This window comes from Sinohyriopsis cumingii, chromosome 7 (assembly GCF_028554795.1).
Source record: "Sinohyriopsis cumingii isolate HCF-2022 chromosome 7, ASM2855479v2, whole genome shotgun sequence".
Lineage (NCBI taxonomy): Eukaryota > Metazoa > Mollusca > Bivalvia > Unionida > Unionidae > Sinohyriopsis > Sinohyriopsis cumingii.
Genome location: NC_142967.1, coordinates 46,745,992 through 47,004,907, shown reverse-complemented (window position 1 = coordinate 47,004,907; position 258,916 = coordinate 46,745,992). Strand labels below are relative to the sequence as shown.

Sequence of the window (258,916 nt, the reverse complement as noted above, 5' to 3'; positions counted from 1 at the left end):
TCAATAGCCAGAGTACAGTGAGTTGCTGCAGCTGCTGAGGTTAACTGCGCTGTGTCCTTTTCTTTTTTTATCTGCCAGAAACAGGCCAAGTTTGACGATATGCTTGTAGCACAAGTGCTGGACAAGATTTGATGTCATATAGTTTTTAAGACCCTTTCCACCTCTGGAAATGCATGCTTTGCAAAGCGTGCAATTTGCTTTGGACTAGTCGACTGCATTTACTCTGAAGTAATTCCAGAGTAAACTTGAATGTTTCGAGTTCGACATTATGCATAGGCTTGGTAGTATATTTAATAGTGTACAATCGCTAGTCAATATTAATAAACCAATTGATTCACGTTCTTGAAATAATATTTTAAATCAAGTAAGTTACTACTAAGTTGTCCACGTGGCTGGATGGGTGCATGAACCATGCTGCAAGTCGCACGCTGAAGCAGCTCAGAAGCTGGGGTAACGTTGCTGGCACTGGAATGTCAATATCAATGCTGCATAACATTTGTATGTCGGCATTCAGCTGTTTTAGCGTGCGACCGCTATTTGTTGATTAGCAGCATTGCAGGACTGGCTAAAGAACAGATTAACTATAGTGAGTAATAGTTTCATAGTAGCTGGAAATTTCACTTGGTATCTAATCTGCCCAGCTATCTGCTATGTGTATGCTGGAAGTTCAACAGCCACACAAGGCCTCATTGGCTGGCTGGCTGGCTGTTGTGATTGGGACGACTGCATGCATGGTATTGATAATTTATTGTGTGCAGACAATCAGTGGTAGTTTACAGCAAGTGTGTTAAAAAGTATTTACTTTTAAGAATATATTGTCTTTCAATTAACCCCCAAATCAAATGTTTATTCCTTAATTTCCACTATTTAATTCCGACTTAAAATTCAAGCCATGTCAAGATGAATGTTATGATTAAATTTATATTTTGGAAGTTTTTTTGTTTACATCACCACCGATTATTTCTGCCCATACCAAAATACATACACATATCTTAAAAACAAGACAATGTGGTAGAGAGTGTTCAGTAAAACTATTTGAATTCTTTAAAAATGAGAATTTTTATTTTGATTTTTGGGCTAGGTCAAAATTTTTGTTGGGGTAATAGCTTGTATGGTCATGATCCCAGTGGGCTGGAGCCTAAAGTTGTCAGTTGTCACACCATGCTTCTCCTTTCATGAAATTTTATTTCCAAATCCTTCTTTATTCCTTTCTGTTTATATGTTCCTCCTTGGAGATTGATACAAAAATTTAAGTTTGTCACAGCAGTTGTAATCAATTTTATTTTCTTCTCATATTTCCACATCTCAAATTAGTAAAACAGCTGATGAAAGTTTTGTTGAGAAATAATTTACAGTGATTATTGCACAAAATGTTTACCACAGAGATGGGATCAAATTAAAATGTATTCATGACGATCACTTGGTCTTTTTAGATTAATTTTAACTCAGTAATCAGGAAACTCTTCAACTTGAATTCAAACTGTAACTTTGATAGTTTATAGTAAAGAAAAAGTAATTGAAATGCATGAAATATCATTGTATTGGGATCAGGATGACTGTTAAATATGTATAGTTTAATCTGTAACAATTTAACAAAATTGTAATACCTATAACATAGTTAATTTCGATCTAGAGAGAATACTCAAGCTTTGGAGTTTTGGAGCCTGGCCAGAAGATCTGCGGTATTTTATATTCATCTGTCATGCTTAGTCCATTCACAACTGTTATTTTTTTCTTCGAACATCAGTGGCTGTATTGAAAATGTTATAGCTACTGATCCTGAATGGGTAGTCGTATCAGCATGGGTTTCACTATAAGATGTCTTATGATATCTAGTTAACCTAAATGAAAATGGTGCTCATTTGACACCCAATATGACCACTACATCAGCCATCTTAAAATCTTATCACTATTCCTCCCGAGTGGAAAGTCATAATGACACAACGTTTTCACCATAATATTTCTTACAATGTGCAGTTGGTCCTAGATGAAAATGATGCCAATCTATGTTATCCCCATATGGTCACCATCACAGTGCCCATCTTGAAAATCCTGTTAATGCTACTCCACTTCAATGAATGGTCATATCAACATGGGGTTTACACTAAAGGATTTCTTATCATTTCTGGCTGGTCATAAATGAAAACGGTGACAATCTTATGTCTAGTATGGCCTCCACAGCGGTCATCTTTGAAATCTTTTTATTGCTACTCCACCTGAATGGATGGTCATATCAGCATAGAGTTTTCACTAAACAACTTCTTATTATGACTATTTGTTCATAACAGAAAGTGGTGCCAGTCTCTTGTCTAATTTGGAAATCAAAGTAGCCATCTTTAAAATCATGTTATTACTACTCCTGAAAGGTCACATCAATATGGGGTCTTCATCTTATAATGTCTAGTTAATCATAAATGAAAATGGTACTGCTTGTACATCCAATATGGCCACCAAAGTATCCTTATTGAAATTCTTGTTATTGCTACTCCTCCTGAATTGTTTTATTTACTTAATGAATATCATATGATATCTAGTCAGTTATAAATGAAAAATGGTGCTGCTCAAACATTTATGTGGACCAGAGTAATGTTGACAAGTGGTTCACTCACAAGCTTTTCTGTACTACTGACCAGCAGGAGAGGACAGGATAGCAAAGATATTGTGTTTGGTCAAGAAGGTGGTGCTCAGTTATCTACCCTTATCCATCAGGTGGGTATCACTCATGGACACATCACCAATTACATGATCAAACAAAACATAGAGTCACAGTCCAATACAAACAAATGATCTTCAGAGTGATCAATCACATTTCAATAATACCGGTACTCAGTCACTATGGCAGGTAATTACAAGATCAACCTATATAAAAAAATTCCAGAAGATTAATCCAGCTGTCTGATTTAAATATAAATAGTAGTACATTCTGTACCACACTATCATGTCAGACTGTCAGTGTTTCTTTATCTCCATTCATCTTTCTTTAAAATTCTGTCATTCCTTCCTTCATTAATTATTCACTTCCAGTTTTTATATTTATTTATTGTCCTCTGCACTTTTGAAAAAGTGGGAAACAGTCTTTGTGTTTCTGTTGATCCATCACATTTCTGTTCCTGGTTTGTAACCTCTGAGATTAAGCAATGAAATGTTTAATACATCACCTCATGATGGTGTGTCACCTACCATATTGGAGATCATATCAGGGTCAAGGTCAAAGACCAATATTTTACATTATTCTTCACTTTTGCTTCTGCTTTCTCACTTCAAAGACATTGGAGGTTGAGAGTTGGTTGTTTTGGCTTAAATGCCATTTTTTTTCAGTTTATGATAGGTTATACGTGGTGGCTGGTACATTTGGTGGATAAGAACCTGTGAAAACCCTAGGAAGAACCACTGACCCACAGGAAGCTACTGAGATTGAGAGATAAAACCTGGAATAATTATATATCATTACTAATAGGTGTGCTACTGCAGTGGGGGACCATATTTTCAGTGTCACAATCATGGTTCAATATTTACATTTTCATCACACTTTCCCTTCCACTCCATTACTTTACAACCATTTGAGGTTAAGGTATGAAACTTGGAACAATTATGTCATCACTGGAAGATATGTTCCATACCATAATGGGGTCTTATCTTGAAGGTCAACATCACAGCTCAATGTTTTCATCACACTTTCCCTTCCACTCTATAATTATAAAGTCGTTTGAAGCTTGATATTCTTATAAACCATCACTAGTAAGTGTATTATCACATGGGGAGGTGTCTAGTCATTGAAGTTCAAGGTCATGTACTATTTTTATATTTCCATTATACTCTCAATTCACTCTACAGTATAACTTTAAAGCCATTTTAGATTAAGGGATGGAACTTGGTATAGATTTGCATCATCACTAGTAGGTGTGTTGCATGCCACTTTGTGATGCTATCTTCAGGGTCAATGCTCAATATGTTAATTTTCCGTTACACCTTCAGCATTTCTCATTTTATTGAACAATGAATATAGTTATTTAATTAATTTCGTTTAATATTAATTTAATGTCTACCACAATTACAATCGGGTATAACGGTACCAACTGTACAATCCCCGGCCGATTCATACCAAAGACTTACAAAAATGGTACTAACAGCTGCCTCGCTAGACGATCAGCATTAAGAGGTTAGTGTTAGGACTGGTCGGCCTGGTGTCACGTAGACCAGCAAGTTGTTCTCCATCTTTTTTTTGTTTTTGTTTGGCCGCCACTTAAAACAAAAAAAAAAAAAGGTGGAGAACAACTTGCAGGTCTATGTGTCACGATAATGTGACTGGGTAAGGACATCATGCTACATCAGGCATGATTCCTCAGCGCTAGACATCACTATAAACTGCCACACTGCAGACATCGTTGCGATATTACAGAACAATTGTTAAAGCTACGTTAAAAATCATAATCACACACACACACCAATGGTACAACCCCAGGTGGGCGGAGCTTAAGGTGTAGGAACATTGTATTCAGAAATAAACAACAACACTAGCTGTGATTGGTGCATTTTGTAAGATTTGTACTTTCTGTTAGGCTTTAAAAAAAAGGTTAAGCCTCTTGGCAACATGTGAGATTATGTTAATTCATATCTAGACCATATTTTTGGGGGTTTTTTATGATTTTTTTTAAAAAGTGGTACACATGGCTGAAAATGTTTCTGTTGTGACTAGATAACTCTTACCTTTGTATATTTCCAGCAGAGTTATCTCTCTTAAATGCACTGGAATACCTGGCTTTGTCCATGTCAAATTGACAATCTAACTGTTCTATATGACAGTGTGTGACATGCATGCTGAGGTAGGATGGAAAGTTTATTTATTTCACAAAACATTAGCATTGAGGTCTATGGAAAAACAAATGGTACCGTGATACCATCATCGTTTTACAAAGGCCTTTCCTATTATTTGGTTGCGCTAAACGCTTTTGAAATCAGGGCCGACCTAGGCCGATTGGACCGATTTGGCGTTAGTAACTTTTAAAAATATATCTCTAGAGAGAAAGTAATTTTTAAGCGATAGAAGAAAATTATAAGTTTAATATCGTATAAAACTTATTCAAAATTTTATTTCAAAAATCCGTACTCACATGGGGCCCCGCGCGTAAATCCAGGGGGTCTGGCCAAAATAATCCAAATCGAGCCCCGCGTTTGCTAAGGTCGATGCTGTTTGTAATTTACTGAAGATTTTATATTTAAGGAAAAAGAATTCCCCATAGTATCATCCCTTATAATCCTAGCTATTTGCAAGAGACCTTGTATGGCTTAGGTATTATTAAAAGAACTTTGAATTCCCTTTATTTTAGTGTATGCTTGATCGGTGCAGTTTGGGCTGGAGTTTACAGCTTGGCCTTAGTTCAGGTGCGGGGGCCCCGAGTGGCCGAGTGGTCTAAAGCGCTCTCCGTTACGGATCACTGCCATCTCCCCTCTGTCTGCGCCGGTTCCAGTTTCGGATTTAGCCAGTGTGGGTATGTGAGAAAGCTTGCCAGTAGCTTCTCGTGGGTCGGTGGTTCTTTCCGGGGTTTTCCCGGGTTCTTCCTCCACCATTAATACTGGCCGCAATGTATAGCCTATCGTGAGCTGAAAAATGGCGTTAAACCCCACAACAACAACAACTTCAGGTGCGCTCCTGTTTTTTTAATATATATAAATTTTTTTAGTTCCGTATGGTAATTTTTACTCCTGGACTTAAATTGTAAAAATAAACAAATATTTTTTACCTCGTATATAATTTTTAATTTATTTATTGCACTCTCACATGCTGTGTTATTGGCTAAGCCAGGGTTAGAAGCAGACCTCAGAGTCCTCGAAAAAAAATCACATTTCATTTTGACCTTAGAAACCTAAAAAAAAAAAAAAAAAAAAGGCCTTAAACGCTGAAGGATATCTTAATAAAACTTTAAAAATATAAATTTGAAGAAAAAAATATGAACTGTTCTACCACGACCCGACAACTACCGCTCTGGTGGCCTAGTGGTTAGAGCGTCCGCCTCGGATGCAGGAGGTCGTGGGTTCGATCCCCGGTCGAGTCGTACCAAAGATTTACAAAAATGGTATTAACAGCTGCCCAGTGCTAGACATCACTATGAATTGTCACAACTGTAGATATCGTAGTGAGATGACATGTTAAAGCTACGTTAAAAATCACAATCACACACACACACGCGACCCGACCAAAAAAAAAATGCTTTTTAGCACACGGTTTTTCGTTTGTCTAACGGTCGAGAAAGTGCGCGAATTTCTTAGCACCTTCACATATTTGCTTTGGTTTCTTAAAATTTATTTATTAATTTCACTTTATCCTTATTTTCATTTTATTTAGAAACAAACTCAAACCATCATTTATAGCATTTTTAATCAATGTTTTGCTCACCATGGTGATAATCTTGCAACTGCTTTGTGTCTTGAACCTCAACACAAGTTTTGAAACATTGGAAAAACTTTTTTTTTTAAACAAATGACATTTTAAAATTTAACTAAACTTCTAACTCTGCCAAGCTATCAACTTCATTTTCCCTATTTTAATAACTGTTAACGTTAGTATACTTTGGACTAGTTCATTTCTTGAGAACATGAGAACAATCGTTTTTATGATTTCTGTAATTACCATGTCAAGATTTGTTAGTGAAAGTAGCTTAAAGATAAATGAACATTCTCTCCATTCATGCTGCAAATGCAAAAAAGTTCAGTTATTTTGTGTTGTTTTCTTCAGAAACGTAACAATTGTAGAGAGGAGCTTTTAAGGCTCAATGTATGGTGTCACAAATGAAAACGTTTGTGCATTCATCCAATCACAGCAACGGTTACGTAGATATATGACGGTCATACTTGCCTTGCCGTAGTGTGCGGATACAGGCTATGTTCCTCTCTGGTGTTTCGTACTTGGGGCAGGATTTAAATTGTAAAGAAAAATATTTTCACAGGTTATACTTGCTGGTTATCTTGGCCTTTAAAATAAAGACCCAGTGTAGCTTAAGTATTGCTAAAGTGACTTTTAATTCCTTTTTTTTTTTTTTCTTCTTTGGTGTAAGATTGATTAGCGCAATTTGGGTTTTAAAGTATAGTTTGGCCATCAGAGAGATAACTCCGCTTGGTCATTTTCTCTTCCTGGATTTTGTTAAAATAAAATTGGTTACAAAGAAGACGATAACTTTTTGTTTCGAATTATTATGTTTTAGAATTCATTTATTGCTTTTTCAGAAGTTTAGTATTGTCTGCTGTGATAACATTAATTTTGCCTGTTAGTGTATTTTGGACTTGTTCAGGTTCGTTTCGATGAGCTGTCAGCTTTAGACACCGCATTGTTTCTCTAATACAACAGATAAAGAAACTTCAGTCACAGTACAAAAAAAAAATAGCATAATAGGTGTAAAGCGGGGAGAATTGTCCCTGGTGGGTGTCCCGCCAAATTTGGTTTTCGTTATCTAGGGGTTGACCGCCCTCGATGTTATTGCCCGGTTCGAGTAAACATAAATATAAGTGGTGAAACTTATAGGTGAAATAGATAGAGATCTGAGCAGGTATATAGAACAAACCAACACGAGCCCCCGTACATGTAAACAAACAATTTAATCAATTACATAAAAAAACACTCTGAAAATTCATTACATCAGAAATATACTCTGCTTTTAGAAATTTAAACTTTAACCGAAATACAAAGAAAACGCAAATAGATTTAAATAAAATAGCCGATCTGTTTACTGATAGATTTAGTTCATCATAGGATCGAGTGAACAATCGAAGTCAACGTCTTGTACGATTGCATAACCTGCTCGTCCTCAGTTGTTCTGCTGCCACTGTAGCTGTTCAGACCCTTGGATCTCAGGATGATACTTTCCACCATCCGTCTCAGGATACTCTCAGAATACGTTTCAGAAATTAATACGTCGCAGGATTGCGTCACAGGATTATACGTCTTACTGCACTTCTCTATATACTTCTCAGTATACGTCTCAGAATAACATCACATCATACGTCCCAGAATAATACGTCTCAGGATAATACGTCTCAGGATTATACGTCTCAGGAGCTATTTTCTCTCTTTTAAATAAATATAAATAGAGACAACCTAAATTTCCCTTTATTTATGAAACAGTTAATTCTTCATTATTCTCCCTCGTTATCAGATTTTACTATCAGTGCTCGACAGATGCTAAGGCTATCAATCGACTCCACATGTTCTATAATGCCCCTAGTTAGTCAAATGGCTAATTCGTTACGCCTTGACCTTGCACATTAACACATACGCGAGGCCTGGGGTTCTGAGCCAGCCTCAATTTACACAGCGAATAAATAGGATACATCAGATCAATTGCTAAATCATTTCAGTCAATACACACTTACTCTTACTAATACGTGAAATCTTCTAAATTCGGTGAATTCACACGGATTCTCGTAATCATATTAACTAATATAATGTATTAAATTCTTAGAACATAATTCTTATGTAAACAAGACAAATTCAAACAATTCGTCAAACTTATCTAAAGAAGATTAATGTACGACTTCCTATGCATAAACTCAACACGGTTATATTTCATAAAGCAAATTATTACACGAATGTAGAAAAAAGATTCATGCAAATACAAGTAAATAACTTCAGCAAAGCATTATATATGGCATCAACAAATTACATGGAATTGTCACACTACCTTTGCTTTCAACGTTCCTACCTCTAATCGGCAAATTAGTTCGTCGGTTCCTTTCGACAAATGTCCCCTTTGGACAACAGTTTTTTTACGAGGAATTTCTTGCAAATCCCAAGAAGTCATACTTTTGGGTTTCCTCTTACAGGTAAAGCTTAGACTGATTAAAATTTCCGATGTGGCAATATTAAAACCTAGAAAATTTTGTGTGGGAAACACACCCCTTATTTAACGTAACCAATCAGAATCAAATATCTCTGCCGCCTTTTTCCAGAGGCGCCAAAGTCAGGGTCAGCTTGACCTGGTAGTTTGAGTAACAGAGTTTCTGGATTTCTCAGTTGTGACACTTTACCATAAAAATGAAGTTTTCCGTGTCCCTAATAGTCCGTCTGGCTACTGTATAAACAAATGTTTAATTAGGAAAAAAACAGGTAACAAACAATACAGACTAGAACAAATCACCATGGTTACAAAAACCACCAAGGATTAACATTGAAGCTACCAAATTAGGCAATAAAGAAGGACATGAAAACTTACTAAAACCTGTACTGGTAAACGAAATCAACCAAAAATGCCCGGACTATGTTAAAATATATACCGATGGATCAAAAAACAAACAACCCACCAAGAACAGCAGCAGCAATAGTCATCCCTGAATTCAATATACAAACGGGATCCAGATTACCTGACTATTGCTCCATTTACACCACTGAATTCTGAGCTATACTTGAATTACTACAATGGATCAAAGACAACCAAATACCCAAAGCAGTCATTATAAGCGATTCCCTAAGCGTTATCAAATCGATCCAAAATCGCAATACACACTCTAGGGAACAATTCCTCGACAGAGCATGCCAATTAATCGACGATATCACCACAGCACATCAATTAGTCGAGCTCATGTGGATACCGTCGCACATTGGAATCTCTGGCAACGAAACAACAGACAAAGTTGCAAAAACCAAACTAGGAGATCAAAACTCTATCAAGCTTAACTATAGCTCTGCAGAAGCAATAAGCTTCGCACAAACATATATAGACTAAACATGGCAAGATTTTTGGAACTCCTCCACAAAAGGTAAAAAGCACCATGAAACCCCCAAAAAACGTAGATAGGAACATACAGCTACCTAAGGGTACCTATTTAGAACAGAAAACCATAAAGAGGATAATAACTGGAAAAACTAAACTAGCAAGCAGTTTTGGAAGGTTTATAGGACCCAAACCAGCAACCATTAACTGCTTTAACTGCCACACCACCGAAGATCTACACCACGTATTCAATATATGCCCAAAATATCAACCCGCTCGGAAAATATTTATCAAAAACCAAAAAGAGATTGGATCACTACACACATACCCAGAGTTACTTATGGGCTCTAATAAAAATAAACAATCAGCATATAAAAATATAAATCAATTCATAGACTCAGCAGGACTTAGGAACAAAATATAATTACTATCCCCACAAAACCAAAAGACCCAGTAACTAGCTAAATAAATTTAGAAGCCACCACATAAAAACCCATATCATTTAATTTTATAAAAGTATTAATAAATAATTCACTTACGAAGCACCTATAAAAAAACTAAGGAAACCGCAAAATCGGATGTCCGAGATGTCCTTAAGGAACCGAGTAATCAGCTAGGTTTCCTGTCCTAGATGTCCTTAACGAACCGTGTAATCGGCTAGGACTCCGGTCTCTGGCTAAATAAAGTATAAATAACATTCAATCTCTAAAAACATTAATTAATAAATAACTTAAAGAGGTAATATCTAAAAACTTATAAATAACATAACGTAGGAAACACACCCTAAACACCTCGACTAGTAATACCATAATAACCTTGAAAATCTCTCTACATACATGATTTCTACTAAGAACCTCTATAAACAGCATAGAACATCCCTCCTCCTTTTAGAACATTTTGAAGAAGAAAAAACAAATTGCAAGAAACACCAGGAAAATGCAACAAGAAACCAGCGATGTAAAGCAAGGAGGACCGTTCCCGAGCTCTCCTTCCCACTAATGACAGCCAACCATTCAACTGTAGGGACCTTTATGGACCCACAGATTGAGGCCAAACTATCAGGGTTCCTTGAATCCATAAAAGCCTGGGGGAGGTGGCACCATCCCCTTCCCCAGGGACAACTAGCAGGCTGCGGTGCAGTCAGAAAAAAGTGGCACATGCACAATTGTGCGCACGCCACTATAATTAAACTCAAGAACAATGAAAACTACATGATACTGACAAATGTAGGTCATTGTGACACAGAGTTCACGCTCAAGTGATTTATTTCATTTTCAGACACTACTGCCTACAGGATCATAACACTTTCAAAACAGATGTATCATTTCAGCGTCTATCGTTTAGCGTAGTTTCTTAGACACAAATGCCCACAGGGACGAACCATTAAGATTTCATCATGAGAATTATTACTGTTTCGGCATATATATGCTTTGTAATTGACCATACCATCATCGGCAGTTTTTCTTGGTGGAAAATATAATTGTACTTTCCGTTTTGTCTTTCTCTATATCAAAGACAATCACTTTCCGATTTGCTATAATATAATAATTACACCGCTGTCTAAATTTAGCGACAAAATCTTTTCAAGGATTGACTGCAACAGTAGGTTTTTGTGTAGCCTTGCAAAATCAAGATTTATCAATCTTTTTTATGTTATGGATTTCCTTTATCATAAATAACATTTCCTTGAGGTATTAATACCCTTCTGAAACTTAGTTGCATTGCTTGTCAGTTTTCATGCGTTCAGGGATAAAGCTTTTGACAAAGTTCATAAACTCAAGAAGAATAGTAAATACGGCCGTTGTAAAGTTAATAAAACGTTTATTGTACTCGCACAAGTATTGACTCTTCTGCCGAGTAAATATTCTAATGGATTTCTCGATAGTCTTTTTAGAACTTGAAAACTGGTCACAGTCAATATTCTTAGAGATCGTAGTGGATTGTGTTACAAAGCACGTGACATCTGCACATTAGTTTCGACAATGAAACCTATCTAATGTTCTTTCATGTGTTTGCTCAAATATGCCCTTCAGATGAAGTGTTGACTTTTACAGTTTTAAGCCGTATATCGTAAAGTACACACATTATCCGAATCAAACACGGATAATTGAGAGAGAGAGAGAGAGAGAGAGAGACTCTCTCAACCTCAGAACTGTATTCGAATTAATCTTGTGTATAGTAAGCAGAGTTCTATTTTTTTTTAAATAAAAAAATCCAACTGCATTATCAGAACGGTTTTGACGTATCAAATAGAGACACCTTGTGTGTAAGACGTTTCATCAAAAAGGTGTAATTACAATTTAGGCATGCATCAAGAAGCTCGTATAGTGTGTGTGTATTATCTGTCAACAAAACGTTTCATTATGAGCAACACAAGGGACTTCTAATTTGGCTGCATAATTTATTTAATAAGTTTGTTCAATCTTATGGTGGTCATATCTAAGGCATCATATTTCCAGCATGTCTAAATGGACGATTTACCAAAAACGAGATAACTACGTCATCCTCATTATCATATCACGTTCATTCAAACCAAATTGTTTCTTTGGAAAATGTTACCACTTAAGAAATATATAACTGGTAATTGACAGTCCGATTATCAAACTAATAACAACATTGCTGATAACTTAACCCCTCGCAAACTTAAACTTCGAATAAGCAATAATTGATTTGCAGCTTAAAACATTAAATAATGTTTTTACATTGCCAAGTATATTATATAAAATAAATAGACCTCAGCAATTTTTTTTATAAAGCCGAGTTACTTTATGTTAAATAGCATAAACAGTTTTGGCAAAAATAATTATTTCAGTTTTTTGTGTTTGCGCGTTTTTATTTATTTTATCGGATAGTCATTTGTATGTGAACATTTGGATTGTTGCTGTTGTCCATTATTTAATGTTTTAAGACTCGATTTTGTGCGAAAATCGTTTATTTGATGTTTGTTATACTCGATTTTGTGCGACAATTGTTTTTGTTTTTAATACTCGATTTTGTGCGAAATGTTTCATTTGGTGTTATACTCACTTTTGTACGATAATTATATTTTTATAAATAGGTTTTTAGGCCTAATGTTTGCACGTCCTTTTGGTGACTTAGCATCAAGGTTCTATGAAACGGGTTACAGCCACTCTTCGGACGATGCTTGTCCATTTGGATGCTTAAGCATTTGCAATTCAGTTTTTCTCATAGCATCTATCTCTTATAGGGTAATGTACTATCTAATCCGGGGTTGAAGTGTTGCAATGGATTGCAACATCCCTTCCTTACTTGAGGTTGTAATATTGCTGGGGATTGCAACTTCCCTTCCTAATTTGAGGTTGTAACATTGCTGGGAATTGCAACATCCCTACCTAATTAGAGTTGTAGTGTTGTTGGGGATTGCAACGTTCCTCCCTAATTAAAGGCTGTAGTGTTGCTGGGGACTGCAACAACCCTTCCTAATTAGGGGTTGTGTTGCTGGGGACTGGAGTATCCCTTCCTGGATATTTTCTGACCTAACTCGTTACCGTCACGAGTTCATATCCTTTCTGTACTGCGGCATCATAAGTATAATTTCGTATTTGTGTTAACCTGGAATACGTTACTTTATGCAGTAAGCTTGGTTATCATGGCTTTCTGCACATGTATATTTAACTTTTACGTAGAAATACATAAATCAAAGATTGTTTTAAAGGAATCATTACGTACACTTATGTCATTCCCCAAAAATATTCCTGTATTGGGCTCAAACAAAATGTACAGAAGCTACACGAGTATCTTGGATTACCTCCCTTGTAAGTACTTTGCCTTTGATCATCTAATAACGTATTAATATCATTCCGCCTGTTAGTTAAAAACGTATATTATTATCCTATTATTCATGATTGTTGTTTTGTTTACGTCGTCAGACCTAAATTGCATACGAATATACGAATATCTGTTATAGTGTTAAAAGTTTTAGAGATTTATGTGGTTACTATGGAACGTTTTCTTGGATCACGGATATTGAATTTTCTGGCGTGATATGTCGTCTGCATTGTCAATAGTGATCTAGGGAATGACAGACACTTATCGCGAGGTAACGGGTCATTGAAACTCTTTAATCCACACTTCTTATCGAATCCAATGGGAACAACATATTACTGATCAATAGCTGTGAGTGTTACCTCTTTTAACTCACGGCAACACAGGTTTAAAGGCTATTTAGCCATTTAAAAAGGAAGATTATCAAGCTGTAATTAGCGAGATTTTAAATCTTGAAGGAACAACATAATAGGAAATAATTATATAAAAGAGTCAAAGCTTGGTGACTGAAAAGTCAAGTAGTCTATTGTTGTGTGATTTGTCGAGATTGACTTCACGAGGTGACAGAAAAAGAAATGGCAAGAGGACGAAAACATGTTCCGCCATCCACATCTGATGGAATTTGGGTAAGACATCTATTAACTTTGTCATTAATTACCGTGTATGTCAGTAATGTATTTAGTTCATAATTTTGTATCTGTTTATAACTCTATCTTATTTCGTGATTTATTTCAGAGTCGGTAATCCTTTTAGTCGATTAGCATGTATCGCTATGCAATTGTAATTCATGCCAAATGCAGGTAAATATATAATATAAAATAGTTAAATGGTTCATATTTCATTCGAGACATTGAGCGAAGAAAAGAACTATCAACAAAGCCAGACACTGCTTACATACATTTTTCACTTTAAAGTTTTTACTATTTATATTCTAACTTGTAACAATATATATTTTAACCCGTAATTTCCAAGCTGTAGCAGTGTGTGTGTGTGTGTGTGTGTGTGTGTGTGTGTGTGTGTATATATATATATATATATATATATATATATATATATATATATATATATATATATATATATATATATATATAACTTCATATAACCAAAACCTACTGGTGCTTTGCCAATATATGGGAGCGTTAACTTTGTTGGCAGAACGTCAGATTCGTAATCCAAAGGTCTTGGGTTCATGTCCCGTTCAGGCACGCCTTAGTCTGCTGCTTAAGTTTGTCCCTGCGGAAAGCCCCTGACTCCTATTTGCTACGTATCGCATAGTAAATTCAGCAAACAATTATTTCTAAAATGCATAGTTGCTGATTAAGCAAGAACCAAAAGACATCTATCTCTGTCTGTCTCTGTCTCTCTGTCTATCTCTCTCTCATGTGTGTCGTGAGAGGGAACGAAAAAGGCGGGAGCTGTAGTGACCCAGTGATTAGCGTTCTGGACTCGGGATAGACAAGGTGCGGGTTCCATTCCTTCCATGGAAGCAGCTGAGTCGGCTACAGTGTTGTGTCCTTTGGCAAAGCACTTTGCTCCAATTGTATCGAGGTTAAATAACCTATCTGTATTGCTGTGCTGTACAATACCCAAGTGAACCAAACCAACCACAATATCCCAACGCGGAATAAATATATTGTTCATGTGTCAAAAGTTTTGCTTCTCTCGAGTTTTCGTTAGACGTTTCTGCTGTTTTAGTGCTATTATTTTTCAGTTTATTCCATCTTGGCTTCACTTTCCAAACTGTTTTCAAATGTTTTTTCTTAGTCCTGACGCTATGACGTCGTCTTTATACAGTGACATCATCCATGACGTTATCACATGGATATAAATATATTTAAACATTTGGTTGGCATTGTCAGAAAATCTAATATTTAAGTGGCTCAGCATTCTTAATTCATCTAAGAACAGTTATAAATGTTTACATGGAAACTAATCTAAAGTCAAATTGTAGTGTACATTTTTTATATCCATAATGCCTAAACAAGAATTCCTTGCTTAACCCTTTGGATGATTACGAACCTTTCTTTATTGATTGAAATCCTTTATTTATCTCAGGTTTATATTTTCCCGAATTATTGCTTCTAAGTCTCCAGTATTATTAGTTCCTTCTGTGACATTAAACCATATTGCACCATTTCTAGCTAATTATTTGACAGGTATTTGCTGATTTTTCTCTCCCAAAGCTTTATTTCCGTCTCCGCTATATAACCATTTCATTATATTCTCTGCAGGAAGGAGTAAAGGATGAATTGATATTCCGTAAAATGGAATTAAGTTTATGGATGCATTACGTGTAGGCATGTAGAATGTTTGTTCGGGTCACTACCTTGAGACTTTCTCATCAACTATCCTCATTAGATTCAGCATTTTTTGTTCTTTTTTTCCTTTGCGAGCTTTCTTGATTTTAACCAGTTATGCGAGAAAGTGTTAAAATATATCCAGACAAGACAAGACCTCGTTCCTTTTATTAGCCGATATTTTTTTACAAATGTTAAAAAATGTATTGCTTTAAACAATATAGTTTCCATACCCAGGTTATCCTTTGACTTTGAGTGACAATGGTTTTATCAAAAGCTCTTAGCTACGATGTGAACGTTATAATTGTTATATTACGTTTTCTGAATATATACATTTAATAAATGTAATTTATGTCTGCTCGACAAGAACTGTGTACGAAATATGCTTCTTGTAGATTGATGGCTAGGATTTGACTTTAACTTTATTCCAGTTTCAACATTATATCGGATCTGAGTTTCTTTGACAAAAATAGACCTCCTCTACTGCTAGTATTCCATACAAATTCAAACGCTATTCGTATTTCACCAATCAGTGCCAAGAAAGCATCCTCCATCAAGTCTTCGACTCTTCAGTTTCGTGGCAAAATATGTACAAACTTCATCTACAGTCGTTGCTCGCTTTTGAAACCTATCCCAAACTAAATTACCCTGCGTGTTTTTTTCCCCCAGACTAGACTGTTATTATGTTTTTGTTTAAATTGTACATGACTATAGGGTTCCATGTTCGAACCCCGGTGGGGACAAGGGTTCGTGTGATGCACACCAATGTGATATGTACGTCGTGTTGTTGTTTTTATGTTGTTTTTTTTAGGGTGTAATGTCATTTTTCCGTAGATGAGAGGCTTTACGTGGCGGTCAGGGGCCCCGAGTGGCAGAGTGATCTAAAGCGCTCACCGTTACGGATCACTGCCATCTCACATCTGTCTGCGTGGGTTTGAGTCTCAGGTTCGGCTAATGTGGGTATGTGAGAAAGCTTGCCAGTAGCTTCTCGTGGGTCGGTGGTTCTTTCCTGTTATTTCTTTGGTTCTTCCTCCACTGTTTATACTGGCCGCCATATGTAGCCTATCTTATGCTGAAAAAATGGCGTTAAAGCCTACAGCAACAGCAACAACCATATGGCGGCCAGTATATTTGTGGGAGGAAGACCCTGGGAAGAACCATCGACCAAAATTTCTCGCATACCCAAATTGGTCGAGCCGAGACTCGAACTTAAGTGGATAGAGGTGATTGATCTGTAGGCGAGCGCCTTAAACCACTCGGCCATACAAAAATAAATTGGTACTTGTTTCGGCAACGGTGGTGCTTCACATACCCCGGAGTGTGAAGTGCACCAGTCCGTAATACTCAGTGAAGTGTGTCCATAATTGACTGATGTGGATGAGTAAGTCTGTTTAATAGCTTGTGTCATTCAATCTCTTTGGTCTTATGGTAGAATATTCGCTTTTAAAGTCGGTCGACATGGTTGCGGTCCTAATTTGGAGCGCTTTCTTTTCTTGATGGACTTTCCCTGATATTAAGGAGGTTTGTCAGAGTTGAAACGACAATTGGAGTTGTTTGTTGGTTACCGTCGATAATAAACCTTTACTTTACATTGCTGCCCGCTATTTTGAGATTGAAAATTCATCGAATATCAAAGTCAGATGGGGACCTTTTTATCAGGATAGAGGTGATTGATGATGCTCTCAGCAAACATGCTTTTGTATCAGAAGTAATTCACATCCATTGCCACATTTAGAACGATTCATGATCGTTTTTTGGTGTGTTTGTTTTTTGTTTTTTTGTTTACTTCGGATATATGTAAATAAAAGTCTAGGTAGCTTCTATGGCGGATTCGGGAATATGGGTTCAGGGCGATATAGAATAAATAAGTACGGCAGGGGGCTATTGAATGGAACCAGAGGTAGAGGTCCAGAGTGCGAAAAGTCACCCGAAGTTCACGCATTTTTGAAACGTTTCTAGAGTATAAGTTTAATCATCTATAAAATATTACTCCAAGAAAAGATGCGACTGTTTTGCGCTCATTTTGTTGTTTTGTGGGCGGGCGTGCCTCTCCACGGATCTGCCCCTGAGCTTTATGTAGAGTAAATAACGGTTACAAATAGTGGTTAGTGAATCAACATATACTGATCCTGTTATTACAGTGCTCAATGACTAGAATGAGTGTCATATTAACACACGTGTATTTCTTCAGTATAAAAGTTTGATAACTTATAAGAACTTTGTCGATAAATTGTTGTTGCTATTAAAATTTATTCACTGAAAACGAATGTATCAGATTTTCATCAATGATTTATGCACCTTTCTCTCTCTCTCTCTCCCTCTCCCCCCCCCCCCATTGCTTGATAATGGTACTGTCAATAGCTGATGAAAAACGTTGTTAAATTTTGCTTAGCATTTCCATATAGTTGAACATCGACTAAGGATTGTTTTCAATCAACCCAAGATCGACGAAATTCGAGACCTCTCCGGTGACCTAGTGGTTAGAGCGTCCACCTCGGATGCGTGAGGTCGTGGGTTCAATCCCCGGCCGAGTCAGACCAAAGACTTACAAGAATGGCACTAACAGCTGCCTCGCTTGGCGCTCAGCATTAAGAGGTTAGTTTTAGGATTGGTCGGCCTGGTGTCAGGATAATGTGACTGGGTGGGACATCATGCTACATGTCTGCGACATGATGCCCCAGTGCTCAGTGCTAGGCATCACTATAAACTGCCACACGGCAGACATCGTAGCGATATGACTAAAAAATTGTTTAAGCTACGTTAAAAATCCAAATCACACACACACACGCAATTCGATCTGCGTTGATTGATACATTTATAGTAGCAACACAAAGAACGTTATTAGACTGCTTTCTGCTACAACATTTATCTGTAAATCATTGGTATCAAGTACCGAACGACATGAGTCAGTAATATTCGTTTCCAAATTTACTATCACATGTAAAACCGACTGGGATATGTTACGGCTTATTTTTTATTTCATTCTGTTGTTAGCGTTGTTTTTTTTTACAGATGAAACCTCAACACGTATACAGTTTCAAACTCGTCAGGGATTGGATCAACCAAATTAAGTTTTAAAAAAAATATTGGCACAGCAGAGTTGCTTCTTCTTTGATGAACCCCTTTAGAGTCACACCACCATCCCCCACCACAAGGTGTAAACATTCCAGAAGTTCGATTTTCAAGCCTAGGAAGAACCTTATACTGATCAAAATCGAATATATTTAATTTGTAAGGGTGTAACATTTGTGTTAGATGATAGTTTTATGAAGAGTAGTGTGGAATATTAGCTGACCGATGTCCGACAAATCTCTCAGATCTCACTGGACAGTTTTATTTGGTGAATTTTCATTGAACTAAGATTGCAGAAAAACTAGAATATTTTCAACAGTAAAGATATGATATAAAACTAATCAATGATTTTTTGTGTAAGGCCTCGTTTTTTTTTCTTCTTCTTCCCATTAATCTATTCAAGTTAATTCCTTGTATCTCTGATCGTTTTTACATCGAACCAAAACACACAAACCCAATGTGGGGTTTGTTAGGGTTGGGATGGGGTGCTCCCAATATATTATATAAATTACCATGGAAGTCCCACCCAGGCTCGATGTTGTAGGAAGTGAAATTAGTGAATGAGAGAGGTAAAGCTCCGAGCCCCAGTCAGCAGTGCCGACGGTTAAATTATTGAGAACACAAAGGTGAAATTCAAAAGAATAACAATTTAATACAGTTAAATATTCAGCTGATAATAATTTCCCCATCACTCTTCTCCCTCTAGAACAAGTGATAGCCTATTGAATCCTGTGATTTATAGTGTGAGATCGCTTTTCCACCTGTCCTTGTTTCCTACTCATCTGTATCTCTTGTATCCCGCCAATTCCTTCTCTCCTTCCGACTTCCCTCATAACTCCTTCTTGTTGACTACTCTTCTCCAATTTCTCCTCCTTTTCCTCCTCTTCCTTGACTCTGCTCTCCGACTATCCTTCGATTCACAATCGACGTCTCCACTAGTCTCTATTCCGTCTCTCTCCTAGAGAATCGGGACTAAACCAAACCGGAAGTCTGTCCCCATAAAGCTTCCTGTGAAAACAAGGACGTTAGCATATTTCCTTAGCCATCTCGTCTCACACTAAACCAACAATCAATCATCAGATAAAGGCTATTATATTTTTCGGTCACGCATTCGTGCACATCGAAATACTCATACGCTCTTGTATGGTAAACAACGTCATAATAAAAGCACGGTATCAACTACTTAATCATACAGGCATCAATAATTGCGTCAAATCCGCATATATATATATATTCTTAATCTCAGTATACTGCACAATAGCACAGTAATCAGACACATCTCTGTACATTACACTCCCACAAGTGTACACAAATATTCAAATATCCATATTAACTATTTTACACACTGCAACCATTTTCCAAAGTTACAATTCAATTCAACAGTTTCAAAATCTAGAATATCACATGAATAAATGCACTAGTTTACTACGAATTAACCAAATAGCGAATTACACTATAAATTCTAACTACGAGCTAGTAATCTACATAATTCTTTACATAATCATAGCTCATTTCTCAAATACGCATGTAAATTAAACACTACAAAGGTAATTCTACTTACTAACGATTCTGGTAATGAAGTATACATACCGCACATAATTACAATTACAATGCCGAAATACTCTGCAACAATCGAGCAAATAACTCACTGACCTTTACGAAGCTTTGTCTTTCCTTAGAATTTCCTAAGTTTTCCCGCCAATTCACGAGTGGTTTCCCGGAGTTATTGCTACAACTTCTCAGCACGATGTTTCACAATGACTGGGGGTTTATAGTTTACCGTATTCAGTTAAATTCTTCTTTTTTGGGGGGGGGGGGGGGCACCAGACAGATGCCCCCCCCCCCCACTTAACCAAAATAGTAAAGTTGTTTTATGTATGTGTGTTAACCCCCTGATATGTTGTTTGTATTTTTTAGAAAAGGATTCCGAACAAAATTTGTTTTGGAGTAATTCTGTCGGGGTATTTGTTCTTTAGCCCTAGTGTTTTCTACAGGTTAGATTTTCCGAATCGGTTTCATTCACCGTCTTCGAAATTTCATCACTGATTTTCTAGTTGACCTTGGCTGGAGGTCTCCTACATCCCGTGTATGCTATATGTGTATGATGCTATATTGTTTGTATGCTATATGGTATATTTGTTGGGATAGCCTTCTATTTCAAATTTTGCCCATTTTTTTCTTCATTTTTCCTTCTTTCTCTTTTTTTAATTCCTTTTGTTTTTTTTGAATTAGTTATTCTGCTTCTGTTTTGGAATTTTGCCGATGAAACGGTGCACTATTTTTAAAGAAAAACAAATCCTGTTGCTTTAAATGCAAGTTCATATGTGTCGTTTCATCGTTATAACGTATTGCAAGCAGTTGGGTAGGTTGTATTCGAGTCAGGATCCACACTCTTTTTATTTAGCTGTGTTTTACCTGGATCGAACTAGACCTCCCTTTATTTTTCCAGAAAGTCTAATTTTTTTTGTTACTTGCCACTTATAGCGTGGACTAGTTCCCCATACAGTTGGAGCTGTATGGATTTTTAGATAGAGAGACATAGTTAGAGATTTGGATAGTAGTGTTAGCTTTTTTTGTATATGTGTTTGGTCTGCTTATGTACTACATGGGGTAATTCCAAGACTCTTTCCTGAGCCTTTCCACTTCGCGTAGGGCCATGTGATATAGCCCCAGGAGTTCCTCGTCTTGTACTTTCCCATGTAGTAAATATATATAGTGACGTTCTATTGTAGTGCTACTAAGTGGTGCAGAGAGAGAAAGAGATGTTATTGGAAAGAAAAAAAAGAAAGAAAAAAAAGGGGACTCTCAAAGGGGGAAGAAACCTTTAGGAGGCTCGGCTCTGTCCTTTTAAGGTATTATCCCGACGGGATATAATCATAGCTTCACCTCCTTTTACTTCTTTTACTATCTCCCTATTATTATAATTTGTCCACATGCCCTCATCGTTGCTACGATGTAACTTGTTATCATAGAAAGGGTATTTTTGGTAAAGTTTCCATCAAGAAACAAAATGTTTTCTTTCTTATATCTATCGTTTTTGCATATTTCTTGTATGATTTTTAACCTATTTCCTTTCGATTTTTCGCATTGCGTCATCGTGTGTAGTTTGCTAAATGGACCTATCTTACACAGTGGACATTTTGGTAGTACACTGACCATGTGCCGTCTCACTGCTACCTCTCCTGTCAACCACGCAATGTGCATGTATTTGAAGCAGAGGCTTTGAATTTTTAGGGACCCTAGTTTCACCCAGTGCCCCCATGCTTTTTTCAAATTAATGTGTATATTTTCTTCTTCAATTTTGCTTTTAATCTTCGTTGAGATCTCTTCTCTTATCCATTTATATGATAGTTTGGCATCTAGGTCCCACAATTCTTTTTTATCTCTATATTTATTTAACAAATCTTTTATGCTTTTAAATTTCCGTGGTACTTCCAATCTTTTACTTAATCTTTTGTTTTTGTATATATCTGGTCTGTTTCCTTAACTAAACCCAAACCAGTAGATGTAAATCCCTTCCCACGGTACCTTTGGCTCTGCATCTATGTTTTTTAAACCTATTTAGAATATTCGAACATTTTAAAAGTATCAGACTAGTTATGGCTACCCCCTCCCCTTCTCTGGCCCTATACAGAGTTTCTTTATTGACATAGTGTGTCTTAAAATCCCAGATATAATCTATTATCCTATTATCAGTTTTATTTAACGTGTTGTTACTAATCTCTATAGATTTGAGAAAGTAATTTATATGGGTGTACATATAGTTTTTGGCCACTTGGGCTCGTTCCATGAGGCATAATGGCGTTAGAGCCCAGATTTTCACATTTTTCTCGATTTCTTCTATAATTTTTTTTTACAGTTTTCCTTTTCCTCGCCTTGTCCAAAATAAACCCCTAGTGCTTTTACTTTGTCTCGGATTAATTGTGGGTAATCCAGAGTGATTTCCCCGTCAGTTACCTATCTTAAAGATTTCGGTTTTCTCATGGTTAATTTGAGATCCTGATGCTTTCCCAAACTTTCCAAATTCTTTTATCAGGTGTTTAAAGGAGCTCGGGTCCTTTATGAAGTTGGTGCAATCATCTGCGTGTTGTAACATTTTTTACATTTATTCTGGATGTCTCTACCTTTTGCACCACAGGTTTGGTTGACTTTTATAATGGTTCCCATTACCCTTTTCATCCTTTATGCTAAGACTTCACTTAAGATTTTGTAGTCCATAATTAGGAGGGAGATGGGCCTCCAGTTTTTTAAGTCTTCCCTGTCTCCCTTCCCCTTATATATTAATATTATAATTCCCTCCCTCTTACTTTCGGCCATAGTATCATTTCTAAGCAGAATATTGTTATAAAACCATTCTAATATTGGCGACAACTCACCGCAGAATTTCATGTAGAAATCTGGGGTGAGTCCATCTCCACCTGGAGATTTCCCTTTGGTGAATGTTTGAATGCTTTTCTTTACTTCCTCTTGCGAGATGAATTCATCACATAAGTTTTTATGTTCTGTTGAAATCATCTCACAATTGATATCTTGAAGATATTCCGCAATTGTACCATCTTCAATGTTTTGCGATGTATATAATTGGCTGTAGAAAAGATTTTTTTTTTAAATTTCATTTTTGTCTACTATTTTTTTTATTCCCTTTTACCTTTAGGCTCTCTAGATTTTTCTCCCCCCCCCCCTTAGTTCTTCACGTTTGTATAATCCTATCGCCTTTTTATATAAATTCGTGTACTTCCCTGCTCTTACTAATCTGCCTCCCCTTTCCGCTTCTATAATTGTATTTAGTCTGTATTTTAACTTTTTGTTCCGCTCTGTTGTATTATTTCCCTTAAGTTGAAAATTTATTGCCTGCCTTTCTAATTTCAATCTGTTACTCCTTGTTTGTGAAAATTTTATGGCTATGTTTTTAAACTTTTTTTTATTTGGTCCCATTCCCTTATAATGTCTAGATTCCCTTTATTAATAAAGTTGTTGATTTCTTTTTTATTTCCTTAATAAGTCAGGATTTTCTAATATTTTGTTGTTTAGTTTCCATCTTCCTTTTCCCCATTTGCTTTTTGATGTTAGCTCTAATTTTAGATATATGAGTTTGTGGTCTGCAATTTTGAAATCTGTTATACCTGCTTCTTTGTATTTTTTCTCGTTGAAATTTGTGCATAGGAATTTATTTAATCTGCTCCCCTTGTTTGTTTTATAATTGTATGTGTACTCCTTTCTCGGCATATTTAGTTTCCTGTAAACGTCAATAAATTTGTGATTTTTGATAAATTTATCCATTTCCGGTTTAAATCTGTTATCATTAGTTGTTAGTTCACCCTCTCTGTCAATGTTTGCCTAAACCCAATTAAAATCTCCTCCTATTATAACGTTTTTCCTCTAGATATTTGTTTAATTCCCCCAGAAATTCTAACTTTTTGTATTTGTTCGCGGGCATGTATATATTTATAAAATGAGTATTATCAATTTCTATATGTAATAATCTGCCTTTGAAAAATTTCGCTTCATCCCTCCTTTCCCATTTCAAACCTGTTTTGTTCTTAATCAAGGCGGCCACACCCCCTTTTATGTCTTTCCCTTCATAATCATTTAGTATTAGTATGCCGTCTAACCTTTCTTCACATAATGCTTTTAGTTCTTTATTAAATTCATTGTGTGTTTCTTAAAATTGTAATATGTCGTATTCTACGTCTATATAAATTTGAGTAATTTTTCCTTATTTATACCATTTACATTTATCGACAAGACTTGGAAGTTTTTTCCCTCCATTTCTTGTGCTTTCCAGGTTGTCGCATTAGTAATTGTTTTTGTATCCTAGGCTGAATTCTAAATACGTGTTTGTGGTTGATTTTTAGCTTTTATTAGGGGGCACTGATCTCCCCTTCCTCCTGAGTGCTGTTTTGGGGGGTTTCTTCCTCAAATGTCGTAGTCAGTGTGTTTTCCGTCGATTGTGTCTATTGCGTACTCCGTGTGTCATTGCCATTATCAGTATTGTCTATTGATTGTTCCTGAATTGTTCCTTGTGTGTTTTCTGTCGATTGGGTGGCTTGTGTGTGCCGTGTGTCATTTCCGTTATCCATTTCGGTTCCATGTCTATCATCCTCCTCCTCGCCATCACTGTCATTTTCACTTCCACTTTTCATTTCGCAATCATCTTTCTCTTCTTTACCGTCTTCTGCTCTTTTCTTTTTCCTCTGAATCTTTGCCGTCTTGGTATCGTCTATAATTGTGTCTGCGTTCGATGTTTCTTTTTGGTCGCTCTCCATTATTCTGTCTTGTGGAGAGTCTTGTACTGAGTCTGCTTTTCTCTTCTTTTAATTTCTTTTGGGTAGAGGGGTGGAAGCTAGTAGTTTAATGCCGATCAAATCATTGTCTCCCTTTTCTGAAATGTCCTCTGTATCTTCTTGCCCTTCCTCTCTCAGGCTCTCAAATCTATTTTTTTAGCATTATTGTCTTTCCTCTTGCTGGGGTCTTTAACTTCCCTGTTTTGTTGGGACTTAGAATATTCATCCATTCTGGGGTCTTCTGAGTTTCTTCTCCGATCGCAGAGATGTCCACTGCTGGTAGGTGGCATATTACATTGCCTTCTTCCTCTTCGTTATTGTTGTTGTTGTTGTTTTCTGTTCTGATCTGTCTCAGCATAGTGTTTACTCTGTCTTGTAGTTCTATATTTTGGCGGCTGGATGGGGCAACGACCTTGCTAGCGTATGTTGCAGCGTTCTGTGTTGCGGGCTCCATTGGTGTATTGGGGCAATCCCTTGGGCCATGGCCGGTTTGGAAGCACCTGGGGCACTTCCTGTCATTTTCTGAACCCCGGTACCAGCTCTTGACTCGGAATCCGAGAACGTAGATGAATAAAGGAATCTTCTTCGCGTCTTCCTTAGTCATAAGTAGAATCCTCCCTCCAGATTTTATTGGGGCAAAGCTCCACACTGTTGCCATCTGGTGTGTAACCACATTGGCTTTGAATTTGGATTCTATTTTTTTGACAACTTCCTCAGTTGGGATTTCCAACGGGAGTCCAATTATGTGCACCTCTATAGCCTTTGGTTCGATTTCCCTCATAAAGGGTTCCGTTGGCCTTACGGTCGCCGTTACCCCTTTAATGTCTAAATGATGACACGTTCAGGATTGGGGAAGGTGGATTTTTGGGATAAATTACGTATTTATTCAGTCCAGCATTTTGGATACCATCAATCTTCCCAATGTCTATACCCATAGTATGCATCGCCATCAGGATTTCTTGTTGTCTTGGAGAGTTGGCTATGTTTCCGAAGTCTAGAGTTTGACATCCTTCCGGGTGAAATACAAATAATCGCCTGTCTTCTACTATTGTATTGAAGTATTGCTTCAGCTTTGACCCCCGAGGTATTGCTCTTGCAGGCATTGTTTCCGCTTCGGCTGGCTCCATTCTAAGTCTATGAATTGTAGTCACAAGCTTATGGTCTCACACCACTAATTTGTACACTGTGTATATGAATGACTGTAGAGAACACGTATTAGCCGGTCACACTTATAAGGTAAAAAGTCAATGTGTAGACTAATCTCTATCAAGATAAATACCTATACAGTCAGGTAAATGTCATAAAAGTCCTTTTTATGAAATGCAGTATGAGAGCAAACAAAAAATAGCGAGGGTAATGGTACAAAACTAGAAACTTCACTATGTCATTATATTAAAGCATGGTAGCAAACAAGGCAATCATATGGAAACACTTGCCTATAAACAAAGCTAGAAAACCATTGATGCACAATTTGCGTACAGCAAGAAAAACATTCACGGAACTAATACTATCAAAAATAAGTGTGTCGTTTCCAACGTGGAGCGAAACACCACTAAGTATATGATAGTGAAAAAAGAAAAAAAAAAAACAGCAACAAAAATAGACAACGGAAAAAGGGGAAGGAAAAAAAAGTATTTAAAAAAAAGAAAGGAAAGGAAAAAATGAAAAAACAAATGAAGAGTAAGAAACTATTGTACAATCTACTACAAACTCACCAAGATTTTCTTGCGGTTTGCTTGGTTCTTTTGGGGTGGGGGGGCACTCACATGGAGTTAGGAAGGAAGGAACAGACATGCGACATGGAAAAGTAGACATACAACACAATAGAAACCAATCTATACTAACACCTATACTGTCACTCAACTGTATAGGAAATAAAAGTTTTGGCAACCCTTTTCGGAAACATAATAAATAAATAAATAAAGGTAGCCAAGTTCAAGAGAGTGAAGTAAAAAAAAAATAAAGTAAACATGGAGCTCTCTCGAACACAGCTGACCTCAGCAGAATATAGATTTGCGAAGAACGACACACACATAGCACACACTAAAACAATAGTTTTTTTTCCCCTCAAAATATTATTACACCGTTACTTCGCCCAAAATTCAAAATTCTTATTCTAAAAACTTGGAAATATAAATGTGTACAAAATCTAGAAGATCCATGTTATAAGGATCGCTGGACAACTGGAGAAGAATTCGATATAGACGGCTGTCCCAACACGAACACAACTATAGCACGAACAAACATATAGCACATTCACACATAGCAAACACGGGACGTAGGCGACCTTTACCCAAGGTAACAAAGATACTAGGAGAGGGACTCCGAGTCAGGTGATCGAAACCGACTCGGAAGAACAATCCTATTGAATACACTAGGAAATAAATACCCCGTCAAAAATTCATTTAAAATTTTTGATCGAAATTCTGTTTAAATTAAAAAACAAATCAACATAACTGGGGGACTCAGTGAAACATAAAAACACTTTTATTCTTTGGCTAGGTGGGGGGGGGGAGGGCATCTGTCTGGTGCCCAAACAAAAAAAAAAGAATCGACCAACGCGGGTATGTGAGATGGCTTGTCAGTATCTTTGCATGGGTCGACCGTTCTTCCCAGTTCTTCCTCCACCAAACATAACTGTCCGCCATGTATAACTATCATCTGCTGAAAAATGGCATTAAACCCCGCAAATCCAACACAGGCCTTTGTGTATACAATAATAAAATCATACAGTATGATAATACTGTCAAGTATGAGCGAGAAACATGGAGATAAAGCTTGGCTGTCCCTTTAATAACAAAATTGCTAAATGAAACTGTTTAGTGTTTCATATTTATAGTGCTAAATAAAATGGTTCTGAGAACGGTGCACGCTATTGCATTAAAATGCATTTAACTATCGATATAATTTCTATTATGTTTCGTCTGTCGAAAACTTTTTAAAATTATTAGATACTTTTTCTTTTTGAATCACACTTTTTTAAACAGCCCGCCGTGTGCGGTATAAGGGTCAAAATAAGACTGCATATTTTCAGTCCCTACTACGTGGGACATCCATAATAGGTATGTATAAGTCCCTATCACTGCTGAAATAAATTGAATGGGTGGGGGTTGAGTTGGTAGAAGTTGTAATAATTCGTAATTAATTTTTAAGGCAAAGTGAGTCCTGATAAACCCTGCCACTTGTCGTAGAAGGTAATTAACGGAAGCAACCATTTTACCGTGGAAAGACTCCCGGCTGATCTTACACTTCTTAAACGTGTGCGGTTTATATTCCACACCCACCTTCTCAAAACATTATTTCATTTTCAGGAATGTTTCCATTTTAGACATTATTTTTTGTGTGTCTTTCTTCATGATAACTAAACTTACTCGGCACTGTATAACCAGTATTCTGCTGATGTGCGGTTAACACTATACACATCTACAATATATTGTATGCAGCCTAACATTTTAGCTAGAAAGCATACAGTAGGTTTGATTCATGTATCAACAAACACATTTGTGACATTTAAGGTATTCATTTACAGGTATCGTTAAGACACCCTTACAGAAAGAAAGGCTCTTTACAACCTTCTGTCTGGTGGCAGTATTTTTATTACAGTTATTAGCTGAAGGTGATTGTAATTTAATCACGGTTTGGTATCATAAATTCTAAATGGGCAGTTTCTCTCTGACAATAACATTTGCAACATCAACCTTTAACGTGTTATTTTTCTCTTATTTTATTCTCCCAAGGCATAAGTTAATATTCCAATTTATTTTATATTCTACGCCATTCCTTTCGATAGCCAGAATCGATATCTCCAGCGTGAACATGAAGGATTATAAAAAAAGGATTGAAATTCGGCCTGCAATTTATTTGCAAACAAAATTAAATAATTTTGATTCAGAATGACAAATCGCATTGTGATAGTCGTAAGGTATATTGTAACTTCAATGTGTATATGTAGGGCAAATAATATTGTACACGTGTGGGTGCGTGCGTGCGTGCGTGTGTGTGTGCGTGTGTGTAAAGCATATTGTCAATAGCAAGGCGCGTTGATCGAATGTTTTCATCGCTTACACGTATAGGGCTGTGCAACTTTGCTCTTTGTGTAAATATTTGAAATGACTGACAGTTACTTTATGCCTTTAGAGAATGTCGGGGCAAACATTACATTCTACTGCTCAAATATACATGTATTGATTTATTTTATAACAGAAACGATACATTAATTTCTATCACTGTTCACATCACCGAGATGATGACGGCTTTTTTTCTTTTGAATCAATTGTTCTGTATTGAGTCGGGATTGTCTTTTGTGGCCATAAAATGATGCGATAGCATAGTTGTCATATTAGCAATAGCCATAAACGAAAACCCTTGTCATACTTTTGAAAAGCCATTCATCGTTTTTAGATAACGATTCACCAATTGCAAAATCAAGCGTAACCGTTATTATAAAGCGATGTACTATTAAAAGAATAAAATACTGGTTTAACTGTTATAAAAAGTGGTTAATGGTTAGATCGGAATATCGCTCTGCCATTTCCGTCACGGAATTTGAGGCCGATGATATTCGGATTGGTTCACATCTATTAAATTCCGGTTAACTGGTACTTTGCAGTGACACCCAAATATCTGTTAACTGGTTAACAGATTAGTAGTAAAATATAAAACTTTACTAAGATATAATAATAATAATAATAATAATAATAATAATGAGATAATGAGAACTTTGTATAACGCCTAATCTTTAGAAGCTCTAAGCGCTTTACAACATTAGACAACACCTATAAGATAAAAAAAAAACATATAATGATATGATTACAAAAACAAACACCATGAAATTAGAAAACAAAAAAATCATGCTGAGAATATTTAAGGTAGGAAACATTATTAGGTCTTTAAGTTTGTTCTTGCAGTCGAAATAAGTGAGTTTTGAGAGCACTCTTGAATGGGATCACTGTGTCTTTGTGTCTGAGTTCAGTGGGCAATTCATTCCACGTTGCTGGGCCCTGGTATGCAAAAGAACGCTGTCCATATGACTTTGTTTTCATAGTGGGAATAATATACGATTGTCAGAAGAGGAGCGTAAGTATCTTACTGGTATGTACACATGGGTGAGGTCGGATAGGTATGTTGGACTAGAGTCCGACAGTGAAACGTAGCACAGAGAACAAATTTTGTGTTTGATTCTGAATCGAATGGATAGCCAGTGTAGGGTACAGAGCAGCGGGGAGGTGTGTTCTGATCGTGGTACTTTAAGTATGATCCGATCAGCTGTGTTTTGAACTTTTTGAAGTTTCTGGAGTAGATATTGAGATGAACCAGACAGAACTGAATTACAATAGTCCAGTCTTGAAAGTACTAATGAACGCACAAGTGTTTTAGTGGCATCAGCTGAAAGATACTTGCGAATTGAGCTGGTGCGTCTCAGCTCAAGATATGCAGCCTTGCATGTGCTCATGACATGTTGGTGCAACGTGAGAGTACTGTCCAGAGTAACACATAGGTTTCGTACTGATTGTGTGAATTTAATGTTGGTGTTGCTGATATTTATTGTTTGAGGTAAAGGATGTGAATGAGAAAGTCTTTGTGTTGTGGTCAGAATGGCCTCAATTTTATCATCATTCATCTGCAGCTTGTTACATGTCATCCATGATTTCACATCAGAAATGCACCTCTCTACACCTTGGATGGTAGCATCAACTTCAGTTGGGTGGCTAGATTTGTATATTTGGGTGTCATCAGCGTATAATTGGTGAGACACTGGATGATGATCTATGACACCTGAGAGCGACTGAGTGTATAGAATGAAGACAACAGGTCCAAGGACAGACCCTTGTGGAACACCGTAACATAGATCAACTGGGCTGGAGTGTATTCCATTTGCAGATACAATTTGTGTCCTGTTGACCAAGTAGGACTTGAACCACAGTAAGGCTGTATCATGAATGCCAAATACATGCAGGAGACGATGAAGTAATATATCATGGTCTATTGTGTCAAATGCTGCAGACAAATCAAGGAGGGTGCGAACTGTAATCTTTCCGCTATCGAAAGCAGAGAGAATGTCATTAACTACTTTTAGAAGAGTAGTTTCAGTACTGTGGCAAGGGCGATATGCAAATTGTACATTGCTAAAAAGACTGTTTGAATTCAGATGAGATACAAGCTGGGATAGAACAACCTTTTCTAAGATATTTGATATGAATGGGAGATTAGAAACTGGGCGGTAGTTCATTAGATCGTTATGGTCTAGTGTTGGTTTCTTCAGCAGAGGCTTTGCAATGGCAGTTTTAAAAAATGATGGAAATTCCCATGATGAGAGAGAGGTATTAATAACATCAGTTAGTGAAGATAATACTCGATCTAAGCACTCAAGCAGCAGTGATGTTGGAATTGGATCAAGTTCACATGACTTTGGTGCACTCTTCATCAGGATTGTACGTACGAAATCCACAGAGACAGGTTGAAATGCTGCTAATGGTTGCCGCTCAAATTCTGTATCCCAACTGTATGGTGAGGACGAGTCAATTGAAATTGTGGTGTCAAGCTTATCTCTAATGGTTTGTACTTTGTCACGGAAGAAATATGCAAACATGTCCGGAAGGTCGACTGGAGAGAAGGTAGTTGGAAGTGGTGTAGATTTGTTCCTTGATATTAGCTTGTTAGTAATCTCGAAGAGCTCTTTGCAGCTGGAACTTTCCATGATCTTAGTAGCGTTGTGGGCTGATTTCGCTGCATGGACTATATTTGTGACATTCTTCTTAGCGACTTCATAGATTTGCTTATGAATAGTGAGCCTGGTGGAAAGCCAAAGCCTCTCAACTTTACGGCGGTCTCTTTTAGCAGTGCGAAGTTGGTCCCTAACACTGCTATACCACGGAGACCACTTTTGAATTGATACTCTGAACTTGGTAGCTGGGGTATGTTTGTCGAGCAATGAACGCAGGCAGTTATCGAGTTGTTCTGCTGTAGGAGGTAAGCAAGTTGTTAGGTTTGCTTGGATGTCGTGCATTAGTTTGGTTCTATTTATCATACGGAGGTTTCTTTTAGTAGCAAATAAAGGTGGAGGGTTAGGGACTGATACGTCAAGATGGCATATAATGCAGAGGTGATCTGATGCAAGGTCATGGGATATCAGGGAGGACCGTAGAATGTTTTCATCAGGTCTATGAAGAATCCAGTCTAAAATGTGACCATGTTTACGGGTGGGTTGGTTAACTGACTGTTTCAGGTTGAAAACAGTAATGGAATCTATGAGTTTTAATGTGTTTGGGTTTCCGGGACAGTCAAAGTGAAAGTTGAAATCTCCAGGAATAATCAGGTTGCCACCTATCGAATTTCCATTCTCCAGGAGGTTCGGATACTGCTCCAAAAAGAGAGATTCAGCCAGCTTGTTTTTTCTACTAGGAGGAGGGCGGTATAGGCAGAAAAAATGGACTGACCTTTTCTCCACTGTGAGTGTGGTTTGGACTAGTTCAAACGATGTGTGGTCGAAATTGAATGTTATGCCTTAAATATATATTAAGATATGCCTTAAATATATATTAAACTCGGTGCATACAAAACATTATTCTCAAAACAATTGTATCGGTGTGTTACACGTTTTCTGAAAGAGATATTACCACATCAAATTTTGTTATGGTTGCCTAAATTTAATGTACAGGTTGGTCAGTCCGTAATGTTATCATGCAGCCTCAACCTGAAAGTGTCCCAGGACAATCCTGAATGTTATCAAAGAGGCTTAACCTGGATGTGGCCCGGGGCAATCCTGAATGTTATCAAAGAGCCTCAACCTGAATGTGTCCCAGGACAATCCTGAATGTTATCAAAGAGGCTCAACCTGGATGTGTCCCAGGGCAATCCTGAATGTTATCAAACAGCCTCAACCTGTATGTGTCCCAGGGCAATCCTGAATGTTATCAAACAGCCTCAACCCGGATGTGTCCCAGGGCAATCCTGAATGTTATCAAACAGCTTCAACCTGTCCCAGGGTAAAGCTTTAATGGCTGGGTCTGAATTGTGTTATGATTAGAGGTTGTTTTTTTTCGCTCTGTAATAAATATTTAGTATTTATTTCAATTTGATTGAAAGCGTAAGACAATGGAGATCTGATTTTAATCAGACTGGCATTTATTCATCATTTATTTATTTTATTTATTTAGGACAGACAAATGTTTGCCCCTTTTCGTTAATTAATTGTTGATTTCAGTTATTCTTCTGTGTCTTGTGGCTGATTTAGAATGAATTACTATATTCGTTGTATCGTCTTTTATTTTTTTAAATGTATGAAAAGTGAATCAAATCATTCAGTACACATTGATGCTCTTCATCCACACTGTTCAGTCTCCAAACGCGAAGATATAAAACTTTATCTGATTGGCTGATAAAAATAGCGCATATGGAAATAATACAGGTTACCAGAACATGACCCCTAAGCGGTCACTGTCAGATCTTCATGTATAACAGTGGAGATCTGATTTTAATCAGATTGAGATTAATTAATAATGAACTTCGAATCTTGCATGTAATGAAAAAGGACAAATGGTAAGCACAATAACATGGACAAAACCGTTGACTTGGTTTCACGACGGATATAATGAACTGACACGGTTGGTAACTGGCAGCATGTGAATTGATTTAGTATAGAATCATAGCGTTCTGATGACCCAATATTACGTGCTGGGTAAAACATTATATGCGACATTTCTTTAAAATATAAACATTGGTTAATTATATAATTGATGTCAGAAATATGAACGTTTACAAAGAAAGTTGCAGGATAAAATAGGTGCGCGGGAATAGTGTTAAAAATCATCAAATATTATTATCAGAAATATTTTTCTGATGTACCGATGTAGAATTAAAGATCAAATTATTATAGAAAGATTGTAATAGTACGTCTCTTTGAGATAAAAAAGTACAAGAGGGATAACAATGGGCAAATGACACGGGATTATGTCAATGAGGTCATTATATAAACTGGAATATAAATAGTAAAAGTGTCTGTAGAGATAACAACGATGACTAGGGGCGGTAAATATGGTTAACAACAAGAATTGCAACTGCACTGATACATTAAGTGGAGATGGATTTTTACTTTGTCAACATTAAAATGGACACTTTAATGTGAATAAGTGCATTTTAAATCTTCCTTTAATTTTCTTGTACTCAGTTCTCAATAATTTGTTATACTTGCAGTTCAGTCACCGAGGGGCGGAAAGGAGTAATACCATTACGATGACCCAGGAGATGCTGGCGGCTCCTTTTAAATCTGCCTCTACACATGTCCCTAGGCCCCCTCCGTCATCATTCAGGTCAAAAACAGAGGTAATAGGCCAAGGACAATAGATTTTCAATAGCTTTTGCTTAAAATATGTTGTTTTTTTTATTAGCCTAGATTGGATATATATATATATATATATATATATATATATATATATATATATATATATATATATATATATATATATATATATCCAATCAAAATTAAGTTGTTCAGATTTGAACACTGCTCCTTACATGATCGCGACAAACGGAGCACACTTATAATACTTACAAAGTATCCTTTTTAAGTCTATTGCCTCCACAATGTTCGGTCAGTGTACGATGCATCTCTGTTATACGGTATTGGATCGTTGGCATTCCATACTAAGGGAGGCAACTCATGAAATCCACTAGATGTCGCTTGGACAAAGCACTAAAATATCTGTTCGATCGGCCAAGGTGTAGATAGGGTTATCACATTGGAACCTTAACTAGCGAAGATGAGGTAGATGGAAACAAAAAGATATGTAAAAAAATCAATAAATAGGTACTCAAATTTAACTTTTGTTACAATCAGTAGTTATTTTGTCATTAAACTATAATACTTTTCGAAAAGAAAACTAGTTCATTATATATGGAAATATAATGGAAGATAGAAACAACACACAGTAAAATATATTACCATGAAATATTTCTTACATAAGTATCTGTAGAGTATTCTCTTCAGTAAGTGTTTATTAAACATATTTAACTTAGTTGAACTTAAATAATATATAAAAAGGTATATAAATAAATGCGAATGTGTGAGTAATATCATGAATGTCGCCTAAGGGTAAATCTTTTAGCAATGTCAGTTTTAATCCGCTCGCCAGAAAGCTATCTCATAAATTATTATAGTTATGTTATTTGTAAGGTATTATATGTTCTTCAATACCAAAGGGCAACGCCCGCATGTTGAGCCCACAATCAAAGATGTAAAAATGTGTAACCTTGACAGAGAGGTAAATATATTTAGCAAGCATATTGCATGACGAAATGTTTTAGCTTTATACTGATAGATACAAAGTATGAAGAAAGCCGGTCAAGGTAAAAATGCCTTGCTCGTGTACCCTAGAATGAATTGTGTTAGTTCATAAAAGATATAAAAAAAATCATGAAAAGTACGACGAAAATCTATAAAAAGGTACAGAAAATAAATTTCAGTTAAAGATTGAACCAAAACTTACTAAAGGTGTGTGTGTGTGTGTGTGTGTGTGTGTTCTAACTAACATAGGCTCCGTAAAAACGAACTATTCTTAAATGAATATAATAGGAATGTAATATAGTTTATTCAAAACTAATTAAGAACCGCATCGAAGGTACTTATCAGTCCCTAATTCGATATGAAATGCTAGACAAAAGTGTATTACTCCGTTAGCTTTTGTACCATCTCTGAAATACAGGATCTTACACGTATACACGTTATGACTGAATTTTCAGAACAAGTTGAATAATATATACTTTCAAAGTAAAATTGTTGAGTGTATTTCTTGACATAAAAGCAAACGCTATATCTGATGATCTATACACAGGCAATACTTAGTTTAAAAAAATACGTAACTGTTGGATATTACTGTGATGTACTGAAAATAAGATCACATATATCTCTTTTTAGTAGTGATGTGTTTTTCCTGATTTGAAATGGTTTGAAATCGTTTCTTTTGGCAGAAACAGTAGGTTAGGTGATCTGGCTACAAAGTTTCCATGCTGCTTGCTGGTTGTCGAACTTTTAAAAAAAATTACCTTTACCGCGAACCACCATTTTAGTTGGTCCGGATTTCAAGATAAAGAAGAGGAATACATGAAGAAAACACTCAGACTTAGAATAATCGAAATTTGTGATTTCTCATTAGCTAACTTCTAATTATTGACCAGCTAGAGTCTTTTTCTCTGTGTCTGAGCTTGGGTTTGACATGGTTAATCCTAAAATTCTAGTTCGTTAAATTTTTTAGAGCTACTGTAAGTTTGCAATCTCGGTTATTCCTGAAGTTATCTCATACTCTATTCTCTATGGCGTTCTTCTGGAAGTACGCTGTCTTTGGGATCTGTGAAGAGCGTTCTTCTGGAAGTACGCTGTCTTTGGGATCTGTGAAGAAATAAATTTATACTGAAACTTCAAACTGTCAAACAAATATTAGCCTTTTAAACATTTCAATTCATGTTTAATTTATCTAAAAGTGAGTTCTGCCGTGCTAGTGTAACTCTTCTAGGACACATCGTGGGGCATGGACAAGTTAAACCTATAGATGCTAAGGTCAAAGCTATCTCTGAATTTCCCGTGCCTGTTAATAAAAAGCAACTGATGCGATATTTAGGTATGGCCGGATACTATCGAAAATTTTGTTCCATTTTTTTTCAATAACTGCTGAACCCCTGACAAATTTATTGAGTAAGAAAAACAAGTTCCTTTGGACTGAAAAATGTCAGTGGGCTTTTGACAAGTTGAATGCCATACTTAAAAGTGCGCCAGTTCTTACAGCTCCAAATTTCAGCCAATCATTTAAACGGTTTGTTGGGGCCCCGAGTGGCGGAGTGGTCTAAAGCGCTCAGCGTTCCGCATCACTGCCATCTCACCTCTGTCTGCGTGGGTTCGAGCCTCAGACTCGGCTAACGTGGGTATGTGAGAAAGCCTGCCAGTAGCTTCTCGTGGGTCGGTGGTTCTTCCCGGGGTTTTCAAGGGTTCTTCCTCCACCAGTTATACTGGCCGCCATGTGTAGCCTATCTTGTGCTGAAAATGGTGTTAAACACTCCAACAACAACAACAACAAGAAACTGTCTGTTGATGCAAGTGATGTTGGGGTTGGAGCAGTATCGATTCAAGAAGATAAAAATGGTATTGATCATCCAGTGTGCTATTTTTCTAAGAAATTAAATAAGCAGCATAGAAAGTATTCATCAATTGAGAAGGAATGTTTGACATTGATACTGGTATCACAACATTTTGAAGTTTACCTTAGTTAAGCTCTTTCTTCGATTATTGTGTTTAGTGACCACAACCCTTTACTTTCATCGGCAAGATGAAAAATAAAAATAAAAGAATACTAAGGTAGAGTTTGTTGTAACAGGAATATAATCTTGACATCAGGCACATCAAGGGAAAAGATAATTTAATAACAGACGCACTTTCCCGTGTATAACAATGTATTATTTCGTGTGCACTGTGTGTAATTTATATGAGTTCTTTTTAACCTAATGTATAATTAGTCTGTGGTAAAAAGAAAGATTTATCCTATAAATCTTTCTTTTACTTTATGGGGGTGGGTAGTGTTATGTATATTTGATGTAATTATATCTGATTTAATTGTCTGTACGTTTTAAAATATTTATTGTTTAAAAAATTTCATTGTATATCAAAATAATGTAATTCTGTTCGTTAGGCACTTAATACATTTTTTAGAAAATAGTTTGACCTTGACTGTTCATTTTAGTAAACAACAGGTGTTGACCTAGGTCCTGACCTTGATTAAAAAAAGTAGCAACCACGTAAATAAATTCTATTTTTATTTTAAAATGATTGGTTGTTGTCCAGGTCATAATGAAAGTATGTGATTTAAGATGTAAACAATTTTTTTAATTTTATTTTTTAGAGTAAAATGATTGGTTTTCGTCACGGTCATGTAAGCGTACACGATCATGTGATCCCCTCTTTTCAATTTCGCAACTTGGGGATTTTTGAAACTGCGTTTTAGAATACGATATAACCTTTGTTTTGGAGAAATAATCTCAGTTTGGCTTTTTTTTTCATAAAAAGGTGTTGTGTCGTTTGGAGTTAATCGTTTGGAGTTATTCAAATTACTTGGATTCAAAAGGATTTTTTAAAAAATCCCAGAAAAAACGTGTGCTCATATGAAATTCTTGAACAAAGACAGCTCTTATAAAAATGTATTCTTTTTTCGAAAACTGGAGTGATATTTGTTGTTTCTAAAAGGAAGTGTAAACTTCAACACACTACAGGTTACAACATACGTCATCGTCTTCCATCTTGGATTCTTCATCAGGACTCGAACTTGAAATCATTAAAACATTTTATTATTAGGACTTCTAAAAGTTTATTCGTAGATTATCCTTGGATTATTTCTGGATTTGATTCTTAACACCGTAAGTTGATATTTTGTTTCATTTTTACAAAAAAAAATTCGAGGGAAATAAATAATTATCTTTTTCAAAGCTTGTTATTTTTACCCTTTCTTGTATTACTATTTATTCGAGCCTAAACATGTAACATATGAATATGTGATATAAATTAGTCCAGTTTCCAATAGGCTTTAATTTTTTTTTCTTCTGTAGCAACACACATAATTGATTGAGATTAGTTATTTAAGCAAGGGTGAAATTGATAGACCACAGATGATTCCAGAATTTGCTTTAACAATAATACAAAACAAAACCGAAACTTAAAACAAAGGACACTTAGAATTATGTTCGTATCAAACTGTAACAGAATTAAGAACTTTTCCAAATGGCAAATTAATATAGGGTATACATATATTTCTGGCAACGATCAAGATAGCTTCTAAAGTTGTCCATGGCGTCACTAAATACATAACACACTTATATGACGGTGTTGTCAAACAATGGTGCAATAAAGTATTGTATAAAAGGGATTAAAATTAAATAAAAATCGATATTACAGACACATTTCACTTGAGAAATCTTACAAGATTTATCAGCGCTTTCACCATTTGTGTACCAAAAGAACAAAATGCCGGTTTCCTGGATTTTCAGTTGCACAATGGTCACTCCCAAATTTATAAACTTTTGGTGGAAAATGTAAGATACGTCAACGAAATTTTGAATGAATGATCTTGGTAATTAGTTTCAACTGTTTCGATTTTCTGTTAAAAATGGACTGTAGATTCAACATCCTGTGCAACATTGGGAAAATCAAATCAACGTATGGAAGAGAGAGAGAGGTAAAAATGTTTATTTTCTGAAGGGCCTTTCTATTGATTTTATCTAACAGGTGTTCAGATCTTGTGTGGAACTCAAGTATTTTGTACCGGGTACCTCCGTCAGTCTGTCGATTCCACAGTAGTCCACCCATAGTAGGTATATAAAATACAAAGTCTCTAGAATCTTTCCAAAATGGTCAGGTACATTTTTCGGATTCGGTATGACCTATATACTTTCTTTGGAAACTTTTCTCTCGGCAGTATTCTTTATGAAAGATATTAGAATGTTCACATGAAACGAATTTGAGCGTTTTCAGGAATTCCATTTCACACGGGTCGCATTTTATTTTGCTTTGTGATTTCAAAAATGTATGGCTCCCTGGTTTAATGTTAACAAAGAATAGGAAAGCGAGCTCCACGTTGTCAAAGCTTGACAGAACCAATTCATTACGGGAAACAAAAGGTGATTCATGAATTGCGTGTCACAGGTTTTTTTTGAAGATCAAAATTACTTGGGATAGTCACTTTAAAACTAATTCATTGACTAACTGCAGTTGGTGTTGAACTTTAAGTGAAACCACTTAAAACCTAAACTAAAAAGAAGAAAAAGATCATTCAAAAAGTCTGAGCTCAAGTTTTATTTCATTTTGTGTTTTATGGCACAGAGACAGCAACAGTTTATTTAGAGCCTTTGGAGTAATGTGCCTTGCCCAAGGACACACCATAGTAACATCCAGGCAGATTCAATAGGAGATTTCAAACCCGAACTTTTTAGGTCGCTCTTCTGGCACGGTAACCACTAAGCAAACTTGGGTTGTTAACCGATAAAAATAATTAATATGAAATATTAGCGAATTCTGCAAGTTTACTGCATGCATTAGTAATCAGCGAAATAGCAATAATATATAAACACACAGTTCATTTAGCTAGTGATTCAGTTTCTAGATTACATGTCCCTAAATTTCGGGTAAAAAATGAAACAGAAGTTACAGATTATGACAATTACAGGTTTTTATATGAAAACATTTTTTTCTCTCGAAAACATTAATAAGAGACGGCAAACTATAACACTAATAAAATAAAGACTAGTTTGCTAAAGTATACGGTAAACCGATGAAAGACTATAATAAATAATATTGTCTTATCAAAAGCCGTTAGGTATAAAACACAAACCCTGGCCTCTATCGGGTGTATACAAAGATGTAGTGGTATTGAATATTGTCAACGTGTTAAGGTGTGACATTTAATTTCATGTAGGACACGGATACACTATTCGGATTTTTGCTCAACATAAAATATGTCTTACTTCTGGTTACACAGGCCTGTATCTGGAAAGCACCCAGTAAGTTGGAATATATATATATATATATATATATATATATATATATATATATATATATATATATATATATATATATATAATTCTGGTAGATTGTCGTGAGAATTGTTATATATGGCATGCTTTAATCTGTTATTGCTAGGTTTTGGAACATAGAAAGATAAGACTGAGAAAAATACAGGTAAATATATACATAGATGGACATGTCAATAGGTAGAAAAACAAATACGTGAATAATTCAGTAAATCGGCAGCGTTGAAATTAATACCAACAAAATAGTATGTATAGCTATTAAACAAATAACTATCCTAAAATACGTCTTCAGTAATTGTTGAACATATATCGTGGATGAGAACGTAGCGTTAGCATGATAATCATTCGTTCTCAGCTTGCTTTAAATTATAGGAGACCAACTTGTGCAATGACACCTACGTTCAGTAAATATCTTGTTTCAATTCCTCTAAGTTTTAAACTGTCGATACATGTTGCGTAATTTATGTTTTTCCTCTTTTACAGATAAATTACAAAAGCTCCAACAAATTCTCAGAACATGACAATCGGCACTCGTTCCAGACCCATGGAGTTTATTTTGGAGATGTAAGTCAAATTTAAGTTCTTTTTTAATGGAAACGTGACCTGATTCAGTTTGCATTTTGTCTAAGTCTTTATTTTTTTAAAATCCCCGTTTATGTGTGTTTATTTTGCGGTTGTTGTCTACGTGCATCTATAAGTTAATATCCGTCTATCTTGTTTCTGTCCACCATCATGTCTTTCGGATTATCGTCTTTTTCTGTGTTGTTTACTCCGTCTTTTCCAGTATACAGTTTTCTTGTATCTATGTTTCTTTGTTTCTTTCTTGGTCACTCTTTGTGTCATATCTATTGTTTGTCTCGTATCCGTTTGTCATTGCCGCCACTTCTTTCTGTCGTAATTTAATTCATTATTTCTCTGTACGTCTGTTCATCTGTCATTTTGTTTGATATAAAATATTTAACTCATTTAATGGGAACAACGAATTGCAGATGATAATTTTTTACTTTTCATTTAAAAAGTCAGTACTTTGTCTCCTTTACAGCACTCATTAGCAGTGCCCCACACTTTCAAGGGCCCCGCACTAAATGCTTTCAAGCTATCAATTGCCTACATGTAAATAATACTATTACTGAAATATCAGACATATTTGTCGTATTATCTGGCTGTGAAGCAAATGAAACAATACAATTACTTTACTATGCAAGTTAAAACTGTATGTTTTTAATATTTATATGTTTTATAACATACACTACAGGCCCAGCACTAGCTTAATCCGTCCCTGCTCATTAGTCATGTGCATGCGTATTTGTGTTTGTGTTTGCGTGTATGGTGTGTGTGCGTTTGTGTGTGTTATACTCAAGAACTTTAACTTTCATTGACCAGGTGCCATGGGCTTAGATGTAAATGTTCATTGAGAGAGAGAGAGAGAGAGAGAGAGAGAGAGAGAGAGAAGATGATATGGAAACATTAATAAGAGAGAAATGAAGACATTAAAAGGTTTTATTAGAATTACAGTGATGATATTGTCAGAAATAGAACAGCTTTAGTTCACCGTGTGTTTACACATGATTAGATGTACACGACACAGTAGTTAACTGAGTAAAATACACACATATAACTGCGAACAGCGTAGACCCAGGTCTGACACTACATAATGCACCGGTAACACCGTATCTGAGCTGTTTTGTTAAAATATTACTTAAAATCTTAAGTCCTACGAACAGTATTGAGCCAGATGTGTTGCACGAATAAATACGTTTATTTTTTTAGTTCAAAGACCAGGAATGACACGGAGAAACGGATGCCTTGCTCGGACTTGTTGCATCCTGCGATTTTTTTTATTGGCGTCACAATACACAGCCATTAAGTACACAGCAATTACGAACATGGCTATGTCACGTTGATAATGGGGAGTAACGGTTTCTTTTGTGTGCGTGATGGACAGATTATTCATTATGTGCGTTCGTTTAAGCTATACAAGCCTAGGAATAGCGCTGTCAGATGGTGATTAAAATGTGTTCGAAGTGTATATTTACAATAATTAAGATTATTATCTTTATGTCGACAATGGAGAATGACACGTGTGATTCACTGTGACCTGGAATGGTGGGAAGGGGAGGGGAGATTCAACGTTCTGACCTAAAGTGCTGTAAAGTTTACATGTTTCAGTTGTATTAACATAGAAATCATTAATTCACGAGAATGGTGTTATGTAATTACACTTATTCTTTATAATTAAATAATTATTACAAGTTCATTACTGACTAAACCCCACTTTTAATGTGTTTTCTTTTTATTTTGTATTATGTACCGGTATCCTAGATAAAACACGTTTTGTGAAATGGCATATCAGATCAAATTTTTTAAAACAAAAAAATTAGAGGAGATTTTGTTTTCCTTTTCAAAGTCGCACATGCGAGACTCCAGTCCGTCTTTATTTGCTGACAATGGTAGTTTAACCCACCTTTGTAGTGTCCTGCTTGTACGGGTACTGACAATGGTAGCATGACGAGTCCTGTTTACATGGATTTAAATGCTGTACGAAACATAGGAACTTAATTTTAGAAGAGAAATCGCAAATTCGACCCATTAACACGCTATCTCTGCAATTATGGCTTCTTTAATGGTCTCTTTATCAGACGTTGAAGTGGACATTTTTTGCTCAAGTCAAAATAATGTCCTTATCAGCTTTCGCACATATCAAGGTTACCGCTGCTCATACGGTATCTATTCATACATAACTGTCGTGATTAGACCAGTCAAATGTGTAAGAGACCTAGTTACATACTGACAACTAATGACAACATGCATGTATTTATTGTGGTTCTAGTCGAAGTTCAGTATATTTGTTCAGTTATTTGACTGCCTGGCTGTATATGTTTCTCGTGCCTTTTGTATACGGTAAAATGTTTTATAAATGGTTTGGTAATTCATTAGATTCTCTCTCTCTCTCTCTTGATCGATCGATCGATAAGCAATGAGTCAGAAATGAAAGGAAAAAGAAACTTAAAAGTCAAGACCGTAATGTCCAGCTCTCTTTATAACCATAAACATATCAATAAGTGTAATATTAGTTTCTTTCCCATTCATGTGCGCCCCTTAACGGTATCTGCGGTAACACCGTGCCAAACTCAATGACAAAGTAGACTGGGACCAAAAAAAAAAACACATGCATTTATCACAACACAGACAGAACAAAACACGAACTACGCATTAAAAGAGAATCTGCCATAATCTAGTAACTGTATGTAAATACCATGTGACAAACATGTTTCAATGGAAGACTGTTCCAACCGTCAAAAATTGATTAATACATTGGTCTCTACTATCTGTCAGATATCTCCACACATTAAATATGATTTGATATTGGACTTCGCTAGTTGAGAAAGTTAAGAAGTAATTTTCATTAGTCATAATGACATAGACACGCCTTTGATGTGCAGAAAGGTAGGAGGCATGCCACTGCCAGCAACAAAGGTGGCTTAAGTGATTTGCCTTTATTTCAGGTGCTAAATATGATATACATGGTCAGGCGAAACAGTCGCCTATATTTCAGGTGCTAATATAATATACATGGTCAGGCGAAACAGTCGCCTATATTTCAGGTGCTAATATGATATAAATGGTCAGGCGAAACAGTCGCCCATATTTCAGGTGCTAATATGATATACATGATCAGGCGAAACAGTCGCCTATATTTCAGGTGCTAAATAGGATATACATGGTCATCCGGAACAGTCACCTTTATTTCAGGTGCTAAATACGATATACATGATCAGGAGAGACATTCACCTTTATTTTAGGCGCTAAATATGATATACATGGTCAGGCGAAACATTGACCTTTATTTCAGGTGCTAAATATGATATACATGGTCAGGCGAAACATTCACCTTTATTTCAGATACTAAAACATGGTCAGCAGAAACAGTCACCTTTATTTCTAAGCTTCTATTTTTATAAGACAGTGTGAGTTTCTCTAAATATTTTGTTTGTCTTACCGGTTGAACACAGCCGTATGGCCAAACTCAACTTTTTGTCGAACTATGTCATAATATCTTCAAAAAGGTTTGCATGAGATACCTATATTGTGGAGGCAAGTGGTCATTAAAGATGGTATGTGCCTGTGTTCAGCCACCACTAAAACTTTCCCAGCACGCTGGAGTCTATGGAGCGGGATTACCGCCATAATTCTATGCTTGTATTTTCTATTTTTCCTTGATGCATTATTGTAAATGACTGCTCGCAAGTGCTACTTTCTTAATTCTATCTATGCATATTGTATTCTTCATTGGTGCAAACTGTACGTGGCAGTTGGCAAATGCTACTTTCCTTCTGCATTATTGTAAATGGCTGCTTGCAAGTGCTACATTCGTAATTCCATCCATGTATATTGTATTCTTCATTGATGCAAACTGTAAAGGGCTAGTTGCAAGTGCTTAGATCTACTTTCCTTCTGCGTCATTGTATCTCGCTTTTTGCCAAACGCTGAATTCATTCCGTAGTTTGTCGAATGGCAAATGCTATATCAGTTATTGCAAGTTCTTAATATTCTATTTATAAACTTGCTAAATCGCAAATTACATCGTTCCAGCTGTTGATTTTGTTCTGCATTTTACAAATTTTGCCTCGCAACACCATAACTTCAAACTGTTCTCATATAGTCCATGCTTTATGAAAAAACGTATCTTGTAAAATCGTGATTATAATGAGGCATCAGGCATGTTGCAAGTTAGCGTCAAGGAAGTTGGCATGAAATAATGCCTCATTATGACAACAGATGGCGCTGCGAAATGTTAATTTCTTTCAAAACGACTACTCCCTGACTCTAGCGACATGAGATTATACCATTTTACGGTATTGTTTGGCGTCAAATTTAAAATATCATTCGAGTTATTTTACTGCGGGTAATGGCATATTACAGTCAGCTGGTTTCCCAGAGTATTAACACTCAGAATGGAGGTGGCCTGTAAGAAGCATAGAACAAAGTAAACTGATCTAATTGTATACAATTAGATGTATCTATACAATGTTCTATATTCGCTGACCCTTCACACCCACTTTGATTGGGACATTTTGTAAAAGTTCTGTGTAATTTACCGCAACCGGTATCATAGGGTATAGCCGAATACAAATAAAATTTAAACGATATTACATCTTGTCACACCTGCATGAACTACAATTTGCTGAGTCATCTTTCCGATTGTTCTCAAAATAAATATATTGAGAATTATATGGCCTAAATTTTTTTAGACGTTTATTTTCGGATTTTGGACGCATGTGTTTTAGTTTTCCGATATTATTCGTATTTTTTTAATTGAAAGGAAAATGTTAAATATATTTTGCCCAATTATATATATATATATATATATATATATATATATATATATATATATATATAATGGCTTTTAAAGTATTGGCATAAAACAATTTTGATATACCAATACTATTGGTATACCAAATTGTGATCCACCCATGGTGCAATAATACGCATATACATACATTCTTGGAACTGTGCACTGTCAGTTCTTTTCTGATAGATCAAATATGAATTTCCACTCATTAATCATTAATGACGTATGACAATAACAACAAAAAGTAATAATAATCCCCATTTTCCAAATGAATTTAACATGGTACACAATTTCATCGCAATCCTTTCTTTTTGTTTCCCCCTCCCCTCATGCATAAGGAACATAATGTGCAGAAATTTGGAGTGAGAGAGAAAAAGAATTTGGGCTGGATGAAAACCTTGAACTAAACTTGCACCAAATAACTTACAAGAATATGGTTCAGCATGTGTATACATCCCTTGTAATCTATCCAAAGTTTATATAATCAATGATACAAAGTTGCAATAGCCTCATTATATAAGAATATAAATTCTAAGAATATGGATCTATTTTCTGTATCTAAACATAAAGAACATTTTCAGTTATGAGATGCTTTTTTCCTCAGATTTCAAACTGGAAACTAAATTTTGTGTCACTTGAAATCTTATGCATCCATATATCTGCCTTGGAACAATGAATAAAGTAAATTCCATAATTTAAATGACTTAATCACTCAGAAGACAGTCATAAGCAAATTTCTTCACAGAATAATAAAAACCACTAACCAGTTTCTGACTACAGTTGTAAGTGGTCTTAGAAGAAAGTAACAGTTACTTTATAAGCATGAAATACATTTAATCTAAGTTATAGACCCCAAGTACTATTCGTCAGATAAGATAAAAGACTGGGTCTCAGAAATTGAAGCCACACACATACCAGTTCATTACTTTGTGAAAAATGGGGTCATTATGAGAAAATGGAGATGTATATGCTGGTGATGAGTGGTCATTGAGCAATCAAATTGTTGTTCCAAAGTCAGATAGACAGGAAATTCATAGTCGAGACCATGAAACTCCTAAGCTGTCATTGTCAATAAGACTTGCCACAAGAACTTGAACCATTTTATTGGCTGAAAATTTAAAGTGATGTTTATAAATGCCATTGATCTTGTCACACTTGTTAAATGGTAGGAGGCCCCAATCAGAAGATATCTAAGGCACATCTGCAACCTATTCCTGCATTTGACCATTTGACGAACCATATAGCAGAAAAATGGTAAACTGTCGATTTCTTACCTGATATCAAGTCAGGCAACCAATACTTGTTCACCATAATGGGTGCATCCACAAGATTTCCAAAGGCTATTCCTTTAAAGAATGATAAAGCAAAAACTATTCTAAAAGTTTGGAGAATTTTGTTAACATTTGTTTGCCTCCCCAATCTGTCCAATCTGATCAAGGGTCAGATTTGATGTTTGGATATTTCCAACAACTTATGCATGAATTAGACATCCAAAAGTTTAATTTTTCTGCCTATCAGAAAGTCAAAGGGATATGGAACGATTTCATCAAATTTTGAAGAACGGTACTCAGTCATATTACTTTAATAAAGAAAGGGATTGGGATGATGGTCTTCATTTTCTGTTATTTGCTGCTAGTCATTCAGTTCAAGAATCATTGGGTTTTAGGTCTTTTGAACTAGTATTTGGACATACTGTCCGTGGACCAGTTATTAAAATAGAAACTTCTTTCAAATGAAGATTCCAAGATTAATCTTTTTGACTATCTTTCTTATTTCAAATTTAAGTTATTAAACACTTGTTAAGTAGCAAGAACTAATTTTCACTGTACTCAATGAAAAATGAAATTTAGGTGTGACAAAATTACACAGGGAACTTTAAGCCTGGTGTTAAAGTTCTGGCTGTCTTACCAATACCTCAATATCATCTTCAGGCTAAGTATTATGGTCCTTACACCAGGGTTCCTGCAGTCACGAAAATCCTGGAAAGTTTGTAAATTACAGAAAAGCACTTAAAGGGCCTTGAAAAGTTTTGAAATTTTTATGTCATTCAGAGTTTTGGAAAAGTCATGGAATTTGGTTATTTTGCATTATCCAGTCACAGTTATTTGCAGACACAAAAGTTTTACCAACCTAACTTCTTCAATGGATTTTGTTAGAGTAGGTCTCCATAAACTTAAGTTACACTACATCCAGGGATTTTACCAACATTCAAAATAATTGTACTCATGGCATTTAAAAGAGATTGATCTATCTGATTGGATGAAGTATGTCCAAAGCCAACTGTAAAATGTTTTTGTGTTAAATTTACATGTTAGGTCAGTATTAGAGGTCGTAAGTTTGCATAAAAGGTACTCTTTAAATTGGTCTTGTAAAATTGTGGAAAAGTCATGGAATTATATTTTTTTAAAGATTGCAGGAACCCTGTTATATTTTTGAAAAGAATGTAGACTTAATTTATATCATTAGAGCCCTGGGAGGCAGAAACATAAACATCTGTTTGGTATGTTAAAGGAGTATTTTGATAGAGATAGAACAGTTAATGATTCAGTCAGTTTAGTTGTATTTATCCTATACAGTGAGAATGTAAACGATGCCATGATGGAATGCAATATGTCTAGTAACTTTAGTTTAACCAAAATTTGGAATTCAGACACATTAAACAATCTGGACCAAAAACTTTATATCTAGAATAATAGGAAAGGAGTGAACTAGAACAATTATTACATGATTATAAACATGTGTTTCCTGATGTTCGAACACGAATAAATAAAGTCTATCGCGATGTATACTCTATCAGGACACTGATGTTGTGTAGATTCTACATCCGTGAAGCAACAGTCCTATAGATGAATCCTCTCAAGTAGGAATATTTGAAAAAGGAAAGTCACTTTTACTGGAGAATGATTACAGAGATCATAGAATCAAGTAAAAGTAATTGCAGGTCACCATGTATTCTTGTGCCTAAACCAGATAATGTACTTTCCACATGTGTACTGACTAAACAAAAGTCAACACTGTCACTAAAACAGATTCATTTCCAAAGTATGAAGTGCTGTCCTTTGGAACAAAAAAAATATCTGGCAACATTCCAGTGTTTCATGAAGGTTAATATCTGTTCTAGATAATTAGAATGCACACATCGATGATGTCATTATCTACAAAGCCTAGGAAGATCACTTGGAAACCATTCTGAATTTTGTTTTATTAACTCTGTGAAGCAAATCTGACAATTTATGTACAGTGAGTTTTGCCAGGTTTATTTCACATTTTTAGGACATATTGTGGGACAAGGTTAAGTTAAATATATAGAAGTTATGGTCAAGGTCATCATAGTTCCCAGTGCCCATTAAAAGAAACTTATGCGATTTTTGGGTATGGATGGTTACTGTCAGAAATTTTGCTATGTTTTTCCATAATTGACGAGCCTAGGTCAAGTTTGTTAAGAAATTTAAGTTTCATTTGACTGGAATTTGTTTTGAAAAATTAAAAGCAATGCTTAAAAGTGCACGAGTTCTTTCAGCATCAAATTTCAATTATTTAAAAAGTCTGTTGATGCAAGTGATGTTGGGGTTGGAGGAGTACTGATCCAAGAAGATAAAAATGTAGATCATCAAGTACGGCTATTAAAAAAAGTGAACAATCATCAGAGAAATTGTTCCACAACTGAAAAGGAATGTTTGTCTTTGACGTTGTCTTTGCAACATTCTGAAGTGTATTATTAGTATATTTCTTTCTCTGGTTGTTGTATTCAGTGATCAGTCCCCTCATTTTCATTAAACAAAAAATGAAAAGTAGAGGTTGTGGAGGTTGAGATAATACTACAAGAATACAGCAATGATATTTGATGTCAGGGAAAAAGATAATAAGGACTGAAGATGAACTCTACGTGAATAGAAGTAATATATTGCTTTATTCTGTGTAATTCATACAACATTTAGTTTTAACTACTATAATATCAGATGCATATTTGAGTTTGATGTAAAATAAAGCATTATTGTGTACGATGATACATGTTCTTTGAGCATTCCAACAACAATCATCTGCCCACATGTCAAATATTCTTCTTTCTGTGCATCTACCTGCAAATGAAAAATAAGAAAGTTTAAGAACAATTACCATAAATTCACTTTTACAGATATTAATTTGTGTGCTTTTAAAAAAATGGACATTTTTATGAATACTCAAATCTGTGAATGTGTTCTGGTGTTTTTGAAACAATCAAAACTTATTTAACAGCATGAAAGAAGAGAATTCACAGCAAATGCACAAAATACACATGACAAACTTACATGTACATATTTAACTAAACAATACTGATTTCATCACATGATTTTTAGATGTTACTGTTAATGAACCCTCCCCCCAATTTAAGAAATTAATAATATGAGCTATTTCTAGTATTATAGTTTTCAGTTTTGATAATACATGATGAAATCTGTATTTACAGTAACAGTCAAAGTTGCAGTATAATACAACTACTGATGTAAAAGATACACATCTTTCAAAAACAAGAACACTATTCATAATGATACAACTACATATCTGCTTAAGCATATCAGTGTACAAGTTTTGGATATGAAAGAAATATTATACCAAAGTTTTGTCTGAATGCAGTAAATGATATTGATAACATAATTTAAAAACTATGACAAAATTTTAATACTGTTGACAATGCTATTGCCATTGGATGTGACTACCTTGCTGCAGTTGTACAGGTGAGGTAGTTAAAACTGTATGAAGGAAATTTGAGAGCAATGTTAATGCACTGCAGTGTTATGCATTTTTAAATATAAACAACAAACCTGTGCTTCCTGGCAATTTGTCAACACTGATAAATCAAGGTCTCTTTGAATGGGTCATATATAGCACACAGCTTGCCCCAAGTTGCTTTCGTCCTCCAGGTAAACACTGGTGTATCCACCATGTGTCATCTGAATCCTTTCTAAGAACACACGGCTGCTAATGCCTGACCTCGGTAATTCAAATCCCCCTCCAGATTTTAATCTGGGAAAGCTTTCTTCAAGTTTGGTCCTGTAATATGCGGGGTCACTGTCCTTAAAAATTTATCTTTTTATCTCCTAGACCAGCATCATAAAGGCGCTTTTGTTCATCTCTGCTGGGAACATTGTCCTGAAGAAAAGATGGAAAATAATCTGTTAGTGTTTGTGAAAGCACATAAAATACCAGACCCTCACTACCACCCAAAATGAAGTCCAATGTGGCATCAGCAGCAAAGATGAGAACAGTAAATCTGTCCTGTCTATCATTCCATTACAAATGAAACTTATGATGTGACTGTGGTACTGAAACCACCTTCTGACAATGTCATGACAATATTACAAGTTTCACCATATTAAGCTTCTACCACAGAAATAATACAGGCATGGCAATATGCACATTTCTGTGTTTACAGTCACAATACATCTTGGTGTGTCCAAAAATATTCTCTATATTTTCACTTAAAGTTGCTACTACAGTAATGTTGCTATAACACGGTAGTTGGGAGCCATAAAACCCGACTGCGTTATATGTAACCAAGTCAGTTAGCTGAAGAAAATGTACCACCCTCAAAAAAAGAAAAGGGGGGGGGGGTAAAAAATGCGGGCGGTAAAATACGTGCTTCGTCGGCACAGTTACCATCTTCAATTGATAAATATTAAATGAGAAATACACCTGTGGTGAAAACAGAAGACATAATATAATAGTTTATTTAGAGAACCATGAATTGGTACATATACGTGAATCCCGTTTATATATAAATGTCTAATGTATAGCATGAATAGTATCAAGACCGTGTGAACATCATCATATACATTGAATCCACAATACATGTGATTCCATCGAAAATATGCACACACAGCTTTAAAATATTCATTAATTTTGTAACAGGTCATATTGGTCTGAATTCAGTGGAAAAACATAGCACAATCATGTAACGAATGATGAAGCACATTTACTCTAAAGTACGTTCCAAGTCGGTAAAAGTTAGTTTGCGTTTTAAGCCACTGTTGGCATAAACTTTTTCCCTACAAAAAGGAAACTTTTACAGCACAGTTAACGTGTTCCAGTCACTTTGGAAAATGCAAAAATCCATCAGATTCAATCACTTTTATTTAAGCTTGGTACTGACTTCATTTGAAGAAAAGTTTTTGCTAATATTGAAAGACTGTAGTCGGCTTTCTTTGATGAAGGGTGCATGCGCTATTGAAGTCACCACTAAAGGATAGCTTTTGAGAACCAAACAAATGCCCCATTTCTTATTGTGGTGGCAACATCAAATAATTGAGATGGTATTTTTTCCATTTGCTGAGCACGTTTTCATAACAGTTGGTGCTTCAAAGGTAATCTGTTTCCTTTGAAATTTCAGCAAACTATTTTATCTGGGTACATTTTTAAAAAGGAATTGGCTGTTGTTTACACTATTCTAGTTACTCTCCCTCCATGCCTACTGAATAAACCAATAAGTAAGATGTATTTTTTTTTCCCTTTGTGGTAGCAGTGATTCATCTTAGAATTAGTGTAATTAGTCAGGAAACCAGACTAACTTTACAGCAGCACCCAAGATGCTTTAAACTGCAACTATTTGTTCATGCGAAGCGTCTGCATGATCAAACTGTAGATTGTATAATTTTTAAAAATGGCATCCAGATAGTGATGCATGTTGAAGACAAAAGGTAAAATATGCTTCAGGAAAAGTGTTAATCAACACAGAAGAATAAAAAGGAGTATTCATATTCTTGTGTATAAAAGCTGAAAAGTACACAATTATGTATACTGGACATCTTTTGAGTATGTCTTGTGGCAGGAGGTATCATTGCCGTCGTCATGTGAAATGAAAAGAATTTCCAAGAATGATGTAAAGTTGAGAGACAGCAAAAAGCCAATGAGCTGCATAGGGTTTGGAACTAGAGTTTGTGCAACTGTACTGGTGGTAAATAAAGTCTACGCCCACTTTACAAACTTTTCAGTTGAATATAATGTTCATTGTCGATATGTCGAACTGATGACATTTTCCAGCTTTGCAATAGCAGTTATTAATATTTTGTTATACCTTACTGAAAACTAGTCAAACTTGTGGCAAAAAAATCAACTGCCTTTCTGAGATGGACTCATCAGGGTTGGCAGGTCTGTGAGAGACAAACTTAATGAGTCGGAGATAGAACATAGGTCACAACATTAAGATATTCTCATGCTATATTCTTCCTGGTATCTGCATCACCCAAAATTGGATGTACCAACAATGGCTCATTGGTTAGCATGCAGAACTCATGACCGAAAGGGTTTAGGTTAGAATCCTCCCAATGGACCAGCCTAAGTCAGCTACTGTGGTGTGTCCTTGGGTAAGGCACTTTACTCCAATTGCCTTTTCATTAAATAACGAAACTGTGTTGCTGTGCGGATAAAGACCAAACCAAACTGGATGGGACTGCTCCAGTGGCCTAACTGGTTAGAATGTCTGCCTCTGATGCAGTATGTCACAGGTTCGAACCCTGGATGAGTCATACCAAAAACCTAATTTGTTTTTTTACTAACAACTGCTTCAGTAGGTGCTCAGCATTAAGAGGATACTGTTAGGACTGGTCATCCTGGTGTAAGGATAATGTGACTGGGTGGGACATCTTGCTTCATGTCTGCAGCATGACACCCCAGTATTAGACATCACTATAAACTGCCACACTGCAGACATCATAGTGATATGACTGAAAATAATTTAAAGCTATGTTAAAAATCCAAATCACACATATGTGCACGCACACACACTGGATAATTATACCTATTTAAGTGTCATACAGAGCTGCTATGAACTGTTGCCAAAAATATTAAGGGACATTCAGAATTTGTGTTTCCATGTAAACAAAAGGAGTTTGTTCAAAGTGAAAAAATCTATGATTTAAAAGAAAGCTGAGTTTTTCTTTATACCTCAGATGTGCTTGCTAACAAGCTGTGGGTCCAATATGACATGGGTTCCATGGCCCTGCCTTTACTGTTTCCCCATCTTGGATTGGGGAACCTTCCAGCAGTTCTGGGATGGCTGTATGGAGCAAATATATTGTGTAAATTTTCGTTAATCTCTGAAATATGTCTTGATGTTGAGCCACCTGTGGTACTTGCTGCACATAGGACTGTGGTAGCTGAAGACAGGGTATCGGCAGCCTTCCGCTGCAGGCTGCTGATTGCTCATCTAAACCTAAAACAACAATAAACTGGATATATTATTAGTAAAAAAGGAAAACAAAATAATGGCCAAAAAATAACTATTTGCTTTTAGGTGAAAACTTGAATGCAAGAAACCCTATCAAAAATCATGAACAACAATTTATTGTACTAATTAGACTGCATAATGTTTGATTTACTTGTAAACATTAATTGTATCACAACTTTAGCATATGGACTACTTGCAAATGAAATAGAGGTAATGAATTGATTGAATTATTGATATGTGATTATATTACACCAATACATGAAATATTAGATAGTACCTCAAAATGAGGGTGAAAAGTTAATTACGTCTGTTTAGTTTAGTTAATCTTGTTCATTACATTTTAAAACCTAAAGGTGAAACAAGGTGCAATATACTGAAGGTGCAATGATCAAAAAGGCTGAATATACAAAGGTATCTAAAGCATGACAAGTAGGATACAGTGATCTTAGTTTGGTGTGGCCAAGTCACTTTTAATATGTACTCCAGGATATTAAGTGTAACACAAGTTGATAAATGAATTAATCAATACTATATGAGCAAAATGATTAATATCTTGCTCCATTACTGGAGTTTCCTTAACATTACTGTATTATCATCTTAATTACTGAACATTATTATGTTTCAGGAGAACCCTTCAGACACAGTACTAGATTCAACTTTCAGGATGAAATGCAAGAAAAATTTTTTTTAAAGATCAGACACTATGAAAAAACACCTGACACAAAATCAGACCAGCAGATGGTTCCACGATTTATTTAAAATAAAATTGGCAAATACCGCATGAGTTGGCAAACTTAACTGGCCAAATTTCAACTCGGGTTCAGATATACATTTGGTATTTTTGTAATGGTCAAAACATCAGAAATTACAAATTATAATCCTTTTCATGGTTTCTGCCAATATTAAGTGCAAAAAAATTATTTTATCACCTGCAAAAAATTAGATTCTTCAAAACAACAGCACTTTTGTACAGCGAATACAATGAATATGAATCAGGTAATAAAATGTTTCATTTACAAATTTCTTTGGTACATAGGAGGTTCTGTATGGAGCTATTACCGAAGTAAAAGGATTACAAATACACTTCTATCTTTTCAAAACAGAAGACTGCATGAGATAAACATGCATAAAACATTCAAATGAACAATATAACAAAAACACCAAACAAATAATTAACATCCTTCCTATGATATCACTGGTTTCCAAGTTTTCAGTATTTTACTGAAAAGCACCACCTATCCCATGTTTATCACCATTCACTGGATGACCGTAAGTTACTTGTTCTGCATCATCAGCTGGATCTATGAACATCAGTGTTTCCAATAATGGTCATATCCCATGTTCTCAAATAATATCTATATCTTTTTAAAATCTACATAACTGTAAACAATCTGTTTGCCAGTTGTCATCTTAAATATCCTGTGATGTCATGCAAGAGTCAGATGACATGATTATCATATTGGTCAAGAAACAATAGATTGAATCTAAACATAAGAGTCAAAATGTAAAGTATGTTAATGTTGTTTTCTGTAAGTTCTGATAGCTTTTTCAATTGACAGGTGTTGACTTTAAAACTTTGTGTTACTTTATCTCTTAGCACATTAAATGTGCATTTAAAACTTATCACTGGTATACTTTTGTTTAAAAATAAAACCATTTCTTAAGCATTATTGACAACCGATTTAAATAATGCGCATTCTCAAAAACACATTTATACATAAATCATCAATAAATCTACATGAAGAAATCAAAAGAAGAATGCTCTGGTCACAAAATCTTATCAGAGCAAAATACAACAGTAACAGTGTAGGCGGTGACACCATCTGTGAAAGAAACCAGGCTACAAAAAATTCAAAAGAGCAAATTTCTGACATCAACATTAGAGTCTAGACTTCAATTCATTTTGGACATAATTATTAGGTTAAAAAAACAAAAGTGTACTTCCAGTTGCCTGACTGTCCCAGTTTTTTTGTTGCTGACCATACCACTTTTTCCCCCAGGGTAAAATCAAAATTCCCAAAATATATTTGACCATGTAACTGAGCTGGTTTTGCCCAGCATTTGTAGTGCTTGTGTGTGTGTGTGTGTGTGTTTTAAAAATATAAAAAATACAAACTGCCCTAATTTTAAACCAGTGCAATAAGTAACACACATTTCTTTTTTTTTATAAATGCTAAACTTAAATATTGTTAAACGTTTAGGTCAATATTTACACGCATCATCAATATCTGAAAAAAGAATTCAAGAGATGTTCACGTAAATAATATACTCATTAATATTCTCAATATATCACTCTGCTGGGTTTTCTTAAAATACTTTCTCAACTTTCATGTGAATTTTAAGCAACATATACATCAGGATCCCTACATTAGGATATATATATGCCATCACAGATATTTTCCCGTATTAATGAGGTATCAGAGTAACTCTTCTTTCACAACCTGGAATCTACATGGTGTCTGTTTAACAACCTTTTCCCACAATCATCTTTTTGAAACTGGAAATTAAATGCAATTAAATAATAATCAAAGAACAGTAAATAGACATATATAATACCTTTAAGTGTCTTTAATTACTTGTTTGCTGAATGCTAATATTAAGACCCGTAATACTTTAGTACTCTGGGCTAAACACTTCATTCAAGTTCATGAACATTTGGCCTCTTGTTTCCAAGTCTGACTAAAGACCCCACGACAAAGACTAACCCAAAACACCACTAAACTGTCCGAAAACACTCTCACCTACCCAAGGTACATGTTACACAATTAGAGTGAATCGAATAAAAAAAAAATGATAGTGATCAGTAAAATTCTGAATTATATAATTAACGAGTAAGATCAGGAGTTTTTTCCCCCATGTTTTTAATCACCAAATGAAAGAATCCATGACTACCCAAAAACAGTAAAAGACTATCCCAAAACACCCTCAACTACCCAGAATACATGTAGGCAATTAAATAAAATCAAACCAAAAAAAAGGACAGTGATTAATATAATTATCAAGTAAGATCAATTGTGTTTTTCCCCCGTGTTGATAAGTATTGAAGGAAAGACCTCAAGACATCGCAAAACTATACCAAAACACTATAAGACTGTCCCAAAACACTCATCTACCTAGGATACATGTATACAATTACAATAACTTAATGAAATATGCAAGTGTTGGTGCATTCTCTCTCTATCTCTTTCTGATCATAGATAATTCTAATTAAACCACTTTTAAATGACAAAGAGCAACACACTTAGTAAGTCAGAATCGTGTGTCACTACATTAATATTTCAAGAATTCTTTTAAAGTTTTTGTTTTTATAATCTTTAATGTGACAAAGTGCAGTACGCTGAATAATTAGAACCTAATGGTTCTATATTTAGTTTTAAATTTCTTTATGGACAAAATTCAAAATTCATAACATCACAAGAAATGTTCAGTTGTTATTAAGGCAAAAAAGAACAAAAATGCACTGATTGCTTTTTGCAGGACTTTAAATGGGAAATGGTAAATGTATATACATGTAACAGTAATACTAAATGACATCAAGAAGGAAAGGAAACAATGACAAAAAGTAATATATATGTGTGTATCTAATAAAAAAAGAAAAAAAATCCCTCCAAATATCAATAAAAATGGGCCATGGAAAGTGTACCTCCTTGTGGTGTGGCCTGGATACATACTGATAAACGAAAATAAAATGAGTGTTCAGTTACAGTACAGTGCATTTGGTATTTATATATCCATACATAACAGAATGCTTTTACTCAGTGCTTAGAATCAGAAGCACAATAACTCTTTCATTGCTGTGGGTGACTAGGTAATTGGCTTCAACATTTCTTATATTTTTAATTTTCAAGTTTGGAGCATTTAAGATTAAACGATTATCTGTTCAAATGAAATAATTTCATAATTAAAACATAATTTGAAGAGTCCTGGGGTGTTTTCAAGAGTGTTTGGTGCATCTTGGGGTGATTAGTGACTCCCCTCGTTCCCCTTACAAGCTGTTTATTTAGGCAGTAAGCTGTACAGAGGCTCATTACAAAGAAAATTATATGTATCCATCAATGAATAGAGGGCTGGGGTGTGTGCTTCAATCTTTATTTTATGTGCATTGATGTTAATCTGAAATGTTATTTTCTCCGGAGCATATGTGCAATAGTATCACAGGAAAAGACTGATTTCTGTGAGGTGCATCGGGGGCCCAGTGGTCTAAAGCACTCTCCATTACAGATCACAGCCATCTCACATCTGTCTGCGTCGGGTCGAAACTTGGATTCAGCCAATGCTGGTATGTGAGAAAGCTTGCCAGTACCTACTCGTGGGTTGGTGGTTCTTTCCGGGGTTTGCATTCACCTTTAATACTGGCTGCCATGTATAGCCTATTGTGTGTTGAAAAGTGGCATTAAACCCCACAACAACAAAAACTGTGAGGTTATCAAAATGGGAGCAGCAGGGAAGTTGAACAGACCAGTGCGTCCAGCCAAAATAAACCTTCCTACGCGAACTTTCTCCGTAGAAGCCTCAGAAATAAAAAATAAAGCCTTCTACGGAGATCAATTTTCATGCATTTCAGACCGGGTGCATCGGTTGGTCGCGCCGGTCTGTTAGTAAATATAGCATTCGAGACAGGAAAAATAAATTACGGAGAAAGTTCTCCTGGGATAAGTTTTTGTGTTAATTTTTTTGTTGTCATTGGGGGCTGCTTTGGCCAATTTTACGTCGCATTAAAATAATATACTTGAAAATAATATGAGTCAGAAAACTAGCACAGTTGGAGAGCCTCATTCTGCTAGATTAGCGCGAGAACAATTAGCGGCGGTAAAGAAACTTATCCCGGCAAAAGAATTATATAAGAAAAAGGTCCGAGCACACGAAGACACAGAATTTGGAATTACCGAGATATCGTCAAAATGGTTAAAGCCAGTTACCGAAACAACCGAGCGAGTCGTATATGGTGAGAAAAAAGATAAGGATATCATGAAAAGTGGAATTTATCCCATGTTGAAAGGTATCGAGGAACATTCACGAGTATTACCGGAACGACTAGCAATACTAGCACAACAACACGGGCAACAACCAGGAGGAGGAAAACCTGCAATTGGTTTTAAAATAAGTAAAGGAAAACCTGGAGAAAGAAAACCTGGAGTAGGAAAAAAAGCGTTCCATCTCGAGAATTTAAGAGAAAATTTCACCGAGGCGGGATGGGAAATAATATCACAGCCGCTCTCTACGCTGTATAGTAATATAGATCAATTTGGTCAATTTGCGGTAAATTATTTTGATGGTTGAGGAGAATATCTGACTGATGAAGGAAAAAAAAGATACGCAAACCGTAAAAATTGGTATAATATGTTATATAAAGTTTACACGGGAAAATCACAGGCGAGAGAAACGGATCCATATTACAGAAGGTTTTTAACAGCCGCAAAGGAAACGTATAATTATAATGTGCAACAAGCGAAAGAAGAAAAACAACAAGTGAAAGAAGAAAAGCAACAAGCGAAAGAAAAAAGACGACAAGAGAAAGAAGAAAAGGCTAAATCTTCACGGAAAAGAAAAGCAAAATTAAAAGAAGATATTCAACCACAGGAGGAAGATATTCAACCACAAGAAGAAGATATTCAACCACAGGAATTGGAAGAAAAATTAACTGAGGAAGAAATTGCACCTCGTCCAAGAGAGAAGATTGATTATAGAAAACCTGCCGATTTTTATTTGAGAGAAGACAGAATCGATAGGCTCAAAGATAGCGGTGAAAGATTAATTACCGCCGCAACTTATATTCCAGAGAATTTAAGAACATATGTGAACGAAGAGCACATTAAATTAGTCACATCAGGAGATTGGCCGGCGTTAATTCATTTTGGTAATTTAAGGAAGCCAATAAATATATACGATCATGAATATTTAAAATTTTTAGAGGAGGTTAGTATCTTCAAAAAATTAACACAATTAAGAAGTCCATTTCAACAACATTCTAGCGGGGTACCAGGGGATCCTTATCCCCCCCCCCCCCAGGTACTCCACCACCACAAGATACTAAAATAGGAAGTGGATATACCGTTTGCCCTGACAGCGTCGTCAACGACGTATCTCGCCTTGAAATATTAATAGGAGGAAAACGAGCCTGAAATAATTCTCATGAAATAATCAACGAGGCCTCAGATATTTGTCAGCGATTATTCCGCGGCGGTGTCATCGATTCCTACATTTACAAGGAACTCGTTGACGAACTCATCGATTAAAACAACGTAATTGAAATAACATGATTGTTCACAAACATCAGCGCAGACCTAGACAGGTCCGCATAGTTAACTCTCGATTGCCTGTATATAAATATATTCACGGCAATGGACTCGGCGACATCGTTAAAAGTTTCGTCACGCGAGTAGTCCCTAAAATAGGACCCGCAGCTAAGCAGTTCGCGTCAAAAGCAATAGGAAAGATCGGCGAAACTGTTGTTTCTGGTATTGGTAATTTGGCCACTAAAGGCTTCGATTTTGTCAGAGGTAGAATATCAAATTTAACGCGTAAAAAAAAACAACCCGTCAAATTACCTAGCACCAGCGAAATGCCCCCCGAGGTCAGTAAAGCCATAAACGACGCGGCAAATAAAAAAATAAATGAGCTAGCACAGGAAGTTGCTAACACAAATCTAGTAAAGGAAGTCGCGAACACAAGTTTTATTTCGGGTAGTGGTCTTCGTTTTAGATGAAATTCTTATTAATAAATGTTCGCACAAGTGTCAAACGAAGTGTTCGACATGGACGAGCCTGTAGGTAGAGACACATCCGTGCGGGATTTCCAGTATTTCTCATACGATGCAGTTGAACCAAATACTGGAAATCGCTTGGAAATTCAAGTTCACGATACAACAAGATATTTTCTCCCATCTGAGGCATATATCGAAGTTATCGGGGAAGTTATTAAAGCAGATAATACCGTCTATGGAGCAAATTTTAGAGTTGGATTTGTTAACAACGGCATTATGGCATTATTCAAGAACGCTACTTACATGATCGACGGAAGAGAGATTGAGTCAATTACCAACGATGTTGATTTGGCAACGACGATAATAGGCCTAGCCAGATACTCAGATGATTTTACTAGATCAGCTGGCCCTAGTATGATGTTTGCCAAAGATAATTCTGATCGCCCCGATAATAGGCCGTTTATCGTTAGACAACCCAACGATCGCGCCGCTAATCCTGCCCCCGTTGCAGGTATCGAAGATATGATTATTAGTGCTAATGATGATCATAATCTTGGATTTTCCACGCGAAGACTTATGCTACAAGGAGTTCGCAGAAGATTCTCTTGTGCTATTCCGTTATCCCACATATTCGGATTTTGCAGACATTTCAGGAAAATTATCTACGGAGCAAAACACACCGTAACATTTGTCAGAAAAGGAAATAGCGATGATGCTATCTGGCGAGAAGGTGCTATCAATTACAATACTAACGTGATAGATGTCAATGCCGATCCCGCAAATGCCGGCCAGGTAAAATTACTTAAATTTACCTTGTGGATGCCAGCGATAACTCCATCAATAATCGAAGAAGAAAAATTATTATCATTCATGAACCAAGGTGGTAAATCTGTCATGTCATGGCTGACAACAACAACAGATTCCATAAATACCGATATTGATGGTGATTTTACATGGCGTATTGCATCGCAGCAAGGTACCTCTGCACCTAGGCATATCTTTATCGCTTTTTTGCACACAAGAAGGTATCATCAATTATACAGCCACATGATATTCGATAGTATCCACGCAACAAACGTATCACTAAGAGTAAATGGCCAACAAGAACCATCCGAGGAAATATCAATTAATTTTGAAAATTATTCGACAGCTCGCGCGTATCATCGCTTGCTAAGTTTCATGGGTCGCGATCAAAATATCGATACCGGATTGCAAATATCGCAGCTGGATTTTAATAAATTTTATCCTATCTATTACTTTTCCCTGGAGCATCTCGATCTGGTAAAACAATCCGTCGTTGATATCCATTTCAAGGCTAGAATTCGCACGGGAAATAATTTATATAAAGCAGTTGCGGTGATTCTCAGCGATAGAACAATGATCTTGGAAGGAATCAGCGGCAGAATGAGAATCATCGACGCTCCTGTCGAGAAAATGTAACAAAAACCTAGATTTTCTAAATTTAGATTAAACGATTATTAATATGCCATACGAACACGTCAGCGTAACTCTGACCCCGGGTCAGATGAAAAAACTCCAAAACAGCAACAGCAAAGCGATGCGGTACGAAATTAACCCTGAAAAATGATCAAATTCAGGGCGGTCCTAACAAACTGTCGCTAACTAAAAATCAACGTGAACGTTTCACCAAAGCAAAATCAGCGAATTCCGGCGTTCATGTGAATCTTAGTATAGGCGCCATCAGAGATATGGTCAAAACAGGTGGAATTTTCCCTCTGCTAGCTGCTATTCCCGCGTTAATAGCAGGTGCAAAAGCGTTAGGGTTAGGTGCGGTTGGAGCCGCAGGTGCTAAATTAGCGCATAAAGTAATGGGAGGGCGATACGGTAAAAAAAAGGGAAACGGCCTAAGATTGGGACGACCTCCCATGTACGGATCCGGCCTCTACCTAAGACGACCCCCGTACGGATCCGGTCTGAATTTAGCCTACCAGCCTCAAATTTAGATTTATTCAACGAAGCAAAAAATAAAAAAATAAAATTTTTCAGAGGCGTATTTATGCGGGATCAACTACCAGAAAAACCAAACCCCACCGAGACGGGAATAATAAATCTCGATTCAAATACCGGTCCTGGCACACACTGGGTCGCCTACGCGATTAATCCTCGCGAAGTTGTTTATTTTGACTCGTACGGACTAGCTCCACCAAAAGAATTTATCGATTACGTGTCAAAGTTAAATATTCCAATTTGGTATTCGACACTTCCGACGCAGACGTTAATGGATCCACCAATATGCGGTCCTGAATCAATTAATGTCCTTGATGCAATTTCAAAATCATCCGACCCGTATCATAGAATCGTATTTGAATATGCCATAGATAAATATCATGGTTGATATTTACGGTAGATTTATCTACAGGAAGAAGGAAGCAGAAGTGACTGACGTCGATCTATCAAAGTTCGCCACAAGGGATGATATTAACAATCTTCTATCGCTGTCAGAAGTGGATCCTGGCGAAGTTGCTGTTTTTCAGAGCCGCGAAGGAAGATTACAAACAAGCAACGTGAAAATAACTGATATAATCAAGCGAGACGAATATAACGATCGCATTAATCAATTTACTCACCTATCAGATTCGGTATCAAAATCCATCGCTGATATCGCCGATATTGTAGCGAAGTTGCCACTGAAGGCCAATATCGCTGATGTGGAAAAAAAAGACAACGAGCTATCAGCAACGTTGCTTCTGAAGGCCGATAAAACATTATACGACGATCTTCAGGACAGATTGACAAAGAGACTTAACAGGCTAAATAACGATCTTAAAAAACTCGACGATACCCTAACTAAATTTAGCAAAAAAATTGACGAGGACATAAAAACATCTATTGATAATATCTCCAACACCGCAAACGAACTAGCAAAGAAAAAAGCCGATCAAGCATCGCACAATGATCTCAACGAGAGAGTAAGAAAAATCAACGAGGATATTGCTAATATTCTAGCCGATATTACCGAAATAAATATCGTAATGAGTCAGAAAAGCGATAAAACATCATACGATGATCTCAGCGAGAAAACGAAAAAAATCAACGAGGATATTGCCAAAATTAACGATGAAATTAACGTGGTGCGTGAATTGGCGCGTCAAAAAGTCGATACATCTGTGTACGACGGAGAAATTCGAGATTTGAACGCGAAACTTCTCGACGCAACTACAAAAATTAGCGATATTAACACAAAAATATCGTCAATGAATCTTGGAATATTAGCGCGTATTTCGATACCAGCGGAGGTAGAAACAGAAAATCTTCCCTGCCATGTACCATTTGTGGTAAAAATACAGGATCTTACTTGGACACCTGAGAATAACACATTTAGCTTTACCTCGCCAATGACTGGCGTATATCGAGTATATATTATCTCCTTGATGACAAAATTCAATGTAACAATAGACGATGGTTATGATTTTCGTGAATATTATCCTGGGTTTTTTGTTATGACTATATTTAAAAATAAAACGAAAACTTTTAGGCTAGAACCACCAATTAGAACCGTGATGATGGCCGATTGTCAAGTAATTTTCGAATATTTATCCGGAATACACGCAATTGGTTAGATAAACTAACTAATAAAATGACTGCATCGGACTACCGATACAATCAGGCGCGTTTATGGCAGGATTCGCTAAAAAAGCTCCTCGACGAGTATCAGGTAAAAATAAAAAAATACCAGCGTAGATTAGTTGCCATCGATGTTGCTGTGTACGCGGTAAGTGCAATAATCGCCGGTGCGGGAATAATCTTATCCGCGGTAACAACAATCGCGCCAATCGTAGTAACGATAATAATCTCATCGACAACGACAATCGCCGGTGTTCTCAATATCATCGCAAAAAAAATATCCTCATGTACAAATGAAAAATTGTCCTTGTACACGAGTAAACTATCCCAGGTCAACGAGGCGTATTCGAAATTATCATCGCTGCTTTCTGAAAGTCTCAACGACGGAGTTATATCCGATCTAGAATTTTCTGTGATGGTAAATATCTACTCTGAGATTGAACAAATGAATATCAATAATGTCGGAACTAACTCAAATCGTGACAAACACGACACCGCCGATAACAACGCTGATATCGGCAAGCTCAACCAGGCCAGAATTTAGTATCGATTTTCCAATACCAATTAGCGTCAAGGAAATTGCGCTGTCACAGTTACGCGTCTATAACAGCTGGCCCAATGTTAGGTCGAAATCATTCGGTAGATTATCATCGAATAATTCGCTTGTTTTTGCCAACAAAAACAAATCTGATGGAATAACCCCCGATTGGATCGTCGTTGGCATACCAACAGGCAGTTACGAAATTGAGCAACTAGATAAGGAATTCACATATAGGATATCAAATATAACCGGCGATGCTGAACCAGGAATAAAAATATTAGCACACGAACCAACGCTGTCATCGATAATCGAGGTAAAATCGCCATATGTCGTCGATATTTACCAGTCATCGATTAGGACAGTTCTACGTTAGCCTGAAATCGCACCTCTGGCAAAACCAGAAAAATCTGATTTTATTATTCCAGGTTGGCACGAGGAAGCTCCTCCAGAACTACCGGAGCCAAAAAAATCAGATTTTACCACCGACGAAGGATGGTACGGAGATATCAAACACAAGCCTCTGATCCACAGCGCCATCAACCTCATGAACAACCACAAATTTAACCTGGTGATGTTCGCTTTTACTTTCAGGGACGAAAGAATTCTCTCGTGGTTGCCTCTTCCCAAAATTCCTCCAAATGTCGAAGTCTTCGACGCTACCAACATTAGCGGGATAATATTTCCCATAGATGGTATCTTGGTAAGAAAAACCATCGACGAATTTAATCAAGAACAAAAATTACTATTAAATTTACTACGAGAATCCTTTCATGAATGCATCTTAAATAAATCAGGTTCATGTAGCGAAATTATCGAACGCGTGAAGATTTTAAATCAACTCGCGAATGATGTTGAATATTATCACGACATGTTCATTCGGGCGATAACCGATGATAGATCAATTGCCGATTATGTTCTTCCTATTAGCAAATTCAAGTTGATCAGAAATTCAGGAGAAAAACAAAAATTCATGAGAGTATTTGGATTAACCGAGGAAACGCTACCAAATTTCAAATTTCCCGATTATGATGTTGATAAAATGAGAAAATCCGTCGTTGATACCATCGATGATTTATTTCCGAAATTACATGCCGCGTGGACTAAAAAAATACAATCAGAATCGATTCTCAAACATAATAATGATCCTGCCGGGCAAGGGCGGCATATCTCGCCAGGTATCGTTAACATAACGAAGTTATCGCGATTTATCTTCACGCGGACGTCGTTGAAGGTAGCTACAACGTGGATTCGTCTGTGTCAGAGCAGGCACAGCAGGGATTTATCTTATATTCGTTTTCACCTAGCGCATCTCCGGGTTTTTTGATAATAAAAGAGCCAGTAAATCCGTTTTACCTGCGATGCCACAATCGATTATTATCGAAGATAAATTTCAAACTGACGGACCAGAATGGAAATTTGCTTGATATACGCGGAGAAACACTGAGTATCAACTTGCTGGTGAGATCGTAGAATTGGAATTGGAATCGAAGATTCTAAAGATTCTTAAGATTCTTAAATCTGCCCGCCAGAGAAAAATGGCCAAAAAAATAAATAAAAACCAGGAAATTTTTCAAAATTATATAAATTTCTTAATTTTGATGGGGTAAATACCCGTCAAATTGAGTAATTTATATAATTTCGTAAATCTGTTGGGGTAAATACCCGTCAAATTGAGTAATTTATATAATTTTATGTTTTTGATGGGGTAAATACCCGTCAAATTGAGCAATTTACATAATTTCGTGAATCTGCTGGGGTAAATACCCGTCAAATTGTGCAATTTATATAAGTTCGTAAATTTGTTGGGGTAAATGGTAGTCAGAAACAAGAAAATTGTACAATTTCAGTAAAATGAATAAAAAAAAAATAATAAAAATTAGAATTGGAATCGAAGATTCTTAAGATTCTTGAAATTTTTTTTTTTTTTTGTGGCAAGAATGAAAATCAAAGATTTTTAAGAATCTTAAGAATCTTTGACGCTAATTTTACTTTCATCGACCAGCTTTTTTAGCTGCCTGACGCGCGAGCTGGTAATTTTTCTTGACTCATATTCGTCAGACAAACTCGACCTAACTTTTTCTACCAGCGTCGATAATTTAACAAAATCCTCGATTTGATCATCGCTGACAGTCGCAAGAGATTGGTACATCGCAATCTGGATTTTCTTTATAAACTTATATTCTGACGGTAGCGTGTACCTGTATTCGAGTTTTCCTTGGACGATCGTTTCAAATTCGGACCGGATTTTACCTGCGTCCAAATCAGAAGATAAATTTACATTTTTTTTCAGATCCTCGATGGCCTCGATGATGTTATTTATATTCTCCTCATTCATTTATATTATATTTGTAATATTTAATTAATTTTAGAAAATCCTGAAGAATCTCCGATTCTTTATTTTTTAGTCTGATATTATCGGAATATAATAAAACTCGATCCATTCACCAAATCGATAGGAAAATGTCGCGTTGATTATTTTTTCTGTTGCACGTCGCACCGAGACCATGTGAATACCAAAGTACCTTGCAGCGGCGTTCATCGATGTAAATATAAGTTCCTCGTTTGTCTCTTTATTTATCGATTTAACCCCCTTAGCTGGTCGATATCCGCGGCCGGTATTGCCGGATATGCAATTTTCACTCTGAGTTACCGCGCGAAGATTGGACAGTTTGTTATTAAGTTTATTTCCGTCAATGTGATCGATAACAAGACCGCACTCGATAAGTCCGTGAAAACACTCGAACACAAATCTATGAAGGGTATAATTTGTGTATCTTCCTTTTCTACCCCCGCTGAAGGTACATATCAAATAACCCGAATTACCAACCTTACCAACACGATTCTTTGTTATGATATTTCTGACAACACCATCGGACGATGCCTCGTATCCAATGATCGTAGGATGAGATTTAAACTCGCATGTCATTGTTGTTTCTGGAATCACTGATTTCAAGTTCATTATATAATAATTATATGTCTAAATCGTTATTTGCCTTGAATCGATTAATATAATCTTCTTCACATGTTATCACCGACGAGGATCTTTTTTCATAATATCGCCGCAATTCCCGATAATTCTTTCCTCTGCAGGCCAAACACAACCGAGTTTTTCCTCGCGTGCCAACTTGACAAACTAAACATCGCTGTGGTCCTTTACTGCCACGTCGAATCGCATGTATATGAGCGCCGCAATAATCGCCTCTGCAGGATTTGTCACAGAATTTTGTTGAGCCGATTAATATCCACTTGCATTGATTCATTATAATTTAAACATTTGTCTAAAATATAATCATGGATGTATTTGATCTTGATGAGGCAGAATATATTATACCTGAGGCTGATCTGGCGAAGAAAGAATTTTTCGATGACGGAGCCGTTCACACTTGGTCGACATGGAAAACAAATTCCATCGATGCCACGATGAACCTGGAGCGAGCTAAGAAAATAATCGAGTACATAAAAACCGAACACAAAGAAGAGCGATTTATCTTTGGAATAAAATTTATCGCACAAATGCCCGACGATACTTGGATTATTCGCGATAAACGAGATCCAGTGCGTGGCGGTAAGAAAAACGTTATTCTCGATAAGAATTCTAAGCCCGGATTGTTATTGGGAATCGATGGTCCTTATTATGCTAGGGCATATCCATCTAGTGCAGTCGTTTATGGAATTTATCGGCTAAATAATAATCCGGATGTGAAAAATCTACCTGCGATGAAAGAATCGCCGATGATAAATTGCGTGGCTGAGCGTGTTATCGAACATATGAAAAACGCTCGACGTGGATCTGGTTTGACCCAGTTGAGGTTGATAAAATTAACGCGTGGGCGAAGACCGTCGCTGATGGTGCATCGGTGGACGATGTAGCTGCGTTGAGTAAAAAACTTAAATTTCCGATCACGATGAAAACGTTATCGGGAGAAATATTATACTCGTCGCCGTATAGATCACGAGGAGCACCAATCGAGATTGTCGATCACAATTCACATGCGTGGTCACAGTCGGTAATGATATTTCCACGAGATCGTATTGTCAAATTTTATCCCACAGATAATAAATCTGCGGAATTTTCCACGGCGGATGTTGAGAATAATAATTCCGATGCCATGTTTAGATTTATCAAAAAATTAAGCGCATCTGATCCAATATCGATATGGTTATTTTCGAGTGAAGAAAAATACGATAAATTTATTCTACCATGCGGTGATATTTACAGGGACGAAATATTACACGAGTCGATGAAAAATCTCGCGGTGAAATATTCGTCGAATCCCGACCAGTTACTAACGAATTGCTTTACAGTTCCGTCTGTGGCCGCTCATGCCGCTAGAGAAAAAAACTCATGGAAGCCTACGAGGAATGAATATCTCGCTGATATTCAACTTAGTTGTATCGAATACGGCCATGGCGGATTGTGGAATACCAAGTACGATTTCGAAGATATGATTTCCGTTGACATGAGCGCGTGTTATCCTGGAAGTTTCCTTGGATACGGCGATTGTGCAGATTATTTTGCTAAATTCGGCCATCCTACCAGCCAAATGACAAGGGTAGCAATTAACGGACCGTTGCCTGATTTTGTCATGACCGGATTCGCTTGTGTAACGTCGTTCGAGTTTGCTGAAAATTTGCATAAAATCTGCTATATTTGGTTCGGAAGGCATTTATCTCAGCGTCGTTGGGTCCCTACGGTGTTGTTGAGATATATGCTGGATTCGTCGATGTTAGTATCGTTGACAGTGAGCGAGGCGGTTATATCCTACAGAAAACAAACTAATGTGTGGTTGCCGACAGACTGTGACAACGCGAAAGATATAGGAAGAAAAATAATTGGCAAATTTACTCAAGGTGGATCCGTTGACCACAAGCATCGACACGCTAGGTTGTTTATCAACGACGCCGAGATGGATTTTATAATCGCCGATACGGTATCACGAGGAATATTTTGCAACAGAGAGAATATTATGATTGATGGAGCAAAATTAGGTACCGTGATTAGCTATCTTGACGGAGAATCAGCTCAATATACGCATTTACGGTCGTCGATGCTCGCTTATGTAAGTATAAATTTACTGATATCGCGGTAAGAGTCGCAACGGATTCATTTTATATCGATAAAAAATACCAGTGTAGGCTGGAAAATTTAATCACCGATGGTAGCTCATGGGGAACCTGGAGGATAAAAAACGAGGATATCCTAGATTATTGTGAAGACGCCGATGTCGAAGATTGCGATGAATTTCATCGAGGTAAATTTGAGGAAATATCGACAGCCGCATCTGCGTTTGACCCAATTTCACGCAGCAAATTTGTTTACCTAAATGGGCCTGGCGGTAGCGGTAAAACAACGCGAGTAATAAACTTATTTGCGAACTCCGATATGATTGTGTTGACTCCGACTCACAGATTATCGCGAGAAATAAAGCAGCGTGGCGTTAATTCGTGCACATATCACAGTTATTTCAAATACAGCGGTGGATCATGGGACTCGGTGCGTATGGGAGACAAATATGTCAACAAGATTATAATATTCGATGAAATTTGCACAGTAAATTTAGATATTTTAAAATCGATATTAGCTTGGCTGGAAGGGAAAAATACCGCCGTAATAATGTGCGGCGATCATGGCCAACCTAATCCGATTGATGGTGAATCGCCTCACGAATGGCTCAGAAACTTCGTTGATTATTACGAGGAAATCGACGCTGATTATAGATCGACGGATATTTTGTTGACCGAATTTAAGAAATTGATTCGATTACAGCCGAATAAGATTCAGTGTGACGTAATGAGAAGAATAATCGACGAGACTCCGATGAGCGATTTTCTAAATTTGTGGCGTCCCGATCATTTGATCGTTGCTAGTAGAAAAATTATTCGTGATATTATTCAGGAAATGTTATTTAAGCTGCATTGCGAGAAATTTCCAACACTGCAGGTACCATTATGCTACAGGCCCACTGATACTCGACGACAAAATATTAATATTATTTTGCCATGTGGAAGGGAAAAAAACTTGGTCCTAAATGATATTATCTTTGTTGATATTAATCTCGTTAATGACGCGATAAATGCAGAAAAATCACCGTGGAAATTAGGCTACGCAACAACGATACACTCATCACAGGGATTGACCGTAGATGGACAAGTTTGGATCGTCGATGACAGAATTTCTTGGTCAAATTTGGTATATTTGGCCGTATCGAGAGTAAGAAAATTATCTCAGCTAGGACGAATTCGAGTAAATTATCTCAATGACGCTGGCGGTAGTTGAGTATCTTCTGGTACTATTTGTAATTCTTCTTTGGTAAATCCGCGTTGAGGCGCTAACGAATCTAGGATATAAATCGCTGGTCTTCCTGATGATCTTGTTACGGCAGATATTTTGTGTGTTGTAACACTCCAGGTTGGGTCGGTTGCTCTTTTTCTTCCTCCTTCAGCCTCGCCTTCTTTATACAAATACCTGACTGTGACGCTACCTAGTACAGGCTGAATTGTGGAATCTCGCTTTAGGGGTATATTCGATTTTGTAATTGCAATTGCGGGTTTCATTGCTATCGTTCGAGTTACTTCGTTATTCAGTGCGTTAATTACATGAGACAATCTTGATACCCAATCGTGAGATCGATCATCCTGAATAAATTCACGCGCGTATTGGTATCCGAATAATCGTTCTGCGAGAGTTTTATTGAATCTTTCGACGATAGCTTGATTGTGATGAACACCTACGATACCGCGTCGGATTTTCACATTATTTTTTTTCATCAATGAAGTAACCGCGCCAAGAAATTCTCGACCTGGATCAACCTGGAGAAGATTCGGCCATGTTAACGGGGATCGGGAATAAATTTCGCTAAACGCCTTAGCGATCTCCGTTGCTGTTTTATTCGATAATGGCTCGGCTTCTTTATACCTACTAGCGATATCAACGATGGTCAAAACGTATTTATATGTGACTCCGTCGACGGTATCGTGAGGAAGAAACATCAGATCCGCTTGATGGACCTCATTGGGGACGCTGACGGTGAAACTCGCGTACGGTATTTTCTTAGGCGGAGGAAGATATATTTGCCAAATTGCCTGTTTCGATAGCCACGTTTCAGCGACGGATGATTTTACTTTAGCGGCTTTAGCGAGTTTGGCGATCGCTGATTTTCCTCGCCAAAATCCTCGCGGAGAATAATATATTTGTTCCATATTATTTACCAGCACCGAATACTAATTTACCTTTCATCGCGCCTTTTATCAACCAGGATGCCAATTTCTCTTTGAAACTTTTATCAGGAATTGCGTCTAATGCGTGAATTAACTTGATATCAGCGAGATGCCTCTGTTGTAAATCTCCGCTGCGATATGCGAGATCGTGGTAGTAACAAGCTTTATCGATTGCGTTTACCGGATTTTCATCTTGCTTTGGTTGGTTATTATCGTCAAGTCTGATATCGAGCCTCGTTCCGGGTCCACAATAATTATACCCTGGCAGATGCTTTTCTCCGGGATATTTTGCCCAGGGGGTCCCAGGTAGATTTGTCAAGGAGGCTGCGATATCTCCTCCGGTGGTTCTTCTAGTTTTTTTTTTACAAATCTGAACTTGCGCGTCTTACAAACTTCACATTCTCCTGAGATCGCATTCCTGTTGTTGCGTGTGACGATTTCGGTTGGATTTATCGTAGCTGTGTGTGTGCGACACTTAACACAATATAGATCCATGTATTTTAGTAACATGAATGTAATTGATTTTTCAGCCACGAAACGACGCGAGCAGGTGAAACATCATGCGGTATTACCGAATTCGATTAGAATTATAATCATCGGCCCGTCAGGATCTGGTAAGACGCAATTGTTATTGAATTTGATCATGCGATGGCTAAAATGGGATAAGTTGTACTTGGTTGCACCATCCGTTGACGATCAACGTTGTTATCAGGTGTTAAAAGAATTTAGCGACAATACCGACGAAGGCACAATCGAATTCATTACAGACATCAACGAAGCTCCATCTGTGGAAAATTTGGACGGCGATATTAATAATCTTGTTGTATTCGATGACGTTATGCTGGACAAGCAGACCAACCCGGCTAGGATATTCTCGCGTGGCAGACACAAGAACACCGATGTTATTTACGTGACACAGAGATATACGCAGATTCCAAAGGTGATCAGGGACAATTGCAATATCTTATCGGTATTCAACGGCGTGGACACGCACACGTTGAGAAATATCCATCAGACCTGGTGCAACGGTGACATGGATATAAATAAGTTTAAAAATTTGTTCAGCCGCGCTCAGGCAACGCCGCATGGTTTCATCACGATAAATCTTCACGATCCACGCAGTCGGTATCGAATTGGTCTCGATCAAATTTATTCATGAAAAAGCAGCCCACGTTGCAACAAAAAACAAAAATTTATTCCCTGACATTTATTTTTCCTGTCTCGAACGCTATATTTACTAACACACCCGGCGCGACCAACCAATGCACTCGGTCTGAAATGCATGAAAATTGATCTCCGTAGAAGGCTTTATTTTTGATTTCTGAGGCTTCTACGGAGAAAGTTCGCGTAGGAAGGTTTATTTTGGCTGGACGCACTGGTCTGTTCAACTTCCCTGCTGCTAAATGGGTGACATACTACAGGATCTTTATGACCAGGGCTCGTCTTACGAAAGCTCGTGAAGAAAAGAAGGAATATATCATTGTCATTTCTGAACCGTACTTTTCTAAAATAGCTAATATTTCCAAAATAATGAGATATCAATATGAAAGAAGTATATTTATGAAAACGTGAAAGCCAATGCTTAAGTGCGTCAAAACTGGGGAGTCTATGATATGACAATACAATACTGTAGTGTATGGTGGTCCAACTGCAGGCCCGCGGGAATCTTTTGTGTGGCCCACGCTCATAAAAAAGTAAGTTATATAATTACAGCATATATAAGTATGTATGGCCCGCTAGCTTTACATTTTTGGGTTCATATGGCCAGCGGGGTTGAAGATAAACCTGGTCTAAGACCACTTAGTCCTACAGGTAAGACATAGCACATGTTGATTTTGTTTAGGTAAGCCCAAAACATAAATGTCAGCGTCAGGTGTTACCTGTAGAACTAATGTTGGACTAAAGACCACCCTGATGTTGTGATGGCGTTTTTGTTTTCTTAAGGTGCTATAAATCACTTAGAGCTTCGAAAAAGCACATGGTCTTAGAGAACGGTTAAAATTTCGTCGCTAACTTACACTTAAAAAAAAAGACGGGACTGAAAGAATTACAAGTTGTTTTCTTTCCACACGTAGATCTATGACTTTCTTTATATGCTGCTGGCACACAAAATCAGTGCCGTAAAGCAATCTAACTTTCCGTGAGGAACATTCATTATTTTCATTGAGTAAAAACAACTTGGAAATTTAGAGCGCCACCTGTTGTCATAATGCCATGCTAATACTGTTGTATCCCATTATGACAACAGATGGCGACACGAGTTGAACAAGAAAGACGATACTGACAAAATTAGATTGTTGCAAGGCCAAATTTAAATGAAATCAGGAGTTAGAATGGTGTAAATTGTAATATGGCAAGTTTATAAACAGAATATAAAACTTGTAATAACTGACACAGCATTTGCCATTCGACAAATTAGAGAACGAATTCAGCGTTTAGCAAAAAGCAAGATACAATGACGCAGATGGAAAGTAGATCTAAGCATTTTGCAACTATCCCTTTACAGTTTACATCAATGAAGAATACAATATACATGGATGGAATTACGAATGTAGCACTTGCAAGCAGCCATTTACAATAATGCAGAAGGAAAGTAGCATTTGCAAACTGCCACATACAATTTGCATCAGTGAAGAATACAATATACATGAATAGAATTGTGAAAGTAGCACTTGCAAGCAGTCATTTACAATAATGCATCAAGGAAAAATAGAAAATACAAGCATAGAATTATGGCGGTAATTCCCCTCCATAGGAGTCAACATACGCACACCTACACTCATACAAAGAGGACGAGGTCGCTCATAGCTATATAGAACAAGGCAATTTGTATGAGGCGCCGTAGCGGACGAAAGCTGGTCCAATCAGAATGCTGCCGTTGAAATTTTAATTTCATATGTCCACAATTCCAATTTCACTTGTTGTATCAGAAATGCTTGTCCTTAAAGTTCCATTTTCTAGGTCGAGATTTTAGAATGTATCTGTTGAAATGAACAGTAGTGGTTGTAAGTTATATTTTCTATGTCGAGGTTTTAGATTGTGTCGTTTGAATTACATGGCGGTGATTGAAATTTCAATGTCATACGTCAAGAAATCCTAACTTACGTATTGTTTCAACGAGTTTATGTTGAAAGTTCCATTTCATATGTTGAGTATTTAGATTTCATCTGTTGAATTACACAGCGCTGGTTGAAAATTCGATATCCAATGTCGAGTATTTAGATTGTATGTTCTGAATTACACGGCGGTTGTTGAAATTTTAATGCGGTAAGTCGAGAGTTTCAATTTAACGTGTTGAATCATTATGATTGTGCTGAAAGTTCCGTTTCGTATGTTGAGTTTTCATATTGTATCTGTTGAATTACACTGCGGTGATTGAACATTTTATTGTGCTTGTCAGAATTGTTAATTTTTATATGGTGAAATGATATGTTAGTGTTAAAAAGTAACATTACACAATGTCCACTTTAACAATTAAAAATAATATCGAGTATTAAGATATATCATTCGTATATTCAATTATGAGGCGCCATTACATTTCATTCATTTATAGTTTGACAGTTACCATTCACAGGTAGAGAATTACTATGAATTTCTTCGCTAGACGTCGCTCTCGTGAACGGACCGCTTTATTTTTAAACAAGGAGGCTGCTTATCGTTGCTGTGAAATTCAACAGATGAAATCTCAATACTCGCCATATGAAATGGAACTTTCATCACAAACAGTTACATACAACGTGTGAAATATGGATTCTCGACATATGATATTTTAATTTCAACCACCGCTGTGTAATTCAAAATATGCACTGCAAAACGTCGACGTAGGAAATATAACTTTAAACCACCACCAACATATAAAATCTAAAATCTCCATCTAGAAAATGGAACTTTAAGGACATGCAATTTGATCCAACACGTGATATTCGATTTCTCGACATACGTTATCGAAGTTTCAATTGCAACTTTCTCATTGGACCAGCTTTTGTCCCCTACGGCGCCTCATACAATTTGTTCCGTTTCAGTAACTTGTCGGAGTCCTTTTTTTGTGCTTTAAATAGTCACTTGTGGCTGAAATAATGTTTCGTTCGAAGAAGATAGTTGTTTAAGATGTCAGTTTGGTTGTATCGAATTATGTCCGTTTTGAGGTCGGCATTTTTCTTCGGGGTTTTCAACTCTTCCTTCTAAAAATCCGCTGAACATGGACGTAGGGGGGAGGGACAAGTGGAGACTCAACCTTTCCATCAAACATGCGAAAGTTTATTCGGAAGAGGCCACATAATTAAGTATTGCGGGATATGCATAAAGTTAAAGTTTTGATTTGTAAGCAACACTGCAAAATTTGTGTTCTCTTTCCAGGGTAAGGACACGCGGCAGCTGGGAAGGCGTAATATCAATGCTGACACGAGGATCCACCATACTGAGAAAGATTTCTTTAAGCATAATGGGACTGAGGTTACAGAATACGATTACCGAACCACCTATGGCAACTCATTCATCGGGAATCCGACAACAAATCCACCAACATTTAGGCGCTTCAGAAAATCTCTCCCGCCTCCAAAAGCTGCGAGGGTTCCAATCGATACCATTGTCACAGACTGGTTCCAGCCTCCCATGATACCTTTTAGGACCCCTACACACGTATTGGCCATTAGTCAGGAACCATTCTTAAAGCACAATGCCTGGAAATATTCAAACCACTCTTTGAAGAATGTATACCCACCATATGAAACACGAAGCGAGCGCTTGGTTAAGAACACGTTTAATAAATACGGTGCTGCGTTTCGTACCTTCGGATCTGAGCCCGCTACAACGTCGTGACGAAAACAAAGAATTTTGGTTAAACCTTTCTTCATTCCCGAACTATGACTTTAGACAGGGATTTTAATTTCCTGTTTTGGTAGTTCTATTTAATAAGTTTGAATCCTAAAATTTAGAACGCTAATGACGTTGGCTTTGACGTAAATAAGTCATCTATTCGACACATTATTGTGAATAGTTGTGGCGTTTTGAATTTGTGATCTGTCTGTCTGTCTCTCTGTGTGTGTGTGTGTGTGTGTAAAACGAGAACTTGCAGAGCCAAAACTGAGTCATATTGATAAAGATGTTTATATGCAAGCTACCTGCTTTCATTTTCTAGTAGTGATTTATCGTTTGTTTTATTTGAGTACGGAGCTAAAACAAACTTTATTTTTGTTGTCACAATTATATATTTTTCCTGACTATGATTGATATGTCGTCACACGAAATATCAATGAATTTTTTTGAAATTGCGATTAAATACAATCTGTTTTAAAGCCAGAATATATAATTAATAGTAACTGTAAACCTGAGGTTAGAAAAATAAAATACAGCAAAATTAAAAAGAGAACTCACAAAGTTTTTAGTAAGGAACTATATGAGTAATGTTTAAGAAACATACATTTCTTTTATCGTTGATAGCCTATAGTTTATGTGATTGCTACAATCGACAATCTGCTCTTCTTGGTTTATAATTTATTATTTTTTGTATATACTAGTAATGTTTGTTTTACAACACATTAACGTAAGAGTGCCATATTTCCAGTGTTCTTTTCACTTCTTCTGACGGAGCCACGGTAGCTAAATCGGTAGAGCGTAGGACTCTTAGTAATCTTAGGGTCTGATACCCGTCCAGGCAAGCTCGGGTCGGCTGCTTCGGTGTTTCATGGGGAAAAGCACTGTGCTCCCATTTAATGAGTTAAAAGCAGCCAAACAATCAACATCAGTTTTTTTTAAAATACACTTACTCACAATTAAGATTTAATTTGTATGCTTTTATAACGAGAGATCGATCGCTTTCGTACAGAAAAGCTATCCCGGAAAGAAACATATAGATATGAAATAATGCAAAACGTTATGCCTTCTTTGCTTTGTTTTTCCCAATGTAAAGGGTCAACAACAATATCTACAAGGACCGATTGATTTTCTTTAAAACATGCAGTTATTGTGAACAACTTGCAGTCAAATAGTTTTCTTTTTCAAACAGTATTGTATTATAGTAGAATTCATATGGGTCATGTAGGCGTTCAACACCAATTATTTCAATAATTTGTGTCAATTTTTAGAATTTGATTATACATACCTTTAAATATCAATTATACACTTTATTTGGACCCTCATAGATCCATATTCCTTTGAAGAGTCATTATTTACACGCGCAGAGAAGGGGCCCCGAGTGGCCGAGTGCTCTAAAGCGCTCTCCGTTACGGATCACTACCATCTCACCTCTGTCTTCGTAGGTTCGAGTCTCGGATTCAACCAATGTGGGTATGTGAGAAAGCTTGCCAGTAGCTTCTCGAGGGTCGGTGGTTCTTTCTGGGGTTTTCCCGGGTTCTTCCTCCACCATTAATACTGGCCGCAATGTATAGCCTATCGTGTGCTGAAAAAATGGAGTTAAAACCCTACAACAACAACAACGTGCAGAGAAGTACACATGGCTAAGTCAATGCTAAAGTACGTCGACGTTTTTGGATGAGATCAACCTAAAGATGTGATCCAGTAGAATCCGGATAGAATATCGTTCGCTGTGATGTCACAATGAAAGCTACGCACGTTGCTATACATATTCGTACTACCCTATATTGTGAGGATTAGACTCTACTTGCTTTTTGTTGACCAAGTCAAACTCTAGTACATGGCCACCATTGTAGAAGTCCGTAGCGATCGATAATTTTTGCTGAAGTTTCTTGATGACACCCATGGTGCAGAATATTCAATAACAAGGACTGAAAAGGCTTTGGTTAAACAAAATTAGTATTAAATTTTAATAAAACATTTTATATTTAATTTAACATGAGTAAATTCGCATTCATGACCTGTATGACTTTTACAATAAAATGAAAGTATGATAATTTAATTTATATCCCAACATAAATCTCGTATTGTTTATTTTGTAAAGTTGTTTAATAATCTGAAGTCTCTTGCACAGAAGTTTGCTTAAAATGATGCAAGTATTATTAAATTTCGTTACCCCACCACCACCATCAAGAGACTTTAACATGGCAAAGAGACTCATTTTTTTATCTGAAGGAAATTTATCTCACTCAAAACTGATAATAGTATTGTTTAAATATTTGCTCAACTGTTTGTATATAGCCTTCAGGGAAAACATTGTTTTCCTTTTGCAGTGCATGTAATTTTATAGATTTTAAAAATATACATATATCTGTGATGCGGATTTCTGAGAAATCTCTGACAAAACTGCCAATAAAGTTGAAAAGTTGAATTTGAAAAGTACTATCCGAGTTTATTTCGACTATATATGGAGTCACTTGGAAGTCTTTTAAAACTTACAAATATACTATCGCTTATAATCATCCCTTCACATATACAGTGCACGTGCAATATACTGGCACGGTGTTATTGTGTCCTTAAGTGCAATGTTCGTTTTCCTACAGTACTGGAAATCACTGCAGTTGTTTGGACCTTTCGTTGATTGATTCCATTACTTTTAAAGTAAACTTGTTTTGAGTAAATAATTATAATGCTGGACTAATTTAAAACTGAAATTTACAGGCTTGGCGTGATCACTGTCGTGGTTCATCATGCATGAAAATGAAAATTGATACATTAACACATTACCCTTTCCTCCAATGGTAACCTTAAATAGTTACTGTTTGAGAAGCTATTTGTACAAACCTTTCGATGTTTCCAAATCATATGATTATAAAATGGCATTTAAACACCTTAAAAACTGATTTTATCGCATTGTACGGGATGTTCATCATATATGTAATTCCTGTAACTGCTGGTTATTTTTTTTAAATGTTCGTGTATGTGAATTTGATGCATTGTATGCATTATCGACAAATACCATGAAGATAATGAATAGTCTACCTCGAATGTTTTATCTCCTGCCAGTTTCATTTGGGCTTTCTTTTCTGTGCAAATTCTGAATTTTGTTCTTGTTCTGTTTTATCTGTGAGGTCAGTCTGCCGCGAACATCTCTGAAATATCATGTACAAGTCATTCTTATTACAAGTTCTCTCACACTTAACTATACGAGCGCAACACAAATATTAGCATTTATGTTCTGGATAAAGCAAAACAAATCTAATGAGTAACATGTACATTTGGAGTGTGACTTCTCATAGTAGTTATATGGGGCGATTGGGGGTCATATCATAATTATATAGCGATCTACAGGTTAACATGCAATGTTTTTTTTTTTGGGGGGGGGACACTTAAGGGTCATATTATATAAGGATATATAAGAAAATCATTGTAATACTTCTTTGAGATTGGCGTCTACCAAATGAGCACGGACTTGTGCGTTTGTTTCGTGACTGATGCTATACCCAATCTGTGCACGAATCAATTTGGCAGGAGGATGAGATTGAAAGGAGGTTATGTTGACTTCAGTTTGGAAAAAAAAGAAGTGCACGACGTTTTTAGATATTTTTTGTTCTTTAAAGAGACGCCAAAAGTGGACTTGTAAATGACAGGTCCTTTTTCTCGGCACCAGTGGTACGAAATATCAGATAATCTGGAATGGTTAGTTTTAAATCGATGAGTAAATACGGACGAGGTGTTTGAGTGGTATCGTCGAACGCAAAGTTTAGTCAATGCATTCCTAACTGTTAGGCTAACACTTGCACTTGAGATTTGCCTCCTGAACGTTAAAGCATGACCATTTAATGAGCATTGAGACTGATGGTGTTGTGTGCTTTACGTTGTTTTAAATAAAACTTTGTGATAATTTAAATGAAACTTGCATTAAGATGACGTCCGTTTCGAGTAAACCGAAATTTAATTTCTTCGTTACCTCTTCGTAACATTATATCTTCAGTGTTTGACTAAAGTCGGACAATATTCAATCACCATCGTGAGGAAAATCTTCTACAAACAAAATAGATTCCCCTTGATATTCTTGAAGTAATGTGTAAGCTGATTGCCACTCTTTGTAACACCACATGCTACGTTGGGGTGGACGATCAAACAAATTTGATTTCTGTTAGATCAAACGTTTCACAAATTCTCTTTTGATAGAACCACCCGGTATATCAATCGACATACTAAAGGGATGCCAAAGATACGATGCATCCCGAATCTGACAATCTATCTTTTCGTCATTCAATTTTAGAGCAGAGGAGGCTGAGGGTGATGATAATGGAGCCATAACCATAGTACTGAGGTTTCTGATATTACCACCAATGACACTAAACATTTGATACATTTGATATAGGTTTAATGTTTGTTCCAAAAGCGTAACCACAACAAAAGAGATATTTACATTTTATTACGACTCTATGGCCTTAAACTAAGTAACAGAAAAGAGCGAAACCATCAAGTTTAATAAAATTCAACACATAATTGCTTTCCCTAGAAATACAATGTGAAAGTTTAAAAGGATTTTACGGTATTATGAAGTACATCCCCCAAAGACCTAAATGTTCTACCACAAGTGCAAAAAAATATAGTGCTCCAAATGGAATTCCAGTGTTGTACCGAATGAATTCCAATCCTGAATGTGCTGATGTGCCAAGTCTTAAATTTGCTGAAGTGCTCAGAGTCTTGATGCCTCACAATGATAAAGTCCAGAATATCCTTAAACGAATTCCAAAATAATTACAAAGTAGTGATTTAAGTCCTAAAGTTAGTGAGCACTTTGTAATAATTTAAAAGAATAGTTTAAATAAATAAATAAATCCTCTAAAAATTTAACTGAATACAACTAAAAGAATGATTCTACTACGGAAGTTAAGATAGAAACAAATAATTCTGATGTAAACGCATTTAATATAAAAAACCTAAGACGCAGTAAGAGGACCAGGATGAGGGTCAAAAATTCATTTCCATAATATTCTAAGTTGTAAACAAGGTCAGGTCTTTTACTGTAACTTTAGCAAACAACCTGGCAAAGATCAGGTAGACTGTGCTTTTCTTAGAGTAAAACAAATATTCTGAATTCAAGACCAGGTAAACATGTTTACATACAAGTAATAATTATCTTAACTATAATATACAAAAGTTAACTGTAATAACGTTGTTTACAAAATGCCCCTTACAATCTAAAATCATGGACAAACGTCAACACGATGCAAATGAAATATCCATAATTTACATTTTAAAGAATTGAAATACAAAAACATTTAAGGCATGAATGTCACAGCACATCTATGAGACACAAATTAAAATCACCGTAGCTGCATACAAACAAGTCAGTGTACAACATTTTCGATTTCTGCGTGTCCCATGAAATCTAAATTACACGCTCTGGTATTCTTCTAGTCGCAACGAAATTCAGTGTCTCTAATTTCTTTGGGAATGTCCTTTCTTCATCATTTTTTTTTTCTACTTGTACAACGGTACTGTCTTGGACTTCTAATATTTCTTCCTCTGTTTCGGGTGCTCTATCATTGTTCCCAACATTGTTTTTACTTTCACGTTCACGTCGTGCAGCTGGTCAAAGTGAACAGCTTTTCTTGGATTAGAGATAAACAATGTCTTTGGCGTAGTTAGCCACTTATTGTATCCAAGCGTTAGAGCCAAGACTTTTCCAGTCATGTACATGTACATCGTTCCAGTCTTAAATTTGCTGGCTTAACCAGTTAACTAGAAGCACTTCTTGGTAAGTATCAAGCGTGGACAATGTTCAACAAATGTCTCCGTCACACGGTGGTGCACAATTTGTTTTCAACATTATTCTCAACCCATTGCTTTTTAAGCAATTTGTATTTCGCTCACAGATAAAGTTTTGGTGGTCATTCATGTTTGCTGCTCGTAAATAGTCAACAATGAAGCTGCTGGGAAACGAAATCCGAGAAAGGTAGTCATCAACATGCATACCATACGTCTTACAAAATTCAGTGGAATCGTTGAAGCTGCTGGGAAACGAAATCCGAGAAAGGTAGTCATCAACTTGCATACCATACGTCTTACAAAATTCAGTGGAATCGTTGTAAGCGGAAACGGATGTTGTTGTAAAAGGTTTTGGTAATCCTCTAATTTCTGAGTATTCATTGAGTTCCTTCCACGGAATTATTTGCAACACTGAAGACAAAGGTCGTGGTTTGTTTTATATCCAAGTAGCGTTTTCTATTTGCGATAGTCTTTCAGTTTTCGCATACTATAGAAATAGCAATAGTTTCTGAGTTTGCGTTTCACTTGTATTTTGAAAAACTCTCTGTAAATGCGTTTCAGTAGCTCCAAAGGCAGATTCTAAATGTGCTCTACTGAGTTATTCAATGTAATGTCTTTCTTTTTGAGGAAATAGTCATAGTTTTGTCAAACGGTATTTGGTGGTAGATAATACAAAACCATATCAGTCAATAGGTTACACACATGTCGCAAAGAAGCCTCTTCTTGAGGCGATATTTATTTTAAACGTTTTTGTAATCCTCTATGTGTGTGCTTCGGAATCATGTGAACCACCGATAAAGTAGTGTAGGGAGAAGTCATAGCATCAAATTTCTTCTGAGCCGTGGTTAGCTGATCAATGTCTGACCATTTGAACACTTTCAAAACAATGGATCTTCTTATAGCATTCAGGTACCACTGGCTAAAAAGTCAATGTCGTAAAGGATGAAATTGTTCTTCGCGTTTTACTTGCTTCTTCTATGAGCTCTTTGTACGTGCGTTCTCTGAGCTCAAGAGGCAAACTAGGAATGTTCTTTTCTAAAGTATCCATGAGGATCATATTATTTTGGACCGACCAAAGGAAGGCATTGACACCTTGACACCACAAGTCGTTGTCGCATATGTTACTTATTCTTGTTTCTTCTCAGTAAAATACATAAATATTGGGAAGATTACACTTTGTTGAGAAGAAACTAGAATATATATATATATATATATATATATATATATATATATATATATATATATGGAGATATATTCATCCAAGAGTATATATTATTTATTCTGGTTTCAGAATGTGAAAATGGGAGACAAAAAAATACCATTCCGGTAAGAAATTTACAATTATTTAAAAGTATACTTCGATAAGACTAAGGGCTACTCCTCTCGATATAAAAGCCAAGGTACCTTCTGTATCTATTGAGAGAAAGGACATTGGACTTCAGAATATTTTTGTTGTTGTTGAATACTTCAGCTGCTTCTTTCTGATGCTGCAAAAACTCTCCAGTTCTTCCTTCTCCTTCTAAGAGTGGATGTGTTACTACCGTCACAGGCAAAATTTCTTGCAAAGTCAGAAAATCAGTAAAAGCTAAATTAAAGACAGCCTCATCTGGAAGGATACTGGCTACATCTGCATTAGTAGTGGTAGTATTCTCAAAAGGTTGGTCCTCACAGCAGAGCAGGCGCACCCCAGTACATCGTCTTTGTTGTTTCAGCAATTGGTATGGTACTTAAGCTGTGTTGCGACCGCTCAGGTGGCCTAAGTAGTTAGAGCTTCCGGCTCGGATGCGGGAGTTCTCGGGTTCGAACCCAAAGACTTATAAAAATGGTAATAGCAGCTACCTCGCTTGGCGCTCAGCATTAAGTGGCTGGTATTAGGATAATGTGACTGGGTGGGACATGATGCTACATGTCTGCGGCACGATGCCCCAGTGCAGGACATCACTATAAGATGCCACACTGCAGATATAGTAATGATATGACTGGAAAATTGTCAAAGCTCCTCTAAAATCCAAATCACATACACACACACACACGCACACGCGTGCAGTGTTGCAATGATAAACCGAATGAACACTAGTGTGTTTATATACCGAATGTGCATTGCCCATTGTTTCACGTGTTCTCAAGCCAACTCAAGACATGGACTATTGTAGAATCATCTGCGCTTGTTTCAGACATGCTTTCAACCTGGATTACCTAGTCTATGTGAAGGCCTCATGATCGTCACCACGATAACGTACACGATGATATGGAAGATAAGAATTTATGTGGAGAGGCAAGGCAAGTCTGAAGAGAGGATTGTAGTAATTATGGACACACTTTTCAGTGTCTTGACTTTGGTTAATAACTTCAACAGCCCTTTAGGTGTCATTAGACCCCTAAAAAAGAGATAAATCTCATTTGCCATTGTGTTTCTTTATATATATTTGCCTATGTTTATTATTGACAACTGAAACCTAAAATCTCATTTGACCCCTTTCTTGTGACAGTTTATGTTGGTAAGGGTATATTAGTGTGTCTATAAACACTGCCTATCCCTTCTATTGTGTTAGTGTGTTTACAAGGGTACAGTAATGCATCTATAAACATTTCCTACTCATCCTTGCGAGATAATACGCGTGTTTAAAAATTCGTGTATCCACTTGTCATACCCTTTTCTATGGATGGTAGAGGTGTCCATAGTCTGCTTGGATAGTAATAAAAAATTTGATGCTGGATTGTATAAGTAGTGTGTTTGAAGAACAAAGATTAGCAGAGACCATTTTAACATTACCATTACCCGTCTGACACAATCAACGATCTTGACCCATAGTACATTTCCATGTTAAACTTAAAGACACCCACATTAAATGACCCTCAAGTGTCCTACACGTTAACCGGTTATCATTTATATAATATGATATAACCCCCAACACTGCATGTTAACATGTGGGTGCCTATATAATTATATTACCGCAAATTGCCTCACACAACTACTTTTCCAATCTTGTATGACTTAGTCTGTGAGCACGATTTTTAAAGTGTTCTTATGAGACCAAAATATATTTTACTTCTTCTACAAGTTAAAAATGATAGCATGGCTCCATGTTTACAATACTGAATGACCTACATAGATTGTACATACTCAGAGTTGTTTTTTTTAAAAAGGACTTTCAGAAGTTTTAAAGTATTTTAAAAAATGGAAAATGAACTTTTTGTTACTTTATCAGTACATAAATGGGTATAAAATATTATAAAATAATAAATAAACACCTATCTAATTAGTACACCACCACATAGGAATGCTACTCCATCCTGTAACACCTTTGTCATGTGTCATTTTATCCATCCAATGTCTATTCCATTGCTTTGTATTTATTCATCACTTTTGGAAAACATGTTTAAAAAAATTCTGAACATTAAAAGTGATATAATTTATCAGGTTTTAACGTTCTGCATACCCCGTGGGAGTCTTTGGCAAAAATAGCATGATGTTTTCTACAGGTTCAAGGAGGTATTAAGGACAAAATGGACCATGTAAAAGTTCATGGAGTTTTAAGACAACCACCAAATTCACAGATCTCTTTTTCAAGGCTGTATGAATCCTGGTTTATGCCCATTAGGATAGGGAGCACAGCTTAGTTTAAGTGAACAGACTTGCGGTTAGCTATGAAGTTTGTTTAATGCATTTTCTTAAGATAAAATTTATGATGACTGAAAATGGGACATTATTATCCAAACCTGTGTTCTAAATTGATCTAAGAGGGCACTAGCAAGGGCATGATTGAATCTGCAAATAATAGACCAATGGCCTCAATTACCTCTACCTTGGATCAAGAACTTAACTTACTGTGCATTAACCATTATTTTTTTTAATCAGATGTACTATGACCTTGACCTCTTTCCTCTAAACTGTAGAACCTATAGGTTTCTTTAATACACTAAGTGCAAGCCAACAACGAAGTTTGTTCAAAGAACATCTCTATAATAAAAGTTATTCTGCAAAACTATTATTTGTAGTGGACAACAGCGATAATGACCATCACATTTGATTTAAAAATAAATAGCCTTTTTGGGGTAATGACTGACAGAGTGATCAAAAGTGAACACTGTTTTAATCACTGCCATCTCACTTCTGTCTGCATGGGTTAAAGTCTTGGGCTTGGCAAATGTGGATATACAAGAAAGCTTATCAGTAGTTTCCTATGGCTTGGTGATTATTCCAGGGGTTTCTTCTTCCATCAGTCATACTGGCCACCATGTTCAGCCAATCATATACTGAAAAATGACAAGTCTTTTCCACACCTTAAGTGCAATCCCTTCACAACGATTGTCAAGGTAAATGGTGTAACTCTGAAGTTATCACATAAAAAATTAATTTCTTCTTTCAGTCATGAAGACTTTGACCACTGACCATTTTTACCCCAAAAATTAACATTCTTCTTTGGTACCCAATTATATAAGTAATGCACGACCTTTTGGTGAAGTTACACGATCAATCAAGCTTTCTTCTTGGTCAGTGACCTTGCCCTTTTGACCAATAAATCAATAAGCTTCTTCCTTACCCTAAGCATAAGCCATTCACAAAGTTTGGTAACTGCAGAATTTCTTTTATGTCAGCAATTTTGACCTTTGACTACATGAAGCTAGAATCAAGAAGATTCTACTTTACTGCAAGTACAAGCCACCCACAAAGTTTGGTAACTGACGATGGCAGATAATATGTTCTTGCAAAGAAACAAAATTGTATTAGGCAGATGAATACGAACATAATACACTGCCCTATGCATACTGTGTTGACTCCAATTGCCTTAATTTCAAGCTTATCGATCAATATTTAATTTCCCAGATGTAATGAAACACATACATCTATTCATAGCAGGCATGGGCAACATCCTCTAGGGTGCAGGCTGGATAAGTAATTTTTAAAGCCACACCCTATGATACAAACTAATGTTTAAAACCAGGTCACGCCAGATCTGGCAAATGTTGCAAACCCAATTTAGAATATTTACTGCTGTTCTTGTAGTTCAAGCTTACGTGTGTGTGATTTGGATTTTTAATGCAGCTTTAAGAATTTTTCAGTACTGACATGTTACATGATGTCCTACCCAGTCACATTACCCTGACACCATGCCGACCAGTCCCAACACTAACCTCTAAATGCCAAGTGCCTATCGTGTCACCTGTTAGTACCATTTTTAAGCCAACATATAATACGGACAGGAACTGACAAAATGACAAAAGTTTTATGAAAATTTTTATTGATAAAATCCAATGGAAGATCGTTCTACAATGATGTATACTATCTACAAGAGACTAAGCTAGATTTAAATGACACAGTATATACTGCCAACACTACCTGAATGATTAAGCCCATCTGAGAACTCTGCAACCCAGCTAGTAGTGCTGCAGACAAATAAGAGTCCAATTATGTTCATCTACAGCAAACTTGGCATAGACTGGATTTTCAGTGATGCAATGACATCTTAAATTCATGAATTACATTCAGAACTTGCAGTCTATTTTGAAATACAAAATACTAACACAATAGTTGGGTGGTTTTTGAGAAGTCATTTTAAGGGTTGTCTAGCTTTAGAAAGATGACCATTTTTGATGGTGGATTGTATTACTGGGAAAAATTTCAAAGATGTTCATTCTACAATGTTTTCTATCAAATTTGGTCAAACACTAAACAGCAGTCTTTGTAGAAGTTGCTTAAAGATTTCAAATTTGTTAGAAATGGTAACCATATTTGATGGTGGATTTGGACAGAATGAACAATGTATGACACGTGAAGGACCATACCATAAGCTCACTGGGCCTTACAGCCAGGTAAGCTAATAATATTTAATAGCACTTGAGTTACTCACACTAGTCAGTGATTTGATGGTAGAATTTGCTGCAAAATTCAGCACTTTCTATAATTGAAACACAAGATATTTTTGAATAAAGTTTGAAAAAAGGACCCAGTAAAGTCAAAAATATTGTGTACACATCTCGCATCTTGCAGAAATGCAGGAGTGGTCTTTTCAACCAATCTCATCAAGAATTTGTGGAATGCTTTACAAATAAATAAAAAATGTTGAAAAACTTGGTTTGCTTAGTATTATATGGACAGACAATGAGGAAAAAGGTAAACTCCAATAAAGCATGTTGAGTCTCAGCCTGCTAGCATGAACTGAGTTGACAAATGGACTGTGAAATCAGTCAGGTAGTATAAGCAAGATGCACATAAAACAACAATTCAAACCCCTCAGGCATTTCTATTACCAAAAATACACCTTGCATGTGTGAATGAAGTGACCGGTTTGAGAAATAAAAATGACAGAGCAGTCCTGAAGTCAGCCTTCATGAAGAAAAAAAACCCTTCTTTTGCAGTGTGAATATTTCTACCAATTCAAGTCAGTTTCAAAGAAGTGTTTCAATTGTCTGCATAACGACATTGTGAAGCAGTCTTTTGATGCACAAAATGTTTAAAAAATTTAAGTATCAATACACCTACCATATACATGGTTATTATTTGATTACAGAAATGGTCGAGTAGTTTTGATTGTGAGAAATGAATACAAGAAAATGATGGCTGAAGACATATGCTGTATTGTGCTACCAGCACTACTATAGTACCATAACACAAAGAGCCTGTACTGAGATGGCCTACCCAAGGAATAAATACAGGGCAAAGTGACATTTAAAAAACCTTAAACATCCCTATCCCTACCATTAATGGAATGCTTTGGTCAAGCATATCTGAGATAATGTGAAATACAAAAAGCATACTTAAATAAGACTTGCTCAAGTGATATAATACTGTAACCACAACACAGGCTGGGTAAACGAAGAGAGATGAACAAAAAAAAAAATGAATATACTTGCATGTCACTCGAGTCCAGCTGCAAACAACACACTGATTTGCCATTGCATAATGTGCAGGCAAATCTGAGTTATGTCATTTGTTCTACTGATTACCCCTAACAAACTACAATGACCCAAATCTGCCAGTGCATAATGTACATGCAAATCTGGGTTATGTCATCTGTGCTACTGATTACCCCCAACAAACTACAATGACCCAAATCTGCCAGTGCATGATGCAATGTCAGATCTGGTTCACCAGTCACAACTGGATTTTACTTTAAGGAACTGTTTTTGGTAAATTTACAAACTGACAAGTTATCTTATGACAAATCAATATTCTTTGTTCACATTTTACTCTTTCAAGGAACACTTTATAAATGTACCAAGTTCAATTCAGTCGATCAGTACTAAGAAAGAAAAAGAAATTTGTTACTGGCCATGTAATATAAATGTCTTGCACTTACTACATTATGGTATTCAGCCAGCAGTATCAGGGCAAGAAAAAAATGATCAGTCAGTTTAACCTTTAATATATCTTTCAAAGTGCTTGCTCCACTCAACAACAGATTAATGGAAGGAATTCTCTTGCTCATATTTGGTTTGCCATACAATCAATCATATATATCTCTAAGGTGGACTTGGCCCTAACAAACATGCTGTGTTTTTCATTTGGTGATGGAATTATAGTCCCAGAACTTTTTCAATCAGGTATACCCACAATGGCAAAAGAAACCTAATCAACCAATATCTTTATGCATTAACCAAAAGATTTTATGTTCTGGAGCAGCAGCAAAATTTGTCTGCATGACTGACCCAACTCCACCTCCAAAAAGGACTAACATTAGTGAAATGTAGTAAGATCCATCAAGAGGTTATTGGTGCAGTTGATAACTGATGGTATGTTCTGATCATGAACTAAGGTAAAATTATTTTATGTATGCATTCTTTGTTAGCAACATTCCATACTTAATATTTCCATGGCATGGAATTTATTTCCTTGACCATGAGGATACTTACCGTGTGTAACAGAAATACCTTCCCCCCCCCCCATATTTCTGTGCATGTAATAATGGCACTTTTAATACATGACTGGCTATATCATGCTTACAAAATGGGGGCTAAATACCTTCCCCCAGTACATACTGAGGTGACATTGCTGCGAAATTCTCAATGAACTTCAAACAAATATGTAGCAAAGTAACAGGTCATTAAAATGAAACTGGCATTTACTTGTACAAAGCGTTATTACTTCCATAATTACCCTAATTAAAGGCTATGCAAATACTTTTTTCCCCATAAATATGACTGAACCAAAGAAATGAATCCATGAGGTAATGTTTTGCCCTGTACATATTCTTTTTTTACTACAGCAAAGCAAATATACACAGAATGACTTCAATGTGAAAGTGCGCATCCATACATTGACATGAAGGATGGGGAAAAACCTAGCTGTAATAATAAACAAGAATAGAAAGTTTGGCAAAATAACATGATTTAATACCATTCTTTGATTTTTTAAAAATCAAAGTGATTCCTCAATACAAAGTTCACTATTGCCAAATATTTTATATTACAGTGATACAAAAACATCAAATTGGGCATTATGTCTAGAAAATATCAAGAACTTTGACAAAACAAATAGCCAATGCTCAGTACATGAATGCTGGACCACGGAGTGGGTGTATATGGAAAATGACAGGCAGAATATATGAACAGATCATTGTGATTGTCAACCAAGAAGCAGAGCATGAAGAAAATACATAAGAAAATGAAATTAAATGCTTAATTTTTTTCTGGTCCACTGATATATGGCTCTCAATCTCTAAGATACTGAACTGCTTATATAAAGAAAGCAAAGATCTTATGGTCAAACTTGGGCTTTAGAATGATGTTAAATTAACAATGGTCAAATTTGGTATTATAAAAAGAAGTGTTAAAGTGTAATGAAGGTTTATACTTAACTCTAAGCTTGTGGAGTAAAAAATGTCAAAATACTTTTATGAGTCTCAATTTTTTCTCCTCCAGTTCATGCTTAACTAGCCACCATCAAGAGCACTGACCTAAAAATATTGCCTGGATTATCTGCATTTATTTCTTTCCAGTGAATAATACTCCCAATTAACATCTAAAAAGACAATCAAATCAAATTTTACCACACAGGCAAAGGGTTGTAATAAAAAATAATAACAGAAAATGTAGTGCACAATTTATAATGCAATTCTTATCTGTAAACTGAGATGTCTTTTATCTTAAAATCTGATAGTCTTAGGTGAAGTTAGGTTACAAATGGATGTCCATTTTTTCCATATTAAATTTGACATATTTAGTTTATAAAAAATGACCCCCAAAATCCTGAAGAGGTAAAGTGTACAGTGTGCTAAGTATACAAATTGTAAGAAGTTTTGTGGTCTCCAAGATACAAGCTGACAATCCAGTAATACAAGACATGGCTAACATTTACTAAGCATATATAAAAATATTTCAGATAAAACCAGTCTCTGGGAATAAATATTTGATTATTTTGAAAAAGTGCTAACATTATGCGATTAAATTTTCATAATTCACAATCCAAACATGTTTAATTAAAAAAATTGGTAGTGCTATACATAGATCCGAAACAAGAGATCTCAATTACTACATATCAAATACTTAAATTGTTGATCCACTGCTTACTACTTGGAGCTAAGGCATACAAAATATACTTGTTAACCTTAAATTTACAATACCAAATCACATCAAAATAGGTCTTCAACGATACAAAGCAAAATGACCAAGTACATCCATTAATACATGACTGAATCCTTGCCCAGAATGCTTGTGAAAATATTTCTACTGCATTGAGTATTACTCATGAAACTGTAAAGGAAACCTAACTACAATGTAGGTCTTCATTATTCACTTCAATGCAGATCAACAGAAAATAGCAAAACTTCTTAAGAAAAAAATGCCACTCAGTAGTAAGAGATTCTTTTGACTAAAATGTAACCTATGCCAAATGAGATGAATATTTAAAATGTCCAACTGGACAAAAAAAAGAAAAGTTTATGGAATGCTAAATCTGTTGTACAACCAGCAGACTAAATTTTGTATGGCAATCACAAACAGAACCACTTTTCACACCACTTAAAAGTTAATTAAATTATAAAATGATCGTAAAATTTGGACACGTCATTAATGTTAACATTATTTACTGATATTTTATAACATGCAAGAACAAAATACACTTGACATTTCAATAAATAATGTGTAACATCATGGCAGATTTAACAATTATTCATGATTTCAATGTGGAATTCAGAAAAATAATTTTATATCGCATCAGTTACTATGAAATGATTTACAAGTTGTTTTCAAAATTTCACACTTGCTGACAGCAATCTAACAAAATTTCAAATAGCATTGGATGAAGAACTGGTGATACTGTAAAATGAAATTAATGTGCAAATTTTACCAATGATATTCAATTTATATGGATTCTTATCTTGGTAAGAAATTTTATTTCTGAGATGGACTGAATAAATCATTCTGGACCATACATTATGCAAATCAGTGGTCCTGAAGAGCTATACAGCCACTCTTTAACATACAATGTGTCAACAACAATACAAGAGTTAACTCCCCTGCCTTGTGTCGTGTTTAGAGTAACCGAGTTTTTGGGGGGTATGTTACAAGCATAACGATTTTAAAGCATAAAATTCTTTGAAATATATGAGTTACTTCCCCTGCCTTGGCATACAAAACTTTATTAGCAAGAACACTAATATGACTGATAACGAGTTGTTGCCACAGCAGCTGAAATTTTTTTTCATGTAAGTGAGACACACAAAATAAGACTAGTTATGATGTGATCAAAGATGAACTAGCCCATAAAAACAGTAAACACCCAGACATATACTCCTGGAGTAGAGTGTGGTCACTCTTCACCGACTGATGATAGCAAACTGAAAATGTACAACTAACTCGAGCTGAATCTGGTCTGTAAACTGGAGAAAGAATATGACTGATTTAGTTTACCAATCAGTGGATCCTTTACTGACTCCTACAGATAAATTGTTCCCTGAAAGAAAATGAATACTACTATACAGACAGGCACTGCTTCAGTCAGTAGTAATAGACTGTCGATGACAATATTGATGGCTATGATAATGATACTGAACAATGACATTGATAACTGTTGATTGATGTGCTCAGGACATGCACATAAAATTTACAATGCACTAAATGTACACAGAAAATATGACAATGACCACGTAGTATAACATCCATTTATTCTTCTTTCTGAATCAGTCTTTCTGGTGTGCTTGCACAACATATAAAGTTTTAATTCTCATTCCAATATTCCACCACTCCATTCATCTGTCCATCCTATGTGCAAAGTTTCTATGTCTGTTGTCCTGTACAACACTTCATCAGAGGTAATGACAACAACTCAGTGAACTTCTGAACTCTCTGCTTTGGCCATGTGACTCCCAGAATCCACATGTGTACTGTGGGGTGTAGAGTGTGGTGTGCTGTGGGAGACTGCTGGATGGGCATCCATTGTTGTGGAGTGGACAACTAAACCAGCAGCGGCAGCAGCAGCCGCAGCTGGGTTTGGAAAAGAGAACCCACCATTCATACCCTCAGGTCCTGGATAGCCAGGAAATGGGGGATACCGCACTCCTGCAGCTGAAAAATAACAAGAGTACTATGAACATCACATAATATGCCCCACCACATGTTTAATGATCCTTTATGTAGTACTATACTGGCATGGTTCACCCCAAGGTTATTGAGCAACAGTCTCAATGACTGGGACCTTTGGTAAAGGTATGCAGTCTCTGACTAAACTTACTATGCAAAAACTTATTAGACTTGTGAAGACCATGACCTAACCGATCAACAAACCCCAACATCTTTTCTTACCCTATCCGCAAAACATCCTCAGTTTTATCAAAGAACTTACTTTGGAAAGAAAAACTTTTTTGCAAAACCATTTTTCCTTCAAATCACTTTTTAAAGAACACTTCTATCAAATGGCAATAAACTGATTGACAGTTTCAACGAAACAAAAAAGTTCTAACAAAAAGTAAATTTTAAAATACCCCTCATATTACTGATTTTGTATGCTCATATCAAACTGAATGTGTACAATTTTTATGCACTCAATTATTTTGAATGAGGGAGGGGATTCATTAAAGTCAGCTGCAATATGTGCAACTGGAGAACACTCCGACTGTACTACCTTCTTTGTCTTTACGATGCTTATACATTTTGTTGTTACTTCCCAAGTTATCAAACACGAGAAGATATACCTGTTGTCAAAAGATCTGTAACACTTCTCTATAATACCTAAGAATCCTAAGAAATCATTATTGCTGTTTCTCTTCAAATCTAAATAATTAAAAAATATAACAAAGATATAGTATGTATTACCATTTGTGAAATATTCCTTATTCACACAATTGCGCAAGCTGTCAGGTATTCGGCCAACAATCGCTCGTCGTATTTCACCTGCTGCCATTTCCCGTAACTCTGTTAAACTTTGCTCACTGTAAAATGCTGAATGTGGTGTACAGATCAAGTTTGGTGCATCCTTTAAGGGACCTGAAAATCAATCAGATTCCCATTCAATATGTACAGATGTCTTTTTTAATGTTTCTGATGTACCATGTCCTAAATGGTACAAAGATAAAGTGCTTGCTCATTAATTTTTAATGCAATAATGCAACAGAACTTAAATACAGGTTCATTTTTGATTTCATGACAACACTGGTCACAATGTACTTTGTACACTGACCAAATCATGCTTTAAACAGGAAAGCTTACGCTTAAAGTGATATATATTTGTTGTTCACACATGTTCATTTCATCTGCTGTGCAAGTCCTACAAAATTAAGTATGAAAGAATTGACACATTGAGGATATGTATGTGACTTAAATAATCCAATGCAAGTCCATGGGACTAATCCACACAAAAGACCAATATGTACTAACACTTGAGCCATGACTTGCAGACTATTAGATTTTTATAACTAGTACTATAAAGAATATGTCCACCACAAAACAAGGATGAGCCTGGCAGTACAGTACAAATGAAGCATTGGTTTCTTTCTGCATGGGGCCGAGTGGTCTAAAGCGCACACCATTCCGGATCACTGCCATCTCACCTCTGTCTGCGTGGGTTCGAGTCCAAGGTTCGGCTAGCGTGGGTATGTAGGAAAGCCTGCCAGTAGCTTCTCGTGGGTCAGTGGTTCTTCCCTGGGTTTTCCAGGGTTCTTCCTCCACCAGTTATACTGGCTGCCATGTATAGCCTATCTTGTGCTGAAAAATGGCGTTAAACCCTAGAACAACAACAAGAACAACTTTCTGCAAGGACAAAGTCAAACAAGCTAACATTTTTTGCCAATTGTATCAGAAATGTTAAAAATTCAAATTGACCTAGGTTTCTTTATTAAAATGATATAAAGTATACCAAATTTGATTTTAATCCATGTAGTTGTGGTGCTACAAAAAAAATAAAATAATGACAGATGAACATAATGTGACAGATGGTAATATTGGGATGGGATGGATAACACTATATGCCTCATTCAAATATAGAAGGGGTATAAAAATCAACTTAAAATATAAAGACTGAATTAAAAGAATACAAACTTTGGGCAAGGACAAAAGGTTCATTCTCATGCACATCAAGCGCAGCAGCACGTATCCTCCCATCCTTAAGAGCTGCAGCCAACGCATGTTCATCAACTAGTCCACCACGTGCTGTGTTGATCAAGAATGCACCTGTAACAAAGAACAGTATAAACAGTGGGTGTCTACTAAATTGTGACATGATCTTCTACTGTGAATGTTGTTAAGAGTAATGGAGGTGAAGAATTCATCTACATTACTTAAATGTTCAAAATCTGCATCCCTTCTGGATAAAATTTATAAATATTAGAAAACTCTTTTGTCCTGTAGGAAAATTAATTAGTAAATTTACAACAGTAAATGTACAGTCCTTCATAAAATGTAGTATGTAACAGAACCAAAATGGACTGTTCTAAAATTTAGGAAAACAGATAAAATGCCAACATTTGCTTTCTTTTTAAACTAGCATATGAAGTCATATCAAAAGGAGAGGAATTAACTCATATATTGATAAAAACAATTCTTATACCCGTGTACAAACTTGTATATTACCTGGTCTCATCTGTTTGATAGTATAGTCATTGATAAGATGATGATTATGTTCATTGAGGCTACAATGGAGCGTGACACAGTCACTCTGAAACAGTAGATCTTGTAGAGTGTATACCCGTGTAATACCTTCAAAAAGAAGAAAAAAATGTCAAAATGTGGCAATAGGAGCAAGAATAATTTAGCTCATTAACTAAAAGAAATGACAGGGTCAAGCTGGGTCCCACAATGAAGCAATACCTTTAAAAAGTCATAACTAAATGCAAAACCTTCCTAAAGAATGTACATCTAATATACATAGATGTACAAAGATGGTCCCTATCCTAGATTGTTCATGCTATGAAATCCACTCCAAACTGTTGCCAAGGACTTTGGAAGAAAGAATGTTTCAGATGCAGTGAGGCTATAAATCAGTGGTTCTTAACCCACAGGTTGTGACCCCAAAACTGGGTCACAATGCTCTTTTGAGTCGGTTGCAAGCATGAACCTTACTAATTTACACTTTCTCATCCAAATGGTTTTCTTTAGCAACTGATGGGTGGTGAGGCTAACACTACATACCTAATCTGGATAACCACCAAAAAAGATTAAGAACTGCAGCTATACATACATATATCCTTTCATACAGCAACACCAGGTGTAGTGCATTAGTTCTCTTTGACTTCAAGTAGCTAATTTGATGGCTGTCATTAAAAAAAAAAGGAAAACAACACATAAGTGCAATGAAAAAATAGAGTGGCCCTTGGAAAATAAAGATATGGTGTGGTGCCTTTCAAGATGGAACACTCACTAATGTTTAACTTCAGAGTGTTTAAACAAATACTCTTCTATGAAAAATTTTCTACTCACCTAGTGATTTTTCTACCCCATCAGGTAGATAAGGATCATAGAAGATTACATTGAAACCAAATACTTTTGCTCTTAATGCTACTGCAGATCCAACACGACCTGAAGAAAAAAGTTTTCGTTAATAAAAATTATTAATAATAGTCCCTTGAAGGGACTGATTCTATTGACTAAAAAGAATTTTCTGAAATTCTACAAGCCCATTTCTTATCTTGTTCTTTTTATTTTAAGTGCTGAGTACTGAAACATCTCCAAAATTCATAAGCGACTGACAGACCAAAAATATTTTCTTACGTGTTTGAGTGGACATGTTCACAAAAAACCTTTATGTGCATATGGGTTTGAGTGGACATGTTCACAAAAAACCTTTATGTGCTTATGTGTTTGAGTGGACATGTTCACAAAAAACCTACAACAAATTCTTTGTTATGGCCTGCCTTTGTCCTGATATCATGGATAGAAGATCACTGAAATTGTGTCAGGCAGCATTAGAATACATTGTTTTCTCCATGATACACAACTGCATGAATCACTCCTAAATTTAATTACCCTACCCATACACCTGACAAGAGACCCTCAAAGGGAAAAGAATTAACAATAATTCAAGAAAAGACCAAATATTTTTTGGACTGTCAAGTGTTGAGACCATATCTGATATTCTTCAGCAATACTAACAAATTAGAAGCTGTGGGCCACATATTGGATGTCAGCTTGTACCATTTTCATTTAGGACAGAGCGGACTTCATTATAAGTGTTTTGGTGATCATCCATGCAGACAGAGTTGTTACAATAAAGATTTCAACACAGTTACTGTGACAGCCATATTTATGTACAACTGGCATACCTCGCAACCCTAAAGAGACCTTCTCAGTAAGGCAGTCAATTTTTTTTCTGTAATTTTGATCAGATTTCAGTAAGTTAGTAACAAACTACCATGTACTCTTATTGTCTGAAAATATGCATTTAAAAAGTTCAGAAGTGTGATTTGAGACTGATGCAGCAACAATAAACATGTTCAACTAAAAAAAAATGTTAAAGTACACATAAGACCTTAATTACTTCCAGTACAGTTTGACAAACAGCAGTTCCAAATTCTATGAAGCTCAATGGCTTCTTGTTTTCTCTCAACCAGACAGTATCCATGACTTTTAAAAAAAAATCATGTGGCAACCAGTCATCTCCCCTGCCATGTGACATACTCAAACCAACATGATATCCAATAAATGTAATTGTTGCCCTTCCTGCTTTTGTTCCCATGAATCTAAATATTCCTTTTTATTCTTCTATAACAATTAAAACTATTAAAACTTTAAGAGGCTACTATCTCTTTTGTGTTGAATATGTATCACTTCTTGCATGCCATTTTTAGGAAACATTCTTTAAGCACCAACTTGATCATGCAGATGTTTAGCATGAAAAAAATATGTGCAGTTTAAAGCATCTGAGGTACTCTTGTAACATTAGTCTATTTCCATAACCAGCTGCAATGAATCTAACATGAAACCAGGATCTGAATCCAACATGGACAAGCCAGTATCCAGATTTTACCATGCCAATCATATTTCAGTTATTGTTTTATTCCTCAAGTGTGTATTTTAGGAATTATTTCCATAAGACTTACAGTTTAAATTATAAAGGCCTGAAGGTCTGGAATGGCACCATTTTCATTTAGGACCAACTAGGTATCATAAAAAGCACACTGGCAAAAACCCTATGTTGATATAGCCATCAATGTGGAAGGAGTAAAAATATTTATTTTCAAGCTATGACCTTCCTTTCAGGAAGAACAATAACTGGCTATACCAGATGTCAGATCAGGGATGAGATACATTGTATATTGTACTGAGCAAATGCTAAAATGTAAGTAATCAACTATATGTAAGGGGAAGTAATTTAAAGGATTTGGAAGAGTTGCTCCCTTCGTCTATATGTATTAGTTCAGTGAATGCTGGATTCACGAGTCTGCAGAGCTTCTTTGGTCAATGTGATGGAGTTACAAAAGCAGCATTATTGAACGTATTCTCACAAGCTAGGACAGTGAAGAAATAAAAACATCAATGCCTTTGGCCTTAAAATCAACATCCACTCTGGTCAAAAAATAAATATGAACAAACCATTGCTCAGCAGCTCAATAATAGTACAAAAACCTGCAAGCAATAACCTTTGTCTTGACCCAAAAGACAATTAGATCTGGCTTTCAAGCTCAATCATAAAAGTGCAAATATATGTTTGTGGTCAGATCTATTCTGTTTCATCCAGAACCAATTGTATATTGCAAGGACTTTCGTGAAAACCCCATGTCATTACCATTAATACGTGCAAGAGGAGTAATGATGATTATAATTTTGTATGGTCGCATTGTAGATAAGATTAACACCATTTTCATTCCAAGTCAACTATATAGTGCTATATTGTTCAAGCAAAAACCTTACATCAATATGACCAACTGTTTAGACAAAAAAAGATTTGCAGCATGGCTGTTAAGGAGCTCATTTCAAATGCTTGAAAAGAACCTTTTTAAGTTCTTCTGATATCTATTCAAGAGAAGTTGCAATGAGATTTTTCACATTTCTGGGTGGTGTGGTCAGCACAAGTTTCGTTAAAGAACAAGTACATATTACAAGAAATCTTTAAGTAACCACTCCAAGTCAATAAAACCATTAATTCTAGAGAAGTAGTAATAAGAGTTTCAAGATGGCTGCCATGGTAGTCATGTTAGATGTTGGATTGGCATAATTTTCGATAAGGACCAACATCAAAATATTTTTCAGTGAAACCTACTGGCAATATGACTATCCATTCAGGAGAAGGAGCAATTATAATACAGAACATAAACAAGTACAACTTCTTTATCACATGTTTTGAGAAAGACTTGAGGTGATATTTTTATGTGGTACATAAACTGGGGACAATTCTATAATTTTGATTTCACCCATAGGGGTGCAGTTGCAAATGAGTGATTCCAATATTATCTTTAAAACTATCAAGCTCTTTACTCTATTATCATATCTATCACACCTCTTTAAAGTTTCTTATATTTTCAATGTTCAAATTGTGTCATATAAAGAGAAGATACCTGTCCAGTTGGTAAAATATTTGGTCGGAGTTTGAGAGGTATCTTGAGCCCTCCAAAGCTTCTCAGGCTTGCCACAAAGGAAAAACATAATAACCACGTAAAGAGATTTAATGTCACTGGTGGGGTACATCTATTGCATAGTTTCTTAGTTAGCCTTTGTGTAATAATTAATAATAATAATTATAATAATGATAACAGAAATAATAAAGTCATCATTTATAGATGTAACTCAATAAGTCAAGTACCACTAATATCCCCTGAGTTACACCCCACAATCGTTTTTTTTTTTGAATATTAAATAAAAACACACATAAATTTTTACCCCAAAACAAACATGAAGCCAACATAAACTCACAGGATATTTTCCCTACTTCAGGGACATAAACCCTGGATGAAAATATGCAAACCTTTAAATTCCACAACCAATAAATATATAATACATGGTTACTGTGCATAAAAATATGAATTTACATGTTTAACTGTCATTGCCTGGGGCATTTTCCTATCCTTTATATGTGTGTGTGTGTGTGTGTGTGTGTGTGTATATATATATATATATATATATATATATATATATATATATATATATATAATTTTGAGCAATGAGACTTAGCCCCTATGTCATGATTTGAAAACTGGAGATCATCGTGCTGTAACTTTTCAATCGGTTGTTAAATGATATAAAAATACAAAACAATAAGTCAAATCATTTTGACCACATTAAAAGAGTATACATTCATATTACAGAGACCTTAATACCTACTGTTTCTAGCTGCCAATTCAACACAAGAAATTTAGTTTTCATCATCTGTATTTGGAAAATGCAGTCATATTGAGAAGAAAAAAAGTGATTCAACAAGAAATCTCTAATATATCTGTAATTATTCACTATCAGGACTGCTCTGGTGGCCTAGTCGTTAAAGTGTCTGCCTCAGAAATGGTAGGCCGTGGGTTTGATCCCGGGCCGAGTCATACCAAAGACTTACAGAAATGGTACTAACAGCTGCCTCGCTTGTTGCTCAGCATTAAGAGGTTAGTGTTAGGACTGGTCAGCCTGGTGTCAGGATAAAGTGACTGGGTGGGACATCGTGCCACATGTCTGTGGCATGATGCCCCAGTGCTAAACATCACTACAAACTATCACACTGCAGACATCGTAGCGATATGACTGAAAAATTGTTAAAAGCTACATTAAAAATCCAAATCATACACACTTATTTCCCTATCAATAATGAGGTAATTAACATAATGATGACACAGAACAGTTCACTTACAAAAATATTCCTAAAGTATGATGTACCTAAAATGTACACAACAATGATGCATAAGTGCTGAATTTGCTGTTAAATAAACAAACTTTACTGTATATGAACTGTCATCTCGACTCGTATACTTTTAACATGCTCACATATTATGTAAGCAATGGGCCCTTGCCCCTTGTATTGGTCATAGTCAGTAAAACAGTAATGACAATTTATCAATACTAAAAAGGCTGAATGATATCTAGCAACATCTATCATGCTATAAGTTAATCAAAGTCAAAACAAGGTAGTATATTAATCATTTTACAGGGTAGGAAACATACCCAAACCCACGATTCCAAGTGTATCACCACGGATTCTAGCAGAACCTTGCGCAGCATCACGTAACTGTTCTGGACCATTGATCTTCTTGCCTTCCCGCACCATGTTAGCAAGCCAGTATGTTCGTCGGTACAGGTTTAGTATTAGACAGACTGTAGTATCTGCTACTTCCTCTACCCCATATCCGGGCACATTACACACTGCTATACCTGCATCAAAAATTAACTATCACTCAGACCATGAATGAGTGAACTTTGTTTGAATCTGATTAATGCTCTGGCTTGAAAGATGCAATGCAACAAAATATCCATATCATTACAGAATTATGTGATAAAAGCAACGCATCTAAGTCATGCTTAAATTCATTTAACACAATGTCTTAATAAAAGTCTCCTGCAATATGAAACAAAGTATACACCGCTCTAACAGAATGTTTTCATGTACATCTTCTCACAAAGCTTCATGACTTGGATTTAACCAAACAAGTGGTACTGTATACACTCACTTAAGATGGCTCCAACTTCAAACATAGATACAGATCTGCCATCACATCATGTGCTGGCAGATTAGAGTCTATGCTGTTTGTTTGACTGATTAGTCCTATCAAACTGCATATAACCAGATCTACCAGCACTTTAACTGTTGGCAGATCTCAGTCTAAGCCGTTTGCAATTGGATTCAACTTACAAGCAAGTATATATGGTATCTTAACATTTGAAGCCATTTACATACACATGTATGCGTGATGCAAGTAAGTAATAACCTTCAACCAACCATTACATTTCATTACAAAAATGGTCATCAAGACATTTTCAAACAAAAACACAAGTTTAAAAACTGGTTTCTCTGGGTAGGTCATCCAAACAACGATGGCATCCTTTGAATGAAAGTATCAAATTTAACTTGTTTCTATTTAATCTAACTGATATCTGGCACTAGCTCTAAAATTATGATGTAATTCATGCTCTTTTGCTGCATACTATTTATCAAGTGTTAATAACTGGCTAAGAACTGTCTTGTCTGGTCAGACCAACTACTTGAAAATGTCACTTGTCTTTCTTCACCCTCACTTGCAAATATGAGCAAATGAATTTCTGAGCCTGATTCTTATTCAATGTCACCACAGGTACTCAATATAGCGTATTCATTTTATATTCATTACATCATATCATGACTTACCGAATTCCCCTGCTGCTTTTGTATCCACATTATCATAGCCACTACCTATCCGCACTATTACACGTAAATTCTTAAATTTTTCAAGATCCTCTTTGGTCAGCGTGATGGTGTGCCACATCAGCGCTCCCACTGCTTCATTTAAAACCTGTAAATATACACATTTCATTAAAAAACTTTTTATTATGCTGAGATAACACAGACCTCTAGGTGAAAATGAAGATGCATGCAACAGCAGTGTTCTCAGTAGTTCTCTTGGTCATAAGTACCCACTATCCTTTCATGATAATCACTCATATGCAAGAACAATCAGTGTTATCAAGAAAGTAAACTCAGAAGTGACAGGAAAACAAGTTTTTGCTTATAATCTTCAAACATGAGTAGCAAGAGAATAAAACAAGCTATGTGATTTGCAAAATTTCACATGTCCAGAACACAGCTAGTATGCTATAACAGTGTGATGACATTTCCAAGCTGGCAAAATTCAGTATTTATTTTTTGTTTCTTAATATGTCAGCAATTATTTTTCCTGTTTCTAAAGATGTCTGCAAGTATGAAAATTAAAACAACTGAACAAGAAGGACCCCTCAAAAGGAATTCATGACAAGACCATTTCTTCCTTTAACTACCAAGTGCTGAAACCAGCTCTGAGTTTCCTCTGCGATAAAAAGACTTTCAAATGAACTGCTGTGGTGGACATACTAGACTTTAGATTGGCACCATTTTCATTTAAGACCAAGCAGATATCATTAGAAATCCTTAGGTGAAAACCTCATGTCAATATGATGATCCATGATAGTGATAGCAAAATCTTCAAATTTGCAGCAGTCATATTGGTTGTTGTTGTTGTTGTTGTTTTGGGGCTTAACGCCATTTTTCAGCACACGATAGGCTATACATGGCGGCCAGTATTAATGGTGGAGGAAGAACCCGGGAAAACCCCGGAAAGAACCACCGACCCACGAGAAGCTACTGGCAAGCTTTCTCACATACCCACATTGGCTGAATCCTAGACTCGAACCGCCGCAGACAGAGTTGAGATGGCAGTGATCCGTAATGGAGAGCGCTTTAGACCACTCGGTCACTCGGGGCCCCAGTCATATTGGATGTATGAATGGCACCATTTTCACAGAGGACCAACCAGGTATCATAACAAGTCTCTTGGCAAAAATCCCATGCTGATGTAACCATTCATTGGGGAGAATAAAGGTAATATTTTCAAGCTAAATTGCATCATTTTCATTCAGGACCAACTATACATCAAACAGAAGTCTTTTTGCAAAAACCCAATGTTAAACATGACCATCCATTCAGCATAACAAGATTCTCTGGATGGCAGCCATATTGGACATGCGAGTGGCACACATTTCATTAAGAGCAACCAGACATCAGAAAAAGTATTCTGTTGAAAACCCTATGTCAATGTGACTTTCCATTCAGGAGAGTTGCAATAACAAGTTTTTTCTCTCAAAATGGCTCCAAATTGGATGTCAGATCACCACCATTCTCATTTTGGACCAACCTGACTTCATAAGGAAGTCTTTCAGTGAAAACCCCATGTTGATATGACCATCCATTCAGGAGGAATAGCAATAAGATTTTCAAAATGGCAATGGGGCAACCATACTGGATGTCCAAAAGGCACTATTTTCATTCACGACCAACAAAACCATGGGTTGAATGTATGAGTAAAGTTTCTTGGCAATCCTCCAAGTTGCTTAGAAATTGAGGTAACAAAACTGTGCTAATGGACAATAAAAGACAGATGAAAAACCATTCCATGATGTCATATATTTCTATAATGTGTGTTTAACTTCTTTTACTGTTGGATCTGGTCATAATGTATTTCTCATTTAATAACATTAAATTAATTTTCTAAATATCTAATTCACAAAATGCAAAACTGACAATCATCATACCTTTTCATGGATCTCTGTGGTAGACTGGGCATCGCAGAAAGCAACGGTGGCAACATCTTTCAGGATTGGCATTTCCACTGAACAGTCTCTCCCATCCAAAAGGGCAATGAGGGGGCGTGGGTGCATTGGTCCATTTGGAATAGGTCCTCGGATAGCCACTTTAAGATAAAGAATTATTATTCAAATTAAAACAGGCTTCTTTTGACTAACTTTTCTTACTTTTGACTTGCTTAAATTTTTGTCAGCTCTAAATATTTCTAAGTAGTTTTCATCCAGAAATGGATAATGTGGACCCCTGGGTCAAAAAGCAGAATCATTATACAAGAGGGGACTGGTTTTCAGCTTGCTGAAAAGAAATTCCAGGAATTCGGGAGAATACCATTTCTTCCTTTTAACTGCTAAGTGTTGAAAACCTCTCTGATATTTTTGAGCGATAGGATTGTTAAATTTGATGCTGTGACAGGCATGATGGGCTTAAAAGCAGCACTGTTTTCACTTAAGACAAAGAAGAAACCATGAACAAGATTTGGTGAAAAGCCCATGCCAACAAATCAACTCATTCATTCGAATCAATGACAAAATGTTTATTGTGGCAGCTATACTGAATGTCTGCGAGGCATCAAATTCATTTAGGTTCCAAGTGGACATTATATATATATATATATATATATATATATATATATATATATATATATATATATATATATATATATATCAATGTAATGCAATCTTTTTGCTAGATCACATGGAGTTGACAGCATAACAAAACTAGATCATTATGAAATGCGAAGTGACAAGTCATGATCAAGATCTTCTGCATTAAGATCAAACTGCTACGATAATGATACTTTGGTTATAAATTAATCAATTTGCTGATAAATTAATAAAGTCCCAAAACATAACTGACTTGCTTGAGATTTTAACTGTTCTGAAATGATCTTCATATTAACTTGTGAGCCAAATTACATTTTTTGAAATGGCTGATATGTGCATGATTATTTGTTTTATGAATGAAACAAGTATAACACATTTTCACTACTATCACTGTTAATAACATGCAGTCTTCGATGCATGGTGGCAGCAGACCCATATATGTGATTTACTGCTATTTTGCAGTTGTCAAATTTTGCAATATGGAAGATATTACCAGCTCAATAATAAGAAAGTTTATATTTGAGGCCTGGCTGATAGGATTTGAACTGTTCTGGTGGACATTAGGAGAGGTTCAGATGGGGACTTGGCATGGGATTATTTATAGTGGTATTGAACAAACTGTTGAAACTTGATCCAGATCCGTCAACGAGAATGCTAGTCATTTCCATCTGTATGTCAAGTGAGGCTATGACACAACTATTCATGCTTGTTTAGTTAAGAAACATAAGGAAAATGTAGTTCCAGCCTTGTTCGAGTAAAAAAATTGTTTTCCAGTGATTTTTTTACTCATTCTTGTGTACAAAATTGATAGGTATATAATAAATGCAAACTATCTAAACAAAAAATACAGTACAGATAATGGAGTTTCATGTAAATACCTTGACACAAATTGAAAACCTTTAGAATAAAGGCCAGTTGGTCTAACCACAAATAAATTGGTCTAACCACACATAAATTATTATATTTCCCTGCTTCTGAGAGAAATTTAATAATTTCTTTTATCTGCAAGTGTGGATAGGACAACACCCTCTCTGATTAAAATCAGATCTCACAGCCCTATGTGAAGATCTGACAGTGACTGCTTTGGGTTTATGTTCTGATGACCTATGTTGTTACCATAACTGCTAATTTTATTAGCCAATCAGACAGAGTATTACATCTTGATTTTTGGAAGACTAAGCAGTATGGCTTAAGAGAATCTTTGTATGCCGAATGATTTTATTAAATTTCAAATTTAAGAAACCTGCATTTCCATTGGCTAATTCGAAGGTCATCAGAGCATGACCCTTAAGAGGTCGCTGTTGTCAGATCTTCATGTAAGACAGTGGAGATCTGATATTAATCAGACTGAATAATACCCACCACCTGCTTACCACAAGTGTCTGTTACATAATAATAATAATAATAATAATAATGAGGACTTTGTATAGCGCCTAATCTTTAGAAGCTCTAAGCGCTTTACAACATTAGACAACACCTATAAGATAAAAAACATATATAATGATATGATTACAAAAACAAACACCATGAAATTAAAAAAACATTAAAAAACATGCTGAGAATATTTAAGGTAGGAAACATTATTAGGTCTTTAAGTTTGTTTTATTTACATCCTTTTATTTACTGAATTTACTCATCTATTGTATTCGTCAGATGTGACTTGTATACAGGATTTTTTCCCTAAAGAAATTTGACACAGCAAATGACATCATAAAAACATCACAGTCAATGGACAGAATAAATGTTACCATTATCAGTTAGAGTTGTAATTTATATGCTAACATACAGCATGTGAACTTAAATGGAAAAAAGCATGTTTATGACATTTTTATTGGAATACAGAAAAAGATTAACATCAATTAACAACATTTTAACAACTATGAATAATGAACTATCTGTACAGTAAATTTAAAACCCAGTTGAATTTTGAACTTGATAAAGTGGTCTGCCTGTACAGACCTGTTATGAGGGATGCTAATTCTGTTTGTCTGAAGTGGTGGCCTCATTATACATGTTTTACTTTATCTGCATTTTGTCAAGTATTAAAAGGAAGCTACATGTATACTTCCCAGGCAACAACTTGTTTATCTATTAAAGGAGCAATGTACAAAAGCTTGCTCATTATTAAGTGCATATATTCAAATTAAGATTCACCACACAATGACCTTGATTAAATTCTACAAGACAATAACTGGCAAACTGTTTATACCTGTGGGAAGATCATGTTGTCCTATATACATGTGTCAAGAACCACTGAATGCTCCTTTTGTAAGACAGTTCCTTTGCTCTGACATACATGTACATAAACCTCTTTCAGAAAGCTTTCTAATAGTAACCAGTAAAAGAATAAAGAGATTTACTGGTCATTGTTGCGCAGACTAATGTGCAAACCATTTCTTACAATGACAAGGATAATTACTGGATAATTTTTATCACTGATTTTTTATGTGCTAATTACAAGTGAAATATTAAGAGTGAAAGCTGTTTTAAAGGTTAGCTATATGTTTTTTCTAAAATAGTCCCGTAAATCAATTATGGAAGAATAAACACCTGGTTAGCAACTACCTGTCTTAGGACATTTTCTTGAATTCCAGAGATGACTGCTCAAGAAAAATTTAAGTGTATTCATTTTAAGACCTGCATGAAAGCATAAATGTTCCAAACATATCTTCATAAAATGACTAATACTGCAGGTGCTCCTGAAGGTTGGAGAAATCAGTATGCTTACAGTATATGAATCTTGAGAAATTTCACTTCTCATTTAAAAAAAACAACAAAATCTGCCCATTACCACCAAACTAGAAACATTTTTATGGAACATGTTCTGGTGCAACATAAACTTTAATTAAATGGCTGGACATGGGTAATACAATACGGCAGGGAATAACATTCATCATTACTGGTTTTAAATGAATCTATTAGCCACACCATGAGAAATTATTTGAATCTACGTTTCTGCAATGTCATCACAACCTGTTGAAACTGCTATCAGGTGATGAGAACTTTATCTACATCAATGGCACATTCTTGACAAAGGCCACTACCCTACTCTCTAGCTGGAGACTGAAAATCTGACATGTATATACAACATCCTGCAGTGACTACATGTATAAAGTTTAATCACTTGTGTAAATTTTTGTTTACCTCTAGATATGGTAATTGGTCAGATTTTCATAATCGATTATTGGTTCCACTTAAATAGCTAATAACTGATTATAATCAGTTACAAAGAGCATATTTAATTTTTGTTTGTTATACAGTTATATCATTGCACAAGAGTTCAACAGTTTATAAACGTACAAGAGTAACATCTTTCAATGACATGTATACTTTAACCTGATAAAAATATTACATTTCAACTGTGTTATTCTGTTCTACAACTCTGTTAAATGAAAGCAACATTTTATGGCTAATAGCCTTATGTAACTGAAATAATGTTGCAATCCCTCAAAATCCTTTCATTCATATGTGATGTGTCTATAGTCAAGCATAGAAGGACATTGGTTTTCTTCTTTGTCATTATTTACAAATACTACAAATGATTTGTTTACATTTAAACTGAAACAACTCATCAATTTTTTTATTATAATTGTTAACCCAACAATTTTACATTTAAACTGAAACAACTCAATTTTTTTAAAATAAAAACTATTAACTCAACAATTTTACAGCTTAATCATGCAATTATGACTATATGTTCTTAATTATTAAAGTTTGCACCTATGGAATATGGTATGGTTTTAAAATCTGTAAGCTGTGAAGGGAAAAAAAATAATTCTGATCAACTTTAATGGATTGGAAGCGTTATTTAGCTTACCATTTAGAGTTTTACTAACCTTTGTGTTTTGCATGCAATTAAAAAGAAGTAGTTTCCCTTTACACATGATCGATTATCTTATTGGTTCACTCAACTAACTGATGATCGATTATAATCAGTAATGGAACAACATTAGTTATCTCTGACCATCAATAACACTGGACAACAAATTTTTACAAAAGTCATGTTACTGAAATAAAATTAGTCAATTCTTATCAATTTTTATGTGCTGAACACGAATATGACAGTCAAATTGCAAAATTGGCTCTAGTTTTTTTGTAATCTGCAAGAAATTAATGTTTACATAACGAAATGCATTCCAATAGTAAAAGGTCAACTGTAATAGCCTACCTATAAAAAATCAAGTCATTGACTACATCTTAGATTTCTTCGCCTGTCTCTTGTACAGCTGTTCGGGAGCATCTCTGAGGAGTGTCCAGCAGTAGTCAGCCAGCATTGTAGTGGACCATTTTCCCTGGTATCTTTGTTCCATTGTTGCGATATCTTGATGAAAACGTTCGTCGTGTTCATCACTAACAATACCACAGTTGCTAGGAAAGAAATCCAAATGGGAATGAAGGAAGTGAATCTTTAGAGACATATTGCAGCCAAGTTTCTTATACTTCATCAACATGTCTTCTACTAGTTCCTTATAGTTTTCTGCCCTAACATTTCCGAGGAAGTTTGTAGAAACTAGGCGAAAAGCATTCCATGCTTGTTTCGCGTCACCTTCCAGCAAGTTGTTGAACCGGTCATCTTTGAAAAGCTCTCGAATCTGAGGACCTACAAAAACTCCCTCTTTAATCTTTGCTTCGCTGAGTCGAGGGAATTTTTCATGCAGGTATCGGAATGCTGGCAAAGTCCGGTCAATGGCTTTCACGAAGTTCTTCATCAAACCTAGTTTGATGTGAAGGGGTGGTAGCAAGATTTTCTGAGCCTCAACCAGAGCTGGGTGTTGGATATTCTTCTCTCCAATGGCTACATTCTGCCTGTGAGTCCATTCCTTCCTCATGTAGTGCATTTCCCTTGCTCGGCTATCCCACTCGCATAAGAAACACATGTATTTTGTATATCCTTGCTGCAGTCCCATTAAAAGGGCAACTACCTTCAAATCACCACAGAGGTGCCAGCTGTACTTGTTATACTCAATGGAATTCAGTAGCTGCCTTAAGTTATCGTATGTCTCTTTCATGTGGACAGCATACGCTACTGGAATAGATGGAAGAATGTTTCCATTGTGCAAAAGCACAGCCTTGAGACTCAGTTTCGAAGAGTCCACAAATAGTCTCCATTCTTGTGGGTCATGAGTGATTTTTAAAGCATTCATGAGGCCCTCAATATCGGAACAGAATATCAGATTACTTTCCTTTCTGAAGAAAGGCTCCAATTGCTGGTGGCGCTTTCGATATGCAGTAATTGTGACATCTTCTTCTAGAAGATTCCATTGTTGGAGTCTTGATCCTAGCAATTCTGCCTTGTTCTTTGATAAGTCCAAATCACGAATCAGGTCATTTAGTTCTTCCTGTGTTATTCTGTGTGGGGTTGATGATGCACCACAGTGAAAATCTGGATCACTGCATGCTGATGGACCAGGAGAAGAACAGGTCGACTCACCTTTGTCTTCGTCAGATGAATCAAGAGAATATTCTGCTGGAGGTTCTGGAATAGGAAGTCCCTCACCATGTGGAACTGGTCTCAATGCAGACGGAATGTTTGGGTAGACTATTCTCGACTTCTTTCGCTTCGTTATTCCGCCGGAAAGAGGAGGAACCAAGCAGAAGTAACAGTCATTTAGGTGGTTGCTTGGCTCTCTCCACACCATTGGGACTGCAAACGGCATTGATGACCTTTTGCAATTCAACCACTGTGAAAGCTGTGTTGTACATGTAGCACAGCATATATGCGGAGCCCAAGGCTTGTCTTGGTCACCAACCTTGCATCCGAAGTAAAGATGATATGCCTTCTTCACTTGAGAATTGATACTTTTCTTCTGGTTGGCAAATGTCACTTCCCCACAAATATAGCAAAAATTGTCCGCGGTATTAACACACTTTCGAGGCATTACTGTTCTTTATTTTACGTAAATGGTTAAAATAATAAGTTTTATGTAACAGTAGCTTGAACTGTCTCGCACAACGTCTAAAATATTTTAAATGCTGAACCTATCTGATTGGGCTTTATATAGTACACTGCTTACGTCAGCTTCAGCAGCCGCCTGGCATTAGTATAATAGGCCTACACATGTATAGTACACTGCTGACGTCAACTTACTTCAGCAGCCGCATGGCATTAGTATTGCATTGCATCAGAAAATGATGCAATCAACTGTGGATGATGTGAGCATGATGGTATTATGCAATGTTACATCATTATTCCGGATGTTGCTGCAGTCCTACTGGAGAAATTTACACAGTGAAACATAGAAAATGAGGTATATGAATATCTTCAAAACGAGAGCCAATACAAATTTTTCACGGTTATATTCGTGTTCGGCACACCAAAATACTACAGATTAGGGCCTTTTCAAGTCAGTAATGATTTCACTGTTGACCAGTGTAATAATAATAATGTTAAACTCAATTGGCCAACACACTGATCTTCCCATAAGGCCTTCTACAATTACATTCATATATACAATTTTTACAAACTGTGCTGTCTTCTGGACAAGGTTTAAAAAAAACCCCCAAAACAATATAGCTGATGTACTACTATAAAATACAGTCACACAGGGCATTACATACAAGTACATACAGGATACATGTACATGTAAAGATTAGTAGTGAATAGTGATCTCCCAGGACATTTGACTATTAGAATTCCAGCTGGACTATTATTATTTCAGATGCAATGGTTTAGAACACCCCACTACACTATGTGTTTGTACCACTACAATTTTATGTTATCTGCTATGTGTATAAATTTAATCTGTCAAATAAACATCTTGCCACTAATTAAAAGCCCTAACACTCAAATGACACCTGTTCTTGCCTCATGTTGGGTAGTTAATTAAGACAGTCAAGGATAATTACCCACCACTTAGCCTTTAATTTTTTGTATCTGGATTGCCTGCCTGCTTATGTGCAACCTTTGCTGCCTGTTTCATCATTACACTGACCATCACATGACGAACCAGCGACGAAGGAGTCTGTTGGTGGTGAGTGTTATGTAGAACATCATAGGCACTGATCTACAGGCACATTACACTAATGGAGACCTGGATCTCAGTTGTTTGCAGTTTGACTACACTTATAAACGAGTACAGACGGTATTGTTTCTGTAGATGCTGACCAAGATACATATTAAAACAGGGACTCCAAGAGAGGAGCCCAACAAGAATACAGATTAATTTTATTAAAAATTATAGTCACTTACAAGTCAAGTCAAACTGCAAACAACAGAAATCCTGATCTACCTTAGCACAATGCACCTTATGATCAGGGTCAATCTTGTTTGTTCTACTGATAACTCCTAAAAGACTACACAGACTCAGATCTGCTTATGCATTATGTGATGGTAGATCTGGGCCTGTGCAGTTTACAGCTAGACTTGTTTTATAGGTAAGTACATACAGTATTGCAAACTGCATTATACGTCCCATCTTGTGACCTTGGAGCAAGGACTTGGCCACTGTATCATAAGATGTGCACCTCTGTGTAATGCTTCATCAAAATGTCTGAAGGGGTTAAAAAGTGACAAGCCTTGATAAGGAAACAGGTCACTGGCTTTCCTTATCCCTTACTGTGACCCTAAATATAAAATACCAACAAAATGCAGAAATTTAACCTAAAATAGTACAATGTGAAATGCAGGTCAGTAACATATTTTTTCATAAGGTTGTGGTAATAATAGAGATGTATCCAATAATCTGATTTAAAGATTTTAATATGAACAATTAAAATAGAACTTAACTCAAGCCAGTAATGAATGAAATCTGGGTTATAGTGACCCATTTTTAAATGAGGTTTTAGTACTCATAAAGATGGATTTCATCGTGAAGTTTAATTATAAAAAACAACATCAGTATATAAAATCTGACCAGTTTCTCTTTACTGCTTCAACAGACTGAAAAAACATTTTATTCTTCAAGTCATTAACTCTTTTAAAATATAGTAATTTCAAGGGAAAGACTACCATTCTAGTGAGTTTCAAGATGGTTAATAAATGTAGGCAACACATTTTTGGTTACTTGCAAGTACTACTGCAAAAAAGAAAAGTTTGCTTCTCAGAAAATTTGCTCATAAATACGTTTAGTCTCACACAGGTCATTATACAGAAAAAGCAGATGGTAAGTTTTTGGTAAATTTCATTGCTTACTCTTTCAAACATTAAATAAAGTATTTAAAGAGTATTATATGGTCAGATTTCGATTCATTGTGATGTTCTTAAAAATCATGGCTTGAATCAATGCATTGCTACCTCACATTTCAATGAAATCCATGCATGTGATGATAAATGACAAACTGACATCTCAGCTTTAATCATTTTGAGACATTCTAGCTACATTCTTAAATGCAAAATTTGCATGGAAAAATAACTTGCATAAAACTAGATCATTAAGATACATGTATCTCTACCGAAAACCATAACAGTAAAATATGTATGAATAACTAAAGAGATTTATTTCACTTTAAATATGTTTAATTTATTAAATATTATGGATATAAAACTTAAAAATTATAAATAATCTTATATTTTCAACTTTTTTGATACATGGTACACAATAAATTGCACAAATTTAGCCTAAACTAGTAAAATGTGAAATGCAGGTTAGTGACTTAATTTTTATACTCTTATGGTAACAGCAGAGATGCATACAATAATTTATGTGACCAATTAAAACCAGTCATTTGTGCAGTCAATTTCTAATTATGGCATGTATGATGCCAATCTAACTGTTAAAAGAACATTCAACTAACAAGTGCAGCTAATTATTGCAGCATTAAATAATTTATTCTTTGGTGGTGTCAAAATATTCTTGGCAAATTAATGTTTTTTCATTTTTACTTTCTAATCCCTCTCACTTTCTTGTGCAAATCAAATACTGTATGTGTCCACATTCATTCAAAGCCAAACAGGTGCAACTATTTTATATGCAATCTCCTAATGATTGCTTAACAAACATGCTCTTTTTAAAAATTTAAATGTACGGATTTGCCAGGTTCAGAACTGCACACCACATCAAGTATGTTATAACAATCTAATACACAATGTCTGATATGTTGTCACAGTGTAATTCAGAGTTAGGTATTGCCAGTCACGATACACATTATGATAACTTGTCTTTCATACAGTATGTATCCAAACAGTATCACATATATAAACGAGTCCCTCAAAGGTACTGACACTACCAGCCAAAAATATATTCAGGAAATTCAAGAACAGACTATTTCTTCTTTTAAACTGCTGAGTATTGAAACCAAGTCTGATATTTCTAAGAACAACAATAATTTCAAATTAGCTGCTGTGGCAGTTATACTGATTGGCATTAAGATTGGCACCATTTTCATTTTGGATCCAGTACATATCATTTGAAGTCTTCTGAAACCTCCTGTGAATATGACAATCCATTCAAGAGTACCAATAACAAGATTTTCAGGATGGTTGCCATGGTGGCCAACTGGATGTCAGATCAGCATCATTTTTATTTAGAACCAACTAAACGTAATAAGACTTTCAGGATGGTGGCCAAACTGTATGTCAGTTCAGCACCATTTTTATTTAGAACCAACTAAACATCATAACAAGACTTTTGGTGAAAGCTTCATGCCAATAAGACCAGCCATCAAAGAGAAACAGAACCAACAAAATTTACAAGATGCCCAACATATCTTTCTTTCCATTTTGAAAAAAAATATGTTCAGGCACACTAAAATGATTGTTTGAAAATACTTTCAAACCTGTAGAGAATTAATAACTGCTATCTCATGATGTACACAATAATTTGGTACTACGGTGGCCTAAGTGATTTGATCATCTGCCTCAGATGCAGGGGGATGCAGGTTCGAACCACAGCTGAGTCATACCAAAGACTTATAAAAAAAATGGTACTATCAGCTGCCTCGCTTGGCGCTCAGCTTTAAGAGGTTAGTGTTAGGACTGGTCAGCCATATGTCAGGGTAATGTGACTGGGTGGTACGTCGTAGCGATATGACTAATATCTTTAAAGCAACATTAAAAATCCTAATCACCAATGACCACCAATAATTATCGAAATGACAAAAGCTAACCACTGAGAAGAACAGTACTGTTCAGCTCACAGTGTGATATCTGGTTGCCAGACAGTAAAATAGTATATTAGCCACTGAGGCTTTTCCCTCTGACAGATTATAAAATGTCCCTGCAAGGATACCAGACAGAAGAAAAAAACGAAACCAAAAGATCACATGATAAGCTCACTTTCTTTGTAAATACTGAGAATAAATAAAGAAAACATTGTTGATATACATTCTACTACAATAAGTGGGAAAAGAGAATTGGCTGACAGTTGCAGTAACATCATGTTTGTGCCCGGATTCTAGAGACATTGTTTTTTTCACTATGATCAAGGATAATTCAAGCCCTCCACAATCTCTGATCAAGGCACATAGTCCTGAACTAATGCAAAATGTTTTCTTCTTTCAGTCACAGTGATCTTGACCTCTTTCTTACCCAATAGTTAATTCAATTAAAAACTTTAGTGAAGGTACTCAGGTTATTATGTGGAAACCATTTTTCTTCTTTAGCCACAGTGACTCAGACCTTTGACCCATTAATTGATGGACTTCTTCCTTAACCCAAGTGCAAGCCATCCACAAAGTCTGATAGCTGTAGATGGTGGAGAACTTGAGAATTGTGGCACTAATTCAGTTCCAATAGTAAACCTATGCAAACACCATGATATTAAGAATTCAATAACTTGAAATTTCTGAGTGCTCATGATCAAACCTATATTTATAATAGATGCATTCTGGATGACAGCTTCTGTGTACAGAAAAGGATATGAGCTGTGACATTTTCTGGATCTACATGTGTCTGAAACGTGATTTCAATTCTGTACCAAAGAGTCAGGTGTTAATTTCAGTAATGAGTATTCAAAGCTCGTGACTGCTAAAGGACCGAAATTCCATCAATAAAAGAATGTCTCTATTTTTTTCAGTTACAACTAGGATAAGCTCTCAAAAGATTCTTTTTACTAAAATCCATCTTATAAATCAATCCTGGCCGGCCAAACCCATATATACTCTATTTCATCTTCACCCATTTCCAGACTGGTTCACATTTTTCCATACCATTAGTACCATGTCCTTGAGGTACTGTGTGTAACCAAAGTTTCAACAGATGGACAGCAGCATTACATAATATGCTCTGCCTTATGGGAAGTGTATAAAATGTGTATGAAATAATAAATTTTACAACTTTTTCTAGTGGAGAAAAATGTACAATGTTGACATATTTAATATTAGGTCAGAAAAATGTAAAAATCACAGCATACATTGCTCCCTACGTCTAATGTCTGTGTAACTAGCAAACCCACTAATAATATAGGGACATGTGAGGGTTCCAGTTTTTATCTAATACAAGAAACCCCCAAAATAGGTTCCCTATCTGCTAAACAAGAATCCAAATTGTTAAATGAAACCTTGATATATTGGTTATTTTATCACTGAAAACATTGGTTAATGCCCAGATATTTGTTATCAACATCAGGAGATTCTCCACTTTCAATAAAATGTCATATATTTAACTAAAAAAAATGCTCAATACACTGTAAATAACAATACAAGATGCAATACAGATTCACAAAAATGGTGTTAATATCTACTTGTGGCAAGACTTAAAAAAATAAATACCAATTAAACAAGTATGTAAGTGAAATTCATGTTTCAGTTTTATAATTTAATTTGGTTTCAGTTTAATCATCTTAAAAGTGATATACAATGAAGTATTTAAATCTGAAAAGTACAGTATATACTCATTTAGAAGACAAAAGCAAAACTGCAAACAAAGAACCTGACCTGCTGCATCATAATATGCCTGCAGACCCAGATCTGACAGCTCTTTATGCAGCAGCAGATGTGGGTCTGTGCAGTCTGCAGTTGGACTCTTCTTATAAGAGAGTACACACATTATGAACCGACTGTAAGAGTGATACCTATAAGCATTTCTGTGAGAACTTAATTAAGTGCTGACTTCTGATTATGACTTGCACAAATGTTTTGTTGAATTGTTACAATTAAAAGTTTAGTATTACTGTGTTAAGTACTATTTAGTCAAATCCAGTAAAGATGTCAGAATACAGCTAAAAGGCATACAAATCCTACCTGTGTAAGAGCTAGTGGTCACAGTTGTGTCTCAAGTCAACTTGTTTCAACTGACCAGTTGAACAGTTTTAAACATTATTGTGCAAGTAACATCACTAAATTATCTAACATTTTACAGAGACTTATCCCAATTATTTGCAGATGTGATCAAGGACAGCCAGGAAACCAAACAAAAGGCACAATGTGCACAAAAAACCATTTCATGAATAGAGTTCATTCTGAAGAAATATTCAATAGTGAACTTTTGGCACACAGAGGTTTGCTCAAGAAAATTCTGTGCAGTATAATAGCATTAATATTTTACTGACAGAACAAAAAAAATTGAGTTTGACATCACTGTTTCTCTAAACAAACATCTACTTTTTGGAGAAAAACAATTTAGTTTTGTTATGTATCCACATTTGCATGCAGAAAGCAGTATTATAAAAATACACAATGTTTTCACTGATGCATATGGTGATGTGCATTGCAACCTCTTGGAGTAGAGCTTTTTAACAATTTTTCAAAGACTGGTTATCTTGAAACTAAAGGAAACTTATACATATAAAAGTGAGCAACTTGTTAGGAAAAAAGGCTTTTTATTGACATTTCCAACATGATTATATAATAAGGACTGAAACATTTACCCCCACATGTAATTGTTGTTATTGTTGTTGTTATAGTGTTTAACGCCATTTTTCAGCACAAGATAGGCTATACATGGCGGCCAGTATTAATGGTGGAGGAAGAACCGGGAAAACCCCGGAAAGAACCACCGACCCACGAGAAGCTACCGGCAAGCTTTCTCACATATCCACATTTGCCGAGCCTTGGACTCGAACCCACGCAGACAGAGGTGAGATGGCAGTGATCCGTGACGGACAGCGCTTTAGACCACTCGGCCACTCGGGGCCCCCACATGTAATTGTAGATGTCCATCCAGTTTTTAATTTTTTAAATGTACTCTGGTAGCATATCTTTGCTTATAATGCAGTCTATTTTTATAGACACTCATATGCAGAAGCTATTGTATGGGAGGTGGATACAACTTTCTAAGTAACCTTGTTGTAAATTTCATTTAAAGGGATAGAAGAGCAAGAAATGTTAATTTTTAAATTCTTATTATCATTTAGTTAAGTTTCATTCCATCACTGTCTTGTATCAATAGTTTGTCTGCATCATGATAAAGTATTGCCAGATGAAATAATGCAATTAATTAATGCATCAAAAACACCAACTCTATTGTAATCTGACTGGTTACCAACTGTACCAGTGCTAACATCAAGAGCCATGCAACAGACAAAAATACTTGTCTAACTGTGCAGCATCTGGGGGATTTTCAATGTATAATCATGCATAATCATGCAACATTAGACTAGATTTCTGTTTTAATTCTGTTCATTGAATACCCCTGCATGTCATTATTCTGGTAAATAACTGTTTGTAAGATGTATACAATTTTTAATTTACCACTAGCAGAGGTCTCGGAAATGCTTAATTACGCGTATTTGGATGCCAAATTTTGATCTGGGATGCAGAAAATCACTGAGGCGTGAAGTCTTCCGTACGCATGTAATAGGTGTGCAGAAAATTCAAAGACTTGCCAGTCCTGCTTCAGCCACCTGCTATGCGTGCAGATGTGTTGATCAGTTAGCTATGCTGACATTTACAATAATAGAATTCAGTGACTGAAAGACCCCTTGATGTACATACATGTTGCCATTATACAAGTACATAAAAAAACAATGTGATGCAATAGCTGGGCGGCAAGTTCAAAGGCTTTGACTGGCGGCCGGGTGGGAAAATGTACTGATATTTACAGTGATTGAATTCAGAGGCAGAAAGACCCAGAGATGTACATGTGGTCATTTATAAAAGTACATCAAATAAACAACTTCAGCTTTCGTTATTGTATTCATTTCCGAATGTAGCGGAATAAGCAGTGCATGTGACCTCAGAATCAAGACATGCTGAGACTTAGACAAAATGCCATTCGTAATTTGGATAAGTATTTTGGGGTTAAACAGCAAACTTATGAAGATGGTAACGAGATTCAGAAGAGTGCTAAAGCTGCTAGAATTGATAGTTCAGATGGGACAGTAGCTAAGTGTAAGAAAGTGTGTGATGCCTAGCTTAGTGTTTGGAATAAGTTCTTACTTGGATTGACAAAATTCAGTCTCACTCTGACGGACGAACAAGACCTATGTCTGTGTTATAAAGAAAGTAGAAATTAAACTCAACATCAACCAATAGTTCTTATTTTCATAGTTTTTTGGGGAGGGCCAGGGGTCACATGTTATAAAGAAAGCAGAAATTAAACTCAATGGCAACCAACAGTTCTTCTAATTTTCATAGTTTTTTGGGGAGGGCCAGGGGTCACGCTATCAGGCGAAGTGGGTGACTAAGTCGCCTAAAAAAGTAAACTTTGCCTTCTCTTAGGAAAGCGAAAATGATTTTGCCCTGTGATTATTTAAGAGGTATATTGACTGACCATACTTTTTTCAAAAATGCTCCTCTGCTAAGCCTGGTCAGTTCCAGTGTTGTAGCGAAATGTATTCATCAAGACATCGGTAGCTAGGCCTAGTTTTGATATCAATTACATTGACAAACAAACTCGTGCCCATTCACAGGCATGTGTTTTGACAGCTGATTGACCATTAACCCTTTCACGAGTAAGGTAGCAACTACACCTCTCCCTCAATAACTTGCGCACAACAGGGTCCACAAACATAGACCACAATATAAGCGAGGCGCGAGTTACCGAGGGACCTCCAAAAATTGAGAAAAAAAATCGTGTTGACATCGAGAAAACTGTAGAGGGGGTGGGTGGCATCAGGGAACTGGGCTGTTTAATGACTGAATCCTCATTTTACAATCACTAATGAAGTTGTTCGTTATTATGTTTAAATAACAATTTTTTCTCTCAAAATATCCAACATATGAAAGATCGTTCCAACTGGTTTGAACAACCATCACATGTATGCGAAAAATCTGAGTATTACATCACTGCTTTCTGTTTTCTTGATGAGTCTGGTTTCCGTAGTGGTATATAATAGTATCTTGCCAAATCGGTAGTCCACAATTTGACAACTAGACTAACTGTTGATACACCACCAAACAAGATTCTTTTTTTCCAAAAACATGCGACAATTATTTTGTGACATGTCTATGTCGAAACTCAATTTTTTATTGTTCAATTAGTACAATGTTGATGTCATGATTTCATTGGAAGTAATAATGAAATTTCTTATCATCCCTGAGGATATCTCTAAATGCCAGTTAAAGAATTCTCTGAAACTTGCTTGCCCACAATGGTGAAATCACAGTTATGAAAGAGTCGGTTAATTTAAGGTAGTCTCTGTTACATACACAATAATGTTTATTACAGTGTTCGACTGATCAAATGAAGTGAGTTCACCCGACATACGACTGAGGCCGCTAGGTTTTAAGTTAGTCCGATTGTTGTGCCTTTAAACTTTAAATTTTATTCCACCTCCTTTTTTTCAATTCAAAAGACATAATTAACATGATAATATAAAGGAGGCCAGCTTTTAATTCAGTGCAACAACACAACAAATACTTCCGCAAGTCAGTTATTAAAACACGGTCGGCACTTAATTAGGTTCTCAGAGAAACGCTCGTAGACATAGCTGTTACGGTAGATTGACACATATTACGTTTAATTACAAAAGGACACATTGCACTTATGACGATTACACTTAAATGAAACTAAAAGTTGGAACTAGAACACAAATTTCAGTTGATAAAAAAATTATTTAAAGGAGACCAGAAACAAAAAATTTCCTTTTATGTATGTAATTATCTGCAAATTTTAATTGGTTGTTGTTGTTGTTGTTGGGTTTAACGCCATTTTTCAGCACACGATAGGCTATACATGGCGGCCAGTATTAATGGTGAAGGAAGAACCAGAGAAAACCCCGGAAAGAACCACCGACCCACGAGAAGCTACTGGCAAGCTTTCTCACATACCCACATTAGCCGAATCTGAGACTCGAACCCACGCAGACAGGTGAGATGGCAGTGATCTGTAACGGAGAGCGCTTTAGACCACTCAGCCACTCAGGGCCCCTCAAATTTTAATTGGACTTTGATGTATATAAACTAAATATCGTAGGCAGGTAGTGATTATATCATGCGGAAGATACCACGATTCCGTAAATTGCAGAGTTTTTCCAAGCTTTGATGAGACAAACAATCATGTGGTCCTGTGATGCAATACTAGCCAGTCCTCAAATACAAACATATAAATGGCGAGCGAGACAGACAGGAGGAGACCAGATTTGGGTTGCTCATTCAAAAGTTGAATATGCTTCCAAGTTATGCTCATAACTATATCTGTTGAACTGTGTGTTAACAATGCGTTTAAGAACTGACAGCATAAAAGTACAACAGTAAGAAAGTGCTCATATTTCATATTTTGCAATTTAAAAAATGCAATGTAATTTTTAAATAAATACTTATACATCATGTGCTGTGCAAAAATGTGATAAGGATTAAGTGATGGTGCCCAATGTAAAAATTAAAAATTTACCACACTGCAATAAATTCATTTAAGAAGGACGAGGTTCAATTGTATTATATGTAAATGACATATTCATTACCTACCCCCAACACACACACACACACCACCACCACCACCACCGAAGGTGTGATATCTTGAAAATATACATCCAACACTGAAACGCTGAGAGATAATACTGAATTCTGGGCGAAGAGACTAGAACGGGGACAAACTTGTATGTGAAACAGTATCCATTACCCTGGAGGTGTTAAAGGCATTGAGAACGGTTTTCATCGGTTGAAACTTAAGCATTAGTTTTTCACACAAAATAACCCCACAAATAAATCTGCAAAGCAGAAATCATAAGTAATTAATTTAAACATTAAGAAGCTTCCTTCTTATGATTCAATCACAGTGTATTTTACATGTAGGCTACAGATAGCGTACTGACAAATCTGATAGTATATACATGTCTGGTATAAACAGTTTATGTACCTGTCAACTCTCCAGCCGGGAGAAAAACCTCCCGATTTGGGGGGGGGGGGGGGTATTTCCACACCTAACTCCCGATCTCGTACTATCTCCCAAGTTTTTGCAGAGAACTCCCTATTATTACATTATGTCTGCCAATTTTCATTTCTCAGAAGAAGAAAAAAACACCATACATAAATAGATAAAACGTATACAATCCACAGGTAACATATTCTATTTTATCACTTGTGAATATTGTAGTGACAAAATAATAAATATCACAAGTTTTTTCTTCAGTAAATAGAATGTTAAGATTAAACATTATTCACATAAATTTCAGATTTTTTAAACCACTACAACAGAACTGTTGTAATAAAAACATTAAAAAAATAAAATTGTCACCAATTAGCTTAAATCCCATGAATGATCACTGTGAATGTTGCCTACTTTTCTCTGGAAACAAAATCAATCTCCATTTCCACCAAAGAAACTTGACCAGTTAACACCTGACATTCCTCTACTGTATATGTAAAGTTTAATTACCATGATAGAAGGAATAAAAGAAAATATGCCACGCAGTATATGTGCTCCCAAAGAACTAATTTGGAATAAATATTTTATTCAGTAAACAGTGTTACACGCCTTAAGACTTAAACGTAAGGAAATAAGGTGGGAATTAAATGTGGGAAAAACAGATTTTAACTGTTAAAATGAAGTCCTAGGCATCGTGAGTTATAATAAAACAGGGCATCATTTATTTGCCAATCAATGCTGAGGTTTACATATACATATTGTAGAACACGTTTTTTTTTAAGTATGTCCGAAGGGCAGTCCTTTTTACAAGATAAATTAATTGATAAGGATTAACTGTTAATTAGTCACACTGGCCTTATGCTTGTGTACTCAATAGCCTTTAGCTATCATGCAGTTTAGAAACAGCTGACCAGAATAAGATACAAGGGTCTTGTCCTGTTGGATAATAAGGCATATCACAGGGAGAAATGGCATGTCCCATGGGCGCTCGCACACTGCGGCAAGGGGTGGGGTCAATAGTAGCCCCCCCCCCCAATTTCTATTGTCAGCCAGTTAAATTGAAACTTTGATTTTATAATTGACCTTGTTTTTTTTTTGTTGCTGCTATTTAAACATCTCAAGGGATAGTTTTATATCAGTTCCAATCATTACAGATTACCATTTATACATACTACGTGTAACAGGCATAGACTGAAATTTTTTAAAAAATTTTTTATTTTTGTTTAAGATTACTGAAAATTGTGTTTTCTCGAAACATGACCATGTCAGGGGTTTAGAATCTTAATTTTAGCAAAGCTTGCATTTGATTAAAATCAGATCTCAATTTCACCTAGGACAGAGATGATTTGATTTCGATTGTGCCGTGTTCAGGTATGTATGTCAACATCTTGAAAATACATTTACTCATTTCATCAGCGCGATCAAAGTTTCCTCAGGAAAACAATTTTTTTCCGACAAACCCAATGGGCACCTAACTTTGAATAGAGGATGGGCCCAAACTAAAATTAGAGGGGCCCCGGGTGTCGGACTATCACATTTTTAGCACTGCTGGTGTAGATAAAATATCTGTGAATTGATTGTTGCATTTTGTGGTCACTTACTCGGCTTTCTGCCTATTTTTGTAACTCACACGTTTAACACTTTTCCCAGGATTTAAAATATCCAACAGTATGTCTGGAACAGCAACAACTTTTAGTCTAGGGCTAGGCTAGCATTTGCATATCCTAGAGCTGTAATTTTTTTCAGGATCATTCTCGTAACATTCCTTTAGAAATGTAATGATGACAGAGTGCTGTATGGTGTTGCTTTGAAATCGACTCGCTTGTAATAATGTATCCATACTTTCTTTATGCCGCTATCTTTGGAAAAGAAAAAAAAATGTTGTCCACAGGCTTTTCTTAATGTACTATTACACATTTAAGGAACACAAAACGGCATTGTCTTTTACTCTGGCAACTCCCAATTGGGATGCTGGAGTCGCTACTATGACGTCACACCCCAAAAACCAACCGAATAGACGCGGAAATTTTGCATACAAGGTCACGGAAATTCAGCTCCTAGAAGATATGCCAATATTTAAATATTGGCATTACGGTCACAGTTGATACTTCAGAATCAGGTTTTCTTCTCTAGTGCTTTTATTATTATTCTGTATTTCCATTGGTTTCTGGTCTCCTTTAATTTATATTTATTTATTAAAGTACTGCCTCCACTTGGCGTAAGTGACATTTTCATTGATCTAAATTTCCTTACATATCATTAATTGCGGTGTACTAGGAATGTCATTTGGAAAGAAAATGTAAACAATTTTAGGAGTTATTTTTTAATTTGATATTTCATAGTGTTGATTAAAATTTCCAGGTCCTATCTACCGTTTTCAACGATAAAATGAGCGATACATAAAAGTTTCCGTTATCAATTCTGATCGCGATTTTCTTCAAGTTCAACAAATAGGGATACATTTTTGTGTTATTTTCGGGTTTAAAAAATGGGATCCACACATGACACCGCGTTATAAGCAGGTTCGCAAGTTTTAAGGGCGCGAGTTATCAAGGGAGTGGTGTATCAATTTCCTGCATGATATCCGTTGATGATAAAACATATAAACATGTGTTTTAAGATCAGAATCGGTGATCTAGATATATATTAACTGCCTCTTGTACACTATTTAGTCATAAAATTAGTTTGAAACTAAGTGAACCAGTAGGCCTAACGGTAAAAAAATGACGGACTTCGCTAAGTCAGGGATGTACCTGTTTATTGTCTGTTTTTGTAAATCATTGGGCAAATATATTCAGAAAAATATACAAATCATGGAAAGCAAAGCCTAGGTATTATTTCATTAAAGATTTAACTTTAAAATGCAAATTATGTAGGTCAGAAACGTATGGGGACAATGCTATGTTGTGCAATTCGCAAGATGTGCTTCAAGGTCTAAGCTGTTTTCTGGCTTGACACATATTTGCGAAAATACAGAATAAAAGCAAATCAGATACTATTTAACCATTGCCTAAGATTACTATAAGTACGTAGACAAATAAATAAACCATAAATTTGCAATCCTGTCAGTGGATTGATGTATTGAAGCTATATTAAAGTGAGTGATTACATTACGAAAACCTCTCCATCAAAAAACAGATGCACTCACGTCTGTGTTGATTCTGTAGGAAAGAAGGGACTGCAACTTTTGATGGTGGGACTCCTATTTTTACCACAATGGGAGTCCTGGACTCCTAGCTTTAAAATCCTAGCGAGACCTCTGCACTAGGTAAGTTTCACAGCAAGCAGGAAAATTTTGATAGTCAAATCTGGCAAATTTGGTGTAACATTTACCCAGCTGAAGATCTATTAATGCATATTTCTTTCATTTGCTACTTCTATTATTGAGATTGCTTTTATCCTTTAGATTCTCATTCAACTTCATGTTTATAGTGATGAGAAATTTTCATATATAACAGTACCCATAGAATGCAGCTGTTGCGGGTTTAATGCCCCTTTTCAGCACACAATACATGGCAGCTGTAAAACTGGTGGAGGAAGAACCAAGGAAAACCCTGATATGACCCACAGGAAGCTCACACACCCACACCGGTTAAGCCTGAGACTTTGAACCCATGTGGACAGAGGCGAGATGGCAGTAAAGGTGAGTGCTTCAGACCACTCGGCACATCCCCCATTGTATATTTTTGTATGTGAAAATTTTAATTTGTGTGTCAAATACCTGAGTCCTGGGTTAGAGAACCCTGATCTATCACTACAAGACAAGCCTAATACACTAACTACTTGTTAAGTGGGCTATGCTCTAATAAATGATATGATTCAGTACTTTAATTTATACTTGCACTCTCATATCACTTCCATTGATCTGAGCATGTGTACAAAGCACCTAAATGTAGAACAAAGTTACAGCGTATTTTCAGCACATTCTGGACTCCTTAAAGTTTTCATGCACAAATCAGACTTATCTTCTGTCCTATAATTGCTAACCTTTTTCTTTTTAATATCTGAAACTGTTTGGTGTTTAAGAAATTATAATATCTTATTTATAATTGTGTTGCACATCACAAATTAACTAATAACACTGTACAAGAATTAGATAATTAAGTACATACATGTTTTAGGTGCTTTTACCAAATATGCATGCGTTCAGTTCAATATCCGTTTTAGGAATCTATGCTGTATAAAAATAAAAGGGATTGTATAGGGCACAGTTTAAAAAAGTAGAGGAAAAAATATCTAAAAATCATGAAAATGTTGGATAATGACAGGCTAATGTTACTCTTTTCAAGCTGCAGTTCTGAAACATAATTCTAGTGGCGAGTAAAAGAAGCATGTCAGAAGTGATCATAATGGTGTAATTTGCTGTTAGGAATGATTCTGCCTGAAGTAGAACGGGTTTCTTCTCTGTATGGTACTAAAATTTAGATGAATAGAACATATTTAATCTGAAACCTCAGTTTTCTGATGTTTGGAATTATCAGACACACTGCCCCCCCCCCATAAAATCTAAAACAGCTGAACATGTTTACAAAGAATTCTGATATACCAAGTTCTTGGATTAAGTAAAGTACTCCAGATATTACAAGATGAAGAAAACAAAACTAATTATACTCAAATTTTGTTATGACAAAAACAGTATACAAAACACAAGGCACTTTGCAGTGTGACTTATAATATTTGATATTTTTTCATTACATCCAACTTCATTATAATCATAGTATACAATTAACAAGTCAAAAATATATCTTCTGTTCAGTAGTCAACTAAACTTTGGTAAAAGAAAGGCGTTCACCAATTTCCTAGAGTAAAAAGGTTTTAGTGTTTTTTTTTCACATGTGGGCATGATTTGGATTATTAACATACCATAAATACTTGCGTATAAGCCAAATAATTTAGGAAAAACTAAAGGCCTGGAAGGGGGGGTGTCGGCTTATCCGTGGGCCAATGTCTAAACTTGACAGTTGTTAGATCTTTTTGTTGACTACTGTAATGGCTGTAAATCTTGGGACACGAAACAGTAACTTTTTCCCGTGTCCTAAGACATAGGCATGTAAAAAAATAACTTTTGGTGACCCGACATTTATTAAACTGTATTAAAGTACTATGATTGAATTTGTTATTATTTTGCATGTGCATATTTTCTGATTTCTCCAACACGAAATTAAATAAAGATAAATACAGACTTCATAATTCGCAGGCCGGTTGAGTTTACACGGGAGACCAAGCTGAACTATAATGTACAGTACTTACACAGTGCATAGCATCACTTAAATCCTTATTTATTCCCAAACAAATTTGATGCAGGTTTTGCTTTATTCATTGTTTCAACCAAATTGCATTCTTCCAGATAACATTTCAGCTAGTCCTTAATAGCTGTTTAATTTACGTAAATTTAACGAGCTCACGAGTTACTCATTTTCAATGATACACGCGATCCTACAAATTGAGGTAATATATCTTATTTTAAAGTATGAATGTTTAACTGTACAAGGCAAATAACAAGCATAATTTACATGTTCAGGAAGAGTGGTAATAATAAAGGCTAAAATTCTCATTATAGATCAAATAAGATCAATATCAATTTTAGTTTTGTGTTTTGGCTGAACAAACATCATAACTTTCCACACAATGGAAAGCTTGATGTTTTGGCATCTCCTGTCTTGATAGTCGGCAAATTTGTCTTTCATTTTGCGACAGCAGTATAGGCCAGTTAATCATTAAAACCCTGAAACTGGCTTGTGTTAAGAGGGAATTTTGACTGGCAACTATACCAATACATTGATGTGTAATTGCCTCTTATTCCATAATATTAGCACAATTACAGTAATTTTGTAAAATAGGGTGTAAGGCATACCTATGAACTTTTCAAAAGCCAAGTAGGGAGACTAAATAAAAAAAAAGAGAAGAGAATGGGACCTAAAATCAGGAGGTTTATCGTGACATTTTTAAAGCCTTGGATCTTCCTGGTCCAATATGCGTGAAATTCGCAAAAAGACTCGCCATTTCTCCCTGTGACGCGCCCTATTTTCCTCCAGGTCGTGCTCTATTTTCATATTCTGGTCAGCTGTGGACAAGCTGCCCAATAGCTAAAGATTAGTCTTAAATAAACAAGCAAGAAAGCTAGCGTGACTAATTAAAACTTAATCCTTATTGATACAACTATGTTGTGAAAACGACTGGACCTCTGTCGTAATTCAAAGAAACCATGCTCTACACTACTGTGTGTTACGCAAGCACCAGCAATTGATTGGCAAATAAAAGATTCCTAATTTTGTTGAACTAAAGGTACCAAAATAGCCAGCCTCATGGTACCTTACATGTGGCAACTATTTTCCCCTCTTTGTATATCTGACCTTATTCCCTTATTGTCAACATGTAAAGCATTTAGTATTGTTTATTATAAAACATGTATTCTGAATTAGTTTTTAGATGACACATTTGCTGCGTGTTATGTATTTTCATTCCTTCTTTTAATTTAACCATGGTAATTAACATTCGTATATACGTATAAAAAATGCCAGTGTTCACTCATGTAAGTTGCTTTCGTGGGAATGGCGCTATAGCATATAGACTTATAGCATTCGTAGTGATCACTCTTGGGATTGAAATTAATTGTGGACGATTTTTTTTGTTCTGGTTTATTGTTGATTTCTGCACTGTTGTAGAATTGTTAAAAATCATTAATTTACATGAATACTGTTTAAACATAACATTCTTTTTAGCAAAGAAGCGAATGTTTTCTAGTAAAGTAATTATTTTGTCACAATAATAATTCACAGGTGATACAGCAGAACATTAGGACTTTTCTTGTTTAGAAGAAATGAAAATCGAAGACAATGTAATAATCAGGAGTTCTCTGCAACAATTGGAAGATATGAAAGCGGGAGGTATGCGTGGAGCGACCCCAAAAATCTGGAGTTTTTCTTCTTCCTCCTGGCGTGAAAGTTGACAGGTATGGTGTAAGGTCGCTTACATCAAAGCAAACTACAACTCTGCTTCTGTGGAATTAGCATAATTTTCGAAGCATTAGTTCTGAAACTTTATTATTGTATTTTGGAAATATCATTAAAGTTTAGCACAATGTTGACCATGATTCGACTCCAAGGGATGTGCTTAATTCAACGAACAATCAAACCTATAATGTACATGCAGTGGCACCATTATATAAATACATTCAGTAGCCTAATTGCAAGCATTGAATCAAACCGTATTGTTGTTCATTGTGTTGTCATACTGGGATTACATTTTAATGAGTTAGGTATCTACAATTTCAGAGCAAAGTAAAAATGTAATTACTGGTGTACTGCTATAAAATGTCCAATGCAATAATGCACAAACAAAAAATAATCAAGTCAAAAGGAAGAGGCAGTGTTATACAACTCGCAATCGCTAAATTCTTGTCATCATTCGATCAGATTATACACAAATCTAAATTAGGCAGAAACAATGAGAAGGCAGAAAATTAAATAAATTACTTAAGATAAGTATACATGTAATTTTTGTTAAAGAAAAGTTTGCCTAAATAAACGCATTTAGAACTTACCTTGTGCATCTTGAGATGTCTCAGTTGTGGGTTGGCTTTTACGCGGATCATGCACTTTTTAGTGTTTATACCTGTTCAGTTTGGGGAGTCGGCTTATACGCGAACGGGCTTATACGCGAGTATATATGGAAGCTTTAACGTGTGCAACTACGTAACCATCAGAACCAAGATAGCAACCCTACTCATCTGTATATCACATTCTTTAAAATTTATTGATTTGAAAAGTGTATCCCTTATTTATACAAACTTATTTTTTGCTAATGTTAAAAATGTCAAGAAAATCATATAAAATGTAATTATCACATTTATGTATGTAATACAGCCTAACTTTTTGGGCGGCATACATTCTCCTTGACAACCATAAAAGAAGGCATTACATAATAGATCATATGTATGCCTCTAACAAGATTATCTATTTGTCCATTGGAGGTTCAGAAAAACTAATTATTATTTGAATTCCAAACATGTTCTTGTAAATGATCCTCCACCGAGCAACTTACTTGTTGGAGCTTCAAGTCGTGGGCGTTTAATAGGTTGCAGAGCTTGTGGTCTGGTTTTGCTTTTGTCCATGTGATGGAGGGGGGGAAAGAGGTGGGTGGTTTGTGGGGAGCGCCAGCACTGTACTGTTCACGATCGTGATCCAAACCCAGGCCTTCTTTGATCTGGATATTCAGACTTAGTTGTTTTGACGTTCTCTAGAAAGGAGAGTGGAAAATGTACAATACAGAAACACTAGAATGCGGAATAACAAAAATAATAAACTCAAATTGTGTCCACCTGACACCATTCTCCTATATAAGATTGATCTGATTAATAGAAATTTCCAAGGAATATTATCTCAGTTGTTCCTATGTCCGATACAGACAAGTTGTCAAATCAAATTTGAAAATCTTGTGATCACTACTCCATATCAACAGTGGGTTTTCACTAACTCTTCCTTTCATGTCTAGTTGGTCTAAAATGAAAATGGTGTTGATCTGAACCCCCGTATGAAAGTCATAGCAGCCATCTTGAGATCTTGTTATTACTACTCCTCTTAGATTAATGGTCATATCGATGTAAGATTTTTACCAACAGATTTCTAATATCTAGTTACAAGAAAACAGTGCTGACCTGACATCAAACTTGGTCACCCTGGCAGATATCTCAAAAACTTTGTTATTGTCACCTTCATAGAACGATGGTCATTCCAGCATAGGGTTTTCACCAAAACACTTGTTATGCTTAGCTTGTCTTAAATGAAAATGGCTCTGATCTGTCAGCCATCTGGCCATCATATTGAAAATCTTGTTCCCTCTATTCTTCAATGTAAAATCATACCAACACTGAGTTTGTCATTATAAGACATCTTAAAATGTCTAGTTTATCTTTGTCTGTTTAGCAATCATTGTCAATAATAAGTTGGCAAGGCGATACACCGGTGTTGTGTATCAGGGTAATTCACAATACAGAGTTTACTATTGATACATTATTGACAAAGACATCAACTTGAGGGTCATTTCTTCTTTCTAAGTGCTGTCATAGGTAGGGTGGTGACATTATATGGACTTGGTTTTATTGCCAGTATGCTGATTACAGGCAGACATACACTTACCATCTGTTCATGTGCCATTCTCATCCTGCTGGACAAGACAGCAACAAACAAAAACAAAAAAAAGTGAGAGAGAGAGAGAGAGAGAGAGAAAGAGAGAGAGAGAGAGAGAGAGAGAGCACACATCCTGAATCTGTTAATTGTCTGAGGCTTGAATTCAACCTTTTAGGCCATTTCAGTCATTTCTATTTAATCAGATGCAGGACTCATCTTGGTCGCCATGACCTTTGTTTTTCACTGCGGTAATGCTATAAAAACAAATTTCACTTAAATATGGAAGGCACTATGATCTTATCTTCAAAGCAGAAGATATGGTGCAATTTACTCAAGCAAGGAAAATCTTATCTACAAGTGCAGGAGCAAAGAGGATTTACAACCAAATCCATCATACTGCTGTTTTTGATGCATATGAGAAACAACTGCCATGGCAACAGACACTAGTTTCTGTCAGTGAAAAAGGAAATTTTTGGTAACACCCACTCACCTTCTAGAAATGAACATGACGGATTGGAATCTAATCCCTTGCCAATTCTGTGCTAACTTTTTTTAAATACTATCAGCAGGATCAGTTGCTTGTTACACTTACCAGTGTAAAAGGAAACATTCCAAACTTGTTCCCTATGTACGGTTTAATTACTGGTATTTTGCATTTCATTTAATAACCACTTTTGTGAGAAGCTTATCGGTAGCTTTGTATCTATTTGAATTGAGTTCTTGATGCAATGCTTATGGCTTGTCACACAGTGAATAACCTACAGTTAATTCTGAATGCAACACATTTCACTGCATGACACACCAGAAATAGAGCCTTCAAATTCAATCCAAGCAGATGAGATACAAAGCAACAGGGAAGCTTTGTGTAAAAGTGTTTTTTAAATGGTCAGTAAAGTATTTCAATCACACATGAAGAATAGAATGTTTCTAAATGAACTAATGGCAACTGCAATCATTTATCAATCAATAAAATGTGCACTTAAACTGATATGCAAAATATCATAAAAAACCCCAGAAATTTCAGCAATGGTAGGTACAGGTGATAAAGGAAGAAAGCTGACCTTTAGACAAATTTTTTTCTTCAAAAAAGCAGGCCACAAAGTTTGGCCCAGGTCTGCAAAATGGAACTAATGTTATAGTGAGGAAACCCCTACAGTAATTGCATTAAATATCACATTCCAAACAAGAAAAGAACCAGTTATTTTCATTTTTACTTTGAGCTGAATGAAGTCTATTCATTTTTTGCCAATTTTTATGTATATTCAGCATAGTTCAACTTGTGGCAGTGTAAATTAGTTAAGTATATTAACATGAAATAATTTTTTGTTTTGTGAATGAATATCACAGTCAGGGTACTTACTTGCATTTAGAATAAAAATGAAGAACGAATTTTGTGCATTCTGTACAAGTGTTTTGTTTCTCAAGTTGTTAAAGTTTGATGATCTGATCAAAACGGAAGGAGCAGTAAGTACCATGGTAATCTCCCTTTTTTACAGCTAAATATTTATTCACATGGCATGAAGAAAAACAACTAGTAGTTTGTTTGGTTTTGTGGTTCTGTGGAATTAAACACTACTTTTCTGCGGCTGCTAGTATATCTGGTGGAGGAAGAATCACTGAATACATGTACCAACAATGGTCAAGCCAAAACTCTAACTAGTGTAGAAAGAGGTGAGATGCACAACTAATCTGTAATGATGAGTACCTTAGACCACATGATCCCAGGGGCCCTCAGTTTTGTTTAGGATTCAACCTTACCCCAAGTGCGATCCATTCATATAGTTACTGTAAAGATAAGTATTTCTACTCTCAGTGACAGTGACCTTGATCTTTGGCACCAAAGACACTAAGGTTCTTCTTGACCAAGCACAAGCCATCCAAAGAGTGGACCACTTAAAGTAATGTGTGGGAACCAAAATTGGTAATGGACAGATAGATGGACATCATCTTAACACATTAAGATCTGCTTCCATTCATATAGTGGTGACAATCATCTCCCATGCCATGGACTATACTTAAACTTGCATATGTAATTTGCCTTTCCTTCTCCCCCCCCCCCCAACAGCGAATGTACATGTAAATAGTGATGGGAATCAGTCAGAACTTCATAATCAATATTCAGTTTAATACAATTAGCCAATGATCAATTACAATTAGTTACACAGAGAAACAAATGTTCCTCTCTTTGTTATACAACTGTATCTTTCCCCTTGCATTCAAAATGCAAATTAATATACACATGTAATTTCGGTTATTGATATAAATAAAAAATACCATTAACTTAATAAAAAAAGTTACCTTTTTCATGTTTTGTGTTATTTTTGTTCCACAGCTTTGTTAAATTAAAGCAAATGTCTATGGCTGATTAGTTTTATGCAACTGAAGTACTGATGCAAACCAATACAACACATTCATTTAGTCATTCATGTGATTTTTGTCTCACTGAAAGCATAGAAGAATATGCTTTGCTTTCATGTCAGTTTTTAATAGTATTTCAAAGGATTTTACATCTGAATTGGAACAAAACATAAAATATATTATAGGATTAAATGATCATGGTTGGGTATTTATCGATGTGTAAATTTTACCTAATCACTCACAAAGTAAATAAAGTCCAAAGGACCTTATGTAAACTTTGTTGAGTGATTAGGTAAAATTTACACATCGATAAATACCCAACCACGATCATTTAATCCTTATAATTCCAATTTACTTCCTTTCTTGTCATTCTTGTTGTCGGGTTTAATGCCATTTTTTCAGCACACGATAGGCTATATATGGCGGCCAGTATTAATGGTGGAGGAAGAACCCGGGAAAACCCCAGAAAGAACCACCGACCCACGAGAAGCTACTGGCAAGCTTTCTCACATACCCATATTGGCTTAATCTTAGACTCGAACCGCCGCAGACAGAGGTGAGATGGCAGTGATCCGTAACGAACAGCGTTTTAGACCATTCGGCCATTCGGGGCCCCACTTCCTTTCTAACATCAGATCAGCAGATTAGCCAACAAAACATTCACTTGTATGTACATCGAAGTTTTCTTTCATTAGCCTCTTAACTGCGGTAGAATACATAGCCCTATCTTCGCTAGCCTGGATTCATTGATTCTTTATAAAGTGATATGGTGAAAAATGTCACTGCAGGTCTTGCTAGTGATATACTTCATGATCAATATTTTAATATATACAAAAAATGGCTGTTACGGTTTAACTAGGAATATTCCTTTTTTTTAATAAAAATTATGCTTGCGTATGGTACATGTTGTTATGGCAATGCCGTTGTTACTTTCTATGCATTTCAATCTTTCAAAAGCAAAATCATCTCCATTTTTTAGTGACATTCCATGTTGACTTATGACCCTGACCTTTAATAACCGCTGCTGTAACATGTTGTCAAGGTGAAATGCAATAATTTCTGAAGATTGGCTTCTAAAGCCTGCTATATGCCTTCTCCAGCAAAAGGGATGAGTGTTGGAGTGCAGGAAGGTCTGTGCAATTACATTGTTTTAACTTCTAATGGTCAATTTTAAGCTGTAGCTTGTCTTTATCGGAAATCACAGGAATGGGTGGGTGGGAGCTTGTTGTTATTATTATTAGGGTGTAAGGCGATGATACAGATAAAACTTCACATCAAATAATTTGGTAACAGGAAACCAAAAATTTATCGATGTGTAAAAAGTTCCAGACCAGTATCACGTGACCGTTTGCATCCAATCAAAGCGTAGAAGACGCAGTCAATTTATAATATTTGGAATTATTTAAAAGGTATTAACTTGACAATTTAACCACAAAATCGTAAATGCCTAATAGTATGACAAGATTCTGACAATTGATGCATTTCAAACACTGACAAAAGGAAGCTTTGTTTAGCGAAATTTGGAGTACTGTGACACACACGAGTCTTTGAAAGGGACTGATGCTCTACTGGGTGAAAAGAATTTCCAGGAATTTAACACAAAGCCATTTCTTTCTTTAACTGCTTAGTGCTGAAACCATCTCATAATATTTAGTAATAAGATTTTGAAATTAGCTGCTGTAGTGGACATAATACATATCTGATTTGCACCAATTTAATTTAGGAAAAAGTAGGCATCAAGTCTTTTGGTGAACGCCCATGTCATAATAATCATCCATTCAGGGGGCGTAATGACTACAGTTTCAAGAGAGTTGTCATGGCAGCCGTGCTGGAAAAAACCCATGATGGAAGGAGTTTATAGCAATATTTTCAAGATAATCTCCATGGTGTCTATGATTAGGGTTAGTCATTTTCACTTAGAACCAACTTGGTACCACAAGAACTCTTCTGATGAAAATGGTACGATGCCCAGCCTATCACATGATTAATTTGAGATATTGAACAGCCAACCCTATCAAGACAAAATGGGGACAAAAAACAGACAGCACTATAAGTGAGGGTGCGGGTTATCGAGGGACCAGAAAAAAATTAAGGGGATGCCTCTGGACATTAAGAAAAACTTGGTGGGGGGTATTTTGTGTTATATATATTATGCAGGGCTCGAATTTAACACAAATTTCTTTGTAGCCAGAAGGACTAGTATATTGAAAAATTTATTAGTCCTGCCAAATCTTTACTAGTCCTGTTCACAAAACAATTTCATGTATGTCTACCGATTCAATTTTAAAGTTCAAACAAGCCTCAACAAAACTGAATGTTTTCTGTGTGTTTGTGTCTGCGAATTGCGTACACCAGTTACACCACATAACGTTCCTTTCCTCGTCATAATTCAGCCATTCCCTGTCTTTTGTCCATTTCTTCTGAAATTTTCCACTACGCTTTTCCCTATTGTAAGAATTGTTCCTCATCATTCTCATACAACTTTTGCTTTTTTCCGGTGGCTGAACACCTTCTATCAAATGCCACATTTTGCCTGTCTTATAAGGAGGGAATTGTGCCTTGTTTTGAAATACAAAATGTTATAGTATAGCTGATGCGAATTATTTAAAGCAAGAAAAGGAATGGCACAGCGTCCTTTATATAAGAAAGTCAGAGCAAGAAACTTGTTTCAAAACACGTGTCTTTGCCGCCTCCCACAATTAAATGGCCTCTCCATAACAATCACTTAACTTCAGCGGATGTTCTGCATGATCAAAGCAGTGGCTATTGTAAACACTGTTATAAAATATTAGCATCAGAAGATAGTGTTAGTTTCAGCTTGGAAAAGGTGTGTTCCCATCAAACGAAGCCATCTAACACTTGGCGCGTTGTATTTAACAGCTCCAATTACGGTATCTTAAGTCGTAAGTTTGGTAATTGTTCCTAATTAATTGAACCTCAATGTATTGTCGAAATTAATAGTAAGGCGGAAAATTTTCAAATCTTAGATGCCCATGCTCAGAGATTTAAATTCCCAACAAATGTATGGCATTCTGCTTGGATATCTGCACATGTATTCAATTATTTGTTCATTCTTGTAAGGGAAAAATGTAAAAACTATTCTTATCATCATAGAAAAAGTAGTTGTATGGAAAGGATGTGTCAATAATGTAGTCGTAATAAATTGATCTAATTCTTATAATTATTTCGATGGAAATGTAAAATATGTTGTTTCCTGTTTGTGACTGTTGGAGCATTTGGGTAGCGCACAAAAAAAAGGAAAAGAACCTTAAACAAAAAAAAAAACGTGCAAACTAATTTCTTTGAATAGTTTTTGCCATGTTCTTTTGTGCGGTATACTGCTTTGTAGTTTGTTAATGTGGTCGCGTGCCGCAGACATGTAGTATGATGTCCTACCCAGTCACATTATCCTGACACCAGGTCGACCAGTCCTAACACTAACCTCTTAATGCTAAACGCCAAGCGAGGCAGCTGTTAGTACCATTTTTGTAAGTCTTTGGTATGATTCGGCTGGGGATCGAACCCACGACCTCCCGCATCCAAGGCGGATGCTCTAACCACTAGGCCACCGGAGCGGTATTTGACATGGTATAGGGAACCAATGAAGCCATCAGGCCGAGACTTATTCCTATGGCAGTATGCCATATCAAACAGGTTCTGTCCCCCTGACTTTGTAAAAAACATGAGGTTTTGTATTGTACATGTTCTAAATGTTTTAGCTTTACTGTATCAATGAAATTCAAAACAAACTGGGATTTATAAAAGTCAGAGTCACTGCGTCTAACAATACCTATGTGCAGATGTCAAAGAAAACAATTAAGTAGTTTAAATCGTGGTGTGTGATACGAGAATATAGACTGAACAGCTGTATCAAATGTCAGATCAAGCAGGCAAGATTGAATGGGCATGTGATAAAAGAAATATGGCATCCTGAGTGGTAACTGGGTTAACCCATCTGATGAAACATTTCACTCATTATTAACCCATCCAAGATGGCGATGCTATAAACCTATATTCCACATCGGATTAAAAATGGATAAGAAATATGGACTCCAGAGTGGTAAAGCTTGCTCAGCTTTATGGCAAGCTGAGCTGAATAAAAGCTTCAGTAATGAAGATAACAATACAGTATGCAGTTGTCTGGAGTCTGGGACAAATTTAATATATTCATGGGCAAGTTTATATTGTTGGGCAAGTGTATATTGCTTGCACCAAGTTTTGTTTGAACTATAAAGAAAATGCCTTGAATTTTGTTCAATTTTATGAAAATATTATCTCCAAATAAGTAAAATTTGTGAATTGTTCTCATTATACTCACTGCTGACTAAGGGCAACTGGATGCAATGTTGTGGGGTGACAATGGAAGGGTGGTAGTGGTGATTCTATGGGATACACACGCGTCAGGACTGTCCTGATAATACATCTACATACTGATAACTCCCACCAGAGCTGAAAACAGAAAAATTGATATGCATCACTGGCTCTGAATCGAAGTTTTAAAATATAAACTCAAATATAAGCAATATTTCATTTTGCCCAGCACCACGAAAAAGATGTCTGTATTTGTAGCTCAGAATCATTATACAGCTACAATAACGAATTTTGTTTGTGCAGGAAGTATTCCAATGTCTAACTGACACAGCATAACATTGCATTAAATACATGCTAACACAGGGTCATCTGTTGACATCAAATTTTTTCTATGCCGACATGACCTGCGGAAGTGTCAATTTGTTGAACAAGGAGTGATCAGCTTCCATATTCAGCTTTATTCCATAATGTAATTGCCTCTATTCGATTCCTCCGCAGTATCAAAAATGGACTCTTCCAGAACTCGTGATGAACATGGCAGACTGTATTTACACAGACCAGTCTTTTTCAGCATGTTTTGAATGAATAGTGTTGTTCTGTATGTCAGTATGAATTGTTTAGATCATTTGTGCAAGAAACAAATTCTGTAATTCTAGCTAAATTATATGTTGTTCAGGTGAAAATTATCTAAGATACAAATGCAGATATAATCTGCGATGCTGTGCTGAAGGATCTAGAAGTGCATTCATGTAACAAGGATGCCTTACACAGACCCAGAAATGATCTACACACAAAACTACATCACTCCTAGTACATATAAAACTTTACAACATCCTGGAGTGACCTACATTTAATTTTAGGGACCAATTCAAATTTAGGTCATCATGACTTAATAATACACCTGCTTAGACATTCAGAGCAGAAATCATAATGATGACATACAAGATAATTCTCTCTGTAAAGAAATAAGTAACTTTGTTTTATGATGGTCAACACAGAGTAATAATTTTTTTTAAAAGAGGATCTTAAAAAATAATTTAATTTAAAAAGCTGTTTTCCTATCTACTCTGATCTTTTTCAGGCTGAAACCATAAACACATAGTTTGTTACTAAGCCTCATATTGTAAAAATTCCACACCATGTATACACAAGTAATAATACTTAAACGACTTCAGCTGTTCAAAAGCCAGATATTTACATTTTTCCTTGCTGTAACCTTGACCATGAGGCCTGGGTGTGGCTGTAGCAGGCATCACCCCATTTATTCATGATAAATCTATGAGTTACGTTTCATGAAAATATCTCTAACCATTATAAAGATAGGGGTCAGACAATGGGCCCATCCAGCAAATGCTCATGGTTGGATGGACAATGAAAAAATACATGCATTCCTTCTGTTATGGGTGAATAATGAGGGTGGTGGTGGTAATGGTATATACAAATTCAGAAGAGGGAGTAAAAGCTGTGGGATTCTTCAGGAAGAATTCAGGAATAAAATAAATAAATTATGCATTTTTCAAACACTTGTGTTGTGAACTTTACACAGGTAATGAACATGTACTTGGTGTTCAATTTAATATCTTGTTCAACTGTCTAACCAATGTTCTTTGCCAGCTGACAGTGCATTAAAGAGCTCAAATACCAGATCACAAAAGCTGTATTATAACACATGCATGTATATTCCCAATGCAGAAATTATTGATTTTCACTGTGCTTGTTATGTTATTGACAAGGGACAAAGAAAACCTGATACAACATCAATAAAAATTACGGAAAGCTTTATGCAACACTTCATACTTCTGTAAGGGTTTTCCAACAGAAAGCCATTATCAAACACAGACAATGGTACTTACAAATATATAAAGCCTTGTATTATATGCATTCTTTGTATTTATTGTTAGTACAGTAGTGTAATAGCATCAATCAAATCAGATCAAATATGAGAGTATGGTATATGTTGTAATTCGTTCTACATGCCATTCAAAATCTGCTTATTATAAAACATTGATATGAACCACATCTTTTATTCTACATATACTTTTAATTAATTCTGACATAAATCTAACATCTTAAAATTCAAAGAATAGTACATGTATTTGTCTACCCTCCCCCACTGTATGTACAACCCCCTTTTAAAAAGAAAAGCATCACCGGTACTAACAAAGTGCACAAAACATTGTGATTTCATTTAATTTATAACTTCTAACCTGTCACCAATAGGCACCTAACACTGCTATCTTGTTTGCATTCAAGCCAAACATAATTTTTTTAGGGTAAACAATGTGTATGCTTGCTGTTATTAAATGGTGGATAGAAGGTACTAAATGTGATGTCTGCATCAGAAATCTGTCCCGCTTTAATATTTCTCACATTTTTTAAGCAAAATAAAGAGAAGAATGTGCATGACCATGACTTTGTTTTAAAAAAAAAGATCTGGAATGAGGTACAAAAACAAAACTTGAAACATGATCACATCATACAAGTGAAATTTTCAGGCTCATTATAAAACTTGAATGTGGTACTATATGCAATTTTTTTTAAGTAGTTCATTCTGAAGACATGCCTGCACAATCAATTTTTGAGAAGTAAAAAATCATGCAGAATATACAAGGCATTACCAACATACTTCCTAGCAGTAATAAATATTAGAAGCATATATTGTAAGTTTTATTCAAAATGATAGGATTGACTCTGTGTGTGTGTGTGTATTCTACATGTTATAGAAATGCCAAGGAATTGTACTTGTTATGTTCGCATGCCTTTCATAACAGACCTATCAGATTAGCTGTGAGTGGAACTTGGCTCATTGGAACATTGATATAACAGGTCAACATTAGTTGTTAACAAGTAAGAAATCAACTTTGCAAGTTTTTTCCCTTAACATGTCAATAATACACTGAGGCCCTCTACACTCCACTACCAACCCTACCATCACCGTGTCCCAAATCTCTATGGTGTCATTTCAGGACCTTGGCTTGGCCATGAAAAGATGTGCACAGATCTAGTATGCAGGTATTACTCTGTATTCTTAAATGATAGGATTGACTCTGTGTGTGTGTGCAGCAACATGTACATCTGACACATTTTGTCAGAACATGTTCTGGAGGATTTAAGTATGTCACCATCAGACTGCTTACTTTAACCAGGGGCACTGAACCAGTAATGACAAGTGCACACACTAGCCACAGATACAGACAGCTGTCACCTGTACAGGTAGAAAAAAAATATCAACGAACAACCCTGCAGCAAAACAACAGTAAGCCTGATCTTCCAGCCTTGGCAGGAATTTTGGGTGAGCCATTAAATTTGAATACTCTAGTTTTATTATTCCAGCCAATCTAAATACAGAACATCTTCCAGTCAGAACAATGAAAGCATTGTGGAGGGCAACTGAGGCACTTGCACTGCAGTGTTGAGCTAAAAGACATCATGTCAACAAAGCTTTTAAAATATGGAGTTACTTTTGGATGTATCTGCCCCAACAATGCAATAAAATTGGATATGAATGGTAATTTTATTATATACCTGCAAAAAAGATTTGTTACAGTAAAGCAGAAGAGAAGGAATTAAAATTGGCTTTATTTAAACAGTTCACAAAACTGAACCTGCCAAAAAATATTCGCCAACATCTAAAGTGTAAATATGTATCTATACCATAAAGTCATGTTTTCTGTACACTGAGTATCATGTCACATTATCCTGACACCGGGCTGACCAGTCCCAACACTACCCTCTTAATGCTGAACAGCAAGCAAGGTAACTGCTGTACCATTTTCATAAGTCTTTGGTATGACTCTGTCAGGGTTCAAACCTGCAACTTCTCGTTCTGAGCCACATGCTCTAACCAGTTAGGACACTGGAACACTGATTCACAACAATACTGGTTGAAAGAAGACAAGTGTCAGTTTATCTTCTTAAAGTTAAACTTTCTTCAAAGTTCAAGCTATACCTTGGCTCAGTGTATTACACTATTTTCAAAATACTGTGGTTCCATATATAACATGGTTCTTGCTGTAATGTGGGTGACTGTTACTGTCTCTGACTACCACATTATAATGACTGGGTATTGTATATTGTATTTTAATCCACTGAGTTCCGAGAGTGGGTAGCTGCTGATTCTATCGATATATATTGCTTTTCTGTAACAGTACAATGACATAAAACATGAAATCTGAACCTGTTTTTACCTAATGATAAAAAATAATGAAAGACCAAGGTCTATCCAACTTGTTTTCAACTAAATTTGATGGAGAAATATCAAGATTTTTGCTGCATTAAGAATATGAAACCAATGAGTATTGGTTTACATAAGGATCTGGAGACGACATTGCTTTTAATGAAATAAAAAAATCAAATAAAAAGAAAATTCAAAAGCACACGTTATGCAAGACTAATACATAGGGAAAACTAGTAAATGTAAACTAGATTTGTACCTTTTTATGTAAAGTACAGCAGTATAGTATAGCAGCTGCCACACTCTGATAAAATAGTAGTAAAATAATACAATCTTGTCAGGTGTTGTGTATATTTGATTTAATTTATATCTGATTTAATTGTCTGTTTGTAAGTTTGACATATTTTAAAAATTTCATTACATGTCAAAGTAATTGTAATCATGTTTACTTGATTTGGCATTTTTTCTCTCCTGAAAATTCAGTTTGACCTGACTCTTTTTGTTGACACCTAATAATAGAAACACTGTTTCTATTTTTGACTTAGTTCCCGACCTTGATTCAGTACTCACAGAGACAAGTAAACAACTTTCTATTTTTATTTTATTCTCAGAGTAAAATTATTGATTTTTATCAAGGTCATATTGGGAGTACGTGACCTTAGATATGTAAGTTTACAGCCTCTATTTTGCAATTCTGGGCTTTTCCGAAATTGCGCTGTAATTAGATTTAATGGTGATGTTTAGAGAAATATTTCTCAGTTGGGTTTTACACCAGAAAGTGTTTGTTTGTGACCAGTTTAGAGTTGTATTTTAATTTTTATTCAAATTTATTTGTATTCTAAAAGATTAATTCTTTTCCCCGGAAATATTTGAGTGCTCATACAGAATTCTTGAACAAAAACTTTTCTTTAAATTTTATTCAGAAATTCAAACACCGGAATATTAATTGTGAATCAACAAAGAACTGTAGACACATCCAGAATATAAAGGCTACAGTATACATCATTGTCATCCATTTTGGATTTTTCGTCTGGAATCAAACTTGAATTCGTTAGAACATTTCATTACTAGGACTTTTAAAATTTAATTAATGGTTTTAATCTTGGATTATTTCTGGATTTGATTCTTGAAACCATAAGTTCTTATCTTTTTTATTTTTACATTTTTCCCCCAGGGAAATAAATTATTTATTAAATTTTTCAAAGTTTGTTGTAATGTAAGATAGGCAAGTGGATTGTGAGTCAGGGCAAGCAATGTTTTTAATTTTCTTGGAGCAATGCACACGGTTCTCCTAATTTTTGACAATCTGAATCACATATGTAACTTGTTGAGGTTAAGCAAGGCATAATTCCTCCACTTTCTGAGCATGTAGCATTTTATGGCACCTCTCCAGTTACTCTATGGAGCTAACTAAAGGTTGAGGAATCAACAAAAGTAAATATGAAGATTAGCACAAAAAAGTTTAAAAATATAAAATTTTCCAAATGGGGTAAACATCAAGTACAAGACCATATGTAAAACATAAAAGGTGTTAAAATATCGTTAAAATAAAAGAAAAATCCACTTTCTGAAAGTGGTATTAATATGTTTCTATTGTTTTACCACAGCAGAACAGTGCATACATAAAATTCTCCTAAAACGTCTGAAAATCACACAGCATATTTTGGTAAAAAAAATGTATGTTGGTGTCAGTAAACAAACTGCAAAGATATGAAGAAAATACAGTGGAGGATGAAGTAAATTCAGTGATGCAATGAGCATTTTTGAGCCCTAACAATGTTCTCCAGTCCATTTATACCTTCTTCACTGGAATTTCTGCCTTTATTACCCACAAAATGCCCAATTTGTTCCTAAAGAGTGCCATTCCCTACTGTACAAAATTAGCAGGTAAAGCAGGCCTGAGAAAACTATGGCATGCAGGCCAGATCTTCTTTAGATCTGGTTTTATCCTGTCATTTACATAATAGAGTGTGACTTTAAAAATCCCTGTCCATGACATTAAGGAAGTTGACCAGGCCTGAGTCAAACATCACCATAATTCAACCTGCTAACAATGTATGCTTGTTCAAATACTCATGTCTAAGTTAAATACGTTTTCCTTTAAGTAATATGTTGTTTTAAAATGTTACTTAAGTAACAGGTATGAGCAAGTTTGCACTTGGAACATATATTCTATGCCCATTACTTCAGGTGTACAACAAGGCTCCATTTTAAGACCAATGATTTTCCTAATATTTATTAATGAGGTGGGTTGTTTTGCAACCCATGCCCAATCATATCTTTCTTAAGATAATACTACCATACAAATTGACCATTATAATCTTCACCAAATCCTAGTAGACATAACTAATGACCGTAACAATTAAAATGACTGGTGCCACTCGAACAAAAATGATAATTATGGAATATACAACTAGATGTAGGTTGAGTGGTTCTAGACAATGATTGGTTACATTAGAAGATACAGATATTAAGCTCTCTGTACCAAATGAAAATGAACAATGAGAAAAACTACTGGGTTTACATATTATATATGGACAATAGAGAACTGAAATGAAATACTGATTATTTCAGTGAATTCAGAGCAGCCAAAAATATCAAAGCAAAGGACAATGAAAAATGTGTGTGTGGTTTTAGATACATGGATCAAACAATTAGGGTAGGTAGGTTGGTATAGAGACATACCATAACTGAACAATTGTAGTTTAAATAGTCTCCTTTTATTATTTCTGTCTGTTTGCAATCTGACTTGTACATTTATATACATGTAGTTAAGTATTTTATGGTGTTGCTGAAATATTAGGTTACTCTATTATATATATATATATATATATATATATATATATATATATATCACACAAACACACGTACACCTTTTGTTATCTGATTAGAGGGCCACACGGAAGGCTAGTTTAAGCTAACTGTCACCCTCATTAAATACATCATGATGATGATGATTTGTATACATGAAGAAAAAACAGACATGTTTGTCTTAGAGTAATCCTTCTGTTGCCATTAAAGGCTGAAAGTATCATATTTAATAATAAGCAGCAACACTTACCAATTCAAACCCTCTCTGGAACTATTGCTCTATTTGTTTAATAGAGCTGTATGTTATTTACTGTAGACGTTTCAATTAAATTAGTGAAATGCCTCCCTAAATACATTACTACTTCTGTATTAATTTATCAGTAATCAAGGCAACCAATTGTCTGTGGGGGGGGAAGGGGAAATCCTAGTCTCCCATTATTGACATCTGACTATATTTGTAAACAAAAAGTAAAAAGTCTTTCAAAAGATATTTCTTTCCATATGTGATAAAATTTAGCATCAAAATATGATTAATTTTTCTAACATTACCCCTACCCTACACACAAGGCCCGACAGGTGTGGGGAAGTAATACTAATTACAGCATTAGTATTTTTATAATCACTCTTTAAAAAAAAAAAATCACTCATAAAGTTGCCAACAATGCCAATTTTATTCTTTTATCTGTTTGGCCACAAATATGGTAACAATTGTTTATCACCTTTAGGATCATGGCCAATACCAAATTTATTTAAAATATGATGACATTAAAATAACTTCTTGTGCTGGAAATAAAGCAAGTGGGTCTGACACTTAACTCTGCTAAACAATGTTGCATAATGCTGACAAACTCGTCCAATGTGTTATCAATATCAAGCTGTACACTAAATTTTATTAAAATACAAAATGATAAAGGGTCTTATTGTATGGAAACAAAAAGTGTGACTGGGTGGATATGACAGTTAAGGGCTATAACTCTGTTAAAGGCACCCCACCAAAACCCTGCAAATTAACCATCACTGTCAAGCTGCATAATAAATTTCGTTGCCATCCAATAATATCTTATACTCACTTAAAAGTGCAACTGCAATCAACAAAGACCCTAATCTGTTGCTGAATAATGTTTAAGTAGATCAGTGTCTGTTATTTGCTCTACTGGTTTCTCCTACCAAAATGCATGGACCCTGATATGCTGGCACATTATGCATAAGCAGATATGGGTCTGGGCAGCTTGCATTTTCAACATAAATATATGTGGGTACAGTGCTGTCTATGTCAATCATGTGCTTTATTATTAAAAAAAAGTTGAGTGGATCAAACAAACAGGCTATAACTACAAAATGCTGACGATCAAACTCAGCCACAACATATGTATGCAGTGTAAAAAAAAATTGGTTGAAAAACAATCATAATAAGGGAAGTTACTATCCAGAAAGGGGGGGGGGACAGATGGATGGAAAGATGGTAGAATGTACAGGTCCAATAATCCCATTTTCCATGAAAATCTGTGGACAATAATTTAATGCATATTACATATTTCAAAGGAACCAAACAGTACAGTACCATGCTATTGGCAGTTTATTTGGGTGATGTAATTAACTATTGTATAGCATCTACCATGTGTTTATCTCATGCTGTGAATGACCAAGTCATTGATATATAATATCACAGAGAGAGAGAAAGACAGAGAGAGAGAGAGACACACACACCATGAGTGACATAAGCTTCAAGGTACTTTTTTAAATTCAATAAGTCTGTTGTTTTTTATTTTTTTTTTTTTGGGGGGGGGGGAAATTACCATCAATTACCTTCATTACAATACTGATAATACCTCATAATTAGATCCTGAATTAAGACAGAAAGGACGACAGTTTTCACCCCAGTTGAATGTAGAATCACTAATACACCTACATGTAAAAACTCTCCAATAGCTGCGAGCAATACAGAAACGTACAATGGAACCTAGATTATGTTGATGACATGGCATCATACACGTACGTATGACACTTCATCTACAACCAAATCTCACCCCACCTCCCCATTTTTAAAAATACAAACACCTTATTGACCAAACTTCAGGAAAACTACCTTTTTTGTGTTACATTTCTGAACTTAAATATGAGGTGTGTTACACTGCACTACATGTACATATCAAGGTTAATACAGAACATCACTTCACCATTTTTTCTCATGTCCTGAGATACAAAGAAGAATGCCGACAATTAATGTACACTTTCTATGCCTTTGAAAACAAACAGAAATCCTACTGTCCCATCTTCAAGAACCATTACCGTGTTTAATCCCCATGCTGGCTTAGAATGTAAATAAAATTGCCCCGATGAACCTCTGGCATGTGATACGGAGAATGATGTCAACCTTTATATACTTTTATGAAGTGGTTCATACAAATGATAAAAGAACAGCCTAAGGCACTTTGTTTGCATAGGATTTTTCACTTTTTTGTTTTTAACTTAGCTTTGTATGCCTTTTCGGTGTTACTTTAATTTACTCTACAGCCACGATTGTGTTGATGTGCCGTTACACCCTGTACATTCATACTATTACACACGTACCTTGTACAATGCTGAGATCAGAACGAAACTAGCTGTTGGAATTATCCTGCACACCAACTACTTCACGAAGTTGAATTCCTCGAGTCAGTGAACTAACATGTATACTCTGTGTTATAGCACATACACGTAATATTTTTTTGGTAAACAGGAGTGTCCCTATTAGATTTAGAGGCCTTGTTACACATGAATAGCATTAACTTCCTATCATGCTAACGTTGCACTGGCCTCATGTACATTATAATGTATTCTAGCGTCAGATCTGACAAAAACTTGAACCGGTACACTTTACACGCCGGCAGAGCTTTTGATAAAGACAGAAGTGCACCACACCACACCACTGCCTCAACCAAGCTCTATGGAGCGGGTGCTTTGTTGTTTCAAATTTGTCTGACCTATTTACCCAGATTCCTGCATTTCAATTCAAGCCAATACATGTACACATTTCAGACAAGAAAACTCTCTCCACTCCGCGAGAGCCATGTATAGATTTAGTTACAAAGCTGGCGAGGCGTTTTTAGTTGTACTGCTACCTGCATGTATCTAGAGCAAGACTGAATCAAAGCACAAGTCTTAAGCTTGCGGGCCCGGCATGTAGTTAGTTGTAATGGAAAATATTTTATAGACGTACATGTATCTTTCTCGCACTGCCAGCAGAAACGCTGACGCGATATAAGGCGATGCACGTATATGCAAACTATATATATATATATACACACACACACACACACACACACACGAGGATCTTAAAAGTTAAAGACGTTATACACCGAAACTACATATTCACGTAAGTTAAACTCTAAACAGTGTACCTTAGAGAGAGAGAGAGAAAAAAAAAGATCATTTGAAGGTGAACATTCGGTATCTACACAAGGCAATTTAATTACACATCTGGCGCCTCAAACATGTACAATATATATATGAAATTCTTGTAACAACTTAATGCTGCAAATCCCCGAACATTTTCATGAACATCCCGGAATAGCAAAGTCATATATATATATATATATATATATATATATATATATATATATATATATATATATATATATATTGTCCATATGTTATGAGCCCCCCCAAAACCAAACAAAACTTGTACACGAGTTGATTTATAATACATTCCTTCTGTCTCCCCCAATTTCCAAATTAAATATATGTACACAACTATTAATAAGCAAACTTAATTTGACCCCTACCCATAAATACAGTTTAGTGTACCCGCATCTAGCTCCTTTTTTACATGACAGAAGATAGCCAAAAAGGAACCATTTAATTTTGGGGCTGGGTGGGATAGGGCGCTAATTTCTCACGAAGCTATTTTGTATTTAACCTCAATGATTTTTTTCTGAAACTAATATAATGGATATAACATGTCCTTTCCCTCAAATGAAGAAGAAATTTGTTCCAAGTCATTTCATCAGTTAAAAACCCAACCCCTTACTCTATTTAATAATGTACATATTCCATTACCAAATTTATCTTACTTGGGGTACAAGTTTTTGTTCCGTTTAGACATCTTAAAAGAATAAAACAACCGTTGTTTATGTGCATAATCTGGTCATTCATGGACGCCAATCAAGCAAGTAAACATTGCATCCCATTGTTCAATGTTGTTTTTGAATATATTTAAATTTCAAGACTGTTTGTCAAAAAGTGAACTGATGTTAAAAACTCTTGTAGCAATCACCCAATTTTTTTTTTTTTTTTTTGGGGGGGGGAGAATAATTTCTTGCTGTGTCACCAGTTTGAAAGAACGCGCATGTTCGCAAACCAGTTCAACTTCGGTATCACTTCGAAATACTTAACATATTGATTTAACTGACAGTTTGTAAGGACATGTGATAACTACTTCAGAATAAAGAGCATTTCACAATCCACTTGCCCGAATGAACAATAAATTTGTGATCTCCCGTTGATCAAAAATGATACATGAATAAACTAATTGCAAACAATGTCGTTTTTCTTCCTTTTTCTTAAAAACAGTGCAGCGGCTTACAATGGAGGAGACCCAGAGGTCCAAATGACATCTTTATTATTAAACAACACACACATCACGCATCGTCAATTAAACGGATATGGTTCAAACGAAACAATAAAGCTGTACCTACATACTTGACAATTTAAGGGATTTCTTAGTTAAATTGTGTTCTGGGGGGGGGGGGGGGAAATAAACTTTACTTTTTAAATCTTTACCTTCTAATAAATTCCGTCACATTTTCCTAACGGTACTCAACAAGCTGAATCAAAAAGATTTGTCGGTCATGTTCCCGTACTAACCTGTAAAGGCTTGTTGTATTGTATGTACATGTATATATGAGGCTAACCTGAATGTTCATGTAATCTAAATAGGTCTTCCACTGTGCAAAAGGTACAAGTATATACCTCTGTGTCCAATACAATCCTGCTATTCATATAATGCTGGTATAACAGTGATATGATAGAGACTCGGTGAGTGCATGTACACTGCCCGTATATACCTGAATAACTGTGGTGGATAAAAACGCAAAGACCACTATTTAATGTCTCCAATCTAGTGTCACTATGGTACTTCACTGTCACTATATTTCGGGGTGGGGGGGTGTATTGGGCCTTGAATTTTCTCTACTGCAAGAATATAAAAAAATTTATTTGGTCTTTTCTTTTTTTTTTTTAATTTTGTTTTACCCTCTCCCACAAATATAATGGATATAAAATGGTTCTATTTTTTAATTTTGAAACTCGAACAAAAATATTTTATGAAGCTAATTGCGGGCTGAACACTAGCTTGAGTTGCTCCATTAGTAAATAACATCAATAAGTTTTGGAGACCCAAGCTTTGGACCAAAGTCCAGCCACCAATTTTTTTTTCCTTCTCTGTGACATTTGTGGACAGTGAAGCTGATACAAAAAAAAGAGATCAAAATATTCAGACAATAGGCACAAATAAGTCTGGCTAAGTTCGAAACAGCATATATCTGCAGATATTTATCATGGAAAGATTATAATAATTATAATGAGATATATTTAACTGGGCAATAAATATAAGCTTATTAATAGCTCTTTCCCAATTAACACTGATTTTTACTTACACAATCTGACTGATTAAGTAACAATAAAAAAGGAATATGATTGCAAACATTGATACAAGCTGATATTACACGCAAAAAACAAACAAAAAAAAAACTGTTAATGCAATTTTGCAATAGTATCAGTAATTAATAAGCACTAAAAACAGAAGCCTGTCACTTTATACTAAATGACAAAAATAAAATGTTTGTGCACATGGAAGACCTGAACTTGATGGGTTTTGGATAGGTTCAAGGACCTTTAATTTCCAGTGAGGTGGGTGGTATTCATCTAGTGTCTAAATAGGTAGCAGAGATATATAAAGTGGCTTGGCAGTGACAGTGACTAAACAAGTTACTAATACAAATTTTGAAACAAAAAATGAAAATCAAGATGAATTTTGATACAAATTTGCTCAGACAAAAGGTTAATTGATAGGTCATGGATTTACAGTGTTCCAGCACTGTAAGCTATATACCACGACAAAAAAATATGATAACAGAATAATTAAAATGGTTTAAGTGATAAAAGTATGAAAATAAGACAATTTGGTGAAAGTATATGTTGGCTGCCAACCAATGGGAATGTAATCAGGTGAAAGGAGTTTGGTGGTTAGTTCTATCAAAAGTTGTAATGTGCTTACGGACTGCACATTTGAAGCCCACATGTATTCATGTATGGTGCATTTGGAAAAATACTAACAGTCTCTGTTTGTAGCATCTGCCTGGGTCCTTCCCAGTTTGTTTCCTCAAAAATGTGCACATATTTTATTTTACTGCCCTCATAACTGATTCTTACTGCTTCAACATGTACCTTTATTATTTCTTTTTCATGCTAGCTGTAGTTATCCCCGAGAACACCTCCTTACGCTCAAAATGAGGTCACATGATGGTGAAATAATGAAGCTGAACTAATTTTCTATCAGTCTGAATTTCAAACTTGGTAACCTATCAGCTTTTCCATACTTGATAGCTATTCCTGCTGACGTATATGACAATTTAGGATTTAATCCATTGTCAGACCCCCAGTTTATGAGAACTGACATTCTTAATGACAGTACTATTCATTAGAATTAGTGGGAGATGTTTCTTTTGAGATTTTCTGGATATGGTTATTGATTTAGTTTTAACTGGATTAAACTTTGCAACATACTGATAAATCCAGAAATTTTATACGCAGACTTTTGTTCAGACCACCAGCAGCCAGGGCTGTGTTCTAAACGATTATTGATAATGAAGTTTCATTATTAAACAGTCATACACTGAACTGAATATCATTAACAATATCATTAATAAAATAAAGTGGTCCAAATGTATATCCCTGTGATTCACCAGCTCTGACAAGCTGGTTGAAATGCAATCTTCTATCAAAACTTTCTGCATCTTGTTCATTCACATAAGGGAGAAAAGGGATCATTGCCTGAAAATATGGGGGAATCATTGATTCCACACATTCAGTTATTTTATGAACACAAACATCCTTATAAAATGTTAAAAGCTGCCATTATCTGTACAAGGTTGCAATGCTTAAGACCTTAAAAGTGATCAGTTGTGGGTAGAATAATAAACTGATTATTGTGATGGTAAATTGAAATGATGTGGGATCAATTTTGAGGTCTATAAATCAATTATTAGAGATAACTCTTTATTTGCTGTTCACCTCTTTTTCCACTATTCCCAATTGTGAATATCTGTCTCAAATTTCTCGTGGGTCGGTGGTTCTTTCCGGGGTTTTCCCGGGTTCTTCCTCCACTATTAATACTGGCCACCATGTATAGCCCATCGTGTGCTGAAAAATGGCGTTAAACACTACAACAACAACAACTGTCTCAAATTATACAAAAATATGCTCTGTAAGGATAAATGCACCTTAAGTAGCCAAAGTTCTGATATGTAAACCCTATCTACAAATTGGTGGATCAATCAGATAATTCAGTGCTTTGGACCTGTGAAATTCATTGGATGCAAGCCAATCAAAATCAACTTGTTTGAATTTTAATACTGTTCCTACAGGATCAATACAAGGGTACACACAACTGGAATGGACTGATAATTAAGTGATTTTCCAATGCCAGTCCATGTTTGTACAAGTATATCTTTCCCTCAAATACAGCAGTAATGGCTGAACTCTGATACATAATCATCCTTTCAATGTTAAACTTACTAAACATCCATTTGAATCAATCATTTATGGCTGATGAAAAAAGTAATAATGCACTGTTTTAACATGCTATTAATTAGTTGACATTATATGCTAAGGGAGACAATTCATGTAATCCAATCGATAAAGCACTCCAATATCTGATCAATCCTCCAAGGTGTAGGTAATGTTAACTCATCAGAACTTTGGCTAGCAAAGAAGGGATAAATAGCAAGACCTACATTTTATTAAAGAATTTTTTTTGAGCCATAAAACAATCAGTTTCCATCCTTAATATATGTCTGTACTCCAAAAGACAACTATAAATGTTATGAATTCTTTGTCGTTCAAATATTTCTTGTAGACTATTGAAAACTATTAGTACAATTACAAATGAAAACTCAGGAGTTCTGGATCAAAGTGGACAATTCTAAAAACTGTTTGAAAAAAAATAAAAATCAAATCAAAAGTAATTCCTTTTTAGTGTACAATCAACATTGAACACATTTTGCAACGGATATCTGTTTGTGGTGAAGCTGATGTCTGCTGAACAAGTTATGTAACTTCTGCTGTCATGGCAGACGGGGCAATGATAGTTATTATTCCTATTATATTAGTTTGCTATAATTCTCTCCTCCATGATATCTGTTTGAAATTGTAGATTGCAGTTATATGTGCTCTATTATTATGCCAATTTCAGTGTAACTAGATCCATAACTTTTAAAAAAAGGGCCTAAATGTATAACTTATGGCAATGGGAAAGGAGGGTGAATATGAATAATTTAAAATTAATGTGGAGAGAAACAATCATCAGAATATTATGGATTGTAATCTTCTGATAATCAATTTATAAATTTCTATTCTGATTCTATCTGTATAGATCACAGATCTGTTTACAAGAAACCAATAAAAGAACATGTAGTTATTGTTACAAGGATTTTTTTTGAGGCTGGTAGGTCAATAACTACCTTATTTTGATTGTTCTTTCTATTTTGGTCCTAGTGGATTCAAATAAAGCATAAACTAGACAAAAAGTGTCACTTGCATCCTGAATTTAACTTTGATTGTACTTGAATCCTTTAGTTTTTTTTTTACTTTTCAAGTTCTGTAGTCTTTTTTACAAGTTGCTATTAAAAAGTCCACTTTTCAAGAACACAAGACACATTATCACAATTTTGAAGCCCAACTTACACCTATATGGAAAACTAAAATTCAATGTTGTCATGTGAATTTTCAAGCATGTATCCCAACTTTGATTTTCAAGACTGAGATGTGAGAAAGCTCACAAAAGTTTTACAGCCAGATAACAATAAATATGTGAATAAGATTTAATAACCATTTTATTGTTCAGTTAAGATAGAAAGAGAAGTTCCAGCTGCTTTTGTTATGATAGGACTAATCAAATGAATTTTCATTTTTTTATACCTTTTTGAAAGGATAAACAAGATAAACATGCCTCGCAGATAATTCTCCCATGTAATACTGATTGTAAGCTTACCCTGATCCTTAAATTGCACATTATCTGACTGTCCTTACTGCAGATATGGTTGTTGTTGTGGGGTTTAATGCTATTTTTCAGCACGATAGGCTATACATGGCGGCCAGTATTAATGGTGGAGGAAGAACCCGGAAAACCCCGGAAAGAACCACCGACCCACGAGAAGCTACTGGCAAGCTTTCTCACATGCCCACATTGGCTGAATCTTAGACTTGAACCGCCGCAGACAGAGTGCAGATATGGTATTCTTGCTTTGGAAGTTATATAAACAATAATAAGTACATTAACCGTATCTCTAAGATCAGGTTGTTAGGTAGCGTCATGGTCATGCAGGATACACTAAAGTGGGTGGTATTATATAAAGGTAGACAGATGTAGCTCTACAATGATACCAGATAATCTGGAATATCTAGCTGCACTACAAAATACAGATAGAAAAACTTCATTTTTTGGACCCGACTCTTTTCTTACCCCAAATTTGCCCGTGGTCGGAATCCGATTTTGTGTCCGTTTTTTTTTTGACTTTTTGGTCTCAGATCTAAGGCAAACCAGTATGAACTGCAAACAGATAGATGAGCCTTTGCAAAAAGTAGGAGAAGATGGGCATTTGGAATAAAGAGTGGTCTCCATACAAAAATAATGGCACCGTTTAGCCCCCCAAAAAGGCCAACTTTTACCCTTCTGCTCATGCGCAAGTCAAATAGCCGACGAAAAACGATGTTTCTAACACAACTAGGCAGTATGTTATTGAAAGATGACCGGGGATTTGATGCTTTCGAGTCTATTCAGAAATAGCTTTCAAAATGTGTTTCCTACTCGATTTTCAGGCAAAAATGACAAAAAGCTCCAGGGGTTAATGTGTTAAAATAATCACCAATAAATGAATGCTTATGGTCCTACTGAATTTGAAGATATGGACAATGACATATTCATTTGATAAGTCACAATCATTGAAACTGTGACCCCTAAAATGCCATGAAAGAAAAAATAAATATCAGCTCGAACCCAAAAACTTGCCTATTTAGATATCTTCCTAACAGTTGCAACCAGGTTGCCGTTATGGCAGAAAGATGATGTCCTCTATTGTAGCTTTCTGAGCTCATGCAATTCCAAGGGAAACCTGTTAAGGTGGATTTCACTGTGCAACTCACATAGATTCCAGTGGACTCCATGGTCCAGAATGGCTCAGTGCTGGTTACAATTATGTCCACTGAAATATGGTTACTTTTCCATTTGAGCCCCTTAGTGTTTTTATTACTATGGATGTCAAAACTTGTCCTGTTTCTTGCTCAAATAATTCCCATGAGGATGAAGAGTCCAGTGAAAGCCTTTATGTCATCTGGGTTGGTCTCTGTCCACTGCTGTTCACTTATGCTGCAAAGCTGTTGGTCTGGTATGCCAGAAACTGGAATAAGTGCTGCTCTAAATGATAAACTAATACAGTGGTATGGTAAACTAGCAGAAGGGTTGTTCTATTGGGTTCAATTAACTCCATGATGTCAAGATGTTAAGCAATGATAGCTGGCAACCAAAAGTCAAATAACTTTTTTGATTTTCTTTCTGCAAAAACTTTTTTCCCAAGGTCAGCAGTAGTCCAGTGGGTAACAAAACCACTTTTTGTTTTACACGTGGCTTAATCACTTTATGCAAAGTTTATCTGTTGCTTCAGTTTTTGTCTGTGTGTTACACAGTGAAATATGTTATATTTAATTCAGAGCAGTGGTAATAGTTCAGGTCTGGGTAAAATAAAACAACAACCACCAATCAGAACTGACCATAATTTGTTCACTGCATGACACACAGAATGTATTGGCATCCAAACTGAATCCAAACATACAATGCAAGATAGAAACTTTGCCCAAAAGTAAATTTTAAATTATCTGTAAAGTATCTAAACTGTACATGGAATCAAATAAGGAATGTCTCCTTTTACGCTGATATATGTAATCAGTGACGGAATGCGCCAACTGGACTAGAAAAGAACAAATGAGCACAGAACAGGCAAAGGGGCAGATTCCAAACCAAATGAGTTCTGAGTTAAAGACTCCTTGTTAATTTGTACAAGAGAAGAGGATGCTGTCCATAATTTGATTTTGCACTGACAGAAATGAGTGTCTGTGGCCGTGGTGGTTGTTTTGCATCTGCTGATAGTTCAATGTGAAGGATCTGGTTGTTATATCCACTCCCCCATTCTGATTTGTTCAAGATAAGATTTTGCTTGCATGAGGAAATCACACCATTTCTTCTGTTTTGAAGATAATGCTGTAATGCCTTCCATCTTGAAGTGAAGACATGAAGCTGGTAATAAGATGTTTTTGTAAAGCATCCATGAAGTGAGAAAAACAAATGACATTGACCAAATATGAGCCCTGTATCTAATCTAATGATGCAGCCTGAAATGGCCTAAAAAGTTGAATTAAAGAGACTGAGAGGAGGACTGTTTGGGAGTATTTTTTACTTTATGTTTGTTACGTATATCTGATTTAATTCTTATTTATTTTAATTTAATTTATTGTCAGTTTTAAATTTTTTATTCTTTTATATGCTACTATTATATGTAAATTTATTCACTAGAAATGATACTTTTCCAGAAATAATTTTTTAAAAATTTATATGCTACTATTATATGTAAATTTATTCACTACAGATGATACTTTTTCAGAAATAATTTAACTGAATTTATTTTGCAAACAGTTAAGGAAATCTAAATTCTGACCTTGTCTCAGAACTTGTAGCTACCTTCGTAAACAAGTTCTATTTTATTTTAAAATGATTGGTTGTTTCCAGGTTCATGATGAGACTACATGATTTAAGATGTAAAAATTTTTTTAAATTTGATTTCTTGGAGTAAAATGATTGGTTGTCATCAGGGTCATTTTTGGCGTACGTGACATAAACACGATCACATGCCCCCTGCCCCCTTTCGATTTTGCAATTCCGGTTTTTCTATTGTGCGCATTTGTTAGTTTTAATAGAGATACTTTGAGAGAGATTTCTCAGTTTTGGGCTTTTTATGCTGATGTCAGGTTATTTTGTTGTAGCCAGATTTTAAGTTACAATTTTCTTCAGATCAGTTGGATTTCAAAATGATTGTTTTTTCTCTGGAAATGTTTTGAGGAGTGCTCACACAGAAATTTTGGAAAGACATTGCTTACAAATTTAATTTGGATTTCCAGCACCGGAGTGCCATTATTTGTATTTCTACAAGGAACTGTAGACAAGCACAGTACTGACTACAGCATACATCATCGTCATCCATCTTGGATTTTCCATAGGATTCGAACTTGAAATTATTAGAACATTTATTACTAGGACTTTTGCAATTTAATTCGTGGATTATTCTTAGATTATTTTTGGATTTGATTCTTGAAACCGTAAGTTCTTCTCTTTTTTCCATTTTTACAGAATTTTTCCTTGAAAATAAATTATTTGTTAAATTTTAAAAAGCTTGTTGCTTTCACTCCTTCTGTGTTACTGTTTATTCGAGCCTAATAATATAACATGTTATCTTGTCAAGGATGAGAACGGCTCATGAACAAATAAGTCTATGTCTGTAATTTGCATACGGGAAATATAACCAATATGTATGTTTATGCAGCAATCACCTGAAGCACGCGCTCTCAAGTTTTGATTACCCCTCCATAAAATACTTCCTCAGCAAATCATACATGATGTTAATGAGAAACTGTGCATGGGGAAACTATCAAAACTTTTGTAATTTTGTTTCATACCGCTAGTCATGTATGAATGCAATTTTATTTTATTAACCAGTTGATCATTCTTTTGTCAGTGTAGGGAATAAAATATCACTTGACTTTCATATGATCATAAAATAAAATAAACTGCATAAACTGCGACAGAAATAATGACAGAAATATATCGCCTATAGATTCCAATAATGCAGTATAGGTGCAAGATCAAGAACAAAAAAATCCCCTTGGTGTCAGAAATGGGGGACAGACTGAATAAAAATAAATTCAGAAGTCATTAGCATTATGGCGCCAGACTCATGAATGAAAGGGAGTACAGACCTGCCAACCCTAACAAGGCAGTCTATTTTTTTCCCTGTAAGTTGGACAAGTTCTCAGTAAGATGTAACAAATATCATGTAATGTTATTGTTTAGCTGGAAAACAAGCATTTAAAAGTCCACAAGTGTGATTCAAGACTGATACAGCGACAGTAAATATTGTGTTCAACTTAATAGTTTGTAAAGTTATTTGAACCATAATTACCTCTGTACAGTTTCACAAACTGCAATTCCAAATCCCAAAGAGCTTAACTCATTAACCCTTGGCGCCGTGTTATGGGACAGGAGGTAGTAGCCTACTGCTAAGCTCCGTAGCGTCAAGGTCATGTATGATACACTAAAGTGGGTGATATTATAGAAAATAATCTTGAAGTTCTAGTTGCACTACAAAATACAGAGCGAAAAACCTAATTTTTCTGACCCTATTTTGTTCCACCCAAAATTCGCCCATAGTCGGAATCTGATTTTGTGTCTGGATTTTAGACTTTTTGGTCTCTGATCTAAGGCAGACCAATCTGAACTGCACACAAAGACAGATGAACCTTTGCAAAAAGTAGGATAAGACTGGCATTTGGAATAAAGACTGGTCTCGTTAAAAAAATGATGCACTCCCCAACTTCTACCCTTCTGCTCATGCGCGAGCGAAACAGCCAATGAAAAGCGATGTTTCTAACACAACAAAGAATTAGGCTATTGGAAAATTACTTGGAAGTCAGTGTATTAGGATGTATTCAGAAATAGCCCACAAAATGCGTTTCCTACTCACATTTCAGGCGAAAACGACAAAAACCTCTAGGGGTTAATGAACTAATGGCTTCTTGATTTCTCATTACTGGACTTAATACTTAATAAAAGAAAAATTCTCATGGACCTGATGACAATTATTTTTCCTGCTGACATACTCAAATAGACACATGATGTCCTCTAAAAATAATAGCTGCCCTTCTTGACGTCTTTCCCAAAAATCTGAATGGTCCCTTCTATTCTTCTGTACTATTAAAACGTTTAAGCGGTTTATTGTCCTGTTTGTCCGGACATGTCACTTGTTTGATGCTGTTTAAAATAAAAGCAACAACAAACAGCTTGATCATGCAGACATTTTGCATTACAAAATATAAGCAGTTTAAAGCATCTGAGCTACTCTGGTAAAGTTACTCTAGGTCCCTGACCAGTTTCACTGAATCTAATATGAAACCAAGATCCGAACCAAACACGGATTACCAGTATCTGGATTTTACCACAAATAATCTAAAAGTAATTTTATTCTGTAAGTCTGTATTTAAAGAGCCATTTCTGTAAGAGTTTATGGTGAAATAGTAAGAGTTGGCAGGTATGGGAATGGGTTCTAATCCTACCATCACACCAGCTGGGGTCACCGTGGTGCGTCCTTGGACAAGGCACTTTACTTTAATTGCCTTATCACTAAATAACATATTCGTGTTGCTGTATTGTAAAGCACCAAATCCAAAACCAAACCAAATCTTGGCATTATGTTAATTTTATCTAAAATTCAATTTGGCATTATGTCTCATGCATTATCTTCATTTGAGTCAGCAAATATTTATAATGAATGACCACATTTGTCTATATCAAAAAGTAGGTAAATTGTTCCAGGAATAGATAATGATAGATAAATTGATGTGTTTCCCTTGTCTGCTTCTCTGTAGTGTATGCTTGCTTTGGTCATAAACATAAACCATACTTATTTTACCTAAACCATGTCCACTCCATGGTGGTCTTCAGATGTGACTGTGAGAAAGCATGGTATGCAGACTGATTCTTTGCAAGAAGCTGTGGCAACTCTGTCAGGATAAACTGAAGAGATGATGGAGGTTTTTAATCCTCTCCACCCCCACCATGAAGCATGGAAAATGACAACTCATTAACCTTATTGTTGCTACATATCTTTAACACAAATAAGGAACATAGACAAACTGGATTTATTGACTGACACAAGAGATTTTGGATACTGTGATCTAGTAGCTCTTGTACATATAATTTATGCCAACACAAGAGAAATTAAAATCTGAATATCTGCAACCTTCAATAACTAAGACTGAAAATAATCTTGAAATCACGACAATTTTCCCACTTCATTATTCATTTCAGCAATAATTTAACTGAATTTATTTGCAAACAGTTAAAAAACTTCTACTATAGACTGCTGGGTTAAATTGGGGCTATTATATAAACGGCTCCAAGTTGGATGGCTTCATACTCGTTTAATATAAAATACATCTTCTCAAGTTGGATTTAACATTTGTTTGATGCCCATTTTTTGACAATAATTTATAACAGTGTTGACAATAGCTATGACTTCTGTACAACATCCACTTAAGTCGTCTTTGTGAGGAACAGGACATTTTTGTATGGTGTGGTGAGGGCTATAAAAAGCTTGAAAACAATCATCTTTCTCTAAATTTATGCTGTATCTCATGTTACCTAAAAAATAATATCTTGTAATAAAAAACATAAAACATCCAAGTCAAAAAGTTAATCCTAGTCCCCAGCAGAATCCACACACCCATCCCAGTTCTTTATGCAAGCAGCAGGCCCCATTGCATGAGACTCTAGCTGGCTCAAAAGTGTATTTGCAACCTTGTGAACACACGCTATTGTTGACCAATAACAAAGCTCCAGTTTTCGCTGTAAATTTAGTGTTTTGTGTTCTTTTCTTTATTTTAAACAGCAGTGGGCGTCATTTGGAATTTAACTGTCCAGATGACTGCTTTTCCATTGTAACAATAGGTCACATTTATGCTGTTAAGGACAGTGAATTACTTTTTCTTTGTAACAATAGGTCACATTTATGCTGTTCAAGGACAGTGAATTACTTTTCCTCTGTAACAATAGGTCACATTTATGCTGTTCAAGGACAGTGAATTACTTTTCCTTTGTAACAATAGGTCACATTTAAGCTCTTCATGAACAGTCAATTACTTTTCCTTTGTTGCTGACCCTAACACTTATTTCCCATCAGCATATAAAGCAAATGTATAAATTTAAAAAAAAAAACTAGAACAAAAAATCTGAAATTGATTTGTGCTTCTAACTGAGCTGGTTTTGCCCAGCACTTGAAGAACTTAGTACTGTTATAATATATATATATATATATATATATATATATATATATATATATATATATATATATATATATATATATAATGCATACATATGCCAACCCCCTGAGAGGTATAAGTGTAATTATTGCTTTTATAAGTGGCAAAAAAGCATAATTTGGGCGTAAAAAGTGTGATCTCTATATAGCATGCCTGAATTAGAGCACATATGAATAAGATACATTTTTAAAACTACCACTAACCTGGTTCTGCAGCTTGTCAAAATGTGCTGAAAGTTATTTATATTCAGCACTCATTAACTTTTCTACATGTGTAAATTTCCCTGGATGATAATGAACTGGAAATCTGCAGTAAGGTCAGGAGCTCAGATTGCTGTATTATGTTACTCTCGTATACTTCTTTTAAAGTTTGTTAAGCATTGTTAATTTGTCCTTTTTTATGATCTGGCATGTTTTGAAGCTTGAAAAGGTCCATCTGATCTAACATTTTCCATCATATAACATCCACAACTCACGCTGTAAAGTGTTTCACTTAATATCTCGTGCCATTGTCTTTAAAAGTACAGACTGATTCACAACTTAACTAGCTTATCAATGAAAGCTGTGAGGCAAAGTTCACATTTGACAAAAATCGTGTTTTTTTTTAAAACTGGTAATCTACAGTTGCTATAAATAGCGAATAAGGAAAGTACTTTTATGCTATTCTCACACAGCTGTCACCTAATTAAGAATATTTTGAAATTTATGTGGAATTAAAGAGATAATAAAAATGACTAATACAACTTTTTATTGCTTTATTTCTATTTTATATTTTAATGTACCAAAAAGGTGCAATCCATACATAGTCTAGCATAATGCTTGGCATGTATGATAATGTTGGTTTTCAGTATAGGAGACATGGCAGCCAGGATATTTTGCAAAGGAAGAACCTTTGAAAACCCCAGAAAGACCCACCAGCCCACAGGAAGCTACTGGCAAGCTTTCTCACATCTTCCTCCACCATTAATATTGGCCGCCATGCATAGCTTATCGTGTGCTGAAAAATGGCGTTAAACCCCACAACAACCACAATCACAACTTCTTTCAGTCACAGCAAATCCCTTGTGGGCTTTAGAATATAGTATAGGCTCAGTGGGCTCTCCTGCATGTCATGGTGACTCAAAGGCTAGCATGCTGGACTAGTGACATAAGGGCTACTGGGTCAAATTTTATTATTTGATCAGCTTTTGTAAGGCTACCATGGTATGTCCTTTGGGAAAGCACTTTACTCCAATTGCAGTTGTAATGCAGTGATCCAGTTTGTCATGTTTTAACAGTTACATCATTAATCACATATACCAATTATCAGACAGTGGGACATGCACTGTACAGCTCAGTTACCAGTATTGAAATTTATGCACACAAAAAAATACCCTAGCCCCACCCATGTCGCAAGACCAAAATTCAAGTTCTGACACAACCTACACTCACCGTACTATATCCAAGACCCAAGTTTGACCTGTCTCAGTTTAATGGTTTAGAAGGAGCTAAAAAAACTCTACCATATATACTCACTTATAAGTCAACCATATATACTCACTTATAAGTCAAGTCAAACTACAAACACCAAAGATCCTGATCTGTCGTCGCATAATGCACCTGCAGATCAGTGTCTGTCTTGTTCTGCTGATGAACTCCTAGAAAACAGCAGGTTGGGGTCTGTGCAAATAGCAGTTACACTTTTAAGTGACTGTGTGTGTGTGTGTATATACATATATCCAACTATTTGAAGTATGCAGTGTACCATAATTTCCTAGAGCTTTCAAACCAACTTGACAAAAAAGGAAACTAATTACATACATACACTTGCAACAAGTATGGCAACTGTACGGTCGATGATATTAGGCCATGACATACTCATTGTACACAGGTCCAGGATCTAGTTACTTCATTGTGCTCATTAAAATTCTGATTTTCAAGAATACAACTCCCAAAAATGCAGCTGACAGATTGTTTATGACTTATTTTCATGTAAGTTGATATTTAACTACATGTCCCATCATCTACAAGTGAGCACTTTCAGTGACAACTGATATGAACAATTCCAACTGGAATCTGGATAGGAATTAAATCTTGAGGATGAAATTTGTGCAAATTTCATACTTTCCTTATTTCCACTCAACTCATTGGCACAATCATATTGTTTATGAGCAAAAGTGGGGTGGGGTTTAGTGGTGTGTTTCAAGCTTTCTGACTGACCCTATTTTCACTTGCAACGTGCAGACAATGTACTGCCCACCTCTTCTTCCGGTGCCTTGTAGTCCAAGTCTCCTGTGACCCTTCCCATCCCATTTTAGATATTCTGACATTTATGTTAAGGTGTTGGGTCAGAGTATGTTCTATGGTGAATAGTTGCTATCTGCCAAAATAATGTGGTGTCAGTATAGGGTAGCCACTTACTATTGGGCCATGCACACTTCGTGAGGAGGCAAATTTCTGTTGATATATGAAGAACATTAGTTTGAGACTAGACAACAATAAATTAGATTTATGGAGACAGGCACTTGTTAAATCGCTATACTGCAAGAATTTCTAAATGTCTGGTTGGGGACAGTAGTGAGGCCAATTACTTTAGCAGACAGACAGACTATCAGGGACACGGTTAAACTTCGATTTCAAAGTGGAACTGACAAAAATCGAAAATTTCCACAAACCATTAGTCGCAACATAATAGGTCAAACTGAACCCAGATTTGGCGCCTAGTTATAAAAGGCGGTATGCACATTTAATCCTGATTGGTTACGCTAAATAAGGGATGTGTTTCCCACACTAAATTTCCTAGTTTTAAATATCGCCACATCAAAAATCTAATTAGTCCAAGTTTTGCTGCAAGAGTAAACGTACATGGACTCCAAGAGGAATTTGAAAGATATTCTCTCGTAAAAAGACCAGAAAGTTCAACGGTCACAATTTTGGGGTAAGAGCGAGAAAACGTTGAAAACACAGGTATCTGCATCAAAAATTTTCTGAAATTCGTTTATGCCAATATAATGTTGTTCTTGAAATTATTTGATAATATGTGCATGAATTTAGTTTATATATATATGAATTCGTACAATAATCTTCTTTACATAAGATTGTCGAATTGTTTGAATTTGTTGTCTTGTTTGTATAGGAACTGGGTATTCTAAGAATTCATGTATAACCTTTACTAATACGAGTTACGGGAATCCATTTGAATTCACCAATCTTAAATGATTTCACGTATGATAAAGACTTGAATGTGTGTAACCTCTTTAAGAGCGTAATTACGACCTGTAATGAAGTTCATTCATTCAATTGTGTAATTGAGACGAGAGTGGAACCATTATAGCCGTAAGGAAGTACATTAATTTTATGACACTAGGATTGTTTTGGTCTGCCATGCTTGGCCTGACTAAATAGCCTTTGGTATCTGTCTGAATGCCGATAGTAAGATCTGATAACAAGAAGGGGAGGAATGATCTATTCCCAGTAGGATGGCCAATGGAATATTTAGGTCGCCTTTTGTTTGTTTTAAAAGGGGAAAATAGCTCTTCTGACGTATCATCAGATGTACGTACGCACTGACGCAATCAAGTAGCTGTGTATCTACATGCTTACATATCCACCTACTCACACAATGAAAGAGGACCGAAGGGAGGCGAAGCAGTAGGAAGGTTAGATAGAAGAAAGAAAAAGGAAGGAAAGAAAGGGCGAAAGGACAGAACAGCTACAGTGAAATTGGAAGAACTTGAGCTAAGCAGGTTATGCAATTGTACAACGACTTCAATGTTTTGATTCTTTTCATACTGGGGCTCGTGTCATTCTGTTCTATGTATCTGCTCAGATCTCTATTTATTCCACCGATACATTTACTCGATCTGGGCAATAACAATGAGGGCGATCATCTCCTAGATAACGAGAACCGAATAAAGCAGATACATTGAAAGAGAGTATAATCCGCCAATCAACTCACACCCCTTGCAAGTGAGGGGCGTACCTTTACACACTTAAACAACCGTACATAGGATTCTAACTGCATGAAATCAACAGATGATTTACATCCTCTGTAACTGCAAGTAAAACATTCTTTATGTGTTTAATTCATTGATAGACAAGACAAAACTACAGTGTTAAGAATACGACTATGGTTGTACTCTACTACGTATGTGTGTAGCGTCTCTAGAAACACATGTTATACATCACATATATATGTGTACTTCTTCAACTACACAGGAAATGGTTAAAGCACGCATGCGCAGTGAAATTTAAAAAAAAAACGCGGTTGGAAAAGAAATTGTTGACTTTATCGATCGATAAAATGATGGATGACAACTCTGATGTAAACATGGATGTTGATAGCGAGAGTAGCGACACTGAAGTTGACAATTTGGATGATTCCGATGATAATATTGACTTAAATATTGATTAGATCCTTAGCAACACCCAGGAGAAGCCGATGCAAAACGTAATTTTTAGTTACTTGGAGATGATTTAAGCCGGAAATAACTTGTTGATGAAACAAATCGTTACGTTGAAAGATTTCTAGGATTAATTTGTGACAAGTTTTCATGAGAAACTGCAAGCTGAAGTACATGTTCCAGAATGTGAAGTAAACAATTTGTTCCTTGTGTCATGTTGTCCAATTTTAGTAAAATTATTATAACTTTTGAACTAACAGTGCTAGAAACTTCAAATTTGGACCAAAATACTAGAAATTGAATTATCTTTTATTTTATTTGCATAATATTAGGAGCATTTCATTAATTTTCATGTACAAAAGATTCACTGAACATCTTGGTAAGTTTTTTAATGTTTTTTTTCTTTCAAGTCATATTTCAAAATACAGTTGTGAGCATTACATTGGTAATTGATAACAAAACATATATCACTGTGTTGCAAATTTTATTACCTTTTCATAGATATATAGTTTTATATACATTATAAAAGAAATAACATTGTTACAACATTTTTAGTAAACATGGTGAAGGTAGTCACAATTTCAGCAGCTGCTGCTGTACGATGCTTCGTTTTACCACAATGTATTTAGAATTGCTTCTCAGGAATCAGGTACTGCAGTTGAAATTGGTAAACAGGATAAAATGGGTTAACATAACCAGACTCTGTCTTTGACACTTGCATTGCTAGTGACATGGCTACATGAATTTTGCAATCTGCATGTTCATGACATCATAGGTGTAATATTCATGTTGCACCACCAGCCCCCAACATTTCCAATGTTTTAAAAAATAAAAATTGTTTAAAAAAAGCAAGAGACAGGGACAATTCTGCTATATTAATCAGGGCCACAAGGTGGCCCCAGAATTTTTAGTTTGAAATATCCCAATAAAAAAAAAAGAATAAATCTGGCTTAGCAGAAGTTTTCCCTCCTTTCACTCACATCTGTAACTTGGTACTAGATCTGAACCACAATTTTAACTCTATCTTACAAAAGTCATCCTAATCATACAAAAGCTTCCAGGCATTGCTTTTAACACATAAACCCCTGGAGGTTTTTGCCATTTTTGCCTGAAAATCAAGTAGGAAACACATTTGGAAAGCTATTTCTGAATAGACTCGAAAACACCAAATGCCCGGTCATCTTTCAATAACATACTGCCTAGTTGTGTTAGAAACATCGTTTTTCGTTGGCTATTAGACTCGCGCATGAGCAGTATTTTTTGTCGTTTTTTTTTTGCTAAACGGAGCCATTACGTTTGTATGGAGACCACTCTTTATTTAAAATACCCATCTTATCCTACTTTTTGCAAAGGCTCATCTGTCTGCTTGCAGTTGATACTAGTTTGCCTTAGAGCTGAGACCAAAAAGCCTAAAATCCAGACACAAAATGGGATTCCGACCACGGGCGAATTTTGCGTTTAAAAAAAAGTTGGGTCCAGAAAAATGAGGTTTTTCTATCTGTATTTTGTAGTGCAACTAGATATTCCAGATTATTTGGTATCATTGTAGAGCTACATCTGTCTACCTTTCTATAATACCATCCACATTAGTGTATCATGCATGACCATGATGCTACAGAGCTTGGCAGCAGGCTACTACCTCCTGCCCCGTAAAGTCGTCGCTAGGGGTTAATGTGTTAAGTGCCTTCAGTCACAACAAGTCATGGTTCAAATTGGACCATAATATTTGGGTAATATTACTTCTGTTCAGCCAGAACTTGGCAATAATTAGAGAGAAATTGGAGAAGATGGTTCAAAATAAACATGTTAATGTTTTTCACTTGGGTTTTTCGTTTACTTTTCAGGATCATGTGTGAACACCTGGCAGGAATATTTTAGAAAGCAATGTAATTTTTGGCATTTATGAAAATAAAATTAGCACCAAAATTGACTGCAGAACATATTACTTTTTATTTATTTCAACCTTCCACTTTTGTGGGAAAACTGACATGGAAGTTTACATTTGTATTTGATTGTTAATGCACTGTATTGAAACAAAATGGCTCAGGTGTAATGTCATGAAAACAAAACAAAGCAAAGCAAATTTTGCCTGTTGGGCCTATTTTGATGAAATTACAGACACAAAGGCGACCATTTTAGCCAAGTCCACTCCAGCACAGACTGTAATTACATGGAGCATCCAAAATATGTGCATTGTCAAAAAGCTAACAACAGCTCCAAAGTTTCATAACAACATATGCAGTCTTCCTTAATCAGCCATTGTTTTGCTGACAGGATAGTTGATTAAATATAAATGCAGTGGAATATAGTTTTAAATAGTGGTCAGTATTTTAGATTGCTGACTTGTGCGCTTCGTAAGTATGCTTCAAAGATTCCTATCCTTTGAAACAAAGAAAGGTCACTTAGCTCCCATTTCCTAAGCATGATATAGCCAATATATTAAAAGTACCATTAAAAACAAAAACCTCACAACTCTGCTTTCATGTGAACTGAATAAATGGTGCCATCTGATCAGTGGGAACCTTTATCCAATAAGACCTGTAAATAACAAACATAATTATCATAATGCAGCCTTTATTTATATTATGCTGGATAAATAAACAGACAAGTTTGTTTCATGTGAAGGATTTGTTATAAAAATAATTTCATACCAGGAACACCACTACAACAGCAATTTCAACTACTGCTACTACAGTATACACCTCGGGTATTATGGAAAATCCACATTCTCAGTGTACCTTTATCCTTACAAATCACAGACAGGACTTAGTGCTCATCAAAAAATGTCCACATCATGGCTCAGCATAGACAGATTATGCTTCACATGTGTTTGTAAGAGATGAAAGATGAGTGTCCAAACAAAGAATCTTTTGACTACTTAGGTGCTTCATAAAATATATGAATTTTAATGTCATTTTATTGAGAGATTCTGCTTTAAACAAGACATCACACAATTAGATTTATTCCTCCATTTAAAAAAGAGAAAAGTTGTTTTTTCAATCCCTGTCACTTCCAAATTCCTTAACATGATCTCTCACAATGAAATATACACAGCACTAGCACAAAAATACAACCTTTACTAGTCCAGCCTCTGTTTAGAAATTGAAAGACAAATATAATGTCCATACAACACATTTTCTCAGGAGCTAGACATATGATAACATTTACTATAGGCCTATAGTTATTACAGAGACTTTACCAAGTATGTGATGCTGCATTATGTAACCAACATTTTAACAATACACCTAGAGTTGCTAATTTGGATATGTTAAGAATTGAATATTACCAAAATGGATCATGGGTGAAAATGATGAAAAAGTGTAATTACTTAAATAATTTTTGTTGGAGATAAACTTGTATGTATTATTTTTTGTGAATGAAGATAGAATTTATCTGGTATAGTACATTCTTTCAAAATGTAGATATGTGAGAAAGCATGCCAGTAGCTTCTCGTGGGTCGGTGGTTCTTTCCGGGGTTTTTCCGGTTTCTTCCTCCACCATTAATACTGGCTGCCATATATGGCCTATCGTGTGCTGAAAAATGGCGTTAAACCCCACAACAACAACAACAACAACATTCTTTCAATCCACAAGACAAATACTGCAAATTTGACAACACAAAATATTTTCAGTCAAAAAAATGTTTATTTTGAAATAATGAAGCACAACATTGATCAATTGCTGACAGGAACCGTCCTAATTTAAGTCATATAACACACTAACCCCTGGTGATGAGCTTATGTTGCAGGAGGTAGTAGCCTACTGCCAAGCTCTGTAGCATCAAGGTCATGTATGATACAGTAAAGTGGGTGGTATTATAGAAAGGTAGACAGATGTAGCTCTACAATGATACCAAATAATCTGAAAGTTCTAGTTGCACTACAAAATACAGAGGGAAAAACTTCATTTTTAGGACCAGATTTTTTTCTACCCAAAATTTGCCTGTGGTTGGAATCCAATTTTGTGTCTGGATTTTAGACTTTTTGGTCTCAGATCTAAGGCAAACCGGTATGAAATGCAGACAGATGGGCCTTTGCAAATAGTAGGATAAGATGGGCATTTGGAATAAAGAGTGGTCTCTATATGAAAACAATGGGTTTGTTAAGCAAAAAAATAACCTCACCCAAAAACCTCCAACTGTTACCTTTCTGCTCATGCGTGAGCCAAATAGCCAATGAAAAATGATGTTTCTAACAAAACTAGGCATTAGGTTATTGGAAAATCACCTGGAAGTTGGTGTATTTGGATGTATTCAGAAATAGCTTTCAAAATGTGTTTCCTACTCGAATTTCAGGTGAAAATGACAAAAAACCTCCAGGGTTTAATGTGTTAAGACTTCTGCTCTATTCACCTATTACGCTTTGTAATGGCTAACTCGTACTTGCAGACTGGAAAAGAGATGTAGGGTTTCTGATACAGCCCAAGTATTTTTCTTGTTTAATATAATGCTAGAGACCGGCTTTACACGATAATGATATCAAATGCATTTCTCAGTCCCAATATGTGTTCCACAAAGTAAGACATTGCAAGTTTTTAAGGTATCTGATTTTGTGACATTTTCATTCAACAGTTAATGTGCATTTTGAAACATTGACATGCAGTAATGAATAGCCCTGACTAACTGTTGTATGACTTGAGGCAGGAAGCTACTGTAATAGGCATAGCAGCTGATTTTCAGTAAAAGTTGAAATGTTTCCCCATAGCCATTATCTGGAGATGCATGTAGATTCATGAAAAAAAGAGATTACAAACAGTAACTTTTCTTTTCTTTTCATTGAAATCATTTTGTTCATGATGAGATTGGCCACTGAAAGAGCATGACAGTACAATTTATTGTACACAATTACGCACATTAACAAAAAACTGTCATACTCTCCCATGTTATTTCAAAGTTTAAGGGTAAAAGTACAGAACCTTTTTGCAGCACAACCTGTGTATCTTTTTTACTGAACATAAGATATACAATACCATGTAATTCATGTACAATAAAGTTTGGAAAGAAATATCGCATTATATAATAATACTCCAGTGTTCTTCATCATAAGTACAACATAAATAGTTAGCACTTGTTTGTAATCTCTTTTGGAGTTTAATTTTTATTACTACTTTCAATAATTTCTTCAAAGTGGGGCTTCTAAATAGTATGGAAACAAATTAATAACCAGTATACAAAGCATTTTTGGGAAATATAATTTATTGAGGAAGTGATCAAAGTTACAGTTTGATGCAGAACATTATGTAAATTTCTGCTCCAATACATAACATATACAAACATATAATCAATCAATAGGCATGTGAATCGTAGACTGTGGAAATCCAATACCTTCTATATATAGTGGGAACTTAATCCCTTGTGCCTCTATGTCCACCATAATTCATAATAACAAACATAGATCTCAGAAACGCTTAATTACGCGTACCTGGACACCAATTTTTGATCTGGGACGCAGAAAATCTCTGAGGCGGGAGTCCTCTGTAAGCATGTAATAGATGTGCGGCAAAATTCAAAGACTTGCCAGTCCTGCTTCAGCCACCTGCTTTGTGGGAAAATGTGTTGATCAATTTGCTGTGCTGATATTTACAATGACAGAATTTAGTGACTGAAAGACCCGTTGATGTACATACATGTTGTTATTATAAGAGTACATTAAAAAAAAAAACAAACATGATATAATAGCTGGGTGGCAAGTTCAAAGGCGTTGACTGGCATCCGGGCGAGAAAATGTACTGATATTTACAGTGATTGAATTCAGGGTCAGAAAGACCCAGAGATGTACATGTGGTCATTAATAAAAGTATATCAAACAAACAACTTTATCTTTCGTTATTGTGTTCATTTCCGAATGTATCGAAATAAGTAGTGCACGAGAATCAAGACATGTTGAGACTTAGAAAAAATGCAAGTCATAAATTTGGATAAGTATTTTGGGGATAAACATTGACAAAATTCAGTATCACTCTGATGGACGAACAAGAGCTGTTTAAGAGGTACACTGACTGACCATACCCTTTTTTTTTTTAAAAATGCCCCTCGCCTTAGCCCGCTTAGTTCTAGTGTTGTAGTGAAATGTATTCATCAATAGCCAGGCCTAGCTTTGACATCAATTACGTTGACAAATTCTTGCCCGTTCACAGATAGGAACATACAACTACCTAAGGGTACTTATTTAGAACAGAAAACCATAAACAGGATAATAACTGGAAAAACTAAACTAGCAAGCAGTTTTGGAAGGTTTATAGGACCCAAACCAGCAACCATTAACTGCCATACCACAGAAGATCTACACCACATATTCAATATATGCCCAAAATATCAACCTGCTAGGAAAATATTTATCAAAAACCAAAAAGAGATTGGATCACCACACACATACCCAGAGTTATTTATGGACTCTAATAAAAATAAACAATCAGCATATAAAAATATAAATCAATTCATAGACTCAGCAGGACTTCGGAACAAAATATAATTACTATCCCCACAAAACCAAAAGACCCAGTAACTAGCTAAATAAGTTTAGAAGCCCCCACATAAAAACCCATAACAATATCATTCAATTTTATAAAAATATTAATAAATAATTCATTTACGAAGCACCTATCAAAAACTAAGGAAACAGCAAAATCGGATGGACTCCGGTCTCTTGCTAAATAAAGTATAAATAACATTCAATATCTAAAAACATTTATAAATAAATAACTTAACCTAGTAATACCATACTAACCTTGAAAATCTCTCTTCATACATGATTTCTACTAACAACCTCTATAAACAGCATACAATACACTCCCTTTTTCAGAACATTTCGACAAAAAAAAAAAACACCAGGCAAATGCAACAAGAAACCAGCGATGTGAAGCAACCAGGACCATTCCCAATAGGGCATAACCGATTAGCATTTTTCTACTGATTTCCGATTCCGGATTTTGGGCATGAAATTTTTCCGATTCTGGATACGATTCAATTAATCGGAAATGCTAAATTAAAAGGTTTTTCAAATTAACTTTTTAAACCGTGTTACACACGTTTTGCATATCACACCGATGTCACAAGGGGAAGGATATGGCAGGACTATAGCAAAATGCAACGAAGTTCAAAGCCACAAAGAATCCATGAAATTTTTTATTTTTGTAAAATGCACTGAAACCAGCTGCCAGTTCCAACCCATTCTTTGTTCAACAATTAGTTGATCTTGCCGCCAGGCTTTAATTTTCCCGCCTTAATCATTTATGTCGGCAAGCGGCCAGTTCCATCCTGTACTTTATTCAACAATTAGTTGATCTTGCCGCCATGCTTTAATGTCGCGGTCAAATAAAAATAAAACAGGCTTTTGTTTGGCCTCTTGCGGCGACTTAAATAAAAGCAATGAAATCTGATCGATTCTTGCATTTTCCAAAGTGATCGGTGATTGAAACAAGTTTATTGTGCTGTGAAAGTTTCCTTATTAACTTTATTTATATTTACGATTGTAAGAATCATTTTCTTTCAATACCTCATTAGCATGTGTCAATGTATTCAATATTATGCCTTCATTATTGAGGATGTTGACATAAACGGGTAGGACTGTATTATATATTTTAATAAATTTAAATCTTTCGGTCTAACTCAAGTATTATCGTTTCACCCCGTTGTGTTGACCATATTGGACTTTTCTGACTTCTTATTTAACTTTATTAACGCACTATCGAATGACACGCAGTGTTAGACACGGTGCTATAGAAATTCAACTTTATTATTTTTATTATCCGAATCGGTCGTTCCTGCCTTGTCCGACTCCGATTAATCGGAAGTTCATACTATCCGGTGGAATCCGATTTCTGGATCAAAAGTCAGTTATGCCCTAATTCCCAAGCTCTCCTTCCCACTAATGACGGACAACCATTCAACTGTAAGGGACCTTTATGGACCCACAGACTGAGGTCAAACTATCAGGGTTCCTTGAACCCATTAAAGCCTGGGGGAGGTGGCATCATTCCCTTCCCCAGGAACAACTAGCAGGTTGCGGTGCAGTCAGAAAAAAGTGGCACATGCACAGTTGTGCACACGCCACTATAATTAAACTCAACAACAACAAAGCCTGTTCACAAGCACATAGTTTGATAGCTGACTGACCAATAAAACCTTTTCTGAGTAAGGTAGCAACGATCAATTTCCTGCATGATATCCTTTGATGATAAAACACACACACGTGTTGTAAGATCAGAATCGGTGATCTGGATATATATTAACTGCCTCTTGTACACAACTTCATCATAAAATTAGTTTGAAACTGTAAGTGAACCAGTAGGCCTAATGGGGAAATAATGGCGGACTTCGCTAAGTCTCGGATGTACCTGTTTATTAGATTGTTTTCGTAAATCATCGGGCAAATATTTTCAGAAAAATATACAAATCATTGAAAGCAAAGCCAAAGTATTATTTTATTAAAGATTTAACTTTAAAATACAAATTATGTAGGTCAGAAATGTATGGGACAATGATGTGTAGGAAAGAAGGACTGCAACTTTTGATGGTGGGACTCCTATTTTTACCAAAATGGGAGTCCTGGACTCCTAGTTTTAAAATCCTAGCGAGACCTCTGCCACATCAATAAAACTTATGGTTCAGGAAGAGTTTTGAAAAGATTCTCAAAATGGCTGATGCCGACTTCTGATCATTTAATTTTATATAGGACCAACAGGATGTCATAAGAAGTCTTTTAGTGAAAACACAATGTTGATATGACCATCAATAAAGGAAGATTAGCGATATCAAGATTTTAAAACGGCCACTTTGTGGCCATGCTGGACCCCAATCAGCACCATTTTCATTCAGGACTAACTTTACATCATAAGAAAAATTGAATGTAAAATTTCATGTAGATATGGCCATCCCTGAAGGAGTAGAGACAAATTTTCAAAATGGCTGTTGTGACTGCCAAACTGAAGATCAGATTGGCACATTCTCATTTAGGTGGTGCTCTACAGTTTCGTATTTTGCATAGGGTTAGGATTTTAAAGAAAAAGAATTTCCCTGGCTTTCCTCACTGGTTATACTGGCTATTTAAAAAAGACCTTGTATATCTTAGGTATAATTCAAAGAACCTTTAATTCCCTTTATTTTGGTGTATGATTGATGGGTGTACTATGGGTTATAGAGTATACAGCTTGGCCTTACTTCAAATGTGCACCTTTCAAAAAAGTGCTAGCTCTACTTGGTCATTTTCACTTCCTGAACATCAGAGGTAAATTGTATAAAAAAGAGCCAATAACTTTTTTTACATTTTATATATTTGGTAATTCATTCATTGCACTTTCAGAAGCTGGTCTTTTCTAGTCTGGCAAAATTCATTTCCCCTATTTTAATAGCTGCTATGTATAGTGTACTTTAGACTAATTCAGGCTGATTTTTTAACACAAGGGAGCAGTCATTTCAGTTAGCAGTGTGCTTAAATCATGTAAAATTTCCAAAAGTACAATATCCAAAGAAATATCATCCACATTACATTACTGTAGCATATAGGTATGCCAACATTCTCTCTACTGTGCATGTTTTAAATGCGAACTACTTCACCTTACATACGTCACTCTCTCTAAAGTACATATTAATTGGTGAGTGCCCCCTTATAACCAGGTCATTTTTTTATACTGAAAATGCCATGCTGATATGACCATCCATTCAGGAGTAGTAGTGATAACAAGATTTCCAAGATTTATGCCATGCTAGCCATATTGGACATCAGATTGGTACCATTTTTCATTTAGGACCAACTAGAAAACATAAGAAGTCTTTTAGTGAAAATCTTTATTGACAATGAGGAGGAGTACTGACAAGAATTTCAAGATGGCCACTATAGTGACCATACTGGATATACAAGCAGCAGCATTTTTACGTAGGACCAACTAGACCATGGGATGAATGTATGTCAAGTTTCATAGCAATCCACAAAATACTTTAGGAGGAATATCTAAAACAAACTTGTACTATTGGGAGGATGTTGGACGACAGACAATCCAAACAGCTCTTTACATCAATGACCAGTTGAGTTAATCCAATACACGTAAGCGCTTCTGGACACCTCAACCAGATTCACATAGAAGCGAGTTTTGATACCTCTACACCATTCGCATGGAAGCATGTTAGGACGCTCGCTGTAAACATCAGCAATTTTGAGCTGATTTTCATTGTGCCACCTTCGGGGGAAAACCCCATTTTTGATACTACAGTCATTCCTGAGAATGACCATTACAAAAGAACACATGGTCCCTGTAAAAGTTCTAGCTGTAATCTGCTATTTAAAGTAACTGGGTCAGATTTTTCACTCTCCAAAATGGAGGCCGTGGATTTCAAACAGTACCTTCTAGAGTTTGCATGATTAGAATCACAACTATTAAAGCTTCAATAACATAGGTAAAGGCTCTGAATTAGATGCAGGCCTCAATAAGTTTTATAATTTATCAAATTCAGGTGATTTAGCGATGCAAATGTAGACAAAGAACTGGTAAATTTTCAGCATGTGAATTGGCAGCAATCACTCGACACATCTTGACAGGCTTGATGGTGAATAAGTTCTTTTGATTTTAAAATAATAATAATAATAATAATAATGACAATAAGGACTTTGTATAGTGCCTAATCTTTAGAAGCTCTAAGCGCTTTACAACATTAGACAACACCTATAAGATAAAAAACATAATAATATTATTACAAAAACGTCATGAAATTAGAAAAACATTAAAAAATAAAAAACATGCTGAGAATATTTCAGGTAGGAAACATTATTAGGTCTTTAGGTTTGTTCCTGCAGTCGAAATAAGTGAGTTTTGAGAGCACTCTCGAATGGGATCACTGTGTCTTTGCGTCTAAGTTCAGTGGGCAATTCATTTCACGTTGCTGTGCCCTGGTAAGCAAAAGAACACTGTCCATATGACTTTTTTTTCATAGTGGGAAAAATGAGTATACGATTTGCAGAAGAGAAGTGTAAGTATCTTGCTGGTGTATACACATGGGTGAGGTCGGATAGGTATGTTGGACTAGAGTCCGACAGTGAAATGTAGCACAGAGAACAAATTTTGTGTTTGATTCTGGATTGAATGGATAGCCAGTGTAGGGTACAGAGCAGCGGGGAGGTGTGCTCTGATCGTGGTACTCTTAGTATGATCCGAGCATCTGTGTTTTGAACTTTTTGAAGTTTCTGGAGTAGATATTGAGATGAACCAGACAGAATTGAGTTACAATAGTCCAGTCTTGAAAGTACTAATGAACGCACAAGTGTTTTAGTGGCATCAACTGAAAGATATTTGCAAATTGAGCTGATGCGTCTCAGCTCAAGATATGCAGCCGTGCATATGTTCATGACATGTTGGTGCAATGTGAGAGTACTGTCCAGAGTAACACCTAGGTTTCGTACTGATTGTGTGAATTTAATGTTGGTGTTGCTGATATTTATTGTTTGAGGTAAAGGATGTGAATGAGAAAGTCTTTGTGTTGTGATCAGAATGGCCTCAGTTTTATCATCATTCATCTGCAGCTTGTTACATGTCATCCATGATTTCACATCAGTAATGCACCTCTCTATACCTTGGATGGTAGCATCAACTTCAGTTGGGTGGCTAGATTTGTATATTTGGGTGTCATTAGCATACAATTAGTGAGACACTGGATGATGATCTATGACACATGAGAGCGACTGAGTGTACGGAATGAAGAGAACAGGTCCAAGAACAGATCCCTGTGGAATACCACAACATAGATCAACTGTGCTGGAGTGTATTCCATTTGCAGATACAATTTGTGTCCTGTTGAACAAGTGGGACTTGAACCACAGTAAGGCTGTATCATGAATGCCAAATACATGCTGGAGATGGTGAAGTAATATATCATGGTCTATTGTGTCAAATGCTGCAGACAAATCAAGGAGGGTGAAGACTGTAATCTGTCCGCTATCCAACACAGAGAGAATGTCATTAACTACTTTTAGAAGAGTAGTTTCAGTACTGTGGCAACAGCGATATGCAGATTGTACATTGCTAAAACTGTCTGAATTTAGATGAGATACAAGCTGGGATAGAACAACCTTTTCTAAGATTTTTGATATGAATGGGAGATCAGAAACTGGGCGGTAGTTCTTTAAATCGTTATGGTCTAGTGTTGGTTTCTTCAGCAGAGGCTTTACAATGGCAGTTTTGAAAAATGACGGGAATTCCCTGGATGAGAGAGAGATATTAAAAACATCAGTTAGTGAAGGCAATACTGGATCTAAGCACTCAAGCAGTAGTGATGTTGGAATTGGATCAAGTTCACATGACTTTGGTGCACTCTTCATCACAATTGTACGTATGAAATCCATAGAGACAGGTTGAAATGCTGCTAATGGTTGCCACTCAAATTCTATATCCCAACTGAATGGTGACGACAAGTCAATTGAAATTGTGGTGTCAAGCTTATCTCTGATGGTTTGTACTTTGTCAAGAAAGAAATTTGCAAACATGTCTGGAAGGTTGAATCGAGAGAAGGTAGTTGGAAGTGGTGTAGATTTGTTCCTTGACATTAGCTTGTTAGTAATCTCGAAGAGCTCTTTGCAGCTGGAACTTTCCATGATCTTAGTAGTGTAGTGGGTTGATTTCGCTGCATGGACTATATTTGTGACATTCTTCTTAGTGACTTGTCTGGTGGAAAGCCAGAGCCTCTCAGCTTTACGGCGGTCTCTTTTAGCAGTGTGAAGCTGGTCCCTAACACTGCTATACCATGAAGAACACTTTTGATTTGATACTCTACACTTGGTAGCTGGGGCATGTTTGTCAAGCAATGAATGCAGGCAGTTATCAAGTTGTTCTGCTGTATGAGGTAACCAAGTTGTTAGGTTAGCTTGGATGTTGTGCATTAGTTTGGTTCTATTTATCATACGGAGGTTTCTCTTAGTAGCAGATAAAGGTGGAGGGTTAGGGACTGATATGTCAAGATGGCATATAATGAAGAGGTGATCTGACGCAAGGTCATGGGATACCAGGGTGGACCGTAGAATGTTATCATCAGGTCTATGAAGAATCCAGTCTAAAATGTGACCATGTTTATGGGTGGGTTGGTTAACTGTCTGAGGTTGAAAACATTAATGGAATCTATGAATTTTGATGTATTTGAGTTTCCAGGACAGTCAAAGTGAAAGTTGAAATCTCCAAGAATAATCAGGTTAAATACATGAAAAAATTCATAAAAAATAATTATACAACTATAACGATCAAATTTTAATCTTAAAATCTTTCTATACATAATGGATGTGTACCAAAAACGTAAAATGGTTAAAATTAATGTTGAACATAACATGTTCTAAATTGCTATAACAGTTAACTAGCAGGCCAATCTATATGGAGTCAAATGGATAATAGGTGTTCTATTTATAGCTCACTGCACAGTAACTTTGGCACATGTATATCATCTTCGTACAAAGCTATACACTCTAGTAGTCCTACCTGTAAGACCCGACGCTGATAATTATGTTGTGGGTGTCAGGGTCTTACAGCCTAACTAATGGCGCTGTGCAGTGTGTTTTGATGTCGACTAACATTGTTACGAAAGTAAAATTTTCAGGAATATTTCACACAGCTGACAACTAAAATAATGACGCTTTTCTACAAAGTAAAGTTATAATGTTTTAGTCAGATTTTACTTACTATGATGCCTTTTCTCTAATAAACTGAAATCCTCACAAAAGAAATGGACCCGTTTTCAAGTTTCTCTGGCCTACTTTTCAGTTGGCTGGAAAGCGATGAAAGCCGAGAATGCCAAAATCGGATAAAGTTGAAACATTATTTTTTAACGAAACGAATAAAAAATATATTATGCCTATTGGAACTGTAAGCAACAGTTCGTTTCGTTCAAGAAATGTATCTCACACATCAACCTACTTTAACTTACTTCGGCATACCTCAACCACCGTCGCATTGCAAAAAATTCAAATGTATGTCAACGGAACGTGAAAATGCATCCATTTGCTAGTGTCATATTTTCATTCCACACGGATAAAGACAGCACAGTAAGTATATTAATTACCCATACATTAGTGGAAAAATGTCGATATAGGCTGCCAAATGTGTGAGGTGTTCCTGAAACTTTGATTACTCATTCCGATGTCAACGACATCGGAACACACTATACAAGACCGTTATTTGGATAGTAAGACATAGCACCTCAACCAAATCAAAATGTGCTATGTCTTACATGTAGGACTATACACTCTATGAGATAAAGGGTTAAATAAATACAACTTATTTGAGCATTAATATATACTCTAACCCAACATATATGACAAAATATCTAAAATGGGGTGAGTATCTGAGAAAAAGACTACAGTAAGTGCTTTGGGGGTATGTGATACAGCAAATGAAAAAATGTTTATCAGGCTCCAAAATTAAGACAACACAGTTCTCTGCATATCTTTAGAAACTGCATTAAGAAAAATGCAATGAAATATACTTTATTACGGAAACCATAAATATTCAATAGTATAATGTCAGATGCGAAATGCCAAAGTAATGGTAATTCTGACTTCTTCAATGATCATTTGAGTCCTTCTGTGAGTGCTATAAGAAGCTGGGCTGATATTATTTCAGGGATAGCAAGAAATGGGATTGGAGAACTTCAACCAATGGATTTACAATATGCAGAAATGCCAACCCTTAAGAATGTTCATCAGACAGGACAGAGACAATTTTTTAAAGTCCAGAATTCTGTGGTTTTCTATTGCAGAATCTAAAAGTATATATGATTTGATGTACATTTGGGTTAGCTTGGGGTTTGAACAGCACAGGAAGACATCAATTCAAGGCTGGTTTAGAATAACGATCAAGCACACCCCACCCACCCCCGATAGCTGACGATATCAGGTGCCAAAGCAGGTCTCTAATGATTAACATGACATCACTAGTGTTGCACCTTAAGCAATAAATCAAGAGTTTTCCTGCAATGCTTTGACCTATGCTCACTGGCCCAAATGCTGTGCACCCATTGCATATATCTCTGGCATGCAGAGTTTAAAAATACACCTGCTACTTTTCATTAATGCATGTTCATCCAACTCCATGTAGATGCTAACAATGGCAGTCACAGAAGATGATATAACTGTAACAAAGTCATTAATAGCTGTTTTAATATGATGACAAAGATTCAATTTCTTTCAAGGTTTCAATAATGACAAAAGGGACTAACTTTATGCCAATACACAATTTGTCATTTAATCAACAAATATCTCATTTAAAAAGAAAAGTAATTAAAATATGTGGAAATTATTATAATAAATGCTAGTACATGATGTGTGAACAGTCAAGTTCAATGAGAACAGATCCAGAACAGAAAATCTCCATGTAGCTCGTTTCAGGTCAAGCAGATACTCAGTCAGGCAAATATTTTCATAGTTCCTAAACATATTAACCCCTGGAGGTTCTTGTCATTTTTGCCTGAAATTCAAGTAGGAAACACATTTTGAAAGCTATTTCTGAACACATCCTAAAACACCAACTACCGGGTGCTCTTCCAATAACATACTGCCTAGTTGTGTTAGAAATATCATTTCTCATTGGCTATTTGGCTCGCGCATGAGCAGAAGGCTAAAAGTTGGAATTCTTTTGTTTTTGCTTAACAGACACATTATTTTCGTACCGAGACCACTCTTTATTCCAAATGCCCATCTTATCCTACTTTTTGCAAAGGTTTATGTCTGTTTGCAGTTCATACTGTCTGCCTTAGATCTGAGACCAAAAAAAACCAACTAAAATCTGGACATAAAATCATATTCCAACCACATTTGAATTTTAGGTAGAAAAAAAAATCAGGTCCAAAAAAATGATATTTTTTCCTCTGTATTTTGTAGTGCAACTAGAAATTCCAGATTATTTGGTATCATTGTAGAGCTACATCTGTCTACCTTTCTATAACACCACCTACTTTAGTGTATCATACATGACCTTGACGCTACAGAGCTTGGCAGGAGGCTATCCTGCCACGCAGACTTGTCACCAGGGGTTAATGTGTTAAGCACTTTATAAAACATTTATCGCAATAATTTAAGTGTCCAAGTACAGGGCTGACACAATGTCAGGGTGGCAAAACTATCAAAGTAAATAAGATTATCTCATCATCTTTTAACATTACCAGCATGTTATATATTTTCTTTGTCCCCTTTAAGTGTTGTGCTCCCATCCCACCCCCGATTTGGAGGCAGGGGTAACGGTGTTCCCTGCAATTGTGATTCTTTGTGATAAAACTGCACCATGATAGGCAATGGAGTTCTTTGTTTACTGAAACTAAACTGAACTGCTCTTGGCAGTATATGCACTCGCTTGATACTATTTTTATACAGGCGAGTAGACATGATTAAAGGGATTGTCTCTTCCATTATGAATTATCTTTGTAGCCAATGGCTGGATATTGTGATTTTTGTTGGATGTCATGTTTACCCCGACCCAGAGTAGCCCAGTTTGAAACATGTATAATCAAGGTAATTCTGACGGGTCATTGTTTGATGTCAAACATTGCCGAAGGCTAGCACTAATCCGTTACGTAAGACTGTTGTGGCTAGAATCGAAGGACCGGACATCGGAGTTGCGAAGTCACAGACAGCCAATTATCACCTAGGTGTCGAAATGTTTCCAAGATCAAAAGAAATTGCCTGAAGAAGTGGGAGTGTCCTAACTTCTTTCCCCTGCAAACAGACAGACAGGTTGAACTGGCCGCTAAGACGATTGGACAGGGGCACAGCGCCACCCAATCAGAATCGAGATGGGGGGAGACCTTGATTTGGGTAGAATGATATCCCTGCGTTTTCCGGCAAAAGTTAGTTCACTGAGAGAAATTACCCAGAGAAGAGGTTAGCGTAACTCCAAATAGCCATTCGTTATTGGCGGGAAAATCTTAGAGCGGGAAATCCTAAGTACAGAAAGCTTCAAAAGGTCAGTAGATATTTGTTCGGTCTTTGTGGAATGCGACTGCATTTTAATTGTAGGTCGTATGTATACTTTATTAGTACTAGAATCGTAGTACGAAGAATTACTTTGTTTTGTTAATATGTTTGCATATTTTGAAGAAATGAGTTGATATTTGTAAAGAATTATATAGCTTGCCAGCCGTCGTAAGAGTTAATATTGTAATTTACTATGTGGGTATTTTATAGTAGACTAACACATATGTTCATATGATTATAGATTTTGCCATTGTTGAATATTTGTAATGTACAGACATGCGTCTGATTTTGTCAGATTGTAGTACGATGAGATTAAATATATATGTGTATATACTGACGTGACGCAATGTATTGATGTCTGTATAACAATTCGCTGATACTGTGTTATTACGCCATTGTTTACCCTGCAAGAAGTGTGTGGGAATTTCGATGTGTATGCATGCGTGGCCGAAACAGTGACAGCTATCTGATGGTTAATTGTCGTTATAGTGTGAGGTGAGGTTCGATAAAACATTTGTTAACGCCTTGTGGTTTTTCACAGGAAGCTTTGAGGGACAGACCAGTTAAAGTTTGGTCCCGTTGTCTCGGATAGAGAGACGGAGGAAAGGAGGGAAGGAGAAGAGGGTGGAGTTGACGTCTGGGAGCGGAATTGGAGGAGGAGATAATAGAGAGGAAAAGGAGAAGAAAGGAGAAGTTGAAGTCTGGAGCGAAGCTGGAGGAGATAGTAGAGAGGAAACAGAGACAAAGAAGGAGTTAGAGGAACGGAAAGGAAGAATGAATCAGCGGGAAGAAATAGATGAGTAGATGCAAGGACAGGGGGAAAATCGAACTCACACTGTAAATCACGGGATGAATTAGGCTGTCACTTGGTCGAGGGAAAGACGAGTGATTGGAAGTTATCGTTTTTAAATTATCACATTTATTAAATTGTTATTGATTGAATTTCATCTTCGTGTTCTCTATAATTTAACCGTCGGCATTGCTGACTGGGGGCTCAGAGCTGTAAATCTACATCATCACTAATTTAACTTTCTAACCTAACGAGCCAGGGTGGAACTTTCAATTTAATTTAATTAAATTATATTGGGAGAACCCCACCCCAATACGTGAGAACGTCACATTCCATCTAAATGACCTGTTGACTGCTCTACTTTCAAAGTATTTACCACAGCTACACGGGATAAAAATGCACTGAACCAGTGTCATCTAGGAGGCTAAAACCTTTGTAAAATTATGTGTACATGTACTTTTAATTCTGGACACAAGAAACTTTTAACAGAATAATACTCTGCATGCCAAGATCTTTTGTTGACAAACTTCTCTTTTAACTGACCTGTTTCTACAGAAGCAAGTATCAATCATGTGGTGTTTGTCTCAAAGTTGACGTGATTACAAAGGGATCAGGTGAAGCTGCATTGATCAAATCTTAGCTGACAAAAAGATTAAAACACCTGATTGCGAATCTGATACAAATCAGATTTTCACTATCATATGAAGATCTGACAACAATGCCCAGGGGTCATGTTCTGGTAACCTTTGAATCAGCGAATGGAAATGCAGTGCTTAAAAATCATAAAAGTTAATCAAATTGCTTGGCACACATCAATGTTCATCAGTCATACTGCTCAGTCTCCAAAGCACAAAGATATAAAACTTCATCTGATTGATAAAATTAGTGACTTTGGTAATAACCTAGGTTATGAGAACATGAACCCTCAGAGGTCATTGGCAGATCTTCACCTAGGACAGCAGAGATCTGATTTTAATCAGATTGCCTGATTGCAAGTGCCCAATTATGTTTTGATCTTCAAAGACTAATTACATGCATATGTGCTCTCAAAAAGTCCTCTTGATAAGCATCAATCAACATAAGTTTTAATCCATATTAAAAACTGTTCTGCAATGTTTGGAACATATGATTTTTATCACAACTATATTTAGAAAAATTTTGCCAATATTTTAAGGCTCTTTGTTTTTCTTGTTGCAGAAATACAAATTACCATGTTTATCATAAAATCAACTGTTTTTCTGTGCTATGCAGGATACTTTTCCAACTGCAACTGGGTGGGGGGGGGGCACAATCGCATGGCTGCAGATTCAGCCCGATTCTCATGGGACTGGCTAACAGAGTAGATAATGCATTAAGTTTTGATTTAAAAAATCACAGAAATGAGAAATTTGAGGAATGTACAATGATATTCTACATTTTCATGGGCTGAAAGGCAAGAAAACAGTGGAACATATGTTAAGTTTTGTGTACTAAAACTTGTTTTCAGGAATTTTGTTTAACAGACTTATCAATTGTGGGCAAATAAACTGATTAAGGACATAATCCTTTTGATTTAATTTGATACCTATATCTAAAGTTAATATAAAAAGAATTTAAACTTCATGATATATAACTTTTAAAAAAAAGAATTTAAAAAAAAAACACAAATCAAAACAAAAACAACACATATTGTTACCAAAAAAATTTATTCTTTCCAAGTCACCAAAATGTCTGCATGCAAGAAGCACAATTAGGGTGAAATGTCTTGATGCAATTCTTGGCCAAGCAATGTCGCCGTTGCTGTTTAGCTAAAGTGTTGATAGTTTCAATCCAACAAAAGTGGCTTGAAAGCAAGGTTTCTGGACACATAATTGTTTATATATATATATATATGAAAAAAACAATGTAAATAATCTTTTGATTATAGTGTTGTAGTACAGTAGTAAAACAAACTAAAAACTTGCATGTTTAAACTTAAAAGTCTGTTTACTGAAAAATGCGTTCATTTTAATGTGATGTTATGCATGACTTAGAATTCAGTCATGATGTTATTAAAATATAGAACATGTGCTTTCTCATTTTCCTTTCTATCCTTGTGAAGGTAATGGACTCCCAAGGTTATGCCAGGGACTCCTCATCCTGAAATTCTGTTGAGAGCCCTAAGACAGTTGGACATAGTAACAATTATACCCCATTATGTTAATATACAGGATTAAAATAAATATAAAGTATATCATTTTATAATGCTGTAACATGCCCATATTTAGTTTATTTCTTTTGGTTCAGTTAGTACTATGATGAGTATCATGATCACTGAGTGCTTGTGCAAGCAGACACTTTTTACGCAATTCTATTTAGAGTTTAAGATTTAAATGACATCACAAATCAAAATGAATAAGCAGTGTCTTATACAGTGATGCAAATCAGTCTAAAACTTCCAATGAACTATATACATGTAACATGATCTGCAAATGCATGACCAGTCTTGTCCATATTCAATAAGTCTATTAAGTTCAGTGCAACTTTCATACAAGTGCCATTTTAGTTTCGCATTGACCTCTCATAAAAATAAAATAAACTTTGATAACGAAAAGTGCGAGAAAATTGTATAATATAATGAGTAACTTTGCTGCCTGATGTATAGTTAGATACCAATTCTGAAATTACATTTAGCTTACATGTTAACCAGGTCAAATGCAGCCAGTTCTCTCAAATACCATATATGTAGCATCACAAACAAGTACTCTGACAATGATTAACAATAAAACCCCAATAAAAACTAGCTTGAGTTGAAATTGCAAAAGGGATTATGCCATGCTGAGCTTTTTTTTGCTTTTTTTTTTTTTTTGTTTGTTTGGGGTAGGGGATGGTATGGGGTATAGAACAGCATTCTGAGTTTTCCTCCCATGTCATTAAATAACAGAGTCCAACTACATCGTTAGTATCATCAACTGTTATGTATACTTGTACTTTTTAAAGTGGTATATGCCTATATATTTCATAGAGAAACCATAGCATACACTTTAAAATGCTCAATAGTTTATTGTTACTTCATATGCATCCACTATTAATAAAGCCACGGAAAAAAATAATAACACTTCCTTTTCATACCTTTTGGGGGTGGGGGTAAAGATCATATCTTCACTGCAGTGTGTGCTTTGTTCTTTGTTATAGGTAAACACGCGACCTCATCCCAAACTCCTGAGTTAGGAAATGGGCCGTGAACGACTGTCATGTCGGCCTGTAATCTACACCCTATTTGCCAAGCTTCGATGGGGGTCATTTGCATAAACTGCACCAGACATGGAGGGCGATGCGATTTCTCCCATACCGCATTATCGTCTGCATGAAATCAATGATCAGACATTTGCAAATATTATTTCCCTGCAAACCTTTTGCGTCTCAGTTTGGCCGTCAAGTCTATGAACTTATGACAGTCTCAGTTTGCAAACAACTTTTGGATCGATAACTGCGCCTTTATTGCCTATGTACATGAGTGTTCCTTCTTGGTGATAGCAATCTTCAATTCGACCATGCCGACGGGCCAAAGACATTTCAAACAATCTGGCCTATATTTTTAATAAGCATGAAAGAAAACAAACAAAAAACAAGTAAACATAAAATGCGCAATAAAAGCATATAAATGAAAAATAAATTACGCTCGGTAACTTACATCAAACTTTTGAAATTTGTGAATCCGAGCACAGGCAACCCAAAGAATAATTGAACTCACCTTACGAACAAAGAATCCCACCGGTATTTGGTCTGAAGTCACTCAGTAAAAATTTCACAAAACAGAAAATATCCAATTTGTTCACGTACCTTAAAGATATGATGCGATGATAATAAACGCCTGACAATTTTCCAGGTAGGCGTCGAATTTTATGCAAGGTGAATTTAGCGGGTCTTTACCACACGAGTGGCAGAATGAATTTTGGCGATCTCGTCAAGTCTCGTGACGTAACGAAGACGATGAGTAAATATTTGTTCGAATTTATCCGAGTCTGGCAGAAAAGTCTTTAATTTCACTGATATACAGTAATAAAAGAATGTTTATTGAAAATTATAAATTTCGTTAATAAAAATAATAAATTACATAGTGTGAGGGACAATAACAAATATGGCTGACATCAAGTCTCTGGAGCATCCTACACTGAAGGTTTTTGGAAATTTACTGTTTGTCGTTTTGCTCATTTTGTTCAAAATTGTACCAAAATACATCCAGCAATAGATAAGCAATGTGACAACATAGAATTGGGTTACATTTGATGTTCCAAACAGTCAAATATTTCAAAATGTAATAGTTGCTGGTGAATAAACGCAGGGGTCATATCAAAATAGCGTCATGATCCATGCGGATGACAAATTTCTTCACCCAGGAACATTTAAAATCCCGCTATGCGGGAATAAACCCGTCGTACATGCCCTTTTGGGCGCACGCGCCCTAAATCCAAGTAATCGATCAATCAAGTCAGTGATTCGATGAACTTTCTTACTCTGCAAGTTCTGTTTTATCAGGCTATTGTTTTTTATGAATAAGAACTTCCTCATCCGTGATACGAACTATTTTCGCGGGACAGACCAGAGATAATTGGATATTTTATGTTCCCCTGTCGCCCGAAAATAATCAAGATAATGGAATTTGTTATACTGAAATAAACACTGGTAGGTTTGAGTGGGAGTATGTTCCCTGGGCTCACTCAGGGGTCAGTACTGATGTAAACAAGATTGGTGCATAAAAATACCAAAACGCACTTCAGTTATAAAATGTTTCGTTTGTGTATGTATAATTCATGACTTTGATAGTTTAATATCAGTTGTATAATATAGTAGATGTATTTAGAATGAGCGAATGAAATGAAACAAGTATTGGTTTGCATAATTTATTACTGAAGTTTCAGGTTTAATAATGTACATTTAATTAATCCATTCCTAATTGATCTCATAAAGTTCTAATTGATATTGTAATATCAATGATAATAACATTCTTTAATTTTAAAGAAAAAAACATAATTTTATTGTACAATACTTTTAGGGTAATTAGGTATAATGACTGCATTTAAGTAATCCATTCTTGATTTAACCTCTCAAAGTACCTCAAAATGAACAGTTATTATTTCATGTTTATATCTTCATGTTAATTTGATCTCTGATTCTTCCCAGTAAAATTTACTGTTGTATAATTTTCATCAGTAACAAAAGTATACATTACTCATTTATAAGGTAATATTAAGTTTTAAAAGCAGTGAATTATTCATACAAAACCAATGATAAACTGTGGTATCTACAATATAAATGAAGCGTGTTTCAGCATTTTTTTATGTGTTTAAGTGTACTATTGAAGACTGAACAATAAGCAAACATTTAGATAAATTTGGAAGGAAAAGATGGCAATGATATAATGCATTTACATCTGTGTGTTTAACAGAGGTATAGAAGGTTATTCTGAATACAGTACCGTATTTCAAGCTATTTTTCGTACACGAAAAAATAATTATTAATTTCAGTGTACGAAAAATTATATGTAAAATAAATAATTATCATTTTGTTGTAATTACCGTGTACGAAAAATAAAGGGATCATACCTGACAAGGCCTGTGGAACACACGACACTCGACAACCTAACGTACAAAACTAATGTACAAAATCGGTCTCATTCTGCTCAACTCAAGAAAAATCTGTTGTTATTATGAGAGAGAGAGATAGAGAGAGAGAAATAAGAAAATAATCTTTATTGTTCATTTACCTGTCAGTTGTGTTATTCTTTATGTAAACACTACAAGGGCACTATTATATTCCATTGGCAAAACCTGAATAAATAAATTGTTTTGGTTGTAATTATGAGATCCATTGTCACTGTGCCACATGGCTATGCAGAGGTAATATACATGCTAATTAAATACACTTGACCTTTAGCTTGGTCTTTTTGGGTAAGTACTGGATTGAAGACCAGACTCACCTCTACAGATCAAATTAAGGAGGCTTAACGTAGGGAAATGAGGCTACCCATGGGGTATTGAAAATGTGTACGACAAGTCCATTAGCTCAAGAAAAATATTAATTTACTGATACTTGTTCTGAAGCCAGTTGAAAAAAGGGCAAATGATTTTAAGAGAGAGAGAGAACAACAAAGCAACATGTATATAAAAATATTTTTGTATTATAAACATAGCATGTTATTTTCAAGGACATAATTTGTGATCCAACGTTGGACGAATGCACAAAACAAATACAAAAACATGATGCAATGAAACATTCATAATTGTCAAGAGTTTTACAAGTCTTCCAGCTCAAAACCCTCAAACCATTCACATTCTTCGTCACTGGAAAGACTTTCCAATGGAGCTGCATTGTCGCATCTTATGTAGTGGTCCTCTCTACCATTTATTACATTTGAAAGGCCAGTAACTTTGAAGCTACTGATTATCATGTCCTTTTTTTTCTTTAATTCTTCATTGGCTTTAAAAATCCAGTCAATCATCTGCTGCTTTGAAGGGGCTGCAATTGTTTTGGTTGCTTCCTCACCAGCTTCCCTGGTTGCAATATTTTTGGAAGTCTGGTCCTTCATGTATGTTGACCATTTCTTCCACAACAGTCCCATGAAAGGCTTATTTAGATACACATCCAGTGGCTGTAGTTTACATGTGCATCCACCGGGGATTACTGCCATTGTTGTTCTGGATTTTTTCATGGAGTTTTTTACTCCATCAGTCAAATGGCCACGGAATGAATCCAACACTAGAAGAGAGGGTGTGCGCTTCGTGTGTACTTTCCAAACTTCTTCAATATAATCCAACATTAGGTGTTCATCCATTCATGCTTTTTGTTGAACTCTGATGACAACTCCCTTTGGGATTTTTAGATTTTTTAAGTTTCTTTTTCCCCGAAAGATTGTCATGGGTGGCAACATGTCACCAGATGCCAGGCATGTCAATACACAAGTTATATGGCGCTTGTCACTGCTGGTACCTCTAATACGCACCTCTCTCATTCCGACACTATCAATTATCTTCCCTGGAACCAAGTCGAAATACAATGGCGTTTCGTCCATGTTGCCAATTAAATGTTCATCAAATTCCTCATCCTCCTGCATCTTTCTTATATATCGGGTAAAGCAGTCTATTTTTTCCTCTAGGTCTCGAGGTAGTTTTTGAGATATTGAAGTTCTGCATCTCAGTGCAAGTCCATTTCGCTTGAAAAATCCATCAACCCATCCTCTTGAGCCCTGAAACTTTAGATTTTCCTCCTGAATAACTGCAGTAGCATAATTTTGTAACATCTCAATTGTTACAGGCACGTGATGGTCCCGCATACAGAGTATCCAGGATAAAATTTCCTGCTCCTTCTCATGCGAATACGTCAAGGGTCGGCCGGCACCTGGGATAGATCCTTTCTTTGTCCTTTGAATATTTGTCAAAAAATCCATTTTCATCCAGGTTGATAAAGTGCTTGGTGTAAGGTGGTATTTTGCAGCTATGGGCCTAATTCCACATAGTTTTGCCTCCTGAACAATTCTTATTTTATCATTAATGTCCCATTTCGTATACTTTCCTCTTACTGGTGACTTTGCAGTACCAGGAAACTGGCTTACATCCCTCATATCTTTGCTGTAGTCCAGCTTGTCTACTGCAGGCTCAGGAAATTTGTCAGCAACAATGGGCACCTTTTCAACAGTATCTTTGGGTATGATGGTATTATCTGCTGCATCAATATTTGATTTCTGCAGTTCAACATCATCTTTTACACTGGAGATCTTGGTAACTGAAGTAACAGACAAGTGATGGGTTTCACCTGTCTTTTCTGGACCGTCCAGGTCCAATTTTCCGCCTTTTGTTTGGTGGTTCATAGCATTTAGGTGGTGGTGGGTAAAAGTCTCTCCCTTTGGCAGGGGTTTGAAGAAACTTAATAATGAAGACATGCCCAAGCATGAACAGATCAAGATCTTTGAAGATATTAACTACCAGTATATATAACTCGAACTCACGGAGTCAATGACTTTTGCATTTATGATTAAAAGTAATTGGGTTTTTATAGTTTTTTACTGCATTACTATATTGAGCCAATAAGATTAATTGCCAAATGGTCTGTGGTCTTCGCGTCTTCCTGTATTGAGATATTATTATTTTTACTGGATAAATAAACTCAAATGGCTTCTGAACTCGTTTTCAAATGCACACTTTGCTTTGTTACACCGACTGATGTAATCAAGAACGCTCATTAACAACGCTGTCCAGCTGTTGATGAATAGCAGTATATATTGTAATAACAACAGAACAAATAAATCAATCATTATATTTTCTTGCTGATACAAAAGACGAAGAAGGTCAATAAAATGAATGTGAATAGATTCTCAGTTAACAAAACAGTTGCCCTGAGTAAGCTGATCAGTGGGCTTTCTACACACTTATAATTGGTGAATTCTTTGGAAATCTTTCTGTACATTTGAAACTTCAACACAGAAGGGGCATTTTTCGGATTTCTTGGAATTATTGGAATTGAAAGGACTTTTAGGAAACAATTCATTCACCATGCTGTAAGTTTATTTAATTCTTTCACTTCTGTATTTTGAGAAATAAATTATTTTCAGTTATGCAAAACTTGTTTGTTTTGCTATTTCTTGTTGCATAGATTAAGACACTGGAGTCGTAACATGGTATTGATGGCAAAAGTAAAAGATCAATGAGCAAAATTAACATACATGTATTACTTACCCCGCCTGGATTGATGTTTGGTGACACACTCCATCTTCAAAATATCTCAACCAGTTGAAAATGAATTGATGACTTGTGCCTCAGTTAAGAACATGCCCAAAGTTAGTCATTACTCATAACATGCTTAGCAAAACAATACCCTGGTCATTTGATGTACCTAAATCGAACTTTGGTATATTTTTGAATCTGTTTGAAATGGAAACCTGTCTTCAGTTTTAACAAAATGAAATAAAAATAATGGATAAATAAAAAATAAAAATGCAACTAAAACAATGATTTTATCTCTTATTCTAGGCTGTAAAATTTAAAGGACCGTACTTTTTTTTAATCATATTGGAAAAAGTAAATCTTCACAAAAGATCGTTTTATGTACGAAAAATAATAGGATGACCGAAAAAATATTAAATTTCATGTATGAAAAAATATGATAGAATTAATAAATTATTATTTTTATGGCTTGATGGTGTACGAAAAATTAAAGGGTACGAAAAATAACATGAAATACGGTATATGCAATAATCATATTTCCATAAGAATGCAAATACAAATATTAAAAGTAATTAAATGTTATGCAGTTGAACCATAATCAAAAAAATTGCAAACAAGACCCACACATTACCAGATCAAACAACTCATTAGACACAAACATATATATGTTTCGGTCCAACAAAATGTTACGGGTCAAATCTCTTTGTTTAGGTATAAGCATAGATCTTGCTTGGAAAGGCATCTTGAAAGGGCCACCACAAGTGCAGATAATACACTGGGTTTTAAGAGCAGCAAGATTCTACCCATAGCTATGTTTAGCTTTAGAATTTTTACAAAAATTCCCACTCAATTTTTATGTGAATACATTTTTCTCTGGAGTGAAAAATTGTCACTATGACAGTCCACTTGTGCAGCTCACATTGTTCTTGTTGTGTAATATGCAAAATGAGTGTGGATAGTTCATTTTTTTCAAGTATGTTTTATTGATTAGACATGTGTCAACAATTCACCAGAGAAAATTTGCCTTTATCATTTTTGTTTTTAACCACATATGTGGCCTGGCCTCTACAATTATTTCTCTCTAATGGTGTTCCTTTTTCCATATCATATGTGGCAACCTTTTCCCTCTGATATTTGGTTCCTTCAGTTGCTTGGGATTACTTTATGTACATCTGTAGGGGTCAATACAGTGTACTCCCATAAATCAAATGTATCTAGGTACTGGTAAGTCATTGCATGCAGGAATATTGAAAACCTTCTAAAAAGTGACTGTGAATTCTGTCTAGATTTACATATAATACAGTATTTATAGTACTTTAGTTCATTGGATTTTTCTTTCTCTTTGATATTGTGTATATGTCTGCTTCTTTTAGACAATAAAAGTGTGAAAACAACATTTGTTTTTCTTACATGGTAAACAGACAGGTAAATTTACTGTTTACTACATGCATAGAGGACATGGGTTTATTCCGTACATGCTACATGCAAACAAGGTCAGTTACACATGATATTATATATATATATATATATATATATATATATATATATATATATATATATATATATGGATGGTTGTTTTTATGGGGCAAGTGTGGGAACAAGCAGTTTTCTTGGGACACTGAGTTCAGTTAGTTCAGTTATGCCCATCATCCTTGCCGGGGTAGAGGCTGCTGATAAATGATCACCAGTGACGTATCTTCTGTACCATTCCCTTGAGCTGACTCCAGGTGTGACCCACCTTAGTGATGTCCTCCTCAAGGTCCCATCACCATGTGGTTCTTGTTTGGCCCCTTTTCTGCTTGCCTTGAGGGTTCGACCCCAATGCCTGTCTGGTAATGTTGGTTGTGGCATATGTAGGGTGTGTCCTATCCAACCCCACTTTCTCTTCTTGATCTTGTCTTCTGCCAAAAGCTGAGAGGTTCTCTGCCACAGGTTGGCATTGCTGATTGTGTCTGGCCAGCAGATCTGGAGAATTCTTCTTAGGCAGCTATTGATGAAGGTCTGAACTTCTTTACGGTTGACTTGGTAGTTCTCCCGGTTTCTGCTCCTTACAGTAGGAATGACTTCACATTGGACTTGAACAGTCTGATCTTGGTAGTCAGTGGAAATTTCTTTGGAGCTCCAGATATTCTTGAGCTGTATCGAAGCTGCTTTTGCCTTTCCGACCCTTGCCTTGACATCTGTGTCTGTGCCACCCTGTTGGTTGATAATGCTGCTCAGGTACTTGAAGGACTCCACCTGTTCCAGGGGACTTCCATGCAGTGTGACTTGTTTGTTACTGACATAATTGATCTTGAGGATCTTGGTTTTGTCTTTGTGGATGTTGAGGCCAACCTGTGCTGATATGGCTGCCAGTATGTTGGTCTTGTCCTGCATTTGCTGCTGACTGTGGGACAAGAGTGCTAGGCCATCAGCAGAATCCAGGTCCTCAAGTTCACTCCACAATATCCACTGGATCCCATTTCTCTACCCATTGGTTGATGCCTTCATAATCTAGTAGATGGTGAGAAGGAAGAGAAACAGCAACAACAAACAGCCTTACCTCATGCCAGTCTGCGCTAGGAAGCTGTCTGTGTGTTGTCCTGCATGAATGACTCTGCAGGGCATTCCGTTGTAAGCGTTCTTGATCAGGTTAACCAGCTTGGTTGGGATTCCATTATGGTGAAGAAGTTTCCAGAGTGTCTCTTGGTCCATGCTGTCGAATGCCTTCTCATAATTGACAAAACTGATGTAGAGAGAAGAATTCCACTCCAATGATTGCTTGACTATGATGTTGAGAGTCGCTATTTGGTCTGTACATGATCTGTTCTGCTGGAAGCCCGCTTGCTGAACTCGTTACTGTGTGTCAACAACCTCCTTCATCCTTTCCAAGAGGACCCGGTTGAAGAATTTCCCTGGTACTGACAGTAGTGTGATTTCTCTGTAGTTGGAGCAACTGCTGAGGTCACCTTTCTTGGGGATCTTGATGAGGTATCCCTTCTCCCAGATCTTCTCAAAGAGGATTTATAGCATTTCCTCTGAAGCCTCTAAGTCTGCTCCAAGGGCTTCAGGTGGGATGTCATCAGGTCCAGCTGCCTTGTCGTTCTTCAGCTTGGTGATGGCATTCCTGATCTTGTCTCTGGTGGGATTGTCACAGATTAAAAGGAGATCTGTGTTGGCTGGGTGGATTTCTGAAGGATTTAGTGGTGCTGGCCTGTTCAACAAGTCTTCAAAATGTTCTGCCTATCTATTCATTTGGTGTTCTGCACTTGCTATGGTCTTTCCTTGCTTGACTTTTACGGGTCTCTCTGTTTTGCTGTACTTGCTGGACAGATTCTTGGTGAAGCTGTCTAGCGTTGTGTCACTACCTTCCATTGAGGAGGAGATGCACCACTTATCCCAAAGTGTGTGGCTGCCTCCCATTATGAATGATATGCACCACTCATCTCGAGGCATGTTGCTATGTCCCATTGAGGGAGATGCACTGCCTTTACTGTAGCATGTCGCTGCCTCCCATTGAGGAGGAGATGCACCACTACCACCCCATCAGATATAATGGGTCATGCCTCCACATGGGAGGGATCAGCACCACACCTTTTTGAATGATGTATCAATTGAGAATCCTGTATCTTCTGTTCATCACACTATGGTCTCTTGGTACGACTATAGGGTTTGGACTGAGTTGCCCCCTTCACACTCTACCACCTCATTATATACAAAATTGGGAGGAGATGCACCACTTATCCCAAAGTGTGTGGCTGCCTCCCATTATGAATGATATGCACCATTCATCTCGAGGCATGTTGCTATGTCCCATTGAGGGAGATGCACTGCCTTTACTGTAGCATGTCGCTGCCTCCCATTGAGGAGGAGATGCACCACTACCACCTCATCAGATATAATGGGTCATGCCTCCACATGGGAGGGATCAGCACCACATCTTTTTGAATGATGTATCAATTGAGAATCCTGTATCTTCTGTTCATCACACTATGGTCTCTTGGTACGACTATAGGGTTTGGACTGAGTTGCCCCCTTCACACTCTACCACCTCATTATGTACAAAATTGGGAGCCTGACCAGCAGACTGAGACTAAGCTATGGGATCGGGTTGTTACCCTGCCCACTTTCCTATTATCCCAATGAATTCCTACAGTATATGAAGCCCTTCACCTCAGGTTCTTGGTCTTTTATGCCCCTATGGGCTTTTGGACCCTGCCATCATAGCAGAATTGATACTGCAGCTCGCTGCCCATTATCACCTCATCATAGAGAAACAATTTGGAAGGCTAGAGGTGTGTCTTTTCCTCCTTCTCAAGAGTTCCATAAACATTTCAGCTGCCATCTCCTGATGGATTGTCACCATGATGAAAGGAGCTCTTACAGATCAAGACCATTCCTGTATTAATCTTAAAACCCATGAAGTTCGTGCTGTTGGTGCCTCATGGGCCAACCATGATCACTCCCCCTTGAAGGACATCATGAAGGCAGCATTTTGGCATTCCATTACTACCTTTTCTGCCTTCTATCTTTGCTCTTTAAAACAACAAAGCACAGGTTTTTGTTTCTTCTCTGGGTCCCATTTTTGTGGCACAACATGTGGCCCCAAGAAACATCAACATTCCATAACATGGACCTTTCCTTCAACAATGAGTACATTCCATTTTCTCTGTTTATTTTATCAGTTTAAAAGAGCATGAGGTAACCCTCCTTACTGACAAAACACTTGTTATGGGTAAGCTGTTGCTGCTTTTTTTGTGGTTGGGTGGGGTAAAACTAATGTTAGTTATCCAGTACTTACCCATAGCTAATGTTGAATGTCCTGTTCCAACCCTGATGTAATAGTCATCTATGGAAAAGATGAACTATCTGCACTCATGTTGCACATGACTTACCAAGGACAAGGTGAGTTGCACTTGTGGGTTTTGGCATTTTGACAGTTCTTTACTCCAGAGTAGGATGTATTCACATCAAACAGACTGGTGGGTGGGTGGGTGGGGGGTCTGGCACAAGAAAGAAACCTAAACAATAGCTATATGTAAATATTGCATAGTTAAAATTTGTTTTACCACCCAAAAAAGTGCATTTCTATATGCAACATTAAAACCGAATAAACGGTTTCAGGAATTTGCATACAAGACATGCCTCTGGTTGAATAAGATTCTGCTCTCTATAGTTCTCATACACAGCAGAATCACAGACTAATGAGATGGGTTCACTGCAGAGCTTCCCGATTGGTCAAAAACAAATACTCGCCCTATTATAGCATTTAACACAAGGTTATTGATCTAGGTTTGATGTCTTTAGAAAACAGGTGGGCTGATGCAAGATGTAGTATATTTTACAGAACTTATTAACCATGAACCTGCATAATACTGGGCAACATGGTCTTCAGTTCTGATTAGCTTTTCAGCAAAACTACACTTTTATTAATACATCGGAACCCCGCTATAACGCGATAATTCGGGTCCACAAAATTGGATCGCGTTAATATCGGGGTCGCATTAATGCAGGGTTTTGCAGTATTTTACTTTTTTGAGAGAACAACTCATTGGCACATATACATGTATTCATGTCTACGGTATATGGTGAAGAGGGTATCAACACTGTTTACTATCGTGCTGTCGTGGCATTCAGCTCATCTATAATGCATGTAATTCCACTGAAAAATTGCACACAGATTTATAATATTCAATATTTTTCCCCTATTCATTGTATCTGAATTCAACTTCTAGTATATAGCATAAACATAGTATCAACACCATTTACTTGCTGTCTGATATCGTACCGTCGGGGCTTGAAATTAATCCATAAAATATGCAATTCCATTGCAAAAACTGCATACATATTTAAACTATTCAATAATTTTGTCACACATCATTATGTGTCTGAATTCAGTGGAAAAAATTAACAGCAAAATTAGGTTAAGAAAGACGAAGCACGTGTACGGTTCATTATGTTACAGGATATATGAACGGTATCTGTACAAATTTCATACTGCTAAAATTTTCTCATATGCATTTCCGTGTACATTTATCGATTGCAAATTTCCAATAATTAATGCATGTATTCCTATTCATTTGAACGACTACAACATAATAATTACAAATCAACACATGCTTTCAGCGTACATGTAACTTTAACTTCAGATTTTGTGACTATCGAAAGAAACGTGTGAAAACTACTATACTAATCATGGCGTAAAGTGCAGAGAATGGTTTGCGTTTGTAAACATGCTTTTCCATAATGATAAAATATTTTTATAAAAAATTGGAAATTAATAACGAGTTCATAAACAAACACCATACCCATGTAAAACCCGAGAACTAAGTGCAGTAGGCCTGCATTGGTCACAGGTCACTTTTTAAAGAAAAATATAAAGCTGAACGCATGTACAATTTCATACCCTTTCAATTTCCACCTAATAAAGCGGAAATTATTTACTGGTCAACTAATTGCGTCTAATAACTCCGCCAAGCCCAGAAAACATGTTGGTGGCTTTCGTTTTTTGATGTTTATTAAATTGTGAGAATCTTTTATCAACCACCGCATTGTCTGCTGATTGGTTGTGTATGCAGTTAAAGAAGAAACACATGTCAGCTATTGTTTGAGCAATGATTGTATACAGAATTAATTGAAGACAATCACAAGGACGACTTACTGGCTTTACTCATGGACCAGTAATAAGTAACATTTTCGATAATGTTTATTTTGGCATAAGACTTCAAGAACCTGGTGAAATTGTTACATTTCAGAAGCCAAGCCATGATTGTATTATATTCAAATTCATAAGCGAATTCTTTCACAAAATGATAATAAACGTTTTACACACTATTTCTCTTACTTTAAAAAAAGTATTTTTCCGGGTGCGAGAAAAATACACCTACATGTATTTAAAATTTCAGGAACCATACCACAGTCGTATTATATATCGTATTGTATTCATTTTCATACACGATCTCTTCCCCAAAATGAAAATCAATTTTTTTGTGCAAAGTGCAGAGAACGAATTGCGTTTGTGAACTTGCTTTTCCATAATGGTAAAATATTTTTATAAAAAAATAGGAAATTAATAACGAGTTCATAAGCCAACCCCATGCACATGTAAAACCCGAGAACTAAGTGTAGTAGGCCTGCAAACGTCACGAGTTACTTATATATATTTTTTTAAAAGCTGAACGCATGTACAATTTCATACACTTTTAATTTCCATCTAATAAAGCGGACATTATTTACTAGTCAACTGATTGCGTCTAATAACACCACCAAGCCCAGCAAACATGCTGGCGGCTTTTTTTACTGGATCAGTAATAAGTAAAATTTCCGATAATGTTTATTTTTGGCATAACACTTAAGAACCTGGTGATATTGTTAAATTTCAGAAGCTACGCTACGATAGTATTATATTAAAATTTATACGCAAACTCTTCCCCCAAAATGATAATAAACGTTTTACACCCTATTTCAGGAACCACGCCACGATCATATTAAATTGGAATCCATACGCGATCTCCTCTCCATAATGATACTGATATATTTATACACTATTTCATGTACTTCGGTAAAAAATATTTTGTTCATGTGCGAATATACAAAATTTTGTGAGCCACGCCACGACCGTGTTATATCCGAATTCGCGTTAAATCGGGGTGTGTTATGGCAGGGTTCCACTGTATTATCATTTTTAAGGACTGTAAATGTGGTAAGCTAAAACTTGTTGAATTTAATTGCTCAAATAAGATTTTGCAGAAAAAATGGAAGGTAACCATATATAAGTCAGTGTTGTTCAGGGTTGCAAAAATCAGGATTTAAAAAAAACATAAATAAAAGTCAAACTTTTTAAAATTTAATTTTGATTCTTTTTTTTCAGATCAGATTTTTTCAATATTTTAATGAAATTCATTGAATACAAAAATAGATTTAGGTTTCCAGTTCTTTGCAGAACATGTCCATAATTTATGATGTTATATTTTAAAGTAATTAAAAAGCAAGATTGAGACAATTATGACAATTAAGTTACAACTTATTTTCGTTCACTACGTCTAATTACTGCATTTCACTGGTATTTTTCGGATTTAGGCTAGGTACCATGTGTTTAACAGTTTGTAAACAAGTACAAGTTTTCCAGACTTCACAGTGCCATGTCTTTTCCTGACCTTGGAATGGATAAATTCATATATAGAAAATGTGCATTCATTTGCAGCACTTAAGGCAACTGCCCACATTTAGTTGCTAAGTTCCATGGTATTATTGTCAAAGTCTTTTGATTGAGATTTCCACCAGATAGTGGAAGACACATCCTTTGAAATTGCTGGCCAGAACATGTAAGGCTTGAACAGTTTGGCTTGGGTTATCAGGTCTGTCACTGTCGACAAACTGGTTGCAAGATGCTGACTGCAGTATTCCTTAGTAGAGTTTATTTGCTGACTGGTGAGGTACCTACCCAAGTACCTTGGATCAAGAATATTGGCAAGGCTGTGAACATGAGCAAGGTTGTCAACAGCCTCATTACTCTGCACCATATCAAAAGCCAGTGCATTTGGCTTGTTTCATTCAAGATACTCTTCAGCATCATGTTCATACTAAAGTTCCCCACATTGTAAGCAATTCCAATATTAATATAGCCCCTATTCTCCTCACACACATTATGAAGAATTGAACAGTTCTCCTGGATGGATTGGAGGCAGTCTGCAACAGAATTCCTGTAGACATCTTGTGCAAGTACAAGCCACTAATAAATGTTCAAACTTAAATAACACTTTTGACAATTACAGTTAGTTGAGCTGATCCTGTAATCCTTTATGTGTTTATTAAGAAATTAGACCTGCATTTCGAATTATTTTGATAATTTAATGTTCAAACACAATTATAGTTGAGAAGATCCAACATGTCTTTATTTAGACTCACATTTCTAATGTACAACAATCTGATGCTCTTTACAAGTGATTTAGATCACAAAATCTGTGTAGTTTATTAGCAGATGTAAAAATTTGGATGACATTTTTTAGAATGTTTCAAATCATCTGATTTGAATCAAATAAACTTGTCGTTGTCTCTTTTGATTTATGGTACAATATAAACCTATGAGTTAATATACAACCTAATGAAACAAACTTTTCATATTAGAAAGAAATGATAAATTTCACCGATCATGCATCATCTGTAACAAATTTCACCTGGTAAGACAGATGATTACATAGGTTAGTGTTGATGTTGTTTTGGTAGAATGGTGTGTACATTTTGGAGGCTCAGGATATTTAGAATAGACCTGATGCACCCGCTTGCTTGGTTTAAGAACAACTAATTGACAACATCCTGTGATGATGTTGTTGTTGTAGTTGTTGTAGTAGGGTTTAACGCCAATTTTCAGCACAAGATAGGCTATACATGGCGGCCAGTATTAATGGTGGAGGAAGAACCCGGGAAAACCCCGGAAAGAACCACCGACCCACGAGAAGCTACTGGCGAGCTTTCTCACATGCCAACATAGGCCGAACCCGCAACTCGAACCCACGCAGACAGAGGTGAGATGGCAGTGATCTGTAACGGTAAGCGCTTTAGACCACTTGGCCACTCGGGGCCCCTCCTGTGATGATGAAGGTTGTAGATCTTTTAAAAGATTCCTGTTTATATAAAAAATTCATAGTATTTTAAGGAATTTACCTGTTTTGTGTCTTTGTTTTGTATGTCTTTCTGTGGTGATACTCTTGGGTGAGAGAATATTTTTAGTTTTGGCAGGCTGCCTTGCAAGTTTATTGGCTGCTGCCAAAACAATTTGTAAAAAAATATTTTGCATTACAAATTCAGTCATTTATATAGATATATTTGCAGTGGGTTTTGTCTCTGTTTCACATATTTGCAATGTAGATATTTTGCTATTATTTATATTATTGCAAAACTGAATAGGTCACTGTAATTGGGGGTCTTTTGTCTAGTTTTAACAAAAGGAAATGCAAATTAAAGTCAGCAGTATGAATTTGGTTTATATTTCAGGTACCATATGAAATTCTCAACAAGAAATTCAGAGTAGCACAAAAGAACATTGATCGTGAGGTATCCAGAGTTCAGACTGCAGGAAATGAATTTGAAGCATGCTTGCAGAAGAAAGAGGTGACTGTAGGGGAAGTCACAGTAGCACTGGACAGCATGGTAGAAAAGTTAAAAATGTTGAAAAGAAAGGTAAAAATGATTTCATTTGTATGTAAATTTGGATGGGAATGTTGTAAAACTTATCTATTCATTTTTTTTTTTAAAAAGTCTCTGGATGATTATGACACCCTCTGTCTGTCTATCCATAACCACAACATCTAAACCTCTAGGTTGAAATTCATGAAACTTTTGTGTTGCTATCTTGTCCTTAGAGTTGTCATCTGAGTGAAGGGTGGCATTATTGGCTTCCACCCCTGGGCATTGATAACTGTTCCATTTGTGCACCAAACTCTGGATGGCATTCACTTTTGGGTAAGGAAGAATCCTATTAATTTTAGGATCAAAATTATGAAGGTCAGGGTCACTGACTGAATGAAGATGAAACAAATTCTGCAAGGGGGCCCCGAGTGGCCGAGTGGTCTAAAGCGCTCACTGTTACAGATCACTGCCATCTCACCTCTGTCTGCGTTGGTTCGAGTCTCGGATTTGGCTAATGTGGTTATGTAAGAAAGCTTGCCAGTAGTTTCTTGTGGGTCGGTGGTTCTTTCCGGGGTTTTCCGGGTTCTTCCTCCACCATTAATACTGGCCTGCCATGTATAGCCTATCTTGTGCTGAAAGATGGCGTTAAACCCTACAACAACAACAACAACAAATTCTAAACAATAGCTCAGATTCTCCATCAATAATCCCAAGTGTGCGGATCTAACACCCACTGGTTACTCCATCAAGTCGTTCCCCCTTAATTCTCTTGGAGGTGGAATTGTTGTCATCACAAAGAACTCCATGATCAAACGTCTTAACCACACCACAACATTCAATTTCGACCACACATCATTTGAACTAGTCCAAACACACTCACAGTGGAGCAAAGGTCAGTCCATTTTTTCTGCCTATACCACCCTCCTCCTAGTAGGAAAAACAAGCTGGCTGACTCTCTCTTTTTGGAGCAGTTTCCAAATTTCCTGGACTATGGAAATTCGATTGGTGGCAACCTGATTATTCTTGGAGATTTCAACTTTCACTTTGACTGTCCCAGAAACACAAATACATCAAAACTCATAGATTCTATTAATGTTTTCAACCTCAAACAGTCAGTTAACCAACCCACTCATAAACATGGTCACATTTTAGACTGGATTCTTCATAGACCTGATGATAATATTCTACGGTCCTCCCTGGTATCCCATGACCTTGCATCAGATCATCTCTGCATTATATGCCATCTTGACGTATCAGTCCCTAACCTTCCACCTTTATTTGCTACTAAAAGAAACCTCCATATGATATAAATAGAACCAAACTAATGCACGACATCCAAGCAAACCTAACAACTTGCTTACCTCCTACAGCAGAACAACTCAATAACTGCCTGCATTCATTGCTTAACAAACATGCCCGAGCTACCAAGTGCAGAGTATCATTTCAGAAGTGTTCTCCATGGTATAGCAGTGTTAGGGACCAGCTTCGCACTGCTAAAAGAGACTGCCATAAAGCTGAGAGGCTTTGGCTTTCCACCAGACTCGCTATTCATAAGCAGATCTATGAAGTCGCTAAGAAGAATGTCACAGATATAGTCCATGCAGTGAAATCAGCCCACTACACTACTTAGATCATGGAAAGTTCCAGCTGCAAAGAGCTCTTCGAGATTACTAACAAGCTAATGTCAAGGAACAAATCTACATCACTTCCAGCTACCTTCTCTCCAGTCAACCTTCCTGCCATGTTTGCAGATTTCTTCCATGACAAAGTACAAACCATTAGAGATAAGCTTGACACCACAATTTCAATTGACTCGTCGTCACCATACAGTTGGGATACATAATTTGAGTGGCAGCCATTAGCAGCATTTCAACCTGTCTCTATGGATTTTGTACGTACAATCCTAGTGCACCAGAGTCATGTGAACTTGATCCAATTCCAACATCACTACTGCTTGAGTGCTTAGATCCAGTATTGCCTTCACTAACTGATGTTATTAATACCTCTCTCATATCTGGGGAATTCCCATCATATTTCAAAACTGCCATTGTAAAGCCTCTGCTGAAGAAACCAACACTAGACCATAACGATTTAAAGAACTACCGCCCAGTTTCTGATCTCCCATTCATATAAAAAAATCTTAGAAAAGGTTGTTCTATCCAGTTTGTATCTCATCTGAATTCAAACGGTCATTTTAGCGATGTACAATCTGCATATTGCCCTTGCCACAGTACTGAAATTACTCTTCTAAAAGTAGTTAATGACATTCTCTCTGCATTGGATAGCGGAAAGATTATAGTCCTCACCCTCCTTGATTTGTCTGCAGCATTTGACACAATAGACCATGATGTATTACTTCACTGTCTCATGATAACAGCCTTACTGTGGTTCAAGTCCTACTTGGTCAACAGGACACAAATTGCATCTGCAAATGGAATACACTCCAGCCCAGTTGATCTATGTTGTGGTGTTCCACAGGGGTCTGTTCTTGGACCTGATGTCTTCATTCTGTACACTCAGTTGCTTTCAAGTATCTCACCATTTGTACGCTGATGACACCCAAATATACAAATCTAGCCATCCAAGGTGTAGAGAGGTGCATTTCTCATGTGAAATCATGGATGACATGTAACAAGCTGCAGATGAATGATGATAAAACTGAGGCCATTCTGATCACAACACAAAGACTTTCTCATTCACATCCTTTACCTCAAACAATTAATATCAGCAACACAAACATTAAATTCACAGAATAAGTACGAAACCTAGGTGTTACTCTGGACAGTACTCTCACATTGCACCAACATGTCATGAACATATGTACGGCTGCATATCTTGAGCTGAGACGCATCAGCTCAATTTGCAAATATCTTTCAGTTGATGCCACTAAAACACTTGTGCGTTCATTAGTACTTTCAAGACTGGACTATTGTAACTCAATTCTGTCTGGTTCATCTCAATATCTGCTCCAGAAACTTCAAAAAGTTCAAAACACAGCTGCTCGGATCATACTTAGAGTACCATGATCAGAGCACACCTCCCCGCTGCTCTGTACCCTACACTGGCTATCAATTCGATCCAGAATCAAACACAAAATTTGTTCTCTGTGCTACATTTCACTGTCGGACTCTAGTCCAACATACCTATCCGACCTCACCCATGTGTACACACCAGCAAGATACTTACGCTCCTCTTCTGGCATTCGTATACTCATTTTTCCCACTATGAAAAGAAAGTCATATGGACAGCGTTCTTTTGCATACCAGGGCCCAGCAACGTGAAATGAATTGCCCACTGAACTTAGACACAAAGACACAGTGATCACATTCAAGAATGCTCTCAAAACTCACTTATTTCGACTGCAAGAACAAACTTAAAGACCTAATAATGTTTCCTACCTTAATATTCTCAGCAGGGGCCCCAAGTGGTCTAAAGTGCTCTCCATTACGGATGACTGCCATCTCACCTCTGTCTGCGTGGGTTCGAGTCTCAGATTCAGCCAATGTAGATATGTGAGAAAGCTTGCCAGTAGCTTCTCGTGGGTCGGTGGTTCTTCCTGGGGTTTCCCGGGTTCTTCCTCCACCATTAATACTGGCCGCCATGTATAGCCTATTGTGTGCTGAAAAATGGCATTAAACCCCGCAACAACAACAACAAATATTCTCAGCATGTTTTTTTTAATGTTTTCTAATTTCATGGTGTTTGTTTTTGTAATCATATCATTATATGTTTTTTATCTTATAGGTGTTGCCTAATGTTGTAAAGCGCTTAGAGCTTCCAAAGATTAGGCGCTATACAAAGTCCTCATTATTATTATTCTGTTATTATTATTATTATTATTATTATTATTATAACAGTTACCAAACTTTGTGGGTAGCTTGCTTGTTTGGTAAGGAAGAACCTGATTGATTTTGGGGTCAAAACTCAAAAGTCATGGTCACTTTGACTGGAGAAAAAAATGGTTTCTGCACAAAATCATTAGTTCTGCATCATATATTTGGACCACACTCAGTACATGGTTTGTACTGTGGGGAAGGAAGAGGCATATCTATTTTGAGGTCAAATGCAAAAGGTCAGGGTCATTGTGGCTAAAGAGGAATAATGGTTTTGCACAATAACAGACTTGGGCAAATTATTGTGGGTGTCTTACACTTAGGTTAAGAAGAAGGCCTATTCATTGTGGGGTCAGGGTCAGTGTCACTGTGCTGGGTTGGTGAAATCATGTTTTTACCCACTTGTCCAGGACAAGTGATTTCTGAAAATTTTGTTTTGTTTGGCACATTTTGACTGTCAATAATTTGGTTGCTTAGCCCAAATTGCAGTCAAGCAGTAATAGAATGTGCACGAATGGAACATTTATCAATGCCCAGGTGTGGTACAGGATGTAAATGTATGCATGGGAAGGGGCAGAATCAAGCATTCCGTATGCTCAGAGGGCACAATCACCAGATAAAGGTAGATAATATGATTGAAGTATTTGTCTCAGACTACAAACTTTTACTTGCCCAACCTGAAAAAGAAATAGTCCAGTATGTCGACCTATGGGAATTGATCTGCCCTGTTGTCACTGAAAGAAACTAAAAGTGGTTCTGTACAAATGTTATTTAAACTGGGGTAAGGCATATAATAGTATACCAAATTGTGTATGTGTGGATATATATCAGGATTTGTAAGGGACCTTGAAAAGTCTTGAAAATTTTGAAAGAAATATTCTACTAACCCTTCTTTATATATATATATATATATATATATATATATATATATATATATATATATATATATATATATATATATAGGTCTGAGCCCACGGTCAGCAATGCCAACAGTCTAGGTTTATAAACAACTCAAGGTGAAAAGTATAACAATTTAATAAAATATAAAATTATTCAACTATTTGATCAAGAGTTTCTCAACCATAATTCTTCTGACAAATACAAACAATGACCTATTTTGTTGCCAGTTACTATCCTCACATGAAATTACAGTCTTAAGAGAGAGTGCTTTCCTTTGATGTTAATATTGTTACTCATCTGTCTGCCTCTCTTTTCTCATCACTGGTACTTCTTGTACCCTTGACTCAATGCTCTCCTTGCACTTCCGGAACTCTCTTACATGCTTCCTTCCAGTAGAATGCCTCCACCCAAACTGCTTACGTCACAGTAGACCTTCCACGTGTTCTCAACATGTCTTCCTTGTCTCCGATTCTCAGGTGTTGCCTCTTGCTCCCATCCAGAAAGGTCCCTGTGGAATTAAAAGGGACATATAATATGAGAGAATTAACCACAGTCACAGACCTTTCATCAGAATAATGGCAGATAAATGATCAGGTCAACTCACACACTCACATCTAAATATTCCATACATGTTTGGTTCTACAGTAGTTCTGCTGTAACAATACCAGTATTATCAACGACTTCTGATACATGCATACACATCCCTAACTGTTAACTTCTCAGTATAGTAAACTCTTATCATCAACAACAATCATACGCATTTCCTACCCTACAAATTATAAACGACACAAAATATACAAATACCTAATTATATGTGCACATATAATCCAACAATGACTTTGAATAATTCATAATCTTTGTATTATATATATTTATATACTAGCAAAGCAAGTACAAGTTCTAACACATTTCACTAATAAATTCAGTCGTTCATTGTAATGCACATAGTACATTACACAATCCAACAATCTAGGAGACAAATTCAGGTTAAAATACCTTACCTCAGAAACCTTTTATTCCAAATCCAAACTTGAACTTCACAAGAATAACATCCCGTTCTTTTATGAGTGCACTACTTATACTCTTTGAGTACTTCTAACAGCTCTTAACTTCATTGCAATCTACTACTTATGAGATTCACATCTGTAATAATTTTCCAAAATGAATGTAGCCAAATTAATGTCTTGATTGTGCTGGAAACTCTGCCCTGAATTTGAATCTCTTTGGTTTCAATTGGCTGTGGTTTGGTCTCATTGAAAACTGCCCTGAGTTAATTTCTGTCATACCTGTTGCTCTGAATTCCTGGTTGTGACATTGCTGAGTTCAAAGCAAACAAAGGTGTCTTGACTCGGACGCAGAATTCCTTTTGAATTTATCTGCAAACAGGCCTTTTCATAATGGTTACACAAAAGACAGGCAGTTTTTTTCTGTCCAGAATCGGGTGTATTGTAGAAACCTTATGTGATATGTATTAACATATCCAGGTGCTGTCACTATGAAGTAAATATAAGAAAATGTGTGTATACACAAACCACGAAACATCAGCAAATCCCCCCCCCCCATGACAAAATACTTATATAGTTTTCCAGTAAATTTCATGTGATAGGAAAGGATAAGATTATTGAAAAGAATCCAAGACCTTTGGAAAGCTTTGGCTGTTTGTTTATGACCTGCTGTAAATTGACAGTGAGTGCTGACTTTTGGAGAACTGCTGTGATCTGAATAATTTTGTCATACTTAATAAATTTACTTTCCAATATACCATTTTCTTTTTGTATTAGAAAAGAGGAATTTTTTGATCCTCTAGTCGTGCAAATTTGATCAGTTTTAAAATATTCATTCAGGGATTATTTTATGGACAATCAAAGTGACATAGTACTTTTCCCCATGCTCTTTTATGTAATGACCATGTACTTGTGGATTGATATTCAACCAAAACCAAGAAAGTGCATACAATTTTATACATTGTTTACTGACTCTGGATTACTTCAACCCTAAAATGTGTTTAAAAAACTAAAAAAATGTTTTAAAAGTTAAATGTTCTTGCATATCACAAGCATTCATCATTAATTTGTTGTTTTTTTAATTGCTTGATGTAAAGGGATCAATCATATTGTGAAAAATTGTAATTTAAATGTTCGACACTAGAGACAATATGCTGGTGAATGCACATACATGTACCACAAATTGGTTTTTATTTTTATATTCCCACCACAGGAGTGGTAGGGGCATATAACATACATGTATACAGAGGTCTTGCTAGGATTTTAAAACAAGGAGTCCAGGACTCCCATTTTGGTAAAAATGGGAGTCCCACCATCAAAAGTTGCAGTCCCTTCTTTCCTACAGAATCAACACAAACGTGAGTGCAACTATTTTTAGATGGAGAGGTTTTTCGTAATATAATCACTCCCTATAATATAGCTTCATTACAACAGTCCATTGACAGGATTGCAAATTCATGGTTTATTTATTTGTCTACATCCTCGCAGTAATTTTAGGCAATGGTTAAATAGTATCTGATTTGCTGTTTTTCCCCCCGTATTTTCGCAAATACGTGTCAAGTCGGAAAACAGCTTAGACCTTTAAGCACATCTCACAAATTCCACAACATAGCATTGTTTATATGTTTCTGACCTACATAATTTGCATTTTAAAGTTAAATCTTTAATAAAATACCTTGACTTTACCTTCAGTGATTTGTATATTTTTTCTGAAAATATTTGCCCTATGATTTACGAAAACAGATATCTAATAAACTGGTACATCCCAGACTTAGCGAAGTGTGGCGTTCTGTCGTATTGGGGTGGGGTTCTCCCAATATAATTTAATTAAATTAAATTGAAAGTTCCACCCTGGCTCGTTAGGTTAGAAAGTTAAATTAGTGATGATGTAGATTTACAGCTCTGAGCCCCCAGTCAGCAATGCCGACGGTTAAATTATAGAGAACACGAAGATGAAATTCAATCAATAACAATTTAATAAATGTGATAATTTAAAAACGATAACTTCCAATCACTCGTCTTTCCCTCGACCAAGTGACAGCCTAATTCATCCCGTGATTTACAGTGTGAGTTTGATTTTCACCCTGTCCTTGCATCTACTCATCTATTCCCGCTGATTCTTCCTTCTTTCCATCCCTCTAACTCCTTCTTTGTCTCTGTTTCCTCTCTACTATCTCCTCCAGCTTCGCTCCAGACTTCAACTTCTCCTTTTCCTCTCTATTATCTCCTCCAATTCCGCTCCCAGACTTCAACTTCACCTCTTCTCCTTCCTTCCTTTCCTCTGTCTCTCTATCCGAGACAACGGGACCAAACTTTAACTGGTCTGTCCCTCAAAGCTTCCTGTGAAAAACCACAAGGCATTAACAAATGTTTAATCGAACCTCACCTCACACTATAACGACAATTAACCATCAGACAGCTGTCACTGTTTCGGCCACGCATGCATACACATCGAAATTCCCACACACTTCTTGCTGGGTAAACAATGGCGTAATAACACAGTATCAGCGAATGGTTATACAGACATCAATACATTGCGTCACGTCAGTATATACACATATATATTTAATCTCATCGTACTACAATCTGACAAAATCAGACGCATGTCTGTACATTACAAATATTCAACAATGGCAAAATCTATAATCATATGAACATATGTGTTAGTCTACTATAAAATACCCACATAGTAAATTACAATATTAACTCTTACGACGGCTGGCAAGCTATATAATTCTTTACAAATATCAACTCATTTCAAAATATGCAAACATATTAACAAAACAAACAACTCATTCCTTCAAAATATGCAAACATATTAACAAAACAAAGTAAATCTTCGTACTACGATTCTAGTACTAATAAAGTATACATACGACCTACAATTAAAATGCAGTCGCATTCCACAAAGACCGAACAAATATCTACTGACCTTTTGAAGCTTTCTGTACTTAGACCTTCCCGCTCTAAGATTTTCCCGCCAATAACGAATGGCTATTCGGAGTTACGCTAACCTCTTCTCTGGGTAATTTCTCTCAGCGAACTAACTTTTGCCGGAAAACGCAGGGATATCATTGTACCCAAATCAAGGTCTCTCCCCCATCTCGATTCTGATTGGGTGGCGCTGTGCCCCTGTCCAATCGTCTTAGCGGCCAGTTCAACCTGTCTGTCTGTTTGCAGGGGAAAGAAGTTAGGACACTCCCACTTCTTCAGGCAATTTCTTTTGATCTTGGAAACATTTCGACACCTAGGTGATAATTGGCTGTGTGCAACTCCAATGTCCGGTCCTTCGATTCTAGCCACAACAATCTTACGTAACGGATTAGTGCTAGCCTTCAGCAATGTTCGACATCAAACAATGACCCGTCAGAATTGCCTTGATTATACATGTTTCAAACTGGGCTACTCTGGGTCGGGGTAAACATGACACGAAGTCTGCCATTATTTCCCGTTAGGCCTACTGGTTCACTTACAGTTTCAGACTAATTTTATGATGAAATAGTGTACAAGAGGCAGTTAATATATATCCAGATCACTGATTTTAATCTTAAAACACATGTGTGTATGTTTTATCATCAAAGGATATCATGCAGGAAATTGATAGTTGCTACCTTACTTGGAAAAGGGTTTATGGTCAATCAGCTGTCAAAACAGATGCTTGTGAATGGGCAAGAGTTTGTCAGCGTAATTGATATCAAAACTAGGCCTAGCTACTGATGTCTTAATGAATACATTTCGCTACAACACTAGAACTAACCGGGCTAAGGCGAGGGGCATTTTAGAATAAAAGTATGGTCAGTCAATGTACCTCTTAAATAGCTCTTGTTCATCCATAAGAGTGATACTGAATTTTGTCAATCCAAGTAAGGACTTATTCCAAACACTAAGCTAGGCATCACACACTTTCTTACACTTAGCTACTGTCCTATCCGAACTATCAATTCTAGCAGCTTTAGCACTCTTCTGAATCTCGTTAGAATCTTCATAAGTTTGCCGTTTAACCCCAAAATACTTATCCAAATTTACGAATGGCATTTTGTCTAAGTCTCAACATGTCTTGATTCTGAGGTCATATGCACTGCTTATTCCGATACATTCGGAAATGAACACAATAATGAAAGCTGAAGTTGTTTATTTGATGTATTATTATAAATGACCGCGTGTATATCTCTGGGTCTTTCTGACTCTTAATTCAGTCACTGTAAATATAAGTACATTTCCCCACCTGGTTGCCAGTCAAAGCCTTTGAACTAGCCGCCCAGCTATTGCATCATGTTCTTTTTGATGTGCTGTTATAATGGCAACATGTATGTACATCAAGGGGTCTTTCAGTCACTGAATTCTGTCATTGTAAATATCAGCACAGTTAATTGATCAACACATTTTCCCACAAAGCAGGTGGCTGAAGCAGGACTGGCAAGTCTTTGAATTTTGCCACACACCTATTACATGCGTACGGTGGATCAAAAATTGGCGTCCAAATATGCATAATTAAGTGTTTCCAAGATCTCTGTGAATAGTATTGTCTTATCATCTGTCTCTGCATCAGGCACTGTGTTGTGGCTTCTTTTTTCTTGAAACACATCTCTGTAGTACTTGCAAGATAAGCTCATTCTGGCCCTGTTTTTTTCATCCATCTTTTGTCAAAAACCATAATACAGGTTTGGAAATAAATTTAGAAACCTTGAATCTGAGCACAGCATTTATCCTTAATTAAGATTGAAGTTTTTCATAGATTTCTGAACACTTCTTGAAGTTCAAACATAGATGCTCTGTCATTGTTGTTTTTCTCATAGACTATAAAAAAATGTAACATTGTCCTACTATGCCTTGCTATTCTGAGTCAGTCATTCATGAATAGATTATATTGATAATGTTATTTAGAGAGTTTGTGTTTATTTGTCAAAATGTAGCTCATATGCATATTTGTTGTAGAGAAATAATAGCTTTAGCCCATTTATCACCAACAATAGTTGAGATTCAAAACCAAGACCTACGATGCTAAATTAATTTTCAGGCTGATGAGAGCATCAATGAGGAACTTGAAGCAGCCAGGATGATCAAGAGGCGTGTAGACCATCTAAAAGAGGCTGACAATCTTCAGGAGTCGGCACGTCCACTTTGGCAAAAAAAGAGACTTGATCGCATGCTGGTGGAGTTTTTCTTGAGAGCAGGATATTACAACTCAGCGTTGAAATTGGCCCAGCATTCAGAAATTGAGGTGAATGATAGGTCTAACTAGCATAAGACTTTTCTGTTGCACATGTATTGCAAAGGCAAGAAATAAGTGAAACTGAAACAATATGGTACACTTACAAAACTACAGTACATGTAATAGGAATAACAGAGCAAGTGCTACAGTATGGTTAAAAAATATAAATTATTCAATCACTACCAAAAAAATGACCTTGCAGTTAATATATCTCACAATCATGGACTTTAAATTATTGAACTCCAGACTGCTAATCAGTTTCATCATGCACACTTCCCCCTCGATAACTCACGCACAGTGGGGTCCACAAACATAGACCACACTGTAAGCAAGGCGCGAATTACTGACGGACCTCCAAAACTTGGACAAAATCGCTTTGACGTCAAGAAAACTGGGGGTGGGGGAAGTGGCATTAGGGAACTGGGCTGTTTATTGACTGAATCCTCATTTTACAATCACATTGATAAGAATTTTTAATAACACGCTTTTTCTAATAAAGTCTCATTCTGTTTAAATAAGATTTATTTTCAAATTGTCCAACATGTGAAAAATCGTTCCAACTGATTTCAATAACCTTCACATGTACGCGAAAAAATCTATATTACATTCACTGCTTTTTGTTTTCTTGATGAGTCTGGTTCCCATAGTGGTGTTTAATATTATCTCACCATATAGCGAGTCCACACTGCAGGGAACTAGACTAACTGTCAGTACTGCCAAACAAGATTCATTTTTTTCAAAAACACATGACATTTATTTTGTGAGACAATCATCTGCGTCGAAACAAAATTTTTGTATTGTTCAGTTAGTACAATATTGATGTTGTGATTTCATTGGAAGTAATAATGAAATTTCTTTTCATCCTTGAGGATATCTCTTTGTGCCAGTTCAAGAATTCTCTGAAAGTCGCTTGCCCACTGGTCTGTATCTGTGAAATCAAGCACTTTATTTTACGAAGTATTCATTTCACTTGGTTGCCTTGTTGTCTTTGATCACAGTTATGAAAGAGTCGGTTAATTTAAGGTAGTTTTTGTTACTTACACAATAACATTTATTGTTATTGTGTAAGTAACAAAAACTACCTTAAATTCTAGCGGGGCCGCTAGATTTTAAGTTTGTTGGATTTGCGTGCCTTTTAACTTTTCTTTTATTCTGCCTCCTTTATTTGATTCAAAAGACATAATTAACATGATAATACAAAGGAAGCCAGCTTTTAATTCAAGGCAACAATACAACAAATACTTCGGAAGTCAGTTATCAAAACACGGTTGGCACTTTATTAGGTTCTCAGAGAAACGCTCACGGACATAGCTGTTATGGTAGATTGACGCATTTCACGTTTAATTTCAAGAGGACACATTGCATTCATGACTATTACACTTAAAAGGAACTAAAAGATAGAGCTAGAACACAAATTTCAATTGATAAAAAATTATTTATTTTGTATTTATTTGTTAAAGTACTGCCTCCACTCTGCATGACATATTCATTGATCAAAATTTCTTTACATATCGTTAATTGCGGTGTACTAGGAATGTCTTTTGGAAAGAAAATGTAAAAAAATGCATGACCTATTTTTAAATTTGATATTTCATAGTGTTGATTAAAATTTCTAGGTCCTATCTACTGTTTTTGATGATAAAACAAGCGATACATCAAAGTTTCCATTACTAGTTTTGATAATGATTTTCTTCAAGTTCAACATTTAGGGATACATTTTTTGGGTATTTTCTGGTATAAAAAATGGGATCCACACCTGACCCTGCATTATAAGCGGGTTCGTGAGTTATCAGGGTGTGAGTTATCGAGTGAGTGGTGTACATACCTCTTATACTCACTGTTTGGACATCTAAAGTATTTTGTCCTCTTGAAATCTAATTTTGGGGTTTGAAAACTGGCCTTTTAGGGACCAAATCTTTTTAAAAGTCAACTTTGTCCTTTCAATCACAGTGACATTTTAAATAGGGAGACAAAGTTTATAGATGTCACGACAGCAGCATATGTAATTATGGTATTATATTTGATGACTTTTTCAGTATGACTTTGGGTTTGTGTCTTGGTAGTCTTTGTGAATACCAGAGGACAGGAAATATACAGTGAAAAGCATGGGTATCTGCAATTGCAAGCCATTGCGTTTGTTCTAGTTTAAGCTAGTAAACAAAACCATTTTAAAAAGTATTGTTGTTCTGTTCTCTTTTTCTGGGTTGTGACTAACACTAAATTAGTGTTAAGATTGTGACACTTTAATGCAGACTTTAATTGGAAAGCTTATCTACACCACTGTCAGATTTGTTATGGAATTTAACATGTGACCTTCCCCAGTTTCTTAATAAGTTTATAGGTACACCCATTTCTAGATGTTGGAGCTTTCATGAAAATACAATGGTTATAATATGTGTGAAAAATATTGCTTACTAATTATATCTCATCAGCTGACAGTTACACTAGGCTTTTCTTAGTTGAGTTTTTTTGTCACAGACTAGAGTTCTAATTGATTTGATGACCATTTAAAGAATCATTGTCACTTCAAGGCTTATTTTGTTGAGTATGAATTAGTGATTTTAGGACTGAAGTCTACGAAATGAGGGAGCATTGGACTCATAACTTAAGCTGTAGGTCCAATACCTGCCCAGGTCAGTTTGGGTCAGGTGACTGCTCTGTCCTTGGAAAATGCATTTTGCCCCCATTGTTTAGCATGCTAAAGCCAATAATGTTTTGAAATTGCAGTTAAAATCAATCAAACTGATGTAAATTTAGTCTTATTGTTTAAATACAGTTTTCAGTTCTGTTCAGAGTTTGCAGTATTTCCTGTGTGCAGATCATCATTCACCTGTATGGAAATTTTAATTTCACCAAGTCAAGAATTGGTGCATTTTGCATATGTACCCACCTATTTCAGACTGTCTGGGCAGTTCCATTTTAAATCTTAAATGTATTTACATACAAAAGGCTGACAGACAGACAGATAATGAGGAGCATTAATGTAAAGCCTTTTTTTTTTCTTGGTCATGCAGGACCTTACAAATATTGAGCTGTTCATGACCTCTAAGGCTATAGAAGAGTCCCTGGCAAGGAGAGAGACAGGACCTTGTCTAAATTGGTGCTATGAAAATAAATCAAAACTTAGGAAAATAAAGGTAAATATGAATTATCAGCCCTTTTTTCAGGCAATTTAGGCCAGAGTCCTATAAAAAATGATGTGGAAGTGACTGACATATGGGGTAATTATCCATCTTGTAAGGATTTTAGGATGTTGATGTTGTTTTTACTGCCACAGCTTGAGTTTTAGTGGTTACATAGTAGGCCTGGTAAAAAGTATTTCATAATTGTTATAAAATGGTTCTTTTCTTTATATACTAAAGTCATTTAGTTTAGTCTGGGTATTAATTCTATTGTTGTTGTTGTTGCAGGGTTTAACGCCATTTTTCAGCACATGATAGGCTATACATGGCAGCCAGTATTAATGGTGGAGGAAGAATCCGGGAAAACCCCGGAAAGAACCACCGACCCACGAGAAGCTATTGGCAAGCTTTCTCACATACCCACATTGGCTGAATCGGAGACTCGAACCCATGCAGACAGAGGTGAGATGGCATTGATCCTTAACGGAGAGCGCTTTAGACCACTCGGCCACCCCATTAAATCTGTATTGTTGATTTTAAGTTTTATGTTTTGTTTCTTTCTTAGAAGTTTTTGAGAATACGGTATTCAAGACTCAAACCTCAGTAAACCAAAATTCCTTTGAAACCAGATCATGTTTCTTAATACTGAGCTTTTCCTTCTTTAATTTTAGTAAATTTTAAATTGGTAAACTGAAACCTTTTGACACTGGAAACTGAAAGGAATTCTTGGTCCCTAAATGCAGTTCTATCCAAAAAATGAGGCACATGAAACTTAAAATTCATACTCTTTAAATTATCCAAAGCCCTACATAGTGTAATGAAACTACCCAAAACCCTGCATAATGCAATAAAACTACCCAAAGCCCTGCATAGTGTAATAAAACTACCCAAAGCCCTGCCTTATATAAAAAAAAACTACCCAAAGCCCTGCATAGTGCAATAAAACTACCCCAAAGCCCTGCACAGTGCAATAAAACTACCCAAAGTCCTGCATAGTGTAATAAAACTACCTGTGCCCTGCCTAGTGTAATAAAACTACCTAAAGCCTTGCAAAGTGTAATAAAACCCAGCATACAAATACTCAGCTGCAGTGAAATCTTAATTAATAGATATTGGTTATCTATTATTTTTTTCCTCTTTCAGAGCACATTAGAGTTTAATCTGAGAACACAGGAATTTATTGAGTTAGTAAGACATAATAAAAGATTAGAAGCAGTAAGGTAAGTTATTCTACAGTACTTGATATTGCAAAACCTTTCATTTGCATTATAAATCAGCAGACATTAATGAAGCTATCCTTTTTACCTTTTTCACATTTAACTTTTTGTTACAAAAATAATTACCATATGTACTTGCTTATAAAACAAGTCCAAGTGCAAACTGCACAGACCCAGATCTGCTGTAGCATAATGTGCCAGCTGATCTGTCAGTGCAGTTTGTTAGGAGTAATCAGTAGAACAAACAAGATAGATCCTGATCTGCAGGTGCATGATGTTATGGCAGATCAGCATCTTTGTTGAGTGAAGATTCACTTGACTTATAAGCAAATTTATATGATACATTTAATTTAGAAAATGGACAAATGAACTTCAAAGTATTACTGAATGTTGAAGTGATACTTTGCTTAATATTTGATCCTCATACTCTAGCAAAGTACTGTGGATATTATGATACTCAAATCCTGTCTGTCTATCCATTCATTCGTCTTGAGAAGTTCATTAGCACAATTGCACAGAAACGTCTAAACATAAACAAATGAAATTTTTCAAGGGTTCTCAATAGTTTAAAAACTGAAGGCTTGTTTGACCCTTGATCCTATAATCCCAAAACTATAGGGAAAAAAAACTTACTGTCAGATATTGTACATTTAGTTGTTAACAAATGCTTCTAATGTAACAAAATTTATTCCATCTTGTTATTTAATTTCAAGTAATTCCAGAGCTTTAAATAAATCACTGAGAATAATATCTGGTAAGTTCTTACTGAATGATAGAATAATTAAAACACCCAAATTAGAAATTTTTTCACCGATTGAAGCTTATTAATCAGCAATGAAACACATTTAAAGTTTCTCTACTTTTCTTTCACAACTGACTTTGCAAGCCACATTATTTTCCAGTTTCTCTAATTGATTATAATTTGATGGGCAATCAACAAACTGCCGATGTTTGATCTAAAATGAATCCAGTGAAGTCAAACATTGACTCTTTCTTCCTCTATCATAAATGTCAAGGATAATCACAAAACAGTCTAACCCAGAATTAAATTATGCACACCTAAACATGACAAAAGAGACCTGTTAGATCTTCCCAATTCATACTGATCTTCCAAATGTGTGATATTATTGGCCATTAAGGTGTAAACAGCAGTCTAACAAATGTCAATAACAGGTACATGTAGTAAATTTGTTATTGACAGTGCATAAGAACTGTTCAGGAGGCAAATCAAGAGTAATTAAGACCAATGCTCTTGCACAAATCATGCATCATAAAAACACACGCATAGGAATTTCCATGCATTAGAAAGGGGTCACATTTAAATACCATGTATCAAAAACCAATGATATACATGTGTTGAAAATCCTGTTTGCAGACATATTTGTATGCATATGTATGTGACCCAATTAAATTTTCAATCTTGGTTTAGCAGATAGGGTTGTTTTAAACTGGCCCTATAATCAAACATATATAAAGAATGGAATACTGGTAGATTTTTAAGCCAAAATATGTTTTCTGTTTCGTATTCTAATAGAACTCCTTTTTGCGAGAATTACCACACTTCTGGGGAGTTTATTTGCAGAAATATATTATTCAGACTCAGAATTATCAAACTTAGTTACTGATTGGTGAAAATTAAGCATGTAATATTCTCAGATGTGATATTAATACTAAATATAATAACATGAAAATTTCTCTTGTTTATAAAGAATTTTTACTTTTGCTTTTACAGACATGCTAGGAAATATTTGACATGTCCCAGTGAAGAACAGTTACCTGACATTCAGAAGGTTATGGGATTGCTAGCATTTCCTAGTGATACACAACTAACTCATTACAAGGTAGATTCTTTTTCGAATATTATTTATCCAACTTTAAGTGTATAACAGTTTGTAACCTCCATTGCAAGTACTAATCTTACTTCTGCAAGGAAACATTTTTTTAAAGGCAAAACTGTTGACTGAGAGTGATAACTTTTATCATTGGATTTTAATGGGAATGGGTAGCAGCAGGGTACCTAGGGACTGGAAGCAGATTTTAGAATGTCTCCCAGAGAAATATTTACATGGAGTAATGTAAGCCTTATTCGGTTGGGCATTAAGTTATTATTCATGCACTGATAGTAACAATGAAAACAGTAACTCTACTGAATCATCCATTTTACCCTGGAACCCAACCCAGGTTCTGCCTTGCCTTGTAGTTGGTTGTTACTATCAAATCAAAGAAGGATCCGATCCAAATCATCCTCAAATCCCATTCAGGATCTTCTCTTCCAAAAGGGAGAGGTGGTACATGCAAACTGTAGGAGGATCAATTTTACCCTGAAAATAAATTGAGGCTCTGACATGCCTAGAAGGAAGGTTGGCATGGCAGATTGTGAGAGGAACTGGTCCATTTCACCCAGAAACTCCACAGTGGGTCTGGCCTGATTAGACATAAGGTTGGGACTGACAAATTCTCAGAGGATCCATTTCATTCTGAAACTCCACCAAGGGTTTATTCAGCCTGGGAAAGTTGGTATAGGCAGATTGTGAAAGGAACTAGTCCATTTCACCTGAAACTCCACACAGCTTTACCTTGTCTAGGAGGAGGCATGGCAGAGGCAAATTGTCAGAGGTACTGGTCAAATTCACTGGGAAACTTAACCAAGACACTACCTTGCATAGAAGGATGATTGGCACAGGCAAATTGTGAGAGGTAATGGTTCATTTCTTTTTAAACTCCACCCAGGCTTTACCTTGCCTATAAGGAGGGTTGGTACAAGCAAATTGTCAGAGCTACTGGTCTAGTTCACCCAGAAACTCAACCAAGGATCTACCTGGCATAGAAGGTGATTGACACAGACAAACTTTGAGATGAAATGATCCAATTCATCCAGAATTTTTCCTAAGACTCTACTTTGCCTAGAAGGAGAGTTCATGAGAGGATCCATTTCACTGTAAAACTCTACCCACACTATGTTCTACCCAGCCTAGAAGGAGGGTTGGTACAGCAAACTGAATGGAACTTATCTCTCTGTCTTAAAACTTTACTGTCTGAGTAATACATATTACTACAGACTGAGAACTCTTACTTGAAATGTTCAAATGCCTCCTTTTATGAATGAGATCTGGAGTCAAGTAGAGTTCTGTGAAAAAGAGTCTCTCCTCACAGTAACCAGTTATTGCAGGCTTGCTAGTACATGCATAGCAACTGTGCTTGAGTTTCATTGGTACTAACATTGAGTATTGACTAGTCTCAAAACTGACTTAATAATTTTAAAATAAAGGAGTGGAAAAGGCATTTATACTGCTTTTGTACTGGTATTTTTCATGCAGTACTGAAGGAAAGGCAATGTGACTCTTTTTATATTCTGTGTAGCATATGTACAAATGTCATTCATTTTTCTTTAAATGTTTTTATCAGATTTCAAATAAATGTTGACAACAAGTTCACTGTGATAATATCACACAGTTTCATGCACACTTTGTCAGACACTTTGTTCTGAAGTTCAGTATGCCTTTTATTATTTTAAGTTATTGAGATTTAACGATGATCAGTTGTGAAATGATGGAGTATTTGACATTTGGGAATTTTTTAATTTTGACATGGCTTATTGTTCAAGAAATCAGAAGTCACTAACATTTTATATTGGTTGTTGTGCATTTTATTGTGCTACTCATAGTGGTATATATATATATAAAAAGTGTAAAGACTCTATGGTCTTAAATTAAGTAACAACAAAGAATGAAAAACAACAAGTTTTTTATCATTGAAAATGTAATTTAAATCACTAAAATACCTAGTGACAAAGTTATAATAACTAACAGTATGGTGAAAAAAATCTTAAACTCCTAAATAGTTCTTTCAAGTCCAAAAAAGTATTGAGTTATCCAAATGAGATCCAATGGTATTCCAAATGATGGTCAGAAATGTACTTTTGTACCAACAGTACAAAAGAATCACTAAGACATAATCCCAAATGTCTTTAAATGAATTCGCAACATTTCAGTTATAAATCCACAAAGGACTAGACATGCATCATCTGTGCTATTCTCAACCAGTTAAGTAATTAGTGAAATAGTGGTTTTTTATCTGTTTATCTCTGATTGCCTATCCTTTTAATTGACAGCATGTAATTGCTGTATAACCTGCCCTGAAGATAGATTTACATGGACTCTTAGCTGGACTGTTTACTGTTTATACAGACTACATGCTGTATATGTATTGTGGTAGTAAAGAAAAGTATGTTCCTGCCCCCCCACCTCCAAGATTGTTGGAAATTGTGTTTTCAAAACATGACGGTGTTAGGGGTTTGAGAGTTAAAAATTTGCGTGGCACATCACATTATGGTGGATATGGATTGTATTTTTAAAAATGTGATTTCCCAGTAAATCTAGAGAGGGAGAGAGAAGAGAGAAAGATTGATTGATTGATTGATACTGCAGTATATGGCCATAACCTGATTCACACAGCTTCATGCTAAATACTGATGGAATACTATTAACCATGGACATTTTTGTATGGCTAACTGTGGTAGAAGCAACTAAATGGTAAAAATAGAGATAAACAGACACCTTTCTTCAGATCACTTAATTGGCTGACAATAGCTCAGGTGATTTTGTTTGCTATTCCTTTGAGGACTGCTGTGGGAGAGCCCATCATGCTAATTATTTCAGGTTTGGTCATTTGGAGATAGGTATTGAAGAAAGTAAAGTTAATTATATTTTGTTGCCTTGAATAACAGTATTTCAGCCATCTTTATTAAAGATTATTGACTAGTTTACTATCAGAAACAACATCTGTTTCAAATCAGATTTGACTCCATACATCAAATGCAAAACATTATTTTGGTACCTGAAATGGTAAAGCTAGCAGAGTGAAAGTGTTGTTTCCTTTTTGAAGGCAAATGTCAAAATGCAGCTGTGATTTAGGGAAGGATGTGCCATTTGAGAAACAAGCAAAACCCAGTAAAACTAAACTTAAAACTCCTGGGTTACAGACTTGGACTTTAAGAAGCTAAGCAACAGGAGTAAGCATTTATACTGTGTACATACTGGAAATGCCATATTGACATGAGTCATTCTGGAGTAATGCATACTGTATCCTTTTACATTGGGATGGATTCAGAAAGAATTTTTAATGCCCAGGAAAATTCAGGATAGTTTGCAATTATACTTGCATCATCTTCAAATCCTTCAGTGAACTACTGAGAGTAGCAAAAGTCAGCAACAACATGATAATACTGTAATGGATGTTAAGGGTAGAAACTATGATTTTTTTAGTGGGTAATCAAGTGCCTCTTTTGTTGTGTGTGTGTGTGTGTGTGTTGATAAAAGACAGTGATACATTTACAAGTTATTTTTTGTTTGGATGTGTATAAAATGCTTCAAACATTTCATTTTCTTTTCTTTCAGGTTTTAATATTCAGTCATTTTCTAGGTGAGGTTATATGAGTAGATAATTGTATAACATTGCTTATTTGAAATATATGCACTCTTGGGGCAACAAGGTACTCAGCACTTGCCACCCCACCAATGTTGACTGGATGGTTGGTAGGTATGTAAAGTGATGTCATGTTAAATGATCATGTACAGAAAGCATTGACCTGAGAAAAACTGACACCTTAAAGGTGCAAAACTTTATTTTCATATTTTTCTTTTATGATTTGCACTGGAATCGGAAATGTTGCTATAATCATAAGATTTCATATTTACAAGACTTGTTTACCAATATCAGCAGTGGAATGATCAACATCACTTATTGTAGACTTGAGTCTTTCCGTTTGTATGCTATTTCTGTCATTTGTCCTCTATCCAGCATCTTTACTTTTTTTAACAGGATTTGATCAATCCAGAGAGATGGAATGACCTTGTTCAGCAATTCCGACAGGAGAACTTCAAGCTTCATCAGCTGAATAGTGACTCTGTGTTCACAGTTACACTCCAGGCTGGTCTTTCAGCACTCAAAACACCGTATCCTTCATCCATTTTGTTGTGAGAGTTTGCATATACAGGATTATGTGATTGATTAATGATATTTCCCATTTTTAACATTGTATACATATAGTTTTTCACAACATTTCAAATTGCCGCCTGACTGGCGACCCAAAGCTAGAAAAAATAGTGAAAATCATGCACCAGATTTTCAAGTCATAACTTTGTTTCTTCATTAAATCCCACCTCTAATTCAGAAAATGTGCCTCCCCCCTTTTTCTTTTAAATGGAGGAGAGAATTCTTCCACTTGCCTTGCCCAGATTTTGTTCTGAATAGACCTTCCTAATTTAGCTATGTGGGAGAGATAATTAGGTCTGACAGTTAAACATAATTTTATATGATAACAAGAAGTTTGGTTATTCCATTGTAGTGAGTTATTTGAAAATAATAAGCATAATTGCACCATATTATCTTTTGTATTTAAATTAAATTTGACAATGATGATTATGTCTTGGATGTTGTGAGTTCAGAAGTTCTTAATTGGTTTTGGTAATTAAAGGTATAATAAATCAAATGCCTAGATGTAGTTTAATTTCTTTGCTCAGAACCCTTTTTACTGCCCTAGTTTTCTCAACGGATTTTTTCACTTGTTTATCTTTTGGGTCTGTTGGGTAGGTCACCCTATTCATAAAGGCCATTTTTGGACAGTTTTCAGGGTATCTACTATATAGGTTTGATTGTATACGTCTTTTGCATGTATTTGTAAATTTTGTGGAAAAATATTAAATATTTTCTCAAAATATGATCCAAAGCTTCCCATAGTTACTGGTAATCACATTATTGGCTGTATGTAGGGGAAAACCTATCTTCAAAAACTTCAAAGTGCTTGTCTGCTTTTAAAATGATTGCTTTTAAAATGATTGTATGTACATATGTTTCCTTGACTGTGTTCAGTCACTGTTATAAGAGTGAAGCTTCTGGGAAGAATGCTGAATGCCCAGTTTGCAGTCGGCATCTCAATGAGCTGGGAAAGGAGCTGCCATACTCTCACTGTGCCAATTCGAAACTGATATGTTACATCTCGGGACAGTCTCTTAATGAGCATAATCCTCCAATGATGCTTCCTAATGGTTATGTGTATGGATATAGTGTGAGTATTATTTTCAACATTTTTATTGCTATAATCGTGTTAAATAACTGTAAATTTCAAAGTTTTCAAAATATTATGTTTATGTAAAAAGTTTCGATTTACAGAAGATACTGGGTTTTCAAAACTATTAGAGTAGTTTGGAAGTAAATGCTTCCTACCTACAAGTTGCAGAGCACCAGGAGAAAACTCCATTTTTAACACACAGGCTAGGGATCAGTGACTTCTTCTTATATACTTGTGAATCCAGACCACCCAAGCTAAATATTAGCTATCAAAAAGCAAAAAGTTTTTTTCCGATATATATTAGAGGGATTGGTGCCATTTCATTAGTATCTTTAGTACCTACATTACTACTTCCATTTGTGCTAGGAAGCACGTTCTTGTTAAGTGGTATCTTTTGAAATTGTGAGTGAGTTAGAGAAGTTTTTCACACAAGGCAAGTATACTTTTGTCGGCTCCATCTATATTTCAGTTTTTTTTCTCCCATCTTAATTTACCTCTCTGGTGGTTTAGAGGTTAGAGCATCCGCCTTGGATGCGGGAGGTTGTGGGTTTGATCCCTGGCGGAGTCATACCAAAGACTTACAAAAATCATATTAACAGCTGCCTTGCTTGGCGCTCAGTATTAAGAGGTTAGTGTTAGGACTGGTCGGCCTGGTGTCAGGATAATGTGACTAGGTGGGACATCATGCTACATGTCTGCGGCATGTTGCCCCAGTGCTGGATATCACTATAAACTGCCACACTGCAAACATGGTAGCAATATGACTGAAAAATTGTTAAAACTACATTAAAAATCCAAATCACACACACACACACACACTCCCATTTTAATTTGAGACAAAGTTTCTGGCTGTATTAAAACCTAACTTCATTATGTAATATATGTGACAGCACCATTTGGGTTACCTGCCTTGGTCACTAATACTTTCATGTGTACTTGACCTATTTTTTAAATTCTTTTACTGGCAGTCTAATATTACAGACCAGACAGGTCACATGTTTAATATTTATAGCATATGTGCTGTTGATTAGTGACCACTTGACAGTAAGTTTCCTTGATTTTTAACTGATTTCACTTGTAATGGCTATCAGTTTTTCATTTACAAGTGTCAACACAATGGACATGAGTAAGTGTTTGGTACAAGTGCTTTAAACTGGGTTGTGATAACCATACTACATAACATGTCTTGAATGTGTTGGGTGTAATTCAAACTCTGCTTATGATATCTGTACATGTTGGACAGTGAATTATTTGGCTGCAGTCTTAGCCAGAAGTAGCACATGGAATAAAGGGAAGGTAAAGGAGTGTACTACCAGAGAGGAAGACACCATTAATATTGGCAGTGCTGCTGCCTTAAGGAAACCAATTTCTTCTAATAGAAACACTAAATGCAAAAGAAGATTAGGCAAACCATTTCAACCCTTGCATCGCACACAGCCCCAGCTCTACCTTCATCTTCTCATCCAGGGCAGATCTTTTCCATGATACCTTTGGGATAGATTTTGAATAGGTATGGCAGCCGTTCGGGACCTATAGTAACAACAGAGGCAGATTGTCAGTTGTTAATATCAGCCTCAGCACTCAGCTGATGCAGGGAGGGACTGGTTACATTAATATAATATCCCTAAATCTGTACCTGTATCACAGATTTTGCACCAGAAGTATGGAAATGTTGACCTTGTTATCAGGACTAGATTTATTACAGTCAACATCAAATCTTATAAAACCTACATTTATGTCTGATGAGAATAGTTACAGTAATCTGATGTTGATCACCCACTTTTCACAATGTAAGGATTTATGCTCACAAACTCTGTTGTAATAACTCAATCTAATGATGACCAGGGAAGACTCAGCCTTCTGTGAATTGTTCAAGAAAATTTTTTGTCTGCTACCACATGAATTTTGCCCAACTCCTTCTCCATTATCTGTCTGCCTCTTGGTAAAGAAAGACCAGATGACATTGAAAAGTTACATTGTTCATTAAGAGGGCCTCAAGGGAGAATAGTCCTTGACTAATGAGTCACCCTCTATAAATAAAGCATTATTATTATTATTATTAGTCTGGATGAGTTGTGGATATCTTAAATTGTTTAGAGAGGCGACTATAGGGCACTTGTGTAAAAAGACCTTTCTTTTCCCAGCTATGGCTGGTATCCAGATTTAACAGAGAATACTGTAAGACACACACACCTGTGTTTCTTCATCAAGTTACTGGATCACATTTACAATACAGATTTACATCTGCTACCTGTAAATCCAGTCCTTAACAAAGGCAAAAATAAGTCTTTCTGTTTATATAGCATATAGACAAAGGGAAGCAACTCTTACTGGTTAACTAGTGTTTCTACTTGTAAAGTGGCTACCGGTGTACCTGGAAGTAATCAGTTTTCAGCTTTCAGTTAATGCTGTAAACATGGACCGCATGGAATCCAGTTTATTCTGCATTTAAATTCAGCCATCCGCTTTTTTCAGTGGTATAGTAAGTCAAAATGTTGTTTGAAATGGTGCATACAACATTTTTGTGAATTAGGGTGAATTTATTAGTATTTTGGCAATTTATGTACTGTTCATTATCATCACACTTGTTTTCAGTTGGTCACATGCAGTTTCACAGGTGAAATTTTTCAGGCACTGCACACTTTTGTATGACCACTCCGGTGGTCTAGTGGTTAGAGTGTCCGCCTTGGAAGCAGGAGGTTGTGGGTTCAAACCCCGGCCGAGTCATACCAAAGACTTACAAAAAATGGTACTTACAGGTGCCTTGCTTGGCGCTCAGCGTTAAGAGGATAGTGTTAGGACTGGTCGGCCTGGTGTCCGGATAATTTGACTAGGTGGGACATCATGCTACATGTCTGCGGCGTGATGCCTCAGTGCTAGACATCACTATAAACTGCCACACGGCAGACATGGTAGCAGTATGACTGAAAAATTGTTAAAGTTATGTTAAAAAAATCCTAGTCACACACACTTTTATACACTTCTAAGTCTTTTTAATAACGCAGTTTACATTTATTAAAAAAAAATTGTATTTGTTGTGTGCACTTGTCTTTTTCTTCTTTTCATTACAGAGATGACAACCTAGTGCAAGAAGGTTAAATGATTTAAGGTCTTGGAGGATGGACTGGAGATGTGTCTGCATGTATAGTTGCTAATTGGCACATACATGTAATGTGTGTTTAGTTTTGTTAAAAATATTTGTTCCAACATTTTTGAAGAAGCAGCTCAAGAGCCTTTAAAAAACAAACACACTTCAGTACATTGGACCAAGACTTTTTAAACATACACTCCATGTCTGAATCATGATCAGTCTCATGGGTGATGTCAAGCTGCCTTCTCCACCTCCACCCCGATGAAGATGCAGGAACTGCAACAGAACATAACTGTATCTGTGAATACAGTAGAATTTTCGAATAGTCGCACAGGTGATATTGAGATGCCCTTTTCACCCACCTTGAAGATGCAGAAACAGCACCAGAACATTCAGTTTCATGAATACAGTAGAAACCACATTCGATTCCATTCAAGCATTGGAGTCATGTATGATCAAAATGACTCTAAAGGCATTATTGTTGATATGTTGTTGAGTAGAAATGACAATTATATATTGCAATCCCACTGGGGATATGCCTAGGACCCTGTCAATTCAGCATGAGGGCTAACATAAAAGGACCACACCCATGAGACATGAGGGCCTGCAATATAATATCACCACAGCTTTGACACTTGAGGTTTTCAGTCTTGCTTTTACCCACCAAGAGGCATGAGTGTGTACAAGTATCATTTACCCCATTGGTGAAGCCGGATGTGAAGGTTTGCAATTTGACTGGTATGGCTATTCTTTTGGATGAACCAACCAAACTGCAGCAACCAGCCAGACTTCAAGGTATATATCATCTTTCATAAGGTCTTTTGACTGCTGATCAGCCCAGTCCAGCTATATAAATGAGTTGTATGATTAAAGTGGTCTGTTTTTTATCTGACTAGTGAGCCCATCCATCCATCGTCATCTTTCAGCAGCAGTGGTAGATGTAGATGTTGATGACAACAGTTTATCAGTCAGAATTTTACCATAGTTGTTAAATATTCCAAAACGTTACCTAGTGTCTCTTGGAGCAGTTGTGATCCAGGTAATGCAAGGGTTCTTTCTTGGTGAGTAAGTTGCCTAGATGCTGATAAAATGCACAGACAAGTCTTTAATGTCATATCAGAGTTAGGAATGCTGTGTTGACTTCCTCCTTGTTTGACTTCATGGATCTGATCATTTTTCATACAGCCTTAAAGGTTGTTAATGATCATAGCTGAATTTTGATGCTGTCTTTCCTTTCACTTTGCCACTGCTGTTGAGTTATCAATTTAAGGATTTGAGGAAGAAAGAGGCGCAAGAGTTGCCAGTTTAGCCTACAGCACATGCTCCTATCTTCTCTGCTTGGCTTTTCCAGGGAAAGTAGAAGAAAAGGAATTTTTGTTGTCAGAGAAATAGATGGGGCATTTCTCAACAATGGCAGGGTTTTTTCTCTTGGCCTAGTAAATTTTATGTAATCATGTGCCCATTTTCACAGGAAGGCACGGAGAAGAAGGAGAAAATCAGTTTCTCCTTCCTCGGGCCTTCTGCAATTGTCAGTGACACACAAGTCACCCATGCCCTCTTGAGATCCACATGGGGCACTAGACACCTTTTTTGTCAGATGTGGACCAACCATTCTAAAGAGAATGATAGGTGAACCAAGCCTTGTCAGAGGATCTCTGGATTTCATTACCCAACCACCCTTCACATTCATTGTCCTACCTTTGTGAAATGAAAGCCATTTTCATTGCCTCCCGCACATTGGTTGAACACACACACTGAAATACAGCACTGATAATGTCCATACAGTTTGGTTGTGGTGATGTACCTCATTAAAGGGGGGGAAAATCACCTGACCTGTGCCTCACAATACAGGAATACTTTCATTAGTGCTTCCAATTGTAGGTAATATTCAAGTCTGACACATTCCAGGCCAGCTGAATAATCTAGCCAACTAAATTAGCAAGGAGAGGACAGGTGCTTCAGTTCCACTCTGAATCTTCCATCACATCTGTATCCTGTGGTGCTGTCTAATGCTTGACCTCATTTCTAGGCTCCATCAGTCTTGATTATGAAAATAATTTATAATGAGGAGCACAGACTGCAAATATTTCTGACTTCCCCTCAATACCACAAAACATCGATGATCAAACTGCTTCGTTTAGTGACAAATTTACTGAGACAAGTCATAATGACCTCCACTCAACTCAGGTAGTTGAGATTGCCAGTATTCCATCCATATCCAGAGAAACTCCTCCATCATGCCTGGTTCCTGTTACGGATGTCCTGATCAAAAAGGATTATGGAGATGATTGCAACAGCTGAAAAACCTCCACTTTTGAGGACATGCGAGGGTATTGTATGTTTTCAAGGACTAGTGTGTCACATCACTGACATCACAGCTCTCTTCAGTGCCCATTCCCCAGTGGCTAACATCCTTTTGCTTTGAAGACAAGAAGTTAGTCCCTATCACAGTCAAGGAGATGCTCATCCATGAGCTCTGGCACTTTCGGACTCCATGGAAGAGATAATGATGGCCGCAGCAAAGGAATCTCAGGCTTCTGACCCAATTTTGACATATCCAGTGAACACTCACTCATATTATTCCAAATGGAATCTCTCCTGAGTTTTGATATGGCTGAGCACATCAGAGTCTGAACTGCCATCTTCCTCTCACTGAATCAGCTATCATACAAGATTTGTAGCTCAAGATAGCTGCAGCATGCAGAGTGAGTGAGCCATTCATACGGTTCAGTCATTCTAATGATGTAACCTGGGTTTTTTTCTAAGAACAGGTTGCTGCCAACAACTGACTATTCGTTCCTTTCCTTGATCAATCTACTGAGAAAAGTGAAGCTACAGGACCCTGTACATGCCCACAGATGCTACCCGAGATATGCTGAGATTATCTGCAGGAGCTGTAAGATTGGTCCTTGCACTGAAGGCAGAAAAGCATGACATAACCTCACAGGCACTGGTCACTTACAGGATCAGGTATGACTAATAAAGATTTCGCGAAAAATAAATGACCTCCATGAGACTGGCTTCAAATGTAATGTCACAAATTCAGGACATAGCAAAGTCAGCTGACTGGGATGCTCAGTTGATCTTCTCTAGCTTCCATTTGAGTGATGTGGCCTTGCTAAGAAAGAGAATTGAGTCTGTTGGCTGGTGGTAGCTGCATAGACGGTGACCATGCCCCGTTCATGAAGCACAAAATTTAGGCCCAGGCATGAAATTGCCACTTTCGCTGAATTCATTTATCAAACTTTTGATGTTGAGACAATAATCAAATTTGGAATCCCACAGTGAACTCTCTCACACACATATAAACAAATTGTCACCTGTTGTGTAAACTTTCATCAGGAAAAATTCATCCTTTAGTAGAACAATCATGCTCCTACTTTGTGACACAGGTAGAGATAGGGTGCTAAGCATTTCTTCCTACTCTTATTCTCATAATGTTAATGTGATCAGGTAATGTAATTTTCTGGACATAGAAAATGTTTTAGTAATTTATATTTTCTAATAATACCTGATCACATTAGTAAAAATCACTCCCACCCTTCCCTGCAGTGTGAGTGTCCTAATACAGTTTTTGCTTATGTAAAAACTGGCTACATTTGGGGATAACATGGAGGGCTGGATTCAGAGGTAGGTTCCAAATATTAATGTGATCAAGTATTATGGAAAAAACATAATTAACTAAAAAAATTAAAATTTAGATCTTTTGTCCATTGATAACTAAAAATATAGAGAGTTCACTGTTGACAGATTTTGCAGGCCAGAGAATGATAAAACCCTCATCATTACCTATCAACCTGAAGTTCTTAAATAACAAGCAGCAGTTGATTTGGAACCTCATTGTAATAGGCTATATGCTAGACCTGGTGTATTTGGCAATATTCAAGCAGATGAAACATAGCCTAACTTTGCTGTTATTATGCCTTTTAATCATGCTTGGGAATCAGTTTCACAAATGGCACAGGATCTGAACAGGGCAGCACAATACACTCTTGTCAGTGCCATAAAAGCAGCAGTGATCAGCAGATAGGTCAACATGTAGACTACAAAGGTGTTAATTTTGTTGTATCTACACAGCAGACAAATCACTAATTGGCCAGCCTAACAAACAAAAATAGTGGTTGAATTTACCTGACCTGAATCCTTCTTTGTCCCTATATTTTGTAAGTTTTTGCCATCCAAAAACAAAGGATGAAGACAGTAACCAGCCAGAAGACATTTTTATACCAGTGCATTTGCAAGTGGAAATAAATATCTTTATTCATTGGTTAAATCTGCACATGAATGGCTGTATGTTGTATATTGCGTGTGAGTGTGATTTAAATTTTTAACATAGCTTTAAAAAAACTTTCAGTCATATCACTACAATATATGCATTGTGGCAGTTTATAGTGATGTCTCACACTGGGGCATCATGCCACAGACATGTAGCATCATGTCCCACCCACTCACCAGGCCATCCAGTCCTAACACTAACCTTTTAACGCTGAGTGCCTAGTGAGACAGCTGTTAATACCATTTTAAAAAGTTGTTGGTATGACTTGGCCAGGGTTTGAACCCGTGACCTCACGCATTCGAGGTGGATGCTTTAACCAATAGGCCACTGCAGCAGTTGTATATTGCAATAGGTTACTCTCAACAGGTTTACTCAGTATTGTACATTTGGACAAATATGGGAACAAGGTGAATGCATTACATTAATTGGATGCAAATTCTCAGCTATAGCAGCCAGTCAGGGTGCTTACTGATGCTTGAATTATGCCTGTAATAGTTGCGAGATGGGTGTTTCTTATAGGTTACTCAAAGCCTATGACTTCCACCCAGTAAAATTTGGCTTTCATGGGTGGCAATAATAATAGATTCTGAAGCTAACGTTATGAAAAATGATGTGGTTTTTATCACGTCATTATAGTATCATTTTGATGTTGTCCATCTGTTTGTCTGTCCAACTGTTGCTAGTTTCATTTCTACACAATAACTCAAGTTGATGAGCATGTACAGTTGACAGATGTTGTGGATAGCATTGTACTTGGTTAAGGAATAACCCTATAAATTTCAGGGTCAAAATGTACAAGGTCAGGCTCACAGTGAATAAAATAAAAAAGTTTTCTGAACAATAATACGAGCTCCACATCACAGAAGTCATGTTACTGATGTGATTAGCATGCAGGACTCATGATTGAAATGGTGTGGGTTTTAATCCTATCAGAAAATTAGCCTGGGTCAACTACACAGTAGGGTGTCCTTGGATAAGACACTTTGCTCTATTGGCCTTGACACTAAAGAACCTTCTCATGCTGCTGTGTGGTAAAACACAAAACCAAACTGTAACCCAGCATCTGAGATCTAGATCAAACTTTGTGAATGACTTGTAATTGCATAAGGAAAAAGGCTGTTGATTTGGGTCAAAGGTCAGTGTCACTGTTACTGAAAGAAGCATAATGGTTTCTGCACAATGCATTTAGTTGTACAAGCATATCTGGTCTAAACTTTGTGGATGGCTTGCAGTTAAAGTAAGGGAAAAGCCTATTGGTTGTTTGGATCAATCTTTAGTTGATAAATGAAAAATTGTTTCCACAAAAACTTTTGGATGGGATTTAATTGTCAAAGGCCAAGGTCATTGTTTGTCCATGAAAAATGAATTTTGTTCTTTATTAAGTTCCTTGATCAGACTTTGGATTGCTTGCAGTAAGGCTAAGATAAAAATAAAAATAAAAATAGATTTTTGGGTCTGACAATGAAAGGTCAAGGTCATGGTAAGATTAATGAGAAAACATGGTTTCTGCACAGTAGGTTTAGTTAAAGACTGCATACCTTGTCTATAAGTAAAGGTCATTTAAACCCATTTATCAATAGACTAGAGAGTCAACCATGCCTGACTAGTGCCTACATAAATAACTGATAAACACATGTATAAGGCAGTCAGATTAAAAACAAATCTTCACAGTCCTGTGACAGACTCCCATAAAAGATAATTATCCTTTTTTACCATTGAAATTCCCATACCACTTATGTTAACTAGCCATCAGATATTGTGTTGCATGTCATGTTAGGGAGTGTTATGGTTAATAATGATATGTTCCAAATGACATGTCACTTTCAGAAATTTGAAACCTGTAATTTGATTGGTGAACCACATATTCAACAGAGCATGACCTCCAACTGGTGTCCATAAGATCTTCATGTAGAACTGTGGAAAGCTGATTTATTCAGATTCCTGTATAGGGTGCCATACAGAACTCTTTTTCAGAAGAAGTTGCAGTTTGTTGCTTTGAAACCAAATTCAAGACTGGCATTTTGTTATCAAACTATAAATCTTAAAGTAATCAAAATCATATCCAATATTATGTATGGACAGAACAGGATTAAATGACCATGGTTTGATTTGTATAGATTTGTAAATTTTACCTAATCACATATTAAATAAATTAGTCTGATGGACCTTTTGTTAGCTTCTTGTGTGATTAGAAAATTCTTTTCACTTTGATCAGTATCCAGCCATGATCATTTAATCCATATAATTCCAATTTTTGTTTTTTCTTTCATCATATCAGCAGCTTTCATCAACAAAATATTCACTTTTTGGTAGCTTGTAGTTTTCTTTAATGAACCTCTTCTATTTATCAGAATATATTGCCCCAACTTTGCTAGCCAAGAGTCATCAACTCTTATATAATATTATGGGCTAATGTGTTAGAGCAGATGATGCTAATGATCAAAGCAACTTGGTATGGTCATTTTTAAAATCTGGAGGGAGGGGTTATTATTTAAACCAGACTGTTCCTTTTTTTCAACATTACGCTTGCATATGGTTCATGTTTAAGCATTCATTGTTCTTGCTTTCTAAACATTCAATCTTTCAAAAGCAGTATCGTGTCCATTTTTAGTCATCATACAAATTGGACATTAATGACAGCTGGTGGAACCTATTGTCAGAACAAAATGTAATAAAAATTTAAAGATTTGATTGTAAAGCCTGCTTTCTACAGCAAAATGGGTGTGTAGGAATGCAGGAAGGACTGCAATTGCATTGTTTTGTATCTAATGGGTGAGTATTATCATGGCGGTTGGTGGTTGGAAGACTTGTACATTATTATGATATAAGAGTGCATTGGTATAGATAAAGCTTCATATAGAATGACCTGGAAACTGGGAACTAAGAGTAGTCTGCAGAATTAACCAATGTGTAAAAAATTCTGGATCATATCACATAACTGTTTGTATCCAATCAGATTGCAGAAAACTGTCTGTTCATAACAGTTGGAATTATTATAAAATTAAATGATTATGATTGGGTATTTATTGATGTGTAAATTGTTATCAAATCACTCCCAAAGTAAATAATGTTGTTCACTTCATAACAAATGGAATTATTTTCTGTTAAATATTTGCAGCTAGTGCTTTCTCTTTAAAGCTGTTTATAGCAGACATAAAAGTAGGCTGCATTATAAGTGAGGGAGTTTTATACCAAGGGATGGTCCATATTATCTGAACAATAAAGTAAAATATTTGATGTTATAATGTCTTATTATAATTGATATTATCATGCCCAGTAATAAATGTATTGGAAATAATTCAAGAAGCAATAATAAAACAAAATTTGTGACCATACCCTTACTTTATCTCGAATGAAATAGATGAGAAATGGCAATGAGACAGGAGTATACTTAGTGGCTTTGTACTGAGGGACCACTGTAGTATTGTTTTTAAATTGTTGTGATTTACCTATGGTACATTGAGATGTGGATTATCATAGTTGATTTTTTTGTTGCCAGGCACTAGAGACAATGGCTGCTGAGAATGAGGGAAAGGTGGTATGTCCCAGAACAAAAGAAGTCTTTAACTTTGAAGACGCAGAAAAAGTGTATGTCATGTGATGCAAGTTTTTCCATCCCTTGTTGATTGTACAAGCTACAACAATGATAGGGCATTACAGCATTTAAGAGACCAAGAAAACCTTGGGATGGTCTGTTTTCTGTCTACTGTTATCTGTCGTCAGATGTTTCTTGTCTGTTGTCAATCTGTCCATTAGAACAAGTTGTCATCCTAAGCTACTTGGAGGATTGCTGTGAATCTTTACATGCAAATTTATCCCCTGGTATAGGTGGTCTTAAATGAAAACGTGCAACCCAGACATCCAATATGGCCACCACAATGGCCATCTTAAAGTCTTATTCTCACACAGCTGATGAATGCAGTCATATTGGACCATATCCTTTAATTGCCAGTCCACCTCAAGAGAGAGTCATTTACATGAGGATTTTGACTAAAAAACTTCATTGTTGTATTGAATATGGCCACCACAGCAGCCATCTTGAAAATCTGGCTGTTGCTACTTCTTTGTGCAGAAAGCCATATCTACATATAGTTCTTGTCAGAAGACTTATTATGGTGTCTAGTTGATCCTAAATGAAAATGCTGCTTTTGGTATCAGCATGAGCTTTTCACTTAAAAACTTATGTAGTTAGTCCTGAATGAAAATAATACAGGTCTGATGTCAACTGTGGTTGCCATGGCAGCTGTCTTGAAAAGCATGTTATTGTTACTCCTCCTGAATTGAAAGTCATACCAACATGGAGTTTTCACCAGAAGGTTAATTATGATTAGTTGGTCATAAACACAAATGGTACTGATCTAAAATCCATTATGGCATTTCCCATAAGAGCCATCTTCAAAATCTTGCTGTATCCATTTCTTCCCAACGGAAAGTCATATTGATATGGGGTTTCTACCAGAAGACTCCACACAGTGTCTAGTTGATTGTATTTAAAATGGCTTGGATCTGACCTCTAATAGGGACATCATTATGGCCATTTGGAAAAATGTTGTTATTGTCACTTCTCTTAGACTGATGGTTCTATTGACATGGGGTTTAACCAAAGAATATTATGGACTTAAAAAATAAAATAGGATCTATCTTGAAAATATTATTATTGCTACTCCTGAATGAATGAATGGTCATATTCATGTGGTGTTTTATCAAAAGGCTAATTATATCTAGTTGGTCTTAAATGAAAATGGTGCCAATCTTAACATCAATTATGGCTGTCATATCATCTAATTTGAAAATCTTCTTGATGCTTAGAAACATGAGAAATGTTTTCACCACTCAGTGGTTAAAAGAAAGACAAAATTGTCTTATTCTGAATTCATGAAAGAAAAAAATCAGCCAGTAGCACGTCAGTCCCTTCAAGCGACTTTTGTTCTTTAGTGTAAAAATTAGTAAGCTTATCCTGCTACAATTAATTTATGGAAAATAAGTTGTAAATGGTCATTTTGTGTTTCAAGTTTCTGACGATGAAATATTGCTTTAATATGAAATTAATAAAAACTAGAGAATTGTTTATATTTTTGTCAGCCTTACCAAGCAAATGCACAGAATTTTGCAATAAAACCACAAAACGCTGATGTGTAAAATCATCTAAAGCAGTTTCAGACGCCTTGGATAATACACCTTTGCATTGTATAATGTCAAGACTGACATCATCAAGTTCAGTTACACTTAGGATTTAGTACATCATGTATGACATCTTGGTGATTTTATTACACTTATGTGACATCATCAGTGTGTCATACTTACGATATCAGAAATGATGTCACAAAGTTGTAATACATTTAAGATGTTCTGACATCATATGTAATATGAGATGGTATTACACTTATTATGTGACATCATGAGATGGTATTATATTTTTTGGGTTGACTATTAAATACCACTACTGTGTTGCATAGAATATTTCCTTACAAATTTTCATGTAATTATACCTTCTCAGTGTTTTCTTTGCTATCCTTTCATGGAAAATTGTTGCCCTTTTAGAAATTACAGAACTGTAAGCCTAAGAAAACTTTGCTGTTGTCCATTGGAATAGGAGAACAAGAATAAAACGGGGATTTTTTTCCCATGAAATCACTTGCACACCTAAAACAGTGGAACTATGACCACACAAAGAAATGTAATTCTACATTGTAATTAATATGTATCATTTTGGACATTAAGACTTTTGCATGGGCAGAACCTCATCATGCTAGAGCCACCACTGAGTTCTGTACAGTGTCCCTCCCCTGGGGGGTGGGTGGGTAGAATATTTACTGCATATATTGGTCTTGATAAAAATTTAGTGGAATGAGTATTTTGTGAACACCACAAAACACAAACTTACAATACCAGACTGATTCTCAAGGATCAGAACAATAATACCTTTTAGTACGTGTAAAAGGAGGTGCCTCTGAAGAGTGGACCACTGTAATATACTACTTGTTTATAAATACTTGCACAACATATCACCATTATTCTTTAAGAATAGTCTAATGTTGATATATACTGACTCTGCATATAATTAGGATACTTAATTATTGTTAGTTAAAAATATCCTATATATTTCTTCCATTTAATTTTAGCTCACCTCCACACAGGAAAGTTTGTACTATACCACCATTGTTATTGTCATCATCATCATATCAGCAGCACTGGAATCAGCAGATGTACTCCTTTTATGTTGTGGTCGGCTACTTCTACACTGTTGCTTGTGTAGTCATGAAACTTGCATTCATCCTGAAGAGTACTACACCATTATACCAAAAGCAGGTCATTGTGACCAACTTTTCATGATCCAGTGATCATTTTTATGTGTAATGTTTTGGTTAGTTTCTGGGACACTATTGCGGTTTCAGTCATGAAACTTTATTTGTGCATACATCTTGAAGAGTTGAAACAAAAGTAAATCACTGTGACTTACTTTTCATGCACTAATGATTACACACATTTAATTGGTTTGGGGGAACCCTCTATGCTATTGAAGAGTGTCCTAACTAATGTAGTTTGTGTTACTAATAACAGTAACAAATTGTATAGTTTAACTAAAGTAATAACAAATTCTAGATCTACTGGGCTTTCAGATCGCAGCTATATGTCAAGGGAGGCAACTTTATTTTCAGTGTTTTGTATATTGATTCATGGATAGTAATACATGACTCAAAAATAGTAAATGCTTTTAAAGGAAATCCAATAATAATTGAAATGTTTTTATAAATTCTGTAGTGACTTATAAAGGAAGCATAATTTAGAAAAAGGTTATATAAATTATTTAAAACAATAAATTTGTGGGAGTAAAATCACAATGAATGGCAGTACATCTGGAGTTATGCTTTTATATCTGTTGTTATGTAAAATAGAATTATTTGAACCCTTCAGGCTATCAGAATTCTCAATAGTTTGATATTTAGGTTAGTTTCTGGGATGCCAGTGTTATATAGCCTTCAGAATAGATATGTACATATACACACATGCATGCTGCACATAAGACCAAAAGCAGTTCATTGTGACCTGCTTGTCATGCAGAAGTGATCTTGTTTAGGTAAATTTCTCAGACATTGCTGCATGTACACTTATGATACAATACTTGATATGTGCATGCATCCTGAGGAGAACTATCCTGATATCAAAGTAGGTCACTGTGACATACTTTTTAGATTTTACAGATAAGAACACTATTAGTATTGAAATCAACTTTTTGTAACCAGTTGCTTTAAGCCATTAAATTGGATATGAGTGGTCAACATCACCATATTGAAGAAAACAGTAACTGTTACCTACATCAAGCAGTTGGTTTGTCATCTTCATTATTCAGTATAGATCATGATGATGATTGACAAGTATCTTTTTCTAATTTAAAATATGTGGCAAGTTTGCTGTCTTCTTAAATCTTCAGTTCCTGTTCAGTTTTTCTTTGTTAATTGGAGATTGTCATGCATGACATTATTTTGTTGATGGGGATAGGAACTTGTGGCAGATTGAAGTCAGGATATGATGGTACAAGTTTTATTTTTTTCCTACTATTATTTTCTTCTCTTTTATGTATTGTATATACGATTCAAATGAGTTCATGCTTCCAAGAAACATGTTGATTTTGTTAGTAATTGACATTTTTAGGCTGAGCTCTAGACATTTTAAGACTGGATGGATTTCACTGAAGAATAAATCAAAATGGTCTACATTGTCAAAAAGTTTTCATTACATGTTCCATAGAAGGTATTTAAGATAACAAGACTTCGACCACTGATGATGATGTCCTTCACTTTAAAGGCCATTATTGTACTTCAGTCTCTCTTATATCATTTATCATGTCATAGATCCCATTGGTTAAATTTTGTTTTATCATTCCTGTTGAATTTATGTTACTTTATTTTAGTTCTTGGGACATGAACACAAATCACAGTATGATTTCATATAATTAAATTCTAATGAACTTTCAGGACATAGCCTTGACATAAGAACCCTTGGTACAGTTCTGGCTTACTTATAGCATGGGTCACTTTTACGGCTTCACCGAAAGCATTATAAACAGGGAACCCTATATAACTCTTTACAGTGAAGCTTTATGATCATTTAACCAGTCTAAATTTGTTAAATGTTCACCTTTATACATGAAAGGCAGTATATATTTATATTTTGAACACACTGGAAAGAGAGAAACATTTCAAAGATTATCATAAATCATAGATATTACTCTATACTCTGAAAGCTTACTCTAAATAAATATATCCTGCATTTTTGTTGGCAAGAATATTTCTTAGTAAGATTTTGACTCGAGTAATCATTTATGACAGAAGGACTTGATTTGTTTTATATTGGAGGCAAATTGTATATATTTCTGTAACCATGGATGTTTATGCATTTTTGCAAAAGCCTTGCTATATTAAAAAACAAAGCATACACAGTTCTATATCAGCATCATTATTACAATACAGTGCATACGCAAAACTGTATGTTGACAGAAAGGGTGAGTTTGATTAGCATATGGATATGTTGAGACCATGGAGCAGAGAGGTGTTCATATGTCATATCAGATGAGGTTTTTCCTCTGATTTGAAAAATAAAACCTGCAGTTTTGTATGCATTACATGCCCATCTTTTACCCAGATATTTTTTTAGGTATGCAGTGTGAATGGAATTAACAATAAATTGGGATTTGTAAACATTCTGTTTGAGGAATCTGGAAACATCAGTGGGACTGCCTGAATAGTTTTGATCTGGATGTGCGATATAGAATGAAGATTCAATATTGCCACATAGGATTCAATGGGTCAGTGTAAGATACATGGATGATAAAGCTAACATGTTTACAGAAATGGTAAATTAAAATATTTTCCAGAAGCAAAAGGAAAATGTGACGTTTTGAATATTGTCGACTGATACCTTTCATACTATTGTTGTTTCATAGAATATGCCTTCTTTTATTATGTGTTCCCCTACAGTCAGTTACAGTGCTAATGAAAGCTGTAATCTTGACCTACTTTTCTGTTGTCAGATGGGTTTCAGTACAATATATTCTATGCTATTCAGAGAGCTACAGAGTTAAATATTTGGATCTTTTGTGTATTATGCCTTTTTTAATATTGATTGAATGTGACCTTTTGTGTTTGGTTTATTTTTCAGCGGGTGATTGCCTTTGTCATTTTCATAGTATACTGAAGATTTACTTTATTAAAATTTGAAGCCTAATAATGCTTATGTTCTTTTTTGGCATTTTGGAGTGTTACATTGTTCATCATGAAGATATTACAGTTTAAAAATATTCTAGTTCTGTACTTGCCTACTTGCTACATTTGTAGCTGTTAAAAAATCTATGCACATTGTTTTAGATGAACTACACCTCACCTGTACAAAATAGAGCTTATACCATGATTCTCGGTTAAACGGAATCCATCACAGGTATCAGTATTTAATGCTGCCATCACAGCCTTTTTATTGTATACCAGAAGACAAAAGTTTGGATGATTGTTCCAAAATCACATAGGGTTGCTTTAACACTTGTCCTTTATATCAGTTTACCTAGTTTCAGGAACTGCATACTTATCTGTTTTGGCCATGCATTTCATTTGAAACAAGCATTCTATATCACAAACACTTTTGGGTTAATTAATAGAGTTTGTATTTGTGTTTTTTTTCTAAAAAATCATGTAGTTAAAGACACCATTGATGCCATATTTCACCTTACAATAGAAGTTCAAGGATTGGTGGTACCATGATCACACAAGAACCATGAATGTTGTATTGGCCAATCCTCTGGTTTAATTGATGGCTCTAGAACAGGACATACATACTTGTCCTGGTACTCTTGTAATAGTCAAGAAAGATTTGGTTCATGACATGATAGCTGAACGTTTAAGCTGTGCTTGGTAACCACAGAACTGTTGTGAGCGTGATCCTAGGATGCAAACCAGTAGGCTTTGAAATCCCGACGGGTATTGCAATGGGGATATGCTCCTGAAAGTAATGCAGGATGCAATTCCTGGAATAATTGGGGACTACAGCATGGCAACTGTGCAGGTCATGAGCACACTCACTGCTCATTGAATCAAACTATCAGCTCTATAATGACATGCTCATACCCTCCATTTTTAGGTTTGGATTACTAGGGTATTAAGGGGCTGGCACACAGTAGCAAATGCCTCACCATTTGTCACCATCCTGTGGCTTTTATGTCCATCTTGATATGATAAAAACGAGTAGGATGAGAGAAAAACCCCACTACCCTGCTACAGGTCATTCCTGTATGTGTTGAGTCCTACAGGGAGATGCCTATTGTCTCCTCTGGAAAGCCATACATAATGCTGCATCCAGGAGCTCTCTGTACATGTTTTAGATAAAAAATCTCTTGCTGGTTAATATGCTTAGAAGCACTATCACCATGAAATTAAAATGAGGAACTAGTTTGTTTCCATGTAATTGCTAACAACAAGTACACTGTTTGGTTTAATTCCTCAAATATTATTCAAAAACATGATGGGTAGTAAAAAAGAAATTATTTATAGCTGATCACAGTATGCTAATAGTTTCATATGTGGTTATTATTGTGTGCATTATGTCATACACAGATACCATGGGGAACACCAAATTTATATATTATTAAATTTTAGCCAACAAACAATTTTTTTAATGAACGATAAATTAAACAATATGAAAATTTAAGATAATTATATAGTGAATGAATTTATATTGTTTAATTGAACTGATACAAAAGTTAATGTTGTTGGATATACAAAATAATCAGAGCTACAAGGGGAACATGTTCAGTATGTGATGAAAAGATAATTTGTATCTTGAAACCATATTATTATACAAATGAATTCATATTGTCTTAAGTGTAAAAGTCACAGACACAAATAATTTAGTTTTTATTTAAATAAAAATAACGTAAGAATTATGAGGGAGTTATTTGACATGTAGCGTTAAAAATACCACAAAATTTATATTACCTAAAGATGGTGGTAATATGGATACGCATGCCAAATTATTACTTTTATCCCCAAAACAAGGATTCATATTGCAGGGTGGTTACCCTTATTGTGGCCCTGTTAATCCCTTACCAAATGGCCTAACACTTAAAATTTTAGATGCCATATGTAAAAAACATGATTATAGATATAGTATTTGTGCACCTAAATCACGGTGGGATAAGGTAATGCTTGATGAATTTGATAACTATACTGTGAAAACAATATCAGATATAGCAACTAAAAATGAATTCTCAAACGACTCATAAAAAATAAACATAAATTAGGTTTTGGAAATATACCCCCCCCAAAAAAAAACAAAAAAAAAAAAAAAAAACAAAGGCAGTGAGGAACAGATGTAGACAACAGTTGGCACAAGAATACCAGAGCCTAAATGAATAAATTTCACTTTTAACTTAGCATCATGTAATTAGGGATAAAACTGATTTAGTATGGTTGGCTGATCTGGTGTGACATGCAGCATTTAGTGAATATAATAAGGCTTTCAAATATACATATTATTTTACTAATAAATTTAGTATTTATGAACTGTAATTGATAATTCAGTAAATATTCCTGGGCAAATCCACTCCAAAATAAATCTAGAATTAGCATAACCAATGCTTTTCAAGATTTTGTAAAATTAAGAAAGCCAGAATAACTTTAGTTGATCAGAGAACAGAATTTTAATCTAAAACTTTTAAGAAATGGATGACTGGAAAGAATATCGAAATATGGCATATACTTAATGAGGGTAAAGCTGTTATTGTTGAATTTTTTAACAGAACTCTTAAAAGCATAAAGTGGTACTATTTTATAGCAAAACTACATAAAATGATTTAGAACGTTGACAAAACTAATAAACAAATATAATAATACTTTGACAGATTTTTGAAAGATTACAATTCTTCAAAGAGTTTCACAAATCTTTTTCTACATATTGTTCTAATTTCAGGCAATTTGTTTACTAACATCTAGTACAAGTAACAAGAACTAAACTTCTTGTTAACATTTTCACATATATAGTAATTTAATTAAGAAATAAATACATGTACATACAATCATATACCTGTGGGTATTTTTTAGTACATGTTTTGCTGGTCATCTCTTTGGCATGTCATAAGTTCCAAATGTTTTGGATCGAATAGCCGCATTTCTAGTTGTAGTAACATCTCTTGAAAGTATACAGCATATGTTATATTTATCATATAACTAATACAAAATTTTATACAGAACAAACTTTAACATTGGCCAATATGAAATGTCATTGATCTATTATCTACATTACATAAAATAAATCTTTAATTTGGGCGTAGTTTAGGTTGTAATAACACTTAGTGAATTTTAATAACTGTGTTACAGTGCGAATTGATACATAAAATAACTTATGTCGAGTGGACTGTGTGCAGTTAACACTGTATGTATATCCTTTGGTCCCTGCTAGCCACAAATTAAGTCTCCATTGTCAAATCCCCCTCCCCCATACACTTTAGTTTATGTATATAATGCTCATTTCTTCGCTGGGGTCCAAAGAAGTTGCTCCTCCACCACCTAATATTTCAGAAGTGCTTGAGATGTTTAATTCCCATAATTCCTGCTTGCCATAGGAGTTAATCACAATGGGTAAGGAATTAGGGACCTTACGTTTAGTTTGGAATATTATTTTTTGCCAATTCAGCACATAAATTTCGGCAAATAACTACAATATCTGGCACAGAAATTTTCTTAAAGCTTCAAGAACTCAGTTTAAAATATATAAAATGTGACAAGTATGATTAATATTTGGTGATAATTGACAAAAGAGCACAAAACAGGGGCAGTGTCATACTCGACTAAATATTATACACCTGACTACTAAAACTCTGAAACCATAGATGTTTGATTCCTGTCAATAAATCAACGAAAAACAAATATCAGGCATTACCGTGTTATATTTATATTGAAATTTTACATATACAGCAGACCAGTGTATATTTAATTTGTTTTTTGTTTGATCTATGTCCGTGATTTAGAGTTGAGTTCTGGCCTACCTGTCTCTTGTCATTTTTTAAAGATGTTTGCTTCTATTTGATTTCAAAACCTAACATTATTATGAAAACAGGAAGTTCTAGAAGTGAATTAATTTAAAATTTCATGGAATTTCCATTTAAAATAACCCACATCCTGGGCATTTTATTGTGTCTTAGATCAAGTGAAATTAGTATACATAGGAAAAGGTAAAAAAATTTTTATTCATTCCTATTTTAATGTCTTTTGAATCAGTTTTATTTGTGCTCAGATATAATTTGAGAGGAATTATTTATTCAAATTTTTCATTGGAATTCAAAATGCTCATTGACGTTTTGGACTAAAACACTACATTGGGATTATTGAGGACTCATTCAATGAAATCCTAGATTATGTCATTGTGGTACATCAATATTATTTTTAAATCAGCACTTTTAAGATTTTTTAAATTCATTCGGAACATTCTAATTCTACACTGTTGTAAGTGTGATAGATCACATGATTATTTGGAATTTAATGCATACTACTGTTAGTTACTTTTAAATTTTTATTCTAGGGAAATAAAATTGTTTACAACTCTAAAATCTAAGTAACAGAAAAGATCGAAAACAAACAAGTTTGTAAAACTTGTAAAAATTTATTTTCTTGAAATACAAAGTGAACATTTTAAGAAGAACTTAGTGTATTGTGATATAAATCATAATCAGCATGAAAAAATTATCTCAAAAGTCCAATTGTATAGAATTTCAAATGAATTTTAGTGGTGTTCCCGATAAATTCCAATATTGAATGTGTTGATGTGCCTGGCGATGTAGTAATATCTTTTGACGTATCACAGTAATAGAATCCAAAATGTTCATGACTGAATTCACTCTAATTCCAAATTAATGATTCAGTCCAAGAAGTATTAATGAGCACTTGGTAAATCCAGGGAATGATTTCAAAATATAAATCCATCCAAACTAAAAGCTGAACACATCAATAAGACTGAATCTACTTAGGATATTAAGGTAGCAATGAGTAATGTTTCAAGTAAACAAGATTGATATAAAAAGCCAAGACACAGCAATAGAGGCAGGATTTAGGTCTGTCTCCTCTGAAACAGTATAACAACACCTCTAGGAACTTCCAAGTGAAAATCTAATATCCTACATTCAGATAGAAGTAAACACGCTCCATTAATAATGATCTGAATATTTAATCTATAATCATAGAGAAATATTAGCTCTGTATTTTTCTGTTTACATAATAAATGTGACTAGCCAGGTACTTGATTTTGGACTTAGGTCAATTGCAAAATACAGATATACATAACATATAATCATGGAGAGAAAAACAATTAAAAAAATTAATATACATAGCAAGTATTTGTTAATTTTTTTACATAATTTGTTGGTTTTGTTTCTTTCTGTTATATAGTTTAAGACCATCGAGTCGTAACACCATCTTAAATATATGTTTTCTTAGTTATGATTCATTTTATTTGCGTTAAATGCTAATATCAGAATGTTGTTAGGAGTCAGCAGGAAGTGCCATGATGGCAGCAATGCTAGCGCGCCATCTATACAAAATCTGAACTGTCCAGCTGACTGCTAGGTCTGCACTTCAGATGAAAGTATTCTATACTTATTCTCCGGTGGCATAGGTTTTTAGAGCATCCTCCTCGCATGTGGGAGGTCGCGGGTTCTAACCCAGGCTGAGTCATACCAGAGCCTTATAAGAATGGTACTAGCAGCTGCCTCGCTTGGAGTTAGCTTTAAGAGATTAGTGTTCGTTTTGGTTGGCCTGGTGTCAGGATAATGTGTCTGCAGCATGATAACCCTGAGCTAGACATCACTATAAACTTATAACACTATACACTATATAAATAATGTATGGGGACAATATAACAACAGTAGGAAAATACATTCCAGACCCGCCTGGGATGATATAGCGACAAGACTTTTCAGATCACTCTGGGACGATATGGCGACAAGGGGAATTGAACAGGGGGAATATTGAGACTGTATAGCGACAAGGGAAAGGGGGATTGATATATAGGGATAATAGGAATGGATCAGGCGAGGCAATATCACGGTACTGAACATTTGTAACAATGTAGCAAGGATCTGATCTCAGTTGGGTGGAAAATGCAAGTGGCTGACCTGAATACACGCTACTCTAGGGAGAGATAAATACAGGAGAGATATAGACACATATAACACATACAATATTTCAACATAGAGTGATATTTAGGGCAAATGAGAATATATAAGGAAAAACACCCAGGAACCGTATAGGGACAAGGGTAATTGAACATGGAGAAATTTAACATGGGTTGGATTCTAGCGGGACAGTGGAAAGTTTAACAGAGTTTGAGACTGTCTAGAGACAATGGGGGAATGGTGTAGGGACAAGGTTGGTAGAGGGCCAAACACAGCATAGACAGAGACAGATATATACTAATACAAGCCCGAGTTTTATATACAAAGCATTACTTAGACCTGAAGTTATGTTGGCAGTGTTCAAAATTTTGCATAATTTTAACGATCAAGGAAAAGACCTACACCAAAAATGGATATGACTAAAAGTAACGCTAAAATGACTAAATTGTCCCAGAATTTAAAGGAGACTAAAGATATCCCTGAACATTAGCTTATATTGGTTTAAACTAAAATGGATAAACCTATTGACTTGATTGTCTCTACTTGTGTGACGATTGTGGACAAACACCCAAGTATCTATTTATAGCTATAACCTGTTGAAATTCCTATGAAATCTCACTATCTATTTATAGGCTCAACTTGTGTGAAGTTCCTGTTTAAAACCATATTATCTATTTATAGCTACAACCTGTGGAAAAACCCAAGTCTATATTTATACTCGCAAAATTTCCAGTTTCAACAGGGTTCGTAGGTCTTTGAGAGTTTGGGAAAAATGAGGTAGTATTTTCAAGACCTTGAACGTTTGGGAAAATCGAGCAGATTACCATGAGGTTTTTAAAAGTCTTTCAAAATTGAAATAAACCCAAATTTTTTAATTTCTTTCCATAATCACAAAAAAAAAAAATTGTCAAAGGTTGTTAGATTCGGATGTATAGTCTGATTATACCAACCCGTTTGCTTGTACCCCCGACCGATTTCAACAATCAATGGAAAACCTTTATTGTGATAAAAAGTGCAAGGAACTTAGTCAATTCATTCACTGATTTATAATTTCTAACCTACTGTGAGTATAGTGGCCATAACACCGTCATAATCTGCACGTTTCATGCTTAACGGAAGTTTTCAATATAATAGACGGACATGCTCGAGGTCCATTTCCAGTTCCTGGACAAGTCCATATTCAGCAAAGGGTGTGTGCACGACTACAGATGTACATACATATGTCATCTGCTTCTGATATTTACAATGTTGAATCAAGCAAAGAAAAAGCATGAAAACAAAAAGTGTGCCTTTCACGTGGATTTAACAAGCGGTTTAATTTCTATGTTCATGCGTGCAATGGGATATAATTCCAAACTCTCAACGTTATGGTTATTTACTGAATTATCCGGCAGTCACCGAATAGGATGAACTACGTCATTATGTTGTCTGAGGGAAATAAAGTAGCCCATAGTGTACACAATATGGCGCCATGTTGGTATGTAAAGTCCGTTAAGCATTAACGGTGCAGGGGATGCCAGCATTAGTGACATTCTGGTCACAGGCAATTATAAATTAAAAATCAATGATTCAATTGACTTAATTTTTTGCACATTTTATGACGTTAAACATTTTCATTATTGAAATCGATGGGTGGGTGGTACAAACAAACGGGTATGTATAGTCAGACTTGAGTCAAATTTTCCGGTTTCTTTCTTTTGATGACCCGTTCGGTTTCATTGCCGCCGCAATAACAAACGAACATTTGTTTGGCCATCCAAAGTTGGTCTTGGCGGCGACTTCAATAACACATGAACTCTTCATCAACGCAAGCCGACTACACCCTTCATCAAAAGAAGTCGGCACCATAACTATTTTCAGCACGTTTTTAGTTCCTAATTTCGTGGTGTTTGTTTTTCGCAATCATATCATTATATATGTTTTTAGGTGTTATCTGAAGTTGTAAAGCGCTTAGAGCTTCTAAACATTAGGCGCTACACAAAGTCCTCATTATTATTATTATTGCCTAAGATCGTTAATAATATTATTATTATTGCCTAAGATCGTTTGGGTTTCAAGGGTTGTCATCGCCAGGGGCGGTTGTGGGAGATAAGCACCCACTTCCCTTGGAAATCTCCCAAAGGCTTGTGTCTGATAGAGCCTCTGACAACCAAATCCAGCTCCAGGCCTTCACGAGTGGCGGAACCTGTTTAAACTGACTGGAGAAGGGATGACAGGCGAGCTTCTGGCGCCTCAAAACCAGATGCTTCGGGCAGATGGGGCTCGTTAACCTTGGGTGGTCACCCATCTGGGAGAAGGTAAACTCCGATTTCAAAGCTTCGCTGCCTTGCGACTATACCCTCTCAAGGGAAAGGTTAAGGGAGTAAACCCCAACAGAAAATCCGGAGTCGGAGTCCCTAAGGCGACTTGGCATTGATTTCAGTGTCATCTCGGCAACTCCTGCGACGCAGCTGGTGCCATGACGTATCGGCTTGTCCTTTCCCTTGGATCCATCAGCTGCGTGGAGAGGGGGGATCAGCTGCATGGGCAACAGTTGATTCTCCATATCACCCTGCCCAGGCTTGCGCCCTGGAGAGGACACTCCAGCTTCGCTCCATAGCGTTGACACAACACGGGAAGCAGCAGTTTACCGGTTATAAGTCACCGCTCGATTGGCGTAGAGCCAGACGCCAGGGGTTGCTTCTGACGGTGGGAGAGACCAACATGTTTCACTGGACAGCTACCGCCCACCTCAAACTGGGCAGCCCCCAGCCAATAAGGTGCTGTCCCGACACAGTTCGCCTGCCTTGCTGGGTGCGTAAGGCTTACGGTACGCGAGTACCTGACAAGCGGACTGCAACTACTGCACCAAGAAATAACAAAATAAAAATAAAAAAGAAGCCTTCAATCCTCAAGCTAGGTACCTGGAATGTCCGGACCATGCTGACTGTGCTTTCAGATGATCTCCAGACAATCAGTGATGTTCGTAAGACTTCAGTCATCAATGACGAACTTGCAAGGCTCCAGGTCGACATTGCCTTACTACAGGAAACAAGACTACCAGATTCTGGGTCTCTCAGAGAAAAGAACTACACATTCTTCTGGCAAGGAAAGAGCGCAGATGAAGCCAGAGAGTTCGGTGTTGGATTCGCTGTCAGGAACACTCTGCTGGGAATGATAGAACCCTGCCAACAAGGAAATGAAAGACTGCTATCCCTCCGCCTCCACACCACAAACGGGCCTGTCAACCTGATCAGTGTATACCCTCCCACACTAAGATCCGCCACAGATACCAAGGATGAGTTTTATGGTGAGTTAAACTCGCTCATCGACAAAATTCCCAAGGAAGAGAACTTGATTTTGCTGGGCGACTTCAATGCTAGGGTGGGTGCCGATCATGACTCTTCGCCCTCCTGTCTTGGCAAGTTTGGCATTGGGAAGATGACTGAGAATGGGCAGCACCTTCTAGAGATGTGCTCGTACCACGAACTCAGCATCACCAATTCATTCTTTCAGACAAAGCCACAGCACAAAGTGTCTTGGAGGCATCCCCGGTCTAAACACTGGCACCAGCTGGACTTGATCATTACAAGACGGTCAGCCATGAAGGGTGTGCTTCTTACCCGTACCTTCCACTGTGCTGACTGCGACACCGACCACTCGCTGGTGTGCTGCAAAATGAAGCTTCAGCCAAAGAAGATCCACCGCTCTAGGCAAGAGGGTCAACCACGCATTGATGTGAGCAAGACATCATATCCAGACAAGGCTGAGGAATTCACACATGCTCTTTCCAAGACGTTTGACTCAGAACCCCCCAACGGCAGTGCCAAAGAAAGATGGGATTACATCAGAGAGACTGTATACAGCACAGCCACACAGATCTTTGGTAAGAAGCAATCAAAGAACAATGACTGGTTTGAGGCTAACTCTACCACACTCATGCCAGCCATAGAACAGCGTAGCAGTGCTCACCTGCAATACAAGCGACCCCCCTGTCAGAAGACACTACAGGCATACAGGTCTACCAGAAGCAAAGTGCAGAGATTAGCACGGCAGTGTGCCAATGAATACTGGCTTCAGCTCTTTCAGAGTATCCAGTCAGCAGCAGATATTGGAAACATCAGAGGCATGTACGATGGCATAAAGAAAGCAATGGGTCCCACGAAGAAACTGACAGCACCACTGAAGTCTGCCACAGGCGATACCATCCACAACAAGGGCAAGCAGATGGAGCGTTGGGTGGAATACTAATCCGAACTGTACTCCAAAGAGAACCACGTGAACAATGATGCCCTCAACACCATTGAAAACCTCCCTCCAATGGCCGAACTGGATGAGAAACCTACTGTAGACGAACTAAAGAAGGCCTTAGAGAAACTATCTCTAGGTAAAGCCCCAGGGAAGGATGGCATCACAGCAGAACTCATCAAGTGTGGATGTAGCGTGCTTCTCACACACCTGCACAGCCTCCTCTGCCAGTGCTGGGACGAGGGGGCAGTGCCTCAGGACATGAGAGATGCTAACATCATAACCCTGTACAAGAACAAGGGCGACAGAAGTGACTGCAACAACTACAGGGGCATATCACTTCTCAGCATCGTGGGTAAACTTTTCGCACGCGTCATAGTGAACAGACTGAAGACGCTTGCTCACAGAGTTTACCCAGAGTCGCAGTGCGGGTTCCGCGCAGAGAGGTCCACAATCGACATGATCTTCTCTGTCAGGCAACTGCAGGAAAAATGCAGAGAACAACACAGACCCCTCTTCCTGGCCTTTATAGACCTCACCAAGGCATTCGATCTGGTCAGCAGAGATGGACTCTTCACAATCCTGGCGAAAATTGGTTGCCCTCCAAAGCTGCTAAGCATGATCCAGTCCTTCCACGATGACATGAAAGGCACAGTGCAGTATGATGGCTCAACATCCGACCCCTTTGACAACCGCAGTGGAGTTAAACAGGGCTGTGTCCTTGCCCCCACGCTCTTCGGCATCTTCTTCGCAGTCCTGCTCAAGCACGCCTTTGGGACGTGCACAGAAGGGATTTACCTGCACACACGATCAGACGGCAGACTGTTCAACCTGGCACGACTGAAGTCAAAGAGCAAAGTGCGTGAAGTGACCATCAGGGACATGCTCTTCGCAGACGATGCTCTAGCCACCCACACAGAAGCTGAGCTTCAGCGCCTGATGGCCCGCTTTGCTAAAGCATGTGATGAGTTTGGGTTAACCATAAGCCTAAAGAAAACAAACGTGATGGTTCAGGACGCGGACCCCCCAAGCATCATCATCAACAACTACGAACTTGAGGTGGTGAGTCAGTTCATGTATCTCGGCTCTACCATCACCAACAACCTCTCGCTCGATGCTGAGCTCAACAAGCGGATCGGAAAGGCATCAACAACTCTCTCCAGGTTGTCGCAGAGAGTGTGGAACAATAGCATGCTGACCATGAACACTAAGATCACCGTGTACCGTGCATGCGCTTTAAGCACTCTCATGTATGCCAGTGAAACCTGGACTCTCTACGCCTCACAAGAGAAAAGACTGAGCCCCTTTCACATGCGATGCCTCCGACGCATACTCGGGATCACCTGGAGCGATCGAGTAACAAACAACGAGGTGCTCGAGCGTGCCAAGATTCCCAGCATGATCACACTCCTCCGCCAACGCCGCATCAGATGGCTGGGCCATGTACGTCGGATGGATGACGGACGGATCCCCAAAGACATTCTTTATTCGGAACTTGCTTCTGGCAAAAGGTCGATCGGACGGCCACATCTCCGCTTCAAGGATGTCTGTAAGCACGACATGAAAGCCCTTGATATTGATGTCAACACCTGGGAAGAGCTTGCTCTAGACAGATCAAGCTGGCGACATGCTCTGATCACTGGTCTGAAAGCCGGAGAGGACAAGCAACCCTTGCTAGCTGATGAAAGACGATCGCAGAGGAAGAAGAAGCAGCTTCAACCAACACCTGACACAACCTTCAAGTGCAGCAAGTGCAGCAGGGACTGCCACTCCCGCATTGGACTACTTAGCCACAGCAGACGCTGCACAACCACCAACTGGGACATCTCTCATGGGCGCAGTTCCATCGTCTCTCGAGACTAACGGATGCCAACACACGAAGATTGTTAGATTCGGACGTAGTCGGTTTTCCTGGCTTCTTTCTTTAGATGAATCGTTCAATTTGATTGGACGAGTTCATCAGCTTTGGCCAATCAAAGTGTTCATTACACTCATTTTTTTTTTAACAAGACGTTCAGCCAATTGAATTTTTGTTACACTGAACAAGCGCTAACTATGTAGAAAGCGCGCGAAAGTAACACATGCTCGAGGATCCTAAATTTGTACAGTCGATTTACGTCTTCAGTTTTGTTTCACCTCTTGTTTAAAAATGCCAGGTCTTTGCTCTTTCAACGATATCTGGCTTGAACATGAGAAATACAAGGAATGACTGAAAAAGGATAAAATATGAAAATGGAATGCATTTTGTACATTGTGTAAAAAGACGATCAACTTGGCTTTGATGGGAGCCCTTACAAACCATGCCAAAGATACGATGCAAATTAGTACACAGTAATTATAGGTTACTGCATTTGTATGGGAAAATATAAACGAGTTTTTTGGATGGAATACTGCACGACTTTGGGAGTAAAGTATATCCATCCGACAAAACGGGTTCATATTTTCCCATACAAATGCAGTAACCTTTTTATTATATGCTCATTTTTTTATTCTACCTAAGGGATAATTATATAAACAAAATACACTACAAGAAACAACGTAAATGAATGTATGCCGTATTCCAAACGAAATAAACAAGCGCATATTCGTCATTACACAACAACATTATTACTGCGTACATAACTCCGCCCAGATAAATTTGAACTTAGACGCGCGCTCGACATAACTTTCGAAAGAAAACGGCGAGTCTAGTTAAAATTGAAATTTGGAGTCATATTGTGAATGAATTAATGTGCATTGCAACAACTTTTCCATTTGATTTGGAATGAATAGATTTTGGTATTTTTTCGAATCTAGGAAATTTCGTGATTATGGACTGGATTTGCATGTGCCAATTCCACATGAAACACATGGGATTGAAAAAGCTAGGGAGAAGCATGTTGACATCTGCAAATGTGTTTCTGTTTCTGCTATTTAATGTTTGAAATCATAATGTGGGAAAAATATGAAGTCTTTCAATTGCAATTATCAAAAAGACGTTATTTTTATCACCAGCTAAAGAAGACAGTGTATGACTTGTCACTTGTATGTCATTTGTAAGGACCTGTTCTTGCGTCTGTTTTATACTGTAGCTAGCCTAAATCCGAAACATTGTATCAACGCGGAATGTGCCAAAGCAGCTGGTATGTGACAGTCCACGAAACATCTGTTTTAGTTCATGCAGAAACAAATTTAAACAAATAACGTAAAGCGCCTCTTACGCGAGTGTACGTGATTTGTTTACAAATCAAAAATGTTGGCTTCTGTGTCCATTGTTTGTTTGCAATAGAAAGTAGTTCCTTATGCACGTGAATGCTATTGGCGCGCGGGTTCAGTATCGGGTAATACTACACGATTCTGACAATGTAAAGTTAACGAGGGGAAAATGAGCATATAATAACTACACACTCTTTATGAATTATGTGTGAGGCAGGAAGAAGAGTAGAGTCCCGATGTGATTTAATATTGACTCATTATGGAAAATTATTGGATGAAGTTATCTACTAGACAATCATCCATTGAAATGGTTAAATAGAACAGATGACAGCTTTGATGAAGTGTTTTATTCCATCCTTTCCCAAAAATTGGAAAATGTTGAACTTTGGAATGTTCTCCTCAAACTGTTGTTGTCACATGGGCAGGCAACAGTGGAGAGAGGATTTTCTGTCAACAAAAACAGGTATCTGTGATACCTCAGCAGAGAAAGCCTCAGCTTAAGAGCTAATCATTGACACAATGAGAAAAGCGGGTGGACCTTTGGAAATCATCATTAGCTATGAAATAATGACATGTGCTTCTCTGCAAGATATAAGTACCATGCCTATCTGGATAAGAAGAATGCAGAGGAGGAGCATGAGAAGAAAATCAGAAAAGGAAAGAAACGGGAGTTAGCTATGGATAAAGTAGAAGAAATTAAGCCAAAACTATGCGTCTTGAAGCTGACATTGCCAGCCTACATGTTTCCCCTGTTCAGAAGACAGAAGAAGCAGAATTAAAAGGATTCATTGTTTTTGTAACAGAGTCAAATGCTCGTAGGAGAAGAGCAGAGGAAAAGATAACAGCGGTGGCTTCTTTTTCCAAAATGATCGAAGAGAAAAAGACAACTATAATAATGCATTTAAAGCAGCGCTGATGTCTGTTAAAAGAACAGTTTATTTTGTATTAAATCTGATGCATAAGATACATACTTCTGAAATAACAGTGAATGTTATTCTATCTTCTAGATCTTGAAAAGGCAATTTTATGAAATTAATTATAGTTTGAATTTCACCATTAAACAATATTATAGTATTTTGCATTCGTTATTTTATCATATAACCTGTTTACAAAACGTTAGCTAAAATAGGTCTTAGAAATCTAAGTTTGTGATCCTTGAAAGTTTGGGAAAAGTCTTTGAATTTATCATTCAGAGCTCAGTATGAGCCCTGTTCAATGACGTCAACGTACTGACCGCTAGGGGAATAATGGTAACAGTGTTGCAAGTAGCTGACCTTAATACGCGCTACTGTAGGTAGGTAGGTAGGTGAAATTATTAATTATAAAGGGAGTTTTATAGAGACAGACATCCGTGCGCATACATATACACAAGCACACTTTCACCACGGAGGGATGACGAAAAAGAAGAGACCCCCCAATATACTATCCACAAAGAGGGAAGAGGACCCCCCCACACCACCACCAATATACTAGCCACACAGAGGGAAGAGGAAAAAAACTAAACCCCAATATACTATCCACATAACGTACGCGAATACATAGACAAACACACACATACGGAAGAAGAAAAAAGAAACCCAAAATATACTCTCCACACAAACGTACTCACACGCATACAAATACACTTTACTATCGACACAGAAGGGAAGGGAAAAAACAAACCCCAAATATACTATCAAATCAAAAGGGAGGGAAAACAAACCCCAAATATACTATCCACACAAACGTTCGCCAACGCATACAAACAAAGTCAAGGCGATTCCATCGTGTTTGTGGAAGGCATTCCTGACAAAAATGACGGGAAAGTGTCTGACCGCAGTCAAACCGATCTGGTCATCTTCGACGACATGTTAGGAGAAGACGAAGAAATTAAACTGGTTTACGCGCAAATGACATCGTTGTAATGCCAGTGTCACTTACATCACCCAAAATTTGTTTCAAGGAAGTAAAGCCCATCGCACCATCAGACTCAATGCTCATTATGTGGTCTTGTTTAAAAGCCCTATAAATAAATCGCAAGTCTTAACCAAACAGTTACGAACCCCTTGTCTGACTCATGCGTATGACGATGCTACTCAGACTCCACACGACTATTTACTCGTGGATTTAAAACCTACTACCTCCGCTTATTTGCGGTTTCTGCCCCATTTGTTTCACCAATGGTACCAAGACGGAGGGCCTGTCGTGTACATGTTACCTTCGTCGACTTAACAACAACAACAACAAAAATCTATAAAAACCTCAGATACTTTGGGTCTGTCTCACACAGTGTCAACATGATGTCCCTTTGGTCTCATCTTCCCGTCAAATTGATTCGTGCCTCGTACGGCATCAGTCGTGAAAAAAATCAACAAATACGTGCTTGTGTCTTAGAAGCCAGTCTCAAAGAAGTCTTACGATGGTTTACGGTGACAGCACGTCAATTACTGCAAGGCATCATTCACATTCCACATCAAACCTAACGCTTTTTGAGAAAAACAAAATAGCCTTGACGCAACTGGCCGATCTCGGCATTGACACTCAAACCAAAAGGTAATTTATTTCGAAACCTGGAGGTAGCGGTTCTCTATGAGGTGTCATCATTCTCTCCCTCTTAAATGGGTTACAAATGCCCCCAAAGTCCTCCCCAAGAAAAAAGCCACTCCCAAGAAAGACAAACAAACCCAGAAGAAGAATGAGAGCAGTGGCGTGCAGACCATGTCACAAAAAAAAAAAAAATCAGAAAAAGAAAAAGAAAAGCCCACAGAAAAGCCCCTTGAAGACAGCTTCTGGCCGCTAGAGGCCACGACCTACAGCGACGGCGACCGCGTTTCCAGTAACCTCAGGTTCTTCCATTGTTTCCTTTGCTAGTGATGCCAGCCAAGCCCAATTTGACACACGTTCTTCCTCATTCGATGAAACAATTGAAATCCGCTGCAATGGCAGCTGATCACAAAGTACCTGCCCCAAATCAAAGTCCAAGAGTGATCGAGTATGTTACAGGGTTTATTGGATTTCTCCAAGCAAGAACTGTCCAGATTTAGTCCGTTGGGAACCCTTCCACGGCGCGTGATACCTGTCATCAAGTTGATACGAAGTAAAGACAATCAGTGGCAACCCATTCCAGTATATATAAAAAAGACATGAGGAAAAGGATGGGGATCAGTTTTTTGTTCTCCGGGAACGTCCAAAGATGTCTCATAAAAGAAGTGCACACCACTCTCTGGCTAAAAAAGGATAGAAAAAGAAAGGACTTCCTCCTCGTTTAGCCAAACATTGGGACGTGTTG

At 36.2% G+C, this 258,916-nt stretch overlaps 3 protein-coding genes and 1 long non-coding RNA gene across 13 annotated transcripts; 2 read left to right on the top strand and 2 right to left on the bottom strand.

Annotated features, from left to right (window-relative positions):
* The first annotated feature begins 13,634 nt into the window (after positions 1 to 13,634).
* On the top strand, positions 13,635 to 79,558 carry LOC149795145 (testis-expressed protein 36-like). Of its 3 annotated transcripts, none has more exons than XM_089964866.1 (4): positions 13,635 to 14,113; positions 34,333 to 34,461; positions 41,185 to 41,265; positions 42,472 to 42,968. In XM_089964866.1, the coding sequence occupies exons 1-4, from the start codon at positions 14,063 to 14,065 to the stop codon at positions 42,487 to 42,489; spliced, it is 279 nt and encodes a 92-aa protein (XP_089820992.1). In that variant the 5' UTR covers positions 13,635 to 14,062; the 3' UTR covers positions 42,490 to 42,968. The 3 variants fall into 3 exon arrangements, with proteins under 3 accessions (XP_089820992.1, XP_089820990.1, XP_089820991.1); XM_089964864.1 differs by lacking the exon at positions 42,472 to 42,968 and adding an exon at positions 76,661 to 79,558 and having other exon boundaries at positions 13,692 to 14,113; XM_089964865.1 differs by lacking the exons at positions 13,635 to 14,113; positions 34,333 to 34,461; positions 42,472 to 42,968 and adding exons at positions 40,516 to 40,671; positions 76,661 to 79,558.
* Positions 49,946 to 54,450, bottom strand: LOC149795146 (uncharacterized). The gene is made up of 3 exons (XR_016422267.1): positions 53,975 to 54,450; positions 50,857 to 51,184; positions 49,946 to 50,133 (listed from the first exon to the last, which is right to left on the bottom strand). It is a non-coding gene; the product is annotated as an uncharacterized LOC149795146 (long non-coding RNA).
* Positions 79,559 to 88,129: 8,571 nt separating the features above from the next.
* Positions 88,130 to 188,519, bottom strand: LOC149795144 (C-terminal-binding protein-like). 8 transcript variants are annotated; one of them, XM_089964855.1, is made up of 11 exons: positions 188,368 to 188,519; positions 139,086 to 139,216; positions 131,325 to 131,519; positions 105,506 to 105,663; positions 103,590 to 103,734; positions 102,413 to 102,619; positions 97,754 to 97,852; positions 96,908 to 97,033; positions 96,377 to 96,508; positions 95,156 to 95,326; positions 88,130 to 94,408 (listed from the first exon to the last, which is right to left on the bottom strand). In XM_089964855.1, exons 3-11 carry the CDS (start codon positions 131,392 to 131,394, stop codon positions 94,170 to 94,172), a joined length of 1,347 nt encoding a protein of 448 aa, XP_089820981.1. In that variant the 5' UTR covers positions 131,395 to 131,519; positions 139,086 to 139,216; positions 188,368 to 188,519; the 3' UTR covers positions 88,130 to 94,169. The 8 variants fall into 8 exon arrangements, with proteins under 8 accessions (XP_089820981.1, XP_089820982.1, XP_089820983.1 ...); XM_089964856.1 differs by having other exon boundaries at positions 188,279 to 188,491; XM_089964857.1 differs by lacking the exon at positions 188,368 to 188,519 and adding an exon at positions 187,657 to 187,799.
* A 137-nt stretch (positions 188,520 to 188,656) lies between these two features.
* LOC149795143 (E3 ubiquitin-protein transferase MAEA-like) lies at positions 188,657 to 242,303 on the top strand. Its single transcript, XM_089964863.1, has 9 exons — positions 188,657 to 188,704; positions 203,217 to 203,402; positions 214,106 to 214,309; positions 217,315 to 217,437; positions 218,566 to 218,642; positions 220,372 to 220,480; positions 224,460 to 224,593; positions 225,510 to 225,705; positions 236,575 to 242,303. The coding sequence occupies exons 1-9, from the start codon at positions 188,666 to 188,668 to the stop codon at positions 236,674 to 236,676; spliced, it is 1,170 nt and encodes a 389-aa protein (XP_089820989.1). The 5' UTR covers positions 188,657 to 188,665; the 3' UTR covers positions 236,677 to 242,303.
* The last annotated feature ends 16,613 nt before the right edge of the window (positions 242,304 to 258,916 follow it).

Coding starts and splice junctions, on each gene's coding strand:
- LOC149795143 (XM_089964863.1), top strand. CDS start 188,666: ATGGCTGACATCAAGTCTCTGGAGCATCCTACACTGAAG. Junction 214,310..217,314: donor CCCAGCATTCAGAAATTGAG/GTGAATGATAGG, acceptor TTGGTCATGCAG/GACCTTACAAATATTGAGCT. Junction 225,706..236,574: donor GTTATGTGTATGGATATAGT/GTGAGTATTATT, acceptor TTTTGTTGCCAG/GCACTAGAGACAATGGCTGC.
- LOC149795145 (XM_089964864.1), top strand. CDS start 14,063: ATGGCAAGAGGACGAAAACATGTTCCGCCATCCACATCTGATGGAATT. Junction 34,462..41,184: donor CATTCAGGTCAAAAACAGAG/GTAATAGGCCAA, acceptor CCTCTTTTACAG/ATAAATTACAAAAGCTCCAA. Junction 41,266..76,660: donor ATGGAGTTTATTTTGGAGAT/GTAAGTCAAATT, acceptor TTCTCTTTCCAG/GGTAAGGACACGCGGCAGCT.
- LOC149795144 (XM_089964855.1), bottom strand. CDS start 131,394: ATGGACAAAAGCAAAACCAGACCACAAGCTCTGCAACCTATTAAACGC. Junction 102,620..103,589: donor AAAAGCAGCAGGGGAATTCG/GTAAGTCATGAT, acceptor TTTTTGATGCAG/GTATAGCAGTGTGTAATGTG. Junction 97,034..97,753: donor TGGGGTAGAAAAATCACTAG/GTGAGTAGAAAA, acceptor TTCTTTTTGAAG/GTATTACACGGGTATACACT.